The following is a 274,816-nucleotide window of genomic DNA, read 5'->3' as shown; positions in this document are numbered from 1 at the left end:
TTCGAAACGTCGGGATAAACTGTAAATTCATGATACGCGATTATAATCCGTTTCCATTTTTTTTATTTCATTCTATAAAGTAAAAAAATAGACGTTTAATTAATGGTGTAACCTAAAACCACAAAATAAAAATTTTGAAAAAACCCCCGACCGCGATATAGTGGTCCGATTTTCATGAAACATGACTAAGAACACTCCCGACTAACTCAGCTTTCAAACAAAAAAACTAAATCTAAATCGGTTTATCCCTTCGGGAGCTACGATGCCACAGACAGACACACACAGACAGACAGATACGACAAACTTATAACACCCCGTCGTTTTTGCGTCGGGGGATAAAAAGAGAACGAAACTGCGATATTGCACTGACAGGTTGCCAGCCCATCGCCCACACCAGAATGGAACCCATATCCCGCCGTCGCCTTCTACTACACCCGCGGGAGGAAAGGAGGGGTTGGTGAAATTCTTCACCCGTCACCACACGGGAGACGTGATTGGTGAATACCACAAACATCCATTTAAGTAGGTACATAGCTGGTACAGTCACCGGAAAAAGGCTGTATAAATATCTGACACGCACATTTGGCTGTAGAAATATGATTGTCAGATATTTTTGCGGTCTTCTTTTTTTAACCCCCGACGCAAAAACCAAAAACGACGAGGTGTTATAAGTTTGACGTGTCTGTCTGTCTGTTTGTCTGTGTGTCTGTCTGTGTGTGTCTGTCTGTGGCATCGTAGCTCCCGAACGGATGAACGGATTTCGATTTAGTTTGTTTTTGATAGAAGAGTTAGTCGGGAGTGTACCATGTTTCATGAAAATCGGTCCACTATGTCGTGGTCAGGGGTTTTTTCAAAATTTAATTATGTGGTTAGCTTATGTGCGAATTTATTATCGATGACTGTATCTGGTGGAAAGCTAAGTCATTTTTCACATTATCCGATCCGATATCGGATGTCGGAAGAATTTCAATAGAAAAAATCCAAGATGGCACCTGTAATGTATGGGATTTCGGTCCGACATCCGATATCGGATCGGATAATGTGAAAACACACTTAAAGGTATTTACGAGTAGGTACATGCATTTTGCAGCTGATGCAGAGTATAAAGTGGTATTTTACCTACATTAGGGCCATAAATTCTGCTTTATCTCTTCTCTTCTAACAGTTCTAACATCGCGAAACCGAACACATCCTTATTTATGTTCAGTGAAAACTTTACTCTAGAATTACTGTTTAAACCGCTAATTTTCACTGAAACATATCGGCCATTAGAGGTAATAAATATTGTCAAATGGTGTTAATTTGTATGGCGTGTGTATGGTTACAAAAAAAATGTATTTAGAATTATGAAAAAAAAAAACATGAAAAAAACTTTTTTTCGAAATATGTTTTTTTCTGATGAATGGTTTTTCGTGTAACGTCTCAATTAACAGTAACACCATACATTTTAATTCGACAAAGCCTCGAATTCAAAAAAGTCGAGCCGGGGTTCCCGCCATACGTGGGATGTAGATTCGACGATCATTGTCCCGATCGCGATAGTCGTTTTAGCGAACGGTCTCATAGCGAAGAGTCTCGACCAACATCTCAAGAGACTCTCGCTAGGCGACTGGATCAAGGGTCAGTTGCAGACGGTGGTGATCTTGGACACGGCGCGGATAGTTCCTCTCTCTGCGGCCCTAACCACTGGCAGCTTGGGCCCTGCCCCGCTGCTAGCGGCACTCTAGGTTAGGTGTTTTATAATGTGTTTAATATGTTTTTTTTTATTATTTAAAGTCACACACAGGTCGAACGCGATTAATTAACATTATTTTTACCTTTTTTCCCAACGTTTCGGCCAGGTTGCACTGGCCGTGGTCGCGGAAGACTGACGTCCCAGCAAAGTGTCACCGGAGATATAAACAACACAAAACTACCCGATATTAATTTATATAAATGTTCGGGGTAGACAAATAAATATAATCTACCCGCTTTTAGTTATTGTTTATTTCCCACCGCACGACACACAGCACTCACAACATCCGCGCACTGGTCCGAAGATAGATCTTTTGGTTTGAACATTTGAATCACTGGTCCCCATGTTGGCGATAATCTATACCCGTCTTCCCTGTTAAAGTTTTTAGGATATTTTTTAATTTCGATCGCCTCCCTCACAATCCGGGGATAATAGTGTGTGATAATGTCGCTCGGTGGAAAGAACTTTGGGTTTGTGTAGCTCAATCCAGTGATTCGTTTCCGCAGTAAGCAAGTGCTCGGCGATTGCAGATTTGTGTATATGGCGATTTTTAACTGCCGCTATGTGTTCCTTCACCCTCTCTTGAACGCTGCGCTTTGTTTGGCCAATATACGCACTTCCACAACTGCAATCTATCTTGTAGACACCCGGACTTTGGTACGGAATGACATCCTTAGGACTGCGTAAGAGACTCGCTACTTTAGATAACGGTGTGTGTACAGTCTTAATGGAGACTTTTCTTAGTACTGATCCAACTTTATCCGTTATCCCTTTCACATACGGCAAAAAGGCTGGTTGCCTGTCAACCTGCGGATGTCTCTCCCCCTTCTTAGTCTTGCGCGGGATTGTCTGCAAATACCCATTTTTCCTCAGCACCTTCTGAACATGGGCTAACTCCTCGTCTAAGTGTTCAGAGTCACATAAACGTCACACACGTTGGGAAAAAAGGTAAAAATAATGTTAATTAATCGCGTTCGACCTGTGTGTGACTTTAAATATGTGTACAAAGCGCGAGAACTTAAAGTGTTATATTTTTTTATTGTTTTGTAAGTGGATTTGTATTTTACTTCCGTATTCGTATTATAAATAGCCTAGCCTAAGTGCGTTTTCACATTATCCGATCCGATATCGGATGCCGGAAGGATTTCAATAGAAAAAAACCCAAGATGGCGCCTGTAATGTATGGGATATCGGTCCAACATCCGATATCGGATCGAAAATCGGATCGGAATGTGAAAACGCACTAAGACTTGAAAGAAATAAAGAGTAATATAATCAGTATGATAATTTTGTTTCCGCTACTGTACACGATTTAAATAAAATGCTTTGAATTCTTCTCTTAAAAATAAATAAAGGGACAAACGGTATTCAACGCACGTTGGAAATTTGCTATGCATGTATGCATGCGACAATGCATTTATTTTGTCGTTGCGTGCTGGGCACGTGACGGCTATTTAGTTTGGCTGCGTAGCAAAATAGAATAAAACATACATATGGGAATTCAACAATTACAGTGTTTGAACTCATAACATTGATGTATTTAAACTAGAAAATTCTAGGGAGCCTTGGTGACCAGTGGCCTGTTGCACCACAATGAGTATTGTAGCCCGATGGAAACACTTCGCTGTTCAAAAAAGAAATATTGACGCCGAGTAAAAATGTAAACCATAGACTAAGGTAGATCGATTCTTAAATGCACAAACGCTCACGATTATTGTACTTGTAAAAATATGTTGTTATCATGTTATCTGTTTACATGTCATAGTCTAATATTATCTATTACCAAACACTCGAAATTATCTTCGAACTGTTATGTCAAATCTAGATTCAGGAAATAAAATGCTTGTCGATTAGAAATATTTCAATTTAATAAAATGAGACATGGTTCTAGAGTGGCCTAGATTTCAAATTTTGTAGGTACTGGTAGACCATACGTGCAGCTTTGTTAAAAAAGCGCTGATAGCCTTAGCGACAAGAGCGTGCGCCTATCAATCCGGAGGCCGCGGGTTCAAACCCCGGCTCGTACCAATGAGTTTTACGGAACGTGCTAAATATCATTTGATATTTGCCAGTCGCTTTTCGGTGAAAGAAAACATCGTGAGGAAACCGAACTAAAACTAATAAGGCATAGTTACTATTATTACGTTTTAAGTGCAGCGCCATCTATGAATAGTTTCCGCAAAGAGAAGAGACTCAGCCGCAAAGCGTAGCCACAGCACACAGAACAAACATAAGACGTCAAGGCAATTACGGACTATTGACATGTCGCAGCCGACATTGGAGCATCAGTCTGGTGGCCAATATCCGCTGTGCGATGGACTGAGCAAATTGTACGACTAGCTTAAACATTACCTCCAGTTTATTAACTCACCTAGTCATACAATACACATTCAAATTGAACAACTTCTGAAATGCGCAGTGAGCTGCAAAGCATGGAGAAATTATGATTGAATTCATTGATAAATTCACCATGTACTTTTGCAGCTGATAGTACATAGGGATACACAAATTACAATAAATTTTATTATAGAGTTAAAACAGGCAGCCTTATCGCTATAGAGCGATCTCAATCATACCAAGTCGTACCACAGCTATGCATCATGCATCAATCAATCAATTTAAAAACATCGATTTCGTCGATGATTTTCGCGTTCAACCCGTGACAGACTTCAAAAATGTCCACAAAACAGAAGAATGTGTTATATGTATAGATATGTTTCAAAACTGTACTTCCAGATTATTAACTCATCTACTGTTTGAATATTTTAATTATAATCAAACCTTAAATAGAGGTCAATCGACGGAATCAGGCGTTAGGTACTTTGCGGAAATTCGTTATTAATCAAAATCGAGAAGATTATTTCGCAAACTAGCTTTTGGAGTCCAACTGTCAACATCTTCGTTATCTTCTCACTCTTATGAGAGTCAAGATTTTTATTTTTGGTGCTGGTGTTTTGCATTACATATAAAAATACGCAAGTAAGTATAACGGGTTAGCAAAAAATAAGCAAGTAAGCATAACGGGTTAGCACTGATCCCTGATTTTTGCGGATTTGCGGATTGGGAAAATAATCTTTTTGACGTTGATCAAACAGTTAATTAACTGTCTTCAATTATTGTATCATGACATTGTTTGAATAGCTAAGCTTGAATTCTCACTGCTGTAACTGTTCAGGATATGTCAATTCTAACTAATAGCGACATGGTCGAATAATTTTGCTAAGTTAGAACATTAATTGTCGAACTTGGGTTATTTGGTTTTGACTTGTGTATCGGCTACAATAGGATCGTTTCCTGTGATTCCTGTATATACTTTGAAGTGTTTACTTACCACAGTATAATCTTATACTATTAAACGAGCAATTCTTGTATATTTATTTATTTATTTATTTATTTATACCGACGATCTCGGAAACCGCTCTAACGATTTCGCTGAAATTTGTTATGTGGGGGTTTTCGGAGGTGAAAAATCGATCTAGCGTAGCCTTAGATCCCGGAAAACGCGAATTTTCGAGTTTTCATGAGTTTTTCTTTCGCGTTTGTAAACGTAAAATATGGTCCTTAATTTCGCCGCGCGCGCATCGATTCCGCTTAGCTCAGTCGTACGAGGTCGGTCTAATGTACGCAGATAGATCGTAGGTGTCAGGGTTTCGAATCCCGGCCAGAAATTAAGTTTTTGTTTTTTGGCTTTTTTTTTGTCTTTGTATTTATAAGAGTTTTTTTTAATCTAAAGACGTGATATATTAAAATAGAACCGAGCGAAGCTCGGTCGCCCAGATATTAAAGAGTAGAATCGTACAGTATGGCCATCCCCGCCCCCCGCTAAAAGTGCCGCCCACCCTCTCTCGGTTACCTCACAGTTACCGCCTGTCAAAAACTCGAACAATCGACCTATCATATTTCACTCATACAAGCAAGGAACGCGTTCACCTACACGAGCCTATATCACGAGCTCTTTCATATATTTGATCGCCAATGTCCCGAGGTACGAGTATGGTTTAAGTTAAGAGTGATCAGATCTCTACCAAGACTTCAACTGCCAATGCCAATGTTTCTAGCATTAGTTAATGAGGTCACAGACGCAGTCAACGGGACAGCTAGGAGTGTACTGTCTCGGAGTGTCAATATAGATTTCGACCAGGACTAGTTTAGTTTAGTTTAGTTTAGTTTATTTATTCATGAACAATTTGACATCGTGTTTGAATGTGTATGTACAATAAATATTAACCTAGTAAGTCTAATATATACAGTAAAATAATACAAACAAAAACATATTATACAATAAAAACCCCCAATAAAAATGTCTGCTATTATACTTATTTAATAAAACAATGATAAAAATAATGATTAAAAAAAAAATTTAAATTAATGAAAGAACATAATAACTAATAATAATAATACGCACTACATGTCAGCAAAAATAAATAATAATAATACCTACTTAGAACTAAAAATCATTAATGTCATAGCAGCATTTTTCTAATAAATACAATTTTAACTTATCTCTAAAGGTTACAGAGCATCTTATAACTTTAAACTCTATAGGCATCCTGTTAAATAATTTAACCGCTTGTACTTTGGCACTATGCTCTACAACCTCTAGCCGCGGTGCTACTTTTGGTGTTAAGTTCTTAGTCCTAGAGGCTTCCCGCAACACCATTTCTGAATCACTTTCAAAACGATTGCGATGCTTGATGACATCAGTCAACAGGACAAGAATGTAGAGGCTGGGTACTGTAAGTATTTGTAGACTCATGAAGTGTTCTCTACAACTCTCCCATGGAGGAATTCTAGCTATAGCACGTATAGCATCTTTTTGGGCAACGAAAGCTCGGTTTATATTGTATTTATAGCTGTTGCCCCACAGTTTTATGCTATAGCGGAGTTTTGACTCTACAAGGGCAAAATAAACCATTTTGAGTTGCTCAACGGTCAATTCATCCCTGAGGCTGCGAATGGCATAACAAGCAGAACTAATTGACTTTTCTAAATTATTTAATTCATCCTTCCAGTTTAACAGTGAATCTAGGTGAATACCCAACATTTTTGCGCTATCTACGGGTCTAATGATGTCGCCATTAATATGTACACATAGGGATTCATTATTTCTTGCTGTTGTTTTAAATAACATAGCGTAAGTCTTTGAGCTATTTAAAATCAAACTATTTGCACGAAGCCATGCCTGACATACTTCTAGTGCTAAATTGACCTTATTATTTAGACCAGTAAGAGTTGGGCTTGACAAGACTGCGCTCGTATCGTCTGCAAATGTCACTAGCTTTATATCTGGAATTGCCCTACAAATATAAGAAATAAAGTCGTTAAAATATAAAACAAAAAATATGGGTCCTAACACAGATCCTTGAGGAACCCCTCGTGTTATGTTAACACATTTTGACCTATAGGTGACCTCAATAGCACTTTCATTAACCTCTGTAACTTCTACAAACTGTTTTCGGTTCCGCAAATACGACCTACATAAGTTTAATAGAGACCTAACTAGAGACCATGGACCCTATTTTTGCCCTATAAATCGTCATGGAGAAATAATTCATAATTCATAATAATTCATTGATAATTTAAAATTACATGTCCATGTACTACTACTAGTTACAGTGCGTATTTACATTAATACAGAAGGAAGAAAACGTATCTGCATTTCCTCTTTTTGGATAAGGAAAAAGCCTTCGACTGTGTTCCCCGAGAGATGATCTGGTGGGCACTGGGGTGCAAAGGGGTTCCCGATATCTACGTTGACATTATCCGTGACATGTAACCTGATTACGAATCAATAGTTTAGGACTGCTGTTGGTGACACCAAGCCCTTCCCTATCTCAGTCGGAGTCCACCAAGGCTCGGTTCTCAATCCCTTCTTGTTCAAAATTTGTAGTAGCGATATATTTCGTGAAATTCTCTATTTTACTTAAAAAAAACAGTTATTGGCAGAGAGCTGGAGTATGGATCTAGGTCGTGAGTTCAAGTCTCACGCAAAGCAGTAATTTTCCACTTTTAAATTAAGTCACGGATAATATCTGTAAGTTTTTTTAGTAAGTAACAGTTCTGAGGCGCTGTTCACATTCTTCATACAATGAATATCTTGCCGTGACGTTATCGAGTACTCCGCTTTAAAATATAGACGGTGTAATATTTCAAAGGATAAGAATGTTAAGTAGGTAATTTAAATACCCTTAGAAGTTAGATTAAGGGCACATTTTGGTGACATGACTTACATGCCATAATATACAAACCTACACCATAAAAACCTTTTAGCAAAGAGAATGAATAAAGAAGATTTTATTATTGATAGGTGTGCAAAAACGTAAAGGATTTTTTTGTTAATTAAAAAAAAATCTGTTAATTTTATTCAATTCATTCTCTTAATAGTCTATCTATAGGATATTTTTTTATTGATTTGATATTATTGCTTCTCCGGCTATTCTTTTGAAAATAGGCCATACTACAAACATTTCTGATTGCGTATTTACAAACATAACTCAATAAAATTTGGATTTTAAACTATTCGCCATACGCCTCAATTCTGAAGTTCTATAAGCGTGACATGAGGAAATCTTATTCTTTGTGAAAAACTAAGACGAACTTTTAAGTGCCATGTTCTACAAACAAGTTTGTATTGTGTAAACATGTTTAAGTGCTGGGATGTTGATGTTTAAAAGGAATTTTAATATATTCATATTCATATTCATATTCATATATTTATTCATAATAGTTCATATTATATGTCACATACATTTTAAATACAATTATTTGCAGAATTGATATTCGTAACATTAAAATATCTGTGAGATCCGTCCGAGCTCATAGATTAACTGACTGTTAGATACTGGTAGTTAGTTGTTGGGGCTCGGATCGCCAACATTTCCAGAATCTCATGTGGTTTATTTTACAACAGTGACTATTGATTGCTTGTCACAGTTCATTGCTTGTCCAACAACAAGCGAATATTGACGCTGGGTAACTATGTTACTTATCAACCCAGAAATAGGCACAGAAGTAAATATCAATGTCTTCTTTAGTGTATGGTATCTATTTCAGTTTATAAAAAAAACAAATAAAAAATATTTAATACACCCCCCCCCTACCTCGAAACCACTCCCTACATCGATAAAATGGTCTGATTTAAGTCTGGTCCTTCTAATGTGGGGAATAGAATTTCGTGACCCCTTACAGTCAAAATGTATATATGTAATAGGCAACTTGCCGCCATTTGTACATTTTTGTATATTTTGTGCAATAAAGTTTAAATAAATAAATAAATAAATAAACTTGCCTATTACCTATGAAATATTTTATTTAACTACAGGAATTTAGGGATTTAGCGCTATGGAGCGCAGCATTTTAGGTGTTAAAAGGACCGACCGCGTCCGTAACACCACGCTGCGCTCTAAGACTCGCATTGCTGACGTTGGCAGAAAAACCGCCAGGCTTAAATGGGACTGGGCCGGCCACGTCTATCGCATGCATCCGGATAGGTGGGCTAACATAGCCACCAAGTGGATGCCGACGAAAAAGCGTGGGCGGGGCAGGCCCAGGCAAAGATGGCGGGACGACCTTGACGACTTCCTAAATAACTGGCCGGAAGTAACGGAGAATCGGGAATTATGGAGAGCCAGGGGAGAGGCCTTTGCCCAGCAGTGGGACACTCCAATAGGCTAAGAAAAAAAAAAAAAAAAACTACAGGAAAATAATAGTTATTTGTTATACAAGGGGGCAAAGTTGTATTTTAACGCCGAGTGTGGAATTGAAAAACGAGCAAGTGAAAGGATTCTATAGTTGAACCACGAGCGAAGCAAGTGGTTCGAGAATAGAATCCTGAACTTGCGAGTTTTTTAACACACGAGAAGTAAAATACATTTGCACCAGAGTGTAACACAAAACTTTTCCCCTCACTATAGCGAGGAAACTACAACGCAAAAAATGCGTTTATCACTGCTTCCAGTAGTTCCACAGGTGGTAAATCATCTTTATTACTAGATTCACCTACTTTTATCAATTTTAAAGCAGTTAATTTGACTTTATTCAAGGTCAAATTACTTTACCCACTAGTGGATAAAATGCGTTTTTACCCGCTGGTATTAAAGGACAAAACACGTGTTTCCGAGCTAGTGAGGGGAAAAATACTTTATTCCATGCACGAAAAAAGCATCAGATAATTATACGAAAAACATGGACACAAGTTATTTTTAAACCCAATTTCTATTTTAGTCGGAGAGAAAGATAATAATAAAGTACATCTGGGTGCGTTGCCGAATGGCACAAACGCTCATGAAACGCTCACGAAACGAAACGCTAGTAGATATCTATCTCTATCGCTCTTGCGTATTGGCGCGACAGAGCCAGACAACCTTTCGCCGCGTTTCGTTTTCGTTTCGCGTCGGAGAAATGCCATTCGGCTACGGGGCCAGAATTGACCGTGACGTCACTCGGCATTCCATATTAGCAAATCGTTCAAATTCGTTTTGACAGCTCTTAAAAGGAAGCTGATTTATTTGACTAGAAGGCAAGTAGCCTATTGGAATGTAGGCCAAACAATAAAAAGTAATAAAGGGAAATAAAAGGATCACGAGTACACAACTTTTGACTTCGTAACTTTGTTTAGGGCGGTTTAGATCAGAATATCGAAAAACACCAGCCGTGCCCCTTGAATCGAAAGGAGAGAGACCCCTTTCAAAGGTTCAACTTTTCTTTTTACAAATGATTTCCTTAATTTTAATAAAAAAAATTAGCTACGATCATAACCATTTGCTTGCCCTTATGCCATTCTTTGGGGTCGGTGCAGCATGTATTGCCTTCACCTTCCATACATTTAAAATTTACTTTCCGTTTAGTAACATCTAGGTTTAAAGATCTTTATTTCCCATAAGAATACATACTATTCAATTACATGAGAATTTCTTATTTTTCATGCAATACTTATCTTTTAAGCGGTGAGCGCACACTCAACTAAATACTAACAACTAACAATATTAACAATAACTTAACACTTTTGGTACACATAATATTACTACTTAAACGAATATTATACAAGAAAAGTCTAAATTCACTTTTTTCTATGTTGGGTAAATCGACAACAAAGCAAGATAAATGCACAATGGAATGCGAGCGTAGTTGCTACGGCCCGGACCGGCTCGCTCTCTCAAAATTTGTAGCAAACCTACAAATCATTGAAGGTGCTAACTGTCTCACACATAATATACATATAACAAAACGTTTTGCCAAAAATAACGCGTCATAATAAAATATAGTTATTATGTATTTTTTTTTTGTTCATTGTTTTTAGCGAAAATATACGATGATATAAATAAAGAGGAGCAATAAATTAGAGTGGATAAATACCTCATTGTAAAGTTGTTTGCAGCTTTGAAAAACAAACATATTATTTTTATGGCGACTGTAATGATTAACTGGGATAGCCTGGAGTCTCTCTTCTCTTCTCAGTCGTTTCCTCATGGCTGAGGATCGTGACCAACAGTGATTTCTCTCCACTTGACGCGGTCTGGGGCCATATGGACTGCCATCTGCAGGGAACCACAAGCTTTCTTCACGGTGTCAGCCCACCTTAGCGGTATTCCACCCCTGGAGCGTCGGCCTTCGACTTTGCCGAGCATAATGTTCCTTTGGAGAGTGTGCTGGTTAGAACGCATGATATGCCCGAAGAACCTGAGTATTTTCTCTTGACAAATAGTTGAGAGCCGCTTGGTGATATTCAGTTCTCGCAGTATTGACTCGTTTCCCTGGTCTGGCTGTTTCGATAGCCTGGCTGGAGTAGCAATGTCCCGAAGAGAAGTTTCTTATATTGCGTATGTATGTATCTCATTACTTTCTGTCTTCATTACTGTTTCGTGGCACTTCATTACTTTCGGTTTTGTTGTTTTTTTGTATTTTGTCTTGTCTGTGTTCACGAATAAATGTTTATGCTATTCTATTTTATTCTATTCGTGGAAAGTTCTCGGTTTTGTTCTTTACACATTTACTGCCAAACTTTGGGGTCAATTTCTATGGCATTTGATGAGTTGGTAACAATCGCCAGTGTGTAAACTCAAACATCAAATTAAGCCATCATCATAGGCAGATTAAATATAAGAACGTCATACCATCCCCATACATTCAAATGCGACCGCCTAAGAACGCGCACACATTACACCACACAATAGACGGCGTCACAAAAAAATGTCTTGTAGCTTTCGATTATACTTGTAGATGGCGTTAAATGTCACTTTTGACATAGATTTATGGCTCGAAAGTGACAACGCCAAACTACAAATAACCGATGGCATCAAGGAATTTTTTGAGGCGCCATCTATGTGTGGTGTAGTGTGTGCGCGTTCTTAGGCGGTCGCATTTTATAATGTATGGGATGGTATGATCTTTTTATATTTAATCTAGGCTATTATCAACTGTTGAGAACATCACATCCTAATCTTTAAGATTTATCCTACTTTAAAATTTATAAATAAAATAAATATTGGGAACACCTTACACAGATCAACCCAGCCCCAAACTAAGCAATCTTTAAAAGGACATTTACACATCACAACAAATATAAGGTAAGCCGGAAACACTGACCTGTTTAACTTAATGCAATCTCAAGTTACCCAAATCCAAAAGGTGGTATGTTCCAATGCAATTCATATTGTTATTGCATTTTAGATCTACTGCATGTGGACTTATTTGGCCCGCATCCGTACCGAGAACATGGTAACGGAAAGGATGTAAGAGACAATAAAAAGTTTAGGTTACTAAACTAACACTAACGTAACAGATCATTGTGATGCAGCGATGAAATATCGCCAGCATCCTTGGTGCAAGGCCTCAAGGGCCTACATTAGACATTAGCTAGCGTTTAAGTTTAGTCTGAGTTTCTTACATAGTTATACGTATAATTATGTAAATATGTTCATGTACCTAAATGAAATAAATCTAATCCATAGACATAGTATACATACCTATATTTATAAACATTAAGGATTCAAAATCATTTAAAGGTCATTTAATTATAATATCGAGCTTACTTTGATCGAATTTTATTCTACTGGAAAATAAAATGGAAGATTTGAACGAATACACAGGCTATCAGTGACATCAATGATGAAAATCCGTAGAGGCAGTAGATTTCTATAAATATAATATAGAAATACACACCCATATGATATACTCACAATCACGCCAGCAGGGTTAGCACATGATTGCTGCGAGAGTATGTCGCCGCGAGACAGACTACCCGTCCTTATGTCATTAATACAGTTAGAAGAAGACGTGTCATCTATCTCGCGGCGACATACTCTCGCGGCCATCATGTGCTAGGCCTACAGGGGTAGGTAAAACACACGAAACTACGCAAGTTTCGGTGTCATTAATGGGTTCAAAGAAAACGAAATTGTGACATTGCAGTGACAGGTTTCCAGACTCTCGCCTACGCCACAATTTAACACGTAACCCAGAATCGACTTCTACGACACCCACGGGAAGAATGGATGTGGTGAAATTCTTAACCCGTCACCACACGGGCGAATATATAAATGAAAGGTTCAAATTACAGAAAACGTATTGAGTGTACCTATGCTTATTATGCTTAAATGCGTTTTTGGGGAATACACTATTGTATTGCCATCTAAAAGGTACAGATGTATAGTGCGAAAAGGGTTTCCTTCGGAAACGTTCGAATTTTTCATGCTAGCACAGAATGTATAATAGTACAAGTACAGAAGGCCCACTGCTTTGGGCCTTATCACACTTGCGATTTACAAGCGAGGCGAGAGCGAAGCGAGCGCGCAGCGAGTTCGTCGCGAGCCCGTAACTAATTCGCAGCGAGTGCGTCGCGAATTCGCCGCGAGCGCGTAACGAATACGCTGCGTATTCGCTGAAAGTGATCTGCGTCTTAGACAGTCGCTTACATAATGGATTCCGACGACGAAACACTTCTGTTAGCTTTATTGCTTCGAAGAAGTAAGAAACGAAAACTAAAGCAGAAACGGCGTGTTTGGGAGGATCCATTTTTAAGTAATCGACTGCAAGAGAGCGACTATTATGTGCTGTTTTGTGAACGAATCAAAAATAATCCCAAAATATTTCGTTCCTATATGCGCCCATAGAACGGGACGATTTTGAATTTCGATTATAAATGCCTCGATATCGATTCCAACAGTGTTTGATTGTTCCGCCATTGTTACTGTCCGCTCACACTCGTAGATAATAAACTACTACAAATGATAGGATTAAACTAAAGTGGGTAGAAATGAATTTTGCTGACGAAGGTACAGCATATCTAGACGCGGCGAACTCGCTACGAAATCGTTGCGCGCTCGCGGCGAAGTCGCGACGCACTCGCTGCGAATTGGTAACGGGCTCGCGACGAACTCGCTGCGCGCTCGCTTCGCTTTCGCCTCGCTTGTAAATCGCAAGTGTGATAAGGCCCTTTGATGTTCACGAAATGCCGCCTTTTTAAATGCCTACAAAATTTTTACGTAGAAACCAGCCGCACGTGCGCAGCGTCGGATGATAGGGTTGCTATGGATTAAAACGAATTAATTACTCAGATAAAACTTTATACTATTATACATATTTAAGTCTTGGGTATTTTCCAGGTATATATACAGTGTTTTGGTTTAAGTTCCAACATCACAAGCCTTATTGAACTTTTCCGTGGGACTTTATCAATAGTAGATCTGTGTAAGAATGTCATATCGATACCTCTGGGTTCAATTGGCGTAAAGGACATTTTGGCGAAAATGAGTTATATATACAGTTTTGTTCAGAATTTCAAGCGCTATAGATCTGTGTAGTTAAAATTTCGATATCTCTTAAAAAGTTGCCTTTACGACCAAGATTTTCTACTATGGACTTGCAAAAATAGCTTTTCTGAAGGGGCGTAAATATCAAGTCATTAATTATAAATTATTATTTGTGTCGTAAAGGAAATCTACAAATAAAAATATAGTCGTAAGTCACCTTGATATATATTGTTGCCCTTTAAGCCCTTACTTTTTAAGGATCACTTTCTATAGTAGTGTGGTAAAGTTGGGCGTAAAGGACAAGTTTAGGGACGTAACGGACGAAGGCGTAAAGGACGTAAAGGACATATAATGCAGGTTTCCAAGAGAAAGATAAACCCACTTTTTAACCGACTTCAAAAAAGGAGGAGGTTCTCAATTCGACTGAATTTTTTTTTTTTTTTTTTTTTTTTTTTTTTTTTTTTTTTTTTTTTTTTTTGTATGTATGTTACTCGATATCTCCGAGAATCGTAGACCGATTTTCAAAATTTTTTTTTTGATCGAACGGGTATAACCCCGAGATGGTCCCATTGGCACCAAGTCGTGGTCTGATGATGGGATCTTGGAGAAATTGAGGGAACTCTTCAAATGTTATAGGCACATGTAATGTTTTTTGTGTATTTTTCAAAGGTGCACCAGTATTTGCGCCTGGTGGTAATAATTTTATGTGGCTGAGCTGATGATGGAAGGTCAACTCCTCAACGGTTAGGAGTTAAAGGACAATTCTTTCACTACTGTACATATATTCGGACTGATACATATAATATCACTAGGAACCACTAAAAATCAACAAATAAATTAACTTTTTAACAAAAAATAAAACCGCCTTCAAAAAAAAAGCGTGTTACAAAACACGGAGAAACTAAAAAGCCAAAAATAATAAACCTTCGAATTCAGATTTCTTATCGGATTGCAATAATCTAAACATCCAAATTATAAACAAATCAATTATTTTTGGAGTCGGGACCAGCCTGCGTATGGTTGGGTAGGGCAAACAGGAAATAGCAAGGCGACGAACAGGTCTGGTACCGACTACAAAAATAATTGATTTGTTTATAATTTGGATGTTTAGATTATTGCAATCCGATAAGAAATCTGAATTCGAAGGTTTATTATTTTTGGCTTTTTAGTTTCTCCGTGTTTTGTAACACGCTTTTTTTTTGAAGGCGGTTTTATTTTTTGTTATTTTTGTTTTTTTGACCTATATTTGTGACGTGTATAAGAAAAATATGCAGATTACGAGTATCTTTAACCTAGTGTAGCAACCGTAGTGATAAACTAAACGATTTAGAAGATAGATGGTTGTAAAGGACACGTCAAAATGCTATACTGTCCTTTACACCCATGATTTGATAGGGTCGTAAATGACAGTCTTAGATGATTTTTATACAAAGTCGGGGCGTAATTGTAACCGAAATGGTACTAAAAATGTTGTGCTAAGTTTACAATTAAAAACTGGAAAAATGTATCAAAACGTACTTAATATGGCATAGAATAGCTACATTAGTTTAATGCAGTGTATTATTTATCTAAGCTATCTTAGCAACAAAAAAGAACAAGACTATTTTATATCCAGTTTTGTAATAAAGAAACAATATTTGCTTAATAACTATCTAATACTTTGGCAACAAATTCAAAGTTATTTTTTTAGTATTCGCCGCTGTCTGAATAGTCAGTAGGTTACGCATTCAGCCTTTAATTCTAGCAGGGAAACGCTTTCGTAGTATAATTATACTGCGGCGAGATGTAGGTAATAAAAAAAACACTATGGTAATCAGGGTACGTACCCAAATGCACAAACGCTCACGATAATATCTATTTCATGGGTCTATATTAATTCGCATAACTGAATACTCCTAATATGAATTGGCATACCGTTTATTACGCATAACGTTTAATACGCATATCATTATTTCGCATAACAGATTTCGTATAATGCTAATGCGCATAATGTAAATTGTTATAACGATGAATTGGTATAAGTATAATAAGCATAACTTTGTTTCGTAGAATGTTTAAATGGCATACAAGAAAATTATATTTTCACCACACTAACGGGTAACGGCTTACTTCTGTTCGAAAATAGATAGCAAAATTGCATTTTATCCACAAGAGTTCAAAGTAATTTCATACAAATTTTAACTTGATGTCTTAATCTAGCTGATAGAATTTTACCTATAAATGATGATTTTGAATCATAAATATTGAAGAAATAGATGGATTTGATTTAGTTTGATGTTTTATAGTCAGTATTTTGTTCGTGTTGGGGTGGTGAAAAATTTGGTTTTCAAACTCGGTGGCAATGTTTAACGTGCCGTACGAAGGTTAATGTTCCTTGAAACCCTCGCAACGCTCAAGATTCCACTTTTTGAACCACTCGCTACGTTCGCGGTTCAATATTGGAATCTTCCGCTTCCTCGGGTATCAGTATCGGCACGTGCGATCAGCGAAAATCTGAACGATGAAATAATATTATTTAAATACTATCCATTTTCAATTTCTTTAGTAAGGTACAGCGGGGCAAATCTAAACTAAAAGGCAATTGTTACTAATCCATTTTTTCCATTATTACACTATTCCATTCCATTCCACCCACTGAACACGCTTACTACATAACTGGTAGACACTCTATTTTATGAAAATCACTTATGAAAAACGAAAAAACTTAATAAGTAATGTATAAATAAAATAAAAACTCCTTAACTCAAATAATCCTTTTAATTTAAGATTAGCAGATAAGTTCATAAATGCATGTATGTTTCTTAAAAATAAACAGTTTTTTTTTAATAATGCAAACACTGTAATACATGGAAGAAATTGACCAGTTACATTTGCCCCCACTCGAGATTTGCCCCGCTGTACCTTACTTACCCCTATTTTTTTCATGCTTAATAAGTGAGACAGTATAAAATTAAACACTCAAAATCGAGCGCTCGAAATTGGAAAATCAGCCCCTGATTGACCCAATCGCTTTCTTCATACAGTTAGTAAGTATGGCAATTCATTTTAGGATAATTAAAGTTATACGAAATAATAGTATGCAAATTTCAATTATGCAGATTCATTGTTATGCGAAATAAGAATTATGCATTTTTAATATTATGCTTATTCAATGTTATGAACAATTATGTTATGCCAAATCTGTTATGCCAATTCAAATTATGCGAATTAATGATAGGCGAAATAGAGGGCACCCCTATTTCATAGCTATATATCTTTATCGCTTTCGCGTATTGCACCAGACTGCATTTTTGTCGGCGTCTGGCGTCGACGATTGCCATTCAGCTACGCCGGCAGTAAACTTTAACAGTAGACTATACTAACATTTAGTGCGACAATAACAGGTGCGTTTCGCTAGCGAATGAGCGTTAGCGTTTGGTGACTTGGCTATGTACCCAGGTACTTAAAGCATTGACTATAATATTTCTAGGATTGAACTCATAATTAAGATTATTCTTATTTAACAGGTTTTAGACTAAATAACAATCTTCTGTTTTAAAATTATCAAAAATATTAATCAACATAGTAGGTAGTCTTGACTACAGTTACTATTATTTATTAGTTGGTCACAGTTTGTATACGTGTCCTAACTTGCGTTTATAAATAGGTACTTAACTCTTTAGTTATTCTTAGAACTTCTTTCTACTTTAGACTTAAAATTACTGTCGTATTAATATAGTCTACTGTTCACAGTTGCTGATTAAAGTTTACGTGATTACCATTAGTGTTTTTATATTTACTTAAACTACGAAAGCGTTTCCCTGCTAGAATTAAATACTGAATGCGTAACTTATTGAGACAGCGGCGAGTACTAAAATAATAACTTTCCAAAATATTAGATAGTTTTTAAGCAAATGTTGTTTCTTTATTGCAAAACTGGATATAAAATAGTCTTGTTCTTTGTCTTTGCTAAATATTTAGATAAATATACACTGTAACACTATTGTGGCTATTCTATGCCATATTAACTACGTTTTGATACATTTTTCAAGTTTCTCAATTGTAAACTAAGCTAAAAACAGTTGCCATTTGTACCATTCCGGTTACATTTACGCCCCGAATTTGTATAAAAATCATCTAAGACCGTCATTTACGACCCTATCAACTCTAATTGTTCAAAAAAATCGTGGGTGTAAAGGACGTTCATAGCATTTTGACGTGTCCTTTACAACCATCTAACTTCTAAACCGTTTAGATTATCACTACGGTTGCTACACTAGGTTAAGGATACTAAAAATCTACATATTTTTCTATATACGTCACAAATATAGGTCAAAAAACAAAAAAGATATAAACATTTTTCTAAAAAAAAAGTTGTTTTTTGCTTCTCCTGAAAACCTGCATTTTGTCCTTTACGCCAATTGAACCCAAAGGTATCGATATGGTACATATTTTATTCATGATGTCTATTTAACTTAGCATTGTTAGTCATTCCACACACGGATATCGCATATGAACCTTAAAAAAAACCTCGCGACGTAAAATAACAATAGAAAGTGCGAACGTGCGTTCCGTGCGAACGCGCGCCACCCCTGATTAGGCCGCGAACTCGCGGCCGCCGGCATGTACTTGTAGCACGGATGATTGAATCGCGGAGTGAGCCGCCCCTGATGCTAGTTCAGTCAATGTCAGTAAATCTTGTACTGACACTGACTGAAATAGCATGACACGTTCGTACGTTTCCGTAACAATTCGAAGGCAAATCTTTTCGCACTACTGTCTGTAGGGTTTTAAAAATGTCTGACCCGGTAAATTGACGACAAATAAAAGTACGGGAGAAAAAAAAATGTGCCGAAATTTCCTACCATTGTCGTAAGTTCAGTGACCCTTATTCAATTTGCCGATTTTGTTCAAGTGATTTATTAGATTCAATAGACTTAGTTTTTTGCTGATCTCAGTTCGAGAAGTGATAGATTACACCACTTATTTTTTTGGAGAGATTTCTATCCATCCATCCATACTATACTAATACTAATACTATACTAATACTATATACTATACTATACTATACTTACTATATACTAATATACTTATTATACTTATATACTTACTTATACTTACTTAATAATATTATAAATGCGAAAGTAACTCTGTCTGTCTGTCTGTCTGTCTGTCTGTCTGTCTGTCTGTCTGTCTGTCTGTCTGTCTGTCTGTCTGTTACGCTTTCCCGCTTAAACCACGCAACCGATTTTGATGAAATTTGGAACAGACAATCTTTAGACCCTGAGACAGAACATAGGCTACTTTTTATTTCGAAAAAAAGGGATGAAGGGGTTGAAAAAGAGGTTGAAAGTTTGTATGGGATTTCTTAATTTTAAATGATAAAACCATGAAACTTTATATTTTAGCACTTGATAAGAAATCATTAAACATATATTTAAAGTCACATACAGGTCGAACGCGATTAATTAACATTATTTTTACCTTTAAAATAAACATGATGGGAAATAAACATTAACTAAAAGCGGGTAGATTATATTTATTTGTCTACACCGAACATTTATATAAATTAATATCGGGTAGTTTTGTGTTGTTTACATCTCCGGTGACATTTTGCTGGGACGTCAGTCTTCCGCGACCACGGCCAGTGCAACCTGGCCGAAACGTTGGGAAAAAAGGTAAAAATAATGTTAATTAATCGCGTTCGACCTGTATGTGACTTTAAATATGTGTACAAAGCGCGAGAACTTAAAGTGTTATATCATTAAACATCTTGATAAGGGATAGGGATAGGGATAGGGATAGCGATAGGGATAGCGATAGGGAAAGCGATAGGGATAGCGATAGGGATAGCGATAGGGATAGCGATAGCGATAGCGATAGCGATAGCGTTAGCGATAGCGATACGGATACGGATACGGATACGGATAATATGGGTATCGTTAGCGGGATACGGATAATCGGTCGGCGGTCTCTTACAATCAAGAGGTGGATGGACTGTGTGAGACATGATATGGAACTAAAACAAGTTAATGATGAGATGACGAGTGACAGAGATGTATGGAAGAGAAAGACATGCTGCGCCGACCCCAAGTGACTGGGATAAGGGCAAGAGAATGATGATGGTCTCTTACAATCAATGTGCTCTAAGACGATCGTTGTTTGCTTGCTTGAAGATTACGTTTGCGATAAGTATAAGCAAAATGTAAAAAATTGTAAGGGATAATAGAAAAAAGTACTTTTTACCCACCGATCATAGTGTCGAAATACGGGCTATGTGGGATGTTTATAAAGGTTTCCCCAGCGTATATAGAATTACCTACGCTGTGGTCGATGTGTAATATTTCTACAATCATTGCAAGCAAAAGTATTATGTGCAATCGAAATACTTAATCGCAGATAAATATACCTACAGAGAAACCTACGGTCCCTACGGATCCAAATGAAAATCTTAATGAATACTTTTATTACGCGAGCGAAGCCGCGGGTAAAAGCTAGTTTTCTATAACGGTCAAGGTTCTGAAGGTTCATACCAAAATCGGTAAAAGTATGAGAATTTTAAATAACTATTCATGTAAAAGTATATATGTATAGTCGATACAAATAGTTTGCTTTAAGTAGGTATTACATCACCTTTTTGTTTTCTCTCTGCACCATTTGTATTGAATCACTGTTTGGCCCTATGGTTGACTGGTAGAGAATCCTTTTGGCATTAAGTCCGCTATTTGTACATTGTTGTGTATTTTTGTGCAATAAAGATTAAATAAAAAAAAATTAAGATGTGATTACATAGAGTGAAGCTACCCACTGATCAGAGGTTTGACTGTCAAGGAATCATTTAACACGTTAAACTTTCGTGAGACATATTCAATGCGATATACGGATGTACTAATGTTAATGCATTGCGTTCAACATGTTTCAAGTCATTTTGGAGATCCATCATCAGATATGAGTGTTCGCTGTACGTTGCAGTGCTCTCCACTCAGGCCGATCTTTTGCCTTCCTAAAGGATCCCTGGAGCCCAACGCGCGTAACCTTCTTTATTGTGTTGAACCAGCGCACAGCGACTACAGCGACGTACAGCGACTTATGGTGGTCACGACCCTCAGTCATGAGGTTTCGACGAAGAACAAGAAGAAGATGAGTGTTCGCGGCGATTAGACTCCGTGCTCATCAAATGACACATGTTAGAAAGAGACAAAAGTAGCCTACGCGTTGCGACTCTTTAAGTCTCCATCCCTTCAACTATCTTCATTTAAAAAATCACGTCTATTCATCGCTCCGTTTTGCCGTGAAAGACAGACAAAGAAACAGACACACACATTTTCCTATTTAAAATATCAGTAAGTATCTATGTTCCATTTTATGTTTCTTTATAATACGCCGGTGGCAAACAAGCATACGGTCCGCCTGATGGAAAGCGGTCATCGTAACCTATGGACGCCTGCAACTCAAGAAGTGTCTCATGCGCCTTGCCAACCCATTAGAAACTTGTACACTCCCATTTGCTGTGTTAAGTACACAGCAAAAAGGAGTGTATAAGTTCCAAGGAGGGTTCGGGTTGCCGACAACTCAAAGGACAATAGACGGAATAAGTTCCGTAGGTCCTTCCGTCACCAGCACACTGTACCCTCGATGAGCTCTGCAGCCTTACTCACCGGCGGGAATACAACACTATGAGTAGGGTCTAGTGCTATTTGGCTGCGGTCTTCTGTAAAGCGGAGGTACTTCCCCAGTTTTATTGTTTATCAGCCTATCTGTCAATATCCACCTGAATAATAAATACTTATTTCAAACTAAGTACCTTCAACTTCTTAACAGTCGTCAGAATTGCGCGTAGTTCTATATACCATTCATAAGATCTTAACAAACGAGCAGAATCCTCAGCAAGTTCTAGTTCTATTACCCGCAACATTAGGCCCATAGAGACCTAATGGAGTACTCATTCTTAGGCGATCACCAGCCATTCAGGTGCATTAGCTAAATCTTTCACTCACTTTGAGAAGAATCACGTAACACGCCGATTTTTAGTTGACAATTTTTACTTGTTTTGATATTATAAGATAAAAATATGAAAACGGATTATATCGCGTAGGTATATAATGAATTTATAATACTTCCCGACTTTTCAAGAGTAACTATTCGCGCTAACCGAGGACAACATTTTGTTTGGATATTCATTATATTGTCGTTTAAACAATCAAGTCTCTCGATCTTGTCGATTATCACATATCACTCGAACGATTTTTACTTCAATTTACATACAATTAGTAGTAGTATTAGGAGACAGGATGGTGACAATTAGTACTGTCGTATCAAAACCCGTAACGAATTGTTTAGTAAAAATCGATCTCATATTTACAGACTTTGTGTTTCGATGCGTGAAAAATACGCACCCAAGGCTCTACCGTAATAGAAAACAAACTTTAAATTGAAAACGATTTAATAATCTAAAGTCAGTATTATCAGTAGTATTATATCAGTTACTATTATGGCGGTAAAAAAAATATAACTTCGAAGGCACATTTTACAGGTGGCCCAAAATTTTATGGGGAATAGCTAATTTTAATAAAAGTTTGCGTTTGTAGGTACGTGTGACCTAAAGGAGACAATGTAAATAAAAAAAATCGTTAGTTCTATACTGACATTATTTATTATTTTTCGTTACACTTATTTCACAAATAGTGTTATTGTGTGCGACCATACTGGCACGTAGTATTCGCGAATACGGAAAATGAAAGCATTACAATGAAGTAAATTGTTTACTGAAACAATCACGATCACGATTAATAATAATAAAGCTATGAAACAGTATAAATTATTTAATATTTAGCTTTATTTCCTGACAAATATGCTAGGAATATATTTTATCTCTTTATTTACATGAACATATTTACATAATTATATAAGAAACTAAGACTAAACTTAAAAGCTAGCTAATGTCTAAAATAGGCCCTTGAGGCATTGTACCAAGGATACTGGCGACATTTCCTCGCTGTATTGCAATGCTGATACGTTGTGCGAGGAAGTCGCCAGCTCTTCGGTCACCAGTTACCTCAACCAGACGCTTCGCGATTTCTGTGAACAATTTGTTCGCGCTGGGACCCCATGGACCTAGAGTTTCTATGCCAAAGGGTACAAAAAGCTATTCTTTGCCAAGACTTTTGTATTTATTACGTTTCAAAATTTCGGCACTTTCTGCCGCTGCGCCCGCTTTTATCTTGGTCCGTTGGCTAGGAATAGTTCCACATTCATTTTACATTCATACTCCACTTCAACACAGAACTGTTTACTATCTTATAAGCCAACTGCAGGGAACAAGTTTGTCTGCTAAACAGCCACATCTAAAAAAAAACAATTTTTCGAGAAATCGCGTTTCAAAGTTTTGGCACGTTTGTGCAGCTGTAAAATAGCAGTGTTAAGCTCGTATTTGGGCTTGATTTGTTCCTTAAAATTTAGTGCCCCTTTAATTTAGTGTCCCATAGTGAAACTTAATTAATATAGAAAATGTTTCTATAGCATAATAATATTCCGATATGGGCTACATTTTCTTACATAAAATGGACACAACTCAAAGTTTTACAATTCAATAATAATTGTCATATTAAAACGGGATATTTAGATTATTTGTGGTTGTATTGCAGGAAAAAAAGTTGGTGAAAATTTATATGGCCACATCTTCATCGCATCTACCAAATAGGCTTTAAAAGAGTAAGTATTTTTTATTTGTTCCTAATTAAAGGTCATCATTTTAATGATTCTGAACTCAAATCTGGAATAGTCTCAATAATCAAAACTTTTGATATGTGGCCGTTTAGCAGAGATGGGACGAAGTATCTGCCAAGACACGGCAAGTTTCGGCCAATTCATATTTAATACGGCAATCCTGCCGCCTGGCTCTGCATAAGAGATGATCCCTAGGTGAAAATTGCCAGGTGGGTCAGGAGATGTCGCTTCAATGACGCCATTTTCTTGAGATTGCCTCGTAAAAACTTAAGGGATTTCAGGTTTTTAGTTCCAAATTTTCACTCTAATGGATATTTAATAACGTTGTTTTAAAATATTAGCAACGTAGTTCTGTTAGGATCTATAATAGGTTGCCTGCTAACCACGGTCCCGGGTTCGAATCCGGTAAGGGCATTTACTTGTGTGACGAGCACATATATTTGTTTATTTTGCGACCATAGATATTGTTTTCTTGCACGAGTCATGGCTGTTTTCTATATACTTATATAAATATTTATATATTACGAGTATATATATCGTTGTATGGTATGAGTACCCACAATACAAGCCTTCTTGAGCTTACCGTGGGATTCAGTCAATCTGTGTAAGAATGTCCTATAATATTTCTCAAAAATCTCATCAAAACAGCATGTTTCTGTTGAAGTCACATATTTACCGAATACCCTATCACACGTCAGCTCTAAAAATGCTAATTCCCATTTTGAAAACATGTCACGTGTCTCCCTCGAGATTGTGATTATAAAATAAATGATATTCATAGCACAATGTCATTATAAATCATACATCTACAATGTTTATTATACTAATTACATTCATCTGTTTTATGTTTGTATTTAATTTAGTTGAATTTTAAGTTGGTACCTTTTTTATTTTACTTTCAGGCAGATTTGGACTTTAAAATACTAAAAATTTTAGATGGAGATACTATGTTGCAGAATGAAATATAATGTGATTTTTTTACCGAAGCCAGCAACAACGTAGGTTTTTTTTTTATTATTATAAATAGCCTTAATCTTGACTACAGACTAGCCAAAGGCAAAAATGTGGCCTACCATTAGTGAGCTCGCCCAGAAGATGCCTGTTCACTCTTGATTTTGAATACCACACTTTTTTTGCGCCATAATCAATACAATACAATACAATACAAATCCACTTTATTGCACAACCTCAGAAATATACATAGGAACACGCACATTACAATAAATTTTATTACAGAGGTAGACAACAGGCGGCGTTATCGCTAAAGAGCGATCTCTTCCAGGCAACCTTAATCAATCAGGCCGTTTTTGGAAATGTTTGATTGGCTAGTAAATTCTTTATAAATATGAATATCAAAAAAATCAAAACGGTCCGACACAGATAAAAATAATAATAATGAGTTGAAAAATCTTTGCTCTATCTTCACAAACCAGGTAGGAAATAGTCGAGAGCGTTTGTATGGAGAATTGACCCCTCCTCGTCTTAAGAAAAAAAATGTAACGTTACGTTGTTTCTACCTAAAGAAAACCGGCCAAGAGCGTGTCGGGCCACGCTCAGTGTAGGGTTCCGTAGTTTTCCGTATTTTTCTCAAAAACTACTGAACCTATCAAGTTCAAAATAATTTTCCTAGAAAGTTTTTATAAAGATCTACTATTGTGATTTTTTTCATATTTTTTGAACATAGGGTTCAAAAGTTAGAGGGGGGGGACGCACTTTTTTTTCCTTTAGAAGCGATTATTTCCGAAAATATTGATATTATTAAAAAACGATCTTAGTAAACCCGTCTTCATTTTTAAATACCTATCCAACAATATATCACACGTTGGGGTTGGAATGAAAAAAAATATCCGCCCCCACTTTACATGTAGGGGGGGTACCCTAATAAAACATTTTTTTCCATTTTTTATTTTTGCACTTTGTTGGCGTGATTGATATACATATTGGTACCAAATTTCAGCTTTCTAGTGCTTACAGTTACTGAGATTATCCGCGGACGGACGGACGGACGGACGGACGGACGGACGGACGGACGGACGGACGGACGGACAGACAGACATGGCGAAACTATAAGGGTTCCTAGTTGACTACGGAACCCTAAAAATGGTTAGTGGTTAAAAAATGGCATTTTCACATTTCCATACAAAACAAGCCGAGATTATATTTAAAGTTAGCGCGTTACATAAAGCTGCGATATAAACAGCGCCCCAGTTCCGCTTTGACAGATGTCAGCTGTACCCTTGACATGACGCAATCTGATACGGATTTATATTTTTACCTTGTAGCTCCTCGGTAAACGGACTCAACAGTTCTTCTTCATTTTAAAGTTCGATGGTCTATTTTAATACTGTTGGATAACCGACCGAATCGATAGCGTCGGTTTACGGTTTTTTAACCGGAGCGACAGCGTACCCTTGACATGCCGCAATCTGATACGGATTTATATTTAGTAGCGCCTCGGTAAATGGTCATGACAGTTATTTGTTTTAAAGACGGCCAAGAGTTAGTAAGTTCTGTTTCGATTAAACTAACGCGTTTTTTTTTCAAGAATTACGCGATAAAAAATATACTTATTTAATTTTTAAGCCCCGTGTGGTGACAGCCCCGTGTGGTGACGGGTTAAGAATTTCACCACCCTTTTTCTTCCCGTGGGTGTCGTAGAAGTCGACTGTGGGATATGGGTTAAATTGTGACGTAGGCGAGAGGCTGGCAACCTGTCACTGCAATGTCACAATTTGGTTTTCTTTGAACCCCTTTCTGCCAAGAGTGGCACTGATACTTAGTAGTTCATGTGCTCTGCCTACCCCTTTATGGGATACAGGCGTGATTATATATGTATATATGTATGTATCTAATTTCAATTATTTCCCTTAAAGGCCAGAATACGCACTGGCGAATGCGCACTTATGTTTCAAATAGTCCTTTTTTGAAAAACATTATTTATTATTGAAAGTGGTACGAGTATGTAGGGAGTTAAGTGAATCAAATAATTTGATGAAATTTTTTTTTTTTTATTCAAGAAGTTGTCGCGTATTTAGTCGCGGAGAAGAACTTCCGAGTTTCATTAGTGTAAAGTAGGGTACCTATCTATTTCAGTTTACAAAAATGTGTGTAATTCCAAATGTCCTATTCCCGTGGTTTTACTGTGCTAATGGCACCCTTCACAGGGCATTGAGTGATGAATTCCGTAACTGAGCAATGACTGACGTAACCCGAAACAGGATTTATTTAATTCATTTCGATCGTCATGTTTACGGAGGAAATTTAATATTTCAATAGAATTGTCTCGGATCATTTCATTTAATAGTTATCAGATTCTGAGGACATCGTTTTTGATAAAATTAAGATAAGCATTTTTTACTCTAGGTACCTATATCATGAACATGTCTTAGGCCCACTTGCACCAACCACTTAACTCAGGGTTAGTGGGCTGTCATCTGTCAAATTCCATATAAAATGGTGGGTTTGCCCTACATTTTCGTTATTGCAAGTGGCCCTTACTAAAGTAGAAGTAAATCGTTTATATTTACCCTGACGTCTGCCTGTGACTACGGGCGTAAATGTCATGTCCGAAAAGTCGAAACATAAACGTAAGTGAAGCGATTTAGTTGAGTCCCAGTTTGATTAATAATAATCTGTGAAAGTTGCGTTAGTTTAATTTGAATCAATATTTCATGATTTTGTACAAAAGTGTAGTAGACTATGCAATTTACATTGGAACTTATATTATATTATTTAATTGTACTATTCATCTTGAATTTGTCCAGTAAAATATAAATTCTACCTAACGATAATACATCGCTAACCCTACTTATGTTTATCAAAATGTTCATAATAAAACCGGCCAAGAGCGTGTCGGGCCACGCTCAGTGTAGGGTTCCGTAGTTTTCCGTATTTTTTTCAAAAACTACTGAACCTATCAAGTTCAAAACAATTTTCCTAGAAAGTCTTTATAAAGTTCTACTTTTGTGATTTTTTTCATATTTTTTAAACATATGGTTCAAAAGTTAGAGGGGGGGGGGGGGGACGCACTTTTTTTCCTTTAGGAGCGATTATTTCCGAAAATATTAATATTATCAAAAAACGATCTTAGTAAACCCTTATTCATTTTTAAATACCTATCCAACAATATATCACACGTTGGGGTTGGAATGAAAAAAAAATATCAGCCCCCACTTTACATGTAGGGGGGTACCCTAATAAAACATTTTTTCCATTTTTTATTTTTGCACTTTGTTGGCGTGATTGATATACATATTGGTACCAAATTTCAGCTTTCTAGTGCTGACGGTTACTGAGATTATCCGCGGACGGACGGACGGACGGACGGACGGACAGACAGACATGGCGAAACTATAAGGGTTCCTAGTTGACTACGGAACCCTAAAAATCACAAATAAATAATAATAATATATGATACATAATTTATTTATTTTATTCAAATCTATTACACAGCATAACAGTAAGAACCAAAGCACTGTGTAACTAAAAATAAGTATAAACTAGATTTAGGTGACGAAATAGTATTAATAACAGTTTCATTAAGCGCAGACTTTCTCGGCAGAGATGGAAAGCAAACCCAGCGTCTAGAGTATTGGTTGAACAAATTGTGAGCACTTCTTCGTAATGAATCTTTCTGTCACTGCTTTGGTTTGTCCATTCAGTTAAGAATATAAACAACGTCGGGAGTAGGTATTTGCTGTATTGTTATAGTTTTAGTGCTGAAAGTAGTATTAAATTGGAGACAAGGTTTACAAAATGAGAAATGTTTAATCGGCAAAAAGAATGGATATAGAAGATTTAAACTGTGCGTACTTAAACGGAAGTTTAGCATTTCTTGTGTTATTCCATATTAATACGAGAACTCGTAATATCAGAACCAGCTACATAACACGTATTTTGTAAACAGATTTTATGCGCCATACTTTTTTTTAAATAACTCAGTCCCTGCAAGTGATCCAAAGTTGATGCCAACAAAATAATGCTAATAATAAGCCCTTTCAAACGAGCCATGTCCCATCAGTATAAGTCTTGGGACAAAATTCCCATTCTCCTTTAGATTTGTATGGTTGCACTGACTGCCATCGCCATCTCTCGACACTGGCTCAAAAACAAAACACGGTAGGTAAATAATATGAGCCAATTTGACAAAACTGAGTTTCTATGTGTTTAATTATGATTATGTACGTAATGTACCTAACGTCAAAAAAATTACAATGTAAAAAACAAAAATGTGGTTAGATATTACTTAATAGTAATTTAGCTCCATCTAACTAAGCATCAACCAAAGGTGTGGCGATATCGAACGCTGTAGTACCTTACTGAATTCAGATGTAGTTGGAATAGTTATTTGTTATACAAGGGGGCAAAGTTGTATTTTAACGTCGAGTGTGGAATTGAAAAACGAGCAAGGGAAAGGATTCTATAGTTGAACCACGAGCGAAGCGAGTGGTTCGAGAATAGAATCCTCAACTTGCGAGTTTTTTAACACACGAGAAGTAAACTACATTTGCACCCGAGTGTAACACAAAACTTTTCCCCTCACTATAGCGAGGAAACTACAACGCAAAAAATGCGTTTATCACTGCTTCCAGTAGTTCCACAGGTGGTAAATCATCTTTATTACTAGATTCACCTACTTTTATCAATTTTAAAGCAGTTAATTTGACTTTATTCAAGGTCAAATTACTTTACCCACTAGTGGATAAAATGCGTCTTTACCCGCTGGTATTAAAGGACAAAACACGTGTTTCCGAGCTAGTGAGGGGAAAAAGCTTTTTCCTTCGTATTTTTACGGACCCGTTCGTATTTGTCATGCTACTTCAGACAGTGTCAGTCTGGTACAGTCAACCAATTTGAATACTAGGCCACTCTAGAACCCTGTCTCATTTACACCGTGTTCTATTTGCCATAGAAGTCACATTGACGTTTACTGTGCAAAGGTTCTACAGTGGCCTAGGATTCAAATTGGTTGACTGTACGTCTTGTACTAAGACTGACTGAAATAATATGACACGTTCGTACGTTCCGTAAAAAAAAGGAAAATCTGTTCGCACTACATCTGTACAAATATACAGGATGCAGTAATGCTTTACAAAGTTTGGGAAGGGCAAAATGGGGGCTAAAATATAGACAAGCGCTTCTCCCCTTTCCTTCCAGTTGAGTGAATATTGGTAACATATGGGTGGAGCTTAATTACTTTGGAAATAAATCACTGAATCGAAGCCAAATTAAAACGTCGGAAATAAATCAACGCACAAATAACGAACAGTATACTCAAAAGTGACGTTTTTGTAACAAGTCGAAGCTGTTGTAATACAACATTACGATGCAAGTGCGAAAAGAAGGAAGCGTTGAAAAAAGAGACGAGGATTAAAATGTTTGTGACTACCGTAAGCACATGCATCGTAATGTATAGTATACACCGTGTTCTCTTTTGTTTTCCGTTAAATTCGACACGCAGTTAGGTTCATCATCGACCACCCTGTATATCGCTTTTTGTTAAATTAAAAAAAAAAAATTTTTTCGTTACCGTAAAACACAAACGGATAAATAGATAAATAACATAAATGGATAAATTAGTGTGAGAGGGCCTTAATCATAACATGAAAGTCATTGTCAAGTGTTTGACGGCACATGACAAAACAAATAACATTGTGGTCTAGTTTACCCTTCGGGTTGGAAGGTCAGATGGAAGTCGCTTTCTTAAAAACTAGTGCCTACGCCAAATCTTGGGATTCGTTGTCAAAGAGGACCCAGGCTTCCATGAGCCGTGGCAAATGCCGGGGTAACGCAAGGAGGTTGGATGATAGATTTATAAGAAGAAACGAGTGTAGACAGAATAGAATATATAGAATAGATAGTAGTGTAGAAGAGAACTTTTTATGTCATAAAACTTGAAAAGCGATTAATTAAGCCTAATTATCACACATTTTCTTAATTTGAATAAACTTCACATAAAGACTTAATTTACAATGCTAAGTAGAAAACTAATTAATATAAAGTCTGGATATGTTTGTTTATGATGATTTATACACCCTGTTTTCATTGAATTCCGTTAACTTTAAGGGAAGGTTCTTTAGATAAAATACAATTAATTTATCTAAGAAACTAGCGTCTTAACTCTTACGGTTATCGAGTTATTAAAAAAATAAAGATAATTTCTGAACACGTGTGTGACAACCTTTACCAATTCCTAATGCTATTTGTTTTGACATGTGCCGTCAATCACTTGACACTAACTTGATTGTTATTATTAAGGGTCACTCACGCTAATAAATTCATTTATTATGTATGAAAATTATGATTTTTTTTGTTTGCGAATTTAACTAAAAGTGATATACAGGGTAGTTCCTGATAATGAACCTAGCTACACGTCGAATTTAACGGAAAACGAAAACAACACGGTGTATAAAGACTTCATTTACAAGCTGCTAAGTAGAAGACTAATTAATGCAAAGTCTGGATTTATTTTTCCTTCATTTATGATGCTTTATATAGCTGTTCCAAAAAGTAAAATGTTATTATAATAGCGTTAAAGTAAAGAGAATTATAAATAATAAATAAATATTGGGGACAGCTCACGCAGATCAACTTAGCCCTAAACTAAGCAAAGCTTGTACTATGGGTGCTAAGGGACGATATACATACCTAAATAGATAAATACATACTTATATACATAGAAAGCATCCATGACTCAGGAATAAATGCCTGTGCTCATCACACAGGTAAATGCCCTTACCGGGATTCAAACCCAAGACACTACCGACTGAGCCAGACCGGTCGTCATTAAGTAATATAATATGTAAGACTATTGTCGAAGTAAATTTTGTAGTCACAATTTCCCGAAGTCCGACACAGGTGAAGTTTTTGTTTTTTTTTTTTAAGACGTTTTATGTCTATTCTTTCACTGATGTTTGATATTATTGTTAAAATATCAACAATTTTGGCGTCCTACTCGAGTCAGAACTATAGCGCCATACTTCCCAGTAGGTATTTTTTTTTAATATAAACAACGTCGAAAAGAGTTTTTATAGTACCGAGCTCACTCACGGCCACGTCTTTGCCTTTGGTTAGTTTGTGGCCAAGAGTAAGCCCATTTATAATAATAAAAAACCCTACGAGATCTTAAAATACACGGTGTAACATGAGAAAACCGAATAACTAACTTTAATACCTCATACGAGTAAAATGTCATATAAACTATTCTGGATTTCGCCTACTTTCAGAGTTATAAGCATTTAAAAAAATAACAATTACTTATTTTTTCTCAGGACAAAACGCTATTTTATGGCGATGATGCCGTAATCGGACATAATCTAGCTATCCTCGTTGACAGATGTAAAAAAAAATTTTTTTGGCGAAATTAGCTTACGTCAAATAACATTTTATCTTTATTTTGCCCTTAGAAATGCGCAGTTAAAATATTTCGGTTCTCTCATCTTATACCGTGTATGTATAAACTGATTACAATCTTCCAGTATAAAAGTACAGTAAAGTTGCACATATTTTGACGCTGATCAGATCAATTCAATGTCATCCAAATCATGCCATCCCGATAGCAGTATCAGCGTGTCGACACTCGACAGTCTGTCTCGACACGCTGCCGCGAACGCACGCATCGCGACTGGCCGTTGGCTGTTCCAAAGTTTGAATTTCGAACTATTTTTTTTTCTGTGTGAAGTTTTGAATTTGGAGAATGTAACTGGCGTTTTGGATTCTTTTTGGGTGAGTTTAGACTTTTAATAAAAAAAGTTGTGTCGAGTAGTTTTAGTGTTTGTAAATATTGGGACGTTGTATTTTTGAAGTCTAATAAACTGATTTTAAGCGACTTCAGTTAAGATTTATTTTCTGTAAGAGTTAAAGGAATTTTTTGTGAAGGTTTTTTGAGATCGTCATTAGTTTCGTAGTTTTTTTTATTTAGATTAGTTTATTCAGTTTTTGTTACCAAGTGCCTAACATTAATTATAAGAATATGGTAGTAGATGTTTTGGAAATAAATAAAAAGTGGGTTAAATCTGAGGGTCCATCTCGAAAAACGAAATCCACATAATCATAGTGTTATGGCGTGGCATCTGTATGTTAAAAAACAAATAAAACGATTTCAATATTTTCATTTAAAAATGTACCTACATAAATATAACATTGCATAAATAAATAACTTTATTACTTCAATCTAAAGTACCAAAATAAAACTAATCCATACTAATATTATAAATAGGAAAATGTGTGTGTGTCTGTTTGTTTGTCGGTCTTTCACGGCAAAACGGAGCGACTAAATGACGTGATTTTTTAAGTGGAGATAGTTGAAGGGATGGAGAGTGGCATAGGCTACTTTTTGTCTCTTTCTAACGCGAGCGAAGCTATCTATCTATCTATCATTTCCTCGTACAAATCACAATCCAAATTATTTGTATGAGAAAGGTGTCATGTTTTTATTAACATTTCAAATAGAAATCAATGATTTTACTTCAGCTATTGTATCTTGCAAAACCTGCAACATAAGATTAGGTATTATCTCAATATTTATCTCGTTTTTTACTTCGACCTCCATATAGATATCGATGCGATTCAGACATTTCATATGTGATCAATATTGCCATTACTATCATAATGTTTCCACATCGCCTTTTCAGAAGGGATTTTCTCCACCGTTAAGAGAGATCAAACTAACAGTTTTCAATCCGACTTGGAGAGAAGAAAAGTGCACTTTTTTGTGTCAAGATTTTTCTTTTTAATTCTTTCTTCAGGTTACATAATATGTATGAAAACGAAGACAAAATTTTTTTTTGCGAATTTAACTAAAAGTGATATAATGATATGTCGAATTTAACGAAAAACAAAAAAAACACGGTCTATAATTTAGCTCCTGTGTGACATAATCTACTAATTCACCAACCCATTGTTAATAATTTTAACTACGCGATTGCGCGCCGGCACTGGCAGACGCAATTGCGCGTTCTTTCCCTTCCCCGCCCGCCATCTTTACACGCGCATTCTTTCACACGCGATTGCGTATCATAGTGGGGACGTTTATCGACAAAAAGAGGCCAAACCTTTTTTTTCTTGACCAAAGCATGAAACTTGGCACAGTTGTTCCTTATATCAAAATAAGCCGATTAAGATCGGGAGCCTTCGGGAGCCTCCCCCCTGGGGCTCGGGAGGGGGGGTCAAAGTACCGCTTCACCCGGCTTGCTTTGAAAAATTCTAACATAGCCCGTTTAGTTCATAGGTCATGTTTGGTATCGTTTTCGAGTAAATCAATAACGTAGAATTCATTTTTGGTACTAAAATTATAATTTAATGGTAAATAAAATAAAAAAAAAAATTAAAAGTTTGATATTTTCATCTATGATTTACAAATTAAAGTCATCATAAATGTCAAACTGTTTGATTTTTCTACAAATGAAAAATATGATATGAAAGCCTATTTAATATAGATTATGAATAATATAACTTTTACCCACCTTTACTAACGTTAAGTTTCATAAAAAAAACTTTAAGCCGCGCGGCGTCGGGACGCCGTGAGCGTAATTTTAAAATACCTTTATTTTAAAAAACTCTATTAGAACCCGTTTAGCTATTAGGTCATGTTTAGTATCGTTTTCGAGTAAATTAATAACGTAGAATTTAGTTTTGGTACTAAAATGACCATTTAATGTTAAATGTAATTAAAAAAAAAAAAAATCTGTGAGTTGGAAATTCAAGTCACGATAAATGTCAAACGGTTTGCTTTTTCTATAAATATAAAAATATGATATTAAAGCCTATTCACAAAGGATAGTACGCGTTCACCTACGCGAGCTTAGACTGTGTGCGGGGAACGCGCCTCTTTCATAAATAATAATAATAAATAATAAATAAATATTATAGGACATTCTTACACAGATTGACTGAGGCCCACGGTAAGCTCAAGAAGGCTTGTGTTGTGGGTACTCAGACAACGATATATATAATATATAAATACTTATATACATAGAAAACATCCATGACTCAGGAACAAATATCTGTGCTCATCACACAAATAAATGCCCTTACCGGGATTCGAACCCGGGACCGCGGCGCAGCAGGCAGGGTCACTACCGACTGCGCCAGCCCGGTCGTCAAAATATATTTCATATATTTCATATGTTTCATATATTTGATCGCCAGTGTCAGAGGTGTGTTAATGCATAAATAGAAAAAGATTCATTATTATTGACTCTGGTGTCGACAACGGCAACACTCGGGTCGGACCACACGATCTAAAGACCGACTGTACCTGTTATTTATTCATTGTAGTGAATCCTGAGAGAAATTTATATAATAGTATTTTATACAATCGTGATATAATACAAAACTTTTCAGTCGAGTACCATGTGTAGTACGGTACGAGAGTGAAAAGCTTAATTATATCACTATTGTATACAATACTTTTTCTACGAGTCATCATCTTCATCATCAATGGATGGAAATATGTATCACCATTCATGCAAGTTAAAATTAATGTCAATAGAGTCGTTCACCGTTGTATCAACATCGAATTACCTAGCAACCAATTGTTTGTAATAACCGTCTCTGATTGGCCGATAACGCGACAGATAAAAAAAAATGTGTTTCAGATGCAGGAAAATTTGCTAGGTATCGCAAATTAGTATAGAAATTGTATGAAGTTCTATTTTTGAAATTATTATAGTTAACTAAAGTCAATTATAATGAGCTTATTATAATTGAGTCGGAACTGCCATAGAGTATCCAACACTGAAAAGTTAGCACTTATAGTTTAGTCTGTGGTGTCCTAATTGACAGATTACTCATACTCATACTCATACTATACATTCCCTTCACAGAAACATAGCTGGGTACATATGGAACTGCATAAAGAAGGCTCTACCCTCTTTATGCAGTTGCATCGGTTTTTGCAACCTGATTTACATTTACATCTTGTAACTTCTAAGCATATACTGGCCACTTCAGTGTTGTCTGACCAGTGTGGTACCCATTCGTCTCCTTCTTCCTTCCATCCCCAAGAAGACGGACTTGGCAAATTTTGGTGTGGCACCAACGCCTGACTCCAAACAAGAACGCCCTGAGTCCCATTTCTCAAAACTGAAAGTTACAAGTTACAAGCGAAAGTCTCTTTCCAACTTGTCATATTAGACATTGACAACCAGTTGAAAATTGTAACTTGTAGCTTCGAGAAATGGGCCCCTCGTACACTGTGCGCAGTATATGCTGATCCAAAGCAGCCTCTGAAGGAGGTATGTTCTCCAATTGTCGATCTTTTCTGGTACCTAAAGAGGTAGGTACTTCGACCACTCATTCACCGTTGCGCAACGACTTGGTCTGAAACAATATGTGCATTATCATTTTAGAGTCTACAACTATCAAATTACAACTTTTTGGTGGATCACGTAACCTTCAGTTTTACCCACTTACGTTACGTACCATAGAAAATTATTACAAACTTTAGTAGAATCTGATTTGTCTCTGATATTGCTCCATCTTGTAATAGTTTGACACCTTGAGTGGCCTGGCTAAGCTTCAAAGTCAAAAGAAAACGTTTCTAGATTAGACATAGTATGGGATAGGTACGATAAACGCAGCTTGAAACGATCAACAAGGGAGAAACATGACCGCCCAAGGCTTCAAACTATTACGAGATGGAGCAATATCATAGATAGGCTAATCAGATTCTACTAAAGTTTGTAATTATTTTGTATGATAGGTAAATGTGTAATAGTGAAGGTGATCCACCAAAATGTTGTAATTTGATAGTTGCAGAATCTGTTTAAATAAAATGACAATGCACATATTGTTTCAGATCAAGGGTCCTTACGCAACAGTGAATGAGTGCCGGAAGAACCTCTTTACTAAAAAAGATCGACACTTGGAGAACATACCTCCTTCCGAGGCTGCCTTACTTCATAATATACTGCCATTTGTCTAAGAATGGGGCTAAAGACATGCCAACCACACCCTTGCTGCCGACGCATTAGGACACCACGAACTCCACTGCCAGTCTATTGCTGGCCGAATTTTGTGACACACTGCACTTAACGATTTAATCCGCAAGGCTCTCGGCACAGCGAACATACCGACAACCCTCGAACCTGTCGGCTTGTCAGCAGCAGACGGAAAGCGGCCTGATGGTTGCTCGCTTTTGCCTTGGTTTCTGGGACGACCCTTGGCGTGGGGCGTGACCTGTGTGGATACCTTGGCTCCGTCCAACGTCTAACGCTCGGCCCAGAAACCAGGGACTGCTGCTGCAAAACGCCCAGTTTAAACGCGCAAATATGCATTTTTAAAAAACAACTACATATTTGCGGCAATTGCATTTGAAATATTTGGACCATGTTCATCAGACACCAAGCATTTCGTGAAGGAAGTTTCCACCAAACTTGTCTGGGTGTTTGGTGACATACGCATAGGCTTTTACATCATATTTTTTATTTAAAGAAAAAGCAAACGGTTGACATTTTTGTTGACTTGAATTTGCAAATTATAGATGATTTTTTTTTTAATTTATTTACCATTAAATTATAATTTTAGTACCAAAAATAAATTCTTTGTTATTAATTTACTCGAAAACTATATCAAACATGACCTAATAGCTAAACCGGGTCTAATAGAGTTTTTAAAATAGAGGTATTTTAAATTTACGCTCGCGGCGTCCCGACGCCGCGCGTCTTAAAGTAATTTTTTGTGGAACTTAACGTTTGTGAAGGTGGATAAAAGTTATATTTTTTATAATCTATATTAAATAGGCTTTCATATTATATTTTTTTATTTATAGAAAAAGCAAACAGTTTGTCATTTATGATGACTTGAATTTGTAAATCATGGATGAAAATTTCAAATTTTTTAATTTTTTTTAATTTTACTTACCATTAAATTATAATTTTAGTACCAAAAATGAATTCTACGTTATTGATTTACTCGAAAACGATATCAAACATGACCTAATAGCTAAACGGGGTCTAATAGAGTTTCTAAAATAAAGGCATTTTAAAATTACGCACGCGGCGTACCGACGCCGCGCGTCTTAAAGTAATTTTTTTGTGGAACTTAACGTTAGTAAAGGTGGATAAAAATTATATTTTTTATAATCTATATTAAATAGGCTATCATGTCATATTTTTTATTTATAGAAAAAGCAAACAGTTTGTCATTTATGATGACTTCAATTTGTAAATCATGGATGAAAATTTCAAATTTTTTAATTTATTTTATTTTATTTACCATTAAATGATAATTTTAGTACTGAAAACGAATTCTACGTTATTGATTTACTCGAAAACGATACCAAACATGACCTATTAACTAAACGGGGTAAGTTAGAATTTTTCAAACCAAGCCGGGTGAAGCGGTACTTTGACCCCCCCTCCCGGGCCCCAGGGGGGAGGCTCCCGAAGGCTCCCGATCTTAATCGGCTTATTTTGATATAAGGAACAACTGTGCCAAGTTTCATGCTTTGGTCAAAAAATTTAAGGTTTTTCAATAAACTCCCCAACTATCACGCGCGATAGAGCGTCCGTGTAAAGGCGGTTAATTGCTTCCAGTAGCTGTGGCTACATAGCGAAATATTGAAATGTTTGACTAATTTTATAAGTTTATTTATTAATAACACTTACATAAAAAATCCATACAATAAATATCATAAACTATGCAATTAAAAAGAAAACTAAAAATCTAAGTCTAAAGAGGGTCCCTGAGGCATAGTACCCAAGATGCTGGCAGCATTTCCTCGCTGAATTGCAATACTTATACGTTGAGCGAGGAAGCTGCCAGCTCTTTTGTCCCCCGTAGAATCAGTCAGCCGCTTCGCCAAGTCCTTACATACATACATACATACAGTCACGCCTGTATCCCATAAAGGGGTAGGCCAAGTCCTTGTATACTAATTTTATGTCGAAGCAATTTATAGCTTCTTTTATGAAAATCCAAATCACGTGAGTATATCCAAATCACGTGAGATATTTGTTACGTTTCCAAATTTCGGCAGTGTCACTCTATTCTTATTTATCTATGATCGAGTTGAGCATAACTGCCATACTTGTTAACTTGCTTCGAATGCAGTTTGCGACGGGAACTTGCAAACGAGCTCAACTGCACAGTCAATGCATTCTAGAAGTTAATTTTCCTAGAAATGAGATGAAACGTGTGTAAATATTTTTTTTTAAGTAGTCTAACATTGGTTATGAACTTATGATATATTTATTTATTGCTCGGTTAAGTTGTAAGAATATTTGTGTGTTTTCTAACCATTTAAAAGGGACAAACGAACTTTATCGGTTTGATAACTTAGGGATCTAGGTATGGAACTCCGTACTTAATTAATACATTATGAAACAACAATTGTTAAAATGTCCAGCGCTAGAGTAAGCTTAGTACGTAATCTACATAAAGCTTACTAAAAGCAGGGGGGTTACCATGACGTGCTAAAGCCGTTCAGTTTAGGTTGAGAGAGAGGGACGGAGCTATGTAACTGCTATAGCTGTGTCCCTTTCTCTCAACCTAAACTGAACGTCTTTAGTACGTCATGGTAACCCCCCTGTTCTCTACTCTGAGTTAGCGGCGGGTAAGCGGAGGCACGATGGTCAGCACCTGCGCTACAAGGTAGTGCTCAAACGACATCTAAACGCTTGCGACATCGACCATGAGCGTTGGGAGGAGCTTGCTGCGAAAAGGTCATCTTGGCGATCTATAACCGTGTTAAAGCATTTGAGGATAACCGCCTCAAAACCTTAGATGATAACCACAAAATTAAATTTTTGAAAAAACCCCCGACCGCGATATAGTGGACCGATTTTCATGAAACATGGCTAAGAACACTCCCGACTAATTCAGCTTGCAAACAAAAAAACTAAATCGAAATCGGTTCATCCGTTCGGGAGCTACGATGCCACAGACAGACACACACACAGACAGACAGACAGACAAACAGACAGAGAGACAGACAGACACGTCAAACTTATAACACCCCGTCGTTTTTGTGTCGGGGGTTAAAAAGCGCCAATTGCGAAAAGAGAGACCTAACGCCGTGTCTTGCGTGGGCGTAAGCCCTCCTTAGCTGGCGAACTTTGTTGCCACACGTGTCAACGAGTATTTAAAAGCAAGTTCGGCCTGGCCAGCCACATTAGAGCACACGCGAGGTAACGTCCGTAAGGTTTATGATATGAGATATTAAATAATAAATAATAATGTAGTTCCTATATAATAATGTACCTGACTGTTTTTATTATTTAAGTTAAATTTTATTTAGTTATAGGAATAATTATGTATATTGTATACCGTAAAACGGTTGATTGTGACACAAGCTATAATTGTTTATTAATATTGTAACATCTGTAAACTGATTTGCACAATCTGACAATAAATGATTACTTACTTACTTACTTACTTATTTAGAGTCGCCGTCATCAAAAACGATGAGGAGGACTATACATTTACACACATTAATATTTTTATTTAATCTTCAACGGACGTATAAAAACCCGGAAAAAAATATACACGTTACGCTTCCACGCACGCTTTTGGTTAAGCTTTATTAAATCCTTTTCCGTGCATCATGGTTGTAATAACAAATCTACATTTCCCACGTAAAATAACATGAAAAATACAGGCTTGGTTATACAGCGTGTAATTTGAATATTATCTCAAACTTTAACCGGACCAAGATGCTAAGAACCACAGTTGTCATTAGTGATGTGCAAGTTGCGGAAACTTTCCAAAAAGATCTTAAATTTCTTAAAAAATTCATGAAACTTTTACGAAAAATAAAGGGAATTTAAATTTATGAAATGGAAAGTTTACATCCATACAATTGTCCATACAGAGTAATCCCATGATTTGGCGTAGGCACTAGTTTTTACAAATGCAAATATCAAATGACATTTCGCACATAAATTCCGAAAAACTCATTGGTGCGAGCCCGGGGTTCGAATCCGCGACCTTCGGAACGAAAGTCGCACGTACTTACCGATAGAGGCTACCAGCGCTTCCACGTTATCCACGTTGATAAGTGATAAAATTGCAAGCATGATAGCCCCGCAGATTAAGTAACTCGATTATGTAAACGTCACTGAAACTGACATTTATTTTAAAGTTGACAGCGCCGCCAATTCGTCAATCATTGATAATAGCCTTACACTGAGAGAAATTTGCATTGTGAATTTAACAAGTTCGACTTGTTGCGGTTTATCCGTTTGAATCAGCCAAACGTATGTTTAAAACAATATGTGTCAGGTTGTTTTTATAAAATCGACTTGTTGATTCAAATATAATATATTGCCAATTTAAATGACAAGTAGCTTGTTGTTTGAACCAAAGAGCACGTAGGCGCTATTTTAACCAAAAAATTTGTTGAACGAACATGAAAACTGTTTGTTTTTAGGGTTCCGTAGTCAACTAGGAACCCTTATAGTTTCGCCATGTCTGTCTGTCCGTCCGTCCGTCCGTCCGTCCGTCCGTCCGTCCGTCCGTCCGTCCGCGGATAATCTCAGTAACCGTTAGCACTAGAAAGCTGAAATTTGGTACCAATATGTATATCAATCACTCCGACAAAGTGCAAAAATAAAAAATGGAAAAAAATGTTTTATTAGGGTACCCCCTACATGTAAAGTGGGGGCTGATATTTTTTTCATTCCAACCCCAACATGTGATATATTGTTGGATAGGTATTTAAAAATGAATAAGGGTTTACTAAGATCATTTTTTGATAATATTAATAGTTTCGGAAATAATCGCTCTTAAAGGAAAAAAAAGTGCGTCCCCCCCCTCTAACTTTTGAACCATATGTTTAAAAAATATGAAAAAAATCACTAAAGTAGAACTTTGTAAAGACTTTCTAGGAAAATTGTTTTGAACTTGATAGGTTCAGTAGTTTTTGAGAAAAATACGAAAAACTACGGAACCCTACACTGAGCGTGGCCCGACACGCTCTTGGCCGGTTTTTTCTCTCAGTGTAGCGCCAACCGCAATCACGTTACCATTTGGGACGTCACAAATATACTCATCTATACTCCAGTCAATATGTCAGTAGCAGCAAATAAATCTAGCGATATCGACGCGATACCGTATTTGCTGATCCATTATCGCGAGAGTTTGGCTCGGCCTATAATTTGTTTTCCTACCGAGCCAACGTCACAAGCGCTTACGCCGTGGCTTGCGTGGGCGACGGCGATGCGACGCATACGAAATCAAACCTTATCGATATGGAAGTATGAGACGCGACGGCGAATGTCGCGCGACGGTCGCGCGACCGTCGCCCATGCAAGACATGGCGTCATACTTCCATATCGATAAGGTTTGATTTCGTATGCGTCGCATCGCCGTCGCGCGACCATCGCACGACCGTCGCCCACGCAAGCCACGGCGTTACACTTCGTTAGCGTATCCTAGCTAGCTCTCTCTATCGCTCTTCTGAGTGCATAGCTAAATCAACGCTTACTATAATAGGGATGACGACTACATAAAAAAATGGCATTCTGTTTAGCCCGTCAGTTAGATCGTCCAAAAATACTGAACACATATTTTTCGCTTTTTCTAATTAATGAAAAAATACAAAGATATAGAGCATCAAAGTTCCGGAGTGGCGGCTTGTGACGTCACTTCTAAGTAAAAATTGTACCTAGGCGTGACGTCACGCGAAACTTCAACGCACTGTACCATAGTAATTGTTTGTTACGAGAAAAAAGAAAAAAAAATACGTATCTAATATTCTTTGATAATCTAATTGACGGACTAATTAGTTTTTTTAGTCCTCTCGCCTATTATATCGTTAATGAAGCTAACTATATCGCTCTTTCGTATTGGCATGACAGAGCCAGACTGCGTTTCGATCGGCGTCTAGCGTCCAAGATTATCATTTCGACTAAGAGCCCGGCTGTAAAGCCTCCCTGTACGATATATCTGTACTAGAGATGGGCCGAATATTCGGTAAATATTCGGTATTCGGTAAATTCGGCAAGTTTTTCAATGTTCGTATTCGGCCGAATAGTTCGGTTACATTGCCGAATATTTACCGATGACCGATAATGACATCCTATTTCAGCATTCTAAGGAACTACCTAAGGAAGTTAAAAATGCGTTAAAATATAAAATACGTATAATAATCTTGTAAAAAAGGTAAAATAACGTATCTTAAGAAACAAAAACCAAAATTCTCTTGTGCACTAAATTATAGGAACATTAAGAGTCTTAGTAAGATACTTTTTTTTATGAAATACGCAGCAAACGAGCAGACGAGCCGCCTGATGGAAAGCAGTCATCGCCGCCCATGGACATAAGCAACATCAGGGGAGCCATTTATGCGTTGCCGACCTTTAAGAACCCTACACTGAGAGAAATTTGCATTGTGAATTTAACAAGTTCGACTTGTTGCGGTTTATCCGTTTGAATCAGCCAAACGTATGTTTAAAACCATATGTGTCAGGTTGTTTTTATAAAATCGACTTGTTGATTCAAATATATTGCCGATTCAAATGACAAGTAGCTTGTTGTTTGAACCAAAGAGCACGTAGGCGCTATTTTAACCAAAAAACTTGTTGAACGAACATGAAAACTTCTTGAAAAACCCCATGTCATAGCGCAAGGGGGAATGTGTACCCATTACCAATCTTTTCAACGTTTTTAGGGTTCCGTAGTCAACTAGGAACCCTTATAGTTTCGCCATGTCTGTCTGTCCGTCCGTCCGTCCGTCCGTCCGTCCGTCCGTCCGTCCGTCCGTCCGTCCGTCCGTCCGTCCGTCCGCGGATAATCTCAGTAACCGTAAGCACTAGAAAGCTGAAATTTGGTACCAATATGTATATCAATCACGCCAACAAAGTGAAAAAATAGAAAATGGGAAAAAACGTTTTATTAGGGTACCTCCCCCTACATGCAAAGTGGGGGCTGATATTTTTTTTCATTCCAACCCCAACGTGTGATATATTGTTGGATAGGTATTTAAAAATGAATAAGGGTTTACTAAAATCATTTTTTGATAATATTAATAGTTTCGGAAATAATCGCTCTTAAAGGAAAAAAAAGTGCGTCCCCCCCCCTCTAACTTTTGAACCATATGTTTAAAAAATATGAAAAAAATCACCAAAGTAGAACTTTGTAAAGACTTTCTAGCAAAATTGTTTTGAACTTGATAGGTTCAGTAGTTTTTGAGAAAAATACGAAAAACTACGGAACCCTACACTGAGCGTGGCCCGACACGCTCTTGGCCGGTTTTAACTCTAAGCCAGGATTTAAAATGTCTCAACCGAATATTCGGCCGAATGTTCGGTTCGGTAACAGCCGAACCGAATGTTCGGCCGAATATTCGTATTCGGCAAAGTCCGTATTCGGCCCATCTCTAATCTGTACAATCCGTCGCGTCGCAACTGATCAATCGAAACCACCGATCGACAGCGTATATCAACATCGTAAACGATTTACTTGATGGCATACGATATCGCACATCGCAACAAAATCCCGTGCGACCGAAAGTGTGTGTGGTCCATTGCGACCACTGATTTCATTTTAATCTCATACTTACCTACTGGTTTTATTATTCCGTCTCGTGCGAGTAACGGAGTGGATCGTATCGTTTACGATATCGTAAACGATCGATCGTCTCGTGTGTGGCGGCGCTTGCTATGCGACCGATCGTTCACGATATCTGTCCGATCGATCGAAGCGACGAATCGCACCGTGAATGTGGCACTGATGTAGTGGCGCGACAGAGCCTGCGTTTCGATAGCGTAGCAACGGTTGCCACTTTGGCTAGGCTGTCTGGTACGCGTGTTTGTTCTGTTATTATTGTTATGGTTAGCAAAGCTATTATTTGCGGAATAAAGGAGGGTAAATTGTGTTATCATGATGTGCTAAATACGTGTTACGTCACTACAACATGCTTTATTTCCCGAAGAAGATGTGCCTTTCCACATAGTTTTACCTACATTGAGTCATCCGCCACACATTTTCTATTGACAAATAAATAAATAAATATATATTATAGGACATTATTACACAGATTGACTGAGTCCCACGGTAAGCCCAAGAAGGCTTGTGTTGTGGGTACTCAGACAACATAGAAAATAACCATTACTCAGGAACAAATATCTGTGCTCATCACACAAATAAACATCAACATACAGTGAAAGCGTTATAAAATACAGTTTACTATGTGATGTACGTATAAAAATATTCTTTCTATTGATTTATCGGATATAAAATATTTTTGATTTGCAAACACAGACGCATTACGAACAAAATACAAGCCTCTAGAGTCTCGCGAGCGTAGCGTCGTCGGGCCAACTGTATGGAAATAGACGTCGCGAGACGCTAGATGTCGGGGGCTAAAATGAATGCCCATTAAATTGCCTCATCTCAGAAGGTTCCTGGTGACATACACAGTGCTGATCTTAGAGAATCACAATTTCGTTTTCCTTTAACCCCTGAATCGCTAATAGTGGCACTGAATATGTGCAGTTACGTATGTTCTACCTACCCCTTTTGGGAGGCTTAAGTTAATGCATATTACAAGAATCGTATTTGTTGCAATGCAGACAGTCATCATCATCATTCTTTTACCTTTATCCCAGTCACTTGGGGTCGGCGCAGCATGTCTTCCTCTTCCATACATCTCTGTCACTCGTCATCTCATCATTAACTTGTTTTAGTTACATATCATGTCTCACACAGTCCATCCACCTCTTCTTCGGTTTTCCCCTCCCGTTACTTCCACCACCTTCCACATTCATTCGTAATATCTTTATCGTCACATGCCTTTCATCCCTCCGCATTACATGTCCACACCATGCTAGTCGATTCGCTCTTACCTTTTCTACTATCGGTGCTACTTTCAGGCTTCCTCTAATATGCTCATTCTTTACACAGTGTGAAACAATTATTTTAATGATGTGGATGTAATTCGTAATTTTTAAGTCTATTTGTAAGTTTCGTTTCTTCTTTTTTAATTTGTGTTTTATTTTTAATTGTGTGTTATTGCAGCAATCAAATAAAGATTTTATCTATCTATTTATCTAAGTACTAAATTCGTTAATTCTTACTTTGAGTAGGTTATTCCTCTGAGGTTTCTCCGCGTCTCAAATTAATAATAATCTAGTTAAAAGTCTTGTCAGTCTTACCGAGCTTATTACAGCCTCGGGCGTGCTCCTAGCAGAGCAATTCGAATGCAAAGACATCTAAACGATATCATTAAAAAAATCTAATGATATACGTATATTGTAAACTATTGTAGGTATCATTCAAGAAAGAAAAATGTTAATTTTAATGCAATGCACTGAAGCTGATTTGACTAGTAGGAAACTAGCCTATTCATAAACGTACCTATATACACCCATCTTAAAGGCCAACACCGCTCCAACCCTTCTGATGTTTCGAGCGTCCATGGACGGCATTGATTGCTTACCATCAGTCGACGTGTCTGCTCGTTTGCATCCTATCGCATATAAAAATAATGATGTCAATTATTCTGATATCGTTCGAATCGACTCGCACCTAATTAGAATTACCACCCGTGTTCGAGGGTTATCAAGTTATTCCCACGTTGAGTAACATCTCAAGCCAGTCACTTTTACATACATACATACGTACATATACTCACGATTGTATTCCCTGAAACGGTAGGCAGAGCACAGGAAACTGTTCAAGTTTCAGTGCCACTCTCAGGGGTGACTGGTTAAGAATTTCACCACCTTTTCCTCCCGTGGGTGTCGTAGAAGTTGACAGTGGGATATAAAAGGTCAATTGCAGTGTGGGGCGTAGCACTCTGACACTACAAAATCATATATTATACCACATATTATATACCCCTTACTTGCAAAAAGTGGCACCGAAACTAAATTAATTTAATTTAAAAGATAAAAAGATTAAATTAAATTTATTTCATACAAAAATTTCTGAAATTAAAACAATAACAATTCTCTTAAATAATGCTTAAAAACTATAAATATAGGTACAAACATGGTTTAGAAAAGACATAAATAACAAAATAAATCTACAATTTGCTCTGCCTATCCCTTTTTGGTATAGTGAACCTATTGGAACCCTAGGCCATGTACTCTACAACCATGTCAAAATGACAAGCAGTAAGAGATTTCTTACAATCTGATCTATAACGTCACTATGACATAGTTCTATAGTGACCTAGGTTTCCAATTGGTTGACTGTACATAGGCATGAATTTATGTACTTATGTACGTATGCAAATGCATAAGAAACCTTACCGAGTATAACAACGCCGAATGTTCTCGAAACTTGACCCATAAAGTACTTAAAAGAATTACCAGAGTATAATATTCAACAACGGAACTAAATTTATAAATAAAATGAAATAAACTATCGCTAACAAAATCACTTTTCCAGGCATAATATTTTCTTTTCCTTCAAACTACTTCGCTGAAGCCTTCTAAGCTTTATCGCCAGATAGATCAGCCTGCTTACAACAGTAAAAAATGTACGCTTTTGATATGTTTTGTTCATCTTCAATTTAGTAGAATCTAGATTATAATATAGCTAACTATAACTTAATTAGTTTGAATAATACTAAATATATTTTTTTACACTTCAACTTTAAATTAAGATGGAAAAAGCACTCAAAAAAATGTATTTCATTGGGTCAGCCGTACTACAATAACACCTTATATCAAAAAGCAGACAACTGGTAGAATATATCTTAACATGACACAAAAAAAAATGTCAGGCCAACAAGCACGGTCGAGTGATAAAACGTATCACATCAATTCGTCCTTTCCGACTTATTTTTAAGAGCGATAGGGACGCACCGACTCGAAGCGACAAGATTATTTTATGCCACTAATGTGTACGCCCGCATAATTAAACGCCGATATCGTATAAAAAAATGTGTCGCTTAACTTCAAACTCGGGTAAATCCATTCTGCTGTAAGGTTGATTCTTTTTCAGATTATACATATTTTTATACATTAATAATAGACATACATACATACATACATACATACAATCACGCCTGTTTCCCAGAGGGGTAGGCAGAGATCACGGATTTCCATTTACTACGATCCTGACAAACCACTTTCGCTTCACACACTTTCATAACATTTCTCATACACGCTCGTCGGTTTCGAGTACTTCTGACCTGGCCTCTTTGCAATATTTCCCCGATTTGATCAAGAAAAGTTCGCCTAGGTCTTCCACTACCAACTGACCCTTCCACTCCTTAATAATAGACCTTAAAGCAAAATGGATTTACCAGAGTTTGAAGTTGAGCGAAACGAATCTCACTCATACTTAACTACGGGTAACAATTTTTTGGCTTGAGTGTAACTTTCTATATACTTATGACGTTTAAAAACTTGTGAATAGGCTATACTATTCGCAGATTTCTCCAAGCGAGCAGGCCTGATTTCTGAAGCGTATGCCTCTATAAGGGAAGCCAACTAAAACGGATTTCTAAGTAAATTCGCCATAAGTCCATGAGAGTGGGACGTAACTCGTAGCAGGAAAAGTCACGGATAAAAGGTATATGTGTAATGGGGGCTTGAGTGGCACTGTAATAGTTATTTACGATACAAGTAGGAAAATAGAAATGGCTGCCGGATTTACAAGTCATATTTATTGGAAATTCAGCAGCAACGAAGTTTTAATTTCTTTTATTGTTGTTTTTGTACTTGTGTTGTGTATGTTTTAAATGTAGATTGATTAAGTTTTAACCTATACCAAATCAACGAATAATTATATTAAGCTTAGAGATAAATTAAAAGCGGAAAATGAGAGGGACTTGAACCCACGGTGGCTGGGTACAAGTCCCACCCAAGCCAGTTATTTTTTTGCTTTTTAATTTAAATCTTAGCATAAAAAATCAGTATAATATATTATGGATTTACATTGACTGTAAAAAATACTTGTTGTTAACTAGTGTGGTGACGGGTTAAGAATTTCACCACCCCCTTTCTTCCCGTGGGTGTCGTAGAAGTCGACTGTGGGATATGGGTCAAATGGCGTAGGCGAGAGGCGAGCAACCTGTCATTGCAATGTCACGTTTCGTTTTCTTTCAACGCCTTATTTGCCAAGAGTGACACTGAAACTTGAGGAGATTCATGAGCTCTGTCTATCCGTTTATACTTATAGTATACATCAGGCGTGATTGTATTATAGGTGAAAAATAGTTGCGTTTTCACTGGTTTCCAATATGGCGGCGGCTGTGGTTTGGCCTTTATCGGCCGATTTATTGTGACTCATTGTCTGTCCAATTGTCAGGATCGTACCTGTAATTTATGAAAAATGAGGAAGATGAGTTATAAAAATTGGAACTCATCCTTCAAGAAAGATCGACGTCAAAGTAAAAATCTGTCTTCTTATTTTATGGAAACAAAATTCAGAGAAAAAGCAGAAATGGTTCGATATTCCGGTTCATAAGTGTGTAGGAAGCCTACTTAATTAAAATAATTAAATAAAATAAATAAATAATGAACAGATACACACAGATAAACTTAGCCCCGAACTAAGTAGGTAAAGCTTGTACTATGGGTGCTAGGCGACGATATACATACTTAAATAGAAAAATACATATTTATATAAATAGAAAACATCCATGACTCAGGAACAAATTTAATATCTGTGCTCATCACACAAATAAATGCCCTTACCGGGATTCGAACCCAGGACCGCGGCTTAGCAGGCAGGGTCAGTACAGACTGAGCCAGACCGGTCGACAAAATTAATGAATTAATTTTATTCTGTTTTTAGTATTTTTTGTTACAGCGGCAACAAACATAATATCATCCGTGGAAATGTCAAATGTTTAACTATCACGGTTTACGTGATATACCCTGGTGATACACGTGCAGACGATGGATAATAACGGGGTCCCGTTTTACCCTTAGGTACGGGACCCTTAAAATGAAAAGAGTCCACTCGACACTCTATGGCCCTCTAGTTATTATGGTACTGACATATTCCTGTCAAATTCCATGTTATTCTAAAATTCATGTCAAAATAACAGCTTATCTTCGGTTTCCATTGTTTTAGTCACTCATGAAACAATACGTACCTACCTACGGACATACGCACATGTTTACCCATTTCAAATTTGACGTGTTTATCTGTTCATATTTCATGTCGGTAACAAGTTACAACTTACATCTTGAATAGTTAGGTATTATATCAACTGTACGTGAATTTTATCGCTTACTTAAAATGTTACTATATTGAGTAAGAAACTCCTGGATTTTATTGGGCAAAGAGTAATAATACAATAAAATAAATAAATATTATAGGACATTCTCACACAGATTGACTGAGTCCCACAGTACGCTCAAGAAGGCTTGTGTTGTGGGTACTCAGACAACGATATACATAATATACAAATACTTATATACATAGAAAACATCCATGACTCAGGAACAAATATCTCATCACACAAATAAATGCCCTTACCGGGATTCGAACCCGGGACCGCGGCGTAGCAGGCAGGGTCACTACGCGCTAGGTCAGGCCGGTCGTCCGGTCGTATAATAGAGAAATAGTAGGTTCATTGTGTATTAAGTGAAGGATTACGAACAAGAGGCTGTTTGAATTGGCTTAACAACTCGAGTTTGTAATTCTTCCGCCCCCGTGATATACAAAATGGAACCACTAACCATCCACCTTCATCTTTATCTCGTTTTATAACATTGCTTTCATCCCTCCGCATTACATGCCCATACCATGCTAATCTGCTTCCTCTGCAATATGTAAAGAAAATTCAAATATATAATTTCCTACTTGCCATACAAAAAGTATAATATCATCACCTTGTTAAAGTAAACTAATACCTACTAAGCTGGACGTTAAAGTTTTTCTGCTTAGAGACAACGGGGAACATAATAGCGGCGCTAAAAAATATACGAAAATGCTAACAAATTAAGAAATATGTTCAGTCATTTAAAAATAAAGCTGTGACCTTTCAAAAATCAAGATGAATTTTCACGACTCCCAATTTTGGTTATATATGGGAAGCCATTTTCTCCCAATAGAGAATCATAAAACAGGGATTCAATCTTATTACTAGGACTTCCTTCCTGTGAAAAGTTTGTGGGGGAAATGTGAAAATTATTATTCTGGGGCAATTTTGTATCAATCTAGTACTTTATTAAGGTGCAGAGCTCACTTTTTTTTTATTCATCAGCCAGTCACTACTAATAGGTATGTATTAGGTTACTAGTAATGTAAGAATATGTGAAAATAATGATGATTTATTAATTCTTTATTGTGCAAAATAAAACTTATAGTACAAAACGGCGGACTTGATGCTCTAAAGCATTCTCTACCCCGTGTTCATTTAAATAAATAAAAAATATCGGAGGACACCTTACACCGATCAACCTAGCCCCAAACTAAGCAAAGCTGTACTATGGATGCTAGCCGACGATACACATAGGGGTATTTCACTAAAAAAGCTAGCCACTACTCGATGCAAATAAGAAAACATAAAAATAAATTAAAATAACATATTTGGATTGACACAATGGAAATACTTATAAAAATGTATATAATTTTGGCTAGCTTTTTTAGTCAAATACCCCTATGTGCGATATACCTACGTACTTATGTATAAACAAAAATATATATTTATATACCTACATAGACAATATCCATGACTTAGGAACAGATATCTGTGTTCATCACACAAATAAATGCCATTACCGGATTCGAACCCAGGACCATCGACTCGCGTAGCAGGTAGGGTCACTGCCGACTACGCCAGAAAGTACAGGCGTCCTTAAATTTATTATTGCTAAATTCTTTATCCATTCTACCTTTCTAAAGGCTGTATCACACCTATTACTGCCGCCGCTAATCGGTATTCAATACACGAACAAATTAGATCTCATTGTCACATCGGCTGTCATTTGATTCCAGACATAGGATTAACATTATCTCATGTGGGTAAGGCTGTCTTATTGAATATGAGGAGCGGCAATAACTCAGGCATTGAAAGAGACCCTTCACATGTGACCAGAAAAATATGAGGTGAAACTAAAACTAGTGACTACGGATGAATTGTGTTTTTGTTAAAATTTTATTTCTATAACTTTGACATGTTTGTCAACAAAGTGACATGTTGTCTGAACATGAAGTGAATTAAAAGTTAGCGTCTAACTATTCAAGTAATATAACGACGAAGCATAAGTGACGAAGCCTGCGTTGCGGATAATTGGTTGTAAAATATTTAGTGTTATTTTTGTCCAATAAATATCTTTTTCTATTAGTAACATAAACAGACTCATAACATACACATGACATGGGATAAGGGTAAGAAAGAAGAAGATATTATACATACTCACCCTGTATTCACCAACTGGGTAGGCAGAGCATGGTTTCAGTGTCACTCCTAGCAATTAAAGGGTTGACAGAAAATTAAGATAGAATATCTTTATTGGCACACCTTAGCAAAAGCTACAGAAAATGAAAAGATACAGTGGAGACAAAACACATGATTATAAATAGAGGCAGACAACAGACGGTCTTATCGCTAAAGAGCGTTCTCTACCAGACAACCTTTAACTCATTCAAGTAAAAAAAGCCTTATAATACTTTTAAGCTAGACTTCCGAAAAGCGGCTCAGGCACTAACGTTACACAGCGAAGTGCTGCAAAAATCAGATCGCTACCGCTACTCTCCCCGCTATCCGCCACTTCTTGACCACAGCCTTAGCAGAACAAGCATGTCGAATGACTAATGGGATTTGCCGTTGTTAGGTTTAGTGACAAAAGTTACGGGTTACATAATACTTTCACGTTTCTTCTTGTAATGGGATTTGGAAGAATACCTTTTTTAGGGTTCCGTAGTCAACTAGGAACCCTTATAGTTTCGCCATGTCTGTCTGTCCGTCCGTCCGTCCGTCCGCGGATAATCTCAGTAACCGTAAGCACTAGAAAGCTGAAATTTGGTACTAATATCATGTATATTTATCACGCCAACAAAGTGCAAAAATAAAAAATGGAAAAATATGTTTTATTAGGGTACCCCCCCTACATGTAAAGTGGGGGCTGATATTTTTTTTCATTCCAACCCCAACGTGTGATATATTGTTGGATAGGTATTTAAAAATGAATAAGGGTTTACTAAGATCGTTTTTTAATGATATTAATATTTTCGGAAATAATCGCTCCTAAAGGAAAAAAAAGTGCGTCCCCCCCCCCCTCTAACTTTTGAACCATATGTTTAAGAAATATGAAAAAAATCACAAAAGTAGAACTTTATAAAGACTTTCTAGGAAAATTGTTTTGAACTTGATGGGTTTAGTAGTTTTTGAGAAAAATACGAAAAACTACGGAACCCTACACTGAGCGTGGCCGGACACGCTCTTGGCCGGTTTTTCTTACACTACGTCGGTGGCAAACAAGCATATGCTCCGTTGTGTGAAGCCTTTGGACGTCTGCCGTCACTAGTGTATGAATTAGTTTAGTTACCTGCTTTTATTTTGTTTATGTTAGGGTCAATGGGCTCATGTACATGTGTCGAAATATCATGTCAATTTATTATGTTTTTTTTTTAAAGTAATCATGAAAAGTAATAAATGTCGTTTATAACAATGATTACCTATTTAGATAAGATATTACTTATTTAAAAATGTCGAGACTTCATAATTTGTAAAAGTTACTGATTTGTTCATCGTTTAATAAGTACAGTATATAAGTTTTAACTATTTGCTCGCGTTTCAGGAAACACCCGTGTTTTTTGTTTTCCGTTAAATTCGACACGCAGTTAGGTTCATCGTCAGGAACCACCCTGTATATCGCTTTTCATTAAATTCGAAAAACATTTTTTTCGTTTCCGCTAAATGAATTAATTAGTGTGAGAGGACCTTAATCATAACATTAAAGTCAGTGTTAAGTGTCTGACGGCACATGTCAAAACAAATAACAAAAGGAAGTTGTATGGGAAGCCCCACACGTGTCCATTAATTAAATTTTTTTGTTTAATAATTTGATAACCGTAACAGTTAAGACGCTAGTTTCTTAGAAAAATTAATTGTATTTGACCTAAAGAACCTTCTCTTAAAGTTAACGGAATTCAATAAAAACACGGTGTATATGTCACTATGTCACTAAACATACATGTACTTCTTGTTATAAAGGGTAGAAATAAGAGTTTATCAAAATCTTATTATCTATAAAAGTGTATTTTCCTCGAATCCATAAAATTGAATCCGAGGCCTCTAGCCAAGCGTGCAACCGTTGACGCTTCATATTGTGCCCAAGATTTTTCTTTCTCTCTCTCTAGCGCTCTTCCATTTACTTAGGCTACTTTTCTTCTAGTCAAATGAGCTTCTTTTTAAAAACTGTCAAAACAAATTTGAATGATTGTGCTTATAATTTACTAGCGTTTGCCCGTGGGTTAGCTCGCGTTAGAAAGATACAAAAAGTAGCCTATGTCACTCTCCATCCCTTCAACTATCTTCACCTAAAAAATCACGTTAATTCGTTGCTCAGTTTTGCCGTGAAAGACGGCCAAACAAACAGACACACACACTTTCCCATTCATAATATTAAGTATGGATTAGTATGGATAATACATGCAATCGTGTTGAGTGACGTACAGTGAATTGATTTACCTACCTTATTCCTATCCGACTTATTAAATATGAAGGTTAAAAAACCGGCCAAGAGCGTGTCGGGCCACGCTCAGTGTAGGGTTCCGTAGTTTTCCGTATTTTTCTCTAAAACTACTGACCCTATCAAGTTCAAAACAATTTTCCTAGAAAGTATTTATAAAGTTTTACTTTTGTGATTTTTTTCATATTTTTTAAACATATGGTTCAAAAGTTAGAGGGGGGGGACGCACTTTTTTTTCCTTTAGGAGCGATTATTTCCAAAAATATTAATATTATCAAAAAACGATCTTAGTAAACCCGTATTCATTTTTAAATACCTATCCAACAATATATCACACGTTGGGGTTGGAATGAAAAAAAATATCAGCCCCCACTTTACATGTAGGGGGGTACCCTAATAAAACATTTTTTTCCATTTTTTATTTTTGCACTTTGTTGGCGTGATTGATATACATATTGGTACCAAATTTCAGCTTTCTAGTGCTTACGGTTACTGAGATTATCCGCGGACGGACGGACGGACGGACGGACAGACAGACATGGCGAAACTATAAGGGTTCCTAGTTGACTACGGAACCCTAAAAACTGTCCATGTTATTCGTGTCGTATAATTATCTGATGCTTTATTTCATGTATGATATACAATATTTTCCTTTAAGGACAGGCAAGTCCGACTCTTCCATTTGAGCTTATCGTGAGACTCAGTGAGTCTGTGTAAGAATGCCCTACATATGTAGGTATATTACTGATGCGCCGACGGAAAGTTTCCAAAATTCTGAAATTTTCACATATGGACAATTATATAGATGGAAAGTTTCCATTTCATAAATTTAAATTCCCTTTATTTTTCGTGAAAGTTTCTTGAATTTTTCAAGAAATTTAAGATTTTTATGGAAAACTATGGAAACGGATTAAATCGCGTATAATGAATTTAAAATACATCCCGACGTTTCGAACTCTTTACAGCGTTCGTGGTCAACGGGTGACTGAGGAAAAATTAAAATGTGCAAAAGCTACCCACTTACAAGAAATATTAACGAACCATGACCACAAATAATCTAGATTTCTAAGGCAGGTTCACACACTATTAATAAAGCTAGTTATACAATATTCAAAAAATTTTAACCATTACTCTGTTAAAAAAATAATTAACCAATTAATCTACACAAAATTGACAAAGAAACAAACTGCAAATGACATGAGTAACTATCGCGGTAACCGAAGACAATATTATTTTTATGGAAAGTTTATGCAACCTGCACAATTGCACATCACTAAGGTATATTATGTATCGGTCGCCAAGGAGTGTCAACGTTTCTCTGTTTGGCTAGAGACCCGTTTAGAGCCATGTTTCATGAAAATCGATCCACTAACTATGTCGGGAGTTTCTGCAAAATTTTAATTTTGTGGTTATGTTAAGTTATACAGAGTGGGGCCTGTAACAAAGGCGAAGAATTGAACTGTAGGCTATTCTCCTTATACTGATCAACATTTGTTGAGTGACTTTTAAAAATTATGAAGTCATCAAATTTTTAATTTTTCATACAAAATAAATATTAGCTTCAATGTACGCCATTATTGTTGTCATTGACGTTGTCTGTCACACTTTAGACTTAACAGAATTCGCAATACATTACCTCTTAGAAAAAACTTTCAAGGGTGATAAAAATCAAAATACAAGTTATTTTTAAAAGTCGCCGAACAAATGTTGATTAGTATAAGGAGAATAGCCTATAGTTCAATTCTTCGCCTTTGTTACAGGCCCCACTCTGTATATGAAAGTGTTTTTGAATGTATGAATTTTACTTTATATTAATCGACTTCGGTATATTTTGTATATCTTGGAAATTATTTAAAAATTTACAAATCCTTGTGTTTTGTCAACAGTTGACCCCCTCTTACCGGTCCTTGACCCCACTTAACGCGCTTCAGCAAATGACGTGGTGTTGAATTACTAACGACGTCAAACTCTTGAAGTTCTGAAAACAATGGAAAATAAAACGCTAGGCCACCAGACATACTACTATTATTATTTTCTGTACCAAAGACATATATGTAACTGTGTATAGACAGCTAAAGTCTAAGAAAAAAACGTACCTATAAACCATAGTTACAGAAAAAGGTACGGTGACCTAGATGGCGAGACACCTTTGGGGGACGCTCGGCTAGATGGCGCTAACATTAGTATTTGACATTTTAACACATATCAAGCTAAGAATATGGACCAAATAGTCAAAACTGAGGTTAAAAAGTATTAAGCCTGTGTCGAGAGATGGAAATCTATGCACTGTGATTACACATTTTATTTTGACAGTAACTCTCTATAATACTCGATCCTCTTTGTCTGTATTATTCATTATTTATATTCTCTGCTTATAGAATAGAATAGAATAGAAATCGTTTATTCGTGGTAAATTACAATAGGTATTAAAAATACAAACATTTAATTATTATAACATAATATAAAAATTATCGTTTACCACGAAATGGTCCCGCCTCAGCATAATGCTAACCATACAGTCAGCGCTGGTCTTCCGGCGACACCATTTGTGGGCCACGGACGCAAACGTGCAACACGTCCTTAATATAACTTGAACGTACATGGTTCCTAAAAGTGCAAACTGCAAATTTATTATTTTTAGCACATATTAGTGTTATGTTTTCTGTCAGATTATCAGCAGCATTTACCATATTTTTCATTAAACTCCGCTTAAGCGGTCTTATCAGCACTATCTCATACAAGATTAGGGGGTTTTGTGCTGCAGCGATAAATATCATAAAATATTCCACTGTAGCTATGCAGTTAGAAAACTCAAGTCATTCATAAATATGACGGTCTAGGTCACGAAATGAATGATCATTAAAAGGTGGAGAGGAAATTATTACTTAAGACGCTGACAACGCCTTGACGCTAGCGTACACTGTCTATTCGTATGGGAGTAAGTGAGAGCGCGATGTCACTAAAAGAGGGCGGCTAGGTACGAAAAGCACGGAAAAATATTAAAACAAAATAGAAAGATGCATTATTTGTGCAAAATGTTTCATTAGTGTTTTATATATTATGTATATTTTTGTTATTGTAATTTTAATTAAAGACAACTAAGTGAATAATTGAACGACATAGAACCGTTTAATGACTAACTCGAGACCAATCTTTGCAATTTTTTTCTATCGAGCCGATTTCATTAAATCGTGTATCGAGTACGGCTATATTCGTTGAAATATAATGAATAATAACATATAATAATATAATAACGTGCCCGTGTGGTGACGGGTTAAGAATTTCACCACCCCCTTTCTTCCCCTGGGTGTCGTAGAAGGCGACTGTGGGATATGGGTTAAATTGTGGCGTAGGCGAGAGGCTGGCAACCTGTCACTGCAATGTCACAGTTTCGTTTTCTTTCAACCCCTTATTTGCCGAGAGTGGCACTGAAACCTGAGTAGTTTCATGTGCTCTGCCTACCCCTTCATGGGACACAAGCGTGATTGTATGTATGTATGTATGTAATAACATATAATTTACTTGCCTTACTAAAACTAATAGTTTGTCTTAAAAAACTGCGTAAGTAACATCAATTTTGCGCAATAGGGTGTTGTCAGGCCCTGCTGGTTCAGAGACCTGGGTGCGTAGCCGAATGTGCAAACGTTCACGAAACGCTCACGATAATATATTTCTTTCGTATCTCATATGATTCCTGCATTTAATCCGCTGGTGGCCTAGAGACAAGAGCCTTTCAAGTGTGCCTTTCAATCCAGAGAATCGTCGGTTTATGTGCGAAATGTCATTTGATATTTGCTAGTCGCTTTCCGGTGAAGCAAAACATAGTGAGGAAACCGGACTTATTCCAATAAGGCCTAAGGTTGGAAGGTCAGATGGCAGTCATTTTCAAATCTTGGGATTAGGGTGCGTAGCCGAATGGCACAAACGCTCACGAAACGAAACGCTCGTAGATATCTATCTCTATCGCTCTTGCGTATTGGCGCGACAGAGCCAGATTCCCTTTCGGGGCGTTTCCATTTCGTGTCGCGTCGTAGAAATGCCATTCGGCTACACGGCTAGGTGTCAAGAGCCGTGGAAAATGCCGGGATAATGCAAGGAGGACGATAATGACTTATACTCACCACCGTTAAGAGATTCTCCGCTGTATATCTTGGTCAATATAAGTCTACCTACCTAGTATAATAATATTGAAAGAGATTCCGACTTGATAAACCAGTTCAGCATTGCATTTTGTTTCCAAACGAGGAGCCAACAGTTACAAAGTCCCGCTTTGTTGGAATTTCTTAATCGACTCGAAGACGACTGATTGCTTTCCGAAGTAACCGGGAAACTCGGAATGTATCGATACGAATCGACTCATTAGCGATCGACTTTCCTTAATGAAGCCTGTTTGAAATACAATTAATTGTTTCTTTAAACATTACGTCAAAAATTATTCTAACAAATTCAAAATTGTTAAAATTGAGTATGGGCTGAAAACTGGCCTGGGGGTTTATGGTGCAATGTCCGAGAGACATCGCTTTTGGTGGTTCAGACCTATGCGAGAGCGACATATTTTGCTACATAGTTGACAAGGAAAGCTTGCAACCGATTGCGACGTTTGGCTAAGGTGTCTTCTTTCCCTTTTGTCAGCAAGTGCCGCAAACCAGATCTCATCGACGAACTTGCGACCATCTCCAACGCACTTACGCCACTCCGTCCGCCTCTCCACAAGCTTCTCCCAGTTTTGATAGTCGATCTTAAAAGCTGACATGTCCCTCTAAATTGAAAATTAAGGTAACATAAAAACCACTTAATATGATAACCCTAATGAAGTCTAATGTCTGGTTTTATTTATCCCGTTAAGCACAGCTCAGGTTTCGTCAAAGTATGTTACCTACTGTATGTCAAATGGGTCAAGTGAAATCATAAACTCCACTATAACTATTAGAATATAACTCCCAGGATCGTACCTGGCACCTGGCTCAAAAAGTCACCATTATTATTATTTATTATTATAAATGGGTTTACTCTTGACCACAGACTAGCCAAAGGCAAAGACGAATTATTCCAGCTGCGCTGCGTTTCCCCGCTGATCTGGGTACGTAGCCAAAATGCACAAACGCTTACGATATCGTTATCGTAGGTAGCTTTCTCTATTACTCTCCCAAATTGGCGCAACAGAGCCAGACTACGTTTTGATCGACATCTAGCGTCAACGGTTGTCATTGCAGTGGAGACCTGTTGTACCAGATACGACCCAGAACGAGGATGAAAGAATAAAGAAATTGGATTAAGATAAGGCGCAGTCGATTATTTTCCAAACGGGGCCACACAGAAATGCCAAGATAAAGGAGGGAAGCCTATCCTCGTTAATTAATCGACTCGATTCGATACATTTCGAGTTTCTCGATTACTTGCGAAAGCAATCAGTCAACTTGGAATCGATTAAGAACTTTGAACAAAGCGGGACGTTAATACCTCTTTGGAAACGAGAATGCAATCCATGTATGAGTAATATCTATCTATCTGATAATATCTATCTCAGTATTATATACTGTTATGTAATAAATTAATTTATCTATAGTATGCTTAACAGCAATAAATATTATCTAAATCTGTCGTATCAGCTGATGATGCATCGCAAAATTTTACTGAAACCGATACTTTAATTACATTCATGTTTAGAACGTTATTTTTAGAAGTAGGTATCCTATCATAATTGACATTGCATTGGAGGTCAACGATCAGTCATTTGTTTATGGTTATTATGTTAGTTAGTATGCACCAGTCACACCTACATAAGTATAAAAAGAATGTTTGAGAGGACCTTAAGAAAAATTTTATATACAAATTAGTGTCAAGTATCTGACGGCAGATGTTAAAAGACCATATTAATTAAGGTCACCAGAGAGCTGGCAGCTTTCTCTCGCAACGCATAAGCATTGCTATTCAGCGAGGGAATGCTGCCAGCATCTTTGGCAGCATGCCGCGGGGGCCCTATTTAGACGTATTTTAGTTTAGTTTAGTTTTTAATTTAATTTTAACTTGTTTTGAAATAAAACTATGGAAACGGATTAAATCGCGTATAATGAATTTAAAATACATCCCGGTCACCCGTTGACCACGAACGCTGTAAAGAGTTCGAAACGTCGGGATGTATTTTAAATTCATTATACGCGATTTAATCCGTTTCCATAGTTTTATTTCATGAGTAACTATCGCGGTAACCGAAGACAATATTTTAACTTGTTTTATTATAATTTTTTTAGAGTCAGCTATTATTTATTTGTTACTTAAGTTTTATGTCCAATAAAAATAATACCTAATTAAGGTCACTTGTTTAGCCATTTATTACTTAATATCTCAATAGCAGTAAAAGTTAAGACACTAGTTCCTTAGATAAATTAATTTAATTTATCCTAAAGAACATTCCCGAAATTGGAAAATCTTTTGGCCCTTTTTCATTTCGTCGCCGAAAACTTTTCACTCTGATACAAATGACACAATAAAATTATTAGATTTTCCATTAGTACTTTTACGAGTGCCGTCCAAGTTTGGCAGATTTTATTTAAAAAGTTTGTGGACTTGTTGAAATAAAGTGAATTAAATATTACAATATGGGAACAGAAATATGTTAAACTAGCTTTTGCCCGCGGCTTCGCTCGCGATAAAATTCACCCCCCCCCCTTAGGGAAGTAAGGTGTTAGAAAGAGACAAAAAGTAGCCTATGTCACTCTCCATCCCTTCAACTGTCTCCACTTAAAAAATCACAAGTTTTGAGTTGTATCTCAACTACATACCATGGGGACTGGGGACTTTAGCCTCTCATGCGTAAGAGGAGGCCTGTGCCCAGCGGTGGGTCGTATATAGGCTCAATTATTATTATTGTTTTTCATGAATACGTAATAGTACATTACGATACAAGTGCGTAAAAAAGGAAGTTTGAAACGAGTGGCGATAAATTAAAACACAACCGAAGGGAGTGTTTTAAATCGACACGAGTTACGAATTTCCTTTTTGCACGTGTATCGTACGACGTTTTTCAGTAAGGATGGCCCTCCGAAGTTTCGACCTGGCATATAATGAACCGCTTCTCGCACTAGTGCGTAAAAAAACACCATCTGTACTGAAATAGTACATTACGATACAAGTGCGTAAAAAAGGAAGTTCGAAACGAGTGGCGATAAATTAAAACACGACCGAAGGGAGTGTTTTAAATCGACACGAGTTACGAATTTCCTTTTCGCACGTGTATCGTACGACGTTTTTCAGTACAGATGAGTCTCCAAAGTTTCGACCTGGCATATAATGAACAACTTCTCGAACTAGTGCGTAAAAAATCGACCATCTGTACTGAAAAATTCATTATTAGAAAATAACAATTTTCGTTGCTCTCCTCTTAAAAGAATTTCTATAGTTACCTATACAGTATGTAAACTAACGAAAACCATTTACTGTAACCCGTAAATGTCCAGGTGATACTGAGAAACTTTTACTATGGGACCAACACCCAAAACGCGAAATAAAAATTTACTCTCCCATAGGAAATACTTACTATAAAATAAAACTACCTATGAAACTGTCAGAAGATATTTTCGTGATTTCGGGGTTGATCCCATAGTAAAAGTTTCTCAGTATCACCTGGACATTTACGGGTTACAGTAAATGGTTTTCGTTAGTTTACATACTGTATCTACGATTGACATTACGGCAGAATTAAGACCGTAGCAGAATGTTCTGTCGTCAAATGTTTAGTGGCTTCATACATGTATAATAGAGTACCTAAATAGAATATTGTTTTTTTTTTCTCGTCTGTTTTTAATCTGTTTTTTACTATTTAAGTGCTATACCTATGGTTTTTATGTTTTAGTTTCATAGTCCCTTGGTTTTACTGTTATGCTGTGTATCTTATTTGAATAATGAATAATAAATAAATACACGGTGTAACATAAGGAAACCGTATAATTTTAACAGCGTATTCTTATTTCAATAGTAAAATGTCGTGTAAGCTTTTCTAGATTTCGCCTACTTCCAGAGTTAGCATTAAAAAAAATAGCAATTTTTTATTATTTCTCAGAACAATACGCTGTTGAGTGTTGATGGCGACGATGCCGTTATCGGACATAATCTAACTAATCTATCCTCGTTGATAGATATCAAAAAGTAACTATTGAGTTACTGCAAAAAAGAATTTTTATAAAAAAAAAGTTGATTTTTTTTTATTTTAAGTGGCAATTTTTGGCAAACCTATGCGAGATATGGTTCCGGTACGTTTTTTTAGACTTTATTGGTTTATTATGGTTATGATATTGGCTTGACTTTATTTTTCAAAACGTCTATCATTTCTCACTCTCATAATTTTATTATAATATATCTTTCCCATTTTTCTCCGAAATCCGTTATCCAAACCACGATTCATATTGTGCCCCTATTATCGTGAAGAGCACGCCAGATCTCAACCGCCTCCAATTTCAAAGCATTACAATGATCCTTATCAAGCCTGTAAGCTGATTTTCCACGCACACAATTGTCATTCAAGGGGCGAATTACTAAGTAAGTAAGTACCTCTCCCAGTTTTCAATACTCTTTTTTAACCCCCGACGCAAAAACGACGGGGTGTTATAAGTTTGACGTGTCTGTCTGTCTGTCTGTCTGTCTGTTTGTCTGTCTGTTTGTCTGTCTGTCTGTGTGTGTGTCTGTCTGTGGCATCGTAGCTCCCGAACGGATGAACCGATTTAGATTTAGTTTTTTTTGTCTGAAAGCTGAGTTAGTCGGGAGTGTTCTTAGCCATGTTTCATGAAAATCGGTCTAATATGACGCAGTCGGGGTTTTTTTCAAAATTTTAATTTTGTGGTTATTACTCCTATACGAGAAGATCTATTTTGTTTAGTTTTCATAAAAATGTTTGGTTTCGTGGCAGTCTTTCTACGAAGTGGTCCTTAGAGCTGTATTTTGCCACAGAAAAGGTGTGGTATTCAAAACTGAAATCAGTTTGTCAAAAAAAACAGACACAGATAATTTCAATACACGGTGTAACATGAGCTAACCGAAGAATTTTAACAGCGTATTCCTCATCATATAAAAATACTAAAATGTCATACATAGGTATAAACTTTTCTGGATTTCGCCTACTTTCAGAGATAAAAGCATTTAAAAAATAACAATAACTTATTATTTCTCAGAACAGAACGCCGCTGTTTTGATGGTGTTGATGCCGTTATCGGATATAATCTAACTATCCTCGTTGATAGATACGAGTATCAAGAAGTAAGTGGTAACTCATTGCAAAAAAGAAAAAAGTATTTTTTTGAAAAAAATATTTATTTTTTATTTTTAGTGCCACTTTTACGAATAACATTTACTTTTAACGTAAAAATACATCCAAAACACAAAAAAAAATTTGGTACTTATGAATAAAGTTTTTTATTGGCGAATTTTGCTTGACGTCATAATTATAACATTTTATCTTTATTTTGCCCTCAGAAATGAATAGTTAAAATCTTTCGGTTTCCCCATGTCACATGTCCCCGTGTATAATTCCGATTTTCTCGTTACCATTGGTTAAGTTTTGGAGCATGAAACAGTCGAGAGCGAAACCTCGAGGCCTCCTAGCAGTACGATCGTGTTTGAAAATTATTTACAACACGTGGGAAAGTTGCACCTGTGTTACTTGTAACATAAATTAACGTTGAGCAGGGCCCGTAGCCAAGAGTACAATCGTTGTTGCTCCGTGATGAACGAAACGCAATCTAATACGGGCGAACCTGTTAACTTTACTGTGTATAGGACTTAACAAATGTAATGAGATTCCTTGCAATTGAAATAATTAGAAATAAAATGTTTTCATACAAAATAATTCGGCGGATGAAAATTAAGAATAACTTAAAACACATAATTATTTTTAAAATCGGGACTTAATCGCGTATGACTACGTCTTAAACTGACCTCCAACGTTTCATGGACAGAAACTTCTTCTCCGAGACCACGGAGACATCGCTGTCCGTGAAAAATTAAAAAATCGTTTATTGGTCACAGATATTGTGTTACAAATTGAGAAAGTGTTGTGACCTCCTATTAAGTATACCCATACTTGTAGCAGGAGAACACCGTCCCTGAATCGTTGGAGGTCAGTTTAATATGTAGTCATACGCGATTAAGTCCCAATTTTAAAAATAATTATGTGTAATAATAGTGAAATTTTAAATCAACTTAAAACACCTCTTTATAATGAATGATAACATAATTAAATTCCAAAAACCGTGTCCACATTCAAAATTCATCTTCGCAAATTCATACTGGCTAAGCAGAAAAGCAACACTTAGGCAACCGTGCACACTCACACACATTTACATGTACATACATTACACACAAACATTGTAAGACTTTTTATGTTATTTAGTTTCTTAGTGTCGTCTAAATTGTACATAGTCCATTTACTTAGTGCCACCTAGTCCATCTTCTAGGCCTTACAGAAAACCAGCGTTGCGGAGTGTGCCATGTGGCGCATACCGTGACACCTAGCTGAGTAAGGACCATTTAGCGCAACTTATAATTTTTTGGTTTGTAACTGGTTTTAGTTTTAGATAGTTATTGATATGTATTTTGTGCTAATAAATGCTTTTTCTTTCTTTCTTTCTTTCTATATCTGGTTTAATTCGCCCGTATTCAACTACGATAAGATACGGAGCGAAATCGACTGTACTTTTGGCAGTTTTGGCTACGGGCCTAGGTGTCTTTATCTTTAAAACAAAGCGGAACATTTCAACGGATACGCGCATTGTCGTTTAGAGGGTTTTAATTATCGTTTTATATTCTAAAACACTTTTTATGAGAAGATCTTAGCGGCAACAAGATGGCGCTCGCCGCTGCGTTTAGTTTTATCAATCTTTGCGCTGCGTTCACTGTGTCACAGGTCCGCGTCGTACAGCTGCGTTCGTGACCAACAAAATGGTCCCGACGGAAGACCAGCGCTGACCCTCGGGTTAGCATTTTATGCTGAGTCGGGACCATTTCGTGGTAACTTATATGTTTAATTTATTTGTTTCTGTTTTCTTATTTGTGTATTTTGTAGTTATCACGAATAAATAATTGATTGATTGATTGATTGAGATCTGCGCAAATCTAGCACTGGCAAAATACAAGCTAGTCAAGCGCTCGTACCAATCAGTTTTTTAGAACTTATGTGCGAAATATCATTTGATATTTGCCAGTCGCTTTTCGGTGAAGGAAACCGGATTAATCCCAATAAAGCCTAGTTACCCTTCGGGTTGGAAGGTCAGATGGTAGTGGCTTTCGTAAAACTAGTATCTAGTGTCTACTACAAATTTTTGGATTCGTTGTCAAAGCGGACCCCAGGCTCTCACGTGGCGAATGCCGGGATAACGCAAGGAGGATGATGATCACAGATGTCATATATACCATAGATCAAGCAAACGTATCTACTTAGCGTGTCAAATGAACTCAGTGAAATCCACTGAGTTGTCCGTCTTTACTCGCAGCTTGCAGCTTTCGGGCGTCAATTTTTGTAAGTTGAAGTCAACCAAAACATAAAAAATGCCTCGTTACGTGATATTCAATTGTAACAACACAAAAATTATGAACAATCAAGAGCCTGAGACATATTTAAAATTACAGGCAAGAATCAACTTCAGTACAAAATTTGACACGCTCGGCCCCTATACAAATATATAAATTTGTTTCTTCTATCTAAATTAAGTTCTGTGATGATGATCCATATAATTAATTAAACTACGGTTGTACTCACGTTATTATCGCTATTGCTGCGACATGTTTCGGGCCAATTCGGAGGCCCCTCTTCAGGCATATAGGAGTTCACGCGGCGGTTAAACTCCGCAGACTAACCGCGCCGGCCCGAAACATGTCGCAGCAATAGCGATAATAACGTGAGTACAACCGTAGTTTAACACTTTCGAAACCGGGCTCTACGCGGCGCTACGACATTTTCGCTACATACGGGTTTCCCCATGTAATCGGCTACGCTTCTACGAGCGGTGTGCCCGACAGTCGGGTTCTTGGTAGCGAAAGTGTTTTAATTATTTGAATATGTCTCACGAAAGTTTAACGTGTACGATGATTCATATTAATATTATAAATGGGAAAGTGTGTGTCTGTTTATTTGTCTGTCTTTCACGGCAAAACGGAGCGACAAATTGACGTGATTTTTTAAAAGGAGATAGTTGAAGGGATGGAGAGTGACGTAGACTACTTTTTGTCTCTTTCTAACGCGAGCAAAGCCGCGGGCAAAAGCTAGTAAGCTATAAATTACACAGATTATCTCGCCCTGTGCTCGATGTCACCATTTCTGACTGTGGAGTTAGATAAGGCATTCATCTTAGAAAGCGTCTAAGCAACCAAGATAGGAATGGATAGCTGCTTAGAAATATTATAATTAACACAGATAAATCTAGAAGCTTTGTGAGTGGACTTTAAAAGGAACCCTCATTGATCTACCATTTTGAAAGGATTCTAAACAATATAAAATGTAATGTAAATTATATAGATATCAGCAGCGGCTGGTCCATACAAGCCAATTCCCACCGCCTAAAATTGATTAGCTAGTAAAGTACCTAATGTTAAGGTAGGTTTCTTTTGTGCTCAGTGTTGCCCAGCAGAAATTTTCACCAGCCGCCACTGATAGATATTTACCCATTTTCTAGTCAGTTAGTACTTTTAATTAAATAAAATAAAACCTATTATTACATAATATATTTAAAAAAACCGGCCAAGAGCGTGTCGGGCCACGCTCAGTGTAGGGTTCCGTAGTTTCCCGTATTATTTCGAAATAAGTAAGTTCATAATAATTTTCCTAGAAAGTCTTTATAAAGTTATACTTTTGTGATTTTTTTCATAATTTTTAAACTAATGGTTCAAAAGTTAGAGGGGGACATATTTTTTTTTTACTTCAGGAGCGATTATTTCCGAAAATATAAACATTTAAATGATTTTAGAAAACCCATATTCATTTTTTAAATACCTATCCAACAATATGACGTTAGGGTTAAAACAAAACAAAAAATCACTCCCCACTTTACGTATAGGGGGGGTTCCTTAAAAAACATTTTTTCCATTTTTTATTTTACCACTTTGCCGGCGTGATTAATACGAAAATTCATATTGGTACCAAATTTCAGCATTCTAGTGCTAACGGTTACTGAGATTATCCGCGGACGGACGGACGGACGGACAGACATGGCGAAACTATAAAGGTTCCTAGTTGACTACGGAGGGATGAAAGACATGTGACGAGAAAGATATTACTCGTACGAATGAATGTGGAAGGTGGTGGAAGTAACGGGGGAGAGGAAAACCGAAGAAGAGGTGGATGGATTGTGTGAGACATGATATGGAACTAAAACAAGTTAATGATGAGATGACGAGTGATAGAGATGTATGGAAGAGGAAGGCATGCTGCGCCGACCCCAAGTGACTGGGATTAGGGCAAGAGAATGATGAGTTGACTACGGAACCCTAAAAATTGCAAAGGACAATCGCGTAATAGATGCGTTGGATGTGCTGGATGTGTTGTGCGTGATGGGTGGTGCGTGCTGGATGCTGATGTCAACTTCAGCCAGTCTGCTCCGAGACCACGGAGACAATGCTGTCCTTGAAACGTCGGGGGTTAGTGCTTAAAACATAGTACTTAATACGCGATTAAGTCCCGTTTGCAATTTTTTTAATGTGTGGAAAAATCGTGAAAGTTTAAATCTGTGAAATCTATAATTAGTCAAATCTGTTTTTATTCAGGACAAATAAAAGTGTATATCTGGCTTCTTTAAACAGAATGGTCCTTTTGTTTGAAGCGCTGAAGCCCAGCGGTAAGTGCGTATGACTTTCGTTCCAGAGGTCGCGGGTTCGAACCCCGGCTCGCACCAATGAGTTTTCGGAACTTATGTGCGAAATGTCATTAGATATTTGCCAGTCGCTTTTCGGTGAAGGAAAACATCGTGAGGAAACCGGACTAATTCCAATGAGGTCTAGTTTACCCTTCGGGTTGGAAGGTCAGGTGGCAGTCGCTTTTGTAAAACTAGTGCCTACGCCAAATCTTGGGCTTCGTTGTCAAAGCGGACCCCAGACTCCTATGAGCCGTGGCAACTGCCGGGATAACGCAAGGAGGATGAATGGTCCTTTTGTTTCAAGGTTCTCTTAAAGTTCGTATAAAAATAACAATAACAGCCCCATGAATAAAAATCACTACCGTAAATCAGCTAAATGTTTGAAACTCTTGCTAAACCTATAAATTATACAGATAATGCCAATGTCACCATCCCTGTGGCATTAGGGAAGGCATTCGTCTTGAAAATAGCATCTAAATAACCAAGATTGGGTTGAATTTCAGACCTGTGGCCCATTTCCCAAAGCTGAAGTTACAAGTTACCAGCGGAAGTCTCTTTTCAACTTGTCATATTAGACAGTGACTACCACTTGTAAATTATAACTTGTACATTGAGAGAAAATACAACCAGTTTTCATGTTCGTTCAACAAGTTTTTTGGTTAAAATAGCGCCTACGTGCTCTTTGGTTCAAACAACAAGCTACTTGTCATTTGAATCGGCAATATATTTGAATCAACAAGTGGATTTTATAAAAACAACCTGACACATATTGTTTTAAACATACGTTTGGCTGATTCAAACGGATAAACCGCAACAAGTCGAACTTGTTAAATTCACAATGCAAATTTCTCTCAGTGTAGCTTTGAGAAATGGGCCCCTGCTTTGCAGAATTCAGATAATCGAAACTGCAGATTCTTGGCGTAAGGGCTTGTTTGCCTCCGTTGCGAACGGACTAACCGATCTAGATTTAGTTTTGTGTTCTTAGCCATGTTTCATGAAAATCGGTCTACTGTGTCGCGGTCAGGGGTTTTTTCAAAATTTTAATTTTGTGGTTAGGTTATATTTGAGTAAGACGTGTAAACCTATATTTTTACACTTGACTGTACATAAACCAATAAAATCTATAGTTTGGAATGTATATGCGTCATCGAATCGTGAAAAACTTGTGTTCGTTATCGGCTGTTGGCGATGGATTCGTATGATTTATCGTGATGTACGACGCAACTTTTGACATTGACGGCCGGGCCGGAAATAGACGTATTATGGAAACGAGTTAGGTATACAATTCTACACGGAAAAGTTTTACATACATACATAAACTCACACCTGTTTTTTTTGTTTCAAAAAGGGTAAGCAGAGCAAATGAAATTTGGAATACGGTAATATGGAATGAAATACTGAGCAGTGACGTCACGGTCAATTCATTTACTTTATGTCGTTCTCTTTGACTTATTAAATGTAAATCGTATTTAAACAGAACAGTGTGCGTAGCCGAATGGCACAAACGCTCACAAAACGCTCACAAAACGAAACGCTCGTAGATATCTATCTCTGTCTCTCTTGCGCATAGGCGCGATAGAGCCAGACTACCTTTCGCGGCGTTTCGTTGTCGTTTCGCGTCGCAGAAATGCCATTCTGCTACGGCACCTGCTGTCCATATTTTTCTTCTAATTATGTGGAGTTTTATTTCGTGCACTGCATAAAATACTTTGTGTTTGTGTTGGTTTTCTCTATATTTTTAGTTCTTGCACTGCCTGTTAGCTTTTGTTTCTGTTCCGTTTTTCCAGCTACCCTAAGGTTGTCTGGAAGAGATCGCTTTTTAGCGATAAGGTCGCCTGTTGTTACCTAGTTACACTCTCACTCAACATTATGTATATGTTTTACATGTAAAATGCTAAAATGGTGCAATAAAGAATATTTACTTACTTACTTTATTTTAAGTATAGGAAACTAGCCTATTATGTAAATGTCAAATAGAAGGAACCCTTGTAGGTATAGTGTCCCTTATAAAAATAATGAAATAGTAGTATTTTTTCTTAAATCTGAGACTTGTGATAGTACTTGATATTTTTTTTTATCAATTCGGCTTTATAAAAATACAAAACACAATTGCAGTATGAATGGATCTTTTCAACAATGGTTCTCGTTACGCGGGATACGGACATAATTGGATGACAATTGAATAAAATTCCGAATTGCCTCTGAATCGACACTCAACTGTGGTTACCATTTTATTCTAGAAAAGCTTAAGTCAATGTTATGTAATTTCGGCTGATATGAGGTGGCTACAATAAATTAAAATAAATAAATAAATATTGAGGACACCTTACAGAGATCAACTTAGCCCCAAACTAAGCAAAACTTGTAGGTACTATGGGTGCTAAGCGACGAAATACATACTTAAATAGATAAATACATACTTAGAAAATATACATAGAAAACATCCGTGACTCAGGAATATCTGTGCTCATTAATAAATGCCCTTACCGGGATTCGAACCCAGGACCGCGGCTTAACAGGCAACAATACCAATATATATAACAACAATACCAAATACCAATTTATTTATTTATTAATTTAAACTTTACTGCACTAATAAAACAAAAATGTACGAATGGCGGACTTAATGCCCAATGGCATTTTCTACCAGTCAACCATCGGGCTAAACAGAGACATGTAAAAATGGATACACACAGGATATCCTAGCTCAGAACCCAAAGGCTTGTTTCCCCACTATATATTATGTGTGTTTTTAAGTTAATAAATGTTTATATTTTACTTCTGTATTTTTTTGGTGGTACCTACATTGTTTGATTCCGTTTAATAGCTATAAAAAATACAATTGTGTTTCAATGCGATTTCGATGTTATATAACAAAATATTTTCTTTGTGCTTCAGTAAAAAAATAACGTTAAGAATAATGAATCATCTTTTAAGTAAGGACATATATTATGTACTAACAATTTATATTTTTTGTTTCAGATACCTACTGTTATCATACTGAAAACGCACATCAACGATTTATCATGTAAGTGTACCATCTTTTAAGTGTAATACACGGTGCTCGTGAGCATTGCGAGAGAAACATTTTTTTTGTATTTTTTTATTTTTTTTTAATGTAACTTCACATAAAAGTTAAATGTATAGTATAGTGAACACAAACAAGACAAAGAACACATCCAACCTTAAAATAAAACAGTACTTAACACTACTCCCATGCGAAAATTCATCCGCAACGCAGGCTTCGTCATGTGGCCACAAATCCAAATCAACAACATGCTTCGTCAAACAAACCAATGATGATATCCGCAACAGGCTTCGTCACACATAAAATAATAACTTTAAGCTAAATGAAACCGTCCCGAATCGTACCCGGTTCAAATGTCCCCATCACACCGGCAGCGTTACCACGCTGAATAGCCAATGAGATCTGTTGGACCAGGTACGATCCGGACCGAGGGTCACATCCCTTGTCCCTTAGCCGCCGGCCCAAATCCCTTATGAACTCCTTCGCCTCCAGAGCCCAAGGTCCCGCAGTTTCGACTGCGACTGGCACAAAGTCATACATTGGTTCCAGGGCAGAGTATTTGGCATGCTTCATTTTGGCCGCATACTCCGCGGCTGACCCTGCAGACCTAACCGTAAGGTTCAAGTGGGACGGCGCAAACGTGCTGACACACGTCGCGTCCCATAAGAGACAGCGACCCTTCTGCCATGGAACCAATGTCAGACCGTCAGGCCTAGTATAGTTATGAAAGATATTGGATAACTTACAACTTTTTTAATTATTACTTAACTAGACAATAAATTTCTTTCATCATCAACATCATTTCAGCCATTAATCGCCCACTGCTGAGCATAGGCCTCCCTTCGTGTACGCCACTTATCCCGGTCCTGGGCTAATCTCATCCAGAAGTGCCCCGCAGTTTTTCGAATGTCGTCCACCCAACGAGCCAACATATGCCAGGCGCTTCTTACATCCGATAGCGGTCACCATTCGGTCAACATTTTAGTCCACCTGCCATCACTCTGCCTGGTAACATGCCCCGCCCAATTCAATTTGAATTTGGAAATGACGTCACCAACGTCCTTATAAATACGTTTAACTCCACATACATTATGAGCTCAACTCACTTTAAGTATTATAACATACATAACTCGACACGCCTTTATTTTTAAAGGGGATAGGAAAATCACATGAACCTGCTCAATCTTCAGTGACACTATTAGTAATTAAGGGGTTGAAAAAAACACAATTGTCTATGGCAAGAGTAAGCTCATTTATAATTTAAAAAAAGTGATATTGCGTTTACAGGTTGTTAGCCATCGCCCACAACACAAATTGAACCCATATTCCACAGGAGTCATCTTTTACGACACCAGAGGAAGGGGGTGGTGGAATTATTAACCCGACACAAAACGACGTAAAATAACAAGAGCAAACACATTTGAAGATAACTTTTACGACTTTGTTTTTCATTCAAAACTATCTAGTTTATGCAATGAAATAGTCTAAACAAGAGATTATTCTGATCTTGGAACAGCAGTTGTGTTTTCAGAAAAAGAGACCATAGTGCACGATTCCCACATACCTACTTGTAAGTATATGCAATAGCAGGATTATTAAAGAAAAAATTACAATACAAATACAAATTCAATTTATTGCACAACCTCAAAAAATAGTACATTTCGATACAAGTGCGAAAAAGACGAAGTTCGAAACCAGTGGCGATACATTAAAACACGACCGAAGGGAGTGTTTTAAATCGACACGAGTTACGACTTCCCTTTTCGCACGTGTATCGAACGACTTTTTTCAGTACAGATGGACCGATGGAAGTTTCGACCTGCCATATAATGAACCACTTCTCGCACTAGTGCGTAAAAAAAACACCATCTGTACTGAAAAAAAGTTACAAATAAACTATTTTCAAAAGGGATGCTTTACGTTCAAACCTCTGCTACGAATTTTTAACGAATAATATGTATATCTCAATAGCGAGAAATAGTACATTTCGATACAAGTGCGAAAAAGAGGAAGTTCGAAACGAGTGGCGATAAATTAAAACACGACCGAAGGGAGTGTTTTAAATCGACACGAGTTACGAATGCCCTTTTCGCACGTGTATCGAACGACGTTTTTCAGTACAGATGGACCTCCGAAGTTTCGACCTGCCATATAATGAACCACTTCTCGCACTAGTGCCTAAAAAAAACACCATCTGTACTGAAAATAATTTTACTTGTGAAAAAATAATGGACATTCTCGAGCTGTTTTCTCGAGATTTCTGTCAGTTAAAAGCAAAAAGTGCCAGCGTCCAACGTTGAAAAACTGACAAGCAGTTATAATACGGCTATTTTTATACTACGACGGTGGCAAACAAGCATACGGTCCGCCTGATGGAAAGCGGTCACCGTATCCTATGGACGGCTGCAACTCAAGGGGTGTCACATGCGCGTTGCCAACCCATTAGAAACTTGTGCAGTCAGCTGCAGAGAAAAGGAGACCCCCTGCCGTACAAATTTGTATGCATGGGGTCTACTTTTCTCTGCAGCTGTACAGTACTCCCCTTTGCTGTGTTAAGTACACAGCAGAAAGGTGTGTACAAGTTCTAAGGAGGGTTCGGGTTGCCGAAGACTCAAAGGACAATAGGTACGTATAGACGGAACAAATTAGTTCCGTACGTAGGTCATTCCGTCACCAGCACACCGCACCCTCGTTGAGCTCTGGCAGCCTTACTCACCGGCAGGAACACAACACTATAAGTAGCTTCTAGTGCTATTTGGCTGCGGTCTTCTGTAAAGCGGAGGTAACTTCCCCATTTGGGCTCTGCTCTAAATTCAAGCGAGATGATATCCGCTGTGCTGTGCCCTACCACACAAAACGGAATATCATTCGCTATGCCCTACCTCCTATACTAGTGATAATGATTATATTAAAGCGTATACCTGTTTGCCAACGACGTGGTATAAAAAAATAAGAGTGGACGCTGAACTTCTGGATGAGCTCCATCGTAGGCCACGGCTTCGCCTTGGCTAGTCTATGGCCACAAAAAAAGTCTCTTTCTGTTGGCCGAGTCAGACCATTTAAATACAAGAAAATCAAGACATTCTTTTTGAGGCGCCATCTATGTTTGGTGTAGTGTATGCGCGTTCTTAGACGGTCGCATTTTAGTGTATGGGATGGTATGATCTTTTTATATTTAATCTATGGTCAGACGGACTGCTATCCTAACTGCAACATGAGTAAGAACTGGCACGCCAACGTTGCAGGTTTGTTGCAATATTTACATAGAACTTATATCGGTCCTTACTATAAAAATTGTTAGTGCTTCATAATATTTTAAAGCATATCGAAATGCGCCGTACTCGCCATGCTAGGACCCTTTTGCTAAGACTTACACATTTTTATAGAAATAAATTCTTTCTGACGTGTCGCTGTAACGACAAAATATGGCGTCGCGTTTATGAGCCATGAAAGATTTTATTCAGTTTCACTCAGTGGCTGCGACAGATCACTTTACTCTAGATAAAGCGTTGACGACACTGTGATATTGTTATTAAAGCTGGGTATAGACAGGGTCGGCTCACTACACGATTCTATTGCCGCGCTACAAGTACATGCCGGCATCCGCGAGTTCACGGCCCATTCAGTGATCTTCGCGCGGCGCATTAGAATTCAATGTCGGGTGCTAACGTGCGGTCCGTTTGTTAATTTAGGTAAGAATTTAGAATGGCGGCATTTTGTTAACATCAAAGGAGTGAGCCTTCTGTATTTGTACTATTATAAATTCTGTGGTATAGACTAGAGAACGAAGAGAGTGTATGGAAAAAAAGAGTCAATTCCATTTTCGACCGGTCTGGCTCAGTTGGTAGTGACCTTACCTGCTGAGCCGCGGTCCTGGGTTCGAATCCCGGTAAGAGCATTTATTTGTGTGATGAGCACAGATATTTGTTCCTGAGTCGTGGATGTTTTCTATATATATAAGTATATATTTATCTATTTAAGTATGTATATCGTCGCTTAGCACCCCTTGTACAAGCTTTGCTTAGTTTGGGGCTAAGTTGATCTGTGTAAGGTGTCCCCAATATTTATTTATTATTTATAATGTTAGTGAAGTGACGCGAAAGTTATTTCAGTTATTTGTCAGGATCGTAGTAAATGGAAATCCGTGGTCTCTACCCACCCCTCTGGGGAACCGGCGTGGATGGGTCATTGTCCCATGACACTATAAAAATTAAGTAGGATGATCTGCCGCTATGTTCATGCTGGCAACATAACATAATTATGTAACCAAGTACGAGTTTTCAAATGGGTATTGCTGATATCGGATGTAGTACCTACTATATACCTACTCTTAATATTATAAATAGGAAAGTGTGTGTGTCTGTTTGTCCGTCTTTCACGGCAAAACGGAGAGACGAAGACATTATTTTTTAAGTGAAGATAGTTGAAGGGATGGAGAGTGGCATTAGGCTACTTTTCGTCTCTTTCTAACGCGAGCGAAGCCGCGGGCAAAAGCTATTATCCTATATTTTAAAGGTGTCACGTTTGACATCCTTTCTACACCCGACATAGGATCGTATTAATGTGAAATCGCTCTCTGTAGTGCTGTAGGTATGCTTTTGCGATATCTATCGGTAGGTAGCAGTGGCGGCGCGCTCATACAATCCAATTCCCACCGAGTTGCCCTAGATGTTCCGCAACAAATACCAAAGTTACAAACCACCATTGAAATAAAAAAATATACTTATAATAGTTAAAATTAAAACATTACGTATTGCCTCACAAATAATAACACCATTTGCTTAAATTCAAATATGTACCTAAAATTATCGGGCGCGCGAACGCGAAGTGAAGCTACTTATGCCTAAGCTTTCATATTCATTCATGGTCACTCCACACAGATACAAAAATCACGCACACGCTGATAAAGACAGCTCAACTAAACTCCAAAGCAACTCGGCTTCTTATCGAGTTATTCATTTGAATAAAAACCGTAAACAATGCGTTATAAGGTTTATATTTGAAAACACGCACATACACATTCACAAAGTGCGCGCGTGTGAGTGTTTGCCTATCGCGAACTCCTATGTACGTAATTTGGGCGCAACTATCTCTTTTACTCTACTCATAGCAGGATTGAGATGACAGAGAAGGGTGACCGCCATTCGCGAACACATAGCAGCCAAGCGCACAACATTCGATTGATCGCACTTGTTCATTTGAATTTAAAGCTTCGAGTAAAACAAATAAGATTGATATTACAGTGTAATAATTGCATGCTAAATATTGCCATACTAAAATTATAAATGTATTAATGGGTACAACACAAGCCTTCTTGAGCTTACCGTGGGCCTCAGTCAATCTGTGTAAGAATGTCCTATAATATTTATTTATTTATTTATTTATTTTTAATGGGTAAAATTTGATTGTGTTTTGTAACTTATATTTATTTTCAATAAAAGCCTTTAAATATTGATAGTTTCTATTAAATAACCGAGAATTTTATTTAATTTAAGTTTAGTAATGTGATAATGAACGTTTTTTCAGATATACTTTGTTGGTATGAAAAGGTTTTTAAATTCGTGGGTGAAATTGGAATAATATCACTGCAACACTTGCGTCTCGCTTGTTACCGAGGCTTCGTGTGCTTTCAAATGTTTTGTGTTTGTTATTCTCTCAGTTTTTTTATTAACTTGCTCATTACGTGCAATATATCAGTGAAATTTAAATGATTTGGAGTGTTTGTCGTGTTTTAGTGACAATGCAAGCCAGAGTGTCAAGGTTAGATACTACCTGTTTTTAAGAGATTGTTAGGACTTTCTTTGGTTTGTTTAGTAATGGCAGTGTTAATTCATTTTGACTGTTGTATAATAGATTACTTACTAAATGAATCAACACGTTTTTCGACGCAAACATTCGAAATAAAGAAATGTATTGTCACGCGACGCGAGGCCGTGATCGTCCAGAGTTAAAGTTACAAGCGGAGAGATGGCTTTTTAAGCGCTTTCATAGTAGTCATACTTGTTATGGAGAATTTTTGACCAAAAGCTGCACTTTTAGATGGAAGCAAGCCGCTTTGCATGGTGATAGTAGATATCATAGTAAACGATTTTTTCCGAGGATATCGAAATTTCATCCCTTAGGAAGCCGAGCGCAGCGAGGTGTTTTATGAAAATGAAAAAAATTCTATCTTTTTATCATATGGTCCGATTTTGACAAATCGTATCTCAAATGAAAGATATTGATTAGTGCAACTTAAAAAAAAATATTGTTCAGAAAAAGTAACAAAAAAATTGAAAAATGTAAATTTACGTATCGCATTAAACAACTTCAAAGAATGAATGACAAAATGTACAATATCGATATACGAGTTTTTTTATATCAAAGAAAGATAAATTCATAATTGAAAACTAAAAACCGCATCGAAATCGGATCAGTAGTTTTTAAGGTACAAATTGCCAAAGTTGGAAAAGTTTAGTTTATATGATCACTTTGCAATTCCTTTGCCAGAAAGTCAGAAATAATCTATTTTTCTTCGACATAAAAGTACACAGTGACAGTACACATCAAAATAAAAGTTTTTTTCTCGAGGATATCATAATTTAAGCCCTTAGAAGGACGAGCGTAGTGATTTTGACAAAAAATGTGTCAATTGAAAGGTATTGTTTAATGTAATCGAAAAAAAAATTAAAAAAAAAAATTGCTAAAAACGTGTAAGAAAAAATTAAAAAAAACTTAAATTTTCGTATCACGCTGAATAACTGCTAAGAACGACAGATACGATATACAATGTCGATATATGAGTTTTTAAAATCAAAGACAAATAAATTCATAATTATAAACTGAAAACCGAATCGAAATCGGATCAGTAGTTTTTAAGATACAAGTTGCCAAAGTTGGCTTAGTTTGTTTATATGGTCGCTTTTAAATTATTCAGCCAAAAAGTCAAAAATAATATATTTTTCTTACAGCTAAGAGTATGCATTGATAGAAGACATCATAATAAATGGTTTTCGCTGAGGATATAAAAATTTCATCCCTTAGGAATCCGAGCGTAGCGAGGTCTGCAACGAAAAACAACAAAAAAACAAGTTTTTTTTGGGTGGTCTGATTTTTACAAAACGTGTGTCAGTTGAAAGAAATTAATTTATGTAACCTAAAAAAAAAACTTGTTGTTGTTTTTCGTTGCAGACCTCGCTACGCTCGGATTCCTAAGGGATGAAATTTTTATATCCTCAGCGAAAATCATTTATTATGATGTCTTCTATCAATGCATACTCTTAGCTGTAAGAAAAATATATTATTTCCTGTTATTTCTGACTTTTTGGCTGAATAATTTAAAAGCGACCATATAAACAAACTAAGCCAACTTTGGCAACTTGTATCTTAAAAACTACTGATCCAATTTCGATTCGGTTTTCAGTTTATAATTATGAATTTATTTGTCTTTGATTTTAAAAACTCATATATCGACATTGTATATCGTATCTGTCGTTCTTAGCAGTTATTCAGCGTGATACGAAAATTTAAGTTTTTTTTAATTTTTTCTTACACGTTTTTAGCAATTTTTTTTTTTAATTTTTTTTTTCGATTACATTAAACAATACCTTTCAATTGACACATTTTTTGTCAAAATCGGACAAAGCACAAAAATAATAAAAATTTTTTTAACAGTTGTTAATAGTCCTCACTACGCTCGTCCTTCTAAGGGCTTAAATTATGATATCCTCGAGAAAAAAACTTTTATTTTGATGTGTACTGTCACTGTGTACTTTTATGTCTAAGAAAAATAGATTATTTCTGACTTTCTGGCAAATGAATTGCAAAGTGATCATATAAACTAAACTTTTCCAACTTTGGCAACTTGTACCTTAAAAACTACTGATCCGATTTCGATGCGGTTTTTAGTTTTCAATTATGAATTTATCTGTCTTTGATATAAAAAAACTCGTATATCGATATTGTACATTTTGTCATTCATTCTTTGAAGTTGTTTAATGCGATACGTAAATTTACATTTTTCAATTTTTTTGTTACTTTTTCTGAACAATATTTTTTTTTTAATTTTTTTTAAGTTACACTAATCAATATCTTTCATTTGAGATACGATTTGTCAAAATCGAAAAAAAGATAGAATTTTTTTCATTTTCATAAAACACCTCGCTGCGCTCGGCTTCCTAAGGGATGAAATTTCGATATCCTCGGAAAAAATCGTTTACTATGATGTCTACTATCACCATGCAAAGCGGCTTGCTTCCATCTAAAAGTGCAGCTTTTTTTTCATAACTAGTATGACTATAGCGGACTGTATGATAAATGCACTTGGATGGGCGCCTAAAGTACCTAATATTAAGGTAGGTTGCGTTTTTTAGGGTTCCGTAGTCAACTAGGAACCCTTACAGTTTCGCCATGTCTGTCTGTCCGTCCGTCCGCGGATAATCTCAGTAACCGTTAGCACTAGAAAGCTGAAATTTGGTACCAATATGTATATCAATCACGCCGACAAAGTGGTAAAATAAAAAAAGGAAAAAAAGGTTTTGTTAGGGTACCCCCCTTACATGTCAAGTGGGGACTGATTTTTTTTTTTCATTCCAACCCCAACGTGTAATATATTGTTGGATAGGTATTTAAAAATGAATAAGGGTTTACTATCATCGTTTTTTGATAATATTAATATTTTCGGAAATAATCGCTCCTAAAGGAAAAAAAAGTGTGTCCCCCCCCTCTAACTTTTGAACCATATGTTTAAAAAATATGATAAAAATCACAAAAGTAGAACTTTATAAAGACTTTCTAGGAAAATTGTTTTGAACTTGATAGGTTCAGTAGTTTTTGAGAAAAATACGGAAAACTACGGAACCCTACACTGAGCGTGGCCCGACACGCTCTTGGCCGATTTTTATTTTTTGCTCTGTGTTGCCTTCCAAATATATTCACGCGCCGCCACTGGTAGGTAGTCTATATGAGTTTACGGCGAGTATAAACTGGAAAATCTATAAAATCAGTTCGTTTAAAGATGACCCGGGAATATGGCCGTCATATAGACGTGATACTAATAAAGTGATAAAACACATTTTTGAATAAATGAATGGGTCGTATTATTAAAATGTAAGGTACAGCAAGACAATTTCGACATTGTAACTGATCCATTTTTTCCATTATTACACTTGTCCCGTATTTTTTATGAGTACGCACAAGTATTACATATTTTTTTTTGTCTTAATTTTAAATCGATTAAAACTTAGTCGAATAGCAGATTTCAAAACGGGACAAACCTGAAACGGAACGCTTTTATCAAGCGAGCAACACTAAAGCTCAGTGTTACCACACACTTCTTCTTAAAACGACAACCGCCGCTAGCTCGCTCCTCGGAAGCTTGAGCTTGAGCTTATAAATTTACAAGATAGATCCAGCCATTTCATCACAAGAGAATTTCTACGTGCCACACAGCCTGTGGACCTAGTCTAAAATATCGAAGGATTGGGGGCCCCCCTTGGTACGCTGGTATTGAGAACCACACCAGGTGAGTCCTATTCTATTTGAAGTCTGCTTGATTTCTTACACAACACTATTAAGTTGAGTTCCACATGTATGCAGAGTGAACACTGTAATTAATAATGCAAACATTGTAAAACATGGAAAAAATGTATTACTTACAATTGCCCCCAGTCGAGATTTGCCCCGCTGTACCTTACCTATCTAATTATTTTCATTTAGTTTATGTTGATTAGTTGTAGCCGTTGCAGACAAGTCAATTTACTTAGTGATCAATGCATCCCTTAAATCCAATCTTATTCTAAAAAAAACTACAGGCGTTGTTGTGCGAGTCTCCAAAAACTTTTTCCTCGCACAGTTAAACTATTGAATTAAGGGCCGTCCGCAGTATTTCCGAACCGATACGACCTTCAAACTTTCAAGGAAAGAGCTTACGCCCATCTTAAAGGCCAGCAAAGCACCTCTAACCCTTTTGATGTATCTATTGAGTGTCCACGATCGGCAGTGATCGCTTACCATCAAGCGACCTCGTTTACCTTCATAAAAAATACTGTAATGTGATGGGTAATTTAATTTTTATATTTTAGCTTTATTAAACCCGGATCACGAGTACCTAATACATTATCTACATTGCTGTAAAAAACAGTAGAATTGAAAACCTCCTCCTTTTTAGGGTTCCGTAGTCAACTAGGAACCCTTATAGTTTCGCCATGTCTGTCTGTCCGTCCGTCCGTCCGTCCGTCCGTCCGCGGTTAATCTCAGTAACCGTTAGCACTAGAAAGCTGAAATTTGTACCAATATGTATATCGATCACGCCAACAAAGTGCAAAAATAAAAAATGGAAAAAAATGTTTTATTAGGGTACCCCCCCTACATGTAAAGTGGGGGCTGATATTTTTTTCTTTCCAACCCCAACGTGTGATATATTGTTGGATAGGTATTAAGAAATGAATAAGGGTTTTCTAAGATCGTTTTTTGATAATATTAATATTTTCGGAAATAATCGCTCCTAAAGGAAAAAAAAGTGCGTCCCCCCCCCTCTAACTTTTGAACCATATGTTTAAAAAATATGAAAAAAATCACAAAAGTAGAACTTTATAAAGACTTTCTAGGAAAATTGTTTTGAACTTGATAGGTTCAGTAGTTTTTGAGAAAAATTCGAAAAACTACGGAACCCTACACTGAGCGTGGCCCGACACGCTCTTGGCCGGTTTTTTGAAGTCGGTAAAAATAAGTTCGAAGTGTAGTTTTATTAAGAAATTTTAATATCGTCACTACTTTGAAAAAATTTCGTATCTCACGCTGCTCCTCAAAAAACGCAGTAAGTCTATAATGTATTCCATACATCATACTTACTACAATTTTCTTTTCATTGACAGACGAAGATACAAGTTTTTAGGGTTCCGTAGTCAACTATAGGAACCCTTATAGTTTCGCCATGTCTGTCTGTCCGTCCGTCCGTCCGCGGATAATCTCAGTAACCGTTAGCACTAGAAAGCTGAAATTTGGTACCAATATGTATATCAATCACGCCAACAAAGTGCAAAAATAAAAAATGGAAAAAAATTATTTATTAGGGTACCCCCCCTACATGTAAAGTGGGGGCTGATATTATTTTTCATTCCAACCCCAACGTGTGATATATTGTTGGATAGGTATTTAAAAATGATCAAGGGTTTACTAAAATCATTTCTTGATAATATTAATATTTTCAGAAATAATCGCTCCTAAAGGAAAAAAAAGTGCGTCCCCCCCCCTCTAACTTTTGAACCATAAGTTTAAAAAATATGAAAAAAATCACAAAAGTAGAACTTTATAAAGACTTTCTAGGAAAATTGTTTTGAACTTGATAGGTTTAGTAGTTTTTGAGAAAAATACGGAAAACTACGGAACCCTACACTGAGCGTGGCCCGACACGCTCTTGACCGGTTTTTTTAAAAGTAGTGACGATATTTTATCCGTGGCATCTTATATTTTAAGAAAGGTAATGAAACTTTTAATGAATTCATAAAATCAAGAGATCACGACAGACATAAATAAAAATATAAGTACATTTTGTTTTTCAAACTAAGCAAACTAAAACTACTTACCATTTAAATAAGATTAGTAAAGTCGAAGTCAAACATCATATTTATATCTCTGATTGGTTTGTTATTCTAGACAGAAATAAAAAGGCTATTCACATACTTAAAATCTTTATTAGTTAAGATTAGTAGTTAAGAAAAAACATGTTATTTGTAATTATTTATAGAAATAAACATTTTAATTTTTTTTCCCCTCACTAGCTCGGAAACACGTGTTTTGTCCTTTAATACCAGCGGATAAAAACGCATTTTTCCACTAGTGGGTAAAGTAATTTGACCTTGAATAAAGTCAAATTAACTGCTTTAAAATTGATAAAATTAGGTGAACCTAGTAATAAAGATGATTTACCACCTGTGGAACTACTGGAAGCAGTGATAAACGCATTTTTTACGTTGTAGTTTCCTCGCTATAGTGAGGGGAAAAGTTTTGTGTTACACTCGGGTGCAAATGTATTTTACTTCTCGCGTGTTAAAAAACTCGCAAGTTCAGGATTCTATTCTTGAACCACTCGCTTCGCTCGTGGTTCAACTATAGAATCCTTTCACTTGCTCGTTTTTCAATTCCACACTCGGCGTTAAAATACAACTTTGGCCCCTTGTATAACAAATAACTATTTTTTTTTTATATCATAGACTGATAGACGATCACGATTTTGCAGTCTAGTCGGCCTAGTCAAAGTGACGATCTTTGACGGTACGCGGCGATCAAAACGCAGGCTGGCTCTGACGCGCCAATAGAAAAGAGCTATTGGGAGAGCTAGAAACGAATACGCTTGCAAAGCGCGTGATTGTGATGTTGCGTTGGCTAGGTATGTACCTATGTCTAGGTGAAAAGAAACAAAGGCTATTTGGGGTTCACAAAAATATTTACTAGGTACTTTGTGAATAATGTGAAAGTTACTGTTGCAAAGATACGTAATGTGAGTTTTGTAAATTTTCATTTATTTTTGTGAGTTTTGTAAGTTTCGTCTGTCGTTACAAAAATAACAATAGTTTTTTTACGTACCAGAGAGAATTCTATTTGTGACAAATAACTCAAAAAAGTGTTAAGGTAAAGTTTTACGTAATTTCTCCCATCATTATGCTAGTTCAAACCAAATACCGCAAATTCATGAAACTCGCAGGCGAGTTCTTGCACCGTGTAAATGGGCGCTAACAAACAGTATTGCAGCGCAACGTTCCTGTCAAATAATCATTGGAATCAGGCGCTACTTTGCTGAAATCCATGCAAATCAAAATCCGGGAACAGATAACGTGGTTAGTCAATCAGTGGGCACTAATTAACTAAAGGAATGTTCTAGATTTTGATTAAAATTACTGTTGACTGCATTGTACGATACTACTCTTTTCCTATTCCCGCCATTTACAGGGTCATGAGCATAGATCTTTAAAACCCTACAAGCCTATTCCCCAAAGCCAGCCCTGCCGGCTTCCCCGCATGCGCGCAGTAACGAAAAAAATGAAAACGCATTGTTTGGCTCTTTAACCATGGCAACGCATTGTTAATAATGATACTGCGCGTGTGCGCGGGATGCCTTTAGACAGCTGCGCTGGCAATGCAAACCTTTGCGCCAAAATACAGGAAACAGTGTGAATTTTACGAAAGTTATTGTAGAAAACTATTAAAAACTAAGTGCATGGTCGTAGAAAAGGTATGTGACATTGTCTTGTGTGCAACGGTGTTTAACTGAGTCAAAAAATACTCGTGGCGTCTTTATAAACCATTTTCGGCTTCGCCTCAAATTGTTACCCACGCCACTCGTATTTTCTGACTTCCTTTAAACACCTGTTGCATAAAATACTATTATTAAACTGTGTTGTAACAAGGATAGCACAACAGATGTGTTTAAAACAAATGTCATAAAAATAAAACATTTGTCGATACCGAAGGTTGTTTATTAAAATATACATCGTGTCCAATAAGTTCGAATACAGCACAAATAGCCAATAAAACAAAATGAACAAATAGTTACTACATTATTATTATATTTTATGAATGGCACTCTTATTTACTACATTCACAACAAATGTTTTGGAATAACTCCAGCATTAACTTGTTTACCAGCCTCAAACGCTTCTCAAACGGATCACACGCGGCACGCACCGTTTTCTTCACATTTCATCCCAAATACTCTCGATAACCTTTTTGAAATGTGCTAGGTTTATGATTTTATAAAAATTTAGTCTTCAAAGCATGTATGACCATACAAAATAGTCTAATACGCCTAAACCTGGAGGCCTGGGTGGCCACTCATGTTTCGGATAAAAAACTGCCAAATTAGTCTGAAACTACGCTAGAATACCATTTGCCGAATGTGCTGGAGATGCGTCTTGTTGGGACACATGATACTCATTCCCAAGCATCCTTTTTAACTTTAAGGCATTTTTTTCTCCAAAACCTTGGTTTTAAAGAAAAAAACGTTGATTTTAACGCTTTTATCTGTAAGTACTGAAGGTGCCCGTGTGGTGACGGGTTAAGAATTTCACCATCCCGGCCCTTTCTTCCCGTGGGTGTCGTAGAAGGCGACTGTGGGATATGGGTTAAATTGTGGCGTAGGCGAGAGACTGGCAACTGGCAACCTGTCACTGCAATGTCACAGTTTCGTTTTCTGTCAACCCCTTATTTGCCAAGAGTGGCACTGATACTTCAGTAGTTTTATGTGCTCTGCCTACCCCTTCGTGGGATACAGGCGTGATTGTATGTATGTATGTACTGAAGGTAGTTTACCTCGCTTACATACTGCATCCCACACCTGGGCCGATGGTGAGCTCTGGAACCTAGGCACATTTTTCTAGTTGCCCGGAACGTTATCTATCCTCGGTACCCATAATAGTTTATTTTGGACACGTGGCGTCTGTTTTATCACATACAGATTCTCCTTATAAAAAATAACTCGTCACCTGCGTGCCGAGCAAGTATTTTGTTGGCACTTTACCTCTTTGTTTTTCTTAGACACTTCGGAAATTTCATGTACTTTGTGCTTGTATTTTATTAAGAGGAATATACTCTTTAGTTTAAATAAGAATTTGATGGCCTGTGATCCCTACATCTTTAGAACTGAGGTAAAATGTGAGTATTCGGACTTATTGGACACGGTGTAGGTATTAGTTTTTCCACAAGTAATAAATACCTCTATGTTTGCGTCACGCAACGTGCAGACATTTTAATGGGCCAATTTAAGCAGTTAAACTGCTAAATTACAAACATAAAATATTATTATTATACTTGTTAAATATGAACTGTTGTGTTGTTTTATAGTGCCAAATAATAGTTTTATATGTGTTTATTGATTCACAATTCCCTTTTCTCCCGTGGGTGTCGTAGAAATTGACTGTGGGATGTGGATTCCAATGTGGTGTGGGCGATATGCTAGCAACCAGTGTGCGTAGACGAACGCACAAACGCTCACGATAATATTTCTCTCGCAGCTATCTCTCTCTATCGCTCTTGCGTATTGGCGCGACAAAGCCAGACTACATTTCTGCGGCGGCGTTTCGTGTCGCAGATATGCCATTCGGCTTCGGGGCCTGTTACTGCAATATTACAATCGAGTTCATAAATATGTACATTTCTTCACCTTAACTCTTTGCAATAAGGTGAAAAAATGTACAGATATTTATGAACTAGACTGTACAATTTCGTTTTCTTTCTACTCCTTTACTAAGAGTGAGAACTCTAACAGTTTCATGTGCTATGTCTACCCGTTTTAGGCATATATGCGTGAGTTTATGTAAATGTTTATACATATGTATTCATGTATTATATATAAATTTTATTTGACACCAAAATACAAAATAATTATCTCATCTTTCCCTTAACTCAAATCTCTATCAAAATATCTCACAAAGTAAAACAAACATAATTTTTACATAAATACGGAAAATGCCTGAAAACATAATCCATTGCAAATACATTTGCCGAAATTTTCTGGTGCAAAATTAATTCCCCTCATCATAATCCCCTTCGTTATTTAAGTATACGGAAAATTTCAATTTGGAAACAACTTTGTTACATTCAAGATATTAAAATATAGATACGGATAAAGTGCCAAAACTATGTACCCGCAACCTTATCGTGTCTTACGAAGCGTCATCGCTTGACGACGTTGGCTAGGTACCCTGTAACATGTGGAGAAGTTTAAAAGGAACTTTGGCCCCTTAGGGTGGCCTTTTACCCGGATATTGGCTGTCCCGTGTACGTGCTTATAATCCTTCAGGGTGGATATCTGGAGTTTTAATGAGTTACTTACTTTAAGCGTAAATTTCACGGAAAATTACATTCATTTGCTGATAATGATAACATAAACTTCTGGTGTGTCGGGTGTCCATGGGCGACAGTGATCGCTTACCATCAGGCGACCTGTTTGCTCGTTTGCCTCCTATCCCATAAAAAAAATACTAAAATCATGAACATATTGCCTCTGTTGCTTCAATCAGGTCAGCTCCTTCGAAAAACGTATATTTTGAAGATTTCCTAGTTCTTGTAGCTGCCGTTTCTTCGGAATCCTTGTTTAGTACAGGATCCCTGCTCCGTCTTCACATTCGAAGGCCCTGATTACATTCATTATTTGAAAGTTGAGCGGCGCCCCCAAAGGGTTAGGTATATAATTGTTAATATTTATATTAATTTAATTTGTTTAACTTTAATGAATACTCTGTAATGTTGACATGTAAAAGTGCCCCGGAGGCCTATTTGCTGAATAAAATGATTTTGTATTTATACTTATTATAGCCAAAAGTTATATAGGTAGTTTGGAGTCAATAATATTAGGTTTTTAGGGTTTATATGTAATTATGTTTTTGTATTATCTTGTAAGTGTTTTATTTTTATTTTACTAGCTTTTTCCCGCAGCTTCGCTCGCGTTAAATTGGAAAATTGCGGAATTCTCCAAACTTCCACCCCCATTAAGAGAAGTGACGGGTTAGAAAGAAATAAAAAAGTAGCCTAAGTCATTTTTTATCCCTTCAACTATCTCCATTAAAAAAATCAAGTCAATTCGTCGCTCCGTTTTGCCGTGAAAGACGGACAAACGAACAGACACACTCTTAAACATTAAATAAATGTCATATACAAAGAAAAAGTGACCAAGGCCTCCAAGTCTCTCATCTCTCTTCGCTAGCTCGTAATCACATGTGTTGATTCAGTTAGGAGGTCGAACTAGTTTCGGTTCTACCTCAGAGATGGCGGGGGGGCGCCAAGCCTTCGGTAATTGTGTCATATACTTGGAAATTTCGACCCTTGCTTTCGTGATCCGATGGCCGAGTGGTTTTACAGGCATCCGTCCGGTTAACGGAGTACGCTGGTTCGATTCCAGCTCGGAACACTTGGAGGCCTTGGTCACTTTTTCTTTGTATATGACATTTATTTAATGTTTATAGGATAATAGTAGTGTAACTACTTAAAAAATACAAATTAAAATATTTTCAAATGAGAATAATTTAATTTGTTCTAAGATTAGACACACTCTTTCCCATTTAAAATATTAAGTAGGTATGGATTTGTATTAGGAGAAAGTACAAGACTACTATTGTCGAATGCTAGTTCAGCGTCGAGCACTAGTACTTTAACCTTATTCATATTGTTAAAATCCTAACCTAGAGAATGAAAAAACCAAAACCAAATGAAAATAAATGTAAATATTTGGCTATAACCTTTGCATCTTTTGCGAAGATGAAGTGATACTTCAAGAATGTCACGTCACATGTCATCTCACAGCAAGATATCGAATCCGAAGATTACCTTGCCATCTTGTGTTGAAGTGCAAAATATTAAATCTGTCATTTGAACCCCCGACGCAAAAACGAATGGTGTTATAAGTTCGACATGTCTGTCTGTCTGTCGGTCTGTCTATCTGTGTACTTATGTGTCTGTCTGTGGCATCATAGCTTCCAGACGGCTAAACAAAGTAAGATTTAGTAGGGTGTTTTTGTTTGAAAGCTGAATTATTCGGGAGTTTTCTTAGCCATCTTGATGGAAATCAGTCCACAACGTCGGGGATATTTTCAAGATTAAATTTTTGTATTGTTAGATTACTTTTTGTACGGAACGATAAGCTTATTGAGGAATACAGATAATAAATTAAATCAAGCGCATATCATATAATTATTGTATAGTCAATCAATTAGAATCCTAGGCCACTCTAGAACCCTGTCATATTGACACCGTGCTTTATTTGCTACAGAAGCCAGTTTGACTTTTACTGTGAAAAGATTCTACAGTGGCCTAGGATTCAGATTGGTTGTCTGTACATTGTGTTTCTTTGTTCAATATAGATTGAATAAAAAAATAAATAGCTGCCTAAAAATTCGTGAAGGTCGTTCAAAAAGTTTTCGTTCATAATTCATCGAGTTAAACTCCAGTTTTTGGGATAATTTAGCCAGATTTACAAGTTATAAATCTACTTAACGCGTTTACCTTTCCCGTTTTATACCTTTTAAAAGTTTGATGAGTAATTTTACTTCGAAGAAGGTCGAGTTAGCTAAGTAAAGGTAGGTTTTTTTATTTTTTTATTAGGTAAGCCTCATGGTCACAGACTAGCCGAGGCAAAAACGTGGCCTACGATGGAGCGAGCTCGCCCAGAAGGTGCCTGTTCAAAGTAAATAGTAAAAAGCCGCAAGATTCACAAGGGTTCCATAGACTATATACGGACGGACGGACAGACGGACAGACAGACGGATAGACAGACGGACAGACAGATGGACAGACAGATAGACAGGCGGATGACCAAACAGACGGACAGCGGAATCTTAGTGATAAGGTCCCTGTGGGTACGAAACTGTTAAAAATGACAGCTTCAATTAAAACATTTAAAACATTCCGAATAGCTTTTCATTCTTCAATATGGCTACCGAAATGCAAATGTACGAAATAATCCGGTCATCAAAAAACCACAAATGGGGCGGAAAATTAAACTCCACAATATTGCAACATTTGCTTTTTATACGACAGATGGAGTTCCCGCAATTTATGAAAGGTTATTAAAGTTATTCGTGAAACGTGCGCTTAAACAGCCTATGAAATGGATATAGAATAATAATAAAAACAGATACGCCACCAATTTCTGTATTTAAACCAAGACCTGACCAGAAATATACGACTATTTTCGTGAATGTGGTGATGGATAGTGAGCCCAATGCGAGAGCGGCAGCCGCGACTGCAAATCTGGCAGGAGAATGTGGCCGTGTCCAGTGACAAAGGTTGGTTAGTGCGCTGTTGTCTGAATTCTCGCCTAGAGGTGGCGTATAATTTGACTGTGGGATGTGAGGTCAATTATGGCGTCAGAAAATGGGCTAGCAACCTGCCTCTCTGGCACACTCGCTCTAAAACTTGAGCTGTTTCATGTTTCATCTGAAGTATTTACAGGGGCGGCTCACTCGGCGATTCTATCGCCGCGCTACAAGTACATGTGGGCGGCCGCGAGTTCGCGGCCTAATCAGGGGTGGCGCGCGTTCTCACGGAACGCACGTTCGCACTTTCTAATGTTACTTTACGACGCGAGTTTTTTTTAAGGTTCATATGCGATGTCCGCGTGTGGAATGGCTAGTAATGCTTAGGTAAATAGATATCATGAAGAAAATAAATACCATAGGACACTTTACACAGATCTACTATTGATTAAGTTCCTCGAAAAGATTCAATAAGGCTTGTGATGTTAGAACTTAAACAAAAATATATAAATACTATAAATATACCTAGAAATTATCCAAGACTTGAATATAATAGTGTAACGTTTTATCTGAGTATTAATTCGATCTATTATGTTGTGTTATGTTCGATCTAGTAAGCATAACGAGCGGACGTGTCGCATATTTATTTAAAACTCATTATTTACATAGTTAAACAAATTGATCGCTGCGTACAGTAGTTAAAGTTTGAAGTGCAAAATACCTCACCAGTGACTTACGTCGCTTTCACGTTGATCGACTTCGCTAATGACCCTGTGGAAAGAGTGCAGATGCCATTTTTCATCCTTGTCTGTGATTCAACACGACGACGCGTAAGTGCACACGATTTCTTATCTTAACTGCCCTGTGAATTAGTGGATCTTAACCAATTTTCGCGTGAAAATGAGTAACGAAAGATCACTGACTACACAAGTGCACAGCAGTGGAAGTACGTCACAGCCAGACCTGTCGATGCTAAGCGAGTTCGAATCTGATAAGCAAACAACGCTTAGGAAGCGAAAACAACCACCAGGGCCGGACTGTGACTGTCATGATGAACTTAAATCATTTCGACTGGAGATAACTGCGATGATAAAAGAGTTTACGGGAAACCAAACGGCATTTATGAATGAGTTACGAGCTGATATTTCACAGATAAAAAATCAAATACAAGAAATACAATCAGCAACTGATAATCTCACCTTAGAACAAACCAAGTTAACCACCGAAGTAGCTCAAATGAAACAACAAAATTTCACGGCAGAAACAAAAATAAAAAACCTCGAAAACGACATTGATATCTTGAAAAGACGGCCGAACTTAACTGCAGCCCCGTGTAATGAGCTCTTAATAAAAGAAATAAATGAACGCAATGACCGCCAGAAAAATATCCTCATTTTTGGAATAAAAGAAGCTACAGCAGAAAACTTCGAAGATAGACAAGCACACGATGAAAATGAAGCCTTAAAAATAATTAGTTCTGCAGTTGATACCATAGCTAAACCTTCTCTAGTGTTTCGAATTGGAAAACCCAAAGCAGGAGTGATCCGACCTCTCAAGCTGTGCTTCGAGACTTCTCAGCAACCTCGACAATTATTGAAAAACAAGGCTAAAATAACCGATATCAATATAAAGATATCGGACGATAAAACACCCGCTCAGAAAGCCTACCTAAACAACCTGCGCCAGGAACTGACAGAACGCCAACAAAACGGCGAATGTAATCTTACCATCCGATACATCAAGGGTACTCCAGAGATAGTTGCCACGTCGGAGGAGTCAAAAAACTACAACAGATAAATATTCCCATAGCATCGGATATAGACAATGACAGCAACACCAGTTACTCTATATTAAATTCATATCAAGATCTCAAAATTAATAACAAATCAATCAATTTATTTTACACAAACATAAGAAGTATTAATAAACCAGGCAAACTCGATGAATTAAAGTGCATCATAAACTCGTCTCCAAATATAATACATCTCATTCTACTTACTGAAACTTGGCTGAAAACAGAAGAGGATGCATTAAAACTAAACCTTCCTAACTACAAACACTACTTTAATATCAGGACAGATGCTAGAGGCGGAGGAGTATCAATACTTGTACATAATAACTTAAAACATACCTTTATCGAAGAAAAGTACATGGACGGAAACAACTACCTATGGATACAAATAAACAAGTTCCACATGGATATTGGCGTAATATACAAACCGGGAGACACAAACATTAGCAATTTCATTGAAGAATTCGGACAACAGCTACAGAAAAGAAAACGAGCAGTAGTATTCGGCGATTTTAATTTAAATCTCCTAACGACAGAGCGAAAAGTAAAGCAATACTCAAACATGATTAAGGAATGTGGATACCAGATACTGAATAAGATAGAAGACAGTCATTCAACAAGGTCTACATCTACTACCAAAAGTATTATTGATCACATCATAAGTAATTTGGATAACTACAATTTTGGAATAGCCCTACTGGACTCATCTCTATCGGATCATGCACAAATTTTCACAGAAATAAACAAAATAAGCCCAGGAACACGTCAACGCATACCGTATGAAGCAATTAATTATGATAGTTTAACTGCCACCAACTTCGAACTGACTAACGAAACTCAAGAATACACAGAACTGGGAAAACTTATTCAAAATGCTATACAAAGAAGTACTGTCAAAAAATTTAAAATCCTAAACCCACCACAAAGTGACTGGATAAACAAAGATATTATGAACGAGATAAATAAAAGAAATCAACTATGGGCTCTATTAAAAAAAGACTCAGATAATAAAATAGTTCAAGAAGAGTTTAAAAAGAAGAGGAACGAAACTACGCAAATGATAGCGAAAACTAAAAGCAAATACTATTTTGACCAATTTGCAAAATGTAAGAATAACCAGAAAAAGATGTGGTCACTAATAAACGATTTATCTCGTAACAAAGTAAAGTCAGATAGTGCTCCTCCAAAGTTGAATGTAAACTCTATACTTGTGACGGATGGTACTGATATCTGCAATTATTTTAATATTTTTTTTGCCACAATAGGTTCCCAACTAGCCAGCCAAATTCCCCCTAAATACCATAATAACATGACCTATACTTTAAATACATGCCTACAAAAAAACTATCTGTTAGACAAATTTGATCCATGTACCGAAGAAGAAGTCTCAAAAATTATAAATGATCTAGACCCCAACTCCAGCACAGGGATTGATGGTATAAGTACCAAGGCTTTAAAGTGCCTTAAAGACCATGTACTTAAACCACTTACCCAATGTATCAACAACTGTATCAAAACCGGCATCTTTCCTGATGAGTTAAAAATCGCTAAGGTTTCTCCCATCTATAAATCGGGTTCAAAATCTGATCCGGGCAATTATAGACCGATCTCAGTATTATCAGTCATTTCCAAGATTTTCGAAAAGATTATCCATACCCGTCTCAACAAATATCTAACAAACATTAATTTTCTTTTTGACTGCCAATATGGATTTCGTACCAAATCAAGCACACTTTCAGCAACAGTTGACATAGTTACAAAAATAAAAAGCAATATTGATGCAAAAAAAATAGCACTAGGAGTATTTATAGATCTTAAAAAAGCCTTCGACACAGTAAGCCACTCTCTGATCTTAAATAAACTGTCTAACATGGGAATAACAGGAAAGGCATTCGAACTTCTAGGATCTTATTTAAAAAATCGCCAACAAATTGTAAGAATCGGGAAATATCAAAGCGACACTCAAACCATCGAGTGCGGCGTCCCACAAGGGTCAATACTTGGGCCACTCCTGTTTCTTATCTATGTCAACAGTATCAGTCAAAGAAAATTACACGGAGAAATAACGTTGTATGCTGACGATACTTGTATCTTTTATTTTGGCCATTGCATAACAAAAATAATAGAATCGGCACAAAGAGATTTAGATCTACTATTTGAATGGTTTCAGTATAATTTGCTTACAGTAAACACCGCGAAAACTGCATACATTATCTTCAAGGCCAAAAACAAAAAGATACAAAATCACAAGCACCTTTTTATAAACTCCGAACAACTAAATCAGTCTAGAGAGGAAAAGTACCTCGGATTAATGTTGGATGGCGATTTGACGTGGAATGCACATATCAGTAAGATTAGGTCTAAATTATCATCTCTCCTAGGCTCACTTCATGGCATAGTGCGTTGCCTTCCACGTCAGGTACGATACAACATATACCATTCGCTTGTACAGTCTCGCTTGGATTACCTTATTGAGATTTGGGGAGCGCAACGAAGTCGACTCTTAAAGATCTCCAAATCACGCAAAACAAAATAGTCAAAACACTGTTTCATTATGATTATCTCACTCCAACAAATAAAATATATTCTGAAACAAAACTTATGAGCGTTCATCAGTTGTATATATACAAAATATGCATACTTATAAAAAAAATACTAACCAAAAGTATACGTACTCAACTAACTTTCGTCACAAACAGAGAAAAAGGCAAACGAATTCTTCGAAATGCTGATAACTTATATCTGCCACCACCGCGCACAAAAAAATTTGGTAATAAAAACATCACTTATGAAGGAGCACGTATTTTCAATAATTTACCAAAAACAGTAAAGGAAGCAACTACTTTGTTTAGTTTCAAAAAGAAGCTCAAAGACCACATCATTCAAAATATTCCAGTTGCCTGAATACGGACCTGTACTGCGCACAACATGTGTTGTCGAGCATCAGTTGCGACCAGAGGAATGCGTTCAATTATCATTCTACCTGATTTTTAGAGTCATAAACACCTACTGTACCAGTCTAATATTACAATTGTTTTTTTACATTGTGTAAATTATGATTTATGAACTTTGAATTTTATCATTAAGAAATGTGAACCTTGCTGCCTACTAGTGAATTAACTAAGATATGTATCTAATACTCATTAAGTGAAATGTAAAATTTCTTATGAGATAATAAATTTCTTTAACCCGAATTCGTTTTAAGGCATAGGCAACCCTATCGCCAGGCGCCGCGCACGTGCGGCACGTTTCTTTGTTAGAATTTTGTAGGTATTTAAAAAGGCGGCATGTCGTGAACATCAAAGCAGTGGGCCTTCTGTACTTGTACTATTATATATTCTGTGGTATTTATCACAAATTAGAGATTTGAACCCAGGACCATTGCTTCGCAGGCAGTCAGTACCCAGTAGACTAGTCGTAAGCAATAATACTAGTGGCTCTAGGAGTTGTAGACCTTCGCGATATGCTTAGAAAACACAAAAGTGAAAAATACTTAGTAGTACCTGTCACTGCAATGTCACAGTTTCGTTTTCTTTCAACCCCTCATATGCCAAGAGTGGCACTGAAGCTTAAGTAGTTTCATGTGCTCTGCCTACCCCTTTATGGGATACAGGCGTGATCGTATGATCGTATGTACTTAGTATTTGAAGCCATTATCACAAGCGCCATAAAAAACAAAACATTTATTTCAAGCTTCTTAATTGGCACTTAAGCCTTAGGAAGCAATTTCTGCATTAAAAAAATGAATTGAGAAAAAATGTAATTAATGAATTTTATGAAAATCGGTTGAAAATTGCGTAGAGCAGACATCCGTATCATTCATAAACAGGCAGGCAAGGTCACGCAATAAATGATAAAACATCTGGCCGTCCCTATCGCACTATGTGTAAGTGTGATAGGGACTTTACTAGTACTTGCTTGAAATGAAATAAAATGAAATGAAATGAAATGAAATATTTATTTTTCAAGTAGGCATATTACAATGCGCATATGAACGTCAAATAAAGCTACGCCGGCTCTAACCCTACGCCTCAGCCTCGAGAAGATTTCAGTCCCCCCTCAGTTGGGAGGGGGGTATCCACTATGGGACCGGCAAGAAACTCGGCGGGCAACTTCTTTTCAAAACATTACATCTTATAGTTAACATGCATTAAATAACAAGATACAATTTAACATGCAAAAGTATTTATCAAAGAATATGAACATACTAGGTACTCCATGGAAATTTGCTTGCCAGATCTAGTTAATTAAAATGGTACCTACTATGATAGGTACTTTTTAGTATACTGTCCCATGAGTGTACAAACTTCCACACTTCGTCCCAAACTCCGTGTCTATTTGTACGGGTTCTAAAAAAACTAATCAACATAAGTATCAGAAATTTCTAAGCACGCCAACGATTCATCGGAGATTACTTTTGTTTTTAATTAGTCCGAGAACAGCGTTCTCTGAGGGGTTATTCTGATTAAAATCTGGTTCCGAATAAATTCTTATTAAAAAGTGCTTTCATCAAAATGATAATTTATTTAAATATTACACCTTAAAAATATTGTTTAGTAAAAAAAAACTTTTTTTGAACCCCTAGACTCCTACCAGTTATAAAAAATAGTTGGCATCTTTGATAGCTTTGCCGACATAAATCTTATACTATTAAACGAGCAATTCTTGTATATTTATTTATTTATTTATTTATTTATTTATTTATTTATTTATATATACCGACGATCTCGGAAACCGCTCTAACGATTTCGCTGAAATTTGTTTTGTGGGGGTTTTCGGGGGTGAAAAATCGATCTAGCGTAGCCTTAGATCCCGGAAAACGCGAATTTTCGAGTTTTCTTGAGTTTTTCTTTCGAATTTGTAAACATAAAATATGGTCCTTAATTTCGCCGCGCGCGCATCGATTCCGCGTAGCTCAGTCGCACGAGGTCGGTCTAATGTACGCAGATAGATCGTAGGTGTCAGGGTTTCGAATCCCGGCCAGAAATTAAGTTTTTGTTTTTTGTCTTTTTTTTTGTTTTTGTATTTATAAGAGTTTTTTTTTTATCTAAAGACGTGATATATTAAAATAGAACCGAGCGAAGCTCGGTCGCCCAGATATTGTTATTTTAAACGTCAAACCCTTATGGAATAGGGATGACGACTACATAAAAAAATGGCATTCTGTTTAGTCCGTTATTTAGATCGTCCAATAACACTGAACACATATTTTTCGCTTTTTCTAATTAATGAAGAAATACAAAGATATTGAGCATCAAGGAAACCCTTTTCGCACAACATCTGTACCTATACCTTGTACTTTTGGCACTTGAAAAAAGTGTAAACAAACCTGAGCTGTCAAATTTGAGGGTTGTTTATTAGGTAACGTTTGGTTCATGAATTTTTTCTCTATTTAATAATAATTGAGGTCACTACTATTTTCCATTTCATTCCACTAACATGTAATTTCGTTTAATTTGACGAAACGTATACACCTTCACGAATACAAACATATCGTCGTTAACATTTAATGAATATTATTATTTTCTTCAGGGAATCATCAACCAAAAAGTACCTAATTTTGCAGAGGTTTAAAACTCATGGTTGCATTTTAATCTGGGTGTAACTCCGGTTTCACATTATCCGATCCGATATCGGATGTCGGAAGGATTTCGATGGAAAAATCCAAGATGGCGCCTGTATTGTATGGGATATCGGTCCTACATCCGATATCGGATCGGATAATGTGAAAACGCACCTAACTCCACTAAAATATAAATTTTATCTGTCTTACATTTGCCATTGCTTGTTATCAATCATCATCATCATCATCTGTTCCGAGATGAAATGAAATGAAATATTTTATTAGTAACATAGTGTTATAAGTAGCAAAGAAAGAAAATATCAATTATTAATAATATTATCATAAATATACACTTGGGTACATATATTTTTATTTCACTGCACTTATTATTATTAATTTACAAATTTTACAATGTGGGGGTTCGATATTTGTGTTGATGATTGTTATATTTATGTTTTTTAGGGTACGGAACCCTAAAAAACATAAATATAAAAGGTACAAAAGGAAGGATTTTTTTTGTAGTGGAAAATAAAAAGAATTATGAAGGAAATGTAAAAAATTAAATACTATCCCCTTACCTTCCGAACTTTACCAACGAAAAATTATGACTTTTTACGAAATATTGGTTTTAAGCTAAATTTTATAGGAAAAGGTTCCTGGCCTTAAAAGGTTCACTATCCCTGGATCTGTCAAATTTGACGGCTCCGGTTTGTTTACACTTTTTTCAAGTGCCAAAAGTACAAGGTATAGGCGTAACGTCACGCGAAACTTCAACGCACTCTACCGACGTCATTTTTCGTTTACGAGAAAAAAGAAAAAATATGTGTCTAAAGTTCTTTGACAATCTGACGGACTAATTAAATTTTTTTAGTCGTCTCGCATATTATGACGTGTTCCCTTTCTCAGACGAGACCACCAAAATCGATGCTAACATTTCTTGCTCTGACTCTAACCCGGTACCTATCCTTAATTTGATGAGTTAAAACTTTTATTCAAACACATTTTTTACTGTTTACACTAATAGTTCATATTCATAAACAGAAACAGTCAAATTTATAACCCGTCACTGCAGTCAGAATATGACCTTTGGTCTGGGGACAAAGGACCCAAGTGACAGCAATTCCATTATACTGACTGCAATATTATACTGGGTGACTTTACAGATTGGCCATTTTTGTGAATTAGTAATTACAGCAGCCATTCTCAAAGTGTGCTCCGCGGACCCCTAGGGCTCCGCAAAGCCTCTCTGGGGGCTCCGTGTGAATTTTGCGTACCTGATATGCAACTTCAACTCTCTTCCATAAAACCAAATATTCACCAATTGTTAAAAAATAAAAAAAACAGTTTCATGTAATACCTCACATTAGAATCTAGTGATTAAATTTTACTATCATGATTGCTTATTAAAATAAAGATTGCAATAAAAAAAATTTAAAGGTTCCGTCAGATCTTTTACTTTCTAAAAGGGTCTTCTTCTTCTTCCTGCCCTTAATCCCAACTTCATTTGGGGTCGGGCCTTCTTGTGCATTTGCGCCAGGCCGGTCTGTCCCGGGTTGTCAACGGCGGGATATTGTGGGTTTTTAGGTCCCTTTCGACAGTGTACCACCAAGTTGAAGGTCGTCTGCCTCTACCTCTCGATTGCTGCGTGCTATTAATGTTCAGCACAGTTTTTACGGAATAGCTATCGTCTCGCCTCATGACGTGTCCGTACCATCTTAGTCGTCCCTCCTTGACCTTCTCTGCTATCGGAGCAACTTTAAAGGAACCTCGTACATATTCGTTTCGTACTTTATCCAAGCGCGTCACGCCACCCGCCCAGCGAAGCATTTTCATCTCCGCTGTGTGGAGCTTCTGTTCGTGCTTCTTCAAAGCTGCCCAGCATTCAGAGCCATAAGTCATAGCAGGTCTGACGGCTGCCTTATATACTTTGCCTTTAGTTGTGATGGGCATTCGGGTATCACATAATATGCCGGACAGCGTTCTCCATTTAAGCCAGGCCGTATTAACTCGATGGTCTACATCTTCATCGATCTTTGCGTCATCTGTCAGCATAGAGCCGAGGTATTTAAAACGTGACTTTTTTGGGATGCTATTACCGTCTACTATAAGATTACAGCCAACCTGCTCAGTTCCACCAAAGTCGCACTCCATAAATTCTGTTTTAGTGCGGCTTACTCTTAGACCATGTTTTTCAATTTCAGCCACCCATATGTCCAGAACTTTTTGGAGTTCCGGTGCGTTGTTCTCCACGAGCACTATATCGTCTGCATACAGTAAGCTCCATGGGATTTCTTTTTGGATGCTTCTTGTGATATAGTCCATACTCAGGTTAAATAGTAATGGGCTTAAAGCCGATCCCTGATGTACTCCTACTTCTACTTTAAACGGCTGAGTTGTACCAGCGGTGCTACGGATCTGGGTGGTGACGTCCTGGTACATGTCTCGGATCAAGTCAATGTAAACTTCGGGAACTTTCTGTGATCGCAGCGATTGAAATACTAGCTTCCTTGGTACCCTATCGAAAGCCTTCTCGAGGTCGATAAACACCATATACAGATTTTCTCTCCTTATTTTATATTTGTCCATAAGTATTCTTAAAGTCTGTATAGCCTCTATGGTGGATCTTCCTGCAGTAAAGCCGAATTGGTTTTCCGTGGTTTTAGCAATCGCTGTTAACCGTGCTCCAATAACTCTTTCCCACAGCTTTAGGGTATGCGATGTTAACTTTATACCCCTGTAGTTGTTACAATTAGCGACGTCTCCTTTATTTTTGTATATGGGGCAAAGATAGCTCCTACGCCAAGAGTGTGGTATTTGTCTCTGAATTAATATTCTATTGAAGAGATCTGTGAGCCAGGGTAATGCATCCTCTCCCAATATCTTCCAGATGTCAGCCGGAACATTATCAGGTCCAACGGATTTGTGGCACTTCATTCGACGCAATGCGTGTTTTATTTCTGTTGGTGATATACAGCATATAGGTCCCTCACAAGGTGGTAGTTGGGGTAAGGGCTCACTAGCATACTCTTCGTTGAGAAGTGTTTCATAATATTGTTTCCATCTACGGTTTATTGATGCATTATCTGTCAGTAATATACCTTGATCGTTCTTGATGTATTTATTACATTTGATATCCAGTGATGATTTGTGGCGTTGTTTTGCAATTTTGAATATGGTAGTTTCATCAGGAGCACTTTCTAGTTTTTCATAGAACTTTTGGTTGGACATTGCTCTTGTTTGCGCGACTGCACTTTTTGTTATGGTTTTTAACGTTTTGTAGGCCTCCCGGTCTTCATCTAACCCAGATTTTTGCCAAAGTTTGAACGCATCGCGTTTAGCTTTGACTAATTCTTTTATATCGCTATTCCACCATGAAGTGTCTTTTGCCATAACAAGGCCACCTTTGGATACCCCGAGGGACTTTCTTGCCGTTTCCTGGCAATATGCTTCAAAATCTGTCCACATTTTGTGCACCGGCTTTTCCAAGTCATCGATATCTCTTTTTAGGTAGGCTCTCATATATTCGATAAAATGTTTTCCGTTGGCGCTGTGTATATTCTTCCACTTTATTCGCTCGGTTTTGTCTACGTGGGTCTTGACTGGTTTCGGAAGTTCCATGACTGCTACTAATAGTCTGTGCTGCGCTGTTAAAGCTTCCCCTGGGATGACTTTGCAATCACGGTACCATTTTATCGTTGATTTTGGGGCCAACATGTAATCGATTTGTGTTGCAGCTCTTCCGCTTTTATAAGTGATAAGGTGCTCCTCCTTTTTCTTAAATAAAGTATTAATAATTTTATAGTTAAATTTACTAGCAAAGTTCAGAATGTCTACTCCCTCTTGGTTTTGTTTTCCATATCCGTACCCTCCATGTGCGTCTAGGTGTGCATCGTTTCTGGCTCCCACATGCCCATTCAAGTCACCTCCGATATGAACCGTCTCTTCCACTGGCACATTAAGCACAATCTCGTCGAACTCTTCCCAGAAGGTCTCTTTTTCCTTAGATGTACATCCGGTCTGTGGTGCATATGCCGAGATTATGTTCAGGGCCGGCTGATTATCCATTGCTAACTTTATTGCAATAAGGCGATCGCTTTTCCGTTCTACACTGATGATTCTTTGTTTGAGGTTTTTGTCGAGTGCTATTGCAACTCCGTTGCGTTTTGCTACGGTTCCGTGGTAAATAAGCTGGTATCCATGTCCAATGTCACGGGACTTTGAACCCTGCCATTTGGTTTCCTGAATGCAACATATATTTATGTCTCTGTCATAAAGTATTCGGCTCAATTCTGCACTGCGTCCGGTCATAGAACCTACATTCCATGTCCCGAGCCTTAAACGGTACTAAAAGGGTACCATTAGAAAATAAGTTTGAGAACCGCTGAATTACAGTTATAATATTTATTACAGCACAATGTATCTATTTGAGAATGTGGTGTTCACTGACGGGAAAACTACAAATAAAATTAATTTAATACGACTGTACAAAACCACTAGATTCCCAATTTAGAGATATTTTTTTATTGCACTAAGTTTTCTACAGACTTTTCTAGTGGAAAATTATTGCGCATGAAATTCAAAAGTCTGGCCCGAGCTTCAAAAATTTTGAAACTTCTAAACATGTCTCATGTATTTATTCCAATTTCCAAAATATATTAACTTATAGGCTATATTTTATTCATTTTACTACCGCTTGAACTTAAATAAGTAGGCATGTAATTTTAAAAAAAAGTTGCATACTATTTATTTTATTATATTTTAGTGAATCATTTTTATCATTATTATTAACATCATTCTCATTTTTATTAACAAATTCGGTTTTAGATCATTTAAAAGTCGCGGAGCCATAAGAGTCTGTAAGGTCTACAGAAGCAACAATTTAAATCGTGTGTACAAGAAAATTCTATCCTGTACCTATATACTTCAGTTTGTACAACACCTGCGAGAAACATTACCTGAAAAGTTTTGAGTATGTGACTTTGTTATACTCGTATTATGTATATTTAACTAACTGTGGAGTATTATATAGTATTATATGTATATATTACTTGTTTTAGCCAGTTTAGACGGGAGCGTAATGTTTTTGATGTATGGATCAAATGACATTTAATTTCTACATACATACATTATACACAAACTCACGCTTGTATTATCTTAAAAACAAATTAAATTATCTTCATATAAAATATGGGCGCCACAAGCAATCTGGTAATTGTATCATATACTTGAACATTTCGATTCTTGCCACCGTGTCCTAATGGCCGAGTGGTTCAAGCATTCGTCGCGAAAACGGAGGACGCTGGTTCAAATCCAGCTTTGAACACTTGGAGGCTTTGGTAACTTTTTCTTTGTATATGACATTTATTTTAAATCGCGCTAGTATCCCCAAATACTGTAGTAACTGTTCCTGATGACTGGTACATCAGGTACAAGAATTTATATTACAGTGATCCCATATCTCACAGTTGCACATTAACGCAGAAAAGGGAGTGGTGAAATTCTTAACCCTTCACCACACAGAATTTGAGTACATAGACACAATTATTATAGCAGACCGAATACTCGTCAGCAGAACGTGATATAACGAAAAATAATAATTCAGTGAGAGTAAATTTGTTATCATCAAAGACATATGTAACTCTGTATAAACGGATAAAGTCTAAGAAAAAACCGTACTTCAAAGCCCTAGAGAAAAAGGTACGGTGGCCTAGATGGCGTTACACCTTTGGGGAACGCTCGGCTAGATGGCACTAACACGTAATAATATCAAGCTAACAATATGGGCCAAATTGTCAAAACTGAGGTTCAAAAGTTTTAAGCTTGGGTCGAGAGATCTATGCACTGTGATTACACATTTTACTTTGACAGTAACTCTCTATAATACTCGATCCTCTTTGGTTTTCGTAATTATTTTATGTTTTAAGACAATATAGCAAATACTTTAAAGCTGAATTTTCACTTACAAGTTATTTTTACAAATTTTGAAATCTATATACAAGAAAGAGATGCAGATATTTGCCACTCACTCTTACCCTTAGTTGCGTCTCATAACTTGCAGGTGAAACTTCAGCTGTAGTCGCAAATTGAATCCAAAGTAACTAAATTTGATAAAAATATTCCCTTTACTATTCAAACACCAAACCCTTGAGACAAATACTGCGGCCTTGCCATTGACCAGACATGTGACGTAAGACACTCATGATAACACATGGCCCTTAGCAATGTTGTTTTTGTTCAATAATCTATTATCTATATTTGGGAAGCCCGAAAAAAGTATTCTGATTTATTTGAGATAACGCGCTATTGGCACTGTAAACATATTTTCCCCTCACTAGCTCGGAAACACGTGTTTTGTCCTTCAATACCAGCGGGTAAAAACGCATTTTATCCACTAGTGGGTAAAGTAATTCGACCTTGAATAAAGTCAAATTAACTGCTTTAAAATTGATAAAAGTAGGTGAATCTAGTAATAAAGATGATTTACCACCTGTGAAACTACTGGAAGCAGTGATGAACGCATTTTTTGCGTTGTAGTTTCCTCTCTATATTAGTGAGAGGAAAAGTTATGTGTTACACTTGGGTGCAAATGTATTTTTCTCAAACATGCAATGAAATATTGTCTTTACGTTCCTTAAAATGGGCTGGGAAGTATCGCTTTTTGGGCGCAACAACTCGAGAGGACTGTAAAGGGATTTCATATTATTTTTTAGGCCTAGGCCTGCAAAGTAACTTTTTTAAGTAAGCTGTCAGTACTGTCATGTCACTTTTTTTTTAATTTTTGTGTGACCTGGATACTTGTCACACTTGACGTTTGAGTGTATTTGTATTTTGTCACTTAATAAAATATTGTCCTTTATTTCATTGCATGTTTGAGAAAAGCACTATACATGCCTCGGCGTGAAAACGGATTCCCGGCCTCGTATCCCTATCCGGCCTCGCTCGCACGCTCGCTCGGCCGTATATACCCACTTGGCCGGAAATCCTCATTTTCCCGGCCTCTGATGTAATGTACTATTACTTCTCGTGTGCTAAAAAACTCGCAAGTTCAGGATTCTATTCTCGAACCACTCGCTTCGCTCGTGGTTCAACTATAGAATCCTTTCACTTGCTCGTTTTTCAATTCCACACTCGGCGTTAAAATACAACTTTGCCCCCTTGTATAACAAATAACTATTTGTATGTCCGGTTGTTCTCTTCTACAGGTCGCAATTCTCAACCGATTCACGTGGAATCTTGTAACCATTTTATGCTACGCATCATTTTATCGAGCCAGCCAGCGTATTATGCTTCCAATTTTATCACTTGTCCACGTGGATAAGACATCTGTCACTCTTACACTGACATACTTGCCAAAGCGTGACAGATGTCTTATCCACGTAGATAAGTGATAAAATTGGAAGCATGATACGCCAGCAGGTTTTAGAAAAAATTATTCAAAAGTTTCAAAACTAGCTTTGGCCCGCGGCTTCGCTCGCGTTAAAATTGAAAATTGCGGTTTGCTCCATACAAACTTCCATCCCCATTTTAGGGTAGTGGGGGATTAGAAAGAGATAAAAAGTAGCCTATGTCACTCCCCATCTCTTCAACTATCTCCACTTAAAAAATCACGTTAATTCGTCGCTCCGTTTTGCCGTGAAAGACAGGACAAACAAACAGACACACACTTTCCCATTATAATATTAGTATGGATGACAGATTTGTGGTACTTCCAGTCTAAACGAATTGCCAAAAAATTCAGATTTTTTTGATCACATCCGGCGTATTATGCTTCCAATTTTATCACTTATCCGCGTCCGCGTGGATAAAGTATCCGTCACGCTTTGGCAAGTATGTCAGTGTGAGAGTGACAGATGTCTTATCCACGTGGATAAGTGATAAAATTGGAAGCATGATACGCCGGTATGTTTATGACGATATTTTTGCACTTGATTGTGTGTACAATAAAATACACACTTTTACTGCGAGATAACATTGTCACAGGATTCTAATGTAGTCTTTTTTGAGCTAAGCTCAGATTTAGCGACAATACTGCAGGTTTACATTTTTAAAATCAATAATAACATAGAGCTGATGTGTTTATGTTGACGCCAGCGCCATCTCAATAAAATTGAATACATATTGTCTAAATTGTCCAACAATGATATAACTTTGGCCAAGCCGCTGCTTCAGAACACTTATCCTAATATACTAGCAGTAGTTAACCGAATATAATTTTATAGCATTTTAATGGGCAAGGTTACTATTTCCGTATTTATTAATGGACAAGAGCAGTAAATTCCTAATTTAAACTACCAATTGTTTCGAGTTTAATAGCTTTTAGATTACTTTGTTGAGTTGGGGGGTTACCATGACCGTTCAGTTTAGGTTGAGAGAGAGGGACGGAGCTATGTAACTGCTGTAGCTGTGTCCCTTTCTCACAACCTAAACTGAACGTCTTTAGTACGTCATGGTAACCCCCCTGGTATAAAAAAATATTGGAGTCTTGGGTTGTCCCATTCGTTTTTGACAAGATCTTAAATTCCCATTCTGTTTTAACCCCCGACGCAAAAACGATGGTGTTATAAGTTTTAGGCATCTATCTGTCTATTTATATGTTTGTCTGTCTGTTTGCCTGTGTGTGTGTCTGTCTGTGGCAGCGTAGCTCCCGAACGGATGAACCGATTTAGATTTAGTTTTTTTGTCTGAAAGCTGAGTTAGTCGGGAATGTTTTAGCCAAGTTCTTTTGGGGGTTTATTCAAAATTTTACATTTGTGGTTAGGCATCGTCATCTGTAGTGCTGATCGTCTTCAACGTATATGTTCTAATGAACACAAGTTAAATTATAATCTATTGAAAATATTTCAACTTGTGCTGTCTTAAAGTAGTCACACTACTATGTATATAAATGAAAACCGAAATAAATTACATATATGAAAGAAAAAAAAAAGACTTTTTCTTTCATATATGTAATTTATTTCGGTTTTAACGTATATGTTGTTTGTCTTTTTCTTAATCCGTCTGATTCGTCATTCGTCCTTTTGTCTGGATAAATGAGTCAAAATGTATGAATGTATGAATTCCTTTACTTGTACTATGCTGCACCGAAATTGCTGGAAAAATACACTGAGAGAAATTTGCATTGTGAATTTAACAAGTTCGACTTGTTGCGGTTTATCCGTTTGAATCAGCCAAACGTATGTTTAAAACAATATGTGTCAGGTTGTTTTTATAAAATCGACTTGTTGATTCAAATATATTGCCGATTCAAATGACAAGTAGCTTGTTGTTTGAACCAAAGAGCACGTAGGCGCTATTTTAACCAAAAAACTTGTTGAACGAACATGAAAACTGGTTGTATTTTCTCTCAGTGTACGATGTCTGGATACTCTGGATATGTGACTGAGCACCCCTGGTTGGTTACTTAGTAGAATCAAAAATCACATAAAGTTTCCGTGACTCTGTCTCTATCGAGTAACATAATTATATTTAAGACAGCATAAATAAAAAGAAACAGTAGTCTGACATCGCTCTAACCACAGAATTCTATTACGGAAAAAATATAAAGTAATTAGAAAAATTAAGACGATACAGGAGGGGTGAATTCTCCATACAAACGCTCTCGACTATTTCCTCCATGGTTTTTAAAGATAGAGCGCTGATTTTTTCAACACAGATTATTGTTATTTTTATCTGTGTTGGACCGTTTTGATTTTTTTGATATTCTTATTTTTGAAGACACTAGTAGAATCCATCAAAAATTTAATAAAAACGACCTTATTGATTATGGCGCAAAAAAAGGTATGGTATTCAAAATTGGTAACAATTAGCCAAAAAAACTAAACGGTACGACATAGACTATTTCATTGTTATTCAGATTCTCAAATTTCGTTACGATTGATTGAGTTTTGAAGGAGGAAACAGTCGAAAGCGGAACCTCGATTTTAAAGATTTTTTCGCAATATCTTTTAACAGAGTTGTTCTAAATGGACAATTTTTTTTTCGATAAATCTAGTTAATAATACTAGTATATTTAACTAAAATTCCCAAATTGAAAGGCCTTCCTTTCCATTTTAGCATTTTCGCTCCTGTAGGGTCTTAAAAGACTTCAGAGATTTAGATAAGTAAGCTTAGCTTGACGCTGAGCTAATTTTGCTATTGATCGCACAAATAATGAAAAAAAAACTAGAGTTATGAGTGTAATGATATAATAATTTAATATGAGTCACGTGCACAAAATACTATCTATAATAATTTATTACTTTTTGACAGTTCCATTACTAAGATTGATTTATATGTCCGTTAATGTATTATTCTGACAAATGGTTTTCTTTATTCGTAAGTATTACCTACATTTATACGAAATTCTTCATTGTTTGGTTGACGTATCTTAATTGTCTGCGTATTATTGATTTGTCACGTGTGGTGATGGGTTAAAATTTTGACCACCTCTTTCCTCCGCTGGACATTGTAGTCGGCTGCGGGATTATGGGTTCAATTGAGAAGTGTGTGTGAAATTTTGAAGTTAGCTTAGGTTTGGAGTAAAATATAAAAGAAATAAAACACAATACAAACACAATAAAACCATAAGCTATAGTGCCGTTAGCAACGGAACAGGGCTTTTGCCGGCGGTCAGGGCCGTGGAAAGAGCATTCATTCATCTGACCCTTGATCCAATCACCTGGCGAGGGAGTCTCAGAAGGTAGTTCGAGGCTATTCACTAACAAACCGTTTATAATAGCTTTAGTTTTCTCTTACATACGATTTTTATAAGCGCTGGTAGCCTAGCGGTAACAGGTTCGATCCCCAGCTCGTACCAATGAGTTTTTCTGAACTTGTGTGCGAAATGTCATTTGATATTTGCCGGTCGTTTTTCGGTGAAGAAACATCGTGGGGAAACCGGACTAATCCCAATAAGGCCTAGTTACCCTTCGAAGATCAGATGGCAGTCGCTTTCGTAAAAACTAGTGCCTACGCTAAATCTTGGGATTAGTTGTCAAAAGCGGACCCCAGGCTCCCATGACCCGTGGTAAATACCGGGATAACGCAAGAAGGATGATCTATAATAGGTCCTTGAGGCATTGAACCAAGGATCCTCGCTTAACAAAATGTTGGTCAGGTCAGTTTAAGTACAGCCTACCTACAGGTCAAATTTTTAAAGGGCTCACCCAGTATAATTATTTAAAGTTGCGATAAACTCCAATGTAAAATATAAGAACAAAATTAGAATTCTGAATATTAAAATTAAAAAGGGCTCGACCCACAGAACTTAATTTAGATAGAAGAAACAAATTCATATATTTGTATAGGGGCCGAGCGTGTCAAATTTTGTACTGAAGTTGATTCTTGCCTGTAATTTTAAATATGTCTCAGGCTCTTGATTGTTCATAATTTTTGTGTTGTTGCAATTGAATATCACGTAACGAGGCATTTTTTATGTTTTGGTTGACTTCAACTTACAAAAATTGACGCCCGAAAGCTGCAAGCTGCGAGTAAAGACGGACAACTCAGTGGATTTCACTGAGTTCATTTGACACGCTAAGTAGATACCTTTGCTTGATCTATGGTATATATGACATCTGTGGCTCGACCAGAAAATGTTAATTTAACTGAAGATCCCCTGAGACGACCTGGCCACGATTTACGAACGGCCGCTAACGTCATTTGAGTGGGCCAGCGTTATTCCTATCGTTCGTTGAGGAAATTCAACCTCAACCTCAACCAGTACTAATGTTTTAAATGGGAAAATGTGTGTGTCTATATAGTTGTCCGTCTTTCACGGCTAAACGAAGCGACGAATTTACGTGATTTATTAAATTTTTGCATTGGTCTCATAGTAAAAGTATTTTAGGTCGTTATGTATAAATTTCAGGACTAACCATTGAACTTGGCACCCATTTAGATATAACGTCTTTTTTCGTTGAAGTGAACAACCAAGGTTTATATCATATTATTGAACTTGGCTCTCATTTCACATTTATGTTTTTGATTTGTTTTACGCTCCCGTCTCTCGCACAGCCCATCCGCTTTCTTTAGTTTTCCTGTCTCGTAAAGTAATTATGTCACTATTGATTTATTAAATCGAATAGGCTGGCAAAAAAAGTTTTATCAGGAAGCTTTATTTACTCGTAATTTCACACTTAACGCTCCTCCTGAAGATATTGATTGAGAACCCTGACAGGCATAAGATTAAAAATCTCTGGAACTCCAGGTGACTGATAGTGTACAGGAATACGAATTTAGGCGCTCAATTCTCTTTAGAAATATACAGCTGCAAGGAAAGCCTTCCATTTTTAAAATACATATTTAAAATCTTCATACAAAAAGTATGTCTATGGTCTGATTCAGAGATATTTTTGTTTGAATAATAGTATCCAAAGAAATAAAACTATGGAAACGGATTAAATCGCGTATAATGAATTTAAAATACATCCCTTTTTGAATTTAAAATACGCGACGTTTCGAACTCTTTACAGCGTTCGTGGTCAACGGGTGACTGAGGAAAAATTAAAATGTGCAAAAACTACCCACATAAAGAGTAAAGAGTTCGAAACGTCGGGATGTATTTTAAATTCATTATACGCGATTTAATCCGTTTCCATAGTTTTATTTCATGAGTAACTATCGCGGTAACCGAAGACAATATTAGTATCCAAAGACTTTTTATTCTTTCCAGACATCATTTAAAAATACATAAGTATGTGATTGTTTTCTTATAAATACCTAGTGACAAAAAAACTATTAGAGCTTTGAGTCTTAAACTCCTTAAAGGTCACTTGCACCAACGAAAATGGAGAGTTAACCCGAAGGTTAACCCACCATTTTATATGGAATTTGACAGTTGACAACCCTGAGTTAAGTGGTTGGTGCAAGTGACCTTAAGGCCCACTTGCACCAACCACTTAACTCAGGGTTAGTGGGCTGTCATCTGTCAAATTCCATATAAAATGGTGGGTTAACCCTCCAATTTCGTTGGTGCAAGTGACCCTTAGCAATATAAACGGTCAGCACTTCAAGTGACATATGACACCTCTTGACTAGTTAGATAATTATAAGAACAGAAGTAACACAAGTTTCCCGCTAAAAATGGGATGTACATACCTATAATTATGTAATCATAGAACTATAACGCCGTGTCTTGCGTGGGCGACGGTCGCGCGACCGTCGCCGTCGCGTCTCATACTTCCATATCGATAAGGTTTGATTTCGTATGCATCGCATCGCCGTCGCGCGACCATCGCGCGACCGTCGCCCACGCAAGCCACGGCGTAAGTAGAAGGCTTGGGTGAACGCTCGGTGCGAAGCGTTCGGCGGGGCAGGCGAGCGTGCGTCCTTCTCCAGCGTCGACTCAGGACACCTGTATATATGAGCTTCAATTGTTTGATATGCACGCCGCACGCCCCGCCTCGCTGCACGCCCGACATGAGCGTGTACAGTCAACCAATTGGAACCCTAGGCCACTCTACAACCATGTAAAAATGAAAAGCAGTAAGAGATTTCTTACAATCTGATTTACACCGACACTATGACATAGTTCTACAGTGGCCTAGTGTTCCAATTGGTTGACTGTACATACAGGGGTCGACTTACATTGGTAGACGTCAGTGTTCGTCTTCCGTTGCCATGGGAACGGGCAACTCTGCAAGTGACATAGGGCGGACGTCCCCAGCGCCGTAACGTCAGCTAATATCCCGTGGGCACCTCTTGACGAGATTGACTAAAGGTCTAATATTATCTCATAAAAATATTTGTAAAATAAACGTTATACACATTTTAGAATGGGCCGTTTTAGGCTGGTTTGGGTGACACGTGGACCGACGGTTCCGAGCGCGACCAATTTGTATGAAGTTGATCTTGTCTTCCGCGCGTAAAACGCTCCTTGAACATATTTATTTATTAGTAAAAACATGTTTACATGACATTACAGTAAAACCAATGCGTCACGAAACTTAGCTAACAAAAAACCGGCCAAGAGCGTGTCGGGCCACGCTCAGTGTAGGGTTCCGTAGTTTTCCGTATTTTTCTCAAAAACTACTGAATCTATCAAGTTCAAAACAATTTTCCTAGAAAGTCTTTATAAAGTTCTACTTTTCTGATTTTTTTCATATTTTTTAAACAAATGGTTCAAAAGTTAGAGGGGGGGGACGCACTTTTTTTTCCTTTAGGAGCGATTATTTCCGAAAATATAAACATTATCAAAAAACAATATTAGTAAACCCTTATTCATTTTTAAATACCTATCCAACAATATATCACACGTTGGGGTTGGAATGAAAAAAAAAATGTCAGCCCCCACTTTACATGTAGGGTACCCTAATAAAACATTTTTTTCCATTTTTTATTTTTGCACTTTGTTAGCGTGATTGATATACATATTGGTACCAAATTTCAGCTTTCTAGTGCTAACGGTTACTGAGATTATCCGCGGACGGACGGACGGACGGACGGACAGACAGACATGGCGAAACTATAAGGGTTCCTAGTTGACTACGGAACCCTAAAAAGGAGAGAAAATAAAGAGAACAATAAAACTAAAACATAATAAGGTACAGCGGGCCAAATCCCAACTGGGGGGCAATTGTAACTAATCCATTTTTTCCATTATTACACTATTGACTTCCACATGTATCCACTAAACACGCGTGTCATATAGTATAACCGGTGGACACTCTATTCAATAATGAAAACATTGTAAAACATGAAAAAAATGGATCAGTTGCAGTCCCCGTACCTTACAGTATAATAGGTATTAGCACAGAATATAATATAATATAATAGTACAAGTAGTATTAGTGCGCTCGAGCCGCGTGAGCGCGTGACGCTAAAACCAGCCTTATTTTTTTTTTAATGTTAAAAACTTGACAATAAGAATTAACCTCACTCGGTAATTCGTGGTCCCGGCCGCCATCATGCTTTGTACTGCTGCTCCAGCTATCCTCCAGTGCATCGCGGAAGCTACTTACGAAACTACTTATACTGTTTTATATATCTCTGTAATTTACTTGACATTGGCAAAGTGCCCTGGTAGCAGAAAGCCATTATTATACGAATAAAAAAAAAGAATTAACCTGATACTACCGGATTATCGAATGAACATTTCAATATTTATTTTCCTTCACCCGTCACGTTTGTACGCGCGTGAAAATTGCTCAAACAAACAAGAAACATTACACAACTCGTTACGACCACTACTTTGTATTATTTTTATACTTAATACAATAATAATAGCGGGGAAAAAGTTTCGTAACGTAATTGTTGTTAAGTGTAACGTCTTACCCAGGGTAAGCTCAAAGAACTAATAGAAAGCTACTTCAATAAAATTATTGACTCTACTCAAGCTTTAATACTTACCATTAATTCAAAGTTAAAATTATATTAATTAGATATGTAAGCTACGAGGGTGTAAGCTACGAGGATGGAGTATAAAATAAACAAAAGATTGGATACTAAAACATTTCGATTTATTGTATCTATAATCATTTATATTTTGTCAGAAATAATTACTATAACTCTGTATTCAATTAGGTCTGATTAGGACCTATTTGAATACACCGCCTTCATTACTAGAGCCAAGTCCCTACGTCAGGAAAAGTAGACGGAAACAAAAACCTGACTGCCCAAGTTTAACCTGTACACAAGCATAATAAAATATGTTATGGATAAAGAAGTAAAGCATATTAAAATACACAAACAATATATGGCAAAATCATCTAAGGTAATATGGACTAACGTTATGGAAACTAGTAACCAAGTTCCTGAGGTGTGAGACATGTTAGCGATATAGACAATGATATGTTCTAACAAGCATAATACGTATCTTAAAGGTGATTTAATTAACTATTAATTACAAACAAAATATAATTCAATACTCCTAACTGTATGGCATAATCAACGAAACTTAGATCCTATAAAATGCTATTGTGGGAGATATTATGATAAGAAGACCATAAAGATATTAAATAATTAACCTGGGAAGACAAATTGGGAAATAAATAAATTAAAGTAGGTGAAATTACGCAGATAATACATAAAATATGTTAGCGTTGTTGAGTTTGAAGTTGAATAACATATAAGTATGTTATAATGTCGATAAAATTGACGAATAAATCTGGCTCATCACGATTAGGCCAACGAACATTTATATCTTAAAATAAAATAGCTGGTTGCAGTCAACGTTAAGGCAAGCTTTGAAATCTCATAAAATTATCATGCATAAGTCGTTCATGGGCATTACGAATATGTCTAGCTGCAAGTCCCTAGCGTGAACGTATCCATACGCATGGTATTATAGTCACTCGGACTCGCACCGTCTGCAATACCGTAGACCCGTCGCCTACATGGAATACTTCACGCAAGGTTCAGACTATCGAGTACTGAAACCGGGACATAAAAGTATGATATATGACATGAGTGCCCATGAACGTTCATAAACAAGACAATGATATAAGCGTTGCCCTTGATATCATGAGATCAGCCATTTCATTATGGTATCATTGAGACATTACGCGAATGAAAGTATAACTTAATTAAAACCAGATGGACTCAGATTTATATACTTCTAAAATATATTGCACTGAAATATTCTTCAGCTAATATATAAAATAGATTAGTGTTTATTTTGATTGAAGTATCAATAACACAAATATGTCATAAAATCCATAAAATCGATGGATAAATCTGGCTTATCACGACTATATTAAAATAAACTTATATCGTTATATAAAATAGCTGGTTGCAGTCAACTTTAAGCAAACCTTGAGATCTCATAAAATTATCATGCATATATCGTTACTATGGGTGCTGTTAATATGTCGGAGCCGCAAGTCCCTACGTGAAAGTATCCATACGTATGGTATTATAGTCACTTGGACCCGCACCGTCTGCAATACCGTAGACCCGTCGCCTACATGGAATATTTCACGCAAGGTTCAGACTATCGAGTACTGAAACTGGGACCAAATAAGTAAATAAGTATGTGACATGAGCACCCATGAACGATCATAAACAAGACAATAATATAAGCGTTGCCCTTGATATCATGAGATCAGCCATTTCATTATGTTATCAACTGTAACATCGCGCAATATAACTGTTTATTAAATTATGCCAGTTTAATAAGAATCTGTTACCTTTACCCATTAAAATAAGAAAAGCTAAGTGTGTAAAATACGGTTTAAATCCATATTGAATCATACTAAATAAAACACGGTTGGTTGTCCCCAACACCGAGTCATACCGAAGCAATCCTCAATGTCGTTTAGTTGTCTAATAAAATTTAAGATAAACAGACCACCAATCATTTGAGTATTACATTGACTCCAATACAAGCTAGTTTATACCAGCAAATGAAATACCCAAACTTCTCGTCCTGTGAGGACAATAAACGTCTCAGAAGGATCTGGAAAGACATAGCCGTCATTAATACGGATCTCGCCACATCCCGATGAGCAGCAATACTGACACTCGTAGCATGTCCCTCAGCGGGAACAGGTCCCTAGAGGGGAGCGCCATGTATACGTTTTGTATGAATATTAAATTTACACAAACAATGTACTTGACACCCCTAATAACACACACATACACAGGATATACCTGTGAGGACAGACCAAAGGTTTGACCATTTATTAGACATCTAGGACGGGCCCTATAATAAAACACATGACGTATTCCATCAACGTGGATGAAAACCGTTGCTTAGCGACATTCAAATAATTAAATATGGGTAATCTCAAAACCTTATCATTGCTGGAATAAATCAACTTAAGGACAATTCCAATAACGACTAAAATACCTCATTGTTAAAACAGCCACGTGTTTAATAAAGCCACTGTGACCGGTTTCAACAACTACAAATTAGTTAGTAAATAAATATAATATACTTTTCGAATGGACGTATCGGGCGTACTAAAATTATATTAAATATGTATTAAATATAGTCTCAGTCAAATGACGATTCAATATGACACGTGAATTGGGTACGTATAAAATTCGAATGATCGAATATCACACCCACAATAGCATTTCATGACTCCTGAATTTCATAGCATAATAGCTGTTTGCGAATCATGCTGACTCGAAATTGAATTTTACGTAAGACCATAAATATCTATGCCAATCTGTTTAATGAATGATGCGTTAATAATAAATATAACATTACACCTTAGCAATGTCATTGTAATGCACTGCAAATGATTCATGATTCGCAACCAGCCAAAGCTGAATTAACGTGTGCGAAATATAGATATATGGATAGCTTGAAGCTATGTATGTACTCGTGTGTATTTGAATATTGTTCTTATAGTGAAATAAATGTGAATTGCTATATTAGAACTTGGATACTAAATATATTGGATAAACGCCTACATAACTATATGGTACCTAACATCTTACATCTAAAATGAATACGTTATCATGATCATTAAGTAGGTGTCAAATATTATTAATTATCAAACAGATGGCTTTACCAGATAATCAAAGGGTCTCGCAATATCAATAATAGAGTCAGGAATAACTTCATTTGTCATGAGAAACGTCTACTTTCACAGTCAATGACTAGACATGTAAATCAATAATTATCATTAATAAATACGTGTGTGGCTGAACCGCAATAATGGAAATATACAAATATGTTTAACACGTGTCTTAATCTTAAACAAATATGCCGCAATCAATCTAATCATCTAAGTAAATAAAACGTACCTAACGTCAAAACTACCCCGCCTAAAATCTCGGAACACGCGGTATAGTTACATTCTACGCAAGTAAGTAAATCATCTAGGTCGCCGCATAGACTATAGCGTCAGGGTTGACGGCCGCTGTCCGAAGATCTCACGGTTCATGACGATGAAGACGGAGTGACTCGCACGTAGCTCGTCGTAAAGGAGCCTACGTCTGACGCCCGTCGTGGCTCGTGGCAGAGGAGGCCCGTTGTAGCGCCGTAGTAAACTCTGCATGTCGCCGATGGCATCAGGCTCGCACCCGCAACCGCTCGTGAACCGGAAATAGAAATATAATTATGTTTATAACATATCTAAATATTTGTTCTTGAGTCAGGGATATTTCCTATGTATGTAAGTATTTATATATATATTATTATATATTATTGTCTTGAGTACCCCCAAGGCAATCCTTCAGCTTACTGGGACTAGTCAATCTGTAAACGTGTACCATAACATTTATTTGTTTGTTTTATTTTATTGGTTTAATAGTTTGATAGTGCCGATTAAAATAAAACGTGAAACCTATAAATACTGCACAATGTAATAAGATGGTTAAGAATATGGGCATTACCTTTACACCCTAGAGTGATCATCATTTCGATATTTAATTATAAATTATAATCATACCATAAATGGGACATCAATAATATTAAATTACTTCTCTTAATTAAATAAATAATAAATTACCGTTTACAGCACGATCCAGGCTTAGATTATGCTCAGTATGACGACCTAGGGGAGTATGTCAAATTTTACACAAAATATGAAATCAATCAATCATGATTAAGAGAAATATCAATTCAGAACCAACGCACCGTTTGTATTGTCTTCGGTAATACTCCATTTTGCATTTACACGTCCTAGTCACGGCGCCTTGGCTAGATGCCGACGGGGAGCACCTTGGCCTGATGTATTTTGTAGGCGGCCCAAGAGGACGATAACGTGACGCAGGCTGGAGCACCCAGGAACATCCATGTAGACTCGCATGTCCATGTAGAAGGGTCCTCAAGGCCTCTCGATACACTGGTAGAATGGAGAACTTGTAATCCGCTGACAGATGTGCTCGTCGATTCTCCTCGCCCATGGACCGAGAATTTGAGAAATAAACAATTTAAATAATATAGTAAATAAAGGATTGCAATTACCTACAACGTCCGTTTTTCATTTATAGGTAATATTTATTTACAAATCCTATAGGTACTATTACATCTCTACAATTTAAGTAAACCACCGAAAACCATACATACACTACTCAGTTCTATAATCAAATTGAATGTAATAATTATGTCGTACCCATTATAAAAATCACGCAGATAAACAAATCACTAGTAGCACCAGAAGGCTGCAAGCACACTGCCGCTATTTATAGAACTATCTACTTCTACCGTATCTGTACACGTAACTATATAGACACCTACTCTACAACATATTACCAAATATAACACACACATGATTGCAATTTACTTCTACAAACCCTGGTAAATATTACAAAATCACGCGGGTAATCATATCGCTAGTAATATTAAAAAGGTTGCAAATACATGACCGGTTTTTATGATATTACTATTCCCCTACAGCTTCTACGCGTATAAGGGACAGACTACTATAAACATACATACTTTGAGACTTACTTCCGTGAAACTATTAGTGCCTACGACAAATCTTGGGATTAGTTGTCAAAGCGGACCCCAAGCTCCCATGAGCCGTGGCAAATGCCGAGATAACGCAAGGAGGATAATGATGACGTTGAAACTTACTTCCGTGAAACTGGTGCCTACGCCAACTCTTGGGATTAGTTGTCAAAGCGGACCCCAAGCTCCCATGAGCCGTGGCAAATGCCGAGATAACGCAAGGAGGATAATGATGACGTTGAAACTTACTTCCGTGAAACTAGTGACTACGCCAAATCTTGGGATTAGTTGTCAAAGCGGACCCCAAGCTCCCATGAGCCGTGGCAAATGCCGAGATAACGCAAGGAGGATAATGATGACTTTGAGACTTACTTTCAACTCCGATTGTACGCACTAACCCAATAATACGTTCACTCTTCATAATCGTTCCCGAACTCCGACCCACGTATATTATTTATAAATCGTCAAAACACAAACAAATATCCGTTACACTGTTAAAAAATCAAACTAAACTGAGAATATTCACTTCGAACGTTATAGCATAGCTGGCAAACTAAAACAATCAACAAGATTTAATTTATTGCAAAATACAAGGTATAAGCTAACGTGACCTATGGAACTACCCGCCATTCATTCAAGACAAATATTACGTTCCGTTTATACTACGCCCATTATGTTTTGTTTATGCTACTACGAATTCTATGAAACCATACGAACGATATACGATCTTACTAATAAGTACGCGGTCACTATAACCTATGGGTATGCACAAAGTTGAATAACATCCAACAACTAAATATTTAAATTAACATACCATGCCAGTGTTATCCAATATCGCGTCCACCTCGTGATAGGTAGACTTACGTGGCTCCACTCGCCCACGTGAATGTAGAAGCCCCAACCATGTGCCGTCCATCTTTGACACAAGCTCTGTCCTAGTCTCCCTCACAAGGCGATAGCAATTAGATACTCACGCCCATGTTAGGACTATATGACGTGTCTCGGTCAGCATGCCTTCAGGTTTAAGAATACTGAATACTCACAGTAATCATGACGCTAATGATAAGTAGTCGTTGTGGAAGCTGCCTCGATAGCCACGCTGTCTTTGGAATTCCTCACGAAGATAATAGGTAGCACGAAGATATTTGCGCCCATAGTTAACTATGTAACTTACATTTCAACCGACATGGCTGCAGACTACTATTCAACAGTGACCCAGATCTTACAGATGGTTTGCTGTAAAGGAAATAGATAAGGAATCTGAACACTCACAGTAACCCCGGAATCTGTGAAACGTAGCTCTTTTGAAACCTCATGGCGGCATGATGCTGTCTTTCGCGCCAACGCTCAGCTTGCCACGACATGCCGCATGCAATGTCTCGCCCGACACAGCCGTTGGTTTTCTTCATCCTTTGAATCTTCCGATGGCGGCAGCTAGACCTCGTGTCTGTGAACAAGCTTATTACACGTTTTCCTTACAAACTAACACTCACAGAATTCCCTACTGTCTCGACGCTCTGCCGACGGAAAAAGCCCCTAAAATCTCCTTTCCCTTTGTTTTATGCCTTCTCTCTTAACGGTCCCTCACTCGGTCTTACATCCGCTTCCCCCTCTTGTTTTCACCAATCCCTCATAGGACTTATCAAAATACCGTGTCCTGATTGGTCAATATCTTCAATGTTAACATAAGATTGGTGGTTATAGATTCCCGCGCAATTGAATCGATCTCCCGGCATTACTTTAATAAGAAAGTCAGTAAAATAGAAGATCATTAATTATTTTGTTGAACAAAGATTAGATTAAATAATTTATTTTAAATGTTTACGTTAAGTCCGCAGGGTAGCAATCAATGAATCAAAACGAATCGACCTAATAGTTCCCTACACCATTCATAGATGGCGTTCAATTGAGCGTCACGTCTACAATCCCAAGATAACGCGCGAAATTCAATATTGAAAAGTTAAATTATCTAACTGAATTAAAACGTTAAATAATTGACTGTAGATGTCGGTCTGTTACAATCGCCCTTAGTATATTTACGAAGTTTACCGGAGTAATAATACTAACTTTATATAACAACTGACATCGCAAGTAATATCTAGATAGCAACGAGCTACATAATGTGACCTGATAGAAGAAATATATGCTAGAGACCTTTAAAACAGATTTAGTAAAGTAACGAAAGCTCAACCCACTTTAATTTGTTTTATTGAAATTAACAGCTGTATAATTAACAGAACTATTACTAAAACCGAACACACTAAATCACATGATCACTTCAAAATATTAATTATAAATTAGAGTCTGATGAAACCTACTCTGTTTGTTTAAGTATCAATAAGTTTTAAATGATGTTTTAAATGGGACGCGAGACGTATTAATTGAGGACAATTATATGAAAACAAACAAGTTGCTGGAGCCGGACTATACAGGAAATCGAATTAACCGTGATTCCGCTATGTTGCTCTATTCTGACTATTAGTTATTAATAACGTAGAGAAAAACCCAATTACAAAATATTATTAAGAACTAAAATTGGTGAAGGGAATATAATTAACCTAAAATACACAGAATTTTAAACGCAAAGCAAAATAAAGAATTAAAATTTGGAACAAATGGAAACTAATTGTTATATTTTACAAAACTAAAATGTACGACGATGAACATAATTTGGTAATTAATATAGATCAACCTATACTATATAATCCATTTTAAATTGGAAATGCTGGAAGTAAGAATCAACATCGTATTTTACGAAAGAAATGAATTTAAGTTGATGATATTATGTAATGGATTTAATTTAATTTACTTTTTATTTTATTTTTTATAAGCATAGATACAAAAGACTTATCCCTAACGACTCTTAAGTACTGTTTTACCTCTATCAACAAAATCCAATCCAAAATAAAATTGCTAAATTTAACCAACAACCCCACTTACAACAAAATTAACAATGAAAATAGATGTATGTCCTGATATAAACTATGTAGAATGCAAGAAGAAGTCTATATATATGCATTATTAGTATTAAATAGTAAATTTTAGACTATGACAAACATGATAAGGTAAAACAACTATTAAATGTTCCGACGTAGATGAAGAACCCGAAGAATATTGAATTAAAATGACAGTTAGATAATATAGAATTAATAATGATAGACAGTTAAATATAAAACTAATTAAAAGAGGCTCGCGGAGTGAGCAGTGCAACGTGAATGAAATACATAATATAAAATCATTAATAAAAAGTGATTTGTTTCTTAGTTTAACTTGTAATGGGCTAAACTCAAAAATAAAAAAAAATGGAGCAAAATAATATAAATACCTACAGAAATATCCTAGAAAGTGGGACAAATATGAAATATACGTTCAAGTTTATTCAGTTTATATTATGAATTAATTTAACAACCTAGAAAGAAGTAGACACGTTAAGATTCAATAACAACTAACCCACGATACGGACTTTAAATTAATAACATGAAGCTCAAGATATCTCCTTTTTTTTTTTCAAAATAATAATAAATACACGATAAGTTTGAAAACACATGTATGCTGAACCCCTGAATGTAAAAGACATCGTGTAGAAGACACTTGGAATTCTGACTTAATTTAAAATGAGACTAAAATCTAATCAAAATATGAATAGAAAAGACAAAAGTTCCCATATGAATTTAAATAAACCGTCTAGAAGAAACTAGTTAAATATCTTGTTCTAAAAATCTCGATAAAGGGAGTAGAGGCATGAACTAATTTTAACAATTAATTTAAATTAATCAATAAATGAAATGCGTTGGAAACTATGTACAGAATAATCAATTAAATGAAAGAAATATATCATTTTACACATTCAAGATAACACACATAAGAACTTACCAACAAAACCATTATCGCTGAAAGTAATAAAATCGTATTATCACACACAATAAAAATATAATAGCAGATTCAGTAATTGACGCTACTAATACTAATACAAAGTTTTTTTTTTTTTTTTATTTTTTTTTTTTTAACTAACTAAGCAAAAGCAAATTATTTGGAGATTCTACTGATAAAATTAAAATATTTTTTTTTTCGTCGATTAAAGATATACTTTGAATTGAGCAAAAAAGAAAGAATTTAGGAATCTACTAATATAATTATCCTACGATTAAGGTAAATAGGCAAAACTCGTTGAAAAAGAAATGTAAAATTTATAGAATTCTAATAAGCAACCGTTACAAAAGTTATTCTTTCCTTTTATTTCCACTACCGACTTTTCCAGTTCTATAATAATTTAATGATAAATTAACCAATAAAATGATGCTGCAAATCAACGGAAAACAGAATTCTGAAATAAACACATATCATTATAAAATAACTTGGAAGAACATCCATCTGTGAAAAAGGAAACATTAAATTCAGTGCAAAACATATCAAAACGGAAGACAGTATTCATCCCAAATTAATATTAGGATATAAGATCTGAAAAGAAAATGCTTGTTAGAACACAGTACAACCACATAACATATCTCACTTTAGACCTCAGACCATTGCACGAACATCAAATTGTGCCTAATGAAAGGCACGAAAACAAAATAATAATAATAATGTATAATCCTGGACACGGCCTAAACCATATTGTAACGTCTTACCCAGGGTAAGCTCAAAGAACTAATAGAAAGCTACTTCAATAAAATTATTGACTCTACTCAAGCTTTAATACTTACCATTAATTCAAAGTTAAAATTATATTAATTAGATATGTAAGCTACGAGGGTGTAAGCTACGAGGATGGAGTATAAAATAAACAAAAGATTGGATACTAAAACATTTCGATTTATTGTATCTATAATCATTTATATTTTGTCAGAAATAATTACTATAACTCTGTATTCAATTAGGTCTGATTAGGACCTATTTGAATACACCGCCTTCATTACTAGAGCCAAGTCCCTACGTCAGGAAAAGTAGACGGAAACAAAAACCTGACTGCCCAAGTTTAACCTGTACACAAGCATAATAAAATATGTTATGGATAAAGAAGTAAAGCATATTAAAATACACAAACAATATATGGCAAAATCATCTAAGGTAATATGGACTAACGTTATGGAAACTAGTAACCAAGTTCCTGAGGTGTGAGACATGTTAGCGATATAGACAATGATATGTTCTAACAAGCATAATACGTATCTTAAAGGTGATTTAATTAACTATTAATTACAAACAAAATATAATTCAATACTCCTAACTGTATGGCATAATCAACGAAACTTAGATCCTATAAAATGCTATTGTGGGAGATATTATGATAAGAAGACCATAAAGATATTAAATAATTAACCTGGGAAGACAAATTGGGAAATAAATAAATTAAAGTAGGTGAAATTACGCAGATAATACATAAAATATGTTAGCGTTGTTGAGTTTGAAGTTGAATAACATATAAGTATGTTATAATGTCGATAAAATTGACGAATAAATCTGGCTCATCACGATTAGGCCAACGAACATTTATATCTTAAAATAAAATAGCTGGTTGCAGTCAACGTTAAGGCAAGCTTTGAAATCTCATAAAATTATCATGCATAAGTCGTTCATGGGCATTACGAATATGTCTAGCTGCAAGTCCCTAGCGTGAACGTATCCATACGCATGGTATTATAGTCACTCGGACTCGCACCGTCTGCAATACCGTAGACCCGTCGCCTACATGGAATACTTCACGCAAGGTTCAGACTATCGAGTACTGAAACCGGGACATAAAAGTATGATATATGACATGAGTGCCCATGAACGTTCATAAACAAGACAATGATATAAGCGTTGCCCTTGATATCATGAGATCAGCCATTTCATTATGGTATCATTGAGACATTACGCGAATGAAAGTATAACTTAATTAAAACCAGATGGACTCAGATTTATATACTTCTAAAATATATTGCACTGAAATATTCTTCAGCTAATATATAAAATAGATTAGTGTTTATTTTGATTGAAGTATCAATAACACAAATATGTCATAAAATCCATAAAATCGATGGATAAATCTGGCTTATCACGACTATATTAAAATAAACTTATATCGTTATATAAAATAGCTGGTTGCAGTCAACTTTAAGCAAACCTTGAGATCTCATAAAATTATCATGCATATATCGTTACTATGGGTGCTGTTAATATGTCGGAGCCGCAAGTCCCTACGTGAAAGTATCCATACGTATGGTATTATAGTCACTTGGACCCGCACCGTCTGCAATACCGTAGACCCGTCGCCTACATGGAATATTTCACGCAAGGTTCAGACTATCGAGTACTGAAACTGGGACCAAATAAGTAAATAAGTATGTGACATGAGCACCCATGAACGATCATAAACAAGACAATAATATAAGCGTTGCCCTTGATATCATGAGATCAGCCATTTCATTATGTTATCAACTGTAACATCGCGCAATATAACTGTTTATTAAATTATGCCAGTTTAATAAGAATCTGTTACCTTTACCCATTAAAATAAGAAAAGCTAAGTGTGTAAAATACGGTTTAAATCCATATTGAATCATACTAAATAAAACACGGTTGGTTGTCCCCAACACCGAGTCATACCGAAGCAATCCTCAATGTCGTTTAGTTGTCTAATAAAATTTAAGATAAACAGACCACCAATCATTTGAGTATTACATTGACTCCAATACAAGCTAGTTTATACCAGCAAATGAAATACCCAAACTTCTCGTCCTGTGAGGACAATAAACGTCTCAGAAGGATCTGGAAAGACATAGCCGTCATTAATACGGATCTCGCCACATCCCGATGAGCAGCAATACTGACACTCGTAGCATGTCCCTCAGCGGGAACAGGTCCCTAGAGGGGAGCGCCATGTATACGTTTTGTATGAATATTAAATTTACACAAACAATGTACTTGACACCCCTAATAACACACACATACACAGGATATACCTGTGAGGACAGACCAAAGGTTTGACCATTTATTAGACATCTAGGACGGGCCCTATAATAAAACACATGACGTATTCCATCAACGTGGATGAAAACCGTTGCTTAGCGACATTCAAATAATTAAATATGGGTAATCTCAAAACCTTATCATTGCTGGAATAAATCAACTTAAGGACAATTCCAATAACGACTAAAATACCTCATTGTTAAAACAGCCACGTGTTTAATAAAGCCACTGTGACCGGTTTCAACAACTACAAATTAGTTAGTAAATAAATATAATATACTTTTCGAATGGACGTATCGGGCGTACTAAAATTATATTAAATATGTATTAAATATAGTCTCAGTCAAATGACGATTCAATATGACACGTGAATTGGGTACGTATAAAATTCGAATGATCGAATATCACACCCACAATAGCATTTCATGACTCCTGAATTTCATAGCATAATAGCTGTTTGCGAATCATGCTGACTCGAAATTGAATTTTACGTAAGACCATAAATATCTATGCCAATCTGTTTAATGAATGATGCGTTAATAATAAATATAACATTACACCTTAGCAATGTCATTGTAATGCACTGCAAATGATTCATGATTCGCAACCAGCCAAAGCTGAATTAACGTGTGCGAAATATAGATATATGGATAGCTTGAAGCTATGTATGTACTCGTGTGTATTTGAATATTGTTCTTATAGTGAAATAAATGTGAATTGCTATATTAGAACTTGGATACTAAATATATTGGATAAACGCCTACATAACTATATGGTACCTAACATCTTACATCTAAAATGAATACGTTATCATGATCATTAAGTAGGTGTCAAATATTATTAATTATCAAACAGATGGCTTTACCAGATAATCAAAGGGTCTCGCAATATCAATAATAGAGTCAGGAATAACTTCATTTGTCATGAGAAACGTCTACTTTCACAGTCAATGACTAGACATGTAAATCAATAATTATCATTAATAAATACGTGTGTGGCTGAACCGCAATAATGGAAATATACAAATATGTTTAACACGTGTCTTAATCTTAAACAAATATGCCGCAATCAATCTAATCATCTAAGTAAATAAAACGTACCTAACGTCAAAACTACCCCGCCTAAAATCTCGGAACACGCGGTATAGTTACATTCTACGCAAGTAAGTAAATCATCTAGGTCGCCGCATAGACTATAGCGTCAGGGTTGACGGCCGCTGTCCGAAGATCTCACGGTTCATGACGATGAAGACGGAGTGACTCGCACGTAGCTCGTCGTAAAGGAGCCTACGTCTGACGCCCGTCGTGGCTCGTGGCAGAGGAGGCCCGTTGTAGCGCCGTAGTAAATTCTGCATGTCGCCGATGGCATCAGGCTCGCACCCGCAACCGCTCGTGAACCGGAAATAGAAATATAATTATGTTTATAACATATCTAAATATTTGTTCTTGAGTCAGGGATATTTCCTATGTATGTAAGTATTTATATATATATTATTATATATTATTGTCTTGAGTACCCCCAAGGCAATCCTTCAGCTTACTGGGACTAGTCAATCTGTAAACGTGTACCATAACATTTATTTGTTTGTTTTATTTTATTGGTTTAATAGTTTGATAGTGCCGATTAAAATAAAACGTGAAACCTATAAATACTGCACAATGTAATAAGATGGTTAAGAATATGGGCATTACCTTTACACCCTAGAGTGATCATCATTTCGATATTTAATTATAAATTATAATCATACCATAAATGGGACATCAATATTAAATTACTTCTCTTAATTAAATAAATAATAAATTACCGTTTACAGCACGATCCAGGCTTAGATTATGCTCAGTATGACGACCTAGGGGAGTATGTCAAATTTTACACAAAATATGAAATCAATCAATCATGATTAAGAGAAATATCAATTCAGAACCAACGCACCGTTTGTATTGTCTTCGGTAATACTCCATTTTGCATTTACACGTCCTAGTCACGGCGCCTTGGCTAGATGCCGACGGGGAGCACCTTGGCCTGATGTATTTTGTAGGCGGCCCAAGAGGACGATAACGTGACGCAGGCTGGAGCACCCAGGAACATCCATGTAGACTCGCATGTCCATGTAGAAGGGTCCTCAAGGCCTCTCGATACACTGGTAGAATGGAGAACTTGTAATCCGCTGACAGATGTGCTCGTCGATTCTCCTCGCCCATGGACCGAGAATTTGAGAAATAAACAATTTAAATAATATAGTAAATAAAGGATTGCAATTACCTACAACGTCCGTTTATTTCAAATCCTATAGGTACTATTACATCTACAATTTAAGTAAACCACCGAAAACCATACATACACTACTCAGTTCTATAATCAAATTGAATGTAATAATTATGTCGTACCCATTATAAAAATCACGCAGATAAACAAATCACTAGTAGCACCAGAAGGCTGCAAGCACACTGCCGCTATTTATAGAACTATCTACTTCTACCGTATCTGTACACGTAACTATATAGACACCTACTCTACAACATATTACCAAATATAACACACACATGATTGCAATTTACTTCTACAAACCCTGGTAAATATTACAAAATCACGCGGGTAATCATATCGCTAGTAATATTAAAAAGGTTGCAAATACATGACCGGTTTTTATGATATTACTATTCCCCTACAGCTTCTACGCGTATAAGGGACAGACTACTATAAACATACATACTTTGAGACTTACTTCCGTGAAACTATTAGTGCCTACGACAAATCTTGGGATTAGTTGTCAAAGCGGACCCCAAGCTCCCATGAGCCGTGGCAAATGCCGAGATAACGCAAGGAGGATAATGATGACGTTGAAACTTACTTCCGTGAAACTGGTGCCTACGCCAACTCTTGGGATTAGTTGTCAAAGCGGACCCCAAGCTCCCATGAGCCGTGGCAAATGCCGAGATAACGCAAGGAGGATAATGATGACGTTGAAACTTACTTCCGTGAAACTAGTGACTACGCCAAATCTTGGGATTAGTTGTCAAAGCGGACCCCAAGCTCCCATGAGCCGTGGCAAATGCCGAGATAACGCAAGGAGGATAATGATGACTTTGAGACTTACTTTCAACTCCGATTGTACGCACTAACCCAATAATACGTTCACTCTTCATAATCGTTCCCGAACTCCGACCCACGTATATTATTTATAAATCGTCAAAACACAAACAAATATCCGTTACACTGTTAAAAAATCAAACTAAACTGAGAATATTCACTTCGAACGTTATAGCATAGCTGGCAAACTAAAACAATCAACAAGATTTAATTTATTGCAAAATACAAGGTATAAGCTAACGTGACCTATGGAACTACCCGCCATTCATTCAAGACAAATATTACGTTCCGTTTATACTACGCCCATTATGTTTTGTTTATGCTACTACGAATTCTATGAAACCATACGAACGATATACGATCTTACTAATAAGTACGCGGTCACTATAACCTATGGGTATGCACAAAGTTGAATAACATCCAACAACTAAATATTTAAATTAACATACCATGCCAGTGTTATCCAATATCGCGTCCACCTCGTGATAGGTAGACTTACGTGGCTCCACTCGCCCACGTGAATGTAGAAGCCCCAACCATGTGCCGTCCATCTTTGACACAAGCTCTGTCCTAGTCTCCCTCACAAGGCGATAGCAATTAGATACTCACGCCCATGTTAGGACTATATGACGTGTCTCGGTCAGCATGCCTTCAGGTTTAAGAATACTGAATACTCACAGTAATCATGACGCTAATGATAAGTAGTCGTTGTGGAAGCTGCCTCGATAGCCACGCTGTCTTTGGAATTCCTCACGAAGATAATAGGTAGCACGAAGATATTTGCGCCCATAGTTAACTATGTAACTTACATTTCAACCGACATGGCTGCAGACTACTATTCAACAGTGACCCAGATCTTACAGATGGTTTGCTGTAAAGGAAATAGATAAGGAATCTGAACACTCACAGTAACCCCGGAATCTGTGAAACGTAGCTCTTTTGAAACCTCATGGCGGCATGATGCTGTCTTTCGCGCCAACGCTCAGCTTGCCACGACATGCCGCATGCAATGTCTCGCCCGACACAGCCGTTGGTTTTCTTCATCCTTTGAATCTTCCGATGGCGGCAGCTAGACCTCGTGTCTGTGAACAAGCTTATTACACGTTTTCCTTACAAACTAACACTCACAGAATTCCCTACTGTCTCGACGCTCTGCCGACGGAAAAAGCCCCTAAAATCTCCTTTCCCTTTGTTTTATGCCTTCTCTCTTAACGGTCCCTCACTCGGTCTTACATCCGCTTCCCCCTCTTGTTTTCACCAATCCCTCATAGGACTTATCAAAATACCGTGTCCTGATTGGTCAATATCTTCAATGTTAACATAAGATTGGTGGTTATAGATTCCCGCGCAATTGAATCGATCTCCCGGCATTACTTTAATAAGAAAGTCAGTAAAATAGAAGATCATTAATTATTTTGTTGAACAAAGATTAGATTAAATAATTTATTTTAAATGTTTACGTTAAGTCCGCAGGGTAGCAATCAATGAATCAAAACGAATCGACCTAATAGTTCCCTACACCATTCATAGATGGCGTTCAATTGAGCGTCACGTCTACAATCCCAAGATAACGCGCGAAATTCAATATTGAAAAGTTAAATTATCTAACTGAATTAAAACGTTAAATAATTGACTGTAGATGTCGGTCTGTTACATTAAGCAGTTACGAATGATTTTCGAAAACTTGTTTAGTTTTGTTTTGTAATAATTGATTTCTTTTTGATGTTCATATTCACACCAAATTGTAGCAAAATTGAAACAAAATACTTACTTTTTATAGTTACCATAAGGCATGCATAATAATAATTATGTAGCTTTAGATCACAGTAAATTTTAATTTCTAAAGTCTATTTGAGGAATACTAACGCAACGACATAATACGCCAATTTTATTTTCACATCATAAAATACCAAACTACAAACATACACGTACCTACCTATGTATTATAAATATATAAACTCACACATAATTATGTTCCCAAAAAGGTAGACAGAGCACATACAGCTGCTCAAGTGTCAGTGACATGCTTAGCAACTAAGGGTTTGAAAGAAAACGAAATCATGACAGGTAGGAATTGTCTTTTCTTATTTTTAGGGTTCCGTACCAAAAATATACAAAAGGAACCCTTATGGTCCCGCTCTGTCCTTCTATCTGTCTGTCACATTATTTCTTAGGATTTATCTGTATTTTACGGAGCTGCGTTATCTGCTATGACGTAAATATCGTCACAACGTAAATCAGAACGTTCTAAGGTCGCCATCTACGTCACTCTCTACGACCTAATATACAACAACATTCATTGACCGACCACAGCTAGATCTTTTATCTTGTGCAACAAGGTTTGAAAATAGTCAAAGGTGTTACATTGGTGTTAAACTTTATGCAAACATGTTATAATCTCGTTTATCGAATGCTAATTCAGTTTTATGGAGTTATTTGCTTATTTTGGGTTGCTTTGTTGATTGAAGAATGTCAATTATTATATAAATATTAATAAACCAGTAAATCGTCACTACTTTGAAAAAATCTCGTATCTCACACTGCTCCTCAAAGTTAAAACGCAGTAAGTCTATATGCATTGCATACATATTACATTTTTGTTCTCATTGACAGAAAATATACAAGTTTTTAGTGTGACGAAATCATGACGTGTTTTCACACTGTCCTATCTGACCTCAACTGTAATATGAGTACTTTTATTACTACCTATAAATGATATAAATACGCATTCACATATATTTATTTATGCGACTGGTGCATAATGACAGGCAATAAAACACGAGTGTCGTTGTCGAGTGTTTTAATACCTAATTATAATATATATGGGCTTCAGATGAAAGTATCAAGTCTAGATATTATTTTTTTGCTTAAATTTGAACTAAGAACAAAACAACTGGCCAAGAGCGTGTCGGGCCACGCTCAGTGTAGGGTTCCGTAGTTTTCCTTATTTTTCTCAAAAACTACTAAACCTATCAAGTTCAAAACAATTTTCCTAAAAAGTCTTTATAACGTTCTACTTTTGTGATTTTTTTCATAATTTTTAAATATATGGTTCAAAAGTTAGAGGAGGGGGACGCACTTTTTTCTCCTTTAGGAGCAATCATTTCCGAAAATATTAATATTATCAAAAAACGGTCTTAGTAAACCCTTATTCATTTTTAAATACCTATCCAACAATATATCACACGTTGGGGTTGGAATGAAAAAAAAATATCAGCCCCCACTTTACATGTATCACTACTAGGGGTACCCTAATAAAACATTTTTTTCCATTTTTTATTTTTGCACTTTGTTGGCGTGTTTGATATACATATTGGTACCAAATTTCAGCTTTCTAGTGCTAACGGTTACTGAGATTATCCGCGGACGGACGGACGGACGGACGGACAGACAGACATGGCGAAACTACTTATAAGTTCCTAGTTGACTACGGAACCCTAAAAACGTTCCGTTTTGGTCGGTCCTTGTGACTGACAAAATCAAATTTTTCACGCCAGACCTTACGCGTGTCCCAAGGTTTTTTCCCATTCCATTTTCATTTTTTCATACGTTTTGTATGGCGGTAACGGAATGGAAGGTTTGAAAAATGTATGGAAATCTTGGGACATTTTTTTCTCCTATCAGGATCGAAAGACCTCGCGATTCTGAGTATTATAAGCGTAAAAAATACCCGTCTTACTTCACTACCGTACTTATTGTTTTTCTACAATAATATGAATATTTGTATTGTATTTTTTGCAATAAGTAGGGATTTGTACTAGATAAATAAACCACTGGGTACCTACCTAATTTTTTTGTCTGCCTGTTTATCTTATCAAGTTATCACAGAACGTTTTTGTGTACGAAGCTCTTAGTACATTTAAAACCTTTATACTTTGTGCTGATATCATGATGCCAATTTATGATACAGGACTACTTTTTAGGGTTCCGTACTCAAAGGGCAAACGGGATTACTAAGGGCCAGTTGCATCCAAAGGGCCAGTTGCATCAGCCACATTTGACAGACACATCATCGTCACGCAGTACTTATAGACGTCTATGGAACTTCCCATACAATAAAATTTAACGAACGCTTTAACTGGGACAGACGGTTTGGTGCAACTGACCCTAACACTACAGATCATCCTTCCGTCCGCCCGTCTGCCCGTTTGTCCGTCTATCTGTCTAACCGTCTGTCACCAGGAATCTTATGAACCGTGATAGTCAGACATTTGACATTTTCACAGAAGATAATATGTATCTTTCTGTCTGCAAAGAGGATTATATGAAATGATGATTTTTTTTAATACCACGTCGGTGGCAAACAGGTATAGGGCCCGCCTGATGGAAAGCGGTCTCCACATACTGTAATTCACACACAAACCCCAAACTGTAATTCTTCGGGAATAACTCGGCGAAGAGCTTATTCCACATTTATCCATACTAATATTATAAATGGGAAAGTGTGTGTGTCTGTTTGTTTGTCCGTCTTTCACGGCAAAACGGAGCGACGTATTGAATTGATTTTTTAAGTGGAGATAGTTGAAGGGATGGAGAGTGACATAGGCTACTTTTTGTCTCTTTCTAACGCGAGCGAAGCCGCAGACAAAAGCTAGTATATTATATTTCTTAAAACAGATGCAGTTACTGGCAAAAAATTATAAAAATATTCATATGAACTTCTTAAATACTGAGTAAGCTAGAAGTTCAAACTATTAATATCTTTGTTATCTAACTATAATATGATTTACAAGTTTAATATTAAATTGCCCCGAAGGTCTAGTCATAAAAATATATTTTAAGACCAACTTACTGGACGAATCTTATTGGCTTATTCCAATAAAATGGCGACAGATGTTTCTGACATTATATGAAAATAAAATAATGAAGCTGCGCAATCCGCAATAATTTTGCCATTGTCAATTGTTATTTGAGCTACGCTTTCTAGCATTTGTTGCCAAATCAATAATTTACTTAATAATTATATGATGCCTTACAGCAAAAATAAGATTACTTAGAACAAAAATGATGTAGATACATAGTTTGTATGGGATAACAAAACAGGAAAGTAACTAAAGTGTATGGAAATTCTGGACACATTTTTCTCCTGAGATAGAAATGATCTTGATTTTGTGGACGCTTTTCAACTGATTTTAGATGATGATTATTGATGGTACCTCGTTAATAGTTTTTTTTTTTAACCGCACATGCCAATACTGATACCCGAGCAAGCGAAAGATTCCAATAAAAAGTTGAATCTTGAGCTTTGCGAGGGTTTCAAGGCACGTAGGTTAAACAAACTTTGCCACCGAGTGAAACACAAAAATTTTCACCACACCAACACGAACAAAATACCTACTGACTACAAAACATCAAAGTAAATCAAATCTAGCAATTTGTTCTATATTTATCATTCAAAATAATTATTCGTAGATAAATTCTACCAGCCAGCTCAAGGCAACAGGCATCAAGTTAAAATTTGTATGAAATTACTTTGCAGAATGAAATGTGAAATTACTTTGTGGATAAAATGCAATTTTGCTATCCGTTTTCGAATTCCTAAATTGATCTTTACTAGTTGGTGAGATGAAAAATTATTTGCGAGTCTCGAAATACTTTTTTCAAACCAGTATATGTTTAAAAGTATTTGGAATAGTTTAATTTTCCTTTAAAGCGTTGGTGTGGACCACCGCTGTTGTTGAGGAGGGGACGTAAGTAACTAGCGAAGGCCGCAGGCCGAGCTGCGGACAGACAGTGCTCCCGCACAGAGCAATAAAAAATGTGTCTAAAAAGCGAAGCGGCGGGCCGGAGGCCCAACGCTGAGCTTCGAAACCCAGCGAAGGCCGAAGGCCGAGCTCCGCGTAGGGCCGAAGGCCCGGAGCGTCCCCGAAGCACTCCCAAGCACCTAAGCACGCGAGGCCGCAGGCCGAGCTGCGGACAAATAGCGCTCCCACACAGAGCAATAATAAAAGTGTCTAAAAAGCGAAGCGGCGGGCCGGAGGCCCAACGCTGAGCTTCGAAACCCAGCGAAGGCCGAAGGCCGAGCTCCGCGTAGGGCCGAAGGCCCGGAGCGTCCCCGAAGCGCTCCCAAGCACCCAAGCACGCGAGGCCGCAGGCCGAGCTGCGGACAAATAGCGCTCCCACACAGAGCTATAATAAAAGTGTCTAAAAAGCGAAGCGGCGGGCCGGAGGCCCAACGCTGAGCATTGAAACTCAGCGAAGGCCGAAGGCCAAGCTCTGCGTAGGGCCGAAGGCCCGGAGCGTCCCTGAGGCGCTCCCAAGCACGCGAGGCCGCAGGCCGAGCTGCGGACAGATAGTGCCCCCACACAGAGCAATGATAAAAGTGTCTAAAAGGGCGAAGCGGCGGGCCGGAGGCCCGACGTTGAGCTTCGAAACCCAGCGAAGGCCGAAGGCCCGGAGCATCCCCGAAGCGCTCCCAAGGTCCCAAGCACGCGAGGCCGCAGGCCGAGCTGCGGACAGATAGTGCCCCCACACAGAGCAATCATAAAAGTGTCTAAAAAGCGAAGCGGCGGGCCAGAGGCCCAACGCTAAGCTCAGAAACTCAGCGAAGGCCGAAGGCCGAGCTCCGCGTAGTGCCAAAGGTCCGGAGCGTCCCCAAGTCGCTCCCAAGCACGCGAGGCCGCAGGCTGAGCTGCGGACAGATAGTGCTCCCACACAGAGCAATAATGAAAGTGTCTAAAAAGCGAAGCGGCGGGCCGGAGGCCCGACGCCGAGCTTCGAAACCCAGCGAAGGCGAGCTCTGCGTAGGGCCGAAGGCCTGGAGCGTCCCCGATGCGCTCTCAAGCACGCGAGGGCGCAGGCCGAGCTGCGGACAGACAGTGCTCTCAGGCAGAACAATAATTAAAGTGTGTAAAATATATTCCGCGTAAACACAAAAGGTAAACAAAAGACAAGACCTAGGTACATATAAATAAATACCTTACACAGATCAACCTAGCCCCAAACTAAGCAAAGTTGCACCATGGGTGCTAGGCGACGATATACATACTTATTATACAGAAAACATCCATGACTCAGGAACAAATACCTATATGTGTTCATTACACAATTAAATGCCCTTACCGGGATTCGAACCCAAGACCGCGCGCCGCGGCTTAGCAGGCAGGATACTATAAACTACGCCAGACCAGTCGTCTAAGTGTCAGTAGTAGGTACGTATAATGTCGCTGGCACTCATAGTACAATTAGTACATAGCTAGTCTTACAATTAGTTTGAGGACTTTGACGCTAATAAGTTCGTTCTATGGAAGGTGTCTTCCAATATACACATTTGAGTATTTTTGTACATTTACAACTTTAAGTTTTCGACACCCATTAAAAAGACCAAATTCTCAAGCAACCGCTGCCGGTTCCATTTACTGCCGCCGCGCCGCTACAGATTCTGATGCATTATTTGAGAATGTTAATATGTTACTTACTGAATTTGAACTACAATGAATCATTATTGTTTGATCTTAGTAATAAAAGTATTTCGCGGCAGTTTAAGACTCCTTATTCCTTAGAGCGCTCATCAATTTCACGAAACGGCCATCGATAGATGGCGTTGGCGCTCGGTACGCGAGCACCTGCAACTCAACGCGCGTTTCAACGCCGATACAAATAATCTTGATAGTTTTGAATTAAATTGGTAATAACATAATTTTCAATTTTATACGGGGAATTTCCTGTTCATGGTATGGTAGTAGTAAATAAGGTGTATGAATGTAGTAAAAGTATAGTAGTCTACATATACATATATAAATACAGGTTTCCTAATTGATTGATTCAACAACCAACACCGCTGAGCCGAAACTACGAAAGCTAGAAAGTCGAAATTTGTATTGATTGCATTAACAAAATTTCGAAGAGATAAGAATCGATTATGAAAATTTACACCCCTAGTAGAGGGAAAAAGGGGGTTAAAGTTTGTATCGGGATCAATTTGTTTTTTTTATTAGGAAAATTTTAGTTAGGAACTTGAAATTAGAGAATAGTTTAATAGTGATTTCTGTTTTTTTATTGAATGTATATGCATACTGATTGGTCCCATTTTTATCAGAACCCAGTTCTGATGATGGGATCCTGGAGAAATCCAGGGAACTCCTCAAGTCTGAAAGGCATACATATAGCGATTTTTGTGTTTTTATATGAATAGCATGCATTTACGTACGGAACAATGACATTTGGTGCAGTGGAACTGTTGATGATGGTCAGACCGGAACTCCCTAAATCTAAACGGCACAGTTATAGTGACTTTCATATTTTTATAAGAACAGCATGCACTTACGTCCAGAATAGTGACATTTGGTGCAGTGGAACTGCTCATGATGTTGTGTCACTTTTTAACCATCGCCTCAAATCTCTCAAGGAAGGACGGTTCTCAATTCGTCTGTTTTTTTTTTGTTTGTTCCTCGATATCTCCGTCGTTACTGGACCGATTTAAAAAATTTAATAATTAAAGCATTAAAAGCAGTTTTAAAAAATACCTACACATTTCTACATGTGCTCTGCCTACCCCTTTATGGGATACAGGCGTGATTGTATGTATGTATTTGTACATAATCCAACATTCGCAAGTAGCTTTCATCAGAACCCAAAAGGCGGCGGTTTTTTTTTCTTAAAAATTATTAAACGTTTTTTTTATGGGATAGGAGGCAAACGAGCAGACAAGTTGCCTGATGGTAAGCGATCACTGCCGGCTATGGACACCCGAAGCACCAGAAGTGTTGGTGCGTTGCCGGCCTTTAAGATGGATGTACGTTCTTTTCTTGAAGGTTTGAAGGTCGCATCGGTCCGGAAATACCGCTGGCAACAATTCATTCCACAGTTTAACTGTGCATGACGTGACCTGTGCAAAACATTGCGTCTTAGAAACATTTGAAAGGGTGAAAATCAAATTATGTACATGTTCGTTCTAAAAGTAGCTGATCAAACATCGTCGGTTTGGAAAGCCTGCGGTTAAATTTTTGCTCCTTCCTTACTATACATATCGATACCTTTGGGTTCAATTGGCGTAAAGGACAAAATGCAGGTTTTCAGGAGAAGCAAAAAACAACTTTTTTTTTAGAAAAATGTTTATATCTTTTTTGTTTTTTGACCTATATTTGTGACGTATATAGAAAAATATGTAGATTTTTAGTATCCTTAACCTAGTGTAGCACCTGTAGTGATAAACTAAACGGTTTAGAAGTTAGATGGTTGTAAAGGACATGTCAAAATGCTATGAACGACCTTTACACCCACGATTTTTTTGAACAATTAGAGTTGATAGGGTCGTAAATGACGGTCTTAGATGATTTTTATACAAATTCGGGGCGTAAATGTAACCGGAATGGTACAAATGGCAACTGTTTTTAGCTTAGTTTACAATTGAAAAACTTGAAAAATGTATCAAAACGTAGTTAATATGCCATAGAATAGCCACAATAGTGTTACAGTGTATATTTATCTAAATATTTAGCATGAAGACAAAGAACAAGACTATTTTATACCCAGTTTTGCAATAAAGAAACAAAATTTGCTTAAAAACTATCTAGTATTTTGGAAAGTATTATTTTAATACTCGCCGCTGTCTCAACTCTCAATAAGTTACGCATTCAGTATTTAATTCTAGCAGGGAAACGCTTTCGTAGTTTAAGTAAATATAAAAACACTAATAGTAATCACGTAAACTTTAATCAGCAACTATGAACAGTAGACTATATTAATACGACAGTAATTTTAAGTCTAAAGTAGAAAGAAGTTCTAAGAATAACTAAGAGTTAAGTACCAATTTATAAACGCAAGTTAGGACGCGTATACAAACTGTGACCAACTAATAAATTATAGTAACTGTAGTCAAGACTACCTACTATGTTGATTCATATTTTTGATAATTTTAAAACAGAAGATTGTTATTTAGTCTTTAACCTGTTAAATAAGAATAATCTTAATTATGAGTTCAATCCTAGAAATACTATAGTCAATGCTTTAAGTACCTGTGGGTACATAGCCAAGTCACCAAACGCCAACGCTCATTCGCTAGAGAAACGCACCTGTTATTGTCGCACTAAATGTTAGTATAATCTACTGTTAAAGTTTACTGGCGGCGTAGCTGAATGGCAATCGTCGACGCCAGACGCCGACAAAAATGCAGTCTGGTGCAATACGCAAGAGCGATAAAGATATATAGCTACGAAATAGATATTATCGTGAGCGTTTGTGCATACGTTGTGGGTACGTACCCTGATTACCATAGTTTTTTTTTAATTACCTACATCTCGTCGCAGTATAATAATACTACGAAAGCGTTTCCCTGCTAGAATTAAAGGCTGAATGCGTAACCTACTGACTATTCAACAGCGGCGAATACTAAAAAAATAACTTTGAGCTTGTTGCCAAAGTATTAGTAGATCGTTTTTAAGCAAATATTGTTTCTTTATTACAAAACTGGATATAAAATAGTCTTGTTCTTTTTTGTTTCTAAGATAGCTTAGATAAATAATACACTGCATTAAACTAATGTCTATTCTATGCCATATTAAGTACGGTTTGACACATTTTTCCAGTTTTTAATTGTAAACTTAGCACAACATTTGTACCATTTCGGTTACAATTACGCCCCGGTTTTGTATAAAAATCATCTAAAACCGTCATTTACGACCCTATCAAATCATGGGTGTAAAGGACGTTAATAGCTTTTGACGTGTCCTTTACAACCATCTATCTTCTAAATCGTTTAGTTTATCACTACGGTTGTTACACTAGGTTAAAGATACTCGTAATCTGCATATTTTTCTTATACACGTCACAAATATAGGTAAAAAAAACAAAAAAATGGGTTTATCTTTCTCTTGGAAACCTGCATTATATGTCCTTTACGACAATTGAACCCAATGATATCGATTACAGTTGCGGATAAAATATTTTTATTGCTGGTCGTAAAGGACGAAGAACAAAAAAACTTGTCCTTTACGCCCAACTTTACCACACTACTATAGAAAGTGATCCTTAAAAAGTAAGGGCTTAAAGGGCAACAATATAATATCAAGGTGACTTACGACTATATTTTTATTTGTAGATTTCCTTTACGACACAAATAATAATTTATAATTAATGACTTGATATTTACGCCCCTTCAGAAAAACTATTTTTGCAAATCCATAGTAGAAAATCTTGGTCGTAAAGGCAACTTTTTAAGAGATATCGAAATTTTAACTACACAGATCGATAGCGCTTGAAATTCTGAACAAAACTGTATATATAACTCATTTTCGCCAAAATGTCCTTTACGCCAATTGAACCCAGAGGTATCGATATTTTATTTAGAGGGTTTTGAGATTTAGGTAATAAAACAACGCTTCATTAGGTTTAATAGCATTATGTAAAGTATAATGTCAATGTAAGTGCAAGCAGTCTTATGAATAGAATAGCAGTTCTGTTGACCACCTCCTGACTCCATCATGAGACCTTGGACCTCATCTAGTTCGATGGTGCTCGTCGGCCCAAATCTAATGAGCCCAAACATGATGGGGTTATAATGAGGAGAATAGCAGTTCTGTTGACCACCTCCTGACTCCATCATGAGACCTTGGACTTCGTCTAGATCGATGGTGCTCGTCAGCCCAAATCTAATGAGCCCAAACATGATGGGGTTATGATGAGGAGAATAGCAGTTCTGTTGACCACCTCCTGACTCCATCATGAGACCTTGGACTTCGTCTAGATCGATGGTGCTCGTCGGCCCAAATCTAATGAGCCCAAACATGATGTGGTTATGATGAGGAGAATAGCAGTTCTGTTGACCACCTCCTGACTCCATCATGAGACCTTGGACCTCATCTAGTTCGATGGTGCTCGTCGGCCCAAATCTAATGAGCCCAAACATGATGGGGTTATGATGAGGAGAATAGCAGTTCTGTTGACCACCTCCTGACTCCATCATGAGACCTTGGACCTCATCTAGTTCGATGGTGCTCGTCGGCCCAAATCTAATGAGCCCAAACATGATGGGGTTATGATGAGGAGAATAGCAGTTCTGTTGACCACCTCCTGACTCCATCATGAGACCTTGGACTTCGTCTAGATCGATGGTGCTCGTCGGCCCAAATCTAATGAGCCCAAACATGATGTGGTTATGATGAGGAGAATAGCAGTTCTGTTGACCACCTCCTGACTCCATCATGAGACCTTGGACCTCATCTAGTTCGATGGTGCTCGTCGGCCCAAATCTAATGAGCCCAAACATGATGGGGTTATGATGAGGAGAATAGCAGTTCTGTTGACCACCTCCTGACTCCATCATGAGACCTTGGACCTCATCTAGTTCGATGGTGCTCGTCGGCCCAAATCTAATGAGCCCAAACATGATGGGGTTATGATGAGGAGAATAGCAGTTCTGTTGACCACCTCCTGACTCCATCGTGAGACCTTGGACCTCATCTAGTTCGATGGTGCTCGTCGGCCCAAATCTAATGAGCCCAAACATGGTGGAGTTATGATAAGTAGAATAGCAGTTCTGTTGAACATTTCCTGCCTGACTCCATCATCATGAGAACCAGAACCTCATCATGGTCCCAAAATATAATAATAATTCAAATTCTCAACAAACTTCACGTATAACTTAAAATCCAAAATCATATGAAAAGCATGTCGAATGCTAAAATTGCATAAGGTGTAAAAAGGATCAAGATTTGTTTAGTCGCAGTTTACGGCACTTCTCGGAACTATCGCGCTGCTTACGAAAGCTAGGTGCGCCGGACGATCAAACGCAGGTCCGTTGTCTTCGAGCGCTCGGCGCAGACTGAGCGGGCTCGCGTTAGCACAGTGTCTTTTATTCGAATTTTAGGTGTTTTAAAAACATATCTATCGACAGAAAGGTATGTCTTATATGTATGATTTTTTTTTTATAGGTCAATAAGAAGTTCTAGTTTAGGATAATATTAATTAAGAGTTACAAAAAATGCAGGAATCGCAGGAAAAATACATAATGTAAACCTCTTTTTATCGAAAAAATGGGGAGGATACGGAAGGTTATTTATCCACCATTTCAAGTAAATCTTAAAATGTCAAAGTATTAGCTAACTCGTACAGGATATAACAAATAGGATTGTGATCATTTATTACCCCAAATAACATTTTTAACAGCACAATCACGATTCTAAACGAGCTATTCCACTACGAAATTTGAAAACGTCTTCCGAAAAAACTGATTTTTCGGAAGTATAAAAAGACATATTTTAAAGTAGTACCAATTGACTTTCTAGCTTAAGATATGTACTTTTAGGAACATTATCATTTTTTTAATAATCATTTATAGTTTCTTTATAATTTTGAATGAAAAAGGTTCAATTTTGCAAAAAACGCTCGTCTTTAGGAATAAGGCCTCTTAATGTTTTAAATTTTGCATACGATGGCCTTACACGAATCGAAACAGACAACATTTCTTCGGTATGTTATATACGGCCGCCGGCGCCATATATTCTAATACTTATTTGAGGAGATGAATATGTTTTACTATAGAAAAAGTATATTTATTGTAATCCTTGTTAGTTAGTGTTAGTATTTTAAGTATTTTTTTACGGTTACATGCTTTAATTTTTCATACGGTGGCCTTAAACGAATCGGAAGAAACAAGATTGCTTCGGTATGTTATATGCGACGGCGGCGCCATACATTCTAATGCATATTTGAGGAGATGAATATGTTTTACTATAGAAAATGTATATTTATTGTGATCTTTATTAGTTAATCTTAGTATTTTTAATAATTTTTGATTGTTTTATGCTTTAATTTTCCCATACGATTGCCTCAAACGAATCGAAAGAGTCACGATTGCCAACAAGTTTCAGTACATTGGCAGCCGTTGCCGCCGCCATAGTTTCTAATGCATCATTTGATAAGATGAATAAGTTTTACTATAGATAATGTATATTTATTTTAATCCTTATTAGTTAATCTTAGTGTTTTAAGTAGTTTTTGACAGTTTTATGCTTTAATTTTTGCATACGATGTCCTCAAATATGAACAATCGCCATTTTTTTGTAAAAATTGCCACATTATTGAATTTTTCCAGCTGGTCATAAATAAATATGTAAGTTTTTTATATTTCGATAGTTCAGCACTAGATCTATCTAACAATACCATTTTATGGTACAGCACAATACAATTTTTGTAAGTAATTGCTGAACAAACACTACAAAAAACGTCATTTTTGGCCCGAATTGAACGCTTTTACCCCAAAAGTGGCGCCATCTGTATCAGCAAATTATGTATGTCCGAGTAATGGCTACTTTCCCCTATACGGTCATATTAAAATTATCTATGTAGGTATTATAGTTACAGAGATATAAGCCACCGCGCCATAACACTTTTCGTTACACCTGGTTTTCGGTCCGGTCACTCTACTACGGGTTTTTAAAGACATTCACCTAACGTTTCACGTCAAGGAGCTACCTCCAAAGGCGAAAATGGCGTACTAGTACACTGTACTGTACTGGTACCTTTTATATAATTTCTTAGTAAAGCTCAACGAAAATATTGGTAATAAACTCAATTTCTCAGGTCGATAAATCCAAGTTCAAAGAAAATTGCTAAATCCTAACAAATGTAACAAAACCGGCGTTTGTAATAAAATTCAGTCCTTCTGTATTATCGATAAGCCTAGCATGACCTAGGGTATTATTCAAAACACTCATAAGAGTGTTTTCACACTGTCCGATCAGTGGTAATCGCGGGAGAGCCATCTTTAGCGTCACTACTCGTATTTTACGACAAACAAAAAGGAGTTCCTTGAGTTGCAGGCGTCCTTAGATGATGGTGACCGCTTTCCATCAGGCGGACCGTATGCTTGTTTTCCACCGAGGTAGTATTAAAAAAAAGGCTGACATAGGTTTTAATAGAGGTCGAAAATCTGATTCTAAATAACAGATTTCAATATTTTTATTTCATCAAAATTCAAAGCTCACTGTTTCATCCTCGTAATTTCTACCAGCACGGGCGAGCTCACTCCATCGTAGGCCACGTCTTTGCCTTTGGCTAGTCTTCAAGAGTAAGCCCATTTATAAAAAAAAAAGCACTGGTGTGGACCACCGCTGTTGTTGAGGAGGGAGAGATTTCTCAGGCTACCAAATAATGTCCAAGCCAAAGCTAGTTCAAATACAATGTTTTATTTTCAAGTAACCTGTACGTGATTGCAATGCAAGCAATTTTCTAGCCCAGTGACCATTTGCTATGCTTTTTGATATTTGTCACAAACAATTTTAAGCGGCGAGGCAACGTTTTAACGGGATACCGTGAAAATATTTACAAGCGGACCCTTTGGTTTTGACAAGCAGTTACTGATTAATCAGTTTCATCTGCCCTGCCTACCTCTTTTGGGAATACAGGCGCAAGTTAATGGCTGATCTTTGTTATACTGACTTTCCTCCGCTGAATTTTATAGAATTTTCAATCCAGAAAAATAATCGGATTCTATAGAAAAAATCATTTTTGACACGAAATTTTTATGCTATTCCGTGTACAGTTTGCGCAAAAATTACATTAACTTGGATATTGCAAAGGTGTATTTTTTGCAACCTAGTGTACCGGTAAACTGGGTTATCGGTTCATATATTCATAAACAACGTTACGTGCGAAAAGCTATTGCAAAAAAGGCAGTTTGGAATTTCTTTTTTGATGACACATTTGCGTTTGTAGGTTCTTTCACGGATTTTGTTTGCTTCCTACTCTTTTTAACCCCCGACGCAAAAACGAAGGGGTGTTATAAGTTTGACGTGTCTGTCTGTCTGTCCGTCTATCTGTCTGTCTGTCTGTCTGTTTGTCCGTCTGTGTGTGTGTCTGTCTGTGGCATCGTAGCTCCCGAACGGATGAACCGATTTCGATTTAGTTTTTTTTTGTTTGAAAGCTGAGTTAGTCGGGAGTGTTCTTAGCCATGTTTCATGAAAATGGTGGGTTAACGCTAGGATTAACCCTCCATTTTCGTTGGTGCAAGTGACCCTAACAGACCTAGAGTTACAAATGTCTCAAGGCTACGGTGACTACTTTCCATCAGGTGGACCGTAGGCTTATTTGCCGCTTCGTGCTATAAAAAGTCATTGTGAGTGCGTTTAGTAAAACGTTCCACTTTGTCGGTTACCATTAAGGCGAGATTTACTTGTAGTTTATATGAATAAACTGACAAAGCGGCTTTATAGCAATCGACAAAATGGGACGTTGTCCCGTGCATATTCATATAAATAAAATATTTAGCCTATTTCTAAAAAGCCACCCATAATATTTTCTCTTAAATACCACTTAATATTTTCAACCCTAAATATTTTCTCCTAAATGCTTACATTTCGCCTTATCACAGCATTTCGCACAGATATAAATTTAGGTATGCTAAGTAATGACGTCATCAAGTCCCATTCAGGGTATAACTGTGGGTGACGACTTGGTGACGACTCTCATAATTTTGATGTCAAGGGAATGAGACACGTACACAAAGGTATGAGTAGTATAATTAGGCTTTATGTAGGATGAAAAAAAAAACAGATATGCTATAGAAATAGATGAAAGGTGGAACTTTCAAAGAGACACCATTATACCGACACGCTGGTGGTGTGAGCAGCACCGATAGCACATCTCGGACACTGGCGATCAAATCAAATATATGAAAGAGGCGCGTTCCTAGCACGTAGTCTCGTGTAGGTGACCGCGTACCCTGCTTGTATGAGTGAGATATGACAGGTCGACTATTCGCGGTTTTTGACAGACGGTAACTGTGAGGTAACCGAGGGCAGCACTTTCAGCGTGGAGCGGGAGTGGCCATACTGTACGATAGTACTCTTTATTATACTGTGCTGATAGTACGGTCGCGCGATAAATGATAAAACGTCAGGCCGTCCTATTCGCACTTACAAATATTGCGGCCGTTTTATCGTTTATCACGCGACCTTTGCTTGCCTTTGCTTTTGCCGACTTTGATATGGGGAAGTCTTTTTTTAGGGTTCCGTAGTCAACTGGGAACCCTTATAGTTTCGCCATGTCTGTCTGTCCGTCCGTCCGTCCGTCCGTCCGTCCGCGGATAATCTCAGTAACCGCGCGTTAGCACTAGAAAGCTGAAATTTGGTACTAATATGTATATCAATCACGCCAACAAAGTGCAAAAATAAAAAATGGAACAAAATGTTTTATTAGGGTATCCCCCGTATATGTAAAGTGGGGGCTGATATTTTTTTTCATTCCTACCCCAACGTGTGATATATTGTTGGATAGGTATTTAAAAATAAATAAGGGTTTACTAAGATCGTTTTTAGGGTTCCGTAGTCAACTAGGAACCCTTATAGTTTCGCCATATCTGTCCGTCCGTCCGTCCGTCCGTCCGTCCGCGGATAATCTCGGTGACCGTTAGAACTAGAAAGCTGAAATTTGGTACCAATATGTATATCAATTACGCCGACAAAGTGGTAAAATAAAAAGTAAAAAAAAATGTTTTGTTAGGGTACCCCCCTTACATGTAAAGTGGGGACTGATTTTTTTTTTCATTCCAATCCCAACGTGTGATATTTGTTGGATAGGTATTAATAAATGAATAAGGGTTTACAAAAATCGTTTTTTGATAATATTAATATTTTCGGAAATAATCGCTCCTAAAGGAAAAAAAAGTGTGTGTCCCCCCCCCCTCTAACTTTTGAACCATATGTTTAAAAAATATGAAAAAAATCACAAAAGTAGAACTTTATAAATACTTTCTAGGAAAATTATTTTCCAATTTGATAGGTTTAGTAGTTTTTGATAAAAATACGGATAACTACGGAACCCTACACTGAGCGTGGCCGACATGCTCTTGGACGGTTTTTGATAATATAAATATTTTCGGAAATAATAGCTCCTAAAGGAAAAAAAAGTGCGTCCCCCCTCTCTAAATTTTGAACCATATGTTTAAAAAATATGAAAAAAAGTAGAACTTCATAAAGACTTTCTACGAAAATTGTTTTAAACTTGATAGGTCCAGTAGTTTTTGAGAAAAATACGGAAAACTACGGAACCCTAAACTGAGCGTGGCCCGACACGCTCTTGGCCGGTTTTTCTGCGATGTCAGTGCCACTTTTGGCATATATATATATATATATATATATAATAGGTAGAAAGAAATTGACATCTATGTTCTGATAGAGAGCATTCAAGACCACGTCAGAATTCAATCCAAATCCCACGTCGACTTCTACGATACCTACGGGAAGAAAGGTGGTGTTGAAACTCTTAGCACGTCACAACACGGGTGTACTCACACCTGTTTCCCAAGACCGCGAAGAGACCACGGATTTCTGACCACAGAGCTTTCAAATTACAATGCCAATGGTTGTGTTCTGAAGAACTGTTTGACATGATGCCAACGGCCACTTTTCATCATCGCACCGCTCGCCATCGACAGGGCGCTCATCCACACACCTTGCAACCTAAATGGTCGCGGACCGTGCGGTTTCAGAGGAATTTCCTCCCACGAACGAACGCTCCGGCTGTGGAATGAGTTCCCTGCCGAGGTATTCCCGATAAACTACGGGGTTCTTCAAAAAAGGAGTGTACAATTTTCTAATGGGTCGGCAACGCGCATGTTTCCATCAGGAGGGCCGTATACCTGTTTGACACCTGTGGTATAAAATTTACGATATTTTCCCGATTCGGTTGAGCTATACTTTTAAATCGTATAATGGTATATTTTCAAGATCCTACTCGGTTGATACGATTTCCCCACCCCCTGTAACACCCTATATAATTATGCATAACAGTGTACCCCGGGGCTACACGTATCTACCGAAGCTACTGTTACTTATTAGACATTAAATTACGTCAGATGCTATCTAAATTAATTCGCCTTGGGCTGTGTTAAGGCGACTAGTGGCTTACACGACTTTGGAAATATAAGAATGTTTAGAATAGGCTAGTTTCCTATATTTAAAATATAATATTTTATGCAGTGCATGAAATAAAGCACCACGGAATTAGAAGAAAATATGGACGGTAGTTATGTTTTAAACATAATTTGTATTTAATAAGTCAAAGAGAAAGATTATAAAGTAATTGAAGAGACCGTGACGTCACTCCTCAGTATCTCATAGTAATTCCATATTAGCAAATAGCAAATCGTTTTGACAGTTCTTAAAAAGATGCTGATTTGACTAATAGGCTACTAGACTCGTATCGAATTTAGCACATCAAGTTATTGTTTTCTGTAGTATTTGACTTAAGAAATCAATATTTATAGCTTGCGGGGATTAAAAGTGCGTGATGACTGCGTATGTTAAATTAAAGATGTTTGTATGTTTTTTTTTAATTATGGACTCCGAAAACGGTGTTGTACAATAGAGTGACGTCACATAAATTATACGAGTCTAGTAGCCTATTAGTCAAATCAGCATCTTTTTAAGAACTGTCAAAACGATTTGCTAATTCAGATCAACTATGGAGATTAGAGGTAGTAATCTGATCTCCATAGAAGCAACCTCTATTGTATTAAAATTCATAGTCGTTGACAGGTGTGACAATGTGAAATATTTTTTTCTAAATAGACTGACGTCATGTCATAGATATTCTATAGATTAATATGGCTGATGTTGTTTTTGCCTGATCACGTAAAAGTAAACTTTAATTTTTTTTGCGGGTTTTTAAGTCGTAATAAAATATGGTACTATTGTTTTTCGTTTAATTAGACAGTAATCAATAATTTAAGACATACTTTGAAAAAGGGTCAAGTAGCCTATAGGAAACTAGCCTATTAGTAGGGAGAAGGGGCCAATTTTAACAAAATTCAAACATCTGTTCATATCGTGTAAAATAACAAACTTATACTTATTTGTTTTCATGGCGGAGACAGAAATATTCATCTTTAATATTTTAATGAAAAAAATTCTCGGATTGCTTGGTTTCTCATGTACTACCGTTTGTATAAAAAAGTCAGCGGTTAAATATTACCCCGAATTTTTTATTTATTTATTTATTTAATTTTAAGAAATTTTGGGTATTTAGTTATTATTTCTTGTACTTTTTTACATATAACATTTATTTAACTATTTGCATAGTTTACTGCTGTAGAAAACATATACAAAGGTATTTAATTTGATTAAGTTACTCATATATGTAGTTTGATTAAATAAATTATTCCACGAGAGTAGTCACTGTAGTCAGTCGCCTTAAATGAACTACGATATGAACGGTTACTCCAAGTAATATGATATTGAAATATTAATATATCAAGGGGCAGGAAATGTTGTCATGACAGTGATATTGCTTGTGGATTTGGTTCTGCTTATCGCTACCTATCGCTCTTTTGTAGTGGTGCAAAGAGCCATATTGTAATACCGTGGCCAGTCTGTTTTTGATCGCCACGCAGGCAAAGACAACAAAGTCTCATCATTTATAGATAAAATCTACCAGCCAGCTTAAGACATCAAGTTAAAATTTGTATGAAATTACTTTGCACTCTTATGGATAAAATACAATTTTGCTATCTGTTTTAGAATAGCAAAGAAAGCATTTAGCAGTTGGTGTGGTGAAAATATTGTGTTGTTACTGTACATCAAAACATATGTTTTTAAAACTCATTACTTAATTACTTATATTTATAACCGAGTCAGACGACGCAACGGAGCCACGCTGTTACGTCGTCGCCCAATTCTAATGTTTAATTTGTATTCTTTTTTGTAATATTTATCGTTTATGTCTTGTTTTGTATTTTGTAGTTTCACAGTGCATTAGTAAAAATAAATGTAATGCTCTGTTACTTTTTGATTAAATAAATAAATAAATAACGGTAGCTACTGTAATTTTAAATAAATACGAGTAATTGTTACATAACACATAACAACACAAATAAATATTACAAGTAAGAACACGGGATCAAAACATTACTAATAATATTTTCGTTCTTAAAAGCACACTTGAAAATCAGGCGTATAAAATTTCTGGCTCACACGAGTACTTGATAGCACTAAGCCTAGATTATAATGCAAACTGCGTGATAAAAACATCCTTTTAATACTCACTACTGTTTTGTTTCAGATTATGGGCGCTTAGACATAATGACGTCATAGCTACGAGGCAACATGAAGCATCTCACAGAACGAAGTAGATAAACCAAATATAAACACTATGAAACGAACTCTACAAAAAAGTAAACCTAGAAATGATAACAACAAACCTAAAAGGTTTATGATGCCCAGTTAAAAAGATTTCATTATGACCGAATGGAGTACTGTACCGTCATACAATGAAAATTTCACAGAAAGCGCTAACGCTACTCGTCCACCCGACCCTATCGAAGACAAAGCCATCCAAGCAGTTTTCTGCACGGCGTACACTCTCATCTTTATCATAGGAATCTTCGGAAACGCTCTCGTATGCTATGCCGTCATCAGAAACCGAGCCATGCAAACGGTCACTAATCTATTCATCACGAACCTAGCCTTGTCGGATATATTGCTATGCGTATTTGCGGTACCATTTACTCCTCTCTACACCTTCCTGGGCAGATGGGTGTTCGGCGGCCTGCTATGCCATATCATGCCTTACGCTCAAGGCTGCAGCGTCTACATCTCCACACTCACTTTAACTTCCATAGCCATAGATAGATTCTTCGTGATAATATACCCGTTTAAACCACGAATGAAGATTAACACCTGTATTGCGTTAATAATCGGGATATGGGTTTTCGCTTTAACAGTGACATTCCCATATGGCTACTATATGGGTTTAGAATATAATGAAGACGCTGAAGAGAGTGAGAGAGACAACGCCTATTGCGTGGAGAAATGGCCTTCAGATCAAATTCGAAAGCATTTGGAGCCATAACTACCATAATGCAATTTGTGTTACCTTTTACAATCATGGCGTTTTGTTATACTTGCGTTAGTGTTAAGTTAAATGATAGATTAAAATCGAGACCAGGGAGTAAAAATAGTAAGAAGGAAGACGCAGAAAGGGAAAGAAAAAGAAGAACGAATAGAATGTTAATAGCGATGGTAGCTATCTTCGGCCTCTCATGGCTGCCGTTGAATCTAACTAATATAAGCAGTGATTTCTACTCACTGACAGAGCACTGGAGATATTACATGGTATTATTCTTCTTTGCACATTTCATAGCGATGTCTTCCACGTGCTATAATCCTTTTCTCTACGCCTGGTTGAATGACAACTTCAGGAAGGAGTTTAAGCAGATTCTTCCCTGTTTGGGAGTGTTAGTAAAGAAGCCGAAAAGGAAATGCAACGCATCTGAGAGAACTGATATGTTTCGCTCAGAGAAGACGTGCAACGGGAATGAGAACACGATACAAGAATCTTTGTTGTCAACTGTAAATAAAATGCCAGTTAGATATAAAATGGAGTTCGAAGGCAAGATGAAAGTGTATGAAGACGATGAGAATATAAGTCCGGATGAAAAGCCAGAGGACAATCCGAGTCCGAGCGAAGACTGCGTTAATATGTACATGTTCGTAGATAAAACTGTAACTACGTCGGATAAGGAGCCCATTGTGTCAGCGTTGTAGCTTTAATGGTAAGTTTAACATATTTTTTTTTATAATATCAACAAAGCGTAATCGTCATTCTAAATGATACTATAAACTACTCAAAATCATCATCCTCACCCTCCGTGCGTTATCCCGGCATCTTGGCTCACGGGAGCCTGGGGTCCGATTTGACAACGAATCCCAAGATTTGGCGTAGGCACTAGTTTTTACGAAAGCGACTGCCATCTGACCTTCCAACCCGAAGGGTTAACTAGACCTTATTGGAATTAGTCCGGTTTCCTCACGATGTTTTGCTTCACCGAAAAGCGACTGGTAAATGGGTGAATCAACTTTTCTTTGCCAGCAAAATTTCGCATACTTCGACTACATGTGGTCAGAAAAGAGCGTAGCCGTGTTTGCATAGAAAATCGGCCCTTTCGCCAAATGTTCACTGTAATTTTTTTTTAAAGAGCTCTCATGACAAATATTATTTACTGTAAGTTTGAGGTTTCTATCTTTTTTATTTTCTGAGATATGATTTTTTTATTAATTTACATAATATCCATTTTTTTCAACATTGGCTAATGCGATTCACTTGAACTTTTGGGACAATAATATACATGTAATGACTCACATGTTCTAGCAATAATATTTAATAGTGCCGAAAAAATCTTGGCTTAAAGTAGGAAACAAAACTTCAGTATTTTTTTCTCGCTTTTTAGAAAAGCGACACCTACAGTTCTTTGTCAAGTAATTGCTTATATAAAGGCCTGCAACATATATTTTTTTCAAAATAATCCAGTAGGTACTTCATACTAGAAAATGGAATAATAAAGGATACTACCCATACCGCAAACGAGCTACACAGTAAATAGGTGAATTTTAGTCGTAATACCTTTATGAATGCAATCTTCCAGTACCAATATTGTTAATAATAAAGAGGTTTGCGACTAAAATTCACCTATTTACTGTGTAGCTCGTTTGCGGTATGGGTAGTATCCTTTATTATTCCATTTTCTAGTATGAAGTACCTCCTGGATTATTTTGAAAACAATATATATTGCGGGCCTTTATATAAGCAATTACTTGACAAAGAACTATAGGTGTCGCTTTTCTAAAAAGCGAGAAAAAAATACTGAAGATTTGTTTCTTACTTTAAGCCAAGATTTTTTTCGGCACTATTAAATATTATTGCTAGAACATGTGAGTCATTACATGTATATTATTGTCCCAAAAGTTCAAGTGAATCGCATTAGCCAATGTTGAAAAAAATGGATATTATGTAAATTAATAAAAAAATCATATCTCAGAAAATAAAAAAGATAGAAACCTCAAACTTACAGTAAATAATATTTGTCACGAGAGCTCTTTAAAAAAAAATTACAGTGAACATTTGGCGAAAGGGCCGATTTTCTATGCAAACACGGCTACGCTCTTTAATTGGGATTTAGTCTAATTAATGTATACTTATTATATTAAATATACTAGCTACGCAACACAACATGTAATTATAGGATTTCCTATTTTATAGTTGTTTCGAGCAGTGACCCAGTGGACATAGCTGTCCCTCACTTGTGTATGAAAAAAGTGTCTCTTCCAGTGGGTCACATATTGTTTTAATTAAAAATGAATCGTTTTTAATTTTTTCCCTAATTGGTATACGTGAAATAAGGATCTTTATTCACGATGGTAAGGTTAATAATCACAAAAGTAGACCTAATAATAAGTAAGGGTAATTCTTGCAAAAAGCAAGAAAAAGTTGATTCACCCGAATATCAAATGACATTTTGCACATAAATTCCGAAAAACTCATTGGTGTGCGCGGGGTTCGAACCCGCGACCTCCGGAATAAAAGTCGAACGTACTTGCCGCTAGGCCACCAGCGCTTGACTACTCAAAATGAATACTAAATAAATTGGAAATGCTTACACAGATTGACTAAATCCCACGGTACGTTCAAAACGGCTTGTACTCGTATTGTGGGTAGGTGCAGTGGCGGCTGGTGAAAAGCCAAAGTAAGCCCATTTATAATAAAAAAAAAAAAAAAATTTTGCTAGGCAATATTAAGCAAAAGGAAACCTACGTTAACTTTAGATGTCCTTTACTAGTAATCAATTTCAGGCAAGCCGTTGGGAATCGGCTTGTATGGACCAGCCGCTGCTGGTACCTAGGTACCTACTATAACCTAGACAACAATAACTACATGTGTTTATGAACGGACAAGAGGGGGCAAAATAGAAATACAAAAATCTGTCAAGGTGGTCAAAGACATGCACTAACCTCCGGGAGTCAGGAACTGCAGGCAGGATTGGCTGGGGTCCACACTAATTTATGCAATAATGGAATAATAAGCAAAAATTTCAAGCAATTTAAGACTAACTTAAAGTAGATACTGAACTTTCTAAAAAAAATTTTACAAAAGTATTTGAAAGTACTAGAAAATACTATTTTGTGTAAATGTATTTAAGACGTACGGTATATCATAACATCGTATTATTTTCGATGCTTGCATTTAGCAACATTAATTACTCTTCTTGCGATTCGTCAGCCTCTTTTATATCTGTATGTTTTAATACCATTATAAATCAATATCAGGCAACGCCACCCAGTGTACCTATAACCTAACCAGAAAATTACAATTTAGAAAAAAACCCCGATCGTGAAATTGTAGACCGATTTTTATAAAATACGGCTAAGAAAACTCCCGACCTACTCAGCTTTCAAACAAAAAAAAACTAAATTTAGAAATCGGTTCATCCGTCCGGGAGCTACGACGCCACAGACAGAAACACACAGACAGACATACAGACAGACACGTCAAACTTATAACACCCCGTCGTTTTTGCGTCGGGGGTTAAAAACAAAAAATGTACGAAATTTGACACCCTCGGCCCCTATACAAATATATGAATTTGTTTCTTCTATCTAAATTAAGTTCTGTGGTACGAATTATATCAACATTATCAACCATAATGTTACAAAAATTCTATGTCCTCTATTTGTCACAAATATTGTCCCCACAAGACGTGTTGATGATAAAAAGGGACATTTACAATAGTCCTTTACCACGTTACAACCGTTTCCAGCAAATTCCCACTTTTTTGCTATCCGATTCAAGCACAAATCTTGCGGATGCACAGATTGACCACCACTAGAGAGTGTACAACAAGCTCCCTTCAATTCTATTCAAATTGTTTATTTCTAAAACATATTCTTTATTTTTTATTATGTTTCCTATGTATCCACTTTTTCACTTAATTATAGTGCAAAAAGGTGAACAAATGGATACATCTCTTTTTTTTATTTATCAATGAATACATTCATAGTTTCTCCATGCAATTTTGCAGCTCACTGTACTCAGAAGGCTTTCTCTTTACGTGTCCATACCATCTCAGTCGACTTGTTTTAGCTTATCGGCGATTTCACGTGCTCCGAGGCTACCGCGAACATGCTTTTTGCGTATCCTGTCGAGCCTCGTTACTCCGCACATCCATCGAAAAATCTACATTTCTGCGACTTGGACAGACCGGACATGTTCCTGCTTCATAGCCCACGTTTCACTCCCATTCTTATGGGAGTGAAACGTGGGCTATGAAGCAGGAACTGGTCTTATTATGCTCTTATAGACAAGACCTTTAAGTACAATAATTGTGCCGACGGAAAGTTTCCAAAATTATGAAATTTTCACATAGGAAAACTTCGGAAACGGTCCATACTTTATATGGACAATTGTATTGATGGAAACTTCCCATTTCATAAGAATTCCCTTTATTTTTCGTGAAAGTTTCGTGAATTTTTCAAGAAATTTAAGATTTGAAAGTTTCCGCAACCTTTAAGTACGGTATCCTCCGTTCGCAAGTAACACCCGTCACTTCCACTTCTAGCTGATATTCTATGATTAATAAAGTATCTATGGGAGGAAATCTCTATCCAGATAGCAATAAAACGCGTTACGAGCGCAATAATACTATTTACGAGGGAGATACACCGGCTTTGTTTATTGAGGCGGACTTATCGCACGAGAGCCAGAATGTGACTTTACAGCACAGAAGGGTTCAAGTATACTCCTCAAAAGAAAAACCGGCCAAGAGCGCGTCGGGCCAAGCTCAGAGTAGGGTTCCGTACTTTCCCGTATTTTTCTCAAAAACTACTCAACCTATCAAGTTCAAAACAATGTTCCTAGAAATTCTTTATAAAGTTCTACTTTTATGATTTTTTTCATATTTTTAAACATATGGTTCAAAAGTTAGAGGGGGGGGACACTTTTTTTTTACTTTAGGAGCGATTATTTCCGAAAATATGAATTTTATCAAAAAACGATTTTAGTTTCATTTTTAAATACCTATCCAACAATATATCACACGTTGGGGTTGGAATGAAAAAAAAAATCAGTCCCCACTTGTGTGGGAAATCTAGCAGACTTCAAATATAATAGGACTCACCTGACGTGGTTCTGAATGCCAGCTTCCAGGGGGGCCCCCAAATCCTTCGATATTTTAGACATATGTCCACAGGCTTTGTGGCACGTAGAAATCTCCTTGTGATTCGTGGCTGCAGCGTATTCTATAATAATTATAGGCTCAAGCTTCCGAGGAGCGAGCTAGCGGCGGTTAGGTTCAGTTTAGAAGAAGTGTGTGTGGTAACACTGAGCTTCAGTGTTGCTCGCTTTGATAAAAGCGTTCTGTTTTAGGTTTGTCCCGTTTTGAAATCTGCTATTCGACTAAGTTTTAATCGATTTAAAATTAAGACATAAAAAAAATGTAATACTTGTGCGTACTCATAAAAATACGGAACATATACCGCCGACCATAAAATAATGCGTTATTTTATCTAAAAACTAGAAAAAACTATGCTAACTTAGGGCTAAAACATGTAATGCTCTACCTAATTAATGCCTATTCAACAGGCAAAGGGCAGACCTTAACGACAGGTCGCTTAGTAAGAGTATTACCGATGCGTACAGTTACGACTCTGGTAATACCGTCGGCGCCGGGATGCAATTGATGCACGCGCGCGAGACGCCATTGCAATGGTGGTAGTGTGTTATCTATCAACACGACTACAGAACCCTCTCGGAGGATGTGTTAGTATTGTCGTGGAACCATTTACCTCTTGGTTGTAGCTGGTGTAAATATTCTACGCTCCAGCGTTTCCAGAAATGTTGAACGGCTTGTTGAATAACCTGCCATCTCGCGAGGCGGTTTGGATTGTCGTTAGACAAGTCAAATTCAGGTAACGACGTTAATGGTTCCCCGATGAGGAAATGTCCAGGAGTAAGGGGTAATGGATCAGTGGGATCATTACTAAGTTGACACAGGGGTCTTGAGTTCAAGACGGCTTCAATTTGACAAAGTAGAGTGTTAAATTCGTCCTGTGTCAGTTTCAGTGTGCCTATGACACGATGTAAGTGTCGTTTCAGACTACCTACGGCTCGTTCGACGAGGCCGGCAAAGTGCGACGCATACGGAGGGTTAAATTGCCAGGTGATTTGCATGTTAGTCAGCTGGTTATTTATAGTAGTCTGATTGGACTCGTTTCGTAGAAACGTATAGAGTTCAGATAGATACCTGTCACAACCTACGAAGTTCCGTCCGCAATCGGAACGAATAGTTTTACAATGCCCGCGTCGGGATATGAACCTACGCAATGCGTTTAGAAAGGATTCGGTTGATAAATCAGGGACTAGCTCCAAATGGGTTGCCTTCGTCGATTGGCAAACGAATACACACACGTATGCTTTGAAAATTTTCGCGTTGCGAAGTTTACTTGATTTAAGGAAGAAGTGTCCCGCGAAATCAACTGATGTGTTTAAGAAGGGACGAAGTGATCGAACTCTAGTAGTAGGCAATTGAGCCATTGACGGCTGTGGCGCAACAGGTCGAGCGCGAATACATGATATACAGCGTCGCGTACGCATACGTACGGCATCGCGAGCACACAGGATCCAGTAGGTCTGTGCGAGGGCAAACTGCAAAGTTTGAGGTCCCACATGTAACTGTGTTTTATGATAGAAATCTATAAGCAGATTTGTAAAATGATGTTTCTTAGGAAGCAGAATCTGATGTTTGGCATCATACGGTACATTAGCCCGATTTATTCTACCGCCGACCCTGAGGAGTCCGGCATCGTCCAAGAAAGGCTTCAGTTTTTGAAGACGTTTGGTACATCGGTCGTCGTCTTTGAGACGAGAGATGTCTTCAGGAAAGGAATCCCTTTGGACAAGTGATATTATTCGACTGAGAGCTTGTTTCGTCTCAGGAACAGTTACATTTTTAGTCGTAGGATTCTCATTTTTACGACATTTGTTTATGAATCGTAATACATAAGCAGTGACGCGTAGTAACCTTGGAAGCGATGAGAATCGCTCAATGAACTCTAAGCTATTAGGTTCATTGATTTGAGTGAGAAGAACATGCTTGCGACGTTCTTCGTCGGTGTGGCATATGACGTTAGTCTTAGGCCACTCAGACTCATCTTTGCTGAGCCAAGCAGGTCCCGTAAACCATAATTGATGGTTCAACTGAGATGGGAGAACACCACGAGACGCGGGGTCTGCGGGGTTATCTGCGGACTGAACGTGGTGCCATTGTGAGGCAGGCACGTTGCTTGTTGTCTCCGCTATGCGGTTAGACACGTATGTCCGCCATTTGTCTGGAGACGAACGCAGCCAGGCAAGAGTTATAGTGGAATCGGACCAAGCGTAGACTTGGTCGAACGATATTCTACTGCTGTAAGCAGTGAGGACCTTTTTTATCAATTTTGATAAGAGATGAGCTCCGCATAGCTCTAATCGAGGTATTGTTAGGCGTTTCAGAGGCGCAACTTTAGTTTTACCTATGAGTAGGTGTGTGCTAATAGCACCGTTTGGATCGACAACACGAATGTAGACGCAGGCAGCATATGCCTTTTCAGATGCGTCTGAAAAGCCATGAAGTGACACTTGATGTGTGCTGGGAAGCACATGACGAGGTAACGCGATGTCTTGTAATAACGGCAGTTCGTCGATGAACCGAAACCACAAGTCGCTGATATTCTGTGGAGGAACAGCATCCCATCCAGAGCCTGATGCCCATAGAAGTTGGATTAAATGCTTTACGAAAACAGTCACTGGACTGAGAAACCCGAGAGGATCGTAAATCTTAGCGATTTCCGCTAACATTATACGTTTCGTACATTTGCATGAGCCGTTAGCTACTTTATCCGTTTGGTAGGTAAAAGTATCAGATTTAGGGTTCCATTTAAGCCCTAAGACCTTGACCGAAGTGTCAGTGTCAAGTGCTGACAAAATAAGAGCATCATCATGATTGGAAGCATCATCGTTTAGATGCGACAGAAACTCGGAACTATTACTGGTCCATTTGCGGAGTTCGAACGTCCCTGCTTTACAAATGGAGGTCAGCTGATGCTGAAGAGTGAGAGCATCTTCAACCGTATCAGCTCCAGTAACGACGTCATCAACGAATACTTCGTTGAGAAGTACTTGCGAGGCAAGTGGAAAGTTAGCAGCTTCATCAATTGCTAATTGACGAAGTGTGCGTAAGGCCAGAAAAGGCGCGGACGCAACGCCGAATGTGACAGAGCACATACGATATTCCTTGACAGGATCGTGGGGAGAAAATCTCCAAAGAATCCGATGGAAGTCTCGGTGTTCTTTACAAAGACCGATGTAGCGATACATCATTTTGAGATCAGCCGTAAAAACGACTTTGTGAAGTCTATACCTCAGAAGAATATCAGAAATGTCTTGATGTAATTTCTGACCAGTGAGGAGATTATCGTTTAGAGACCGACCAGACGTAGTCTTGCATGACGCATCGTAAACGATACGATATTTCGTAGTAGTAGAAGACTTAACGATAATATGATGAGGCAGGTAGTAGGGAGAAGTGCCAGGACTCGCTAAGTCGCTGACTGGTTCCATATGTCCCAAGTCTAAATATTCTTGGATACATTTATTATAGTTCTCACGTAAGGCAGGGTCGCGAGACAGGCGTGCCTCTAGTTTAGTTAAACGTGAGAGAGCTATAGCACGAGAATCGCCCAAAGGCGGAGCGTTTTCCTTGAAAGGTAGGGAAACTGTATATTTCCCATTTTCATCTCGTGTGTGAGTTTCGACGAAAATCGACTCACAGCGCAACTCATCTTTCGTAAGATGTGGGTAATCTGGTATGGATTCCAATTCCCAGAATCGTTGCAGTTTCGTGTCAAGTTGACAAGTGCTCAAATTGACACTAAGGCATTTCATACTGTCATATGAAATTCTACCACCTATCACATAACCAAAAACAGTGTTGATGGCTACGGGTGTGCCCGGAGGACCTATAATATTATCTCGTAGCAGTATGCTATCCAGATGATCATTCCCCAGTATCAGTTCAACAGGTCGCGTTGAGCGCAGCTCTGGGTCCGCTAAATTAAGATTTTGTAGGTGTTCGAACCTCTGTATATTCCCAATTGATTGAGGAATATTAGCCGTGTAGCGTGTAAGGCTCGGTAGAATAAAAGCTTCGATTTGAAGTTTAGGTTCGGGTTTGTTGTGGGGCGTAACCTCGCACAACACGTAACCACGAGGATGAACATCGCCAGCAATGCTGGTGAGCGTAGTGCCAGTCACAGAGTACCGTGGCAGGCCAAGACGCTGTACGCACGACTCAGAAATGAGCGTGGTCTGCGCTCCTTGATCCACAAGGGCACGAACGGACCGCGGCGTGTAAGGCCCCTGGTTCAGGGGTCGTAAATTTACAAGCGCAGTCGTGAGTAAGACTGTACAGTTCTTACCAGAAGGTTGCCCCGTAGCTCCATGTGATGGAGTGGGCGTGGAGGTTTCCGCTACTGAGCGTAACTCAGGGGAAGAAGGTGACTCCGTAGTCAGTAAGACGTTTGGAGTAGGCACGTCTTCATGTAATGAAGAGTGGTGCTTTTGAGCGCAAACGCGGCAAGCATGGCGCGACTTGCAGTCATTAGGCTCGTGGCCAGAAAATAAACAATTGGTACAAAGTTTATTTTGTTCTACGAAATGTTTTCGTTCATTTAAAGTGAGCGAATTAAACTTCTCACATTTATATATAGGATGCGAATTATCCTTACAATATACGCATTTAAATTTATTTAAATAATCCGTTGCACTAGTAGCATGTACGCTCATAGTACGTGAATTACGCGCAAACGACGAATTAGTATTTCGCGGCGCATTATATTGCACGTCAGAGTGCGATCGAGCAAGCGACATTGCTTGTTTTCCCGCCATCGCATGGCGTGATGACGTCACCGCCGCCGGGCGGGCCGAGCCGGCCGCTCCGCCAGCGGCAGCGAGAGCGAGCGAGGGCGCCGCGCGCGACGCGGGCCCCGCGGAGGTACTTATCGTACGCGCGGACGCGGTCATCACTTCGGATGCCGCCAATTCCTTATCGAGAAAATCGAGTAATTCAGACACGTTGGGAATGTCATTTGAAGTTTTTAATGATAATTCAAAACGTCTACGAATATTAGGTGTAATTTTGCGTAGCAAAATATTTAAAAGTACAAAACTCCAGTCGTCAACTGGCAGCCCTAAAGATTTCAAGGCCGTTATGTTTTCATGATAGCAATTCATTAAGTTACGTAAACTTAATTGTACATTTTTCTCATTTACCGATTCACAGTCGAAAATATTATCGAAATGTTTTGTTGAAATAATTCGCTTATTTTCATAACGCGAAATTAAGACCTGTAAGGCATTTTCATAATTCACGTCCGTAACAGGAATAGATTTGATAAGATTATACGGTTCATCTTTTAAAAACAATAACAAATACCTAAAACGTTCGACATTTGATAAAGTTGTATTCTCATGAACAAGTGATTTAAACAAATCATAAAACGCATTCCATTCAGTCAAAACACCTGTGAATGTTTGCAGTGATAAGCGCGGTAAACGAATATGTGATTGCTGAGATTGCTGAGTGCAGCAACTCGCATGTGACACCCCACTAAATCCGCCGCAGACGGACGTAAGGCTTTGTTTACGCTCTTCTTTAAACGTATCTAAGGCAACTTGAACCTTAAAGTACAAGGAATCAAATTGATTTCTCACAGCTAAATTATCATCGCGGTTGAATGACTCATTCTTTGCCGATAACTTTTCAATTTTCGTTTGAACTTGGAAAAATGATTTTTTAATTGCCGCTAATTCTTTAACTCGAACTCGAAATTCGGCCACATTATCTGAACAGTCTACAATTTTTTGAATATTATTAATTGCTAAATCGCGTTCGAAAGTTAATTGTTCAATCTCCATTGCGGTCATTTTATTATTGTACTGTGAGAAATAATAAAGTTGTCACGAAATTAAATATGACTAAACTTGTAAATATGTTGTTTATGTTAAGTATTAAGATCTCTAAAATGGCTAGGTACTAGCACAATGTTAGTTAGTTAGTTAGTAAAATGTGTAATAATATAATTTGTCGCAAATTGAAAGTAAGTAAATTACAAAGATAAGATTTCCGGTCGGTAGAACCCGAGCAACAGAAATTTGAACCCTGTGCCGTACGTAATACGAGCGACAGTTTTACTCGATACTGTATTGTGACAGCACCGATTAACTTGGTTTTCTGATACGTTATATCAGAACCATAAAATTACAATTTAGTACGCAAATACTAAATGCTATATAATGTACGTTGTACAAAATGAAAAAAGGAATTGCGACAAAATATAATATTTTAATTAGACCTAGGTATGCAATGGGCGATTCGACGCGCGCACACCTACCGCCCGCTCGACGGAAATATAAACGAATGTAATTTCGCAAAAAATGCTCAAAACCCTATGAAACTATATATAATTAGAATCGTCTCGTTGAGATCTAACTATACGTATCGGTATTTTTAGGAAATATCGTCCGACGCGATCGGAAACTCGATATTTGTATTTGTAAGTGGAGGTAGATTCTCGCTAACTTACGGAACAAAGAAATTGGAAATTTTACTACAAGTTCGCACAAATATCACAAGAAAATTAATAAAATGCCAGATACCAGAGTGGTATCCGGTTCGAAAACTAATTATGTGTGGGAAATCTAGCAGACTTCAAATATAATAGGACTCACCTGACGTGGTTCTGAATGCCAGCTTCCAGGGGGGCCCCCAAATCCTTCGATATTTTAGACATATGTCCACAGGCTTTGTGGCACGTAGAAATCTCCTTGTGATTCGTGGCTGCAGCGTATTCTATAATAATTATAGGCTCAAGCTTCCGAGGAGCGAGCTAGCGGCGGTTAGGTTCAGTTTAGAAGAAGTGTGTGTGGTAACACTGAGCTTCAGTGTTGCTCGCTTTGATAAAAGCGTTCTGTTTTAGGTTTGTCCCGTTTTGAAATCTGCTATTCGACTAAGTTTTAATCGATTTAAAATTAAGACATAAAAAAAATGTAATACTTGTGCGTACTCATAAAAATACGGAACACCACTTTACATGTAACATTTTTTTCCACTTTTTATTTTACCGGTTTGTCGGCGTGATTGATATACATATTGGTACCAAATTTCAGCTTTCTAGTGCTAACGGTCACAGAGATTATCCGCGGACGGACGGACAGACATGGCGAAACTATAAGGATTCCTAGTTGACTACGGAACCCTAAAAAAATCCCCACTAAGTGTTTTAACGCTAACGTGCCTCGTTTACTAAAAAATATCAGATAGGTTAGGTTGTTGACTACATTTCTGACGTGCAAAAAAAATTTAACTCGCGAATAAAAAATTTTTGGGCTTCATGACCCAGGAGCTTAAGCAAGACCCTTAGACGTAGAACGCCACAAAATGTGCTGAAATAGATGAGACATCGTCGTATTGGAATTTTCAAAGAATTAAAGTCGACAAACAGTAAAAGTGAGAAAAAAAAGTATTTAACGGTTCGAAGCGACGATATCAGCCTTTTAGTAGGATTAAAGTAAGAAATAGAGAGTTACAAAGAAACTAGTTTTCGCGGAATACTAATATTAATCGCCATACTAATATAAATTATATTATCCATATCCATACTAATATTATAAATGGGAAAGTGTGTGTGTCTGTTTGTTTTTCCGTCTTTCACGGCAAAACGGAGCGACGAATTGACGTGATTTTTTTAAGTGGAGATAGTTGAACGGATGGAGAGTGACATAGGCTACTTTTTGTCTCTTTCTAACGCGGGCAAAAGCTAGTTATACATAAACTAGCGACCCGCCCCGGCTTCGCACGGGTACTATACCTACATGTAAACCTTCCTCTAGAATCACTCTATCTATTAAAAAAAACCGCATCAAAATCCGTTGCGTAGTTTTAAAGATTTAAGCATACAAAGAAAGGGACATAGGGACAGAGAAAGCGACTTTGTTTTATACTATGTAGTGATGGGAATGGGGCCTGTTTGTTTGTCCGTCTTTCACGGCAAATCGGAGCAACGGATTGACGTCATTTTTTAAGTGGAAATAGTTGAAGGGATGAAGAGTGACATAGGCTACTTTTTGTCTCTTTCTAACGCGAGCGAAGCTGCGGGCAAAAGCTAGTATTCTATAATTTAATCTGTAAATTCTCAAGAGCGTGCTTAAATGCAAACGGGCGTCCTTGATGGAAAATTAAGTCACCGGCTTAATTAAGTATGAAATTGTGTCACTCATCAAAAATGTGATAAATTATTAATAAGTATGTAGTATTAAAATTATCATATGATTATGCTAACAAATATATAAGCTACGTCTTGTCTGGGATAAATACACACATTTTAGGAAATTCTTAGTCATGATATTTTATGCATTTGAAAACACATACAAACTCGTCTTAAATAGGCTACTTGACCTTTTTCAAAGTCTGTACCGAAATAAAATATGTATTACCATATTTTATTATGACTTAAAAACAGCAAAAATATTTTTAAATTATACTTTACGTAATCAGGCGAAAACAACACAGTCATGTTAAACTATATTAGATGATAGTGCATGAGGTCACTATACTCGAAAACAGCGTTTGCTGACTTTTTAAGTATGAAGGCATAAAGTTCAATATGTCAGTGATCGTCACCACATAGCCCACACCACAATTTAACCTATATCCTACAGTCGACTTCTACAACACCCACGGGAGGAAACGAGTAATCCATAACCTGACACCACAGGGGGGCTAGGTTTCCCTCCTCATTATATTCGGTTTGAGTTTCTTCACTTTTTCATCTCCCATTATTATGAAGCATTTAAAAACCTTCATATATATTTAAAATTCCTGTATTCATATATTTAAACACGTTGGCATAATGAAATTCCCTGGAAGCAAGAAATATTTTGAATAGAAATATTTATTTGCATGAATACGTTACAATAAGATCTTATAAGTAAAATATTTAGACACAGTATCCCGTCGACATAACATCAACATGCAAAATTATTTACAGTTTGTACATGAAGGTACTGCAGCCTTACCACGATCTTTTTAAAAACGATTCAAACGCAGAGCAGTTCAGTTTAGGTGCCTAAACTGAGCGTCTCAATTTGCTACCATGACCTCCAATGTTCAGAATCGAAACTGAACCGCGTACAAGTGAATGAAAGACCGATATTGTCTCTGGTCCGCAACTGAATCGTTTTGACAAGAAAAGGATGACGCTATAGGAATCGTATAAATCTATCTCGTTTTCCCCTTGTGACGTTTGATCGTTCGAAAACCAGGAACGATTACTAATTTTTAATTTTATTTTATTCTTAAAACTGGAAAAAGAAACATTTATAATATTTAAATGTAAAATTCACAATAATTACAATGATTTTGTGTAAAATATCGTGTCTTTTTGAACAAAACTATAAATAAATGATAAATATATACATAATGACAGTTCGTTAAAGCTTATGTTTAGAACATCGCGCCCTTGACTAGTAGGTAATTAATAATAAAGTTTTTATTTATGTATTTGAAGTGCTGTGCTCGGCTATAGAACTCGCAGTGTTTGGATGATATTTTAACAAATACGTAAGTCATTAGTATTTGTAGGTAGCTCACTCGTGTCTAAATTTAATGTATATCGCTAAGTTATGCTAGACCTAGTTGATTCCTTAGCCATCCTAGGCATAGTTCGTCGCAAGTGTTAACATGACTCCTTGCATATCGACTAAAAAAGGATCAGACTTTTTCTCGCTCTTTTTGATTTGCGTTTTTGCGAAAGTTGCGAGATCATAGGGCACTCTAAAAATGTAAAAACGTGTAGTTAGTTGGAATAGTTGGTCCGTAAATATTACTAAACAAAATCATAAAACTTTATATTTTTCCCCTCACTAGCTCGGAAACACGTGTTTTGTCCTTTAATACCAGCGGGTAAAAACGCATTTTATCCACTAGTGGGTAAAGTAATTTGACATTGAATAAAGTCAAATCAACTGATTTAAAATTGATAAAAGTAGGTGAATCAAGTAATAAAGATGATTTACCACCTGTGGAACTACTGGAAGCAGTGATAAACGCATTTTTTGCGTTGTAGTTTCCTCGCTATAGTGAGGGGAAAAGTTTTGTGTTACACTCGGGTGCAAATGTATTTTACTTCTCGTGTGTTATTTATTTATTTATTTATTATTCAAATAAGTTACACAGCATAACAGTAAAAACTAAGGCACTGTGAAACTAAAAATAAAAAAAGAACAATATATATGTCGCAGAGTGGCAACAGTGGCGCCGCAGGTGATAGTTTTAAGAAACTTTTAATTTCGTCGGCGCCGTAGTTTACTTAACATGTAACTTGTAACGCCATCTATTGGAAATTGTTAGAAACGATTGATGTTGTCTAGTGTTTACCGATTTTGTTCATTTGTAACGCCATCTATTGGCAATTGCTGGAAACGTCAAGTATCTTACTTGGGTGCGGTCGGCGCAGAACTAGTAACGGTTAACCGGTTAACTTAGCAGGTAAACAAAGTAACGGTTATGAACCTGAGTTGGCGGGGAAACGGAAACTGGCCGCCATTCTGAATCGTGCCTTGAATCGTGACGGATGTCAATACTAGTTCTGCGACGAACACACCACGTTTCCAACTGCAATTAATTTAAATCGATGTGTATCGAAGTGATCGTTTAAGTTTTTGTTGATTTGGTGATTGTGATTTGAAAATACACTTTTGAACTACACGTGTTTCGTATTATTTCCGGATTTAAACCATGGATGAGCCTTCTGACGACGACACCCCAGGCCAGGGTCCGACATCGGAAGTGGAAACCGGACGCCAATCCCCACGACTTCCAGCACGGCGGCGAAACGATGATAAATGGCGGCTTCTTTTGGAGCAACAAAATAAAAATTACGGCTTTGTTGCAAACCCTAAACAAGCAGTCATCAACATCCAAGGAACTTCGTTTACCAGATTTTGATCCTGACAAGCAGGATGTTGATGCGCGGGCCTGGATATCTACTGCGGATTTGTGTATTGACGACTCAAAATGCTCATCAGCTCTAATGATTGCCTTGAGCCGCGCACTCAAGAATCGTGCTTCAACCTGGCTCAGGGTAGCCTATCCTGGAATGAACTGGAGTGAATTTAAAGAGCTGTTTATAGCAAGGTACGATATCTCTGAGACTAATGCTGCTTATCTCATGGACCTTAACTCTAAAAAGCCAGATGATAAGGAATGCTTAGCTGCTTACGCTTCAAGCTTAATGTCATCTATTATGTCAAGATGGAAAGGGTTAACTACGGAGCAAATAGCTATCGCTAGTGTTAGCTCACATTTCTCGCTACGAGCCACGTGTTCAACACCTGTCATTTACAACTGGCATTAAGACCCGAAGCCAATTGCAGCAAGAGCTTAAAGCGGTATCATTTCTGAAGAGAAAAGCTCCATCAAGCAGTACATATGATGAATCAGACGCCAAGAAGACTCTTATGGGAAGTGCTCCAGCAAACATCAAGTGCTTTTACTGTGGCAAGCTTGGCCATAAGTCTCCACAATGCTTTTTAAAAAGGGAAGCTAATCATCAGGATAGCCTAACGAAAACCGAAGCTATCTCCAAGGACCAGGCAGCTGAGAAACCTGTCACCTGCTACATCTGCCGGAAGCAGGGCCACATCGCATACAACTGTCCGAAGAGGAACAATCAAGGTGGAAGTAGCGGTGAATCCACAGTAGCTCGAAGCAAAAACGCGTCGATTTCTGCGTTGTGAAAGCCCCTACAGGACTTCTACGTCATAACGGTGAGCAATTACCATTTTTTTATGATTGTGGAGCTGAGTGCTCATTGGTTAAGGAATCGATATCATGTGAAGCAGTGAGTGAGTGTGAGTGATGAGTGTGTTAGTGGCAAGAGGATAAAATGATAACATAACTATGACCGGTTTAGGAGGATCTGTTGTTTCGACAGTTAAAATTTTGACTACCCTAGAAATCGACGGTATAACATTAGAGATCCTTTTACACGTGTTACCTGATGACTGTATGCAGCATGGAATCATGATTGGACGTGAGGTTTTAGCTATGGGCTTGGCTGTTTACATGACAGTAGATAAATTAAAATTTGAAAAGATCCGAGTCGTCCAATCATGTGACCTAGCCGCTGACGCTAAAATAGACTTAGACCAAATTGATACTGACTGTACCCCGGACATGAAGCCCAAATTGTTAGACGTTTTGAAATCCTTTGAACATTGCTTTACAACTGCCATACCCACATCCGCTGCTGATACTGAACCTATGAAAATACGACTAAAAAAACTCTCATAAAACAGTGAACCGCCGTCCCTACAGATTGAGCCCTGATGAGCGACAAGTTGTAAGGAATAAAGTTGATAGTTTACTCAAAGCGGGTGTGATACGCCCTAGTTCATCTCCCTTTGCGAGCCCAATACTTTTAGTCAAAAAGAAAGACGGTAGAGACAGAATGTGCGTCGATTACCGTGAATTAAACGATAATACTGTGCCCGACCGATTTCAATTGCCGCTCATCTCGGATCAAATTGCTCGATTGCATGGAGGGCATGTATTTTCTATTCTAGACTTAGCGTCAGGTTTTCACCAGATCGCAATAGAGCCAGAGTCCATTGAGAGGACAGCTTTTGTGACCCCTGAAGGTCATTATGAGTACCTCACAATGCCTTTCGGGCTCCGTAACGCGCCTTTCAGCGCGCTCTAATTCAAGCTCTTGGAGATCTGGTGAACACCTACGTGGTGGTGTACATGGATGACGTTCTCATAGTAGCGAAAGACGCTGATGAGGCTCTGGAACGGCTGCAGGTGGTACCTACTTGATACTCTCGCCAAAAAGGGTTTCTCGCTAAACTACAAGAAGTGCGCTTTCCTAAAGCGTAAAGTTGAGTATCTTGGATACGAGGTAAGTGAAGGGCAAATTCGGCCGAATAGCCGTAAGATCGAAGCTCTAACTGCCGTACCCCCTCCTAGGACAGTGACAAAGCTAGCAGCATTAAAGCGGTAAAAGCGAGTGTGGCATTATTTGGTGCCCCTACTCGCCTGATAGCCGATCAGGGTCGGTGCTTTGCCAGCAGAGACTTCAAAGATTATTGCGACTCGGTCAACATACAGCTTCGTCTAATAGCAACAAGGTAGTTCACGAGCCAATGGCAACGTATCATGAGCACCTTAAAAAACATGCTGACCGCAGTTGAAACCAGCAATCGATCTTGGCAAGATGCTTTACCTGACGTCCAGCTCGCTCTTAACTGCGCCATGCATCGAGTCGCAAAGGCCAGTCCGTTGGAACTTCTGATTGGTAAGGTTGCACGACCGCTTGGCTTGATATTCTGTTCGCTGGAGAAGAAGAACCCGCAGTCGATATCGATCAAGTTAGGATCCAGGCAGTAGAGCGTATGGAAAGAGCTTCTATGAATGACAAAGTAAGATTCGACTCTACTAAGGCAACGGTAAAACCATTCTCTATAGGTGAATTTGTCTTGCTAAAAAATGAGGAACGGAATCAAACAAAGCTTGATCCCAAATTCAAGGGCCCGTTCAAGGTTGTCGAAGTTTTAGATGGAGACCGTTATATCCTATGAGCCCTCAATTCCAAACGCACTTACAGGTACGCACACGACCGACTTCAAAAAATGCCTGAAAGTAATTTACAAACTCATGATTCTGAAATAACTGACAGTGACCATAATGACGATGAGATTCCCGACAGTGACACAGATACTTAATGCAACCGTTGACAGTGTAATGTTTGAGAGAAATAACAAAATAGGTTCAATTAGTGTTTTATTGTAATCAATTTCTTTCATAAATTAATGGAATTTTATTTATAGTATTTTATGCAACTGGTGGTTAAAAGAGGTCAAAAAAAGGTGAGTGGCGTGGGTAACAATTTGAGGCGAAGCCGAAAATTGTTAATAAAGACGCCACGAGCATTTTTTGACTCAGTTAAACACCGTTGCATACAATACTTTTTCTACGACCAAGCACTTATTTTGAAAGAAAATTATAAATCAACAAATACCTACTTTCAGTCATCTTAGTTATCTAGTGGACCGCCTACCATTTTGAATATGCAGTTTGAGTGCAAACATGAAAATAAAACTGTCTATGGTATGGTTCTTTGAAGCCTGGCCACTAAGACGAATCGAGCCGAGTTGAATCGAGTTCTCATACATTTGAATGCGATTCGACGCGTCGCCAATGAACGCAGCAGAAAACGAAGGAGTCTCGACTCTGCGAATTGGTTTGTTAAGTTGGTAGCAATGTATTTACTGAACTGTAACAGCTATATCGTGCTACTGCTACTAAATGTTTTCAGGGTATAGACTAGATAGACTTGTCCTGACATCTTTTATGTAGGGTTTTAAAGTTCTATGCACGACCTTGTAACTCACGAATAACAGTACGGGAGTAGAAAAAATGAGTTTACTTAGATAGTTAATCGTAACTTTTGGTTGGCCCAGGGTCTGTCCATGATGTTCGGTCGTCCTTGAGGCGTGTAGAATTATGTAGGTCGTTCTGGAGCTGTCCATGGATTTCGGTCGCTCCTAGAATTGACCGGGTATATCGGTCGTCTTCCAGGGTTGTCCATGTGGTTCGGTCACCCTGGAGGATTGTCCAGGAACATCGGTCGTCTTCCAGGGTTGTCCATGTGGTTCGGTCACCCTGGAGGATTGTCCAGGAACATCGGTCGTCTTCCAGGGTTGTCCATGTGATTCGGTCACCCTAGAAGATTGTCCAGGAATATCGGTCGTCTTCAGGGGTTGTCCATGGAGTTCGGTCACCCTTGAGGATTGTCCAAGAAAGTCGGTCGTCCTGGGGTTATCCTCGGAGTTACCTGGTTAAGGCAAGGTAACTGTCGGTTACCCCAGTATTGTCCAGGAATATCGGTCATCCTCTTGAATTGTCCAAGGATTTCGGACGTTCCTGAGGATTGTCCATGATGGTCGGATGTTGGGAAATCCTTGGTCTGATATTGTACATAGTTGTGTGATTGTAATTAGACGTCACTACCGTAAAGTGTGAGAAAAATGAGACGAGATTATGTTTAAAGTTATTGAACTACAAGTAGTTATTTTTTTTTAAGTTCTAATGTTAGCTAATACTTGAACAGCTAATGTTTTTTTTTCTTACTACTTTGATGGTCAGGTTGACCGAGCCTTAGAGCAATTACTGTTGCAAGCTTATTTCCTTTTCAGATACGCCTAGCTCACACGAGGACGTGTGATATGTCAAGATGGCCGTGTCGCAGAGTGGCAACAGTGGCGCCGCAGGTGATAGTTTTAAGAAACTTTTAATTTCGTCGGCGCCGTAGTTTACTTAACATGTAACTTGTAACGCCATCTATTGGAAATTGTTAGAAACGATTGATGTTGTCTAGTGTTTACCGATTTTGTTCATTTGTAACGCCATCTATTGGCAATTGCTGGAAACGTCAAGTATCTTACTTGGGTGCGGTCGGCGCAGAACTAGTAACGGTTAACCGGTTAACTTAGCAGGTAAACAAAGTAACGGTTATGAACCTGAGTTGGCGGGGAAACGGAAACTGGCCGCCATTCTGAATCGTGCCTTGAATCGTGACGGATGTCAATACTAGTTCTGCGACGAACACACCACGTTTCCAACTGCAATTAATTTAAATCGATGTGTATCGAAGTGATCGTTTAAGTTTTTGTTGATTTGGTGATTGTGATTTGAAAATACACTTTTGAACTACACGTGTTTCGTATTATTTCCGGATTTAAACCATGGATGAGCCTTCTGACGACGACACCCCAGGCCAGGGTCCGACATATATAACATTATTAAAAAAAATACAAAACAGAGAGAAGAAAAAAAAAATACAATATTCTATTTAGGCGACGACGTAACAACGTGGCTCCGTTGCGTCGTCTGACTCGGCGTAGGGTTCGGCAGGTTGCCCCGGAACCGCCGAAACACCACGCCCTTCGGCCAGAAGTCTGCGCTTGCGATGGTGTCCTGCAGCGGCCGCGGTACGCGTACTACAAACGAGCTGAAGTGCACGTAGTGACGCGACTGTAGCTGGAACACCCTCAGCGAGTAGCCAGTTTTCTGGCGAACGTAGTCCACCACCTCATCGGCCCCGGCGGAGTAGTGCAGGCGCGACACGTAGAGCGCCTTACTCGGTGTAGCAATCCGTAGTCCTGAATTCACTGGTTCCGCAGTGCCACACAGAGTCTTGCGAGGCGCCCTGCGCGCCTTGCTCTTCTTTTCCACCAATGTGAATCCCTCCTCATCCACATTGGTGCGGGAAGACTTTTCTACAAGAGGTACCCGTGATATCTTTGCAGATGTGTTGACCCGATTAGCTGCGACGTCAGCATATGCTCGCTGACGTAAGTTCGATGACTTCGATGAGACGGGAGGCGGCCGCACGCACGGGGGGCGCGCGGGCGGCGGGGCGGCGCGTGCGACACATTTTACTGCGTCGGCAACAGGCAAACGAATCGACTCGACACGTGTGTCACGTTGATTATCAGACATGAAATTTGAAGCCGCAGACTGAGGGGCATTCCGCAAACATTGTATTTCGTTGCGTAACTCAGAAATGGTAATAAGGCTTGCTTCAAACTTCTTGTTCATATCGGCTATACTTGTCCTCAGGGCCACGATTTCCTTAAACAAGCAGCTAACATCGACGTTGCCAGAGTCGTATGACGGAATGTCAGAGATATCCGTCGCCACAAACTCCGGAATCCGGTCGTTGTGCTCCTTGAAGATCTTCATAATGTCCTCAAGGCTCTTCTTCCCAGTGTCGTCTCCTCTCCGGTGAGGAACATAGGTGCCGGCAATCCCAAGGGTCTCGCACAACACTTTCTTCGCTTCACAGATGTCTTCAACGGTGAACTTCGACGCACGTGAAGACATCTGTACAGCAGTCGCCGCATCCATCGCTCCTTCCCGCAGCAGCTTATTTTTCTCTTGCAGAAAGGCGAGGAATTCGTTAACGATGGCTTGACCCTGTTTAGAATCTGCCATCGCGTCGATTTGTCGGCAGCGGACGAGCCGCTCTGATTTCACAATTTATAATTAAATTAAGTCATCAATGCGTCTACGTAGCTGCGCGCATTGGAGCGAACTACTCGCTTCGCTCGTGGTTCAACTATAGAATCCTTTCACTTGCTCGTTTTTCAATTCCACACTCGGCGTTAAAATACAACTTTGCCCCCTTGTATAACAAATAACTATTATTATCGAATCGGTAAGGATCGAAAAACCAAAATAATAAATTAATCAGGTGATGAAACTAGCTTTAGTTATATTTTCCATCTCCTACTCCTTATAAAAAACACAAAACTATTTAGTATCGCTAGTGTTACAACAAAGCGATTCAGAATAATGCGGTAAGTGAGTAACTTTTTATGAATCGCTAAATTTGACATTCCTGCGATTCAGTTTAGGCTCAAGTGGCATGTCATGGTACGAAATACACTTGAGATGAGTGAATGAAACGGCTGGGACGCTTATCGCTCGCTCGGTCGAAATTTGATCGCAATAACAATGTCGTGGTAGGAAATAGCGACGCAGTTCAGTTTAGGTCCTAAACTGAATCGCGTTAAGAGATCATGGTAAGGCCCCTGATATACAAAAAAAAATGACAGTAAAGTAGAATTAGGATAGTCAATGAATGAAAAGTAATAATCATAAACTTAGGTATAATTCCAGAATTATCAAAAGCTAAAGCAATAAAATAATTTATGTCAACACCAAATCAGCAATCATCATTACATTCCAAATAATCCTTAACAGAGAAAAACAGTGTTCAAGTAGCCACTCAGTCAATTTTATCCTTTTCGCCGACACATGCAAATATCTAGGATATTGGTACTTTTTGGGCGTTTGTTTTTTTTGCTACTCACTTGTAATACAATAGGCACCGATAAGATAAAAGATACCTTTTTGATTTTATTAAAGTAAATAAAATGTATACTTTTTATTAGTTTTGTACTTTCCTTGAATAATGTAAGTAATAAGTACCCCTACATCGGTACGTTTAATCATGGATTAAATATAAGATTGGTCCCATACATTAACATGCGACCGCCTAAGAACGCGCATACACTACACCACACATAGATGGCGCCACAAAAACAATGTCTTGTTGCTTTCGATTACACTCCTTTTTGCTGTGTACTTAACACAGCAAGAAGGAGTGTACAAGTTTCTAATGGGTTGGCAACGCGCATGTGACACTTCTTGAGTTGCAGGCGTCCATAAGTTACGGTGACCGCTTTCTATCAGGCGGACCGTGTGCTTGTTTTCCACCGACGTAGTATAAAAAAACGCCACTTAATGACAGATCCACTAGGTTTTGTATTTGATTGATTAACCGACAAAATTTGTCATTTTCGATATTGTTACTACCCAAAAATGAACAAAATATTCGTTTACCTTTTTTTTAATAGGTAGGTACCTAAAAGTACAGTCAATATAATCAATTAATCATTCAAAACCTTTGGTTATATTAAAAACAAGCAAGACCTTATTGCGACCTGCGAAAATGCGTTAGTAATAATTGGTAATAATAATACAATATTAGGATCGCTGAACCTCAAGCGCCTCTAGAATTGGTGTCATTAAGGCAATCTTCTTCGCGTCAATAGAGATATACTGAGCGATCAAACACTCACTAGTCGATATAGGTTTTGTTGGCAACAGCTGCGTTGTTTCATTCTCAGTTACGCTGTATAAAGAAACTAGCTTTAGCCCGCGGCTTCGCTCACGTTAAATTCGACAATTGCGGACCCATACAACCATTTCAGTCGCAAAATCTTCAAATCAGTAACTAACTGTCAAATGTGACATAACGCGTGGTAACGTCGTGCAAACAATGCGACCGTATTGATACAATAACAAAATGTAGTCGTCGTGTGCACTCGTTACAGTAACAAAATGTGTACGAATTTGTGGCTGTCAATGTCACTGTCAGAATGACTTTTAACGACACTTTATTAGTCGACGTTTGCACACATAACGGTAACAACATGTGGACGAATTTGTGGCTGTCATTGTCACTGTCAGAACGGTTTCTGACAGTGACATTGACAGAATTTGTACACACATGTGTAGGTCTGATTACCGAACTGCTCCTAAACCACTGTATCCGCAAATGACAATCTGAAATACGAAGGTTTCTCAAACTGTCTTGTGAAGTTGTGGACTGGTTGCTTTGAATCATTTAAATATGAGCGAATTAAATAATAATAAACGACGACGACCATTTAAGCACTCTTCGACATTTTATAGAAATGTGGGAAAGTTAAGAAAAGTGCAGAATGATAATACAAATAGATAAGCACTTTATAGTTACTTAATGTATTAAATATATAATTTTTAATTCTTATTGATAAAAATGAAGTGTAGTGTTGCTTTACACAATAAAAGTAGGAATCAAATGAAATAGAGTATTTACTGTGATATTAATAGAATTTCTGTTGCGCAATGATAGTTTTTTTTCAGTACAGATGCTGCTTTTTTTAACGCAGTAGTGCGAGCAAATCAAGCAATGATTCATTTCTTGTCTGGTCGAAACTCTTAGCTTAGATTTAGGTACTGAAAATCGTCGTACGATACACGTGCGAAAAGGACATTCACAACTCGTGTCGATTTAAAGCACTCCCTTCGTTCGTGTATTAATTTATCGCTACTCGTATCGATTTTCCTCTTTTCCGCACTCGTATCTACAAGTATTTTGTTTGGGTTACAAAAAAAAACACATTATTTACTCTACTACGTTTTATTTATGTCTCTTTAACATTACAAATTTGTAGACACTTATCTATACAAAAATCTTGACAAAAGAAGTACAGATCGCTGAAATTAATGTTGATAGTAATATTAATGACGACTACTTCAACAAGTGTCAATTGTGAAATGCCGCAAAATACTAGTTGCTCTATAGAAGACCATAATAATATGATCCCCGATCCTTTACAACCCAGCAGCTCGGTACGCACGTTACAATTTTTTTTAATCTTCTTTAGTGAGGGCAACTGAGTACGACGGCATATTTAATTGTTTATAAAGTTTGAGGATACCTGGAAAAAAATAATACAAGAAGCCATTTTGAAAATATAATAAATATTCACTGCTTTCGGTCACGCGTGTACGCTGCGACCATTTTGCGACCGTTTGTCGACCGTTTGGTGTCCGTTTGGCGACTGTTTTTTACATGGAATATTACCGTCTTAATCCATATTTTAACAACTTTATTGGTTTTCTAGGCATTATTTTTATTATTTCAGTATAGTATATGCACCGGAGCACTAAAACTTCACCAATCAATATACATAAGACGCAAACACCGAGTAGTCAATAATATTATTACTGGTTAAACTGAGGTAAATTGATGGCGCGTTGATAAATTTAGACTTATTTTATGAAATCACTCTAGCAATTTAATTGGCCATGGTAATTAGCCCACATTATATTACAAATGCAAACATTATTTTATCTTTAACAAATTCTTACGCCATTACATTTCAATGTCAAATGATTTTATTTCTTTTTTAATTTGACGTCTCTAACAGTCGCCATTTGAAAAGAATGAAATGAACGAATGATTTTGGGAAAGTAGTCGCCAAACGGTAACAATGTGTGCACGCGTAGTGCACACTTCTGTCACTTCTGTGACCATTTGTGCCTGTTACCAATCGTCCCCATTTGGGTCGCCGCGACTAAACGTCGACCGTACTGCGACTAAGCATTGAGACCCGAAGACCTGTGTGTACACAAAATAGGAGGATTTGCGTAGGAACGGCGACCGATTATGGTTATATGGGGAATCTTCTTCTCTTCTTCTTTGCATCCTGTTACCCTCTGCTGGGGTGTAGGGCTCGAATCATATTTCTCCATTTACTCCGGTCTTGGGCAGTTTGGGTGACCTCCTCCCACCCCATGCCTAGCAACCTGAGCTCCTGCTGAACCGAACGACGCCAAGTCGATTTAGGGCGGCATGGTTTGCGCTTTCCGGGTATGTTCCAGGTGAGGGCCATTTTGGATAGGTGAGTATCAGGTTTTCTGAGGATGTGTCCAATCCACTGCCATTTCCGCGTCTGAATATCTTCTTGTACGGGTGCTTGTCCAGTTATTCTCCATAAGTGAGCGTTTGTGATCCAGTTAGGCCAAAAGATACGCAGGATCTGTCTTAAGCATTTGTTCACAAACACTTGGAGTTTTGACATCAGGTCTTTGCGGACAAACAGGTCTCACACCCGTACAGTAGGTAATACGGCCTTTACGTTGGAATTGAAGATCCTCAGTTTGGTTCTTCTAGTCAGGGTCGAGGACAATTGCGGAATGCACCATACAAACGTCCACCCTCCATTTTAGGGAAGAGGGGGGGTTAGAAAGAGGCAAAAGTAGCCTATGTCACTCTCCATCCCTTCAACTATTTCCACCTAAAAAAGACGGACAAACAAACAGACACACACACTTTCCTATTCTTAATATTAGTATGGATATACCATTGTTTTTCTGTTAATAATATATTTGTTATTTTATTTTGCCCGTGACTTGACGGGTTAACAATTTCACCACCCCCTTTCCTTCCATGGGTGTCGTAGAAGTCGACTGTGAGATATGGGATCAATTGTGGTGTAGTCTCTGTATTTGCGCATGACTTAAAAAAAAATGTCTAAAAGCGACGATGACAAAATTATTTCATATATACCTGTATTCTAATGTATATTTAGTTTTGAAAAATTAAACAAAATTTTCATTTTAGATGATACCTATTTTAGGTTAGAAATTCATCATCATCATCATCATCATATCAGCCGAAAGACGTCCACTGCTGGACATAGGCCTCCCCCAAAGATTGCCACAATGACCTGTCCTGCGCCACCCGCATCCAGCAGACTCCTGCGACCTTCACCAGGTCATCAGTCCACCTTGTGGGGGTTAGAAATTACGTTCCTAAAAATACTTTTTAAGTATTTACCGAATGAATACTAGTAACAAATGATTTCGTAAATAGGTAATATTAGGTGTATCACGAAACTGTTTTTTACCCTTCCAAAAAAGCGAAATGTGGCAATATTTTATTTGTAGTAGATACTTTTACATTAAATGTAGGTAATAAGACGTTTATTGAAATATCCATTCAACCAAATAAGAGCGTTCCTTTCCATTTGCGCTGACACTGAACCGACGAAATTCGCAAATGAAATACAATTGAATGTAATGTAGGATATTAGAACGTGATGTAATGTTGTGAAATAAGCTTGTCCTTGAGACAGATGTCTATGACGTTTTCAAAAGGTACAAGCACAGAATATATAATAGTTACAACGTTATACTATAATCAAAGAGGATCAAGTATTATAGAGAGTTAATATCAAAGTAAAATATGTAATCACAGTGCATAGACTGCCATCTCTCGATACAAGCTTAAAACTTTTCAACCTCAGTTTTGACAATTTGGCCTATATTCTTAGCTTGGTATGTGTTAAAATTTCAAATATTAATATTAGCGCCATCTAGCCAAGCGTCCCCCAAAGGTGTAATGCCATCTAGGCCACCTTACCTATTTCTATATTATGGTTCTGAGGTACGTTTTTTTCTTAGACTGTAGCTGTCTATACGGAGTTACATAATACATACATACAATCACGCCTGTATCCCATAAAGGGGTAGGCAGAACACATGAAACTACTGAAGCTTCAGTGCCACTCTTGGCAAATAAGGGGTTGAAACAAAAACGAAACTGTGACATTGCAGTGACAGGTTGCCAGCCTGTCGCCTACGCCACAATTTAACCCATATCCCATAGTCGCCTTGTACGACACCCACGGGAAGAAAGGGGGTGGTGAAATTCTTTACCCGTCACCACACAGGCTCGTAGGCTAGGCAGGCAAATAATAATAATATGGTTCAAAAGTTAGAGGGGGGGGGGGGGGCGCACTTTTTTTCCTTTAGGAGCAATTATTTCCGAAAATATTAATATTATCAAAAAACGATCGTAGTAAACCCTTATTCATTTTTAAATACCTATCCAACAGTATATCACACGTTGGGGTTGGAATGAAAAAAAATATCAGCCCCCACTTTACATGTAGGGGGGGTACCCTAATAAAACATTTTTTCCACTTTTTATTTTCGCACTTTGTTGGCGTGATTGATATACATATTGGTACCAAATTTCGGCTTTCTAGTGCTAACGGTTACTGAGATTATCCGCGGACGGACGTACGGACGGACGGACGGACGGACAGACGGACAGACAGACATGGCGAAACTATAAGGGTCCAACTACGGAACCCTAAAAACGAACTGATACAAATAAAGCGAGAGTGGCCATACTGTACGCTAGTAATCTTTATTATACTGTGTTATATCTTAAGAGCGTCTTTGCACTATGTATAGGTACATGTCAATCCGATCTGTATCCATAGTAACCGCAGAAATGTTTATATGGAGTAATTTACGCACTATATCCGAACTCCGTCATCCGATTTCTGGATCTCTAGTCTTCTAATGTTTCGTTATAAGGTTGCCTAATTTAATATTTTCTTTTGTTTCAGGTACTTCTGGGCCAGCGGTTATAGTTTTCGTTTATAGTTAAAGTGCTTTAAGAAGAATCGTCTAAAATGTCGTAATCGATGTAAATATCTTATGAGAGACACTTGTAGAAAATATTGAATTAAACGGTATTTAAAACTATGTGATTGCGTTCTATGGACACTTGGACAGTAACGAGGTCAACTACAAAGAAATATTTGGTTGAAATTGTAAATTAATAATTCATTGAAGAATTTGAAGATTCTTGTGATTTACGAGTCACATGAGAAAGTGTTTCAATTCTTTTTATATTTTACAATTACAAAAAGTTTATTATTGTACACAAAGAAGGAAAAACAGGCGGACTCAATGCCAGACAGCATTCTCTACCAGTCAACCTTAAAATTCATGAAACCAAAAGTCAAAAGTGAAATATAGTAACCAACGTTTTTGTTTACAAGAGGAATATTGATATCCTATAGAAGGAACAATTCCAATATTTAACCACGAGCGAGGCGAGTGGTACCAAAAGTAGGATCTTGAACGTTGTTGGGCCACAAAGGTCAAGCATATTTGCCACCGAGTGAAAGACAAAATTGATTCATCATACCTGTAAAACATGAAATTCAATGATTACCAATGAATTATTGGACATTTGTATTTCAAAATCAATTCTAATTCTACCAGCTAGCTTAAGACATCAAGTAATACAACTTTTATAAAATACTTTGCACCCTTGTGGATAAAATGCAAGTTTGTCATCCGTTTTTTGAAATGATGATGTCATTCATGTTGCTAACGAAATTATTTTCCCGTAAATATCAATTGTATATTTTTTTAGAACTCCCGTGTTTTATTAACTAAGTACATAATGTGAACATTTTCTAGGACACTTTTTTTTTAATTTAATAACTTATATTCTAACTTGGAACCTCACACAAACGCCGAATATTGATGTATTGCGATTTATTCGTTAAATATTAATTTGTGATATCTATATTTATTATTGTTTTAAAACACATTTTAAGCTTATTAGTAACTAAACTACGATGTTGTTTTGTTTTACTGTAATAGTATACGAAAGTTAAATATAAAATAGATTATACCTAATAGATATGTGTATATACATTATTGTGATAAAAGTGTTTAAATCAATTAATTCCTGAAGGAATTATGAGCCCATTGATCAAAACACTTTTTAATAAGTTTTGTAAAATAGTAAGTACTTGTATTGTATGTTTAGGTTAACGAATACTGCCTAAAGTAAGGATATTTTTTTAATTGTAATATATATGATACGAAATTAGGCCTTGTACTAAATGTCAATCAGAAGTTCAATTCGTTGTCAATCTGTCAATAAACTATACCAAAGTACTGTATTCGTTATTGTTATTTATTACACCCTGTTTTTATAGTTATTTGTTATACAAGGGGGCAAAGTTGTATTTTAACGCCGAGTGTGCAATTGAAAAACGAGCAAGTGAAAGGATTGTATAGTTGAACCACGAGCGAAGCGAGTGGTTCGAGAATAGTGTGATACTATACAGCACGACCACGGATGATTTTATTAATTCTGATGCGGTACAAATTCACGAAAAAAATGTACTTTTTTGTACTGACGTTTAAAAAAATGTACCCTTATGATTTTGGAGTTTCGACATAGGGCCCGGGGTCGTGCTAGGTAGGTACTCCCTGGCACGACCACACTATATTTAATGAGATTTTAAATTTCTGTTGCAGTACAAATTCACGAAAAAAAATGTACTTTTTTGTACTTACCTTTTAAAAAAAATACCCTCATGGTTTCGGAGTTTTGACATGGGGTGTGGTCGTGCTAGATAGGTGGTACTTCCTGGCACGACCTCACTATATTTTTGTTTAATTTGATGGTGAAATGAATACTAAACAAGTGTTTTGAAATTGTACTATGTAAATTACTTCAAAAACTTAGTGCGGTCGTGCCAGGGAGTACCTATCTAGCACGACCACAACCCATGTCGAAACTCCGAAACCATGAGGGTACTTTTTATAAAAAGGTAAGTACAGAAAAGTACATTTTTTTTCGAGAATTTGTACCACTACAGAAATTAAAAAAATCATTAAATATAGTGTGGTCGTGCCAGGAAGTACCACCTATCTAGCACGACCACAACCCATGTCAAAACTCCGAAACCATGAGGGTATTTTTTTTTAAAAGGTAAGTACAAAAAAGTACTTTTTTTTTCGTGAATTTGTACTGCAACAGAAATTTAAAATCTCATTAAATATAGTGTGGTCGTGCCAGGGAGTACCTACCTAGCACGACCCCGGGCCCTATGTCGAAACTCCAAAATCATAAGGGTACATTTTTTTTAAACGCCAGTACAAAAAAGTACATTTTTTTTCGTGAATTTGTACCGCATCAGAATTAATAAAATCATCCGTGGTCGTGCTGTATAGTATCACACCGAGAATATAATCCTGAACTTGCGAGTTTTTTAACACACCAGAAGTAAAATACATTTGCACCCGAGTGTAACACAAAACTTTTCCCCTCACTATAGCGAGGAAACTACAACACAAAAAATGCGTTTATCACTGCTTCCAGTAGTTCCACAGGTGATAAATCATCTTTATTACTAGATTCACCTACTTTTATTAATTTTAAAGCAGTTAATTTGACATTATTCAAGGTCAAATTACTTTACCCACAAGTGGATAAAATGCGTTTTTACACGCTGGTATTAAAGGACAAAACACGTGTTTCCGAGCTAGTGAGGGGAAAATAAGATTTCCGTTTACGTAGAGAATAAGCATAATTATAATCTTGCTGTTATTGAGTTATTAAGGCCCACTTGTACCATCCACTTAACTCAGGGTTAGTGAGCTGTCATCCTGTCAAATTTCATATAAAATGGCGGGTTAACCCTCCATTTTCATTGGTGCAAGTGGCCCTAACAAAGGTTCACGTATGGTATAGGTAAAAAACATAAGAAAGTCACCTAGGTGACTTATGTATTTTATTTTACTTATGTATTTTGAAAATGGAACAAATCAAAACAAATGCAACTTTACTCCAATTTTATATGACTTAGAATTTAATCGAACTGAATATGTAGGTATAGGTGAAATACTTAAGAACGTCACCTGTTGTATGTGTGAGTGACGTGTTCGAATAGAGAACACATATTTAAAATTAGTAACACAAACAAAACAAACGCCTATTCAAACACGTCACTCACACATAGAACAGCTGTTCTATGTGTGTGTTCTACGTTATGTTATAAGCCTTATAGTAACTTTATCTGTGAGTTTTCCTAATAAATAAAATAAAAATTTAGTCCAGACAAAAACAAACAGGTACCTACACTTTTAGAAGAAGAAGATTTACTGCTGCAGTCGTCTCTAAAAAAAACTCTCTAGCTAAGATTCTCAATTTTTCTTCGTTGTCTGATTCTAAATCGGAGTCTTTAGAAACTAGAGGTGGTAGAAGAGCTATTATCCTCTTTGACTACAAACGTTCCCCAGCCATATTATTGTAAAAATGCAACTAATGTTAACAATACACAAAAAAATATTCGCTGAGAAAAGTTGGCAATGTCCGTTACAAGTGACAAATAGAAAAACCACAATATTTAGTACTAACTGGCAGTGTCACTTTGAAGTGACATATATTATAACTTTAAAAATAATAATGAAACGTTTCTTATTTATTCACAATAATGACACTAAATAGTAACTTAATTACTATTTCAATAAAATTAAGTGAAAAATATACATTAACTACTAAAATACTTGCATAACAACGACATTTGTCACAAGCTCAAAAATACCTCACGGTTGTAATTTTTAAACTCAGTATTTTTTTCAAATTTTGATAAGCGAAGGCGATGCGAAATTGCGTAAAAATAAAAGGGATAGACGCTAGACCGCGTGGATTACGCCACCTGCGCCAGAGTGCCTAGGAATCTGAGTTAGCCTAGACTTTACAGGACGTAAAGTCTAGGCGTCATTTAAAACGGACAAAAACAATTTAAGGGTTAAGGCATTCTCTACCAGTCAACCACACTCACTTCACTCAGTTCACTTTTAGTTAACTGTAATAATTTCAAAAATAGAACTTCATGCAAGTTCTTTACTAAATTTGCGATACCTGGCAATTTTTTCTGCATCTGAAACACATTTTTTTTATCTATCGCGTTATCGACCAATCTGAGACGGTTATTACAAACAATTGGTTGCTAGGTAATTCGATGTTGATACAACGTTGAACGACGCTATTAACATTAATTTTAACTAGAATAATGATATTTTTCGTCCATTGATGATGAAGATGATGACTCATAGAAAAAGTATTGTATACAATAGTGATATAATTAAGCTTTTCACTCTCGTACCGTACTTTTAGGCAAACATAGTACTCGACTGAAAAGCTTTGTATTATATCACGATTGTATAAAATACTATTATTCTCTACACTAAGTCAAAATTTAATGAGAATGGCTATTTTTTTTTCTGGCTGGGCCTTAGGATGAAATATTTCAGCCGTGGACTTAAATATATCTTTACTTATTATTATCGTTATAAAGGACTTAAATTCCGTACTCACGGTAATGATGCAGTTGACCTTTAACCGTAAAATCCAGGTTATCATGATGTAATATTAAATTTCTACAAATTATGATGAAAAAGCTTTTTGAAGGACTATCTGAATGAGGTAACATAAAAACAATGCTGAGGTCTAAGTAGTTTGTACAAATAGTATTTTTAACCCCCTACGCAAAAACGACGGGGTGTTATAAGTTTGACGTGTCTGTCTGTCTGTCTGTCTGTCTGTTTGTCTGTCTGTCTGTGGCATCGTAGCTCCCGAACGGATGAACCGATTTAGATTTAGTTTTTTTTTGTCTGAAAGTTGACTAAGTCGGGAGTGTTCTTAGCCATGTTTCATGAAAATCGGTTTACTATGTCGCGGTCGGGGGTTTTTTTTTTAAATTATAATTTTGTGGTTAGGTTATTTACACTGGAACGATATCTTTTTTAACCGACTTCAAAAAAGGAGGAGGTTCTCAAGTCGACTGAAAGTTTTTTTTTTTTTTTTCGTTTCTATCGCCGATAGTTCATAGCTTACTTGTTTCTGGTGGGACCAGTGCCTAATACACTGAGAAGCCTATAAATATTTTCATCATCTCTCGTTACGAAGGATATTCATTTCCGTCAATACCGTGTGGGACGGGCTTAACGTACTTAACCAAGGGAAGCAATTTCGTACTCTTCGAATAACAGATTGATACTTATGTTATGATTTAAGGAGACGGAACCTAATTGGGTATATATAATCTGCTTATTTTTTTGGAATGAACAGTTCCTACATTCTTTTTCGATACTAGGTAGGTGTGGAGTGGTGGACTTACCTTTAAATACTTAGGGAACTATTTAATTTTAATAACCATAAAATTACATACATACATACAATACATACAATCACGCCTGTGTCCCATGAAGGGGTAGGCAGAGCACATGAAACTACTCAGGGTTCAGTGCCACTCTTGGCAAATAAGGGGTTGAAAGAAAACGAAACTGTGACAATGCAGTGACAGGTTGCCAGCCTCTCGCCTACGCCACAATTTAACCCATATCCCACAGTTGCCTTCTATCATAAAATTAAAATTTTGAAAAAACCCCCGACCGCGACATAGCGGACCGATTTTCATAAAACATGGCTAAGAACACTCCCGACTAACTTAGCTTTCAGACAAAAAAACTAAATCGAAATCGGTTCATCCGTTCGGGAGCTACGATGCCACAGACAGACACACACAGACAGACAGACAAACAGACAGACAGACACGTCAAACTTATAACACCCCGTCGTTTTTGCGTCGGGGTTTAAAAATATGGTACGAGTATATTGTGTACAGTTTTTTTCTTGCAAGTACAGGACAATGTGCATTGACAAGCTACAATACTAAGAATGAGTTCAGACACCCCATTTTCTCCCGTGGGTGTCGTAGAAGTCGACTGTGGGATATGGGTTCAATTGATTGTGCCATGGGCTAGCAACCTGTCAGAGCAACAACGTAATCTTTCAAAACTGTAATTAATAAGAAAAGCACTGAAACTTGAGCATTTTCATGTTTTTGTTATACTGCGTCGGTGGCAAACAAGCATACGGTCCGCCTGATGGAAAGCGGTCACCGTAACCTATATGGACGCCTGCAACTCAAGAAGTGTCACATGCGCGTTGCCAACCTATTAGAAACTTGTACACTCCCTTTTGCTGTGTTAAGTATACAGCAAAAAGGAGTGTACAAGTTCCAAATGTTCATATTCTTTGATGAATACTTTTGCATGTTAAATTGTATCTTGTTATTTAATGCATGTTAAGTAATTATAAGATGTAATGTTTTGAAAAGAAGTTGCCCGCCGAGTTTCTTGCCGGTCCCATAGTGGATACCCCCCTCCCAACTGAGGGGGGACTGAAATCTTCTCGAGGCTGAGGCGTAGGGTTAGAGCCGGCGTAGCTTTATTTGACGTTCATATGCGCATTGTAATATGCCTACTTGAAAAATAAATATTTCATTTTCATTTTCATTTTTCCAAGGAGGGTTCGGGTTGCCCCCTTTTTGGAGTACACGCATCATTATTTGTATAAATACGTATGTCTAAACAACACAAATGAATTTCCATGTATCATCTAACCTTTATTACTGAACAAAATATGTACACAATCCATTTTAGTTATTTAAGTCTCAAGAGAAACGTTTAGGCATTTGTACTGGTTACCTTAATAAATTAATTACCTTTGACTCTAGGTATTTATACAGCTCGTAGCCAAGAATCGTTTACGCTCTGTAGCTTATCAAAGATTATCTCTCTCTATCTCTCTTCCGCATTGGTACCACAGAAGTAAACGCATCTACTTAGCGTACCCGAACTTAGTTAAGGTATTTAGGTAGAATTTCGTAACTCATAGCTTTCTCGCATAAATTTTTGTAGGTGGACGTCAACTAAAAAATAAACAATGCCTCGTGACATGATATTTAATTACCATAACTCAAAAATTGTGAACAATCAGGGGCCAGAATACCTACCTTTTCATCGTACCGCTCGCCATCGACAGGGCGCTCATCCACACATTTTGCAACAGTTGCAACACTAGCAATCTAAATACACAAGAACATGCAAGCAAGTTGTGGAATGAGCTACCTTCTGAGGTGTTCCCCTTGCGCTATGACATGGGGTTCTTCAAGAAGCAGGTATTTTAGGGTTAAAGGTAAGCAACGCATAGGTGACTCCCCTGATGTTGCTAATGTCCATGGGCGGCGATGACTGCTTTCCATCAGGCGGCTCGTCTGCTCGTCTGCTGCTTATTTCATAAAAAAAAAATGGTCGCGCACCGTGCGGTTTCAGAGGAATTTCCTCCCACAAACTCTCCGGCTGTGGAATGAGCTCCCTTCCGAGGTATTCCCGATGAACTACAGTATGGGGTTCTTCAAAAAAGGAGTGTACAAGTTTCTAATGGGTCGGCAACGCGCACGTGACACCCCTTGAGTTGACCGTTGACGGTGACCGTTTTCCATCAGGCGGGCCGTATACCTACAGCCACCGACGTGGTATATTTTTTTTTATTACAGGGAGGTAAGTGTCAATGTCTGTAGAAAATGTTACACGTTCGGTCCTAAACCGCCGGCGCTATACAAATATATACAGAGTGGGGCCTGTAACAAAGGCGAAGAATTGAACTGTAGGCTATTCTCCTTATACTGATCAACAATTGTTCAGTGACTTTTAAAAATTATGAAGTCTTTAAATTTTTAATTTTTCATACAAAATAAATATTAGCTTCAATGTACGCCATTATTGTTGTCATTGACGTTGTCTATCACACTTTAGACTTAACAGAATTCGCAATACATTACCTCTTAGAAAAAACTTTCAAGGGTGATAAAAATCAAAATAAAAGTTATTTTTAAAAGTCGCCGAACAAATGCTGATCAGTATTAAGGAGAATAGCCTAGAGTTCAATTCTTCGCCTTTGTTACAGGCCCCACTCTGTATAGATGAAGATGAGGTTTTCTTCATTCTAAATAGTTCCAGTCATAGAATCGTGAACCATAGTGCTGTTGGCTACGAGCTCTGGTTACCTAAATTATTTACCCATATGTTACAGGCATCATTAGTTTTCAGCAAACGTTCAATGTTTATTAGTTCCTTAATTTACTAAGCAATGTCACAGACATACTGATTTAGACCACGCAAACGCAGCCCGAGAAACATTCTGTGAAAAAAACTCTCCAAAAAAACTGGTTAGCATTCATGGGATAAATTAAATTTTTTGATAGTCTTCTAATAAAATTAAAATTTACGTCCAAATTTGGTCTAACAGGACTCCATACAAGACTTCAATCAGCATTAATTACATTAAAAAAGATTTTACAAGAATATTAGAATGCCATTTCTCGTCCCATTAATGCAAATACCGACTAAGTGACTTTTTGACGAAATCGAGTTTTTAGCACCTATAGAATAAGGTTTTCGAGGGCTACAATATGTTAAAATCCATGTATTGATACGACGCTGCATTCAAAAGATAGCTGTCGCATAAAGTTACTTAATGGTCAATTTGTTGCATTATAAACTGCCAGAATGTGATATGAATATTTAATATAAACTTTTATGCTTTATCCGCCAAGTAGAACCTTTTAATGGTGTATAGTGTTTTTTTGCATTTAAACATTTTGTTAAAGTAGCCATCTTATATTCTACAAAAAAGTTTAATATGTACATATTTGATTTTTGCAAATAAAACTATCAACAAAATTCTTTATTTTAAGCCAGGCTAAACACACCAAATGTCTTTAAGATGTTTTTCCAGAAGATGTTTGTTTACAAACATCAGCAATGTCATTCTACCAAAAAGTTCTATAGGGACTATAATTGGTATTGCATGTAATGTGACGAAGGAAAGGATAACGGTCTATTACTGCAAATACCGACTATGTGTAAATAGGCGATTTTGAGATAATGCGGTTTTAAAGTTTGAAGGCAAGTTTTATATGAAAACATGAAGAAATGTACGTTATGTGTATGGCATTTTAGAACCTGTATTTTTTTGTTTACTACTTTGTCGTATATATATTCAGAATGTATTTAGTTGACAATCAAATACGATTTAATGAAACAGTCGAATACCTACTTAGTTGGTTTTTCCTGTAGAAATAAATGTTTGTATATTTCTCTTCTTTATACATATAACCCATTGTTGGTCTGTTAAATTAAGCTTCGTTTTTCGTATGATGTTCTCATGATTAGCGTGCGTTGAGAACCTCTTCCTTTTTTTTGAAGTCGGTTAAAATTACAATAACACAAACGGTTTAAGCTACAGGAATCGAATTTAGTTTAAATTTATGTTTCATAACTTCGATGACCGTTACTAATTACAGTGTTACATTTAAATCAAATCTTTTTTTGCCACTTCACCGACTGGTAAAGGCTCTCTTAGTTCTTCAAAAACAGACGAGAGAGTTGCATTTTATCCACAAAATCTTGTGGATTGCATTAGTGCAAAGTTTATTTATACTAATTTTAATTTGGTAACCTAAGCTGGTTGGCAAATAACCTTAAATTAATCTTTGAATTACGATAAATAATACAAATCGGTTCAGACGTCTGTGAGTAATCGCATAACATGTATCATTGTTTTAACAACTCAAAGTGGAATATTTTGGCCTACGAAACTAAATTCACTGCGCCAAAGTAACTGTATTGTAGACGTAATTAGATGATATTGATATTGTAGATGATATGAAATGGGCAACTGTTGATACTGTATTTTCTGTATATCATACCATCTTATGTACACAGTTAACATAGAATAAACTTTACTTTACTTACTAGCATACCTACGGTACGAGTAGACTTCAGATGTCACAACTGTGTACCACTTCACCAACTGCAGTATTAAGTGATTGAAACCACCCATGGTACTCTTTAGGTATGAAATCTCTGTCACAAAGGCTGCATAAAGCCTTGAGGACACTTAGGTGGAGTCGAGCCGCGTCGAATCTAGCCCTACATACATTTACAATGAACGATCAAACCGATTCGACGCGTCGCTAATGGACGTAGTTTCATAAGAAATGCAAAAGGCGAATTAATGAGATTCGACTCGGCGAGCTTAGTGGGCACCAGGCTTAAGTTCAGTTATAGTCTAGCATTGTCAGCCGTGTTACAGATGTGTTTGTATCTAATTCCACCAGCGATGAACATGTCGTTTAATAACTCTTTATCACTCTTGCGCAGTAAGTGTCCAATCGCACGCAGGCGTATCAGGAGGCGTATTTTTCCCAAGGGAGTGTTCGAATTTGTATTTTGGACTACCGTGAATACTTTTTATTCTTTTTATTGCTAGTGTGATGAAAAACACTGCGTGTAACTGGGGGCGTAAGAATATTGCAAACTTGATTGCTTTAAATCGCCCCAGAAACCTATGTAATTACCGTTACACATTACTTTTTCTAACTTATTACCTCATCTACGCCTACATTTTAGTGACTTTGGCGTAAATGATTACTACAAAACTTTAAATAAACTATTACTTCAGGTTATTGAGCGTACAAAAACTATTTACCTATATTAAATGTAACAGTGTAGATACTGAAATTTTGAACATAAATTATGGCGGACTTCGGATTGCTGAGACAGTGAACTAGTATGTAGTAAGTACCTATGCATATTATGCTATTACCCAAAAACGCATTAACCGATTTGTAAAATTCTTTTTGTGATTTCAAGCGAATGGTATTGCGTTACTTTTTGTTAAATTTTACTGAAATCGGTTAAAGTATTTTGTGAAAAATCTCCTAAAACCGGTTGAAGAGGATTTTTTTCAAAAAATTTTTTTTGAGAATAACCCTTCAAAACCTCAAATAAAGTATTATTAATGGTTAGTAATGTTAAAAAACTTTTTATTACAAATGTACCACTTTAATTAACAATGATAAGTGAAGTTTTGTAACATAAAATTAGAGCAGCTATATTTCCTGCAGCTAAAACCGCCTATGTTTGTGAGAATATTTAATATATTTTGAAATAAGTTCAAAATTTTTGTATATTTTTTTATTTTTTTACAAATCATAAGTAAAATGTATGAAAAGCAAAGCTTAATCAAAGGGAAACACTGCTTTATATGTATAAATAAGATAAATATACACATTTTTATTTCTACAGGAAAAACCAACTAAGTTTGCTACTATTTTTTTTAAATCGTTGTTTTATCGGCAATCAAATACAGCCTGGATATTTTTTACGATTAAGTATTAAACAAGACAATACGGGCTGTAGAATGCTGTATACAAATAGTATTTTTTTTCATGTTATCATATGAAATCGTACCTTCAAATATTAAAATCGCAATATCTCAAAATCACTTTTTTGCACATAGTCGGTATTTGCAGTAAGGGGACGTTCTGTTCGTAGATAACAGTTAAGTATGTTGTGTTAATATATTTTTTATATGTTTTAAAATCTTGATCCAAAATTAAGATGAAATTCAAAGTTATCTCGAAATAGTAGGTATTTTGAAAGACATTAGTCTGTTCTCGTCATTTTTTTACTAAACCTTAATTAATACCGACATTTCTTTCTAAAATCTTATCAAACTTTAGACGACAAACTTTATTTTAACTTTACAAACTTTGACCAATCAAAATTGTATTTATCTTGACAGGTTTTGATATCAGCAGCTAGAGGCTACATCTGTGTATCTACAGGTAACAGATTCGTGCGATATCTATTTAAATATATATCCGTAGCCGGTACAGTGCCAGAGCATAAAATGAAAATGCCGGCCTGAATTTTGCATGAGGCTACATCCGTCACTCACAATTTTCGTAACTGAATACAGAAAAATTAGTTAATACGATTTTGTGAATATTTTAAGAGTCACACTGTAGTTGTCAGTATAGTGACACTGAACATTTTAGGATTTATTACTTCGTTTGTGATATTTCATCCAACTACGAGGAATTTAGCATAATAGACAACTACTTACTAAAAAAAAACCGGCCAAGAGCGTGTCGGGCCACGCTCAGTGTAGGGTTCCGTAGTTTTCCGTATTTTTCTCAAAAACTACTGAACCTATCAAGTTCAAAACAATTTTCCTAGAAAGTCTTTATAAAGTTCTACTTTTGTGATTTTTTTCATATTTTTTTAATATATGGTTCAAAAGTTAGAGGGGGGGGACGCACTTTTTTTTCCTTTAGGAGCGATTATTTCTGAAAATATTAATATTATCAAAAAACGATCTAAGTAAACCCTTATTCATTTTTAAATACCTATCCAACAATGTATCACACGTTGGGGTTGGAATGAAAAAAAAATCAGCCCCCACTTTACATGTAGGGGGGTACCCTAATAAAACATTTTTTTCCATTCTATCAAAATAAATATTAGCTTCAATGTACGCCATTATTGTTGTCATTGACGTTGTCTATCACACTTTAGACTTAACAGAATTCGCAATACATTACCTCTTAGAAAAAACTTTCAAGGGTGATAAAAATCAAAATAAAAGTTATTTTTAAAAGTCGCCGAACAAATGCTGATCAGTATTAAGGAGAATAGCCTAGAGTTCAATTCTTCGCCTTTGTTACAGGCCCCACTCTGTATAGATGAAGATGAGGTTTTCTTCATTCTAAATAGTTCCAGTCATAGAATCGTGAACCATAGTGCTGTTGGCTACGAGCTCTGGTTACCTAAATTATTTACCCATATGTTACAGGCATCATTAGTTTTCAGCAAACGTTCAATGTTTATTAGTTCCTTAATTTACTAAGCAATGTCACAGACATACTGATTTAGACCACGCAAACGCAGCCCGAGAAACATTCTGTGAAAAAAACTCTCCAAAAAAACTGGTTAGCATTCATGGGATAAATTAAATTTTTTGATAGTCTTCTAATAAAATTAAAATTTACGTCCAAATTTGGTCTAACAGGACTCCATACAAGACTTCAATCAGCATTAATTACATTAAAAAAGATTTTACAAGAATATTAGAATGCCATTTCTGTTCGTAGATAACAGTTAAGTATGTTGTGTTAATATATTTTTTATATGTTTTAAAATCTTGATCCAAAAATAAGATGAAATTCAAAGTTATCTCGAAATAGTAGGTATTTTGAAAGACATTAGTCTGTTCTCGTCATTTTTTTACTAAACCTTAATTAATACCGACATTTCTTTCTAAAATCTTATCAAACTTTAGACGACAAACTTTATTTTAACTTTACAAACTTTGACCAATCAAAATTGTATTTATCTTGACAGGTTTTGATATCAGCAGCTAGAGGCTACATCTGTGTATCTACAGGTAACAGATTCGTGCGATATCTATTTAAATATATATCCGTAGCCGGTACAGTGCCAGAGCATAAAATGAAAATGCCGGCCTGAATTTTGCATGAGGCTACATCCGTCACTCACAATTTTCGTAACTGAATACAGAAAAATTAGTTAATACGATTTTGTGAATATTTTAAGAGTCACACTGTAGTTGTCAGTATAGTGACACTGAACATTTTAGGATTTATTACTTCGTTTGTGATATTTCATCCAACTACGAGGAATTTAGCATAATAGACAACTACTTACTAAAAAAAAAACCGGCCAAGAGCGTGTCGGGCCACGCTCAGTGTAGGGTTCCGTAGTTTTCCGTATTTTTCTCAAAAACTACTGAACCTATCAAGTTCAAAACAATTTTCCTAGAAAGTCTTTATAAAGTTCTACTTTTGTGATTTTTTTCATATTTTTTTAATATATGGTTCAAAAGTTAGAGGGGGGACGCACTTTTTTTTCCTTTAGGAGCGATTATTTCTGAAAATATTAATATTATCAAAAAACGATCTAAGTAAACCCTTATTCATTTTTAAATACCTATATACATATTGCTACCAAATTTCAGCTTTCTAGTGCTTACGGTTACTGAGATTATCCGCGGACGGACGGACGGACGGACGAACGGACGGACGGACGGACGGACGGACGGACGGACGGACGGACGGACGGACGGACGGACGGACGGACAGACAGACATGGCGAAACTATAAGGGTTCCTAGTTGACTACGGAACCCTAAAAATTGAAATAAAACCCCCGACCACGATGATTTTCATGAAACATGGCTAAGAACACTCCCGACTAATTCAGCTTTAAAAAAATACTAAATCTAAATCGGTTCATCTGTTCGGGAGCTACGATGCCACAGACAGACAGACACGTCAAACTTATAAGACCCTAAGACTAAACCCCTAACCCTAAACTTATAAGAGGCACAAGTTGAAATATTTTCAATAGATTATAATTTAACTTGTGTTCATTAGAATTGATTTAGCAGCGCCATCTCTCGAGCTGTGTCGAAACCAACCTGAGTTTGGTTTACACGGGGGGCAAGAACCATACCGTTCTGCCCTAGGGGTGGACAGAGGGCGCTACGAGTCCTTGTATAGATTACTCATATGAGAGATAATTTCGACCTCGACAGCTGTGACCTGGGTGGCCGAGCGGATTAAGAGGCATTTCCCGCGATTGGAAAGTACGCTGGTTCGATTCCAGCCTCAGGCACCAGAGGACTTGGTCACTTTTTCTTTCTTATGTGTAATTTATTTCGGTTTTAATTTATATACATAGTAGTGTGACTACTTTAAGACAGCACAAGTTGAAATATTTTCAATAGATTATAATTTAACTTGTGTTCATTAGAATTATAAGACCCTCTCGTGTTTGCGTCGGGGGTTAAAAATAGGAAGTCACTTATATTTCAAGAATTATATTTAAGCTTTGAGGCCTTTGCCCAGCAGTGGGACACCATATATAGGCTTAAAAAAAACAAAAAAAAAATTAAACATGAAAGACTCACAGTCCGATTCGAACTTTAATACAGGAAGAAAAAACCGGCCAAGAGCGTGTCGGGCCACGCTCAGTGTAGGGTTCCGTAGTTTTCCGTATTTTTCTCAAACACTACCGAACCTATCAAGTTCAAAACAATTTTCCTAGAAAGTCTTTATAAAGTTCTACTTTTTTGTGATTTTTTTCATATTTTTTTTAAAACATAGGTATGGTTCAAAAGTTAGAGGGGGAGAGGACACACTTTTTTTTCTCTTTAGGAGCGATTATTTACGAAAATATTAACATTATCAGAAAACGATTTTAGTAAACCCTTATTCATTTTTAAATGCCTATCCAACAATATATCACACGTTGGGGTTGGAATAAAAAAAAATCAGCCCCCACTTTACATGTAGGGGAGTACCCTAACAAAACATTTTTTTCTTCTTTTTATTTTACCACTTTGTCGGCGTGATTGATATACATATTGGTACCAAATTTCAACTTTCTAGTGCTAACGGTCAATGAGATTATCCGCGGACGGACGGACGGACGGACAGACATGGTGAAACTATAAGGGTTCCTAGTTGACTACGCAACATGCTGAGTCAAAGCCTTTTCCGTACTGCACACATTGCTGGACACACAAGTGTAATTTTCTGTTTTGTGTGTATATAATTTTTCTTCGAATGTTTTTGTGTATTTGTTTTTACTATCTGTTTCTTTCTTTTTTAGGGTTCCGTAGTCAACTAGGAACCCTTATAGTTTCGCCATGTCTGTCTGTCCGTCCATCCGCGGATAATCTCAGTAACCGTAAGCACTAGAAAGCTGAAATTTGGTACCAATATGTATATCAATCACGCCAACAAAGTGCAAAAATAAAAAATGGAAAAAAATGTTTTATTAGGGTATCCCCCTACATGTAAAGTGGGGGCTGATTTTTTTTTTTTCATTCCAAGCCCAACGTGTGATATATTGTTGGATAGGTATTCAAAAACAAATAAGGGTTTACTAATATCGTTTTTTGATAATATCAATATTTTAGGAAATAATCGCTCCTAAAGGAAAAAAAGTGCGTCCCCCCCCTCTAACTTTTGAACCATATGTTTAAAAAATTTGAAAAAAATCACAAAAGTAGAACTTTATAAAGACTTTCTAGGAAAATTGTTTTGAACTTGATAGGTTCAGTAGTTTTTGAGAAAAATACGGAAAACTACGGAACCCTACACTGAGCGTGGCCCGACACGCTCTTGGCCGGTTTTTAATTTCACCATTTTGTCCTGTGTATGTGTGCTGTACTGAATAAATGTCTTTTTCTTTCTTTCTTTCTTTCTTTTCATTCACGTCTACAAATGTACAACTTTATGAATTATTTAGATATATAAAAAAATCAGGATTGTTATTAGATTTCAACAAAATTATGTGTACGTAATTGACGTAAATTTGCCAAATGGGAATCCTAACTTCCAATTTCGTGCGGAATTACATTTAACTCAATTTATTTAAAAGTTTATGTACGATAAAACGGGAATCCCATTCAAACTTACAATTTAAAATAAAATAATATCATTTTATCACCACCCTCTTTCCTTCCGTGTGTGTCGTAGAAGTCGACTGGGGGATTTGAGTTCAATGGGCTAGTAACCTGGGTTACTTAGCCAAATGTACTATCAGCTGCAAAAGTGCATGGCGAATTTATCAATGAACCTCTGGTGTTTCGGGTGTCCATGGGCGGCGGTGATCGCTTACCATCAGGCGACCTGTCTGCTCGTTTGCCTCCTATCCCATAAAAAAAAATGAGTTCATTCATAATTGTTGACGACCGGTCTGGCTCAGTCGGTAGTGACCCTGCCTGCTAAGCCGCGGTCCTGGGTTCGAATCCCGGTAAGGGCATTTATTTGTGTGATGAGCACAGATATTAAATATCTGTGCTCATCACACAAAAAACTTGACACCGAAATCTGTATAAATCTTGCCTAACTAAGGACGCCTCTATATTAGTCCTTACAATGTCAAATGGAGAATAGATGCGTTCTGCAAATGTTGGGAATAACAGGCTGGTTGCCAACTATAATTAATAATCAAACGAACTTACCTGTGAAGTTTGATTACAATTATACGAGTATCCAAATCCGAGACAACAAATATTATTTACTATGCAGCACACGGAATCGTACCGTCCAAAGTCACACATTTCAGAGATATAAAATTTAAAAAACAAGTTCTCGCCATGCATACCTACTACCTTCAACATAGCCCAGCGCCCTGCGGCGTAAACCCATCATTATTTTAGAGTAGATCTTTTTGTGTCGTGAAACCATTTTATTGTTATTTTCGGGGATGGGGGCGGGACTTTGTTGTCTCGGATTTGGATACTCGTATAATTGTAATCAAACTTCACAGGTAAGTTCGTTTGATTATTAATTATACTTCCTATCCAAATCCGAGACAACAAATATTATTTACTATGCAGATGTTCAGAGCCTTGCATGTCAATACAAATACTGAATGCGAAAATAAAATAAAGTATGGACATCAAAATATGATATAGTGTTAAGTTTCGTATGAGTACCTACTTAATGGTATTAAGTATCTGATGATGTGACGTCATGATGACGTCATCAAGCAAATTAAAAGTTATTCCTATTATTTAAAGTTAAGTTATTCCTATTATTTTATATATAACCTATTGAAAATGTTATAATTATATTAAGCTTTAACTTATGAATGTTTTTGATATTCCCTGGTTATGGTAACACTGATTAGTTTGCAACTTCTAAGGTCTTAGAACGGCGCTTTTTGGCTTTTAATGAAATGTTTTTAAATTAGTATTAATTACGTTTTAAAGTCAAGGTCATTATAGTTTCATCAGTTTTCCTTTAAGGTTTTTCTGATGTACAAGAAATCTCATGTAAAATTATGCGTAGCAACAAATTCCCTTTTTGTGCATTGGCAATGCAAGCAATAAGCATACGCAGTTACAATGTTTTATTTATATTCTAAGGTGAATTAAAAGTCAAATTCAATTACTATGCAATTAAAAAGTAAGTCCATACAATGCCTTAGTATACTATTTTCTAAATATTGTTTTAAAACGTCATATCACTTTGTTCATATAACATAAGTAAACTGGTAAGTATTATATTAATTTATATAGATGCCAACAAAAAAGGCTCCTATACTTAAAAAGGAAGAAGTAAACTTTAGCTAGTTACTAGTTTAATACTTAAACAAGTATTATGTAATTATTGCCGATGTTTTGAGGACAAACTATACAACATTCAATTTTAACATCTGATTGTAATTAAATTAATTTGATTTGATTTAATTAATTTGAATTGATTGATGAATAAAAATTGTAAAAAGTAAAACTGTAAAATGTGAAACAATAAAAACATTAAAATTAATAAAATACATAAAATCTGTGGCAGAACGCCCACAGTTGTAAAGAAGGCAAATGAGCAGACAGATCGCTGTCACCCATGAACACCAAAAACCTGAAGCATTAGAAGTTTTTCAAAGGTGTGCTTGTCCGGTAATCCTTCAGAAGACAGTTCTGCTTATTCCACACTTGCCACAGTTTCCTTTATTAATTAATTGAGGGAGTAACAAACAACAAACATACATACTAATAAAATAAAATAACGTTACAGTAAAGCTGTACTATGTATTGTGATACAAAACTACAATTAACAAGAAAGAAAATAGGTAGTTGTGTTATACAATCAACTATCATAACTATTTAAACTTTCTAGTTACTAAGCGAGACAGTATGTCAATCAGGGATTTCAAATTTAAATATTAATTTCATTGGAAACTTTATTTTCTAATTGGATTTATTAATCTAGCTGTTCACGGCTGCAATAACTCTGCATAACTGCACAACTATATTGTGTGTATTAGTTTCCATCGGCGATTTTCCGCCCCGGGTATATAGGCCTAGATAATGTGCACCACCCACGAGTCAGCCCTGTTTTCCGTACCACAATTCCCCTATAGTTTAGAGCTCTAAATATTGTATTAGATTTCTCTTTCAATCGAGGTATGTTAATTAAAGTGTAGGATGTAGGTAGTTAATGCGTATGTGGCAACGTACAGGTATAGTCGTTGCTCGCCTGAAAGGGATTTATTGCGCCTTGATTATTTATTTTCATCATTATAACTATTATAACAGCGAGTAATTAATGATGACACGTACTAAGCATTGTAAAGTGATTTGTGTAGGTATAGGCTGTGGTATAGGTCATAGAGCTATGACTGAAGGGTTAATACGGCGTATATTTTATTATTTTAGTGTATGCATGATGCTCATATGGTGTAGCAACATTATATTGTATGTCTTGTCAGAGCAATAGTATTAGCAATTTTAAGGAAAATAAGATTTACATTTTTGTTTACTGTTCAATCATTGGTTCATTGGTTCAATCCTTAGACGAAAGTGTTCTTATATTCTTTCTGTATAATGTGCGTTAAGTAGGTAGGTACCTATATAAGTTATATAACAACACTATTAAATCTGATTAACAAGTCTCGAGATAATGTAAATCTCATTAACATTAACACTTTTAAAGCGGAGTAATGTTACTATCTTTAATTTGTGAGAGACCAAGGAGCGGAGCGGCCGAAGAATAAACAGATTGAATACAGCGAGGAGAGAAGCAATCGAAGAACGTTGGAGTTGCGAGCGAAGAGCGAAGTGACCGATGAACGTAGCGACAGAAGCGTGAATCCACCGAAGCGTAAACCGATTGAAAAACACAGTGGACAATGCACTGTGAGACCGGAATTCTCAATGTAGTTTGAACGAAAGAAGAGCTCCTGAGACAATTTGTGGAGAAAATATAGTCATTTTAAGGTTGACTTGATGTGCATATAGCTAGAACGCTATAAATACAATGTTCTCTATAAAATGTATCTATAAAAGTGGAGCCATCGATACAGTTTTGAAGCAAAGATCACACTATTAATGTTTATTTTATTTATTTCCTAATAAAGTGGAGCCCACAAAGTTTTAACAGTCAGAGAGCGGAGATCTTGACTTCATTCGTGGAGAATTACATAGTAAGTTTAATTTAAAATGATAACATTTTGTTTTAATTTCTTGTGTTTTATATATATAATTATGGTTAGTATTTAAATTTATCATTATTTTTTGACTAAGTTGTTTAAGATTATTTTAATTCCTTATTTATTGTATTATTATTTTTGTATTTTTGACATGTTTTGTTTATGCCATTAAAGGTTTTGAATTGAGTTGAATGGATATCATATCACTGTTAAAATGTGCCACAAACAGCTACTACGCCTTAAGCGGAGCCTTCGATACAACTTGTGAACAAAGATAGCAACGTTACTGTTAAAGTAGTAGGGCACATATAGCTACAACGCATTTAGCGGAGCCCTCGACACAATTCATGAAAAAAAAATAGCCACGACACTGTTAAAGTGGGGCACATATAGCTACAACGCATTTAGCGGAGCCCTCGACACAATTTGTGGAGAAAAATAGCCACGACACTGTTAAAGTGGGGCACATATAGCTACAACGCATTTAGCGGAGCACTCGACACAATTTGTGGAGAAAAAATAGCCACGTCACTATTAAAGTGGGGCACATATGGCTACAACGCATTTAGCGGAGCCCTCGACACAATTCGTGGAGAAAAAATAGTCACGCTACTAATAAAGAAGGGCATTTTACTGTAGGTTCAGATATAATTTTGAATGGCATTTTTGGCTAAACATGTATTGCTAGTCAAAAATAGTAATGTACCAACTAATGTATACCATGTTTATCGCAATAAAGTAATTCATTCAATTCATTCACAAATGGCTACAAAGCATTTAGCGGAGCCCGCGACACTATTTGGTACATATAGTTACAACGCATTTAGTTAGTGGGGTACCCAACATTGTAATCTCAATTTTCATCACTCATCAGGGTTTTATTTCTTTTCTACCCGATACTCAACCAATCATCCTCGACGCTATTATACTATCGGAGTACTATTTCATGCTTACAATATTTATTATTGACACAAGTAAATCTTTATTTACAATAAGCTCTTATAATTATAATCTCTAATGTCTTAACAATGTCAAACAATATCTAATGTTCTAATGTCTTTATTTTTATTTCTTTATGATTTAATTGCTGGACATAGACACATGTCATCCAAATAGTAGGTAATTATTACTTACAAAAAGAGACTTGCTCACATAGGGTACTTGTCTTCACACAAAACTGATAGAAAAAATTTGGATGTGATCATGATGCCGAGCTAGAAACCCGTAATGTTCGCATAAATCCTTTCGTCGGCATCGAAGTACGGCCCGTACTATATACAACAGCAAGCAACAGGCAACACTGTCAACACATTTGTGATCCCTATTACCACGGCATAAAGTCTAACGATAGTCAGTTAAAGGTGTTGCTGTTTGTGCCATGGATTCGGTATTAGTTAAGGCGCCTTAGGTAAGATCGTGCAAGCGCGTCCTGTTTAAATGCATCAGTTACTGGCAATGTGCAGTCGGTCATTATATTTATTAATACATTATTGAATGAATCAACAGAAAAAATATAGTTTAATTATTGGTTCCAGTAATTGTAAATATTGCTACAACTATTGCTCGTTTGACTTATAAATATTGTTGAATGTTGTTACAATTTACAATACATAACGATGCGTTTTTCTTTTAAACTTTTTATAAAAGGCGCTTTATCACCAACCAGAAAAAATATGTTTATAGATCAGACATGTTGTTAACGTATAATATACTGTTCTATACGCCTACGATATATACGAGTAAAATCATATTCGTAAATATTGAAGTCAGAGATCACATCGATTGTCAGTAGGTAGTTTAATAGTTACATATTACTGTAAGTAATCTGTGATTTACGTATTACTTAAACACATATACTAGTAATAAGGTAACACTACATCGTATTACTTTCCTACTGCAACTTAAGTATTCATACCGAAAGCCTTTTGTTTGAAAAAGAAGGTAGTCGTAGAAAATCCTATCGTATGACCAAATATGACCGCAAATAAGTTTAGTATTTCGTTAACTTCTGAGTTCTAGTTATCAATAGGCAAGTGAGGCAAGCTACTTAAATGATAGTACAATTGTGTGTTAATGTGTAAAATCACATTAGCTCGTAGCTACGATCGAATGAAAAACGAAACTATTATACACTCGCCGATAACTAGACTAAACTCGCCGGTACTATACGGCGGTCGGCAGTTGTTCAAATATGGTTTGAATTCTATAATCACCATTTAGCGCACTATAGGTACATAAGTAGGTATTAAATCACTTACCGAACTTCATAAATTCACAAAATTTACACTTTTGGAGGAACACTTATTTTGACGAAATTACGTGTGACTCGGACGACACAAAAACATGTAATGATGGGTTTACGCCGCAGGGCGCTGGGCTATGTTGAAGGTAGTAGGTATGCATGGCGAGAACTTGTTTTTTAAATTTTATATCTCTGAAATGTGTGACTTTGGACGGTACGATTCCGTGTGCTGCATAGTAAATAATATTTGTTGTCTCGGATTTGGATAGGAAGTATAATTTGTGCGTTTTAAGTTATCTGAGCCGGTTCACTAGTTATTTCTATCTACATTCATTAGAATTGTAACTATTGTTGAACAGTAGTATAAAATAAATGTTTGTTATTTTTACTATGCATTGTCTGCACGTTAGTTTTAAGTATTTATAAAAATATTGTGTTCTCATGTAAGTGAATTTAGTAAATTCTTTATGAGAATAAAGTTCTTAAACCATAAACCATAAAGTTTTGCAAATAAATACATATTTTAATAAGTTTCAATAAATCTTCCTAATATCCATGATTACTCTGGGTTTCATTTATTGTACTTCCAAGTTATTTAAAATGTACATACATACATATAAAAATACAACTTTGTGCTCAAGTAATTTAAATTATAATTTAAACTTATGCCAATCCAAAACTAGATTGGAAAGTGATTCTACCAATTCTTTTTGTGGCATTCATATTAATTTTATTAATAAGTATCATGATCTAACGAAAGGAAAGGTAAGCATAAAAGTTATTCGTAAGTTTGTAGGAACTTGCAAAGTAGATGGTAAACTTTTATCTTAAATCCTGTGATTTATATTTCCAGCCAAGCAAAGTTCATATTGTATACGACAAGGAAATGTAAATAAAAATTACTGGCTGGTAAAATACCAAATAAAATTCAACTGCCAGTGTCATCAGAAAGTTCAGCACAAAATTTCGCAGTTTCGTTACATTAGCGTACGCAAGAAATACCAGATTTGTACAGAAATTGCTGAAAAACTCACCAGTATTTCTATTCAAAGCAAAAATTCAACAGTTTTCACCAACAACTGGCACATTTTGATCGAAAAACAATTGAAAATTGAATAATTTGAAAGAACGATTTCAAATCATAACATAAACATTCCATCAAACCATAAACAAGATGACTGTTGAAATGTCAACGAGTAAAATGGGTTCCGTTTCGTAATTTTGTTTTACGTAGTTTGCAAAATATTTTATTCATTTAGATTAATTAGGCAATACAATATCCTATCCTTAAGTCGAAAAATACTTGTTCATAGTCTATAAAACACAACTAATCAATCAATCAACAATGACTCAGGAACAAATTTTGTTCCTGAGTCATGGATGTTTTCTATGTATATAAGTATGTATTTATCTATTTAAGTATTGTATATCGTCGCTTAGCACCCATAGTACAAGCTTTGCTTAGTTTGGGGCTAAGTTGATATCTGTGTAAGGTGTCCCCAATATTTATTTATATTTATTTATTTATAATTTCTCCATGCACTTTTGCAGCTGATAGTACAAATGCTTACGATAATATCGTTTTCAGTACAGATGGTGTTTTTTACGTACTAGTGCGAGAAGTGGTTCACTAATATGTCAGGTCGAAACTTCGGATGGCCATCTGTACCTACTGAAAAACGTCGTACGATACACGTGCGAAAAGGAAATTCGTAACTCGTGTCGATTTAAAACAAGGTAGACATTTTGGTTTGTCTTTAAACATCCGCCGGCGCAGAACCCTTAAAGAAACGTAACGTGACTCATAATGTACTGTTTTCGTGTCCACTAAACAAAATTTTATTTTATTTTTATTTTATTTTATTTATTGTCACTTAGCAACTATCCTTACAGGTAACCCTAATACAATAGTGCCTATTCATAGTTATTTACATAATTATATCAGCAAAACCTTACGATTACATCAAATTATAACATATAACATTTAAACACACTTTTACAAACTCAGACATTGGAAACAAGTCAGTCTGATCAGCCACTAAATTCAGTGTACGGACGGTGCGACTGAGAGGCGCCTTACGAAGCAGGTTGGTTCTGCCGATCGGTTCCACCAGCAGCTGCGGCCGCCGCCTCCGCTCCACGTAGCCATTGGACACGTACAGATTCATCTGCTGTAAGATCCCCGGGTTGTGAATACTGCCGCGAAGGATCTTCACCACGTAGCATGCGAGTGACAGATCCCTCCGTGTTTCTAATTTGTTATAGCCCACCATACCTATAACGAACAACGTTGGATACATAAGCGGATAGAAAGGATACACTCCGTACAGTTTTAAGTAGATGTACCTCGTGAACTTATTTTGTATCCTTTCTATCATTATGCTGTACTTCGTCTCATGCGGGGCCCAGATTGCAGCATTGCATTCCAGTTGGCTTCGTACCAGGGCGTTGTACAAAGCCGAAATGGCCTTCACCCTCTTAAACCCCACTGCTCGTCGAAGCACAAATCCTAGGATTCGGAACGCTTTCTTGCACTTGCTGACAATATGGTCTCTGAAAGTCAGTTCTGCATTTAAAAGTACTCCTAAATCCTTTACCGACTGCACTCGGTTCAATTTCGACCCTGACACCAAATAATTGTAGGAGAGTGGTGTTTTAGCCCGGGTAAATGTAATTGTCACCCTAAAATGGATGTTTTGGCTGTTTCGTGTCTCATCAATGACTCGTGACGTCTTAGGCCGTTTTCACATTATCCGATCCGATATCGGATGTCGGACCGACATCCTACATCCGATAAACGCTTCCGATAGTGTCGGATGTCGGTCCGATAAAACGCATTGTTCCAAATCAATGAAGTATGATTTTGTATCAAAAAATATTTAAAAAATGTTTTATATTTAATAATTATAAGCACTATATCCTAAATATTATATTGTAAAATTAAGATAACGACCATAAAAAATACTCAGTGTCAGGCAAAATAAATAATTTTATATTCAACTATATCTACTAAAAGATGAAAAAACTAGTATCCGCAATTCGGACCGATGCATTACAACCTTTTTTTTTTTCAATGGAAATTGTCAACTAATTTGAATTTCGATCATTAGCAGCTGTTTAATAGACGCCATTTTTGTCACGCACACTACTACAAACGTATACATACATTATATACATTATACACAAACAAATATTATCGGCCGACAACTGGCGGGGGGTCCGGCATGCCAAAAAATGTCGGAAGCGTCCTGCCGATATCGGCAGTTCCATGGTGCCTCGGACAAAAACTGTTGTAGGAGAGTGCCATCGGCATTAAATCCGCAATTTTTGCGTTTTATATCGTTTTTTAGTAATAATGATCTATTACATTATATTATTATTATTTTTTATGAGTACATTTACCTGGGCCAAATAGTCTCTTTCCAGGCACGACAAGAAAAGGAGGTCGCAAAACGTACCGAAAATGCCTGGAAGAGCTATTGGTCCATGAAGGAATATATGAAGGGGGACCTTCCCATATCGCTGAAACGAAAACTCATGGATATGTGCATTCTTCCGATCCTGACCTACGGCGCCCAGACCTGGTCTTAGACTAATGCTCAAAAGCTCTCCCTCAAGGTTTGCCAGAGGGCGATGGAGCGCAGCATCCTTGGTGTCAAACTGACTGACAGGATTAGAAATTCCATCTTGCGCTCCAAAACCAAAGTGGCCGACGTAGCCCTGACAGCCGCTAAGCTTAAATGGGACTGGGCCGGACACATCTGCCGCATGCCAAACGACCTGTGGGCCAAGAAAAGTACCGAATGGACACCAAACATAGTGCGGCGTGATGGCAGACCGCGAAGGAGATGGCGGCACGATCTTGACGTCTTTCGAAAAGATTGGCCGAACATTGCCTTAAACCGAGAAGCGTGGAAGAAAGAGAGGGAGGCCTTTGCCCAGCAGTGGGACACAACAGGCTAACAAATAATAATAATAATAATAAGCCCGCGGGGGCAGCTTGTGGCGAGCTGACGGTGAGTGGCGACACCGCGGACCCCTATTCCAGAGGGCACTTCCATCTAGCCCTCGCCTCTGCGCTTGCCTTAACCGGCCGGCCAGAGTGGATTCGCAAGAGCGGGACCTATGCTCCAGGTTGGAAGTGTAAAATGTCATAACGCCGGCGGCCTGCTGAACGGATCACCGGGATCTGGCTACCGCAGTCTCACCTCTCGACAACCTTTCAGCCACTCTTCAAGTGTTGCTCTGTTGTCGCACCATGCGTGCGGCCGTTTTGCAGGGCCCACTCAATGAGTTGGCGAGTCACCGCCTGTCTTTTACAATCTTGAGACTAGTTGTCATGGCAGGTGTCCGATAGTCTCCCCCCATAGACCATTATCCAGTCCATCCAACTTGCACAACAATAGCCTATGACCTTAGTTCCCATCGCAACACAAAAGTGCTGCACTGAAATAGTCTTTACACCTGGCGGGGACCATCTCCGGATGTATCATATTGTGCGCTCGGGGATGGTATCCGCCAGGTGTATCCCTTGCCTTTAGATTAAAGTGTCTAAAAGGGCCTCTGTGCTGTTGGCTTCGGCCCCACACATGCCTCCCAAAAGTCCGGGACCCCATGGTCCCGAGATATGGTAAGACATACAAATAATAATAATAATGATCTATTAAATACATAAATGAAGACCTGGAAGCGCATAAATCTTACATTTTACATCCTTCCTACATCCGATATCGGATCGGATAATGTGAAAACGGCCTTATCTAGATGCCACTTAAGGATCTCTCCTCACACGAACTACAGAAGTTTCAGTATTGAGAAAATTGGTCACATTAGGCTGGCAAGATTGCGTCACAAGGGAGCAAAAGGACATTAACGGTGGGTTTTTGAACTCTGCACCAAATTGAGACTTTATTTTTGAATCCCGAGCACAGCGACGGTTTTTAAAATAAAGCCTGAGCTTAGTGAGAGGTTGAAGTGTAAACGCCAAAGCTGGAAATAATTTTGCTACCATGTGATACATACTACCTTTCAAGGTTAAAATAATACCTATAATATTCTACAATAAAAATTTACACTTTGACAGAAGAGAAATGGTTGATGTGAAATAACCTAACCAAAAAATTAAAATTAAAAAAAAACCCCCCGACCGCGAGAGAGTGGAACGATTTTCATGAAACATGGCTAAGAACACTCCCGACTAACTCAGCTTTCAGACAAAAAAAATCAAAATCGGTTCATCCGTTCGAGAGCTACGATGCCACAAACAGACACACACACAGACAGACAGACAGACAAACAGACAGACAGACCCCGTCTTGCGTCGGGGGTTAAAAATAGCACAAATATCAAGGACTATGCCATTCAACCCGACATAAGGCGCCGAGTACCAAAAATGTTTTACGTACAGACTGATTTGATATGTAAAAACATTTACATATTGAAATAAACAGAAATGGTATTGAAATATTTGATGAATACGCAAACAAATATTCAATCATATCTTAGATTGAAACCGATTCCAGAAATTCCTATTGATGTGCGTATTCCAAATTAAATAGCACGATCGTAGAAGTGTTTCGTCCAATATTAATATACCTTTACTATTTATTTATGTAGCTGGTGCATAAAGATAGGCATTTATACACTGTTATTTTATGGTAAAATAGTTATTTTATGAACCGTCAAAATGCGTTTCAAAATAAGATAACACGAATATTCGTTTTTGTTCTTCAGTGCTAACTCGTTAACGTTACACTTACTTACTTCCATAACTAGCGATTTTTGTGAAAAGCACCATCTTAATTTATGCATGTGAAACTTTATCTTGTCGCAAATCGAAACAATGAATACGCAAATTATGTGGAAAACCACCGAAAATTCAAAGTTCGATTCACGCCTCTCTACGAGGCATCCTCAAGATATATTATGCTGGAGATTGCCGGACCTCGTCCGACAATCAATAATTATAAGTAATTTTTTTAATGGTATAGGCGATATAGGCAGCAAACGAGCAGCCGAGCCACCTGATGGGAAGCAGTCATCGCCGCAAAGACATGCAACATCAGGGGCCGTTGCCGACCTTTGAGAGCCCTAAATACCTGAAGAACCCCATGTCATAGTGCAAGGGAAAAAGTTCAAGATTTACGCAAGTAGGTATAACTGATTGACTGGCACGTTACCTTTTCGCGGGTTAGCAAACATGCTTCTTAGTTTAAGTAGCTGCCATTGGCGCTATAATGTACACTTGTACAGCCATAGTATGGTTCGACCGAACCGATGCAGCAACGATGTAGTGTACGTTGCTTTATTTATTTATTTTTTGTACTTTTCGCACTAAAATGAATTAATCTAAAGATATTGTACCTATGTATATTACCATTTTTTTTCTTTTTTTTTTGTCACGGTCACACTCACAGTATTTTATTGTTTTCTAGTTTTTTCTTTTTCGGTTTCTCACTATTTTTGCCATTTTTGTCCAATGTTTTTTGTATATATTTTGTTTTTCTTCTGTCTGTTACCTTCCGAGAATTTTCACTTGATGGTCTCATCGGAAGATCAGCGCTGGAAATCAGCAGCAACACGCTGAGATGAGGCCATTTCGTGGCACTTCATTTCTTTTTCAAAGTAATCTTTTTCATTACGATAAGCATCGTATTTCCATCTGATTTCATCAATTCTATAGCACAGAACCCTGAAAGAGGCCGTATTTATTTTTCCTTATACTCCTATTTTCGTGTTGGGCCTAATCAAGGCCCAATCCGTGATTAAGGCCCATTGACCTCCTTTATTACCTTTCCAATAGAGGCCATTTTTAGAGCAGCTTACGTGTCTACTAATTACTTAAACAACGTTAATCTTATTAAGTTAATTAGGTAAAGACACGGTTCTTTCAAGATTTGCTCATTTATGAGCGTAGTTTACTAGGTTTCAAACAAAAACAGAGTCCAACGGAATTATAGTGAATAGCGGCTAAAACCACAGAAATAATAAAAACATTGATATTACAAGGACACATTATAGTCGGTCGGCTAATATTTTATCTTTGTTATTTAAAAAAAAACTTTAGGACAATGCCAAAAAACATAAAATTGTGTAAAACGAAAATAGTAAAAACTCATTTCGAAAATGCCTCGTGTTTGAGGACCAAACTTTTAATTAGTGTTTACTCAAAACTATGTCTTTGTCTTTGATAGGTACTTGTAAGTACTCCGACATAGTGAATGATTATTTATCAATGAAACAACCAACCAGTCACAAATAAAGCCAATATAATTATTATAAGAAATCCCAAAACCCTTATATACATTCCCAATAAACATTTCGATAACGCGATGTAGAAATTGTGACAGTTGATACAGCGACATCTCTCGTGACATATATTAAACATCTTAGCATGACACGTGCTCTACAGAATTACAGTTCCAAACAATACTTATCATGTTTTAGAAGTTTAGTATACCGACGCTATACATTTTTAAAAATGTCGAGACATATTAACATTTTACATTATTTTACGCTACACTGATTAAGTTTGATTTTATTTATTCGCCCGTCCTGGCTTTCAAAAGTATCACTTTCTATTAAAGTAAATTGCGGAAAATTAAGTAGAATATATATATCAACATATTTTACAGTTTTAATAACGAAACCCAACAAAACGAGCAGGAAAATAAATATCCTGGTTCCTGAAGAGGCATTCGGACTATTAATACTTTATATTGATTTGATATAGTAAGGAAAGGAACGGTAACTCAGGGTAACTTCATAAGCAATTAAGCATATCGTAGCTAGCTCCCCCTATCACTCTTCTGTAGTAGCCAGTCCGTCCGTCCGTCCGTCCGCGGCGGTATTCTATCTTACCCCGCAAGAAACCCTATCAAGCTTACACTACGTTACCTTATAAGACGTTTTCAATAATAAGGTAGAAAATAACACCTTATTGACAATAACATTCATACTTAAACTCATGCCCCTAGTTCCAAAAGGGTTAGGCAGAGCACATGAAATGAAACAATATTATCTTAATAATCGAATCCCGGTAAGGGCATTTATTTGTGTGATGAGCACAGATATTTGTTCCTGAGTCATGGATGTTTCTTATATATAAGTATTTACCATTATCGTTGTCCGAGTACCCACAATACAAGCCTTCTTGAGCTTACCGTGGGGCTCAGTCAATCTGTGCAAGAATGTCCTATACCTCTAATATTTATTTATTTATTTATTTTATAAATAAAGTAATAGAGAATCGAATGCCGCTCCTGACGTCGCGCGAGAAATATCGTTGTTTACGTCTCCCCTTTAATTAAGTTGTGTTACGTTTCACGGAGACATTACGATACAATTAAGCTTCTGCAATAAAAAACCTTGTTACCAAGTTACCATAGCTTTTTGTCTGTCACCTTATAGTTAAGGGGCTTACAGCTCCCGACGACCTTGAATTGATGTCGCTTAGACAATAAGAGTTTTGAATGATTCACGGTTATTTTCATTAGACTTATATTGACCGGGATATAGACCGTGATTACCTTTTTGATTTTTGTCGAGCTCCCGATATTTCGACGCAGTTGCATGCATCATGTTTTCCGTGATCATGATGTATGCAACTGCGTCGAACTATCGGGAGCTAAAGGTAATCACGGTCTATATCCCGGTCAATATAAGTCTAATGTCGCTTAGACAGTTTAAATCTATTAATGTTCATTATTTATAGTTGATATTATTGTAAACGGGACTTAATCGCGTAATAGGGAAGGAGACTGGTAACGATATAGAACTATAAGAGTATGTGTAAAGAATTGTCTATTTTTTATATCCGAATACGCTTGATGGTCTTTGTTAACGCCATGACTGGCAACACTGTCCAGGACAGCCAACCTCCGGTCACCCCGCTGATCTAATGAGCGGCGGCCAGCGCCTCGACCTGCCGGACCAATAAGAATGAAGACTGATGAAGCGCCACAGTTTCCCCCTTTCGCGTCACTATAAAAGCAAGGTGCACGGCACCAGCGGCCCTTCTTTTCTAACCAAAATTCTCTCTCCGTTACGTGTCCTAGACTAGAACCTCTCACTGTACTAAAAATCCATTAAAAATGGTAATATTTTTATGCTGTTTTATTTAATGTCTGGGTTCCGGCTCAAACAGTCTTGTTCCCATATTTAAGTTTTACGACATTTGCTCTTAATTATAAAACGTGTTACAATATAAACTGGGTCATTTTGTGTCAGCCCCTTCTTAAAACGACCATTACTAATTCTGAAATTGTTTCCGCTGTCGTATTTTAATGTTCTAAATTGCCAAAACAACACACAAAATAAACAAAGAACAGTCAGACATTTTATTACGGAAATGAAATTTTCTTCCCGAATTAGAAAAAATGAATGGACGCATTTTGCACAATAACACAATTCGTTTACGATATTTTTTGTGCTAAAATTAAAATGACACAGAAAAAAGTATTTTTCGTGTTTTATACGAGTATATGGAGCAAACGGGATAGACATACATGTCAAGGAAAATCACTTAAATACCTACTAATGTACAGCGGGGCAAATCTCGACTGGGGGGCAAATGTAACTGGTTAATTTTTTCCATGTTTTACGATGTTTGCATTATTCAATAGATTGTCCACCAGTTATATATGGTAGGCGTCTAGTGTAATAATGGAAAAAAATTGTCCCGCTGCCCCTTATACAATACCAAGTACCTTAAGTCAGCCCTCGTGTGAATTTAAATCCTAAATTGTTAACAGTAGCACTGCAGCTTGTGCAGTTTCATGTGCTCTGCCTACCTATTTTCTGAATCCAGGCGCATAGGGTTCTTCAAGAAGCCGGTATTTAGGGTTCTCAAAGGTCGGCAACGCAGAAGTGGCTCCCCTGATGTTGCTTATATCCATGGGCGGCGATGACTGCTTCCTGTAAGGCGGCTCGTTTGCTACGGGTCTACATCATAAAGAAGTGTAGGTATCAGTGGCGTAGCGTCGATACAACTCGATTCCCAACGGGTTCCCTGAAATTCTGCAGTACCTGTTGAAGACCATACAAAACAGATCCCAAAAACCCCTCCGGCTTTACCAACAAAAACTTTCACGCGCCGCCACTGGTAGGTATGTATGTATGTTCAAATTCGTTTTTAAAATACTTTTATTCCATACCTAAAGCGATGATTACGAATCTTTACTCTTAGGTAAATAAGGCCCATTTGCACCAACCACTTAGTGGTTAGTGGGCTGTCAACTGTCAAATTCCATATAAAATGGTGGGTTAACCCTCCATTTTCGTTGGTGCAAGTGGCCCTAAGTAAATCATCGTTATAAAATCGGGAAAAATCTCCAAACTTTTTCCTATTGAAAACATTCACAATAAGAAAAATGTTCTTACCCGACAAGAAAAAAGTTTCAAAACTTCTAAAAACTCCTAAGTAGTTAATTAGCTGAACAAAATTCAGCGATTCGATAATATTTATACGAAAAAAGTTTTAACGATGTGATCAACAATTAATCTGTTTTAAGTGCTTTTGATTCACTTCATCAATTTATATTGCTCAGCAGTTCTCGAAAAGTTTGTACAATAATTAAGGAAAAAGTATTTTTCTTATTCCTTTTTTGTTACTAAGATTTATTTCATGAATTGAGAAGTAATATTTATTTGGTCATTAAGGTTCTCTAGTATCTACAGAGTGGGACCTGTAACAAAGGCGAAGAATTGAACTGTAGGCTATTCTCCTTATACTGATCAACATTTGTTCAGTGACTTTTAAAAATTATGAAGTCTTTAAATTTTTAATTTTTCATACAAAATAAATATTAGCTTCAATGTACGCCATTATTGTTGTCATTGACGTTGTCTGTCACACTTTAGACTTAACAGAATTCGCAATACATTACCTCTTAGAAAAAACTTTCAAGGGTGATAAAAATCAAAATACAAGTTATTTTTAAAAGTCGCCGAACGAATGTTGATCAGTATAAGGAGAATAGCCTAGAGTTCAATTATTCGCCTTTGTTACAGGCCCCACTCTGTATATTTTCTTAATTATAACAATTAAAGTCGACTTAAAGAGTGATTAGAATAATGGCTAGGGTGCCCTGGGATACGCCTGCCCGTGATATTTTCCGGTCTCTAAGGATAATGACCTTTCCAGGTCTCTATATATTTGAGGTAGCAAAAGTGGTGCGTAGGAACCTCGAAGAATTCAGAATGCGTGGTCCAAACTATCGTCATGGCTATAACATTCTGCCGAATAGACACAGACTGAAAAAATCAGAGCAGTGTGTGTGGTACACAGGTCCCAAAATTTACAACAAGTTACCCAATGACTTATAAGTAGTTGAAATGTCTGACACCATGTTTACAACCAAACTCAAGAAATACCTAATAGAGAAAGCTTTCTACTCGGTAGATGAATTCCTAAACCCAAATGACTAGTAGCTATGTATATTCCAATTGCCTATGACATTCAATATTGCTAAAACTTATATTTTATAATTTAATTGCACAATTATATGATTTGCAAGAATCTAATTCGACAGTATCTCCCTATAATGTACCTATCTAATTTTTATTTATTTTATTTTTATTTTATTTTATTAGAAGACCAACAGCTTTAACAAAAGAACATAGGCTTAAGACTAGGATACAAAAATGAAGCCAATAACAGGTCTCCCTAACATATTACAAATGAAAGAATACGGATGGCTTAGATGCTAGATAATTAAAAACTACATATTATATATAGTATGCATTACAAACTTATGTGCGTGCGTGCGTGCGTGCGTGCGTGCGCGCGCGCGCGTGCGTGTGTGTGTGTGTGTGTGTGTGTGTGTGTGTGTGTGTGTGTGTGTGTGTGTGTGTGTGTGTGTGTGTGTGTGTGTGTGTGTGTGTTTACTTAATGTTATTATTAAGTGAATAATTGATGATTATTGTAGTTACTATTCTCCTTTATTGATTTCCTTATTATTATTTATGTTGGTCTTGTTTACTATGTACCTATGTTAAATTAAGTAAGCAGAAAATGTTAAAATGACGTGTAACTCCTGTTATCAATAAATGATTGATTGATTGATTTGATATACAAACTACCTGGGACATTTTGGCAAACCTATTAGATCTTGCTCATCATCATGGACTCTGTCAGCCTACCAATTTTTATCAAAATCGGAGACGTGATCCAAATGTACAACGTTTTAGAGAATTGCTGATGTACAAACTTTTTGAGAACTGCTGTGCTAGAGTCTGGTTAAGTCAACTGTGCAGCGATTTTAGGGAATGTCGTTATTATTCAAGATATATATACTTACCTGTGTTTGTACTCATCGGTTCGCGGCACTGTAGGTAAATTGGATCCAAATCACAGCTGTCAATACGCCAAGCCGGCAATCGAACGGGTCTTCAGCTTAAGCGCCTTGTGGCGGCCGGGTGGGCGAGAGGTAAGGATATTAGTCGCGTAAGCTGAAGTCCCGGATTCGATTCAAAGCTCAATCAGCAGTGGACTTGGCCGCTTTTTCTTTTATTTATGATATTTCAGTTTACGAATATAAGGTAATCGGCCGGGTAACCTCCGTCGGGTAACCCACGTACTCGTGCGCCGCACTTATTTTAATTGTGAACGTCGGTAAAATGTCGTTAATAGCTTTGGAAAGTGTCATTCGTGAGCTACAAAGGACAGTGACCACACTCGTTAAAAAAGTGAGTACTCTACAAACTACAATAACTGAGCAAAGTCGATTATTGCAAGCGCAAGCGACAATGGCTAACCAGCCAAATATAGAAGACGCTGATAAAACCCCGAAGACTACCCGCGAGATTTCGATTCCTGCCGCACCAGCCCCAAAAGCGCTGCAGCGCCCTGCGCGCCAAGCGCGTCTGAACGCTGTTGCCGCGCTAAATAATAAACGCAGCGCTGCAGGTAAGCGACAGCCGCAGGTGGACGGAGTGCAGCATCTGAGTGACGTAGCGCCACAGCCGGCGACACCCGATTCTTCACGATCTCTGTCGAATACACCGTCAAGTGTTGGGGCCACTAAACCAGAGGTTAAAACTCCACTGGCTAGCGCCGCGGCGGCGCACAATGACGAACTATGCTCCCAAGATGAAAATGACTGGCAAGTGGCGAGCGGAAGAAAAAAACGCAGGCCGAAGCGCAAAATAATGGTTGGTGTCGGAAGCGAGGATGATGAGTTAAAGTCTGTCGAGCGAATTAAATACCTCCAGGCTTGGTCATTTCAACCTAATACTACAGAGAATAATGTCAAAAACTTTTTAAACAAAATTACAAACAGTCCAGACTTTTACGTCGAGAAACGCAATATAAAGTCGACGAGACACGCATCATTTATTATTGGTATACCCGAACACTTATTTGATCGCTTCAACTCGCCGACGGTATGGCCGCCGCGCGTCCGCATATCGCAGTGGTTTCTCGTGCGTCCCCGCAACGGGCGGGGCGCGCAGAATGATGGACTATCGCACTCATCGCCTCCCGCTCCCGCCCCTGTTATCAGCACCGGAGCGCGCTAAGGGGACAAGGGACGGAACCACTATGACGTCAGCGTGTGCGCCGATAATAGCAACCGGTCCACCGCCGAATGGGACAGATGGGCGAAATGCTGACCAGACCGATGTTGCGAAGCGGAATGCACGTAAACAACTACGCGTCATACAACAAAACGTTCAATGCCTTCGTAATAAGACCTATACTATTGAATGTTTACTTCAATCTGACTTAAAATGTGATATATTTTTAATGACGGAACATTGGCTAGAATCAAATGAAATTGAAATATTGAACATTACCAACTATAATATAGTTTCCCATTTCTGCCGCCAATCACGTAGGCACGGCGGAGTTTGTATTTACGTAAAAAATAGTTTAAATGTATTAGCAAGAGATGATCTATGTAAGTTTTCTATTGAGATGCATATTGAAATATCCGCTATTCAAGTTATTGAAATTAATCTAATTGTAATATGTATTTATCGGTCTAATACTGAGGGCGATTCTACTATATTCTTCAATCAATTAGAATTATTGCTTAGCTCAATTATAAATGAAAATGCCCATATTTTGATAATGGGTGATGTGAATATCGATTTACTACAAACATCCAAGCAGAAGCATGAACTACTGGGCCTTTTGGACTTATTTAACCTTAAATCGCATGTCAACTTTCCTACAAGAGTTCAGGGAACGTCTAAAACGTGTTTAGATCACGGCTACGCTGATCTCATGAGGGATCAATTAAAATCATACCCCATCGATCGTGCGGTCAGTGATCATTTTGCAGTGTGTGTTGAAATAAATATTCCTGATAACAATCATCGCCCTAGCTACTGCTTACAGCGGCCACTGACTCAAAACAAACTACTATTTTTTTTTGGACTTAATCAGCCATATTGACTGGCTAAACTTAGCGAATGGGAATGTCAATTTCGATAGCGTTATGACGGCCGTTGCAAACAAGTTTAATTATTACTTTCCACTAAAAAAAGTCGCAATTGCGCATAAAGAGAAATCATGGTGCGATGATAGAACTAATGAAAGTAAAAACTTTGTTCAACTTTTGGCAATGCTGCGGAGATTTTACCCAGAAAATACAGAGCTAAATAATTTATTCCTGTCTAGTAAATGCAAACATGACGGTTTGTTAAAAAAGGTAAAAAGAGAATACTTAAACCGCTCGATGGCTAATGCATCAAACTCTTCCAGGTCCCTTTGGCGCATGATTAAATCTCAAACAAACAAGGGGCCGCGGGGGGGCGACACGCTGGCCGTGCTGCGGCACGCAGTTTGCGGACCTACTGGTTCGAACATCCAACTCGCCGAATCACTCAATGCGTATTATCTGTCAGTCGTGCGTGATACACCTCAGAGACCTAATATTCCTAATGCAATGAGTTACCTGCGTATGAATGTTCCGTGTGTGGCGAGAACGATGTTCCTCACGCCGTTTACAGTTGGGGAACTCATGGCAATAATAAAACAGATAAAGCCTAAGGCGACTAAAGATATATATGGCCTACCGACGCATATATTACGTGGCCTCCCAGCAAATCTTCTGCATGCTTTGTGCTTTTTATTTAACCAGTCCGCGTGTAACGGAAACTATCCATTCACTCTAAAGAAAATCAAGGTAACACCGGTTTATAAAGGAAAGGGTTCTAAGAAAGAACAAAAATGTTATAGACCCATATCCATTGTCCCGGCTGTGTCAAAAATGTTCGAGATGGGATTGTGCAATCGATTGAATAAATTCTTAACCATGAATAACTCACTATGTAAACAGCAGCACGCTTACCAAACCGGTAAATCTACGATCGGTGCCACTCGACTTTTGTTAAGTACTGTAATAGGCCATCTAGAAAATAAGAAGCGTGTAGCTGCTGTTTTCTTTGATCTATCGCGTGCGTTCGATCTTGTCGACCACAATCTCATCGAGAACAAATTAGAGCATTACGGCGTCCGTGGGATTGCTCAGAAGATCATCATGTCGTTCTTGAGTGACAGGGAGCAAGCCACGGATGTAAATAACGAACGATCGAGCCTTAACCCGATAGGTGATAGATCTGTGCCCCAGGGATCAAATATAGGAAATAATATATTTCTTATCCTAATGAACAATCTTCCCTTCGACTCGCCTATTGTAGACTTTGTAATGTACGCCGACGACATCTGTGCCATCGTGAATGCAGAAAGTAGGGACATACTGCTAAGAAATGTCCAGATTGTCATTCAACGCCTTTCGGATTGGTTCACTGTAAACGGAATGGTTCTAAACCTTGAAAAAACAAGCTCCATAGAATTCAACTTGAAACAAGGCGCGGATGCCGCGAACTCCTCGAATTCGGTACTTGTGCAAGATACTACCATCACTTTTGTTGCACATGCGCGGTTCTTAGGTTTTACTCTGGATTCTGGTCTGAGGTGGCATGAACATATCGACAAGATATGCACAAAACTGAATTCGGCCTATTACATAATATCTCGGCTTATGCCTATCCTGTCTAAGGAAAACCTAATGATAGCCTACCATGCATACTGTCATTCTGTGTTGTCGTATGGTTTGGATTTGTGGGGCTTGGCTGCTGACAGGGACAGGCCATTCCTAATACAAAAGAAAATTATTAGAAAAATGGCGCGAGCCGCCCCTGATGCGCCGGCTCGTCAGTTATTTATTGACCTCCGTATCCTTACTTTACCCTGTATGCTGATTTTGGAGGTAGGCAAATATGTGAGGCATAATCTGAGTATGTTTCCAAGAAAAAATTGGACCAGCAATCGCTTCCGTGACCAGAGGCAATACGATTTAGAATTGCCAATACATAGACTTAAAAAAACCGCCCTTTCCTTACATGTATTAGGACCTAAACTTTATAATAAGATCCCAGTATGTATTAAAGCTGCACGCACCAACTTAGGGTTTGTTCTAAAACTAAAATCCCATTTAATCCAAAAGGCCTATTATTCAGTAGCTGAATTCTTGGATGAATAGAACAATAGAACACAAAAATTGTTTCAATGTTTTAATTGAGATCAAATGCTAATTTAGTCATTGCTATATTTATTATGACACCCATCATTTTTGACATTTTGTATTATTCCTTTGTAAATAATATACCTATGTACCTAATTGTAAGACTGACGATGTATAATTAATACAAATAAATGAATATGAATATGAATATGAATAACGGACCCGATCATGGACAGTTTCAGAAAAAAATTCGCCTGTTTTTGATATTTCACTGATAAATGTAAAAATTCTACCGCTAAGCGTATTAAATCTTGAATGTCCTATCCTTCTTTTACATTTCAGGCGTATTGCAGAATAGATACTCCTATTGGTTACTTCAGAGTTAACAAATTAAAACTAGGTGTTTTTTCTCCAATTATGGACGACAATTCTCCAGTAATGGATCCCCCATTATGGACAGTCAAATAAGTTTAAAATTTTACTTTTAAAGCCAACTGATACTCAATGAGTCAGTTTTATATACCATAAATAAAATTAGTTTGGGTTATTTTAACATAGGATTGTTTCTTGTAAATTTTGGTTTTGTAAATTGTTCCTTGTCCAACATAGGAGGTACGCAGTTTTCCGGTTCCAGTAATGGACACTTGCAAAATAACGCTATTTCTTTATATCTTAGGAGCAACAAACTAGTATGTTTTATACCTTGTCTCATGCTTAATGCAGTAAGTAAAACTCATTCAAGTTTACACCGAGTATTATTTTTTTATTATTTTATTATACATGAACACAACTCTCTTAGCAACATTACTAAGAATTCGTCTTGATATTTTTTTCACTAAACTGGTGAATTTTACCTTGCTGCCAAATCCTTCAGAAATAACCGAATTAATGGAAACTTCAAAATTCAACAGCTCTACAACTCTAGTTTATGGTACGTTGCCGTCAGTTTTTAGAAACTAATTTTAGATCTTATTTTTAAGGATTTCTGTTTTTTTGTCCATAATGGCATCACCGTCCATTATAGGGTATTTTACATTATTGATAGTGTATTATTTCTTCTATTTGCATAGCATGATTGTCTGTTTGTATCGAAGCTCTTCCAATCTCAGTAATCATATTAAAGAGCTGCGGGTATTGGATTTATGTAAATTTTTCACTTGGGGTTAAATATAGAACGCCTTTTGAAGGCTTAAAAGGTTAAATGGACATTTTAATTACCTATCCAGAAGATAAAACGATTTTACGGCCTTAAAATTAGGTTGGCTAAGTAAGATACCTAGAATATAGTCTGATGTTAAACATTAAATAAGTATTTTTTTTTTTTTATACTACGTCGGTGGCAAACAAGCATACGGTCCGCCTGATGGAAAGCGGTCACCGTAACCTATGAACGCATGCAATGCAAACAGTGTCACATGCGCGTTGCCACCCCATTTGAAACTTGTACATTCCCTTTTGCTGTGTTAAGTACACAGCAAAAAGGAGTGTACAAGTTCCAAGGAGGGTTCGGGTTGCCGATGACTCTAAAGGACAATATACGGAACAAGTTAGTTCCGTAAGTCCTCCCGCCATCAGCACCGCACCCTCGTTGAGCTCTGGCAGCCTTACTCACCGGCAGGAACACAACACTATGAGTAGGGTCTAGTGCTATTTGGCTGCGGTCTTCTGTAAGGCGGAGGTACTACCCCAGTTGGGCTCTTCTCTAGATTCGAGCGAGACGATATCCGCTGTGCTGTGCCCTACCACACAAAGCGGAATATCATTCGCTATGCCCTACCTCCTATAATTTTTAGCTATGTTGAGCATTTTCACGAGATATTTTTTCTAAGGTAGGTAAATTTTATGTTTTGCCTACTCAGAATCACGAGCCCTTTCGATCTAGGACAAAAAGCAAGAGACAAAGAAATGGTCCCAAATTTTTCTATTATTTTGCATACTTTCCACTTTGTAACCGCTGTACAAAGTGTTTGAAAAATGGTAACGAAATGGAAAAATCAAATTTAGGACGCTGTTTTTACCCAGTATTATCGTAAGGACTCGTGATTCTGAGTAGGAAAAACATTAAATTTACCTATTTAAAAAATTAAAGTTTTTGAATCTTATTTCGCGAAAATGCCCATTTATGTAGACTATAATGTGCATCCCGAATGTTATTTCCCGTGTGGTGACGGGTTAAGAATTTCACCACCCCCTTTCTTCCCGTGGGTGTTAGAAGTCGACTGTGGGATATGGGTTAAATTGTGGCGTAGACGAGAGGCTGGCAACCTGTCACTGCAATGTCACAGTTTCGTTTTCTGTCAACCCCTTATTTGCCAAGAGTGGCACTGAAACGAGTAGTTTAAGGTGCTCTGCCTACTAGGCTTGTGCCGTTTCTCATTGATCGGAGCGCTCCGATCTCGTTCGATCGCTCCCACGAACTAGTTCGCTCTTTTAGGTCTTTTGCTCATTTAGTTCAGCCAGACCAGCGACCACTACGGTCGGAAAGATCAGAATGAATGGGACCAAATAGTGTGAAATGATACGAATAGTCCGCAGATAATAACAATTCCGAGCCAAAAGGTTGTAAGTAACCGACGTTTTTGTGTTGCTCTGCTAAATAACTCGCTCTCGGTCGGCGCAGTCACACACTCGTTCCCAAACCAAACCGCTCGCGCTCGCCGATCCTATACTGAACTAAATGAGCAAAGACCGATTCACAGAGCACGGAAAGATTCAGTTCATTTCGGTCATTGATGGGATTTTATTCTTAACAGTTCATAGTTCGTGAACGACACAAGCCTACTGCCTACCCCTTCATGGGATACAGGCGTGATTGTATGTATGTTGTATGTATGTAATGTGCATCAAACGCGAATGCACAGTTGAAATTATACACCTCTTTGGTCAAAATGAATTTATGTGTTAAGATAATCCTGATCATTGCCTAATCCCAGCTTTGTCATTAATCTGATTGAACTAGCTGTGATCCGCTAACAAACATGGGATTTGTCGTTAAAATGTCACTAATTTGATTCAATGAATTTTTAATAATAACGATTTAATAAGGGGTTATTAGAAATACCTGCTAAAAAGTTGCTTGTTGGAATATTAAATTATTTAAAAGCCGAAGCTCATTTTTTTAACCGACTTCAAAAAAAGGAGGAGGTTCTCAATTCGACTGAATGTTTTTATTTTATTTAAAGCTCATTTAGACAGTCCGCGAACTTGTATGCGACTTTAGACGAATAAATTGCGGACGTTATTAAGGTTACATTCGTTTCAGACAGCCAATCAAATGCCACATTGTAACGATTTTTTTTATTTCAATTATTAGCCCTTATTGATTTTACTTCTTATTTCATAATCAATAAATCTTGTAACATCAGACACTAAAGCATAATTTATTTCAATAATTATTAGTTTAAGCAAAAAAGTAAAGGGTTATAACATAACCTAACCACAAAATAAAAAAATTTGAAAAACCCCCGGTCGCGTCATAGTGGACTGATTTTCATGAAACATGGCTAAGAACACTCCCGACTAAATCAGCTTTCAGACAGAAAAACTAAATCTAAATCGGTTCATCCGTTCGGGAGCTACAATGCCACAGACAGACACACACACAGAGAGACAAACAGACAGACAGACAGACAGACGGACAGACAGACAGACGGACAGACAGACAGACAGACGGACAAAAATATTGCCTAGGAACATTAAACAATACTTTGGCGACTAAAATAATAATTGGCACCTAGTATTGTAAAGCGTAAGATTTTTAATATTTGTAGTCATATAGATGTTAGCACCTAAATAATTATACTTAGCTCATCGTTTAAAGTAGTATTTAAATTGCGGAGGCAACTAAAAAAATTACTGGGAAGTAGGTTTTTTTAAAAAAACTTATAAAATCGTTTCTTTATGGAAACGATGGTCCCATCGGAAAATCAGCGCTGGAAGTCACCAGCAACACGCTGAGATGAGGCCATTTCGTGGCACTTCATTCCTTTCCGTCTTGTTGTTATTATGTGTATTCAAACATCGTATTTGCGACCCGTAAACCACGAGAAGTATTTAAATATCTCTATAAGGCAACGCGTACCAAATCATTTTATAATAAATATACAGCAAAAAGGAGTGTATAAGCTTCTAATGGGTCGGTAACGCGCATATGATACCCCTTGAGTAGCAGGCGTCCATAGGTTACGGTGACCACTTTCCATCAGGCCGATCGTATGCTTGTTTACCACCGACATGGCATTTAAAAAAATTACCGTGATAATCGTATAGTATAATATTAGAGGTATAGGAGCAGAATTATTTTCTGCTAGCAGAAAAGTGGGTTAGTGTTAGGTTATTTTTTTAGTAGAATATAAGTCCTACCAAATTTGCTATGGCATAATTCTTAGGTACTTTGTTTGAACAAAACAACGATAGCAAAAAGGAAATGAAATACAGTCCCAGAGGCACCGTTAGGTACGACGACGAGCGAAGCGAGGAGGAGTGTTAGGTATCTTGCATCCCCAACACACAAGACTCGCTATCAAAACAGAAATAGGAAGAAGATGGACAACTTTTTACTGCCTCAATATTATGTAAACAAAAATCTACGGAAGTACTCTTAATTTAGAAGATTATTTTGCTCATTAACATTATGCCAGCATAAGATTGAATATTATAATAAACGATTTATGCCAAGGCATATTCTGAGTAAGGTTTTCCTGCCAAAAAAATGAATCTTTCAGAGTGACGTTAAGACTGCGTAAGACCGGCCTTAGATTCGATAGAGTAAACGTCATGAAAAGTTAAATTCATTGTATAGTGACGAAGTTGCCAGCACTCCCAAACACCTAATTTCTTACCCATAAGTACAATATTTTGTCGACCGTTATATTTTATAAGAATCCTTTTTTTTATTAAAATGACAGCTCACGTGATGAGTGCCGATGTATAAATTTTAAATGTACTTTTTATGTTAATTTGCTATATAAATATTTTAAAAGAACTGTATATTTTATATTAATAGATAGCCGTTTTCCTATTAAACTGTCTCTCTTAAATTGTTTCCAATATAATAATTCAGTTGCCAAATAAATAGTTGGTACTCGCGTCTGAATAAACCGTAGCCGTAATGACATTAAAATGCTACCTCATATTGAAATAATTTGAGGCCCCATTTTAGTCGCCAAACTATTATATTTGATACCCATTTCTATGGTTATTTAGTCGCTCGGTTAAATACGTGCCTTTAAATTATACTTTAGGTACTCCTATGGCGCGGCAACTCAAAATTTATCTTGATTTCCGACTCAATTGCTCGCCACTGATTCAGGCCCTGCAGTTGTCTCTAGTTTTCAACCCGGAGTCTGATCGATATTTAGGCTTTACAGCCGAGCGGATGCTTTCCTATTCAAATTATAAGACCAAAGAAATTTAAAGTTCTGCCGGCCTAGACAAAATGACAATTGTTAACGCTACGTGGCAATGGAAACGCAGCCTGGCACTGTCGCGACTATAGAAGAGCGATAGACAGAACTAGCTATGATACGCCACACGGAGCGTAAGTGATTGTGACGTTGGCCTAGTGACCTTGAAATTCAAAACTGAACTGCAGGGCTATCATGCTTTCAATTTTATCACTTATTATTTTTATTTTTATTTTTAGGGTTCCGTAGTCAACTAGGAACCCTTATAGTTTCGCCATGTCTGTCTGTCCGTCCGTCCGTCCGTGGATAATCTCAGTAACCGTTAGCACTAGAAAGCTGAAATTTGGTACCAATATGTATATTAATCACGCCAACAAAGTTCAAAAATAAAAAATGGAAAAAAATGTTTTATTAGGGTACCCCCCCTACATGTAAAGTGGGGGCTGACATTTTTTTTCATTCCAACCCCAACATGTGATATATTGTTGGATAGGTATTTAAAAATGAATAAGGGTTTACTAAGATCGTTTTTTGATAATATTAATATTTTCGGAAATAATTGCTCCTAAAGGAAAAAAAAGTGCGTCCCCCCCCCTCTAACTTTTGAACCATAAGTTTAAAAAATATGAAAAAAATCACAAAAGTAGAACTTTGTAAAGACTTTCTAGGAAAATTATTTTGAACTTGATAGGTTCAGTAGTTTTTGAGAAAAATACGGAAAACTACGGAACCCTACACTGAGCGTGGCCCGACACGCTCTTGGCCGGTTTTATTTCTTGGAGATACAACAGAAGTATGTGACAGGATAATACAGATTACATTAGCAACAATACATCGAGATTTGTTCCCACGTGTTTGTATCCACGTGGATAAGACATCTGTCACTCTCACACCTCACACTAACATACTTGCCAGAACGTGACGGATGCTTTATCCACGTAGAGAAGTGATAAAATTGGAAGCATGATACGCCGACTGGTCAGTGTAAACGTTGGATCCGACGAGCATTGGCAACGTTCGGCCCAGTGATTTCCTTCGGTGTCTCAAAGTTACTGCTATTTTATAGCTCTGTCGTTTCAAAACTCGGAATAAGCTTGAAATAAATCTTGGGAAGGCCTTGAACTTAGTCTGAAGGTTAGCTATAAATTTTCTACTTCAATAATAATGTCTAGAAAGTTATTTTTAATTTTTGTTATTTACACCAAATCATTTTTTGTCATTTTTTAATTTTTCTCATTTCCTCAAAGGTTGACTGGAAGAGATCCGATTAAGGTATAAGTCCGCCTACATTGTATATTACTGACTCTGTAACTGTGTCTCTTTTGTTTCCTTTATGTACAATAAAGCTTATACATACATACATTTTTTATTTATGATTTTTTTTAAAGAGCAGCAGTAAGTATTAAGTTACCAACACACCGTCGCTGAAAACCGCTAGAAACTTTCTAAAAAACAGTCACAAGTCTCAGCGTAAAAGCTAAATACGAATAGCTATAATAGGTAGCCGCAAAAATATTTTTTCCCCTCACTAGCTCGGAAACACGTGTTTTGTCCTTTAATACCAGCGGGTAAAAACGCATTTTACCCACTAGTGGGTAAAGTAATTTAACCTTGAATAAAGTCAAATTAACTGCTTTAAAATTGGTAAAAGTAGGTGAATCTAGTACCTAATAAAGATGATTTACCACCTGTGGAACTACTGGAAGCAGTGATAAACGCCTTTTTTGCGTTGTAGTTTCCTCGCTATAGTGAGGGGAAAAGTTTTGTGTTACACTCGGGTGCAAATGTATTTTACTTCTCGTGTGTTAAAAAACTCGCAAGTTCAGGATTCTATTCTCGAACCACTCGCTTCGCTCGTGGTTCAACTATAGAATCCTTTCACTTGCTCGTTTTTCAATTCCACACTCGGCGTTAAAATACAACTTTGCCCCCTTGTATAACAAATAACTATTATTATAGCAACACACCACCGGTATGAAACGTTGGTTTTCGATATAGAGGAATAAAAGTAAGGGAAGAGTTGTAACTCCATACATCAGTAAATGCGAGTTATTTGTATAGGCTTAGTTAAGTGACATCTAGCGACAATCACGCGTCAATCACGCGTCAACTAGCATAAATTATCAGTACTGCTACTTGTCAATAGATGTCGCGACGACTGAAGAGTCTAATGCTCACCAATTTTTAGCTAATATTACAATAGTAATATCTGGGCGACCGAGCTTCGCTCGGTTCTGTTTCGTATCCTTGACATATGTCGCCATCTAGTTCAAAAATGAATAGTGCCTACATCGAGCGAAAGAATTCTCAGCCTTAACAACACAACTATTCCACACGAGATGGCGCGCGATTCGCCACAAAAACTCAGTGTATTTTTCTTTTCATTTTAGCCTTGACCTGTGTCGCCATCTAGTGTTTGCAATAAATAGTACTTACATCGACCGAAAGAATTCTGTCTTAACAGTACAACTACTGCACACGAGATGGCGCGCGAAGAAAAACACATGAAAACTCGAAAAGTCGCGTTTTCCGGGACCTAAGGATAAGTTAGACCGATTTTTCACCCCCAAAAACCCCAACATAACAAATTTCAGCGAAATCGTTAGAGCGGTTAATTTCCGAGATCGTCAGTATAAATAAATATATAAATAAATAAATAAATAAATAAATAAATAAATATACAAGAATTGCTCGTTTAAAAGTATAAGATTAATCAGTATTCTGTTTTCAATTCCTTCTGCTTGTAATATAAGTTGTAAACTTTTGCCATCTAGTATCGAGTAGTGGTACTGATAATTCACGCTATTTGACGCGTGATTGACGCGTGATAACCCTTCCCTTACCTACTTATTCCTCTTTGTTTTCGAAAAGCACCCATAAGCATTAAGTTACTTAAGTTACCTCCACAGCGCCGCTGAAAACAACTGGAAACTTTCTTAAAACATGCAGCCACAAGTCTGAGAATGCTGTTTGAGTAGCTTGAGCCGCAATTAGCACTGCTCAAACAACCGCTCCCATATTCAAGACCACAAGTCATAAGCTGTGAGGTTCATAAAAGTCATCTAACAAAAAAAATCCTAATTGTTTCATCCGTTCCAAAGCTACGATGCTATAGACAGATACATACACAGGCAGACAGACAGACACGTCAAACTTATAACACCCCGTATTTTGCGTCGGGGATTAAAAAATAGAATGTGCTGCTGACATGCATTCACACTACTTAAAGTTATCAAGCCGATAAAGTTCGTTTATCCCCTTCTATCCAGAGCATAAAATTATATACTTACCTGCCACCGACATCGTTTAATCTCAAAATAAAACCTTTTTTGACAACATTAAATCTTCTGCCAAACTGCGGGACAGTTTGTTGGCAGAGGGGACTCCCTTACATAATCTAATCTAAGTAAAGTTTACGCTAGGTACAGTTTTGAGAACTCAATGGTGTCGAGAGGTGTACATCACACCGCTTTCTACCCAAATTCAATGTCTTTTAAAACCACTGCGCTGGGCTAACTCCGTGATTATAATTGACAGTTATTGTTAAATTTCTCGCTTCTGCTTATACCCGATATCCCCTCAAGCATGTCTGTTTACAGACCGTTAGTACATTAGGGTATAAAGTTACATTTTAATCACCACTGACGTCATATTTCATCGCATTTTCCACCGTGATTCGACGTTCTTCAAGCGTTTGATTGATGTATGAAGATTGTGAGCTATTCTCGCTTTGGGGCGTAATGCTTTAGGTTTGTAATAAGGTGTTGTATCAACTATTTTATAGGTACAGTCGGCACCAAAAGTAGTAGTCTAACATTGCTCCAGATGTGTCTACTGTTCAGTTATTGCTAAACGTAAAGAGATGTGTATATAATATTAGTTTAGAAAAAGAAGACCCTAAGTATATATAGAAAAAGCGACCGAGGTGATGTAGAGGTACTTCATACGCGCCATCGGGCCATCGTGCTGTCCCTGTCACACCATGCTACATAACATTTATAACAGCCAGTATGGGGTCACCATTAGCAGCGTCAGCTGAAGACCCAGGTTCGATTCCCGGCTTTGCCACCCACTGGTGACCCAGTCCACAGACTGGGTCGCGTTTTCTGGTGTTTATAGTATCCATTTCAGTTCATAATAATGTAGTATAACTACGTACTTACATTAAAATCTATCTATCTATAGCAGCCTTTAGAGCGCCCGTCTTCGGACATAGGCCTCCTCTCCATTCCTCCACGCTTGTCGGTCCATTGCCATCCGTATCCAGTTATCGCCATCTAGACATTAATTACATCGGACATTAAGAGGCCATTTAGTCGGTACGAGAACTCGCATACGAGTTTTATTACATTGCGGTATTTGATGGCTGTGCTGATTTCTATGTAACCTCAACATCCCGCAATGTAACTAAAATCGCATGCGAGTTCGGACGCCGTCTAAATCTGGCCTAAAATATTTTATTTATTTCCTAGTTATAGTAGTTACACTTCTAATCTTAAAATTAATAACTTTCAAAGACTACAAAGTTCTCCCAGCAGTTTCTAGCTGAATGCATTGGACCTCATTGCCTATAAATTGGCAAATTTACATTTTGCGCCATCCTGGCCATGAAATGCATTATGAAATTGTGCTCGTTCACGATAGGCCCGGCCGTCGCGAACGAAGGACAGATGGCGCTATTAATAGCTTTAAAACGACGCGATGGAAAGAAGTGTAGTTTTTCTCTGTTGACTGATCAAAGCTTAGGTTCTCATGGTAGGAGTCCTACGATCTTTCTGTCTCTGAGAGGAATAGATGCCTATCACCAAAACGACGGATTTCAAACTTACACGATTGCGAGGTTGGAGTAGGTACTATCAGCTAAAAAAAAACGAATTTATCGATGAATTCATTCATAATTTCTCCATGCACTTTTTATGCTGATAATACCTAATCTAAAATCTCCTTGTTGAGCTCGCTCCATCGTAGACCACATCTTTGCCTCGGCTAGTTTTTGGCCATGAGTAAGCCAACTTATAATAATAATAAAAACAGGAAATTTAGGTATTTAAAGTTTCTCTGATATGCACCATACTAAGGCTTTGGACGAAAAAAAATTGTTTTTGAAATTTGTAATTTATCAGTTTGATTGCCACTTGAACCCTTAAAAGAGCTCTAATGTAAATAACCACAAAATTAAAATTTTGAAAATACCCCGACCGTGACATAGTAGACCGATTTTCATGAAACATGGCTAAGAACACTCCCGACTAACTCAGCATTCAGACAAAAAAAAAATCTAAATCGGTTCATCCGTTCGGGAGCTACGATGCCACAGACAGACAGAAAGACAAACAGACAGACAGACACACAGACAGACACGTCAAACTTATCGTTTTTGCGTCGGGGGTTAAAAAAAGAGCATACTATAACATTATCGTTTTTTTTTTTTTTTTTTTTATTATAAATGGGCTTACTCTTGGCCACAGACTAGCCAAAGGCAAAGACGTGGCCTACGATGGAGTGAGCTCGCCCAGAAGATGCCTGTTCACTCTTGATCGTTTGTTTTATTTTTAACCCCCGACGCAAAAACGACGGGGTGTTATAAGTTTGACGTGTCTGTCTGTGTGTCTGTCTGTCTGTCTGTTTGTCTGTCTGTCTGTGTGTGTGTGTCTGTCTGTGGCATCGTAGCTCCCGAACGGATGAACCGATTTCGATTTAGTTTTTTTTTGTTTTTTCTCATATATCCAATTTTTTTGAGTCATTCCGTCAAAAAAGCCTCTGAAAACGAACTTTTAGAATTGATATTGCTTCTGCTGATTATTGCTACGCTGTGCTTGCCTATTAATTAGCCCACATGTTTTCAATTCATTAGCTGCCATGAGCAAAAACGTTTAGCGTGTCCACTAAATACATTATAAGCTAACAGGGGGGTTACCATGACGTCCTAAAGCCGTTCAGTTTAGGTTGAGAGAGAGGGACGGAGCTATGTAACTGCTATAGCTGTGTCCCTTTCTCTCAACCTAAACTGAACGTCTTTAGTACGACATGGTAACCCCCCAGTACGGACAGGGTGGGGTAAGAGCTAGGCTCATATTGCCTTAGGTTCTCAAATCTCGAAGTATTTTAGCAAAGACAATTTTAATTAAGAGACTTTAAGATAAAACTGTCCAGCTACTCCAGCAAGAAATAGAAATGTTTATTAACCCCAGAGGCAAAAACGACGGGGTGTTATACGTTAGACAGACAGATAGACAGATAGACAGACAGACAGACAGACAGACAGACAGACAGGCAAACAGACTGACAGACACGTTAAACGTCCCGACTAACTCAGCTTTCAAATAAAAAAAAAAACTAAATCTAAATCGGTTCATCCGTTCGAGAGCTACTATGCCACAGACACACACACAGAGAAAGACAGACAGATGGACAGACAGACAGACAGACAGACTGACAGACACGTTAGTCTGTCTCTGTGTCTGTGGCATCGTAGCTCCCGAACGAATGAACCGATTTAGATTTGTTTTTTTTTTGAAAGCTGAGTTAGTCAGGAGTATTCTTAGTTATGTTTCATGAAAACCGGTCCACTATATGGGGGATTTTTTCAAAATTCTAAATTTGTGGTTAGTTATTTTTATTTCTTTTTTAATGTACATACATACATACATACAATCACGCCTGTTTCCCATATAGGGGTATGCAGAGCACGTAGTGAAACTGCTAAAGTTACAGTGCCACTCTTGGCAAATAAGGGGTTCAGTTTTTAAAATTAAATGGCTTCAGTCCATTGGGACTATTTCGCCAGTGTCAAGGTGATATGAGCTAATAAATATTAGTAATTTTTGTACGGTAAGTACGACATTGTACGGTGACTTAGCACTTGTAAATTGATAACTAGATTTTACAAGAGCACGTGGACTACCGGCCGTTTACGACAAAAAAGAGGCTAAACGCGTTTCGAGAACAATTCTTCATCAGCTTCTCACTACACCATTAGTTTACTGCATAATACGCTATCAATATTACACTTTAAACAACATTAATGAGTAAAAGAAAAATAAATTATTCACGACACGAAACCGCTATGATGGCGTCCCAACCGGAAGACCAAAAATAAGGGGTTAAAAGAAAACGAAACTGTGACATTTCAGTGACAGGTTGCCAGCCTCTCGCCTACGCCACAATTTACCCCCTATCCCTTTTTTAATGTATTGTAATAATGTATCCATTACTATCCATGTGGTGACGGGTTTATAATTTCATCCACCAATGGATGTCGTAGAAGTCGACTGTGGAATATAGGTTCAACTGTGGTGGGGATAATACTAATAGGCTAGCAACAGTAGCAACCTGTCACTACGATATCACGATTCCGTCTTTTTTAAGTTTTTTGAATTGTTTAATGAACTTTGCTCACCTCTTTGGAAATGTAGCCGTGAGTTTTATCTCAATTTCCAGAATACGTTAAAATGTAGGTATTAAAATAATTTCAGAATCGGTATTCAGACAAGCTGAAATAATACTAAGGTAACGGACCCAATCATGGACAGCTTAAGAGAAAATTTCGCCTGTTTTTGATATTTCACTGATAAATGTAAAAATTCTACCGCTAAGCGTGTTAAATCTTGAATGTCCTATCTTTATTTTACATTTCAAGCGTATTGCAGAATAGATACTTCTATTGGTTTTTTTCATAGTTAACAAAATAAAACTAGGTGTTTTTTCTCCAATCATGGACGGCAGTTCTCCAGTAATGGATCCCCCATATAGAACAGGGAAATAAGATTTGTGTTTTTGTCCATAATGGCATCACCGTTCATTATAGGGTATTTTACATTAATACTAGTTTCTAGCTTATACGTATGAAGTAAGCTTGAAACTAGTTCAACCGTGCCGCTTACTAGGTACGAGTACTACAATCTAGCGCGAATTGAAGACGCCCTAGAGACTTGGCACATGCGAAGTTACTCCCGTCACTTAGCTTAGTTACATAAATTACTTAGCTAGGTTATTGCAAAAAGTTATTGATTGCAGAAGAGTATAAGTTAAAACAATAACAATAACAATAACAATATTTATTTTCAAGAAGTACATAATCAAGAAACATATGCAATGGCCCCCACACTAGGCACAGCCTGTATCGTGGGGACCTGAACCTCAAGAGAGTAAGTAATAGCTAGGACAACGAAAGTATTAACATAAATATGTTTACTATAACTAAAAGAAAAAGAAAAAATAAGAAGAAGATATTCTGTAGGTACTCAGTTTGTGTGTTTGTGTGTGTGTGTGTGTGTGTGTGTGTGTGTGTGTGTGTGTGTGTGTGTGTGTGTGTGTGTGTGTGTGTGTGTGTGTGTGTGTGTGTGTTTGTGTGTGTGCGTATGTGAATAAAGAAAATCATTTTAGAATGTTCTCTGTTTCTACATAATCCAACGAGAATAGCTTCCTTTGGATATGCCTTTTTGCTTCAGATGGGTTGCAGTGTCTTATATCGCAGTTTTTTATTAAATTATTATATATATGCGGAAAGAGGAAACCTGAGAATCTCATCGCAAAAGTAGATCTAACAAGAGGTATAGGGATTTGGTAGACTCTCTTTTGGGACAAAGCTAATTTGTCAGAAACAGACTCATGACAGACCATCGAGTGTACATATAGGGAAGCACGCAGTAAGAATAACCTACGAACGCTTAGTGCGTGTGCTTTTGTGAAAAGTTCTGTAGTAGAAAATCGGCGGGGCAATCCCAAAGATACCTTCAGAACAGCCCTTTGAGCTCGCTCTAAAGTAATCATTGTTGACTTAACTGAGCCACCCCATGCGAGTATGCAATAGTTTAAAACAGTCTGGCATAGAGCCAAGTACATCATTCGAATCAGGTGAAAATCCCCAACCTCTCGTAAGATTTTCAGGGTATATATTAGTTTGCGAACCCTACCAGCCGTCACTAAAATATGTTTTTTAAAATTAAGGTTTTCGTCAATTATAACGCCCAAATATCTGAGTGAACTGGTTCTATTTATAGTGGCACAAGGACAGACGGAAAGATGAGAGTTAGGTGATGCTATGCAAGAGTGGCTGTGGATTTTAAGACATGAAAAGGCGGAAGGAGGATATGATGCAGCTGTTTTATGAAATCCTATGAATTTAGTTTTGTCAGCGTTCAGAGTTAAAAGATTTTGGTTTAGCCAAACAAATAGCTGTTGCAAACCTGCCGAAGCCAATTCATAAGTATCTCGCCACGAGTCAGCATGAAACACCAAGGCTGTGTCATCGGCATAACAGAAAAAATCACAGTTTTTGAGCTTTAGGGACATGATGTCGTTAATGTAAGAAATAAATAATGTAGGTCCTAGTATGCTGCCCTGAGGAACGCCGAATGATACAGGTTTCACAGAGCTCACGACGTTACTGATTCTTATGTGCTGGTTTCTACCCGTAAGATAGCTAGAAAACCAATCCAAAGATTTGCCACGGATCCCAAAGGCTTCCAGTTTTCTTAGTAGTATTGGGATTGACACCGTGTCAAAAGCTTTCGCCAAATCGAGAAATATACCTATACAACCTTTGCCGTCATCAAGATGTGAGACGACAGTATCGGTCAATTTTTTTACAGCTTCCTCGGTAGATTTCCCTTGTCGAAAGCCAAATTGACGGTCGGAGAGGAGTTGATTTTTTTCTAAGAATTTGACAAGACGCTTGTTTACCAGACGTTCGAGTATTTTGGAATAAGCTCCAAGAAGTGAGATCGGACGGTAATTGTTCGGAGTATTAGTAGGCCCTCCTTTATGTACTGGAACTACTGCCGCAGTTTTCCAATCCTGGGGGAACGAGCCAGATGCGAAACTAAGGTTGAATATCGACGAAAGTGGGAGAGATACAATATCACCAATATATCTCAAAAGTAAGTTACTAACACCATCTTGACCAGCGGCACTGTTAATGTCCAGTCTGTCTATAAGACTTTGAACTTCGTTCGGGTCAGTAGGTTCAATACAAAAGGAGCCAGAGAAGCTATTATTTTTCGCAGTGACTACTTTCGACGCTAGGTTTATATATATAATACAGTTTAATATCTTACATGACTATAAAACGAATATAAAATAATTTATTCAAAACCAATTCATTAAATGGGACTGGGCCGGCCACGTCTATCGCATGCATCCGGATAGGTGGGCTAACATAGCCACCAAGTGGATGCCGACGAAAAAGCGTGGGCGGGGCAGGCCCAGGCAAAGATGGCGGGACGACCTTGACGACTTCCTAAACAACTGGCCGGAAGCAACGGAGAATCGGGAATTATGGAGAGCCAGGGGAGAGGCCTTTGCCCAGCAGTGGGACACTCCAATAGGCTAAGAAAAAAAAAATCATTAATTACATGTCAAAAAACATTATTATTTTACTAACAGGAGGGACTTCCGGTTCGAACGCCATCTTAGCGGTATCGTGTCTTGAATAATTTCTCCTTCTTTTGCTCATTAATGTTGTTTAAAGTATAATATCGATAGCTTGATGAAGAATTAATCTCAAAACGCTTTAACCACTTTCTTGTCGTCAACGGCCGGTAGTCCACGTGCCCTTGTAAATCTAACTATCAATTTACAAGTGCCAACTACCGGACACTGTCATCCTACCGTACTAAAATCAATAAAAATTTACTTATATCACCAATGTACTAAGGCCATTTAATTTTAAAAACTTAACTTACTCTAACAGGAGATACTTGCGTAAAATACACTATAGATTTATACTAGACTCTTTGAAAAAGTTGAATATATATGGTCTTAAAGAATGACAGGCTATAGTTAGTTGAAATCAATATATTCTACATAGTCGGCAATTGAACAAAAAAATATCGAGCGAGAAGTTTGTTCTTGGATTGCATTTACCTTCTAATGACTAGAATGCATGTGGATATAGATAAAACCCATCCGAAATTAATTATTTCCTTTATAATAAACTAGCTTTTGCCCGGAGCTTCGCTCGCGTTAGAAAGAGACAAAAAGTAGCCTATGTCACTCTCCATCGCATCAACAATCTCCACTTAAAAAATCACGCCAATACGTTGCTCCGTTTTGCCGTGAAAGACGGATAAACAAACAGACACACACACACTTAGTATATACTTAGTATTAGTATGGATAATACAATGCTATTACAATAGGAACTTGGCCAGTTTATGAAAAGTAGGTATATGGACAAAAGGTTCCATGAAGAGGAAGGAACAGGATCTTATCTACAAAGCGGTCTGTTATCAATTCGACTCGAATCATCTGACGTTTGAGTGTTTACAGAGCTGTAAGATTCAATTACTGAAAGCAAATGAAAGGGAAAGATACCACGAAAGCGTGGAGATAATGATAGGTTCATATTACCTTGTGTAGTTGGTGCTGCTTTGAAGAGAAGTTCAACGGCACAATTTAGACGACAGACCTTGTTGGAACCAACAGAAAATATACCTGATTAGATGGCGCTAACGTTAATAAGTATTTAACAGTTTACCTGATAATGGATACATTTTCAAAACGGAGGTTCTATCTTTTAACTTAACTCTGTCTTTTTTTTTTTTTTGAAAGATGGCTGTATCTCTATACCTATCCATTGTCTGTGTACTTACTAAAAATATTTTAGTAGCATAATATTATACCTACGTCCATCGCAGTAAGTCTATTGCCATTGCTGGGCATTAACTCGTTAATCGTAAAGAAGTATTCTTCACGTGGATTCGCTTTTACCAACGTTGATTCCATAAATCCTAAGTTTTACCATGGCGACTGTTCTAGTGATAGGGCAGCAAATTAGAGCCCATTTTACCACCACATTCACTTCCCTACCGCCCCAAGTGCCTCAACAGTCCCAACAGTCCCAACACCGCCAGCATCACGCTTCCGCTTGCTGTGATCTTGCAGCTTTCGTGGCAGCTCTCGGCAGTAGCTCTGGCGATTACTGCCTTCCACATTCAGCCTAGAGTTCAATAGGCTTGCTGTACTTCAGGCTTTTACAGTAATATAATACATTATAGCGGATTACTGATACAACTAAATACCTACAGTAAAATTTTTCAGGTGTTAGCGGATTATTTGTCGCAATGACGATTAACGAAGTTAACTTTTTTAGTAACGGATTAGCGATTATCGAAGTTGACTATTTGATTAACGGTGCCCAGTATTAGTTATGTCTATTTCTAGCTTAATAAGAATCAATGCTCAGTTTCAAGTCGTGATAATAGGCGAGACGACTGAAAAAACTTATTAGTCCGTCCGAGATTATCAAAGAATTTTCGACACGTAATTTTTCTTTTTTCTCGTAAACGAAAAATGACGACGGTTCAGTGGGTTGAAGTTTCGCGTGACGTCACGCCTAGGTACAATTTTTACTTAGAAGTGACGTCACAAGCCCCCACTCCGGAACTTTGACGCTTCTACATCTTTGTATTTTTTCATTAATTAGAAAAAGCGAAAAATATGTGTTCAGTATTTTTGGACGATCTATATGACATGACGGACTAAACAGAATGGCATTTTTTTATGTAGTCGTCATCCCTATTATTTGATAGGAACCAAACTTCCAATTGACATTTCTATATTTCTTTGTGACTTACTTCAGTTATTTATTGTAAACACTTGTCTATAATTTTCAGTACCTACATACGGCGTTTAAAGTTTTGACCTGCAAGAAAAACCATCATATGTATGTACTGGAATAGTACATTACGATACATGTGCGAAAAAGAGGAAGATCGAAACTAATAGCGATATACACGACCGAAAAATTAGTACAAATACTAGAAAAACAGCAACAGCTAAGTTTCTAATGCTATGCAAAAAATGTTACCAAAGTTTCTAATGGGGTGGCAACGCGCATCTGACACTCTTTGAGTTGCAGGCGTCCATGGGTTACGGTGACCGCTTTCCATCAGGCGGCCCGTATGCTTGTTTGCCACCGACGTAGTATTAAAAAAATATAATTATGCAATCTAAAAAGAACCGCTTTATCTATCCATGTTCTTAAAAAAATATAGTGCCTACGCCAAATCTTGGGATTAGTTGTCAAAGCGGACCCCAGGCTCCCATGAGCCGTGGCAAATGCCGGGATAACGCAAGGAGGATGAGGATGATGTTCTTAAAAAAATATACAGTTGCACCTTACTCGATTAAATTTAATTCAATCTGCAACCGATAGCTACATTTCGCTACTCTTTGATCGTAACTCCCGATTTCAATTTTTCAATTTAGGTATTCGTCGAACCAATTTCATAAACAAAAAGTTGTAACCAACTGCGATCGCAAAGTTATAAACGTTTAACATCAGCCGCTTGAGTTTTTAACAGGAAAATGTGGATTGAAACTGATTTCCTCAAAGATTTCGTTCCCTTTTTATAGCTTTTGCCCGCGGCTCCGCTAGGCTATGCTACATACAAACTTCCACAACCCCCCCCCCTCCCCCTCCTCGACCCCTCTCTAATTACAATCCCATTCACAAAAAGTCACGTCAATTAATCGCTCTGTTTTGCCGTGAAAGACGGACAAACAAAACAAGCAGTCAATCACACTTTCCCATTTAATATTAAAGTATGGATTTATATCTTACAATGAAATAGGTTCCTATTGATTGGTTTCGGGTATGTCCGTGGAGAACGTTAAAAACAGAAGTGCGGATGAAGTGCTTGCGTCGAACAAAAAGTCGACTTCTAACAAAAATAGATGTTCGTTCAGATGGCGCTAAAGCCTTTGCTTTATAGTCTGTAAGATGGCGACACTGATTATCCATTCTAATATTATAAATGGGAAAGTGTGTGTGTCTGTTTTTTTGTTCGACTTTCACGGCAAAACAGAGCAATGAATTGACGTGATTTTTTTAATGGGGATTGTTGAAGGGATGAAGTTTAACATAGGCTTATTTTTGTCCCCCCCCCCTCCCCCCAGTCCCTAAAATGGAAGTCTGTATGGAGCATTCCGCAATTTTTCGAATTTAACGCGAGCGAAGCCGCGGGCAAAAGCTAGTAATTAATAATTTTAACACATAATCAGGTAAAGAACAAGAATGAAGTTTTGAATGATTCACGGTTATTTTCATTAGACTTATATTGACCGGGATATAGACCGTGATTACCTTTTTGATTTTTGTCGAGCTCCCGATATTTCGACGCAGTTGCATGCATCATGATCACGGAAAACTGACGAAGGCGGGTGGATGTTAAAGTTGCATAGACAGCGCGCGATCTACCCTCCTTCGCGCGCGTCGGCTGCGTTCACTTTCAGCGTTACCACTGGTAAAAAAAGGTAATCACGGTCTATATCCCGGTCAATATAAGTCTAAAGAATGAAGTTGTCATGAATTGGCACCATTCATAGAGGCCGTGAGTTCAAGTCTCACCCAAGGCAGACATTTTCCACTTTTAAATTTATTCTAAGCCTAGTGGCATCGATTGCAGACGTTTCTGCTAATCAGAAGTTAAAAATTCATAGGGTCGTATAGCATTTTCTTACAAAGTAATATAACTAAGTTAAGTTACATAATTATTATTCTCTAGAAATAGGTATTCTCTTAATACAAGTATTTCAAATACTTAAAAAGAGATACTAGGCCAATTATGTAAATATTGTATTGCTACCAAATAAATAATTTTAATTTTTTAATAATATTGTCCTAGCATTTCCTTTTTTTCATTCTTCGTCTCAGAAATTTATAGTAAACATTTTTCCACGCGAACACCGTGTATAATATAAGCTCATATTACTACCAAATTACTACCATCGATTAAGGATTAGGAACATAGGAATTAGTTAATTTGTCAAGATCCTTGACTATGATGAATAATTAATATTGCTAGAGCAATTCGCGATTGGATGTAGAGTAAATTAATCCGGTAGAGTTCGATTAAACTATGCAAATTTAATAATTAAACCTGTATAGTTGGCTCTCGAAGCATGTTTGCAAACAAATAATATGTAATATTATGCACATACTCGTAATGATCATTTTGTGATGGAAAAACACATGAAATAATTAATGAATCTACGGTTGTACTCACGTTATTATATCGCTATTGCTGCGACATGTTTCGGGCCAATTCGGAGGCCCCTCTTCAGGCATATAGGAGTTCACACGGCGGCTAAACTGAAACTGTGAAAGATCAAACGAAGTCTATTATAACCAGGGCCCGTAACCACACCTCGGACACTGGCGATCAAATGTATGAAAGAGGCGCGTTCCTAATAGCACACATTCTAAGCTCGTGTAGGTGAACGCGTACTACGCTTGTATGAGTGAGATATGACAGGTCGACTGGTCGCGTTTTTGACAAGCGGTAACTGTGAGGTAACCGAGAGGGGGTGGGCGGCACTTTCAGCGGGGAGCGGGAGTGGCCATACTGTACGACAGTATGGTGCTAAATTTCTCTCGTAAAATACATACTGAAGTGAAACATACAATTTCGGTTTTGCCGCCAAACCGTAAAACAAATGATAAATGAATGAAATGCACACAATTATATTGGCAAAGAGTTCCATTTTTAAAATGTAAGCTTAATTTTTAATTAAATAAATAAATATTGGGGACACCTTACACATATCAACTTAGCCCCAAACTAAGCAAAAAGGAAATTTGTAACTCGTGTCGATTTAAAACACTCCCTTCGGTCGTGTTTTAATTTATCGCCACTCGTTTCGAACTTCCTTTTTTACGCACTTGTATCGTAATGTACTATTTCAGTACAGATGATGTTTTTTTACGCACTAGTGCGAGAAGTGGTTCATTATATGCCAGGTCGAAACTTCAGAGGACCATCTGTACTGAAAAACGTCGTACAATACACGTGCGAAAAGGAAATTCGTAACTCGTGTCGATTTAATTTATCGACACTCGTTTCGATGTTTCATTTTTTCGCACTTGTATCGTAATGTACTATGTATTTTCCAGCTTTCTCCAACTATACAAACACTTAATTATTTGCCCAGGCTACGTAAAAATTGGTTTATTACCCGGCTTATACCTACTGTTGTCAAATAAATTACCAACCACATAAAACGAACAAAAGTATTGTATCGTAAATTTTGCGTTAAGTATTTTCTTTATGTCTGAAACAAATAAGAAAAGGGCAAACAATTACAACCAAAAAAGTACAAAACTTCATAGGTAAATTATTTGTATTAAATACAGGAATATGTATTTAAAATAGGCATGAAATACGAAAAGGAACAATCCGTGGCAAGAGTAACATGAGTCACGATTTTATGGCATGTTTCATTTATTCACGATGCAAGTTCTAGTGATAATCTATCTCTAAATAAGTGTTACTTTCCCGATATATGCATAGATCATTTCTTTTGCAGCTGTAGTTCAAATGAACATTGAACGAAGTCGTGACTCACGTGGATTTACCTAATAGGTAATTAAATATTTTAAAAAATCACAATTTTAATTTTAATAAATGCGTCGGTTAAGACGCTACGGGAGCGAAAATGCGAAAGAGTCTCCCTTTCAATTTGGGAATTTCAGTTAAATATACAAATGTTATTAACTAGATTTATCGAAAAAAAAATGTCTATGAACAACTCAGTTAAAAGATATTACGAAAAAATCTTTAAAATCCAGGTTCCGCTCTCGACTGTTTCCTCCTTCAAAACTTGTTTAAACGGAACGAAATTTGAGAATCTGAATAACAATGAAATAATCTGTGTCGAACCGTTTAGATTTTTTGGCTAATTGTTACCGATCTTGAGTATCACACCTTTTTTTGAGCCATATTGAAAAAGGCCGTTTTTAGAAATTTTTCATTGGCTCTACGTCTTTTAAAATAAAAATAGCAAAAAAATCAAAACGGTCCGACACCGACACCGATAAAAATAATAATAATCTGTGTTGAAAAAATGATTGCTCTATCTCCAAAAACCAGGGAAGAAATAGTCGAGAGCGTTTGTATGGAGAATTGACCTGTATCGTATCGTCTTAAGAATATGCCTTTGCTTATTATGTCGTCATGTGTCTAAAATGTGTCTAAGTATTACTTGTTGTTTTTATTATGTATCTATATGCCAAATAAATATTTTATATTCTATTCTATTTTTCTAAAAGAAGTTTCATAGTTTCATGATGTTTTAATAATCTTACAAAATAGCATAAACAAAAGCAACTCTATGAGCTAAAGAAAATTCTACATCTAACAAAGTTAATAACGATAATGAAGACGAGTAATAATTCAAAAAAAATCTTGTCAGAAATCGAACGGTATAACCTTTTCTTTTGTATTCGGCAGAATGGAAGACGAAGCCAACAAATAACCTGTATCGTTAATTATATTAGGAAATGAAATATATTTTCCTCCATTTGTAATAAGTCTTCATTTTGTTACAGAAAGGAAAAAAAATATATAATATCAAACCGACGACCGGTCTGGCCTAGCGCGTAATGACCCTGCCTGCTACGCTGGCGGTCCCGAGTTCGAATCCCGGTGAGACATTTTCATTTTATTTATTCATACAACATAAGGTAAGGGCATTTATTTGTGTGATGAACGTAGATATTTGTTCCTGAGTCATGGATGTTTTCTATGTATATGAGTTTTTGTATATACAACACAAGCCTTTTTGAGCTTACTGTGGGACTCAGTCAATCTGTGTAAGAATGTCCTATAACATTTATTTATTTATCAAAAACTTGATTTTAGTCTTGAAATGAGATCGCTGTTAAAATTATTCGGCGTTCTCATGATACACCGTGTATAAATATAGTCAGATAAAGTCTGTATAAGTCTATGTACGAAAATATTATATAAGTAAGTATATCGTTGGATGAGTACCCACAACACAAGCCTTCTTGAGCTTATCGTGGGACACTATCTGCGTAAGAATGTCCTATAATATTTCATATTTATGAACTACGAAAGCAAACCTTAGCACTAGGCTAGGAAAACAATTGAAGAAGATAGTGCTTTTACTATAATACTCGTATAGTATAAAATCATTAGAAAGCATCGAAATTTCAACCAGAATGATGGGCAGGCAGGGAATTTCTTCTTCGTGGAATCCAGTAATTAACAAAATATGTAAGCGTGAAAAAACACCTAGGGACACACCGGCTGATATCGTGAGTGTTGTGTGTAGGCAAAGTGACAACCCTATAGCGCAAAAGTGAATAATCAAGAACAAGTGCGGGTAGTTCGAAAAACTCGCGCGGCTAGAAGATGTTGATGCAATTCCTCGCCAGTCTACCCGTGACCACGAACATAATGTGATGTTCGAAACGTCGAGCCAAATATAAATGTAAGTGTTTACGCGATTAAAGGTACGAGTATAAGTATCACATTATTTTATGCATAGTCCCGCGTGGTGACGGGTTAAGTATTTTACCGCCCCCTTTTCTTCCGTGGGTATCGTAGAAGTCGACTGTGAGATATGGCTTCCATTATGATGTGAGCGATGTGCTGGCAACATGTCTCTAAAATATCACATTCGTTTTCTTTCAACCTCTTAAATGCCAAGAGTGGCACTGAAACTTGAGCACAGTTTTATGAGCTCCTTTGGGAATAGAAGCGTTAGTTTATGTATGTATATACTTATAAGTAAGTATGTTATATTAAATATGAAACCTCATGTTTACCGGCCGAAAGGGGTCCAGTGTCACGTGTCGTCAGTATAAGTTCGCGACTCGTGAAATATGCATGAGATTTTGCACGCACGGACTCAATTTAGTTTCGGTGGCATTTGATGGGAGCTTGTGTGTGGTCGTTCGGTTAGCGTGATAGTGACTTTACTCATGAAGTAAAGGCATGGAATCGTATCGAGTATAAAGAAGTAACAATTCATTCCGACGTTTAGAACCGTTTACAGCGGTTTTGGTCAACAAGTGATCCGTTGACCACGAAATATCAATGAAAATAATTAAGACTCCGGTGCCTATTAAGATAACTTGTTCTTACAGATAGATGTCGCTACACTCGCTAATACATACTACCAAAGACCTATAAAATACAAAGATATATAATTCCGTATAGACAGATAAAGTCTAAGAAAAAAACGTACCTCAGTACCATACAGAAAAAGGTACGGTGGCCTAGATGGCATTACACGTTTGGGGTAGGCTCAGCTAGATGGCGTTAATATTAATATTTGACATTTTAAAACATATCAGGCTTAGAATATGGGCCAAATTGTCAAAACAGAGGTTCAAAAGTTTTAAGCCTGTGTCAAGAGATGGCAGCCTATGCACTGTGATTACACATTTTATTTCGACAGTAACTCTCTATAATACTCGATCCTCTTTAATACTACCGAAAGGCTCAGACGAAGGATACTATAGACTTGACGCAAGGGTATACCCGTAAGGGACAGATATAGAATAATGGAGCGAATTTAAGAATCACTTTAAAAATGGCTGACAGTTTACCATACACAACCTACGTAATTTGGGCGGATAATAAGCTTGACAAGTCACGTCCTTATTGTTTGCCACAAACTCGTTTGTGGCAGCGGCGGAAAAGTGAAACTATGACAAAGACAAAAAATAACATTTTGCTCTCTGTCACTCTTATTATAATTTGTATGTGACCATCTCGTTCGGTAGTGGTATTATTATTTGGCTGTCTAGTCTATAGTATCCTTTGTTTAAGCAAAAGGCGTTCAAGCACCGGGAAGGCATATAAAAAAATGCAGAAATCTTGCAGAACTCCAGCTGATTACAAATAAATGAAAGCTTAACTCTTCTGTAAAATGTGTCTCAATTTTGCATAGCGCTTCAGTCATAGGTTCAGTTATAACAAACTATTATTCAGAGATGCAAGCAAACTCAAAATACATGTAAAATAAAACTTCACACTGCTAATAAGATATCTTTCAACACCACATGTTATATGTGGAAATTTAAATTTTAACGCGTTGAAGGGAGGTTAACAATGTATAATGGGAGTTTAGGAAACAAAAGTTGTAAATGATATGTTATCCTAACCCGTTTATAAATGAAGGTTGATGATAATGTTAAATGGAACTTGTTAGAACACCAAGTGCCATAGCCGAATGGCATTTCTGCGACCCGAAACGAAAACGAAACGAAAGGTAGTCTGGCTCTGTCGCGCCAATACGCAAGAGCGATAGAGCAATAGAGAGGTATCTACGAGCATTTCGTTTCGTGAGCGTTTGTGTGCCATTTGGCTACGTACACTGTTCAGATGGTTCCGGCGTGTACAGAACTTGTGTTGTTCCGTTGGAACTGGTCCAACATTTCACCTTTTCGTTTCTAAAGAGGAGATTTTCCCAAATAAACAGGGGCAGCTTATTTGAAACTGCACATTGTGAGTTACTTAGTAAGCAAATCCATACTAATATTATAAATGGGAAAGTGTGTGTGTCTGTTTGTTTGTCCGTCTTTCACGGCAAAACGGATTTTTTAAGTGGAGGTAGTTGAAGGGGTGGAAAGTGACATAGGCTACATTTTGTCTCTTTCTAACGCGAGCGAAGCCACGGGCAGAAGCTAGTTGTTTATAATTAATTATCTGAACGCATAATTTAAGTTACGTCGGGTTAAACTTCGCTTAGCTCGTTGGATAAAATAATAACGAGCAAAGGTAACGTTTTCGTTCCGATGAGTATTCTGCACTTTACTTCAGCTTTTCTCTTAATTACGAATGTTACGTAAAATTTCCAACACTAATTATCTGCCACAAAATATTTAGGGAAATGCTCCAAACTGGTATAATTGAATTAAACAGGCCAATTCGAATTTATTTCGGTCTTTCTATCATAACAACTAAAAAGAAGGGAACCGTATAACCGTTTTTCGTTTGAGGGCTAGATATAGTATTCAAACTATTAGGAGTTGTCATGGGTTTGGCGATTTTTTTAGGCATAAAAGACGTCGTCTCTCAAGTACGACAGCTGTTCCAATCAACTGACAATATTGTAAGAGGCCTAAATGAATACTTCGTGTACGAACGAAGACATGCTTAACTCTTACGGGTTTTGTTTGTATAAATGTACGTACTTGTCCTATTTTATAATATTTTTCCATTCATCAACTTTCTACATTCCTAAGGGCCACTTGCACCAATGACCAAAGAGAATGGATGATTAACCCACCATTTTATATGGAATTAAAAAAAAAAAAAAAAATCGTTTATTCTCAAAATAAACCCTTATTTAACAACATTAAATCTTCTGCCAAACTGCAGGACAGTTTGTTGGCAGAGGGGACTCCCTTACATAATCTAAGTGGGTAGAACTATCTAAGTAAGTTTACGCTAGGTCAGGCTAGGTACAGTTTTGATGTATTGCTTACAGAAAGTTTTAACTTCAAATTATCTATGAAAATAACTATCTAAGTGGATAAATTCTAGGTCCAGCTTTGATTTATATTTTACAGTAATTTCAACTTTAATTTTTATTATTATTTTTATTTTATTTGACAGATGACAGCCCACTAACCCTGAGAAGTGGTTGGTGCAAGAGGGTCTAAAAGGTCTACAGTGCGACTCTTTGAAATAAGGGACTGAAATAGTTATTTGTTATACACGGAGGCAAAGTTGTATTTTAACGCCGAGTGTGGAATTGAAAAACGAGCAAGTGAAAGGATTCTATAGTTGAACCAGTTGGTTCGAGAATAGAATCCTGAACTTGCGAAGTAAAAATACATTTGCACCAGAGTGTAACACAAAACTTTTCCCCTCACTATAGCGAGGAAACTACAACGCAAAAAATGCGTTTATCACTGCTTCCAGTAGTTCCACAGGTCGGCTGCCCTATGCAGAAATCAAGTATCTGCTTTTTGCCAAATTTTACAGTAGAGCGAAAAAACGATTTTGTTTTATTTTTCCTGATTATATGCTTATTAATAATTAATTGATAGCCTTTTAAACAGACGAACTTTATTATACTAGATATCATTAATAGTGTACTATAATTTTTTCTTCAAAATGATTAGCACAATCATTTTAAAATACAAAAACAGCTTTCTGCGTAGAATGCGATAAGACAATTTTAAAGCTTTTCTACAAGAAAGCAAGTATCTTCAACTGTTTTCATTTAGCTTTGGTAGGCTTCTTATTTTTAACTGTATCTAAAACCAAAACTACAGAACGGATTTTCATGCGGTTTTCACCAATAAATAAAATGATTCTGCGGAAAGGTTTTGGTATATAATTTTTTGAGATCTTGTTTGAATTGGTTGAAATATCTCAATTTTTGCTAATCAAGTCGGACAAAATTCTGCTGGCTGAGAGCTTTAATCGAAAACGCTGCCCAAACTGTTTGAGCTGTATCAAAACAATGTATCGCGAAATTGTGTATCTTTCATAGACATACAAAAAAGTCAGTAATAGCATATATCTATCTTTTAAGGATAAATAACTACAGTGAAACCTGGTTAAGTGGGACCTGGATAAGTGAGAAACCTCTTTAGCTGGGACCCAAGGTGCGGTCCCGACACTTTCACACCGATTTACCTCTGTTAGTGAGACAAAACAGACCTCTATAACTGAGATTAGCCTTTTCGATTTTTTAGTCACATTTCCCTCTATTAGTGAGACATAGTGTGTATTTTACCTCTATTACTGAGACTATATTTGAAATGTATATTCACTTAATTGTTTGTTAAGAATTTTATAGAAATTTACCTCTGTATCTGAGATACAGTCAATCTATGACCTCTGTAACTTGGACTTTAATCATATCATCAATTTAAAAATCTATTTCCATATTTTTAATAATTCTTAGCTCATTTGTAAATTATGCGATTGATTCTTTGTGTTTCGGTGAGTTTAAGAGCTTTCTTGGTTATTTTAAGTAATTAAAACTAAAATTTCGATTTGTAACATAAAAATGATAAAAAAATATTATAATATAAAATTTCTATGACACAATGACATTAAAAGTCTAATATTTTAATTAAAGACAAGGCTTATTTACCTTTTCTTTTAGTATGCAACTAATAATAACTATATGAAAAACACCTTATCACCTCTATAACTGACACATCAACCTATTCTGGCCTCTATTAGTGATACCCTCTGTAAGTGAGACAAACATTGTATTATACCTATCTAACTGACACCCTGACTAAGTGGAATACCTCTTTAAGTGAGATAAATTTTTTCGTCCCTTGAAGTCTCACTTATCCAGGTTTCACTGTATAACCATTTTTATGACAGCCCCGTGCGCAGCCGGGGCGGGACGCTAGTAGATAGGTATATGTATACAATGTATACATTTTAGATAGATGCCTTTAATGTAGTGTATGTCATGCTTGTGTAAATTTGGTTTTAATATAAATGCAATATTGGAGTAATACACGGAAAAGAAGCTCTGGTTGTGTTTGAATGCAAGTTGTCTTAAGATTATAGGTTTAAGAGGTTTATCTGTCACGAAGAGTTCAAAAATACTCCTGAAACTTAATCAAGTACTTACGTTGTGGGAGACTATTTAAATAATAAAAAAACCTCGAAAGCGATTTCCCGTGGAACGCACAATATTAATTAAGTGCAGTAGGTAGGTGCCTAAATACTCGAAGACAAAAAAAATAATGAAAGTTATAGTCTTCCTTAATTATAATAATAGGGAACTTGATTGTAGTTAAAATAAAATATTTTATACCATGCACGAAATAAAGCATCAGAATTATGAGACAAACATGGACATCAGTTATTTTTAAATCCAATTTCTATTTAATAAGCCAGGGTAGAAATATATGTATAAAGTTACTGAGTTGACCGTGACGTCACTCAATTCAATGTCATATAAATTCCATATTAGCAAGTCTTTCAAATTCGTTTTGACAGTTCTTAAAAAGAAGCTGATTTGACTACGAGGCTAGTAGCCTATTTATCAACTAACCAACATGCAATAATTATGTAAACGTATGTTCGTTATATGTATTTTCGTATTTTGTATAAAAGAAGTTACATATTAAATAAGACAAGTTCCTTGTGCTTTTACTGTTTACATCTGGTTGTTTTTTAATACTAAGACAATTTCTACCCGAAATCCAAATTAATACATGTATTAGTAATTACAAGCTTTTGACATCATAACAAAATGATAGACGCCGAAGTCAAGTAACTTCGCAATGAATATCAATAGTTCTACGCTGAAGTCAAGTAACTTATCAATAAATATCAATATTTCTACGCTGAAGTCAAGTAACTTCGCAATCAATATCAATATTTCAACTCTGAAGTCAAGTAACTTAGCCATCTAATATGAATTGCAAGTATCTTTCGCAAGATACTCGATTTCAAGATAGAAATAGGGTAGATACTTGACTTTAGCGTAGAATACCCCGTTAAAAAAAGATACTTGAATTTTTTAAAGTTCTGTATTTTGAAAAATATACATTATAAAAATTTCAAAAAAATACTAAAAGATGTATTTTGAAAAACTGAATCGAAAGGTGTAAAAAACCATTTTTTGGAAAATTTTGAGATACTTGATTTCTGCGTAGGGCAGCCGAGGTGGTAAATCATCTTTATTACTAGATTCACCTACTTTTATCAATTTTAAAGCAGTTAATTTGACTTTATTCAAGGTCTAATTATTTTACCCACTAGTGGATGAAATGCGTTTTTACCCGCTGGTATTAAAGGACAAAATACGTGTTTCCGAGCTAGTGAGGGGAAAATAAATAAAATGATTCTAATATCATTTCGATATCAACACGGTCGAATTGTCTTAAAAGTTAAGCCTCAGTCGCCACGAGTAAAATTACGAGTTGTAATTTAAACATACGTTTACGGTTTTACTTCCAAGTTTACCGTTGTTTAACGTAAATAAATACCTGTCAAATAAACCAACAACAAAGTAGATTTACTTCTTAAGTTCTTATACAAGCGACGGTTTTGAAGCGTAAACCATTATAACAATACACCTAACGGACATTTGAACATTTTGCATAAATATTTTAATAAAACAAATGAATTACGTAATTACCATTTTTAATATATTTTTTACAAAGGTTGTATAATTAATAAGTTTAGGTTCTATTCCATATCTAGGACACGCGTGTTCGCTAAGGTGGTTAGATAGGAAGATAGAGTGACTCACGCGTCGCTGCCTGATGTGGTGATACGTGGCCGAAACTTTGGCGCCACTATCGAGGTACTTGAAAGGGCCGCTGCTTACGACGAGTGACGTGGGAAGTAGCGAGGGAAGTACTGTAGGCAGAGGCATAGTGTGACTGACAAACTAACAATTTATTCATACTGACTTTGTTATCCACACCAAACCAGACTGACTACTATAACAGTGGACATCCACATAAGGATCAAAGACCCGGCCCCCCTCAGGGACTGGGCACCACACCCCCTCTCTTTTCCCCTTCGGGACATCCCGGCGTCATATCTCGAGGATATGGTAGAGCACAGCTCTAAATTCCCGAAACTCACACAAAAAAAAGCCGCTCTATTCGTCATGCCCCTCGTCATGCCGCTCGTCATGCCCACCGCTCCCTATTTTGTCAGTTTTTTGGCGCGAGTCAAAGGGCCAGTAACAACCTCGCACAATCGCGCGAGTAGGGCAGTGTGTGGCCGGAGAGGGCAACATCGCGACAGCTCGAGGAGTAGCGCGAAGGGCAGCGCGAGCAGCATTAGTGTGGCAGGTAGTAGGTTTGTTCTGTTGCCGTCTTGTTTTATCACTATTCATATTTATTTATTTATTTAATCTTTATTGCACAACAAAATAAGGTACAAATGGCGGACTTAATGCCTCAAGGCATTCTCTACCAGGCAACCGATGGGCTAAACCAGAAAGATTAAGTAGGTGCAGTGTCTTAATAAAAAGAAGGAAAAGGAAACTGTAACCAAAACTATGGATAGATGAATATTAAACTATACATATTCAAGATAAACTTACAGATATACGTAATAAAAATAAACATACATATATATTTACATTGATATACCTACATATACCTAGTGTGAAACATTAAGATGACGATGAAGAAACTTTGTCAAGGAAAAACTTGCGCAACATGCGCTTGAATGCGAATTTGGTCTGTGCTTGTCTAATTGAGAGAGGAAGAGAGTTCCAAAGTCTAATTGCCTGGATAGTAAAAGAGTAAAGTTGGACATAAAACCGGTACGATGTTGAGGGACAATAAGCCTTAAACTACGAGAAGAACGAAGATCAGCGCCAGGGCGTGGTGTATCTTTGGTGACAAAATTGGCTATGTAGTTGTTATCTGATGTAGCCTTTACAATTTTAGGTACTCGTATAATCTCATAACTAGATTTTAGGCGGTTACTTGTATTCTACTTCTACTCTTGTTTCATGTTTATGAGGTTACTTGTATGTATGGCAAGGAGTCTTTGAGAAGATTTTGAAATTACTTCTGACCTTCTGAGCTTTTTGCAATATTTCCCTTTTCTTCATTCTTCCCCTTAACTGATCATTCCTTATTGCCTCATTCCTTAGTACAAGTTATCTGTACCTCTCAAAGTGAGTATAAACTTGGAAACTGCATTGTTTCCGAGACAAAGTTCTAACTACCTAAGGGTTACTTCGATGTCGGACTTTGTCGCTGATTGTGAGTACCGAGAGCGCGAGAACTTGGATTTGCCAGAGATTCACTAGGAGCATAGACTTTATACAGCGTGATTCATGAGTCGTGAGCAGGAGTGAACAGGGTACTGGGGAGGGTCACGCTGAGCAACTTTCATAATGGGGAAACACTGAATTGTGATTATTTTTCTTAACTATGACTTAATTGATAAGTACTTAATTGATAGCTAATTATCAATTACGTTCTAATTATGACTTAATTGATGATTAACTATCAATTAAGTCATAGTTAAGAAAAAAAAATATCACAATTTAGTGTTGCCCCATTATGAAAGTTGCTCAGTGTAACCCTCCCCAGTACACTGTTCACTCCTGCTCGGACTCATGAATCACCCTGTATATTACTAAGACATTCACCAGCAATAATATGTTACAAAGGTAAGTGCGTTATAATTTCGAATTGCGAAGAAAACTTAATATTTATTGAAAGATTGCTCAGATGTGTTCTTTTTGATGTTTTAATAAGATTTTTTTGCAAATCTAAGGGAATAATAAAAGATCTAAATAAGCTGCATAATAACACCAAAATAGTATAGTTATTAAGTATAAGCAACATAATAAAATAATTATGAAGAATTTCCACAAAATTTTGTTTCATTGTATTATGAAAATGTGCTAATTTATTAAATTGCTAATTTTGGTAATATACCTGCTTATTTTGCAACATAATAACATCATCTAATATTTTATGAGTTTGCTTAAACTTGAGACGTTTAATTAACATTAACAGAGCTCAACGAGGGTGCGGTGTGCTGATGACGGGAGGTCTTACGGAACTAACTTGTTCCGTTTATTGTCCTCTGAGTCGTCGGCAACCCGAACCCTCCTTAGAACTTGTACACTCCTTTTTGCTGTGTACTTAACACAGCAAAAGGGAATGTACACGTTTCTAATGGGGTGGCAACGCGCATGTGACACTGTTTGAGTTGCAGGCCTCCATAGGTTACGGTGACCGCTTTACATCAGGCGGGCCGTATACTTGTTTGCCACCGACGTAGTATAAAAAAAAAAAAAAAATAGTTTATTTTTCATCATCACATCCCATTTTACACTATATTTTTTATCCGTTTTAAAAACGCACTCGCAATATTCATTTACATTTTCTTTGATAAAAAGTAGTTTATTTATTTAAAAAAACGTTACCGCTACACAAATTTCATGATATACACTATATACAGGGATGATGACTCCCGGTAAGCAATATTGCCTGTGTTGGGAGCCACCGCTCTTCCTTAGGTTGTAAAGGTACAATAGTTCTTTAAAAGTGTATGAATTTATCATAAAAATATAGGAAATATAAAATAAAAATAAAAAATAAAAACAAAAACACACAATGTTTGACCCAAGAATGAACATATTTAAAACAAGATATTTTCGTTCTTGGGTCAAACAATTTAGCTTTTTAAAAAAGAGCCTTACATCATTTGAAGAGAATATGTGTTACTTCACAATAATAATATTAAAAATTGGCTCAAGAGTGTTAGTTCTTATTGTAAAAAAGCACATATTCTCTTCAAATGATGTAAAGCTCTTTTTTTAAAAGCTAAATTTTTTGACCCAAGAACGAAAAAATCTTGTTCTAAATAGCTGATATAATTTACTCAAGAGCGTTTTGTTCTTGTTGTTAAACGGCCCATATTCTGCCCAAATATGTTAAGTTCTTATTTTTTAATCTAAATGGTTTGACCCAAGAATGAAAATATCTTGATCTAAATAGCTGGTTAATTTACTCAAGAGCGTTTAGTTCTTGTTGTCAAATGGCCCATATTCCGGTCAAATGATGTAAGGCTCTTTTTTTAAAAGCCAAATTGTTTGACCCAAGAACGAAAATATCTTGTTCTAAGTAACCAAGATAATTTACTCAAGAGCATTAATTGTTCTTGCAAAAAAGTTCCTTTCTTGTTGTAAAATGGAACGTATTCCAATCAAATGAAGTAAAGCTCTTCTTTTAAGAGTCTTTAATTCTTCTTATAAAAAATGTCATTCTTGTCGTAACATGGAACGTATTCCAATCAAATGAAGTAAAGCTCTTCTTTTAAGAGTGTTTAATTCTTCTTGCAAAAAGTGTCATTCTTGTCGTAAAATGGAACGTATTCCAATCAAATGAAGTAAAGCTCTTCTTTTAAGAGTGTTTAATTCTTCTTATAAAAAGTGTCATTCTTGTTGTAAAATGGAACGTATTCCAATCAAATGAAGTAAAGCTCTTCTTTTAAGAGTGTTTAATTCTTTTTATAAAAAGTGTCATTCTTGTCGTAAAAATGGAACATATTCCATTCAAATTAGGTAAATCTCTTCTTCACCACGACTATAAGGTGTGCCGTTCTCGAGAATGTTCTCCGTTTCTTTGAGCGAGAACGTTTCTTATACAAAACGGAGAACATTCTAGAGAACGGCACAACATGAGCCACGACACTTTTTATACCGACGTTTGTGTATTTGGCGCGTTTACAAAATTTACCATTTTATTTTTGTTTTATTCTTATCATTTTAATGTCGTAAATGAAAATATTATGATGTATTTTTTTACCTATTTAACATCTTTAGTATTGTTTACCTTTATAATATGGTCATTTCATCACTATTATAGACTTTGCGGCAGTTATGACTTGATTAAATTACCTATCTAAATAAAACAATAATAAAATGGTAATTTTATAACTAGGATAAATACACAAATTTACACTTTAAAAGGAGAGCTTTAAATTTTAATGGAGTGCGTGTCCTTTTACAAGAAGAACCAGAAATACAAACTTAAAAGAAAAGCTTAATGTAAGTATGTTATTAGAATGCGTTCTATTTTACAATTAGAATAAACATGTTTATACAAGAAGAATTATCTTAACCAAAACAAGTGCTAATCAATTCAAGCTTTAACTTTTTACAAAAAGACTTGTGTGTTTCAAGTATGAATGTGTTTCGACAGTAATCTGTATTCCAGTCTAATTTATACAAGCCAAATTAGTTTCAAAACACATTAAATTTATTACCTATTCGGAAATAATGGAATAAAAGTGAAATGTAACTTATTGGAAAAAGTAGTCGCGGCTTACAAATAGAGTGAGAATAGGGTAGTGTCATAGGTATAGTTAGCTGTAAAATTGCATGGCGAATTTATCAATACAAGTCATAGGGACAGTAATTCTTGTTTCGTATACCTACAGTGCTGCAGTGTGTATTTTACAATTTGGAACGAAACTCCTTAAATCTGAACGGCACGCTTATTTTGACTCTGGTATTTTTATAAGAACAGCTTGCATTTACGTTCAGAACAGTGACATTTGGTGCAGTGGAAATGCTGATGTTGATCAGAACAGAACTCCTCAAATCTGAACGGCACAACTATAGTGGGCATAGTGGCTTTGGTATTTTTATAAGAAAAATATGCATTTACGTTCAGAACTGTCGGATATCGGATTCGCAATTGAGGAAACTCCTCAAACCTCAACGGTATACGCATTCGTGTTTCCATCAAATAATTAAAGATTTACATGAAAAGCAGTTTTAAAAAATATCTACACATTTTTACATAATCCAACATTCGCAAGTACCTTTCACCAGAACCCTAAAAGCGGCAGTTTTTTTTTGTCCAATAGTGTGACACAACTATATTTTTTATTTCGTGTTCCGATTACTCTAAGACTGTCATAGGAAAAACAAAATGATTGTGATTGTTGATTATTACTATTTTCTATACATACATACATACATACAATCATGCCTGTATTCCATTAAGGGGTAGGCAGAGCACATGAAACTACTAAAGCTTCAGTGCCACTCTTGGCAAATAAGGGGTTGAAAAAAAACGAAAACTGTGGCATTGCAGTGACAGGCTACCAGCCTCTCGCGGCTCGCCTACGCCACAATTTAACCGATATCCCATAGTCGCCTTCTACGGCACCCACGGGAAGAAAAGGGGTGGTGAAATTCTTAACCCGTCACCACATAGGCAACTATTTTCTATACTTGTACTAAGATGAGACACTGAGTCTAAAATACAATTCAGAAAAGGAATAATAACCAGAGATCGGACGGATTTGCGACATTCTTAGTGACTTACGTCATTTTAATGACTTTTAGTATGAGATGACGCACAAAAATCCGATCTCTGATAATAACAGACGCTAAGAATATTAAAGGACGATTATTAAGGTTTATCAACTGCGATATCTAAATTCGAAAACTTTTCTATTCAACATTCTTTCACAATCTTGTCCAGCATAAGTTTAAAAAGCGGAAGTTCCTAAACGCGCAAAAAATTGTAGTTAAAGTCTTTTTTAAACTATTTATTTCTCGTAAAACCAACCGTATTCCTAAGCAATAAGCTATACAGTAATGCTTTCACAAGTTGATATGGACTTTTTCCTACAATTTGCATTACATAAAGTAGGGTAAATGTTCCATAAAACGTCCGGAATGGCTTTTCTAGGGCACGTCATGAAGCTTGTGCTTTGATGCATTGCGAGTTTTAAAACTAGCTTATTCATGTTTGCTTTGATGTGAAACTTTGTGAATTACACGCACTCTGTGAAATTATCATGTGATTCCATACACTTGGCCTATATTTCTAGCTTTCTAACCTTGGCCTTTAGAATCATACATACATACATACAATCACGCCTGTATCCCATAAAGGGGTAGGCAGAGCACATGAAACTACTAAAGCTTCAAGGCCACTCTTGGCAAATAAGGGGTTAAAAGAAAACGAAACTGTAGCATTGCAGTGACAGGTTGCCAGCCTCTCGCCTACACCACAATTTAACCCATATCCCATAGTCGCCTTCTACGACACCCACGGGAAGAAAGGGGGTGGTGAAATTCTTAACTCGTCACCACACAGGCAGGCTTTAGAATCAATTCGATTCAATTATCGAGTTGAAATTATGGTATACCACCTTTTGCCCACGGCATCGCTCGCCGACTACTCCACACAAAATTCCACCTCCCATTTTAGAGGGAAGTGGGGGGTTAGACAGAAACAAAAAGTAGCCTGTCACTCTCCATGTCTCCATCCCTTCAACTATCTCCACTTAAATAAATTTATAGTTTAAAATCACTAGAAAAACACGCTTTTATAAATGCACGTAAAAACCAAAAAACCCAAAAACAGCTATGATACGACGTTCCATTATGTAGTTCCAGTTCATATCTTCCGGCTCCAATAACAGTACCAGTACCATATAAATACAATAACAGTACCATATTATTGTATTGTCATCAAAACTACATACAGCTGCCAATTTTTATTACGCTACGACCCCTGAAAGATGGTTAAATTAGCTCCCTTAGATTCCATTACATAGTTAGTTACATACACGACGACCTAATAAAAGCGTGTTAATTAAAAATCACGTCATATTTTGGATTAGGTATCCGTCCACGTTTTTATGATTGGTACACCTATTAGATATTTTTATATGTGAATTACATGTGGGTTAAAAAGACCTTGCTCGGGATCAAAGTACCCTGAGTTAACTTAGGTACATATTAACTATGCATCGTATCGTGTAATTACAATCTTCATACAAAGAATCGTACGTCCATTTTTAGCGCCACCCATTAAATACTATCATAACTACATTGACGATGCCTAAAAATTTATTTTTTCAAAATGTGTATTGACAGTATATTATCATGATATTAATATAAAGAAATATGTCATTTGTTCTTATCTTATACTTTTAAACGAGCAATTCTTGTATATTTATTTATTTATTTATTTATACCGACGATCTCGGAAACCGCTCTAACAATTTCGCTGAAATTTGTTATGTGGGGGTTTTCGGGGGTGAAAAATCTATCTAGCGTAGCCTTAGATCCCGGAAAACGCGAATTTTCGAGTTTTCATGAGTTTTTCTTTCGCGTTAGTAAACGTAAAATATGGTCGTTAATTTCGCCGCGCGCGCATCGATTCCGCTTAGCTCAGTCGTACGAGGTCGGTCTAATGTACGCAGATAGATCGTAGGTGTCAGGGTTTCGAATCCCGGCCAGAAATTAAGTTTTTGTTTTTTGTCTTTTTTTTTGTTTTTGTATTTATAAGAGTTTTTTTTTATCTAAAGACGTGATATATTAAAATAGAACCGAGCGAAGCTCGGTCGCCCAGATATTAAAAAATAAAAACACGCAAAAATATTTGGGGAAAATATGATTTTGGCCACTTCCAGACTGCGAAACCGCGCCATCTAGTTTTAAGGCTAAAAAGCACATTTCAGGGTACGCTTTTCTGCATGGGCTTTGTCAGTCCAGTAATTATATCGTTCTTGATATTACCTACCATTTGTAGGTTCCTTTTTACATTTCTTCGTTAGAATACCATTTCTACTTTGATCTGTTATAAAGGGTACCAACGTGTCATCGTTAATAATTTTGAGTAAATCATCCAACTCTGCAGAAACAATTCCAAGTAAAAGGTATTCTGGTTAAGGAACAATTGATTGCTCAGAATTGGGCCTCACCCTTCTCAAATTTTAATTGACTGATGAGGTTATCAATTCGGCGAAGATATTTAGGCCGTTGGCTGAATTAAAATGATAATAGATTAATCAAACTTTTCAAATTTGATTTTTTTTTCACGACTTCCCTAATGATTTTGCACTCGGATCGTTATTAAGGCTGCTTTCAAAAAAAAACGTCAAAATAATGCAAAATTGATAGTTTTAGTCGGTGAAATACTACACTTTCCGTTATCCAATAGATTTATTTAATTCAAGTTCCAGTTAGAGCATCTTATTATCTTGATTTTTATAAGACTGCATTTTTGAAAACTAACTCACTAAATTAATTATGAATTTTTCTCTAATGCACGTTTAGAAAAACGCACGTATAGAGCTGAATCAGTCGATCTTATTTGTAAAATTTAGACAGTTTTGAATATTAAAACGGGTAAATTTATAATGCGTATATCCTGTACCACAATCATTTCAGACTAGATTTTTATTTTAAGTTTTTGAAAAAGAGTAAACTAGCCTAAGGCGAATTCAATTTTTTTCAGAAATTACCTAAAATTAAGTGACAATTTCTTTGAAAATCTACATCACATCGAAGTAAGTTTTGTACTAAATTAATCTGCAACGTTTACTTAAATTGCTGTTATGCCTTAGTGATTATACATTGCTATTATTGATTTTTGCCAATTTTTTTTAAAACGAGCCTTCACCGGTACAATTATTACCACTATTGGACATTTTCTCATATTTTGTTAGACGAAGTAGAAAAAGTCCTATAATGTGATATATATTTATAAACTACTCGCAAAGCCCTTTAATTTGATACTACACACGGTATGATCGAGCGCTCGGTTGCGATTTCACTATTTTTAACACGAAAGCCCTCTTAATGTTTCTATAGTCGCGATAAAAAATGAAGAGATATCTACTAATCTACTGCATTTTTCAATATAAAGATCTCACTACGATCTTATACCGACCTATTCATCTCAAAAGTGACGTCTCTTCAAACAAAGCCGTAATTTCTGCCACTGACATATTCGATCCATATCTTATTTTAATTTGACGTGAAGACCAATGGGCTATTGCTACAGTTACATTCACATTTAAAAATGACAATTTTGTGCCTATTTCTGGGTTGATATGTAATATTTTATACAAGGACTTGGCGAAGCGGCTGACTGATTTTACGGGGGAGGGGACAAAAGTGCTGGCAGCTTCCTCGCTCAACGTATAAGTATTGCAATTCAGCGAGGAAATGCTGCCAGCATCTTGGGCACTATGCCTCAGGGGCCCTCTTTAGACTTAGATTTTTAGTTTTCTTTTTAATTGCCTAGTTTATGATATTTATTGTATGGAATTTTTATTTATGTGTTTTTAAATATATTGTTACCCAGCATCAATATTTCCAAGTTGAACAGGCAATAAACCGCGAAGTGTCACTGGCGGGCCACAATTGTCACTATTCTGAATAGTCAAGTCGTGTCGTCAACCTGTCAGAATGACAAGAACGAAGATAAAAGTCACATAGATGTTCCATGAATAAAGCGGTAAAGTACGCAATAGTTCTGAGATGCCCGTCTCGCATCCGAATGAGCTGCCACTTGACTTGATTATCCTTAAACACTCTGAGATCTGAACCTGAACGTGGATTGAATTCGAGAGGAGAGAGATTTAATACCTAGACTGAATGAAAATTTCATATACAAGGTGCTCGCGAGGAACCCGCATAACTTGAACCACGCGTTTCTGGGCCAAAAATGTTATATGAATTTTAAAATTTTTCGCAAAAAAAAAATTTTTTTTTTACTTTTTTGGACGTATTTTCACATAATTATAAAGTAATTTTTATCCATGAAGTTGGCAATTAAAATGAGTTCCTTCATTTATTTTTCTAAAAACCAAATTATTTGGAAGTTTTTCTTGTCACATTTTGACATCTATCAATGACTACTGTGAGACTATGCTCCACAATTGCGCATCAGCGCCGTTAAGAAACCTTTTCTACTGAGTAACAATACGGAAATATTTTTTTTAAATTGGCAATAACTCTGAAACTAGACGAAATCTAGAAAAGTTTATATGACATTTTAGTCTTAAAATGTGACCAAGAATATGCCGTTAAAGTTATATGGGTTCCTCGCGAGCACCTTGTATATAAACGTTAAGTTCGTGAGATATATTTTATCTATTGAAAAACACGGTTTTACTCAGTTTATTATGCTGCTATTGGCGATGTTTTAAATCAAAATTTTGTGATTCTTCGTCAAGCCATGACATCAATGAATATTATTGGAGAACATCTTACACTGCTTGGCCTAGCCACAGACTAAGCTAAGCTTAATTATACTATAAGTAGTAGTGTTAGGTATCTTGCATCCCCAGCACATCCAACTCGCTATCAAATATCAAGTTAGAATAATTAGAAGTATGAAGTGCATGTTAATTTTAAGCATATATTGCTGTGCCCTTGCAGGGCGTCACATGTAAACCTACCTTTTATAAGTTCCACCTAATATTATGTAATGTGATATGCAATAAAAATTTGATATTTGATATTTGAAGTTACAACTTTATGCCGCCTAAATATTATGCACAAATGTATTGTTCGACTAGAAGACTATTATGCTCATCAACATTATGACAACAGACGATTCGGTATTACAAAAATCTACGAAATGATTTGTGCCAAAGCATAATACTGCGTAAGGTGTTTCTGCCAAACTTGACTTCTGCCAAGAACTATTTTACGAATCAAATATATGCGTAAAAAGTTTCTGCCAGATAATAGTGAACCCGGTGACGATATCTACTTACATACCTATGTAGAAAACAAACATGACGCTGGATTAAACATCCATGTGTTCACCATTTTCATCACACAAATAAATGCTCTACTCATCCGGATGTGACAACTGTAAACAGGCCAGGGGGCCGAGTTTTGAGTCTCACGGCGTTCGAATTCAGAAAATTGTCACTGAAAATAATAGGCAATTCACCGTTTTCAACCGGTATTTTAGTGACAATGAGACTCAAAAATCGGCCCCCAGGAACGATTTAATACTGGACTGACAAAACCCATACAAAAAAGCGTACCCCTGAAATGTATGGGCCTTTTAAGCATAAAAATAGATGGCGCTGTTCGCAGCCTGAAAGTGGCAGAAATCATACTTCCCCCAAATATTTTTGCGTGTTTTTATGTTTTATAAGAAAAAAATACATTTATTTCTTTATTTTAATTTGAAAAAAAATAAGTTTGTAGGCATCATCAGTGTAGTTATGATAGTATTTAATAGGTGGCGCTAAAAAATCGAGGTACGATTCTTAGTATGAAGTATGTAAATCCTACTTAATAATCCTTACCATTGCATTGCTGCGGTCAAAAAGCAGCCCAAAAAAATCTCTTTTATCTTTCACAAACTTCATTCTATGACCTATTCCATCTTAAGCTCTTCACTTTAATCACAGCGTCATTTTCATTCAAAACGCTGCCATCCCCGTTGTGTTTTTGGATCAAGCAATGCGAACACAATGTTGCATTGTTCAATTCAGATCGACTGAGTTGCATGTTATTGTCTCTGCGATGTAGATATGTGTACAACTATGCTGATTGGCTGATCGGTTATTGTCAAACATGGGATGAAAATAGGAACAGGATCCTATTGTCTTAAGGTGATGGTTGGATATAGGCTGCGGTATTATATGGCTCATCTTTAAAAACTGATCACCAAATTTAGTATTTCATACCCAAAAAAAAATCATTTTACTTACTACCAAAAATAGTAAATACAAAAATGTTATGTGAACGTTTTACTAAAACTGGTGGTATTTCAAATTTTTTTTGGCGTTCATATACTTTTTTTTGCTTTGAAAGCAGAACATTTTGATGATCATTTAAAAAGTAACCGTATTATATTCAAATATTATAAGGTAGTCATGATACCCTGTTAGGGCATGGAAATAATCTTAAAAACTACTGATGACTACAAATACTTAGTAAACTAAAACTAAAGCAAAATTTTGTCTTAATACATATAATTACACGTATACATTGAGAATTTAACAATAATTAATTAGTTACTGATAGAAATTCCGAGTAAAGTACAGAAATTCATGATCATAACATTTAAAATAATGTTATGTTACCTATATACAGTATTCTTAAAAATTTCCGAAAATGATTACATCAGATTACGATTTTTTCAGGAAAGTTTTTGGGAACGGCACATCGCTTAAGCTTTTTCAATCGCTTCACGTACTTTTCTGCTGTAGAACACGTTCTGTTGATAGAAACGTTGGTTGTTCTAAAATTAAGAGTGCAAATCGTGTTAGTCTAAATCAATAGTTCATATATTGGGATAAGATGTATATATCCCCGTTTGTATCAATCACCACACGCCGCACACGGCTTGCCGCCGGAAGCGAGATTACGTCTCACGCCGGATGTGCCGACTGCACGCCGAGTGCACTCGCGACCAAAAAAAACTGGTCATCACAATTTTTATCAACTATTTAATTCATGTGTGATGGCCGATCTGTATCAGCTACAAGCCGATGATTGGCAGGAAGTTGCGCAGGATCGGGATAGGTGGCGTGCTCTCGTTTTGGAGGCCAAGATCACAGTATAAGGAATATTCAGTAGTTAATCTCCGGCAGGTAGATGCGGGCGGTCTCTACTGCGCAAGGTCACGCAGGGTTGAACAAAATTACTATAAAGTTAATCAATCAACTTCGTACAAAGTAAGTTGTTGTTATCTAATAGGTACTATTAGGTAACTGTAAGTATTAGTATAACAATACCACACCAGTCAATATTGAATACACAAAAAAATATTATTCATATATTAGTCTCATAAGCGCAATACTAGATTGTGTAACGATCCCGAGCAAAATGAGATATTCACGGGGACGGTTTTTCACATCACGTATGTGGTAATTTATATGTTATACTTAGATATTATTTAAAACAAAAACGCACTTTCTACTACGTACCATTCAAGTAGGTACGTGTTTTTTTCTTAAATACTGACGAAATAGTATTTACATAAAATGTCTGAATAGATGATTCCACAATATTTAAGTAGGTACCAAACTTTCGAGATAAGATAGATCGCATCATCTACCTAAATAAAAAACAAGTATTTGGTTGCAAAGTAATTAATGTCGTTACAGGTAAATCCTTATTGATTTTAATGCATCACTATATCTCACTTTTACCTAACGCTGCAAAAATATAAGTATAAAAACCACTTACTTTTCTGGAAGTCTAGGAATTGTGAAGAATGTTATATCCGGATTTTTAGAACTGTTCTCCATACATCCATAAACACTACAGTAACGAAATGACCTCGGCACTGACGTCATTTTCACACACACATCAAAACAGCGCGCAAACGCGGCCCCGACTGTCCAGCCCAATAATTACCAGTTTCGCATGTTTTCGCTGCATGCGAGGGGTGGGAGGGGGACAGACCGCGCGGCGTGAAGTTTGTAAGAAGAGTTATTACTCCAAGATTCTCTTTGTTATTTTATTCATCAACGTTAGTTTTATAGAAATACTAATATTTCTCAAAATCTTAGTAATTTTACGTTTCCTACTGTTATGGTTGCAAAGCCACAGTCTATACCACCAATAAGAGTTTTGAATGATTCTTTTCATTAGACTTACATTAACCGGGATATAGACCGTGATTACCTTTTTGATTTTTGTCGAGCTTCCGATATTTCGGCGCAGTTACATGCATCATTGATTACGGAAAACTGCATTTAACTGCGTCGAAATTTCGGGAGCTCGACAAAAATCAAAAAGGTAATCATGGTCTATATCCCGGTCAATATAATGTAAGTCTACCACCATTTTTAAATTTAACATTGCTGCCCGAATTGACACTAGCGGCAGTAATATCGCAATGCAATAGATTTACAGTAGTCAGCCAGCAACCCAAAAGCCTATTTTGCTAGGTGCACTGATGCTGTCATCTTTTAGTGGGCCCTTTTATGTTAAATGGTATGAATTCAAATTATATTATAGAGGTTTTGTATCTGTAAGGGCCACGCCCACCGAGGAGGGTTAACCCACCATTTTATATGGAATTTGACAGATGACAGCCCACTAACCCTGAGTTAAGTGATTGGTGCAAGTGGGCCTAATAGAGTTAAACATTGGTCAATATTTTCCTGTATAGTACCTATATGTAGTCCCATTTCTGTGACCGCTAGTGTAGTGACAATGGACGTGCAGCTGTTTCAAACGCCCTGTTTGTTGATTTGATATCGACACGCTTACGTCCTATGTGTAATAATACTACTAGCAGTTTCTTTGGACAATCCATTCAAATGTCTACCGCGAATTCGTCTGCCTTAAATTAGTTCCAACAGTTGAAGTATAGTATAAAGTACCTAGGCACCTATTAATACCAACAAATAGTGCGTGGAGTCCCTCGTGGAGTGGACATGAAAATCTTAGGAAGAGGTATTTCAAAATTCGAGTTGGCAACACTGTGCGCTAAAAGATTAACGGCGTTAAACATTTACCACTGTCAATAGGAAATCGCATTAGAAATTGGACTTCAAAAACTTCGTTGAGGTGATTAACACATTTTTTTTTTCAGTTTTTATTCGTAATTGAACCTCCTTAAAGGATGATTTCTGATGAGGAATTAAAACTACTGTATGGGTACCCCGATACTTCCATCTCTTATTTAAATAAATCGCTTCAGTGATTTAAGCGTAATAAGTAACATACAGACAGACACATTACATTTACCTATGTACATTTATAACATTATATATGGATTAGAAGCGCTTAGCTTTAATCTTAAACTGCTTCTATCGTTCAGCGTTCATGTTCCCAATTACGTGACCAAATACCTAATGATCTACTGTTCCTTCTTCGACCTTATCCTAATAACATTAAAGCTCATCGTTTATCTAACTGCAGTGTGCAAAATCAGGCTTGTAACATATTTCAGTGTTATCTGGAACACATTTTGAATATGCGTCGCGCTTTCGACATATAAAGGCGGGGCGCTACTCTTGAGAAACATCCTCGGATATGGATCGAAACGTGTCGAACGTTATATCGACTTAAGGGTGCTTTAAAAAAAACTTCAAAAGAATGTAAAATTGATAGTTTTAGTCGGTAAAATACTACACTTTCCTTTATCCAATAGATTTATTTAATGCAAGTTTCAGTTAGAGCATCTTATTATCTTGATTTTCATAAGACTGGATTTTTGAAAACTAACTCACTAAATTAATTATGAATTTTTCTCTAATGCACGTTTAGAAAAACTCACGTATAGAGCTATCACGTATAGAGACGAATTCAATTTTTTTAAGAAATTACCTTAAATTAAGTGACAATTTCTTTGAACATCACATCGATTTAATTTTTTTACTTAATTAATCTGCAACGTTTACTTAAATTGCTTTTATGCCTTAGTGATTATAGATTGCTATTATTTATTTTTGGCAATTTTTTGAAAACGAGCCTTCACCGGTACAATTATTACCACTTTTGGACATTTTCTCATATTTTTTTAGACCAAGTAGAAAAAATCCTATAATGTGATATATATTTGTAAACTACTCGCAAAGTCCTTTAATTTGATACCACACACGGTATGATCAAGCGCTCGGTTGCGATTTCACTGTTTTTCACACGAAAGCCCTCTTAACACGTGAGTAACCCGCTTAAAATATTTTTAAATACATTTCGAGTGTTCGAATAGGAGGAGTTGAATAGTTTGAATTGTAAAGTAGGGAGTTACAGTTCTATATTTTCATGTTGTTTATATCTTTAACCTAGCATACATACATATGTAAGTTCGGAATCATAAAAATACTATAGCGATAACTAGTGATGGGTCGTCGGTAAAATACTCGTTACCAGTATTTTTCCATTTGGGAATATTACCAGTAAAATACCAATCTTACCGGTAATATTACCAAAACCGGGTAATATACAAAATTTGCGATTTTTATGAGACGCGATGGTTATTTTTTTAATTATTTATTACTAAGTCGCCATCATAAAACTTTAAAAAACTCGTAGAGTGCCTCGGGGAGTAAATTACCAATCTTACTAGTAATATTCCCAATAATACCGAGTAAATTACCAGTCTTACTGGAAACATTCCTTTCCTATATTGTCACCAACTGCAAATATACTTCGTATAATTTTGTGGTATCTCGTGGCTTGTGGCAGATAAATCTAATATTTGGATATTTTGTCCCTGTACCATTAAATATAAAAACTATTTTACTACTGGGGTTACTTTGATACTTGGGGTTACATTGATAAAAACTTCGTTTTATCTTTAAACGCAAAATTCTACATGTCCCAACGCATCTGTCCATTTTTAGGGTTCCGTACCAAAAAGGTATAACAGGAACCCTTGTGGTGTTTTTAACGGCGTTGGCACTACGATAGTTACTACTACCATTAGTTGCACTAACGCAGTGAAGAAGTATGGTCGTGGGCAGTGCAAATCACTTGTCAAAATGTAAGTATAGTTTATCGGTATTTATCATGTTCAAATAACTTATAAACTAACTTAGTGGGTATTAAAGTAAAAGGTTCACAGTAAATATTAGCTTGCCAGAAATATGTTTAGGTATAATCATTATATTGAATTTTGTATTAAAATTCAAACTAGGCATTTTATTACTAATTATTTAGTTTGTGGGGTGTCTTTGATCACCTGACCATATTTACACAAAGTTGATTGTTGTGTATTATGTCAAGGTACTTATTTAGGCTGATAATTTGATCTCTTTTTGTAATAAATATTGAGACAATCTTAAATAAAGTTGATTTTTCGAAGATGGTAATTTATATTTTTGATCAAAGTAACCCCAAAATAGCATTAAACAGTTGTAACTTTTGAACCTGCGAAACGATTTTTATGTTTCCTTGAGATAAAATACTTCTGTAAGGAGTTACATTCGATTACCAAAAAATCCTAGTTTTCGTCTTTTTTTTTCTCCGTACATTATTTTGTTAGCCTTTCTAGATTTTTAACAGCGAAAGACTAAAAAAAGTTGATGTTCCCATTTTTTTTTATTAAATTTAGAAGTTAGAGAAGTTTAAACTATAAACTGATCAATGTAACCCCAGTTTACGGTACCTATCTATTGTAATACTTTAATGCAAGTCTGCATTAGGTACCCAATAACTTTGTGTTAACTATGTGTTGTTGTACCGAATAGGTAATGTGAAAAAAAAAACGCGCCAAGTGCGAGTAGGACGGCCGCTTTTTTCTCTCTCTTTTGGACTCGGAGGTACAGTAAGAAGTGAAACTCCATTATCGGACCATTTTTCTACTATTTACAGTTTAACGAAAATTTGTTAGATGAGATTTAAGCAAAAATAAAATATTACCCTATTAATTTTCTACTATTTACAATACATAAACTAATCTGTGTGCCTACGGCTGTGTAACCCTGCCTTACCACCTTTCGGTTCTATGGTCCTGGTTCTACTGGTGATAGAAAATATGGAGTATGCAGGAAAATTTTTAGCTGGGAAAAATCATAAATGAAAATGTTTATACAGATAGACACGTTGCTACAGATGTAGTGCAAAGCCAGCGGCTGTCTAACCCCGCCTTACCACCTTTCGGTTCTGGAACGGGTTATTTATTGACTCTTTTCTTAAATTATTTCAAAATAATTAAAAACAAACATTTTTGAGATGCCTATAATTCTATAATAAGCTCTTTCATGTGATAGTATATTCATGTGATAGTAACTTTCATTCAAAAATCTTTAAGTTTTAATTTTTACATTACCCCCAAAAGTTACCCCTATGATAGAAATGTATTAATGTAAGTTACATGTCCGTCTTCGGGTCATAAGGTTACATACGTCTATCAAATTTCAAGTTATTCGATTCCGTAGTTTCGGAGAAAATTAGCTGTGACTGTGACAGACGGACGATGATCCTAAAAGGGTTCTGTTTTTCCAATAAAGTACGAAACCATAATATTGGTACGTTACCTTAATACAACAAATTAAAACAGATTTTTAAAAAAATTCGTTATATTTTCGCCATATTATTCCTTAAAATTATGATTCATTGTAACTTTCATATCATACTACTATAGTAATATTACCAGTAAGATTGGTAAAATACTCGGTAGTATTGGGAATATTACTGGTAATATTGGTAGTTTACTAATTGACGTTAGGTAGGTAATATGTTTTGTTATAATACAGTGCAACATGTATCCTTTGTATCAATAAACACAAAAGAAATATTTTTTATCTATTTTTATGTCTATATTTCTCTAAATTACCGCTAAGTGGTAATATTACTAGTAACATTACTGGTAAAATACTCGTTTTAGTAATATTACCGGTAACGACCCATCACTAATCTGTAGGTACCTTGAATACCGCTCAATACAGCAGCAATGTGTAGGAGATAATTAATTGGATGCATGCTCCAAATTTTGGTGAGATAAGCGAATATTCACAGTAAACAACGTTGTACAAACATATTCCTTGCACACAGGATCACAACATTAACGATGTTCTACGAAGCAGATTGGATTTTATACACGTTAAACTTTCGTGAGACATATTCAAATATTAATGAATCTACGTTTGTAGGTACTCACGTTATTATATCGCTATTGCTGCGACATGTTTCGGGCCAATTCGGAGGCCCCTCTTCAGGCATATAAGAGTTCACGCGGCGGCTAAACTCCATGAACAGTTCACGAAGTTTAACCGCCGCGTGAACTCCTATATGCCTGAAGAGATATGCGTGAATTGGCCCGAAACATATCGCAGCAATAGCGATATAATAACGTGAGTACAGCCGTAGATTAGATTATGTTTCCCGGTATCTGGTAGGAGGTATCTCAAACATAAACTCACGCATATATTTCCAAAGGGGGAAGACAAACTGAGCACATGAAACTGCTCAAGTGCTAGTGACGTGACTAGTGAAGTACTAGTGAACTACTAATGGTTCATAGCGATATGCCATATTACAATGAGAATAGAATAGAATTAACTAGTTCGCAAACACAAACAAGAAAAGAAAATATACAAGCAAAGACTTAATAGCAGAAGGTTCAACGAAATGGTCTAATTTTAAACTAGCGAGTTCCCATTGGTCTTCCGATTAACAATTTGGTGAAAGCAATAACGACAGGTAACAAATTAAAAAGATAAATAACATAAGTACTTAAGAAAATTAAGATAATAGACACAAAGCACAAAGATTAATAAACACATAAATAAATATTGTGGAAAATAGTACACAGATCAAACTAGCCCCAAAGTAAGGAAAACTTGTATCGGTGCCAAGGTGACGATATACATTTATAGAGATTACAGGCTTACAAACATTTGCTAAACCTACAACTTTTACTGTATTATTTACCAAAGACCTATATAACTTCGTATAGACAGATAAAGTCTAAGAAAGAAACGTACCCCAAAACCATACAGAAAAAGGTACGGTGAGCTAGATGGCGCTAATAATAATATTTGTCATTTTAAAACATAGCAAGACTAAGAATATGGGCCAAATTGTCAAAACTGAGGTTCAAAAGTTTTAAGCCTGTGTCGAGAGATGGCAGTCTATGCACTGTGATTACACATTTTACTTTGACAGTAACTCTCTTTAATACTCTATCCTCTTTGATTATAACTAATGCACTCTCCACATTTTGGTGGGATAAGCGAATATTCAGTAAACAACTTTAGACTAATATATTCCTTGCACAGGATTACGATATTAATGATGTTCCGCGAAGCAGATTATTGGATTTTGTTTTCTATTCTGTCAGAACGTACCTCTTTTTAGGGTTCTGTACCAAAAAGATACAACAGGAACCCTTATGGCGCTGCTCTGTCCGTCTGTCACATTGCTAAATATCTCGAGAACTACTTATGATATCGATTTGAACTTTGGAACAGTTATGAACATTGTTGACATCTACAAATTGAAGGTATAATTTTTTTATTTATTAATTTTGAATATAGAAAATGGCAAAAAAGAAAGGGGGCAAACTGGAAATGTCAGGTTACTAGGTACAAATATGGTAAATAATACACTAAAACATGGAAAATGAAGGCTCGAATTAAAAATATTAAAGTTTATAAGTAAGTACCAGCTTTTACACGGACGAAAAACCTTTCCCTAAGTAAGTATGAATAGGTACTTATATTTACGTACTCATATAGGTGTCCCCAGCTTTGATCCGTGCCCTCTTTAGTATGCGTCCTGGCTCCTGAAGAGTTTGGGTCCTATTTGTCAATCTCATATCCCAAGTGTCGGCTGCAATATAAAGCATAATAAAAAGTTTAGTAGATTGCGTAGAAAAAAAATCATTTTTATGAAATGTTGGTCAAAATTACCTATCTTGATTTGTCCCATTCGGTGGCTGTCAAGTTCTTTGATCAATTCTAATTTCTTCACCTATTTTTAACCCCCGGCGCAAAAACGACGGGGTGTTAATAACTGTTAATAAGTTTGTCGTGTCTGTATCTGTCTGTGGCATCGTAGCTCCCGAACAGATGAACCGATTTATATTTAATTTTTTTTTGTTTGAAAGCAGCTATGTTTGATGGAAATCGGTCCATTATGTCGGGGATTCTTCAGAATTTAAATTTTGTATTGATTTTATTCATTCGTTAGTCATTAGTACTCAATAGTCTGTGCGAAGAGGTACAGTGATCTGCAAAATTGCACGGATAAATTACGAACGAAGTCGTTGATAAATTCGCTATGCACTTTTGCAGTGGATAGTACAAAGTACAAAGTACTAATCCATAACGTTTAGGATTTTTTTCACTTATATGTTCGTAATATTTTATTTATTAAAACTAGAAACTACTAACAATGAATACAATCTCCATGCAATTTTTTGTGATTTCTTTATCATAAGGATTTATAGTCTTCTATTGAAAGAGTTTGAGCTCAAAGAACGAAACGTAATCAGGGCTTCCAAATGTCCAGTCTCAAAGAAAAGTTAATTTAAATAAGTTTACATTTTCACAAATTAGCGATCATTCTTTAACCAAAACCTTCCTCTTCTGTAAAATTTCTATCGCCACTGTACATAAAAGTCCACTACAACTTAGGAACTCTTTGAAGTCTCAGTGCATTGTTCCCCAAAATGAAACACGCAAATTTCGTTCCATAACTTCATTGTCCACAAAGATAATGCAGTTTTGGCGAAATTTACGGGATTTAATTTAGTCAAAAGCATTAATTAATAGAATGAAAAGGTTTAGAGAACTGTGAATGCAAGCAGAACGATAGTAGCAGGTTTTTGACATTCCTTTGCCATTTTATTCGTTTGAAGCACTTTACTCTGTATTTCAACACATTTAACTTCTACAAGCGTTCTTTACTTATTTATTTATAATCGTATGGCATACAAAATCGGTTGTCTATTGTTTGCCCGACAGTAATTTAACATAATATTCATATGCCCGAATCTAACTTGCCTGAATTTCATTTGCCCGAATGATTTGTTTACCATAATAATTGTATGACATACTGGTTGTTTATCCGAACATTACCTTCCATAATCATACAGTGCCATACTATTTGTTAGCCATATTATTAAGTGCAATAATATGGTTTAATAGAATATTCAAACGCAATAAGCAATTATTGCCATATTAATTGTTGTCCATATTATTAAGTGCAATAATATTTTTAATAGGATATTCAAACGCCATAAGAAATTATCAGTTGTTTCGGTTTTAGGGGGTCACAGTTCTAAGTTAAACCTACTTTTCAAGCAATTTCATCTTGTGGGGGTCACAGTTCTAACCTAACCTAACCTACTTTCCAGTAGCAGTTTCATTTTGTGGGGGTCACAGTTCTAACCTAACCTAACTTACTTTCTGATGACAGTGTTATTTTCCAGGGGATCACAGTTCTTACCTAACCTAACCTACTTTCTGATAGCAGTTTCATTTTCCAGGGGGTCACAGTTCTAACCTAACCTAACCTACTTTCTGATAGCAGTTTCATTTTCCAGGGGGTCACAGTTCTAACCTAACCTAACCTAATTTCTGTTAGCAGTTTCATTTTCCAATGGGTCACAGTTCTAACCTAACCTAGCTTACTTTTTGATAGCGGTTTCATTTTCCAGGTGATCACAGTTCTAGCCTAACCTAACCTACTTTCTGATAGCGGTGTAATTTTTCAGGGGGTCACAGTCCTAACCTAACCCAACCTACATTCTGATAGCGGTTTCATTTTCCAGGGGGTCACAGTTCTAACTTAACCTAATCTACTTTCTGAAAGCGGTTTCATTTTCCAGGGGGTCACAGTTCTAACCTAACCTAACCTACTTTCTGATAGCGGTTTCGTTTTTCAAGGGGTCACAGTTCTAACCTAACCTAACCTACTTTCTGATAGCAGTTTCATTTTCCAGGGGGTTATAGTTCTAACCTAACCTGACCTACTTTCTAACAGCAGTTTCATTCTCTAGTAGTGTCGTCTCTGTGATAATTACGTATTTCGATGATTCTGACAAACCACATTATGGAAATTGACTTTTCTGGTATCTAATTTGGATGTCAAATGATGTTATGGAATGTAGTAATTACGGATTTCGATGATTCTGACAAATGACATTATGGAAACTGACTTTATGGGAAACAAAGTTTCTGGCACATGATTAATATAGTAAACAATGATTATGGCGTAAGATGTTACGAGAAACAATATTATGGTTGTTGCATAGGATGGCAAATAAAATTATGGCAAATGAAATTCTGGCAAATGGGGGTATCCCTTACTGGACTTCTCCTTCTCGGCTTTCACCTTCATTATTACTACTGTTATTATTAGACGTTATTAAAGAATCATAAAATTATCTTGACTGTTCAAAGCTTCAAAAGTAGGTAATAAGAATGTTGCATTTTATCCACATGTGGGGCAAAGTAATCTAAACGTTTGGTTTTGTTACTAAGTTCTGTTACTATTAAAGTTTTTACTTAGAAATAAGGAAACAGTAAGATTGTTCTTCGTTCACATTTCCACATTGTTGCAATCGTATTATTACGTCGAAATGCAGTCTGACTCTGTCGCGCCAAAAGGCAAGAACGATATAGATAGATAGCTACGAAACAGATATTTATCGTGAGCTTTTTTTACGAAATAGGCAGCAAACGAGCAGACGAGCCGCCTGATGGGAAGATCGCCGCCCATGGACATAAGCAATATCAAGGGAGACACTTATGCGTTGCCGACTCCTATATACCTGCTTCTTGAAGAGTAGTAGTAGTAGTAGTAGTAAAACACTTTATTGTACCAGAAAATAATACAACACACAAGAAAAAGAGCTTATCACTAGGACAAAGGCGAACTTATCCCTTTAAGAGCCCCATATCATAGCGCAAGGGAAACACGGAAGGTAGCTCACTCCACAACTTGCACGTTCTGGGCAAATCGAGCGAGAGGCCCGTTTGTTTTTGGTTTGCCACGTGTCGAGAAAGTGAGGATGAGCTTTTGTGAATTCGGCTACGCACATAGTAAAGTTAGAAAATAATATATCTCAGCACGGGAAGCAGGCCGTCCCTATCGCACTATTTGTAAGTGCGATAGGGACGGCCTGATATTTTATCGTCTATCGCGCGACCATGCTTCCCGTGCAGATCTCGACTGTCTGTAACTGTCGATGTCGGCAGAGGTTAAGTAAACAAACATGTGATCTGAAGCTTTCTTATTTACTGGCCAAGATGTGTATGCTATTTGTCTGTTCAGCGGAGGCGGGACGCGGTAACTTCCTTTAGCGCACCTGAACTTTGACGATTTCCGACGAGAATAAGTAACTTCTCAACATATTTTATATATTTTGACGACCGGTCTGGCCTAGCGGGTAGTGACCCTGCCTGCTAAGCCGTAATCCCGGGTTCGAATCCCGGTAAGGGCATTTATTAGCTCACTGTATGGACTTTGGTCTGAAATAAAGATTTTTTTTTGTGTGATGAGCACAGATATTTGTTCCTGAGTCATGGATGTTTTCTATGTACTTATATATAAGTATTTGTATCCATACTAATATTATAAATGGGAAAGTGTGTGTGTCTGTTTGTTTGTCCATCCTTCACGGCAACAGATTGTCGTGATTTTTTAAGTGGAGATAGTTGAAGGGATGGAGAGTGACATAGGCTACTTTTTGTCTCTTTCTAACGCGAGCGAAGCCGCGGGTAAAAGCTAGTATTATACAGGGTGATTCATGAGTCGTGAGCAGGAGTGAACAGGGTACTGGGGAGGGTCACGCTGAGCAACTTTCATAATGGGGCAACACTGAATTGTGATTATTTTTCTTAACTATGACTTAATTGATAAGTACTTAATTGATAGCTAATTATCAATTACGTTCTAATTATGACTTAATTGATGATTAACTATCAATTAAGTCATAGTTAAGAAAAAAAATATATCACAATTTAGTGTTGCCCCATTATGAAAGTTGCTCAGTGTGACCCTCCCCAGTACCCTGTTCACTCCTGCTCACGACTCATGAATCACCCTGTATATACATATATCGTTGTTTGAGTCAGGGATGTAACGGAGTTCTGCTTCTGCTTCCGTTACTGCGGAACTTCCGTTTTGTTTTACACATCCGCTTCTGTTCCGGTTCTGTTATTTTTCAAACGGAAGTTATAACGGATGTCGGAACCTAGCGCGACGGTGGGACATGAGCGGCGTACATCAAAGACCAACAGGTCTATACCTATCATTCGCTCATCTCTCCGCTTGCCACGTGCTGCGATACTAAACATTAATCGCTTCATTCCATTGCGCGCCAATATTTGTCCTGTCCACCTAGTTAGTAGCGAGTGAACAACTATTCAGTGGTGCAGGGCTTATCTACGATCCCCTTAGAAGCTCTCCTTAGATTTGTTTATTAAATACAGTTTACTTCTTTTACAATCACTCCATTTAATTTAAAAATTTAATTGTGTGCTAACAATTACACATATAATTTTTACTGGTTAGTTTTGGATTGTATTATACTACCTACGAGTAAGTTTTCTTTTCGTTTCTAAAACCTTTTACGGCATAATAAAGGTTTAAAAGGATTCTTGTGTGATTTTTAGTGATTACCTAAACAACAAACAATCTTAAAGTTCAAGGTGATTTAAATTTTTGGATTGTAATGAATGATATACTTAAGATAAAATATCAGGTAACTTTTCTTTTCGTTTTTAAAACCTAAGTGGGCCTAAAGGCTGATTACAAACTGCTGATTACAGGCTGAACAGTAAACACCTAAAAGTTCTAGGTAATTTAATTAGTTTTGGTTTATGTTATACCTATGTGGTATTTTTTCATTTCGTTTTTAACATCTACAACTTCCGCTTCTGGTTCCGGTTCCGCTTCTGCTTCCGTTAAACTAAATTCAAAACTTCCGCTTCCGCTTCCGGTTCCGTTAAAACCACATCCGTTACATCCCTGGTTTGAGTACCCACAACACAAGCCTTCTTGAGCTTACCGTGGGACTCAGTCAATCTGGCTAAGAATGTCCCATATTTTTTTTTATATTACTCTGCTACCTCCATATCATTTACGATAATTACGTACTCGCTACTTTCAAAGCATATTAGTCCCGTGGGTGAAACTCTTTTGTCCACAAAAGACTTGTTCATTGTGCAAACTTGTTTATTTCTGTTGAAGATAACAAGGAGACTAAGTAAATGAAAACAAGACGGAAGTTGGAAACTAACCCGACCTCTAATTACTCGGTAGAATTTAATGAGTAGTAGAGTTATACTTTAGTTAGAACTTAGAATTGAAAGTATCAATTGTAATTTCAATTAGATGCCTCTGGTGACCAGAGAGCTGGCAGCTACTTCGGCCAGAGATTAAGTCTGGCTATCCAAAGAGGTAACGCTGCCAGCCTTCTGGGCATCATAACATATAGTGTCGACTTAGGGAGTATTTTTTACCCCACAATGTTAACTCAATTCCAAAACGACGTATGTCTCTATACAAATAAAGGAATATATGACTTTTTACCACGACATTGTATATATTTATATTACTTATCTTATAGTATTTTATAATTTTATATTATTATGTAAACATGTTCAAATGTAAATTCCCTGCAATGTCTAGAAGAAGTTCCTAAATAAAATGTTATGCACCTCACCATCTTACCTGGGATCAGATTCAATTCTAAAGCTTTTTTAAATATGTACATTGCTTTTGCCCGCGCCTTCGCTCACGTTAGAAAAAGACAAAAAGTAGCCTATGTCACTCTCCATCACTTCAACTATTTTCACTTAAAAATCACGACAATTCATAGCTCCGTTTTGCCGTGAAAGGCGGATAAACAAACAGACACACACACTTTACCATTAATAATATTAGTATGGAATCCATACTAATATTATACTATGGATACATGTGACGTGTAAAAGTGCCCCTGTGGCCTATTTGCTGAATAAATTATTTTGAATTTGATTTTTTGAATGGATGCAGTCGCTTTCAGTTATAGATGTACCTAACTGAACGCGACTGAATCCATTCAAAAAATACACCTGTGTAGATACACAGGTATAAGAACAAAAATAATCATAATCATAATCATAATCATAATATTTTCTATTAATCATAATATTTTTTTTATTTTTCTGAAGAGTGTTTTATGCTCATATTTAGGTAAAGCATAACCGACCAAACTTGATAACCCGATACCTTTGTTTGACATAATGATTGAAAGTCATAATGTAATTATTGCCAGATTGTCAGTAGTCATACTTGTAAAATTCTGAAACGGTTAACTTTTCAAGGTTTTTGGGCGTTTTTCAAATTAAATCCCCAATATCGAATTTCACCAGATCTGGACGTGTTTGGGCTCATTCTTCTCAGAATCACGAGCTGATTGGATCCCGACGCTAAAAAAATGTGTCCTAATTTTTTTTTCCTTTTACGTCACGATTTTAGTATGAACTTACTACGAGCGTGACGTATTGGAAACTAGAAGTTTGTATGGAAAATTTGAGACACATTTTTTTATCTTCGTGATCGAATCAGCTCGTGATTCTGAGAAGAATGAGCCCAAACACGTCCAGATCTAGTGAAATTCGATATTCGGATTTAATTATGAAAACGCCCTTTTATTAAGGCCATCTATGGATAGATTACGTTAAGTTAGGTTTGTTTTCACGGGTACGATTGTCACCTGATAGAAAGAAGGTCCTCTGAGGGCATACTTGGATGCCCCTTTACTGGCGGATAATCTATCTAATGTTGGGGATTAACAGCCGTTTGCTGGGGGGCATGGTGGGGTACACCTGTATTTCCCATGTCCTGCAAAGCAGCACTTGGGTAAAGGAGTCCCACATAATCTCTCAGGAGTCTCAGGTTCATTCCTATACCCGAG

At 37.1% G+C, this 274,816-nt stretch overlaps 1 protein-coding gene and 1 pseudogene across 1 annotated transcript; one reads left to right on the top strand and one right to left on the bottom strand.

The window, feature by feature from the left end:
* Positions 1 to 32,774: 32,774 nt before the first annotated feature.
* On the top strand, positions 32,775 to 179,806 carry LOC125232141 (annotated as a pseudogene).
* LOC125232051 lies at positions 155,549 to 161,640 on the bottom strand. The gene is made up of 5 exons (XM_048137663.1): positions 161,579 to 161,640; positions 159,734 to 159,873; positions 158,421 to 159,498; positions 156,592 to 158,045; positions 155,549 to 155,826 (listed from the first exon to the last, which is right to left on the bottom strand). The coding sequence occupies exons 1-5, from the start codon at positions 161,638 to 161,640 to the stop codon at positions 155,549 to 155,551; spliced, it is 3,012 nt and encodes a 1,003-aa protein (XP_047993620.1).
* Positions 179,807 to 274,816: the final 95,010 nt, after the last annotated feature.

Source organism: Leguminivora glycinivorella, chromosome 12, assembly GCF_023078275.1.
Source record: "Leguminivora glycinivorella isolate SPB_JAAS2020 chromosome 12, LegGlyc_1.1, whole genome shotgun sequence".
Lineage (NCBI taxonomy): Eukaryota > Metazoa > Arthropoda > Insecta > Lepidoptera > Tortricidae > Leguminivora > Leguminivora glycinivorella.
The sequence above is the reverse complement of the archived record's forward strand: the minus strand, read 5'-3'. Positions and strand labels throughout refer to the sequence as shown.

Excerpts from the sequence above, each read along its gene's own strand:
- LOC125232051 (XM_048137663.1), bottom strand. The coding sequence starts at position 161,640 with ATGTCTAAAATATCGAAGGATTTGGGGGCCCCCCTGGAAGCTGGCATT. Across the intron at positions 159,499-159,733 it reads CGTCATCACGCCATGCGATG|AACAAAATAAACTTTGTACC; the intron begins GCGGGAAAACAA and ends AACATTTCGTAG. Across the intron at positions 155,827-156,591 it reads CGGACTCCTCAGGGTCGGCG|CCGTCTTGAACTCAAGACCC; the intron begins GTAGAATAAATC and ends GTCAAATTGAAG.